The 241,000-nt window shown below is 40.9% G+C and overlaps 1 protein-coding gene across 1 annotated transcript; it reads right to left on the bottom strand.

Annotated features, from left to right (window-relative positions):
* Window positions 1-14,770: 14,770 nt before the first annotated feature.
* Window positions 14,771-234,706, bottom strand: CHRM3 (cholinergic receptor muscarinic 3). Its single transcript, XM_033144342.1, has 5 exons — window positions 234,479-234,706; window positions 180,399-180,609; window positions 119,343-119,426; window positions 87,421-87,674; window positions 14,771-18,907 (listed from the first exon to the last, which is right to left on the bottom strand). Exon 5 carries the CDS (start codon window positions 18,886-18,888, stop codon window positions 17,092-17,094), a length of 1,797 nt encoding a protein of 598 aa, XP_033000233.1. The 5' UTR covers window positions 18,889-18,907; window positions 87,421-87,674; window positions 119,343-119,426; window positions 180,399-180,609; window positions 234,479-234,706; the 3' UTR covers window positions 14,771-17,091.
* Between the last annotated feature and the right edge of the window lie 6,294 nt (window positions 234,707-241,000).

Genomic DNA, 241,000 nt, shown 5'->3' with positions numbered 1-241,000 from the left:
GCCACCTCACACTCTCTTGCATGCATGCACCCACCTCCCACAGACACAGACCACAAATACATGCATACCACAAATAAACCTTTTTTTTAGTATAGTGAGTGCTTTTAAAGACTTCAGTGTGGATGGAAGTCCAGGGGCAGAGTCTTAACTCTAGCTCAGCCTTTCTCAACCTTGTGTCCCTAGATGTTTTTGACTTACAACTCCCATCATCCCTAGGTAGCAGGACCAGTGGTCAGGGTTGATGGGAGTTGTAGGCCAAAAACACCTGGGGACCCAAGGTTGAGAAAGGCTGCTCTAGCTCATAATACAAAGTTCTAATGTTTAACTTTTCAAGGCAGGAGTGCCAACTTGAAGAAAAGCCCCGATCCACAGAATTAATCACAAGACAATGTGCACTCACACCATTTAAATGGCAATGGCCATAAACTTGGGGGGCGGGGCTCAAATGCTTTATGGAAGCTTCTGTGCTTCTATGAGTTGGCTTCTATGCCTCAGGGATCATGGTTTTTTATTATTATTAAATAAATCTTTATTGAGATTTGTAACATTCATACATTAAAAACAATGCACAACAAAACAAACATCACACACACACATAACCATAATACATCAAAAAGAAATTTGAACAAAACAAATCATACATATTCATTCATTGAATCATGCTATCTATTAATAAAATATCAAAATTCACTACTTAAATAAATAAATCATAACTGATCCAAGTTAATCATAAATCATAATACCTAGTTGTAAACTTGATTTAGTCGATAAATTCACATGAATTTTGGTTAAATGATTGGAAAACGCAGTAATGAGTAAATTAAGCAACCCGGGAGGAGGGCAGGCGGAAGCATGGTTTTTTTTTTTCAGGTTCACTTAAACAATTATAGGGGATTGTGCCCATGAAAAATCTACCCCCAGTAAAGGAAAATCCTGAGCGGGCAGACTTTTAGAGACTCTTCCAGATGAGGATTGTTTTGTGCACTTACTCAATCTTAGTCACTGAATTTTTCAGAGGATCTTATTTTTAAATTGCTCCTGTTCTCAAAACAAGCCATCGTTCTTAAAATGGAGGCTCCCTTTGTCTGTCGTGTCACAAATTAGAAAGTCAATTAAAAAACAGCAGCCACCCAAGTGGGCAGTTGCAAAGTGCAGTTTATGGGGGTGGCTGGTGCTGCACATATGTGGCCTCCCCTAGGGCTGCCAACACTGGATCCTAGAAAGCCACTGGCTTTCTAATATCCCTAGTGGGAATATAAAGCAACTACATCGCCACCCTCTTTTTTTCTTCTTCTTCCCTGTGTTTATATTTGTTCCTTTCATTACTCTTATTCATAATTATAATTTGTCATGGCCAGTGGGAGACGTAAGACTTGAAAAGCTCTGTGCATAATTTGCATGGTGTTTACATCATGTCACAAGGTTATAACTATCTCTTAGAGCACTTTTGGTTTTTGACATGCCACAGCCTAGTGTACATTAGGAAATTAAATGTGGAACATTTCCATTTTGGCGAAGTATTGATTTATGCGCCATTTCGAAAGTAGGCTTTTAGCACTGTTGTCTTCTGTTGCAGCCAAATCCATCAGATTATGACTGGGTGGCAGTATTAAATGGTCATTAATTGGAGGGCTGGTAAAAGTTGTCTGAAGTGATTCAGAAACTAGTTGGATTGACTCTGAACTGTGCTTGTGTCATACGGAGCTACCACAGTGCCAAGTGCCCAATGTGTGACAGATCACTACCTGATAGCGAGGAAGATCCTTCTCCAGCCAAAAAGGACCCATAGCACAAAGCAGAAAGTGGGGCCTTGAATCAACACTGCCAGAACAGCCATACCTGAACTTTGTGAATGATTCTCTGATTCCATTGAACAAGCACTACTAAACTGCCTCAGAGACAGTGTCAAAGCAAGGTGGAACTACGTCAGAGGCACCCTACAACACAGATGTCCACTTTGGGCAAAAGAGAAGAGCAGATCCCTGATTGCTTTGAGGCTGGCATTAAGGACACGGAGCTTGTTATTGCTGCGAAACACAAGGCTCTTGTGAACTACAAGTATGTGCCCTGCGAGAAGACACTTGCTGCACTGCGAAAAGCAAAGAGTGATGCCCAGTGGATTGCCAGGCACTGTGCCAAAGCTGTGCTGAAGCTGTGTCAGAGCATTCAACTTGCTGCTGACAGAGGCAACATTTGCAAAATGCACGAAGGCATTAAGACAGTCTCTGCACCAACAGTCGAGAAAACGGAAAACCTTGCCTGGAGAGAGAGATCATCACAGACCACAGCAAGCAGATGAAGCAAAGGGCGGAGCACTATCAAGAACTATACTCACAGGAAAACATGGTCTCTGGCACAGCAATTGACAGCATTCAAACTCTCCCTTCTTCCGAGTCCCTCCCTTCCTTGAAGAACACCATTAGCTCTCACACACATGGTAAACTCCCAGGACAGGATAGAATCCTAACAAAAGTGCTGAAAGCTCATCTCAATTCCTCCCTAATGACACACCTCCACGGCCTTCTCTTGCAGTGTTGGGAATAAGGATCCGTGTCACATGACATGCACGACCCAAGCATTGTGACCTTAAGAACAAAGGTGACTACCATGATTGTAACAACTACTGTGGGAGCCCTGTGGGGAAAGCCTTTGTCCATGTAGTTCTCAAAAGATTACAGTTACTCGTGGACAGGGTCTTTCCTGAATCAAAATGCAGCTTCAGAGCTCAGAGGCCGATAGTCAATGTGATTTTTTTCCAACTGCAGGAGAAATGCCAAGAGCGGAGATGCCTCTTGTGCATCACTTTCATAGACCTTTGACCTTGTCAGCCAAAAAGGACTCTTCACACCGCTTAACAAGATAGGATGCCCATCTAAGCTCCACAAGATGACTGTGTCATTCCATGAGAACAGGAACGACACCATCCAGTATGATGGTTCATCCTTGGACAACTTCCATATAAAGAGCAGTGTGAAACAGAGCTGTGTTCTTGCTCCAACTCTTTTTGGCATATTCTTCTCCCTGTTGAAAAGAGGTTCAAAGACTCTATCAAGGCAAATCTAAAAAAAAGTAGTGTAAACACCGACAACTGGGAAACACTGGCCTGCGAGCACTCCAGTTGGAGAACAGCCTTTACCAAAGGTGTCATGGGTTTTGAAGACGCTCAAACTCAGGACGAAAGGGAGAAATGTGCTAAGAGGAAGGCACGCTTGGCAAAACCTCACTGTGATCAACTCCTGCCTGGAAACCTATGTCCCCACTGCGGAAGGCCATGTCGATCCAGAATTGGCCTCCACAGTCACTTACAAACTCACTGTTAAGACCATGTTTATGGAAGACAATCTTACTTGGCTACGAGTGATCGCCAAAGAAGACTATGGTAAGCCCAGGGGAAATGCTCTATCCAAGATGTGTTTCACAGTAGCACCAGATATGAATGTTACTAGGAAGTAACTGTTACTGGGGCCAGAGGGAACCAGATGGCTGGGTCTGAAAGGGTTAGAAGATTGGGGTGTTACATCTGTACTGGTCTCTAGAGAGAATTATACCATCTGTGCAGAAGAGTACAGTATGCAAACAGCCACGGTACACTAACCACTGTGCCTTTTGAGAATTCGTGCCTCATCCAGGCAATATTCTGGTATCTAAAAGGATGGCAATCATCCTCTCTACATGGATAATTTTTTTCCTCCCCAATATGTTGACTCTTCATTTTATGGCAAACAAGATTCTACCTTTGATAGCTGGGTGCTTTTTTCCCAATCTGAGAATTTCTGGTTGTTAAAATGGTTGCTATAGATAATGTCTTCTTTCTGTAGTTTGTTTTCTAAATCATGGCTTACTTAAATTGCAGCATGTTAGGTATATTATGAACCATGTCCATATTATCTATATTTCATGTAGAACACCATATTAACTCCACTTAGAAAAACAAACTTGTACATTAGCTTGGTTTGTTCTTAGGAATCGTTAACAATATAAATCAACTTTCTTCATATGATGAAGAAACAAATTAGCAAGAGAAATGCGTAACTGTCTTTTTAAGTATTTTAGCAGTTTCTCTTAACGCTCCATGCAGCTGTGGTTGCTACAGCAGGTGAAGGGGCTATAGCAGTGAAAATGGTTGTTGATGTACCAGGGCTGTGGCTGGGATTTGCCATGACTATCTGGCATTTAGTATGCAATTGCTTGGCTGCTTCACTCACGTTTTCGAGGGTATCCACACAATCCTGTGGTCCAACCATTGTCAACTTGTATTTTATTCCATCTTTTTCTCAGACTTCAGAAAGTCCAACATTTTTGGAAGAATGGACAAGTACCACAATCTCCAAAGACAGTGGAGGCATAACAATTGGAGCAAACTGGGGTATTCCCTTAAAGGTAAAGGTAACGGGACCACTGAACATTAGGTCCAGTTGTGTCCGACTCTGGAGTTGCGGCGCTCATCTCGCATTACTGGCCAAGGGAGCCGGCGTACAGCTTCCGGGCCATGTGGTATTCCCTTACCAAGGGAAATTGCAAGCAAAAAATAGAAAACTATTCTCTAAATTCACAAAACTATCAATGGCACAATTTTTCCAGTCTTCCATGCATTCGTTATCCTTTCATCTGAATTTAGAGACAATCCTGTCAATCTTCTTGTCCTATAGCCAGCCACCTCTCGACATTGCTCAGCCAATCCCAAACTGTTTCCTATGGCCAGGAGGTCATATTAGCATTTCACTAGTGTTAGTCCTTGCAGTTTAACAGCTTCTCATCCCTTCCTGTTGTCATGAGGGCAATCCAGCCAATCAAGACACAGGAATGATAGTACAAGGTTTGTAGCTCTGCCTCAAGGTAGGTTCATCTATTTTGGATTGTTGTTTGGAGCGAGGGAAGTTCTGTTGATAACAATGGCAAGGAAATGTGAACAGGTGACTGAGCCTATTCTCTTGTCTCTTAACTGTGTATTTGACACGGTTTCTCTTCTTTTAGAAATAAACTTCTATGGGGATGCAACTAAATGTAATCACTATCCTCAGCTACCTCCACCTAGTGGCTGAATTAAAGCATATGTCGTGACAGCATCTTACATTGATTTTCCATCATTGCAAATGACGGTGTGCTTTTATTCCAAGGAAATGTGCACTGGAATATGTCTGGTGTTCCCGTGCTGCCATCTAGTGTCCATAGTCTGCTAATGTAAAAGCATGAGTACCAAATACACTCTCCAAATAAGAATATATTATGTGCGGACCAGCTTGTAGCAGCTAGTTTTGTCAGTGAAGTTCAATATACATGGCTTTTCTTCCCCACTTGCCATCTAGTTCCCCAGTCAGAAAACATTGTTGCATTGCTCGTATATGTTCACATACTTTATTACTTCAAATGCTGACATTGCCTTGGCTCTCCCCCCTCAGATTTGGAACTCAGACTGCTAACACGATGGATATTATTGATAAAGTCAGTGCGGTGTCCCAACTGGGGTCTACAGGGTAAAGCTTTCTCTCAAATCCATGTTGACCTGCAATGCCAAGAAGAAGAAGAAGAAGAAGAAGAAGTCAGAAGGGTCAGCTGAAGAAAAACTTAGCTCAAGGCGGTAAGCTCATTTTGTGCTTAATTATTGTATTACATTTATTAATAATAATGAAAAATATAGATTTTTGCCTACGTTGTTTCTAGTATAGTGTCCTTTTTATTTCGCTGGGTACACTCACCACCATGACAGGTATGTTTGAGAGGTGGGGTTATCATTTTTTTTTCTGACAGAAAATCATTTCTTCCTATCGCTGTATTCTGTGTTGGAAAAGCTTTGACTTGCTGCTGCTTTCATGGCTAGCAGTTCAGGTTGTTATTTGGGAAAGCTTTTTGACTGGTTCCAAATATTTCTTCTTACTCCTTTGTTTGGTGGGAAGGGAGTGAAGGGAGGGCACTGAGGGAATTTTCCCTTCTTATAATTGTGAGAAACTGGGATATTAAGTCCCATTGACCTGGGGATAAGCCCCATTGAAAATTATGGGGCTTCTTTATAGGACTGTGTTGTTAATTGGGTTTACACTTCTTAAATAGTTTCTCTTAAAACGTCCCACAGAACTTTCCTCTCTCTCTGGGAATGGTGTTTGTATGATATGGCATTGAGTACCACATGTGATATACTCTGAGAAAATTTTAACTGGAAGTTATGTTCAAACTTAAAATCAGCAAATGGTAGTGTGTTGTGTGTGCTTGCTTCTCTTCTGTAGTGACTGTGCAATAAAGGCAGTTTTTTATTTGCGTAAAGTCAAATTCAGAATTGCAGGCAGCCACAATGCTCATACCCCTCAACATACTGAGTCCCCAAATCGGGATGGGTATCTTCTTGCCCATGCTTCCACATGAGTCATGTGATCCATGCAAGATCATAGAACCCCAAAGATGCACCTGGGGTACCGCACAAAATCATGGTCCCAGAAAAAGCACATTTTTCAGTAAGGACGGGGAATCACTTTTCCGGAACAAGATCACAGAACCCAAAATAGCTGCCATTCGCTTTCATGAGAAAATGGGGTGTCCCTTTCTTCCAGGACGCTTGTGGAGTGTGCAGTACTTAAAATGAGATTTTAAGTAACTTCTTTCTGTGAGTGTTAGCTTTATAAGGAAATGCAGACTCCAGTGAAACTGTGCAGTCCATCTTCTCAAGATTTTTGAATATATGCAAATAAAGTTTTTTTAAAAAAAAATCAAACAAACATGGGCAGGAAGGTTTCCCACGCATCCTTTGAAAAAGAGCGCTGAAAAAGTTAGAAATTTGCATGTAAATGAACATCCTGCCATACTTTAAATGATTGCAGAGAGGGAAGAAAGTTGCTTTACACTTCCGTGTATTCTGTGTGGTGCTTCTCTTGTGAGGGGGCCAACTTGTAGGGTGGCAAAGGGCAGAGACCTTCTTCCTTGGATTCTCTTGGGGCCTCACATATGGAAGCATGCTTCTTCAGAATATTCTTTTATTACATAGTAACTCTGCTAATCAGTGCAGGAAATGACACTGAAGTAGTGACTGCTTAGTTGCATGTTGTGAAAATTAGCTGGTGTGAACACTAGGATAATTACGTCTGGCAACATGGTCTCTCTTAAGTCCACCCAGAGTTTAATTCATGGCTGAATAAGTTGGGGAAATTGTTGCACTGCCCTCCCCCAAACCACTTCTGGATTTGTCTTTTCCCCCCAGGAACCATTCGCGCATGAAATTGTGGGGCAGTTCCTTCTTGTCTAGAAAAGCTTCCACAAGAAATTAATGAATTTGAGCAAGTCCTTACATGGTGCAGTCAGCAGCAAAAGTTAAGTTATCTTCAGTGAGAACTAGTTTAGCTTCCCCCTAAATTAGATGAGATGGACAGTTAGGGAATATTTTTGTTAGGAAATATATTGGTAGAATATCCCTTTCCCCCATATATGGATGTTAACAGGAACATGAGAACAATTTGATGTTTTTATTGCTGCCTCAGAAGCAATTAATAAACAATACACTCCATATAGAAATGAGCATGTGTCAGTATATGGCAACAAAAATAAGTTACAAGTGACAAAATATTTAAGTTTACAAGGTGTACAAAATTTCAAAATATGAAGAGACTGCAACTTAAAAACTCAAATAAGTTAAAACGTCAACTATCCTGAAGACTTGAAAAATATACATACAACTTTACTCAATCACACAATTTACATTTTTTTTGCCATTTTTAATCTGATACATCCAGATACTTTAAACAGTATGAAGTTTAGTAGGTTAAACTGCATTTTAGTACCAAATGGGGATCCCTGAGGGCACATAACAGGATACAAGGGTTAACTTCTTATGAAACTTGTTGAGTTTTTAGTGATATTTATTCACATTATGTAAGCACTTCTTAATTGAACATACCTTACCAACATTTCCCCGTTAGCTGGAGTTTTGAAAGTGGAATGGTAGAAAGGCTTTGCATAAATTAGCCTGGTTTGCGTTGTTTAGTAACATTTCTGCAAAACCTTGTTTTGTCATGAATACATGCATGTAAAATGCATAATTGGAGACTTTTTTTTATACTAAGAATGATTGTATAGTTGCAGTTGTGCTCCTGTCAGTTGAAGGATTCTCAGCACTTCAAATATTAGTAAGACGATAATATATTAAGAAAAGCCTGAAATGTTGCTATAGAAATTCTTGTGAACCCATTTGCAAGAGGGGAGGCTGACCCAGGTTCCCTTCCAGTTTCCCCTCCATTCTTTCACAGCTACCTTTTCTACTGATTTCCCCCAGGCAAACTACATGGCTCTTCACAGAGCATGTTTTAGGTGTACTCCCCAAACCATGTAACATGTGAAAAACAAGTGTGTATGAAGGCAGGCACGTGCATTAAGAGGACTGGAGTTGGACTTTAGTTACCTGGGGAATGTATACCCGGAAGCAAACTGGGTTTGTTGCTGTGTGGTATCTGAAGTTGCCCGAGAGGGCCCTAGAGTGAAACCAAAATGGCTGTAAGATTGAGGGAACCAACTAAAACACTCAGTGTAGCCAATTGCTCCATAACTATGTAGTCTTATCTGCAAAGGGACAATGTTGATAATGCTGTTGGAAGGAACTTAAAACCAGTCTGCAGGGAAGTAAATTTTAAAAGAGAAAAACCAAACAAATCCTTTCATAATTCTAGCCCCCTTCATCTGGGAATAAGCACCACTGAATTCAATAAGACATAGCTTACTTCTGAGTAGACGTGTTAGAACTGCACTGTAAAACTCTCCATTAAAAATCATTGGAAAGAACTGGATTGAGTATATTAATTTGCTGTATGGATGTCTTGGCTGCAGTCTATGGGCATCTGTTTTAACCCGTTTGTGTGTGTGTGTGTGTGTGTGTGTGTGTGTGTGTGTGTGTGTGGCGGAACAAGTTATTAAATATACTGAGAAATGTATGGTAGGGCATGCAACATGAATTGCCTGGGCGGTAGACACAACCAGCATGGCAGCTGTTAATGAAGAAAGGGAGACTTAGAATGGACTTCAGAAGCTGCTTTGCTCTCTGCACTTATCACGCAGCATTGTGGTTTTTGGCATTTGAAACAGAGATAAAGGTGTAGGCACTCAGATTTTATGCGAAGGGTGGTGGTGGATCCTAAATATTTGCCCTTTGCTTCACTCAACCAACTAGCTCTATCCGTTTTTATGGAACATCCAACATTTTATAAGAAGCTGAGAACATGAATACATTAAAAGCAAGCATTATCGGACAGGGGGAGTTGCGGGGGGGGGGGGGTTACATTCCTGTTTCTTTAAGCCAGTAGGTGAGTGATATAAGTTTGCACTTTGTGTTACTTCTGTTGAAATGAATTAGCTCAAAATCATAATCAACAGACATTTTGGCTAGTGTGCATTTTTGTGTGTGGATATTGCCAAATTAGCCTAGTAGATAGCATCAAGGAAATTTAAGACAGTGACTCAGTTCAGAACTGGCAACCCTGATTTCCCACTATGAGAATAAGACACAGCACACTTTGGGTTTTCATGCTGCACTCTCACTTTTACCCGGTTTTGAACTAATGAATAAAATATTTGAGTTAAACTAAGCTAGCAACAGTTTCTTGTGAAGTCCAAATTCAGAACTGTGGTTTGTTTAAACTATGATTTGAAACTAAGTCAGGATCTGAAACCAAGGTTTGATTCAGCTTGTTCTCAGTAACCAGTTTTAGACAAGACACAGTTTCCCCAGGTTCACACCGCACAAGGAAAATTTGATTAGTTTAGAATGTAAAATGTGTGCAACAGAGGAGAGGAAATGGGGAGTGTGGAGGCTCAAGACTTGCTGCAGTTTGTTCTTACAGTAGAAAACACAATTGCCCACATAATAATGGACAGTGACAGATTAATCATGCAGCCCAGCCCAGTAGGGAGATTTTGCTACTAATACTCTCCAATCAACTTGGAGCCATTACTGTAGGTCTAAAATGGGGAAGGGGAGTTATGAGCAGCTGGACAGTACTTATGCTTTAGTAACCCTTGAACACCCACCAGTTTGTTACCAGGACAAGGCTAGTGGTGGTGAAATAAGAGGAATCAGTGCAACGATCCTCTGAACGACTGCTTTTCTAAGGCAAGAGCATATGTATCCCTTGTGTCAGCATTTCCAGCTACTGTGGACCAGCGTATATGACCTTCCCTATATGAGCTTCCCCAGTATTGCACTCTCTCTTAAAAGCTACCCTGCTTGTTCTATTGCAGAGCTAGTTTTCTTCCACTGACCTCAGATTTACAGAAATAGGGAGAGAAACCGGAAACACATTTGAAACGTTCAGGCAACACGTTGCGATTATGTAAACGTTACATCATCAGCTTTTGGTACACATTGTCTAGTACAATCAGATATGATTTTTTATATTAGATTAGTATTATTTTTATCTTATCAAGCAAGCAGGACTACGAGCAGCAACTAAGGGGGAAAATGGAATTCTCAGTTTCCATTAATGTAGCTGTTATCAAGGTTATTCAGAGGAAAGGCAGCTTGTAGATTACAATAGAACTTGTGCTGGTAAGTTCCAACAGAAGTGAAGGTGCCACCTAATCAGATTTCAGGGTGGCTTTTTGTTTTTGTTTTTTTTAAAGAAATCTACCTGTTAAGCAAAAGTGCGATCTGGCAAGATAAATATTGTTAGCAGAGCCCTGTTCTTAAATGATAAGAAGGGTGTATTTTGCATTTAGAATTCATAATGTTAATGTTATTATTTTTGTGTTGGGTTTTAAAAAACATTCTTAATTTTTCCTCTGGCTAGTAATAGTAGAGTGCTAGATTTGCAAACAGTTTGCCTTTTTCCTGACTTGATGAACTACTCACTGTGGAGAAGCTCTCATTGTATGTCAACTTCACGAGGCCTTTGCAGGCTGCAGTTGTGCATGATTTGCTTAAAAATCACTAAAGCAAGAGGGTGCTGAGGTGGAGAAGAGCCTTGTGGAACTAACTTGGATCAAGGTTTAAATCAATTATCATTAAAATTGGAAATTAAGCATTAACATGTATGCTGGGGAAAATACAGGGATTGTATATCCTGGAATGGTTTTATTGGTTGAACATTCATTGGACATGCATCCTACCTATAGAACCAGAATCCAAAATTGCACAGCAGAGCTAATGTGTGAGGGAATAATAATAGAAACCTTCTGTTTCCCTAATACCCCTATGATTTAAGGGCCCTTCACAGGGAGGTAGCACTGAGCCCATGCTGTTTATTCCACAGCCAAAGGAATGCAGTTCAATAAAGTTAAAACATGCCATCTATAATCCAAGTATACTGGGTGAAGCTGAGCTGAAAAATACCCCTTTCTCTTTTGTTTTTATTGGTGCTGAGAAATGCTTCCAGTTTTTCTTGTGTTTTCAACAGCTCTTTGGAACATTTGTCATTTTTGTCCAAGCCCTGGATATGAAGCGTCGCTTACAGAGAGCTGTTCACAAAGCCTCAAAGGTCTATTTTGTTGTACGGTGGACAACTGCTACACCACTTTCTCATTCCAGGCTAGCAACAGAAATAAAGCTGCAGTGTTTTGAAGTATTCTCCTCTCCCCACAATTTTTTTTTAAAAAATGTTTCAATAAGTATTCACTACAGGTCAACTGTTATTCCTGCAGTGATTTCTTCTTAAAACAGCCAAGCAATGCAGAAAATGTCAATAACCTCATAAAACCGACTGGCGCTATTTTGAACTGGCCATAACTTGCTGGCTATAGATTTCCCTCTCTGCTCCTTGTTGTTTAGAACAGATAAAACAAATGATACAACAGTACTATTCCATGTTGCTTCTTTTTAAGCAAAGGGGTAGATGGTGGCAGCCTTTTCTTCACCATCACCTGAACGCCCTTCAGCCTGAGCATATATTAGATTAGTTTGGCTTTTATTGTAGCTTATGTTGAAAATTATCTATCTGTCCGTCTGTCGGTCGATCTATTGCCTCTTCAGTTAACACCAGGGGTAGCTAACCTTTGGTGTATGGACTGCATCTGCACGCAACAGGTTTGAGTGGTTTGTTTGACAGTGCCAAGGCTCCCCCCCTTTTTAATCTTAAAAATATTTTGTTTTATTTGTCTGTTTGTTTTTTACTTGCTGTTCCCATAGGTATCCTGCTATGGCAGGGGTGCCCAAACTTTTTTTTCAAAGAGGGCCAGATTTGATGAAGTGGACATGCATGAGGGCTGACCAAAGTTGTTGAGCTTTTTTACAATTTTAGGATTGAAGTTGTTGAGCTTTTTGGGGGATTTTACCCCAGGAAATAAACTGCCACAGGGGCTGGATTAAACCGACCGGTGGGCTGGATTAGGCCCCCGAAACGGACTTTGGACATGCCTGCCATAATGCTTTCTGTCACCTGCTCAAGCTTCCCCCAAATTTCTCATTTTTTAAAAAAAATAACTTACCACTCCTACTGTAAGTATATGAAGCTGAATTCCCTCCGCACCCACATTTCTCCTTTTTTAAAAAGAAAATTTAAAATTGGCCATACCCATATTGACATGTAGCCTCCAAAGGGTTTACCATTCCTGCTCTACACAGTTGTGTCTATGGGGCAGAATGTTTGTGCCCCAACTGCCATCTATTACCTAGGGGCTGCTACTCTTTGAAGAGCAAGCCAATTTCATACATGCATGCAGTCAGGAGTGTTTTTATACATGTAGATGGAACCGAAGGTGCTGCATATTCCTATATGCATGCACTTCTTTGCACCCTGATCCACGATAACAGCATCAGCCACCTTAAGGCTCCTTGGGATACTCTTGCCTGGTGGGAGACGACATCAAGGTATCAGTGTAGATTTTGTACAAGCAATTCTTATTGATTGTTAAGGTCATTTTACACCAGCACTATCACTAGTTAACAGAGTGCAAGGAAGGTCTAGAGGGAAGGAACTAAAATTTAGCTATCATGGGATGCTCTTTTTATACTGTTAATTGCTCAAAAGAACACATCCAATCTGTATTAGCATTAGGATGCAGCTCTTAAGTTGCTCAGAGGTATAGCTAGCTATATGTTTGTTTGTTTGAGCCTGACCCTGTTGCTAAGGCACTCATGGAACTCTATTTCTGGTAGGGGGTGGTGCAAGCCGAGTCCCTCCTGGTATGAAAGTAGCAGTGAAACTGAGCATACCTGCACGATAATGGACTAGGCTGTTAAATTATTACTGACCAAAGCACACTCGGGCTCGCACAATAAAATCAACCACAACCCTACCCTTAAAATTGCACTGTTCCATCAAGAAACTGTTGAACATTTTATAGTTGCACTACAATTACAAAGGATAGTTAAAGACATCTTCACACATCAAACATCAGATTTATTTAATTTTATTTCTCTGAAAACAATCCCCGCATGTTTGCTTCTTTCGTGTAAACAGTGGCGACAAGTTGCTTTTGCAAAAAATGCTAACTTTTGATTTAAAAAAATACTCTCTCATAAATAAATCAGCAATATGCAAGATAGCCTCCTTGTTGTAGTCTGGCTTCCTCACATCTCATAGAGGAAACTGTATTTACCCTAAATAGCAAAAGATAATGATATGACAATATATATGTATGAATATACTGTATATATAAATGTTCAAACAATAGTTGTAAGGTCAACTTAAGCAATGAAATGTCTTTCCGTTCTTAGTAAGTAACTCAAGAGGCAATGTCAGATCTTCCCAACGAGCTGCAAGAACTTACAGAAGGAGGAAGCACTATTTGCTGTCAGGTTCCTGTTCCCACTGAAGTTTTGCACTCAAAGGGCCAGGAGGCAAAATGTCCCCTCTGTCAATGGCCGTATGCCCACTCACTTGCTAAAAACAGATCATTCTAATGGTCAGTGGTGCCATCTTCCAAGGTATTTGCTTTTTCTGTTTTCCATCTTTAACACTAGCCTATATGCGGATTGACTGAGATGGCTCCGTTGGTGGAGCATGAGCTTCTTAAGATTCAGGGTTGGCGGGTTTGAGCCCCACATTGGGCCAAAAGATTTCCACATTGCAGGGGGTTGGACTAGATGATCCTCGGGATCCCTTTCAACTGTCCAGTTCTAGGATTCTGTGAAATCCACGTCTCTCCTTTTGTCCACGGTACCAAGGGAAAAGAAATCATTTACCTGTTATATTTGTTTGGGTATAATATGTAGTTGGCTTTTTAGATGAGCCTGGTATGAGAGCTTTATATGTGATGGTTTTCTAAAGTGCCTTGGGTTGCATGTGAGTTTTAAAAAATAAAAGCAGATCTGGCATTTGGTATGGGGTGCAATTCTGACATTCACTCAAGTTCACTGGGGTGCCCCATTTATATTTTATTTATTTGTTGTTTAAATTTACAACCCCACCTTTCTACACAATGGTATCCAATGTATCCCAATTCAGCACCTTGGGGTCCTGGCCTCTAAAGCAACATGCCACTACACTCCTATGCATGCTAGCTGTCCTAATCACTTGGTTCATTAGGAAAAGCAAACACACTCATCCTATAGAGTTCCTACCTGGAAGTTCTCCACTGCTTAGAGTCTGATAGTAGTTGCTGCTTTCCAACCTGTTTTGTGTCTGTCTGTCCGTCCCCCGCCCAATTCTGGGAAAAGCTTTTCCTGTTCAGTGTATACTTGTCATGCATCTCATAGGAGCTTTCCCCTATACACCTTTGGGTGTACGTGGCAGCTGCAGCTATCCTCACCTCCAGCCCAGCCCAGACCTGTCTATGTTGGTGGAGTGCAATAAATGGGGGAAACTCTTCCGTGCTCACAAATGGAACCTACTACAATCAGTGATGCACAGACCTGAAAGCTGTGTTCATTTCTCAAGAACACCTTTATGATTTTGCGTTTAAAGGACATTACAGTTGAAGACTGAAGAGCAATATTTATCAACATTTAAATAAAACATTTTGGTGGCTTTTATGTATAAACATTTCTTCATATAAACATAACACAAAATTAAATAGCTCAGATACACAGACACTATTTAATATACTTCCACTGTTGTCAAAATCATCTGTAAACACCATCTCACACTGAATACAAAAGCAGCTTTTATACCAGTTCTGTGTTCACAACACTGATTCCCCTTTTCATAAAGGAAGTTGCATTTTTATTTTTGTTAAATCTGAGTGTCAGGTCTAATGGAAAAAAAGGAAGAGAATAAGAAAAAAATCCACAAAGAAGCTTGGTCAATTGAAAGCATAATATACAAAATTACCTTTCAAAATGTAAGTAAATCTGAACAGAAACTGAGTTTTAAATTACAATCCTTTCCTTGGGGAAGTCCTGACTTTTATGAAGTACAGTATAGGCACAATCCACTTGGAACATCTCCTCTCCAATCATCACTGAGTGAATGGGAGTTGCGTAAGAGGATGGTGGGTTGTGTCCAAGATCTCAGGAACTGACCACATTATAAATACCAGGAGCCATCACTGCTCACATCTCAACTATAAATATTAAAGCCCTTTTTTGTCTTTCTCAGAAGGTGCTTAGCTATTTAAAATAGCAGACTACTTACATTAATTTGGGACATTGTACTGCACAAACTTGAATTTTCCACTACTGGTTGTAACAACAACAACAACAACGATAACAACAACAGAAGCTTTCAAGATTGACAAGCATTTTGAAAAGTGCCAAGTCAGTTTCTTTAAATACATAATTATTTTTTCCCATTTCTAAAAACACTTTCTAAATGTGCAGAAAATAGAGACAGACACTCATTCTGAGAATCCCCTGGTGCAGTCTGATTTAGGAGTCTGCCTGAGAGAAGTGATGTGCTTATTACATAGACTTTTGACTTCTTCAAACCCTTGAATAAATGCACTGAAATAATCACATGCTTTCTTCCTGGTGCTGCCCTCAGACCTCCTCCTTGTCCCCTCTTGCCCACCCCCAAACCAGCAGAGTGGGCGGGACTTCCCTAATCTGCACAGAAGTCACGGTCAACTTCTAAGCAACCTGGAGACTCCCAGAGCCACACTGGGCACTATCCTATTTGTACTGGCATAATTAAAGTCTGAGAACCAGGCCAAAAGTCCATCTGACATTCATGTTTGATGCAGAAGTACATCCTGAAAAGACTGCAGCTCCCAGAATTTTGTGTTCTCTGTTAAAGTAAATATTAGTAAGGATTCTCTCATCTGCATGTGGCCTCACATCTCCAGTTGAGAGACTGTGAGGTCTTCAAGGTACATCTCTGTATGAAAAATATACATGATACTCATTTCCATTGTAAAAATGTGTGGATATAGTAAGTGCCCTTATTTGTTTGTTTAAAAATATTTCTAACTCGCCCTTCATTGCAGAGCAATTCCAGGACGAGGCACAAACATAATTAAAACTGCATCTATAACAATCATAAAACAGGGGCCTTCTGGTGTTCTTCACTGTGGTGCTCATTTATTGTGAGGGGTTTGCCACTTTAAGGAGAAGCCAAAATTTCAGAATAAATTAGAAAACATAAATATAAGCTGAAAAATGATTTTCAAGGCCCCTTTGTGCTACTCGCATCTGACAATCAAGATAAGCAGTGCCTCAAAAGACAGGCATCTTGTTTCCTGGTAAACATATGGCAGGCTTTGAGTGCCTTGGTTCCTTCTCTGCAGGTTCTTTAATAACTTGGCCCACAAGAATTGTCATTACATCCAAAAGAGGTGTGGAAGGGAAGCTCTAAGAGGTTTGGTGCAACCTAAGCTTAGAATGCACACATATATTTTGTTTTGATAGATCCGTCCAACTAGTTACGTCAGCTAAAACCTACTTTACTCCTTAGGAATGGGCTAGCTGCATGTGCTCACCTGAGATCCCAGAATGGATTTACATTTGAATAATTGGGCAGATCACTAATAGCTTTCATAATTGCACTGCAACTCCTTGGGATTTTGTAGCAAAACCTTCAGGTGTTTGATTGTTCCTTAGTAAAAAAAACCTCTGCAATTGGTTTGTTTTTGCTTAATGTGGTATAAACCATTACATTAAACAGGAAGTATTAAAAGGATAGATGCATACACCAGACCGATCCTTTCTCATCTTGAAGATGAAATATTTGTAGTTGGCTCCTGCAACCACCCTCCCTCCCATTTTTGCAATCCCTTTAATATGTTTTTCCATTGTTAAAACATACTATTTTATGAAGCTTCCCTCGGAATCCGCTTATGAAAAATGACGGACTGTCTCTGCTGGTACTGTTGCTTACGTCGTTTACGTTTGTCACATTGACATAGCAGTAACATCTTAAAAGTGGTTCTGAATGTTTTGTTACACAGTGCATAGCACATAGGGTTCACTGTGCTATTGATGTAGCAAAGCCAATACCCCAGGTTCCAAAAGGTTTGGGGAATACATTTATTACAAAAGGTGTTCACCAAGACCATGATGTTGTATGGGGTCCATGTGATAATGAAGGCAAACAAAATGGCACTGAGTGTCTGTGCAGCTTTCTTTTCTTTGATGAGTGACATTCGTTTCCGCTTGGAGATCTGACTTCTTGTCTTCAAGGCAAACTTCTTGGCCAGGGTAGCTTCCTTGAATGACAAAGGCAGGGCAGCAGGTGCCTTATGTCCTGTTGAAATACCATCAGTAGCCTTTCCTGTGTGTGTTGCTGATCCTGGTTGAACAGGAAGTTTAGGAAAGCTCTTCTGCAAATTTCCATCTTCTAAACACTTTTGTGGATGAAGGTTTTTAGGCTTCTTGTCTTTTGACTCTGTGTCCATCTTCGACAATTCATCCTCTGACCCCTGTAGGTCTTCTGATGAGGGTTGCTTTGTAGAGTTTAGGATAGTGTTGTGTCCTGGAAGCTTCAGTACAATGGAATAGATAGCCCTGGTCTCAGAGGCAATGTCGTCTTCGTCCGACGAAGCAGAGTTCTCAAGAGATGCATTGCCATCGTTGTTGTTCCAGCTGTCACTGCTGCTGTGCTCCTGATCAACCTGATCTGGGCTTGGCTTCCAGCTCTTGGATGTCACCCAGAAGTGGCAGCCGCCATATTTCCTTCTCTTTGAGCGCTTTGTATTATGCTGCTGCAGCTCATAGCTGCTGCAGCTTCTAGAGCTGCCTGTCTGGTTGACAAAGCGTGCTGCCTCAGCTTCGCTGCCAGAGGCCTGGAGTCCTGCTAACTCTTTGGTACGCTTCTCTGTCTCCTTGTATATCCTCCAGTACAAAATACTCATAATGGTGACGGGCAAATAAAAGGCAGCTATTGCGGTGCCAAAAGTGATGATAGGCTCAGTCAGGAACTGGATGTAACATTCACCTTCACCAACAGTTCGCTCCCCAACAAAATATTGCCAGAACAGAATAGCAGGGGCCCAAAGGACAAAGGAGATGACCCAAGCCAAGCCAATCATCACCCCAGCTCTTCTGGTTGTTCGTTTTGCTCTGTAGGTAAGTGGCCTAGTGATGGAAAAGTATCTGTCAAAGCTTATGACCAGCAGATTCATAACTGAGGCGTTGCTAGCTACATAGTCGATGGAGAGCCACAGGTCACAGGCCAGGTTTCCCAAAGCCCAGCGGCCCATGATGATATATGTAGTGAACAGGTTCATAGAAATAATGCCAATGATCAAATCTGCACAAGCAAGGCTCAGCAAGAAGTAATTGTTAACAGTTTTCAGCTGTTTGTTGACTTTAAACGCCACAATCACGAGGATGTTTCCTATGATGGTCACAAGGGCCAAGAAGCCAGTGAGTAAAGCAATCAAGACAACTTGCCAAACAGTGTGGCCACCCAGAGGATCATCAGGAACTTGTGATCCATTGGTCATTTCCATAGTGGTGAAAGAGAAGCTCTCGTTTGTTTGGGAGAGGTCATGGCTGCTAGTGAATGAGGATGCATCACTTGGGAGGCCTGTTGTTTGGGAGTCTTGAATCCAGACAGCGCTCACAGAAACCAAGGAAGAGATTGTACTGTTGCTAGATGGGACCATTGTGACGTTCTGACATATTCTGCAAGGGGAGGTGGAGGAGAAAGAGAAGAGAGAGAGAGAGAGAAACAAATTAGGATTTGTTACTTTGCTGGCACCACTGTATCAATTATTATTAGTTGAATATCTAGGACATCTGAGATATCAAAGTATGTGAAGTGGTTATTGGAAGAACATTTTCAGCTGAGTTAACACAATTTGAGGGAAAAGCAAACGACAAAAACCACTTGCTTTATTAAAACTGCTGGTAGGATATTATTGTGAAACTGAACAGGTGACACATTTTATGGTTTGTTGGACACAAGATCTGAGACATTATATAAGCTTCAAGACTTGAACATAGTGAAAATTGTTCACTAGTTGCTAATTCAAAGGTAAATTGTTATATACTTGGTGGCATCTAACACCAAAACATTGTTTAACATTTTGACACATATGCTCAGTCATGCTGAAGTTGTAAGAATGAGGCCCTAATCAATAAGGAAGACCAGTCTAATATTAGAACGGCAATTCAGGGGCATTTAAATTTGGAATTTACATGACGAGTTTGCCTACGACGTATTGAGGACTGCTATTGCCTGCGATAAATCTCTTTCACAAATTTCATACTATTTTACCAAAAATAAGACGTAAACATAGTTACTGATCCTCAGCTGGACTAAAAGACAATTCTTCAAAGACTCTTTCAGACTGAGCACCAATCCCAACCTCACCTGCTTTCAAATTCCATCATTCAAATTCAGCCTGGTATATTCAATATAGTTATAATGTATTTGGCTTGTTATTTGATTGATAGATGTATTTTATTATATATTCTGTAAGCCACCCTGTATAGGCAAAATATAAACATATAAACACACACACATATAGAAATTATGTATATAATGCTTGCAGGCTTGCCATGGGTATCTGGTTCACCCCTGTGAGAACAGAATGCTGGACCAAATGGGTCAGTGGTCTAATCCAGCATGTAGAGAATCACTGATCCTCCAGATACTGCTAAACTACAGTTCCCATTATCCCTGGCTATCAGTCAAGCTTGCTGGGGCTGTTGGGATTTGTAGCTCAGCAACATATGGAAGAAAATAATACCTTACTACTGTGAGGATGATTGTCTGAATGAAGAAAGAACGGTCAACTGTGATTACAGAAGTCAAAGGAAGGGCAGGGGTGGCCCCTTTGCATGGATAAATACCCCATTGCTCACTTTTGCCAACACTGAAAGTGTCCCTTGGAGGTAGGAGGGCCCTTTAAATTAACTTCAAATATAAGGGTAATAATTTATTCTATTTGCATACTGTGTGAGGTTTTGCAAACCCAGCCTTTCCTTCTCATTTAAATCAACACACCCTATTTTTCTGCCGCCCTCAAAATGTTCTGTGTTACTTCCCCCACAAAGCTAGAGTCTATTGTGCTGATGGTCTTGGACAGAAGCCCAAACAAAGCAAAAAAAGAGAGAAGGGAACGGCAGACTTAGTATTCAAAATCCGATCTCCCTGTACCGCCAATATAATTGGCAAGCTTATATTTCTGCTTTGTCTGCACCGTTATCTAGATGAAGTAGTTTAAACATTGGAGGATTTAGAACTGTGAGATAGGGAAAGTATTATAAATTGCAATGATAACCTGAATGTTGTGTTAAATCTCCAACAATATAATGTTCTCTGATTTTCCCTTTATATCAAGACACGGCTCCAGAAAAACAGTCAGACTTGAATTCATTATTCCAGTTACATATTTGTGCCATTTAGAAATACTTCATTATCACACAGGAGCAATGAGTTGGGCACAGCATTTGGGGGGGGGGAGTGGCTGTCACATGTGCATAGCATCACATGCATGATGCCCTCCCCCCAGTCTGACCAGACCTGCTGGGACATGCTGGAGTCCCTTTGAGGATTGCCAGAGCGCCTTCCCAGTAACAAATCGCCCTCCAAGCCTCCTGCCTCGATCCAGCGGGCCAGCGCTCGCTCAAGAATGCTGCCTCAGCAGCATCCTTGCATGGCAATGCCCAGCCAAGCATAGGGGTAGCAACGCTGCTGCAACCTGACCCAGGATTGGAGCTGCGGCTGAGCGTGAAGGAGCTTGCAACTCCCTCTCACGTGCAGCCCTTTACAGGAGAGGGGCAGCAACACTGCTGTCACTGTCTCTTCTCCACTTCACCCCCGGGTCAGACCTGACTCAAGAGCAGAGCTGAGGCTGGACTTTCGTGCTTGCCAGGGGGCTGCAGGGGATGGCGGCCCCCTCAATATTGTGAGGACTCAGCCCCCTGCCTAGAAATACTGAGGGGGCTGAAGCCCTTTCCACCCCCTATACCTTGCACCCCTGTTATCACATTGCATATTAGCGCCAATTGGAAATGCTTCGTTATCATGATCGGAATTTATTTGCCTCTTTGAACCCTTCCTGTCCTTCACTCACCAACTGGGGTGTCTACTCACCCAATATCAATGTACAGATAATTTGTTTCTTTACAATGTATGTTGCTGGTGCAGTAGGTGATCCTGGAACTTTGCATTAAGCCTGTCATTATAAATATTGCACAGTATGAAGTTAAATGAATGGAAAGAAAAGAAGTGAACCTGAGAGTAGTGAAAAATGTTGAAAGGGGAATGGGCAGATGTCTACTACTACAGCTTTATTATTTTTTCATTAAATTTGTATATTGTCCTTCATGTGAATATCACAGGGATGATGTTCACAACATAGGAATACAAAATGAGAACACGAAAAACATAATAAAAACAAAACAAAACCAACGCACACATCTCAACACATTTAAAAGGACATACAATGTTAATAAGCCAAAGGCCTGGTTAAAGAGAATCCTTTTCACCTGGCACCATGGAATGAAAGTGACAGACGAGCCTCCCTGGGTAGAGCATTCCGCAAATGGAGAGTCACCACAGAAAAGGCCCATTCTCATATTGCCACCCTCTCGTTGAAGGGTACACAAAAAGGAGCCTCAGATAATGATTGCAGGGTCCGGGTCTATTCATATATATACTACCCCACATGCAACATTTCCAGCCTGTATGAGCCACCCAAGCTTCCTGCACTGAGTGGGGTCTGGGGGCTTCAAAGTGTTTATGAGGTGATGTATTTAGAAGCCTCTGCACAGCTACAGTAGGAACCCTGATAATGCACTGGTTTCTAGTTGCACAAAGGTTTCTAACACTGTTCAGCTGAATGTAGTTAAAAGCCTTCTTCAGACCCCCTGAAGTGTTGGAGTGTTAGGGAAAGGGCTTTCATGGACCACCTAGCGACCCTCTTCATGGACACATTTAATTCCTGGGGAGAGTTATGAAAACTGCTAAGGGAAGCTCAGGTGATGCCAGTCATTTTCAATTGCTTATAAAATGGGAAGACCCTTTGTCCAATCTGTCTGAGCCTTTGTTAGGTTTAATGTTTTTGGAGAGTAGTATAATACTTTGAGACTTTTATGTTATTTAGATGGAAAACACCAACGTTATAGATAAGACATGACAGGGTGGGTCTAAGCTATAATCATTGCAGAAACAAAGAACAAATGAAAAATGAACGAAACATTAACAATGAGAAGGGAAAGGAATAAAATGAATGGGGCTGTCAGAAGTGAAATGAAAGGTTTTGAAGTGTGCACCTCTAGTTTACATCTGTGCTCACAGATATATATATATAGTCAAAAAATTATATGAATGTTTAATAACAAAAACTAATAGACCAAAGTGGATCTCAGCCTTCCTTGCTTGGATGCCAAAGTTTGTGCTCCATGAACAGAGCTACCATTCATGGAAGGAGAGTTCTGCATAAGGTAGGAGGCTCCTTCCATTCAAGGAGTAAAAACTCAGGATCCAGTTCTCTGATTGCTGTTGCTCCAGCACCACTACCCAAACGTTATTACTGTAAGAAGAAAATAAAAATGGACTCAAACCAATTACTGTATTAGTTTAGATTTCATATATTTCTGTACGAATGACCTGACCAATCAATGCTAAATTAAGGTACACCACACATCTGGCAGTGTACTGATTTTTGAAATTAACATCTTGCGTTAATTTTATACACAAATGCAGTCTCAAACGTTATTGCTTAAAATTTAGGCAATCAGAGTTGATTGTTCATTCATACTTTGGCATTGCTTTATCTGTATTAATCAAAAGAAAGTGCATGATGCTGCCACATATATCTTTGAAGCATGATTTTAAAAAAATAAATCTAAGCCATAAACCATCATCAGGTTAAGCACATGAATTTTAAAAATATTGGCACTTCTTGTACCAAGAAGGAGTAGCACATCATATTTTATATTCCAGAAGCTCAGTGACTCATTCGTCTCATAATTTTTTGAGCTGATTTTCAGCCACTCCTAAATGATTGAAACACGTTTCAGTGAAGCCTTCCAGAAATGAATTTAGCTGTGTCACTTTGGTTTCTACCTCACTTGTCCTAAAATGAACTTGGGTGCTATAGAAGGAGTCATTTGTTGCATCTTCTAAAGAATATGGCAGGTTTCCCTTTGACTCTTGCAGATCACGGCTACAATATGAATTGGGGCACAATCCAGTCATCCTCACATTCTTCTGTTTTCATTCCCACACATTCTGCTCTTCATTTGGTGATAATACAGACCCCAGCCTTCTTGGTGATATAGCCCAGCCTCTAGAATGCCTTCTAGAGACAGTAAGTACTGTAAAGGTAAAGGGACCCCTGACCATCAGGTCCAGTCGTGTCCGACTCTGGGGTTGCGGCACTCATCTTGCTCTATAAGCCGAGGGAGCCGGCGTTTATCCGCAGACAGATTCCGGGTCATGTGGCCAGCATGACAAAGCCGCTTCTGGCGAACTAGAGTAGTGCACGGAAACGTCGTTTACCTTCCCGCTGGAGTGGTCCCTATTTATCTACTTGCACTTTGACGTGCTTTCAAACTGCTAGGTGGGCAGGAGCTGGGACCAAGCAACGGGAGCTCACCCCGTGGCAGGGATTCAAACCGCTGACCTTCTGATCAGCAAGCCCTAGACTCTGTGGTTTAACCCACAGCGCCACCTGGGACAGTAGTGCCCTTTAAATGCCTCTTAAAAACTCATAGTTCTCCCCAAAGTTTACTGTAATCTGACTCTCCAATTTTTCAGGTTTTGTACATGGCTCAGTTTTATTTGTGATAAACAGTTGCATTTTGTTTTCATGTTATTAGAAAATTTTGTTGAATGTTGTGAGCTATTATAAATGTGAACTATTAGGATGAGCCCCAGTGAATGCAGCTGATGTTCATATCTACGTCTAGTCATGAAAGCAGAGGAGTTTTCATACACAAACACCTGCTGCTCCCTTTCTGCCTAACTAGTAATCAGCAACACCACTCTGACAGGTTCTAGTCGCCATTGAAGTTGTAGTCACCTATTTAACTTGTGGTTTTTTTGTTGTAAATTTAGCAAATTACCAAATTTTCTAGAGACCGCTGTGGACATTCATATAAATTATGATTATGTCATTACTTTTAACCAAATAATGGGCAACAAGGTCTGTCTTACAGCTCAAATAGAGTAAATTAGCTATAGCATGACATAAATTGTTAATATGACCTTATTATACTATGAGGACCACAAGCTATATCTGCTTTCTCTATTATACTATTTCGGCACAACCCAATGTTATGTTAGCAGCAGGAATTTCCTGTTTCAGAGCCAAACTTCTAAGCTTTACTTAACAGTTGCCCAATTAAGCTGATGCACCATGCCAAAGGGTGAGGCTGCATGTATTAATTTGCCCTATATTGGCTGTATTGATCCCAAAGTATGAGCAGCAGCATAGATACAGTATATAGATGTAAGCTTACATTAACGCTATATAGTAGTATCCACTAGATGGTGCAGTAAACATGCAATAGCTCACAAATAGAAGTTGTCATCCCCGTTCCCCATCCCCAGTCAGATGAAATTGCTGCAATTAATGTATGTAAGATCAAAATAACACTTTCCAAAAAGGTAATAAATATTTGCAATACACTGCTTATTTGTGGATTTGGAAGCTAGAAATGTACAAGGGAACATTTTGTACTGCTTTTGCTCCTAATTGATTTTTGTTAAGCCCTATATAGTAGTTCCTGTTGCAGTAATAAATGAATCATAATCTTGCATGTAAGTTTACAATTTAGTACAAGCACATGATATAACATGAGAAGTAGCCAGAACAGCAAGCCAAGTTGAGTTACTATTTCAAAAGATCAACCATATGACAATTATGGAGAAAGCACATAAATCTTGGCATTCCATCCAGGCATTCGGAGATAAGTTGGAAGATGATGTTAAAATGGATTGGGTTTAACAAGCATGATGAACTTGTGATAGCAGCAGAAAAAGCAGCAAGTGAATAGGTTTATTAACACATCGGTAGTATTTACCACTGTACTGTAAATTTACCACTGTGTTATTGTCTTTGGCTTGTCAGTGCATGTAGAGATGGAGAAACACCCCAAAGTTAGAAGCTACTTTCTCTTCCCCTCGCCCTACCCACCCTGTAGTAACTTCTTGTTTGCCCCAGCCCTGCAAAGTTCTACTCAGTAGAGACCTTTGGCAGAACACAGGCGGCTTCTGCAACCTTAATGGTTGGGTAGAAGAGGGAACAAGCTACACCTGATAAGTTATCCCATCTGCACAACTAATAATATTATTATTATTCTGGTACCTCTCAGGTGGGCACCACTATCATTATAAGAGAACAAGTGAGGTATTCACAGTGAATTCTGGCATCTCTTTTTCTAGAAAAATAGTACTGTATATGGAGAAATACCATCATGTAGCAAAGTGCTATCAGAGTGACCTTGATCAAGGTTATTTATGAAAATGCACTTTTGATTTATAGCTTGTGGTGGGAAAGTGTGGTGAAACGTCCTTTTCTGTCAAGAGTTCATTAAGGCTTGTTTCACAAATCACAGGTAACTGAAGGCTTTAAATTTATTATACTGTAATTGTTCTGAATTTTTAATTTCGTTACACAGGTAGCATTTATATCTTAAGGATTTGTTACACTACATGTTGCTGTTTGCTGTCTCTTGTTATTTTTAGGTGATTTTGTGCTTATGGCAATTCAGTGCTTGTGGGGAAGTCTAATTTCTCCCCCATTCTGAAACCACATTTTTTGGGTGATATGTGAAAGTGAAATTAGACAATACTGTACAAAAACACCTTATGACAGAGGTTTTCAACCTTTTTGAGTCTACAGATTGCTTGACCAACTGCATTCTTTCTGTGGCACCCCTGTGGAGACCAGGAGCCCAGTTATGCCACTCCTTGCCTGCACAGCTGGCAGCCTCTCACCCTTTTTCAAACACCCTCCCTTGTGGAGTGTTCCCTCAGCCTCCTCTCTTCTCACCTCTCCTTGGGAATCTTCTGGGCAGCTGCTGCTGCCACCCCTGGTCTCAGTCTCTGAGCTGTCCCCTCCCTGCTCACTTTGCCCCACAGTCCATTCCCAACAGCAAGGGCTTGCTTGCCTACTCTGAGGCTGCCTCAGCTCCTGGCAACCAGCACCCCCTGACCAGTCCCAAAAGCACTATTCGCTTGCAGAGCTACTAACCAGGGCTGCTGCAACCAATAGCCATGCAATTATTTGGGAGGGAGAGATGTGATAGGGCACCAGAGGAGAGAGGGAAGGAAAGAGTTGCCCACGACACCCCTGACCATCATTCAAGGCACCCCAGGGTGCTGTCAGGGATAAAGGGATTGCTCGAGAGGAGCGGGGGGAGAGCAGAGATGAAACGGCAGAGGAGAGAAAAGGTTGGGATTCAGCCAGTAAGGGGAAGGGGCTGAGATATCGAGAGCAATTACCTATAATTAATACAGATACCTCTAGCTCTCCCAGCCCTCATCAGCAAACGTCTCAGAAAGAGGGAGAGCACATACTGTCAGTAGCCGACAAGGGGGGGAGCAGAGGGGGGGACGTAAGCGTCGACATCATATTAGAGGGACAAGGGGTTTCCTCTGCTGGCGCGCGCGCGAAGATTCCAGTCTGGAAAACTGATTAGCAAGGGAGTAGACATGATTTCAACACTCTGTAACTCTTAATGCTTAATAAACAGTTTTTAAGCTCACCGCTGGAGCTGGCCGTTACTCATGAGCAACATCAAAGGCTTGTGAAGCCTGTTACAGAAACATTGGTTGAAAACCACTGCCTTATGACATTGGGTAGGGCGAGGTGGAAGATCTTCTATCATTAGCAGTCAGTGCAACAGTGGTGCTGCTCGCCTGACTTATTTCAAGTGCTGCTGCTGCTGCTGCTTCATACTGGAAGGCAGAAGTGGAGGGGCAAGGTTGGCATGGTGCAAATGCATTGGCATAGCCAATGCAGAGGTCCACCAGTGTGTTTGCACTACACCATCCTTCACCTCCCATTGGTCACCACAAAACAGATGATTGGAGGTTATGTTAGCATCCCACCTCACTGACTTCTACTGCCCTTTATTTTAATCAACTTGAGCACTGATACCCAACACTTTTGCTATGCATCAAATTAAAGAATGAAACAAATCTTTGCTAGCATAGAGTCAGGCTAGCGATTATCATCCTAGGCTAGGATAACCAAATTGTTCCATTATTGTTCCCCAAACTGACTTAATTCTGCATAAATTAAGAGAATGACTCTAATGTTGGAGTTGCTGTGTACTGGGACTCAATATAACTACCGTTATCAATACTGCTGCAGCACATAGGGTGGGTGAGTGTGGTTTCTTGTCAATATGAAAGAGAGTAATCAGCATAGAAATAAGAAATATCAGTATGTCAAGAGGGACATTTTAAAACCTCTTATAAACCTAACCATAGTTTGAAAAAAAAGTATCCATACAAAATTGGACAGGAAAAGAAAAGAAGTAGATAAAAGGGGAAAGGATGATGAATACACTGGAAGAAATGACCTATGTAAAGTTAAAGGGTCCAAATAGATACAGCTTGGTTTAAAAAAAAAGATACACAGAGGGAAGAAAAAAATGAGAAGGCCACCTGATACTTCTTTCCAGCTATCTGAACATTCAGCACTGAAGGGAGAGAGAATATGTAAGGAATCTCTCTCTGCTGGGACCCAACAAGGCCTCTTGGATGTAAAAGCAGCAGCAATACCACTCAGCTAACAGATAATTTCCATTAGCTTAAAGTAGTCATAACTCTTTAGTTTCTTTCCTCTTGGCCTACAGCCACTGCAGAACAAGGACATTGCTAACTATTTGGGAATAGCTAGAAGTGATAGGATAAGGACTTCATAACAGTAATATTGATGGCTATAAGTGCACAGAAATATTTCTTTCAAAAATGATATAGTGCCTGAAATTGAGCCAAAGGTAAGAGTCAGAATTTCCCAAAACTTTGAGGCTTTTATCTATGAGGAGACATAAACTACCCAACTTCCCTGTTTATTTTTAATGGAAATTGTGTTGTTATAAAGATTTGCATGATAATTACAGGTCAGATAACAAGCCATTAAAAGCCAGAATATCATTATTATGTACAGAGTTCCAATAACTGAAAAATAAGCTTATTTCCCTTAGAACTGTTTTTTTTAAAGTCTATCTTCTTAAATCTCTCCATTGTTTAGGCATGAAGCTTTCCTATTTCATGTAGTAATGGAATTTATGTTGCCGGGGGGGGGGAGGGATGGGGGACGGACTATACTGGTCTAGTCAGCTCATGATGAGAGTGGTGCTGAGTAATGGCATTCAAACTTTAAATATATAGAACTGGATTTTCCCCACAGAACATAATTTTTAAGCTCTTTCCGTTCTTGTGCAAAATACAAAGTAAAACATTTAAGGGCATGCCTAGCTACCATAATGAGATGGTGTTAGAAAGCTTTCATTTAATACATTGGGAGGAATTCAATGTTCTAAAAAATGGTGCCCAGTTATAAATATTATCCTGAAATACAAAATACCACTCACTCTTATAAGAACTTGCTCTCTATCTTTACTTACATCAAAAATTCATTGGACGTTTCCCACATTTGCCTCATAACATCACTTCAGAAGTTACCCTCGTGGGCAAGTTAAGCCATATATCTCAGTAGAAGATTGACATGTGGTCTCATGTTGAATCACTTCACATGCCACGCGGGGTCTCACATGACTAAATGCAGCTCAATCTTCAAAACAAACAAAACATAAAACATAAAAACCCTGCACACAGAAAACTAGATGCCAGTAAGAAAGTTAAAAGAATCAATTCCCACTTAACTTGCCAGTTGTCAGTGTTCAAGGATTTACATTTGCTTGTTTGTTTAAGGTATGGAGGAGCAATCTGGACTCCAGCTGCAGTCCACAGTGATACAACCAGACACAGTTTTACCACCTTACGGTATCTGCTGTTCATGTGAAGGATAGGCCTCAGAGAAGCATGAAACTGGCATACACACCACCAACACCACCCTTGATAATTTGTCCTAGATCTGCTTCAATTTTCCAAGTATTTCTCTTAGACTAAATTCCCCTTAACAATTTGCTTTAGACAGAGCTAGAGTGGGGGTGGGGGAACATAAGTTTCTCTAAGCTTTTTTGGGAAAAAAATATATATATATATTTGGCCTCATCCCAGTGTGATTTGCTTCCCTCAACATTCCATTGATGCTTCCCCTAAACAGGAACTTCTAGGCTTGACCTGAAATTCCACTTCAGGTAAAATTCATACTCTGGTGCAATCTCATAAATTTGGTAGCGGTCTGAATGTAAATGATGTGAGGCTTTCAGGTTACAACACAGTTACTAAAGAGAAGGAGCATTCAAACAGGGACAACTCGAGGCTGGCAATAGGAGAATGATAGCCAATCTGAGGGAAGGATTGCTGTTTTTGTAATACATACCAAAGCTGCCTGAAAAGAACCTGTGAGTTTCCAGGAACTACATAGTTTAGACAGGGCAGGGGGAGCTGTAGAAACCAGAAATCAGGTAGAATGTGTAGAACTATGGTTGAGAGCAGATGATGCCTAGAATGCTTGGGTGTCAGTTGGGACAGAAGGAGGAAGATGGAGGACAGGGGAAGAGAAAGGATTCTCCCTCTCAAGTCTCTGACCACTTACAATAAGTTGGGGGGGGGGGGTCAGCCTGGGAGGATGCATATTGGGAGCTTAAAGCACTTTCCCCTGCACTATATAATTACATTGCAGAAGTAAGGAGAAGACACTTTTCTTCCCTCCCTACTCTCCAGAACAGTGTGTGCCCCCTTCTATAAAATGCTGGTTTGGGACTGGCAGTCTTCTAGTGCCAAAACAATTGGACAATGAAGGTGGGAAGGGAGATGTATCCATCCATCCCTTCCCTTTGCTGAACCTCCCTTCCCCAGGTAACCGGTCTGAATTGCAGTTGTTGTTGTTGTTCAGTCGTTCAGTTGTGTCCGACTCTTCGTGACCCCATGGACCAGAGCACGCCAGGCATGCCTATCCTTCACTGCCTCTCGCAGTTTGGCCAAACTCATGTTAGTAGCTTCGAGAACACTGTCCAACCATCTCGTACAAAGCTCTTATTCCAGGCTGCCTAGATCCCAAAATACTCCTGTTAAGGGTGGGGGTACACTGCAACATTATGCAGCAGATTTTACTTGTACCTACAAATAATAAAACACAACTATTAAAAATTTACATAGACGTCAACACTATGCTGCTGTGTATCCATGGAAGAAACATCCTGCAGCTGTGAAATATCAAAGCTCAAACAGTTCAAGGAAGAGCCTTTTGATGACTCTTCTATCTCCCCGCCTTTCACCTGTCCTTTATCATGCATTTACGCACAGGAGGTAGCATCTTTCACTGCCAAGGTGGAGGCAAATTGCATCAGACAGAAGGAACAAAAAGAGCTTCATTAACGAAACAGAGGAAACAACTTTGCCAATGTAAAGTGTCAGCAGAAACCATCCGGTTCAGTTTCAGACTTCAGTGACCTTATGAGAACAGAGCAGGTAGAAAGGGAATATTAAAAGTTATGACTACCCTTGATTGAGAATCACCACTCCATAGAGAGAAATGGGTGAATGCATTTCACCTTGAGACTCACTTCTTGCTAACAACCCTCTTTTCATTTCATAGTGTAATCACTCTTTCAGATAATATGGTAGGAAATGTTACAAACTGAACACACACCGTAATTTCTAAGCAGGGGGGATTTCTGTAACAGCTTTATACATAAAAGCCTCATTTTGCTACCATAGAGCTCACTTGGAGCATCAGCCAAAACTCCAATGTGCACATAGATTTTTGCCCCTATAGTGGCTGCCTCATTCTCTTCAATGTCTGACCTTACACAGTGCAGAGCTCTGCAAGGGAGGAAGCCCTTGTGAGCACACCATGACAATGGGACACTCTTCAACAGCAACAACAGGATTGGAGTACCTCATCCAAGTGAAATGGAGTTTGCTGCTTCCTGAGAAGTTACGCATGCTTCTCGTGTGGCCATGATTCAGGCTTGGCTGAAGACCAATGTGCTGCAAGGTTTGAGTATCCATTGACTATTGGCTTGCTGGCTTTATGGATGGCTGTGGATACCTCCTCTGATTGATCTGAGTTGCGGTGGAACTATGAAAAGTCAGCTTGGATCAGACATATGTAAACACAGAGCAGTGGAGCTGATTTTTTTCTAAATGGGACCAATGATGTGCAATTTACACAGAAGGATCCCGGGAACTACAAGACAGCCATGTGGGTGCAATATTTTGCATTACAGCATTTGGGGTCCCAAAGGCCTAATGAATGTTTGGGTTTCAATAGTGACTGCTGAATTAATAATAATAATAATAATAATAATAATAATAATAATAAACAACGACAATAATAATTTATTATTTATACCCCGCCCATCTGGCTGGGTTTCCCCAGCCACTTTATGCCTATGGCATTGGAGTGTGCTAGGGATGTGAACCCTGACAGGGCAGTAGTGCTCCCGGACTCCCTATCAGAGTGCAGGCATGGAATGTAAATGTAATCTGGTATATGAAATAAGGCTTTTGAATACTGAATTGCAGCTAATTGGTCTTTTGGTTCAGTTAAGTTAGGTTCCAGCTCATGTGGGCTTTTTTTTGGGGGGGGGAACAAGATGGCTGACCAGACAGCTAGGCAGGCTTTGGAACAGAGACAATGATCATGTGTTGCCAATGTCCTTTTCAGATGTTAAAAGTTGGGTTGAACAGACCATGCTGGCTAAATTGCAAGGGCAGTAGGAGGTGTGTTCCATGGATTAGAATGGTGTTCTCCTTTTGTCCACCGTTGGAATTGTTTTGAATGTTTAAACTGAAAGGATGTAAGAGTCAAGTTAGTCGGTTCTAAGTGGTTTGTGCAAGCTTAGGAGGATTGCCTCTGGGTATCATGGGGTAGACAAAATGATTGCTAATGTTATATTGGATAGCTTGTGGTATATGGAACCCAGAGAGCTTCTTCTTTATAGGTTTACTGATTTGGGTGTTACAAATTTGTCTGTGGGGGCTGCCCTTCAGGACAAGAATTTCTCGGGCTTGGCGCTGGAGATTTAATGGCAGCTTGTGAAATATCTGAGGCTCTATGAAAGGCTTTGAGTGAAGTGTGATCATATGGTTGCTAGTAGGTGGCAGCATTTTGATCTTGGCATGCCATTAAATCCGGAGGAGGAGGAGGAGGGGGTCAAAATTTTGCATTGCTCCCATGAATGTTAACATTGTTTAGAAAATAAGCCCTCTATGGGGATCACACTTACTATAGTGTGTAATAATTATTATATTCTAAATCTGGTCCCAAATTGCTGTAACTGTAAGATAACTGAAACATTCTACTTTTGATAGCATATTTTTGTGAAGGGTTATTCATTTGGCTGCCAGCTACCATTTTGGCACTTCTGTTGCCTGCTAAAATAACAGCATATAGACACCCAGATAAAGCTTCACTTATTAGTGTTCCAAAAATAGAAGAAAAGATTTTGCTTAGATATTGCATCGTTCTTTTCCACAATATAAGTGTTTTGTCCCCACCATCTGTTTCTCCTTAGCAGTCTACTCTAATTGCTGTGGAATATTTGCAGAGACAACACATATTTATAAAGACTTTGGGTTGGATGCAAAGGTTCCCTTCTGTGAATGGAAGGTGTCATTCTGTTCATTGAAGGGGTATGGATTCAGCAGGGGGGAAGGCAATTTGACTATTCCACCTTCCACTCCCCTCGCCACTTCCTATGCTGTCCTGGAGGATCTCCCAACCCTCTCTAAAGCAAACTTTGAGGGTACAAGGAGAAGTGGGAGCTGAGGCAAATGCACCATTGTATGAGAGTAACTCGGCTCACAGAACTCTTGGCTCCAACTCAAGGTTAATAGCAATTCTTTAAATAGATATTTGACAATGATAGCACATGCCTAATGGCAAATAATGGGGGGGGGCGGGAGACATTGACACAATAATAATGCATCAGTGGTAGATTTATTCTGCTTTAGTTTGCTCTACAATGCTTCCCTGATGCTAACACAATCTTGTTGTCTGGAAGGGCTTTAGTGCAACAAAAGTGGAACAAAAAGAAACCAGAACATTTATGGTATACCTAACTATAGGAGTTGAGTAGAAGGTTATGGGATATGCACTGATTAGAAATGAAGTATGACTGCCCCAATAGCAACGCGAATAAAAAGGATGTCTAGGATGGTTCCAGTATATTTTGTTTTGCAACTTTATGAATTTGAGGCTTTGAATCACAAAGGTTTTGAATGATGCAGTCATCTACTTAGAAGTTCTCCTGCTAACCTTTCTACTGCAAGAGTACTTTTTCTGTTTTTGAAAAGAAAAGAAAAACTACTGTGGAGAGCTCACGTAAGATGAAAATGTCTCACAATCACTAAAAATTGAAATCAACTCATGAAAAAAGGGCTGTGCATGTGAATTTGAATAAAACCCAAGGATGGAACTGAACATCTTATTGTTGAAACTGGTTTAAAATGTTTCATCCCCTTTCATTTGTGGGCCCCTTTCATTTGTGTTTTCTGAGATCAGAATCTTCTAGCAGAGCCCACTGCAGATTCTTATTTGTAAAAACAGCTTCTCGAGTACTACAGTTCTGCACCTGTCAGAGAAAATCAATGGCATTCACTGACCTTTATCTCCTTTCGCTGAAATAGCAGTGCAAAGATCAAGAGCTGCTACTCAGCCAACAAGAAATTGAGAAATTGCAGTTGATGGTATAAGGCTAGCTGGTCAAATTTAACTTGCAGAGTCCCCTCTAGTTATGGCCAAGAAGAGTAGGGAGCAAAAACATTCAATATCATAAAAGAGTGGGTCACTTAATGTTTGATCATGAGATGGAATAATGATTTCTACATTCAATTCTAGAACAGGTATCTGAATTGAACATTGGCTCAAAGGGGATTCCATGCAAATGCCTACAGTATTTTACATTCCTTATATAAGCTGTGACATTAGTCTCTTGGCCATTTTCCAGGTCAGCTAAGATTAATCTATTGTCACCAGAGTGGCGTATCATTCAGGCCAAGGAGTTTGTCAACACCCACCATTCTTCAAGAGGCAAAGCAGGTGTCATTAAAATCCCACCAACCAGTTTGATTTAAAAACAACAGAACACCACTGCAACCATTATAGGGGTGGGTTATTAATTAGTCTACTAGATGAAGGGAAATGGATATGATACAGCAAGACCTGGGTGGGTAATTAATTGACAGTCCTTCTGTGAAATGGTTATTTTGTTGAAGGATCTAAGGAGCACTTTAGTGTTCTGATGCTCAGATCTCACCTCTGCCCTACACTCAGTTTCTCAGGCAGGTTACTTGTGGGCCTGCGGTTGTGTTGCACAACATCTCTCGGATCAAATGAGCATTTGGGGGCTCAGATCCTATTTCTGCCTTGTGTTCGGTTTGTGGTCTTGGACAAGACTCATCTAGTCAAGCAGTGTTCCATTTGTTTATGGAACAAGCTAAAAGCTTTAGGAAGCTCACAAACAGGGCATGAGGGCAACAACACTTCACTTCTGCATTCGGTATAAAAATAGACCAGGGGGTTTATGTGATGTTTTTTATATGAGTTCGGTCTTTCCATGTTGTCATCTTTCAGGCTCTGCTCTGTGTTTTCTAGAAAATACTCTCTGCAAATAATTTATTGACCATATTGTGTATGATCATATCAAGTGGTCTGTGGCTGAACTTAACTTTCTTAAGATATCTTGCCCTATGCAGTGTTTTGGAAATGGTAGCACAGTTGTGTTGAACCTGAGGGTTGATGACATGTCTGGACAGTGTAGTGTAGTTTGATGGGATAGGACTTGCAAATCCATTCAAAAACTATGCACCTAAGCGGAACAGCACATTTTCTGTGGGCTCTTCATTGGAACCCACCAGCTTCCACCAAGTTCTGTGTTGCTGACCCATGACACTGCATGCTCCATTGGTGAGGGTGGCTTGGCACAGTGGATGGGATATGTAGAGCCAATACTTCTGAAGAGCACCAGCCTCCATTGATAGTCACAATTATAACTATTCTAATACATCACAGTACAACATACACAGTAGAACCTCTACTTGGGCCTGATCCAAGTCGCGAACGCAGCAAACCCAGAAGTAAATACTGGGTTTGCCGCGATTTGTGTACGTGCAGAAGCGGCTTCTGCCATTTGTGCACATGCAGAAGGGCTGCCACCGTCTGCACATTGCAGAAGTGGCTGCTGCCATCAGCACATGCGCAGAAGTGGCTGCCGCCGTCTGCACATGCGCACAATGGCGCTTCTACCAGTGACCCGTTTTGCCTAAAGGATGGGCCACCAGAACTGATTAAGGTGGTAAGTAGAGGTTCCACTGTATTAGTTTTCAGCTAGTATCATCAAAGCTTAAAAGCTAAGTTTTGGAAAGAAACAGAAGGTGCCAGAAAAGGACAGGATTTTTTTTTTTTTTAATATTTACCCTTTCCATCATCCACAGTTCTGACTAATAGGCAGAACAATGATTTTGTGCTACTACAGTTATGCTAACAAATATGCTAAGTATGCTACAGACTATGACCATAGGTAAGCTGGGATCTTTGCGAAGGCCTCATTACTTGATGTTTCTCCGAAAACGTATTTACCAATATTTTCGGGGGGGGGGGAGCTCCTTAAAAATTCCCTGTAGCTCTGAACATGGTGGTTGCTCCCCCAGGCTAAGACAGAAAAAAGAGGTGCTTCCAAATATTGAAAAATGAAGAATATTGGTAACCTAGACAGTATCAACTATGCTGAATATGGTCTGCACAGCTAAATATTTCAGAGGCGGGAGAGGACAAAGGTGAAGATGCTGTGTGAGTCTATGTGCATGAGTGATCGCTTGCAGAGGAGCAAATGTCATTTATATAGCCAAATGTTGTGTATATAACTAGACATATGTGAGTTCCAGAATATGCTGGTGTGCATGAGAAGTCACACTGATTTCTGCAACACCTCTAAGAGCATCTCTGTGGGGAGTGGGGAGCTAAACCAAGAAAATAAACTCTAGCTATTGAATGTTTTGAAAGATACTTGGTCAGGAAGCAAGGAATTCAGCTCTATAACCAGAGCAATAAATCATTTTTAAACTGTTCCTGTAATTTTATAATTCAGATGATGGATTCAATCATTTGAATCCAACGGAACTAATTCTGAATCCAATTTTGAGAGATTAAACATTTGTATTTACACATCTCTCCATAGCATGCATACCAAGAGAAGAGCTCTAAAAAGGCTGGTTTCTCCTCAGATTGTATAAATCTTTCACCTTTTACTAAAAAGGCAATAAATTCACTTAAAAAGCAGATGTCTTACTGAAATAATATGCAGAAACATTTTTGCACACACTATAGGAAAAGAAATGAAAGCTGGCAGTAAGGCAAACAAAAATAAGCAAATTATAAAATTAAGGAGCAGATTGCTGAACTACATTAAGACAAATGCTACTTCTACTGTGGAGGCTGAATCCCCATACCTGTACAGACTGCAATGAAGTCAATATGGTATAACATGCCAAAGCTCTGCAAGGATCTCATCCACATTTGCAGCTGATGTGTGTCCATAGAAAACTGAATAGGGGCTCTTGTGCTCACCAGGTCTGATTCTGAAATAACTAGTATCCAAGTATATTGCCTTTATAGTGTCCAAGTCAAAGTATATTGACGTTATCTTTTAAAAAAAGTGTAGATAGGTCATAGCACATCTCTGAGGAGTCTAAACCATCCTGTCCCTGGACTATGCAGACACAATGGGAGTGTGTGGGGGGGGGGATACAGCTATAAAGTACAGAAAAGAGGGTAAACAACAGGAGTAAAACATGAAACTGTGGGGACCTTCTGACATTGCACTTTGATTCCGGGAGAATAACTCTGAATCACACCAATTTGCCTTGTTATCCAGTCCCATACAGAGCTGACATAACCCCTAGAATATACCTACTAGGAGTATATTCAGTTGTCATTGAAATATTTTATGCCTGGCATCTGCTCAGTAGATGTGATCAATTGATACACTCCTGTTATAAACTCTGCATTATCAACAAGCTATCTGAACATTCTGGAGGTTTATGAAAAATTCACATTGAATTCTGATACTGCCTGGCAGCAATTAAGGTGGTCTATCAGATATGCACATAAAATATTGTTAGACATATCTGTATAGTGTATCTATCCTTTTTATCAGGACTTCTCAAATCCTATAGTAGGTTATAATACTAAATTTACGGCTCAAGGTAACACTTTGCCTTTTGGGAAGCATCTTTTCAGATTGATGCAAATTTACAACTGCATTGACAGCAGAATACTCCAGCTCAGCCAAGCACATTGTTCTGCTCCTAGCAGAGAGTTGGGGCAAAGCTTACGGTAACTGTTGGGGGGGGGGCTGTGATTGAGCAATTTACAATAAAGGGAGGGGGCAATGATATTTATACAGTGTAAGTGATATTCATTCTTTTTGAAAGACAAGCACAGGTTCCAACTGCTTATCACTTAAATCCCACTTAAGGGCTATATGAAATCCACATAGTGGCTGAGCAACTGTAGCGTTTTAGGTCACCCCCCCACCCTTTAAAGCATCAGCTCAACTGTTAGGGGAGTGTAGGGAAAGTACCATTGAAATGGCTTGGCTGGGCAATGTGGACAGTTGTAGAAAATACCTATGTAAGAGTTGTGAGGGATGCTTAACCAACAGGGTCTATTTCAGCTCAATCAAAGATTAAAATCTGTGGCAGGGAGGAAATTGAGGAACTGGGTTCCATTCCTATTTCACAGCCATTCTTTGAAATCACACTTCCACAAATTTTACAGTGCCGTTCTCCAGCCTAAAATGCACATTCTATGGTAAGGTGTGCAATTTTTTTATTTAAATAATATAAGGGGAAATTGTTGGGGGGGGGGAGAGAGAGAATGTATTCTAGGCAACATCAGGCAACGTTGTTTTCTCTTTCTCTCACAATAGCTGAACTCAGAATCATGCAATCAAGCAGGATATTGGGAGTTTCAGCTTATATATGAAACTGCCGGTGTTGTGTTATTCCTGTATTGCAAGGGATTGGACTAAGGGTCCCATTCAACTCTACAATTCTGTGTCAGCAGAATCTGAACCCAAGGTTTGTATGACCAATTCAACCCTGATTTAAGTGAGTTCCAGTTGTGCCTTAATAAGATTAAACTGAATTCTCAACTACTATACTACAAGACTGGTTTAAACATTTGTTCCGTACAGTGGTACCTCGGGTTACATATGCTTGAGGTTACATACACTTCAGGTTACAAACTCTGCTAACCCAGAAATAATGCTTCAGGTTAAGAACTGCTTCAGGATAAGAACAGAAATCATGCTCTGGCGGCCAGGGGTGGAGGAAGCTGCTTCGCCACCTGGGGCAGCAAACCCGGGGGCTGATTCACTCCGTAGCATGCGTGCTACCGAGCGGAGGCAAGTCAGGGAGGAGTGTCAGTGGCCCAAGAGAAGCCTGCCCCTCCCCTCTGCCTGCAGCCCGAGCGGGAAAGAACGAAGCAAAGCACAGAGTGGTGCCTGCTCGGTGCTTTGCTTCATTCCTTCCAGCTCGGGCTGCGGGGAGGGGTGGGGCTTGGCCCACCACTCACCTCCGCCTGCAGACCAAGCAGCAAAGTGCGCACCGATGGCTAATTTGCTTGGTGCGCGTTTGCTATTTCCGCCTCAAGTATGAGAAAGGCCATCTAGAAATCCTCTGAAAAAGCTTAATTGGCTGGCAACTTTATTCTGCTGACAATACAAAATACTCTGGCAGAGGGAACTGAGCAGACTATCCTGTCTATGACAGATGTGCGTTTAGATGAGTGCATGAATTGGGTCTTTCAGTCTGTGTTACAGCCACAGCAAAGATGGCATTTTTCCATCTCCGCCGTATTAGGCAGTTGGCCCCCTACCTCTCTCGCCCTGATCTGGCCACAGTGATCCATGCGACAGTCACCTCCAGACTTGATTATTGTAACTCGCTCTACATGGGGCTGCCCCTGAAGCTGACCCAGAAACTCCAGCAGGTGCAGAATGCCGCGGTGAGGCTCCTCACGGGGTCATTGCTGCGGGACCACATTCATCCAGTGCTCTACCAGCTGCACTGGCTCCTGGTGGAGTACAGGGTCAGGTTTAAGGTGCTGGTTTTGACCTTTAAAGCCCTATGTGGCTTAGGACCCTTGTACCTAAGGGACCGCCTTGCCTGGTATGACCTGGGTAGGACCTTAAGGTCCTCAAATAATAACTTTTTGGAGGTCCCGAGCCACAAGGATACTAGGTTGTATTTTAATCTGTATTTTAATGAATTGTTTTATGTTTTTGTTGTGATTTTATTGGTGTTAGCCGCCCTGAGCCCGGTTTGGCGGGGAAGGGTGGGGCATAAATAAAATTTTATTATTATTATTATCATCATCATCATCATCATCATCATCATCATCATCATCTTAGCTATGGAACATGCTCAAGCCTGGGCAATTTTACTTGGACTCCATTGATATTACTCAGCTGTCAGTGCTGACTTAACTGCTTGCAAAATCTGCTTTAAAAAATATCTACACACACACACACACGCCTCACAAAATGTTCTGAAGTCATTTTAAACTTATTCTTTGATTTACAAGTCTGTGTTGAATAAAAAGAGATAGCCCAACATTTAGTTCAGCTACTTTTGTTAGATGATCACTCCACATGCTACAGCAATCGAGTCTGCATTCTCCATGTGCAGCCTCCAGAGGTTCAGAACAGGTCAAGTGGAAGCCCCTTTCAACCACAATAACTAATGTTATTACTCTTCACCAAAGAGAGAGCTTTAGCTTTCAACCTTCAGAAAATATTAGCAAGTGAAGTCTCTTTTGCCCACTTTCCATAAATGGAAATGAGCTGAGGCCAGCATCCAAGCAACTCAGTTGGCTGGACCCCTGTTCAATGGGCCCATGTGGGAAATGTCTCCTACAATGCATAAGCTATACGGTAGGGATGACTAATCTGTGGTCCTCCAGATGTCACTGAATCCTTAGTACTATCCATTAGCCACTACAAGATCTGGAGAGCAGCATGTTCCCTACCCTGCACTAAGTTGACCTAGTATCTATTTGTAGAAGGGGGAGGATTCCTCAGCCTCTTTCCTTTCATTCCCAAGGTCAGTCTTGGGCCTTAGTCACTACTACACAATAAATAGAGAATCTGTATTTGAATGGCCCATGTCTCTTTTAGTTTGACCAGGTGTCTTACATATTGGATCATCTGGTATCTCCAGCAGTGCCTGGGATGGTGTCCTATTTAATGGACACATCCATTAAAATTCTAGGAAACTGGGTGCTCAAAGAAGAGGGCTCTGAAGTGACTAGCAGGTGGTGGAGTTTCTTCATTGTTATTTTACTTAATAAAAATGGGCAACATGGAAGCTCTGCTGCTGCACTGCACAAATTGAAGCCTTGTGTGAGGTTTGGAGCTTTCAGGGTTAAAGGAGCTCAACAGTTAGCCCCTCCCACAGGATGTGTCACAACATCCGGGTATCTGCTGTATGCAATGTCTATATGATTTATGTGACGCACTGTTTATTTCCTGTTCAGTCTTATTTTCACTTTTGAGCAAACTGGAGAGGCCGGAGATGCGGTCCCAGTCTCCGGGCAAAGCTTTGTAATTTATATGCTTGTAATTAAAGCGTTGCTTGCTTTAAAACAACCCAGGCGTTGTGGGAGTTTTATTGCTGGCACAAGGCACACATATCGCTGCGCAAGAAGAAGAAGTAAGAAGTTTGAAAAAACTCTGCAAAAGCACTGGAGAAGCAGGAGAATGCGTAAGGAAGCGTAGCTGGACACCACTCCAAGTGCTAAACTGGTTTTGAGGCTTTTCCAGTTAAAACCAAAAGTCCAACACCTTGAATATGCCAATGGGAAATGGCAGACCATGGTGAACCATCATTTCCACTTTCAGGGACACTGTATGGGTAGAATAATAGCTGTCTCTCTTCATATTGGCTGTGGGAGCCAGTGAAGTTAATGCAGTGTTGAACATAGGCTTGGGAAACCTGATGCAAATGCCTGTTCACCATGAATCTTACTCTGTGACCTTGGGCCCATCACAATTTCTTGGACTGGCCTATCTCACAGGGGTGTTGTGAGGACAAAATAGATGCTCTGAGCCCTTGGAGGTAGCATACCAACAAGATAAAGAAATAGAGGTTCTGAATCCTCATTTCATTGCTCTTTCCTTAACACACAATATGTGTTGATAAGATCAGTGGTATTTTTCTCACCACAATCACCTCCCTTGTTGTCTTAAGAATGGCAATGGCGCCCACCTGAGAGGTGCTGGAACTGAGTTCCAGCGAGTTCTGGCTGAAAAAGAAGAAGCTCTGGATGAGATGATCTGACAATCACACAGTGCTTTGAAAAGTTATAGTTGTTAAGAATTTAGAAGTCAACTGGAGGTAAAAAGAAAAAACAACAAGACTTCTGTGTCTTTGTGAACCATTATGACAATGTACGTGAGACGAGTACAGTGTGCTTACCACCTTTTTATGGCTCCTGTTATTACCTATCATTTGTTCTTGTCACATTTATTTTTACGCAGACTCAAATATAATTAATAGCATGTCATAGTGAAATGGAACAGGCAAGATAATCATAGTAAGCAATTGACTTAACAAAATGGGTAAAGATTTGCCTAAATTCACCCTAAGTGTTTGTAGGGATTTATCCTGCCTGTCCAACTGTTTTTTTTGTTTTCTTCCTTTCACTTAATCAAGGGGTATAGTTGGAGTGTTCAAGTGTGCACTTAAGCTTGCACGCATGAGACCTATCCTCTAGGTTTCTTGTTGGCCGAATATATATTCCTATAAATTTCATCTCAAAACCTCTAGTAGCAATAGGGACTTGAGATATTACCTTTCTTCTGAACCTTCCTCTGCCACCTGCACTTCTGCATTTGATGTTGTCTTTTCTTGGCCTTTAATTGAAGTACTGGAAGCCTGGAAGGCTGGCTAATCCGTGCCTGAGATTGATGTGGCAATTGAACTTGAGTAACATCCAATGTTAGCCATACTAATTTAGGTCCATTAATTTCAGCAGGTCCAATCTTAATAAAACTTGGTTGGATACAACCCCTTGCTTTTAAAGAAAAAACATCCTTTACCCCCCCCCCCCATTTCTTTAAAACAAACAGCTGTCAGGTGCACAAGAGGCAGCTCCCATCTCTCCTATGCAATGAGGAAATCCCAGCTGAGGATGTCATGGGGCTTTCAGAAAACGTGGACACCAAGGAAGGCTGCAGAGTGCAGGCTACTGGAGAGAGAATTTGCAGAATGAAAGAAAGGACACTCACATTGTACCTAATCCATTACATTTTCTCTGTGCTTTCATAATTTGCAAATATCATTTCTTTTCCCATAGGCAGACACAGCATGGTTGAAAAAAATGCAGTATAATTCTTTGGCAAAGCACTAGTTGAGATCCATCAGTACTCAGGACCTTTGGGTGGGATTCAGATTACAAGTCCCATCAGCTCAAGCTTTCACACTCTCGCACCCTTCACAGTAAAGATCTATATAATTAGTCTCATCCAGGAATACCTGCAATTGCTCTGCAGCCACACTCTCCACTACCTTTGTCAATATTCCCCCACCCCCAATATTCAGGCAGAAATATCAAGATGTCTGAACAGAAGATCTATGCAAGTATAACACAGTCACTTTTTTATGCGCATTTAACTTGCACATTTTCAACTATACATGGTTAAAGGTTGGCTGGTTGAAATCCTGCAAGTTACATGCAGAGCCAGGACATGGAGAAGGCTCCAAGCAAGGTTCTCTTTACATGCCAGCACAAAATAGCTTTTATGCTCACTGCCTTGTTTTGCAAGCAAAGTTCTCTAATCATGCCCAGACTGAGATGCTCCCATGAGATCTTATGGGGCATGGGTAGGCAAACTAAGGCCCGGGGGCTGGATCCGGCTCAATCGCCTTCTAAATCCGGCCCGCGGACGGTCCAGGAATCAGCGTGTTTTTACATGAGTAGAATGTGTGCTTTTATTTAAAATGCATCTCTGGGTTATTTGTGGGGCATAGGAATTCGTTCATTATATAAAAAAAATTCAAAATATAGTTCGGCCCACCACAAGGTCTGAGGGACAGTGGACCAGCACCCTGCTGAAAAAGTTTGCTGACCCCTGTAATTGTTGGAACTTTCCATTCCACCTTTAGTTACCGACGTGGGATTGTTACATGTCACATGTCTGTTTACATTCCAGCACTGTTTGCTGGCGCAAGCAGAACTTCCATTGTGTTGTTGTTGCTTTTGCCTTTACACACTCTCTCGGAAGAGACGACAAGGAGAGAGACGACATGTTTCTTTGTTTCTGATTTATAATAATAAATCCGTAGTTTGCTAGTATGTCTTCACAAGTCTCATGCCTCTTTTGTTGAGCAGTTTACTCTGCTGGAAGGAGACGATCCAGCAGGGGGCTAGCCAGCTGGCCGATCTACACAGAATCCTTGAAACCAAACCCCGGCATTAAGACACAATGGTATTGTATTTATTTTGAAATAAGCATTATCAGAGAAGGAAAACCTCAAATAATACTTTTGTACAAAACTGACAACTAGTCCTTATTTTATTTTAATAAACTCTTACATTAAGATCACAAGGCACTGCCTTAACAGAACATGTTTCCACTATTTGCAAGATGTCTGAACAGGTTAAATAACATCTTCATTTTATAGTTGTTAAATTTTCTTTTCTAATAAAATGAATCACAAAGTCCTCCACACTTGGGCTATGGTATTTAAATAAAGAGAGGGGAAGAGACAACGTGGGTTATTAAAGTAAAACATCAGGGATGGAATCTATTAATATAAAATGAATTTCCCTTTTTATCCAAAACTCCTGGGCTACAGTTTTTGGCCCATACTGTATAGAAAGGGAACAAAATGTTATGAATGTGTGCAAACACAGATTCAGACAACTCTGTTTCTTGAATATATTAATAAGATGGAAGACAAGGTGGTTGAAAATACTGACTAGTAAGAAAAAAAACTGTGCAAAATTAATTTATAGCTTGAAAACTGTAGGATACATCAGTGAAAGAGCTTCTTTGATTCAATCATGCACAGAATATGTAAAATCAAGGGGACTGAGAATGTTCTGTCAAGTCCTTACTTCTTCCTCAAAGGTAGAGTTCTCCAGGTCACCCATACTCACAAATGTCCTTGGTTATCTATCTTTTTGCTGTGGGGTCTGAAATTTGCTGTGCAGTTCTGCAGAGACCTCAGATTACCAGAACTAGCTGTCCCTACTCTCTCTGTTCAAGCATATATGCTGTGTCGAGAGGCAGCAGGCCTCTCGAGGTCCACAAGTGGGATGACTGCTTCTGCCAGCATGTATAGTGTTGAGGGTGGGGAGAAAGGAGAAAATACATTCTGCTGGAATGCTAACTGATAAGGCTGGCTTATCAGGCAAAAAAGGTAGGAGGGTGGACTTTTCACACTGGTTGCCAGAGGGAGAAGTTGGCCAAAAGACCTATTTGCCCAATGTGGAAGCAGGCTACTGGCCCGTGCAGAACACCTTGTAATTGGCCCAGGGGTGCCTGGGTATGGAGGGTCCCTTCCCTCCTTCCTAGTGTAAAGTTATACTGTGGGTTTTAACCTGGGACCCTCTCTGTGTATAAAATGTGAGATATTCTACAAGACCAGAACTGCTTCTGCAGGCTGCGTTTTCCTGTGGTTAGGTGTTGAGACTGAGGGTGAAGAAGCGGGATAGGCAAATGCCTCGTGGTGTCTCTGTCATACTTGCAGTGTGGGTTTGAGTTCATTTTCTTTTGCCCCTGGCATAACTGTTTCCTTAATAGGCCGCATGCAAAGGAAGAGTGGTACCATTTTGCTGCATTGCCCATGAGGGGGCTTGAACTCATATCTCCTGATACCCAATTCCAAATCTATCTATCCGGTGTGCCTACTGTGACTGCTCTGTGAAGCCTGCAGGGGGGCAATATTAGTGCAATCCCTTCTCCCCTTGGGGTTCAAGCCCCAGTCTCCTACATCCCATTAGTACTTTGCCAAAACCTGTCCTCAGGTTTCTCAAAAGTTTTCTTTCCCTGCAAAAGAAGTGACTTCTGTTTTTCCTTCTCATTTGCAGGGCCCCACCCCCTGGTTGCTTGCAAATCTATAGCCTCTGAAATGCACCACTAAAATTAGGAGGTGAAAGGAAGCATGATTGTTCTCAAGGTAAGATCTCTATTGTGTTCAGTGTATGAGAAATTAGCATTCTGGAAACAGACAAATCAAGACAGTTGCTCCTCCAAGGTTCCCCCCCCCCCCCGTTCTTTTCTTTTCTGTGAAGTGGCACTTCCTGCATACAAGTATTCACAAGGAAAAAGAAACATCCTTGGCCTTAAATAGCTTGTGAAGGCTTAACAAAAATTGGCAGCATTTTTATTGACTGGTTTATTTCAGTAAAGCTTTGTGAAAGTCTGAACTCTGCGAATTTGCCTTTGTACTTTTACCTTTATGCAATTTGTTTTTTGGAAGCCTGGAATTACTTTTGTCATGAAAGGCGTTGTTCGGTCATCATAAAAATACTTGAACCAAGTTTGATCAAAAGCTGTGTTTTCACACACCATTATTATGTCTGCAGCATACAGTGAAAATTGATCTGCACTGCACGGGCTCTTACTTTTTATCTAATTGAAAGGAGAAACAAACATCAACAAAATAAAATGGAAGTGGGGTTGCCCACCTCCATATTTAATGTTTTCAACAAACTGTGACCATTTACTACTGAGATAAGCAAAGGACAAATATTAAAATAAAGCAATATAATAATACTTTTAAACCACAGGCTTGCACAGAACCCTTTATCCATTTCAGAAGGCCCCACTCTGGACGTCATTTATTATGCTTATCTTGTCAACTAGCAATCATATGCACACTTCCTTGGGAATAAGTGAACTGAGTGAGACTTACTTCTGTGCATAGGGTGGTGCTGTAGGTCTGTCTTAGGGCGGAAGATAGAATGACAACTTTTACCTCATGGGGAGTTAGGAACAATTAAAAGTGAATTCTGATTTCCCCCGTGTTGGAGTAGCAAGTGGTAGATGAGCACAGGAAAAAGAGTGTTAAACTGACTGAATCACAGCACTAGATAGCTTAGTCATAGAACATAATAATCTTTATCTCAGGGTTGTGGGTTCAAGCCCCATGTTGGCCAAAAGTTCCTGCACTGGAGGGGGTTGGACTAGATGATCCTTGTGGACCCTCACAACTCTACAATTCTATGATTCTATGAGTTTTTCATACTCTTTGGCTGTGATTCTTTTTCAAAGCCTATAAAATAATTATGATATTTTCTCAAGACTGAAAAGCTATCTATAAAGAATCAAAACATTTACTCTCATTATTTTTAAACCTTATGAACTATATATTTTATTTCCTCCTTCATTTAGAAAATTTGGGATTCTTAAACTAATTTACTAAGTGTACACACAAAAATTAGTCACAAATACTTCAACTCAGCAGTTAATTCCACTGCAGCAAATGTAATGCTTTTCAATTATTATTTTCCTGTTCTTTGATCTGTCCTTTAAAGCCTGAAAGAACCAGGGGAGAATAAATAAAATGTCAGAGTTATAGCTGTATAGCTGTATTATAATATTCTGAAGTTATAGTATTTGAACTGCAGTGTGGCCTCTGCTCATTCTGAACTCTGCCCATAAGGCACCAAAACCCTCAGCATTTATAATGCTTGCCAAACATATTCTAATGCTAAAATGATTAGATTTTTAGTACCTGAAGGCGAATATGAATGAGGAGGTAGTTTTCTTTCATGCCTTCTTTCACTTGTGTAACTTAAGAGTAGGCTAAAGCATTTTCAAATGTGAGGCTTAGAAGACTGCTTAGACTTAAATCAGCCTGAAAAACAAATGCAAAACCAATATTGGCTATAATGTACATTTGATTTCCTTTCTACATTCTATCCTACATTATCAAATAGCACAAATAATGATCTCTCCAAGGGAAAGTGCTGGTGCAGGGGATAAATGCGTCAAAACAGATCTGCTGCAAGTGTCCCCCATGTATCTCTCTCAAAACATTGCAATGAATACTGTAACTTGCTTTAATTGTCTTGCTGGAAAAAAGTAACTAAATAGCTGAGAGTCTTTAGGGGCCAAAGGAAAATTGACAACTTCATATCTGTTTGCTCTGACTTTATTTCATTTGTAAATGAGGAACATGACCAAGGACCCACCTTGGCAAATGAACAGGTATTGCTGATACAGTGAGTAAGGGGGTTTGAATACTTAAATTACGCTCCCTTGGTATAACAGCAGCTATGTTTTGTAATCCTGTCTTGTTGGCCATTATGTCTGTGTTATAAATAGTTCCAGTTGCTAACACCCACACATTCACACAGTGGAGGAGGAAGGGGTGGTGGTCCGCCCTGGGTGCCATCTCTGAGGGGGCTGACAAGAAGGCACCCCGCTGCTGCCACGAGCAGAGGAGTGCGCCACAGCCGCGAGCGGAGGTTCCCTCTGCTGTCGCTGCAGCCATGAGCGGAGGATCATAGGCCGTGCATGCGGCGTATGTAGCAGCGCAGCGCATGCGCTGCTGGGCAGTTTGCCCCACCGCTCGGCAGCCTGCCCCAGGTGCCGGAGAGCCTTCCTTCGCCCCTGCATTCACATACCTGTAGTTTATTTATTTTGTTTTCTTTTGTGTCTGTATTTGTTCAACAGTGATTGATTCCTATATATGGATTATGTATATTATCATCACACCCATTATTATTATTATTATTATTATTATTATTATTATTATTATTACTAGAGTCCTGTCTTGCTATTACCACTGTGTAAGAGAGTAGTGTCTCTCACACTGGGTAAGCACTCATTCTCACATGCATGCAAGTTCTTTTTTTGGCAAAGGCCATTGCCACTGCTGGCCAAGCACTGAAGAACACTTTTTCCTTGCAGGATCACAGAGCACATGCATGGAGAACAAACAGCCGCTGTGCACCCAGAGTTCCACTACAGCCCTTACAGGGAAAGAGGTGAGTATGGTCTCAGACACTACAGTCCTCCACCTACCTTCACACATGGAGACCCTGGAACAAACTGATAGGTGAAATTGTCAGGTGGCAGTTTGTTCTAGGCATGCATGAAGGTAGGTGGATTTCCTCACAAACACCCACGGTGTATCCAGGTCTAGGGACTGTGTGTCCCAGCTGCTGATCATGGCTCATTACACTCTGTCTCCCTTTGCTCTTCACAGCCAACTATTCAACAGCCATGAGACCTACACCATGCCCAATTCCTTGAAGATCATGAGGAAGGCCCACAACCATGAGCCCTGGAGGTTTGCCAATCTATTTGCTCCACATAGGTTTCTCCTTGCTCCTGACCGGCAAAAGACTCTTTCTTTGGCACAGTACATCTTCAACACTTGTCCCAAGGAGGCCTGTGCGTCCTCTCTGTAGGCCTCTGGCCAAGGGAGGTATATGGGTGCTATGTTCTGTTACCTTTCCTTCTTCGCTCTTGGGTGTTGTGATTAAATGTAGGGGAATGAGCTTATAAAGGGATTTGAACCCCGTTTGTAGGGATGCTTGAGGAAGTGCGCCATCTGTGTCACTGCTGTCTGTGTCACAGGAGCTCATGAAGCAGTATCATTGTGTATGTATTGTGCTGTACATAGGGCAGGAGGTTGTCCTGCAGATATATCCTCTATGTCACTGCATTGGCTACCTCCATGTCTACATGACTTGGAGGTGCCACTGCTGCCATGGGCCATAATGTTACCATATATGCTGAGGGAGTGGCATTTGCCATTGCCCTGTTGTTCGCTTTTAGAGCAGTTTATTTATTCTCTCTGCTTTGGGGCTGAAGGTTTAAAAAGGCTGGTTTACATTATAGTTAGCTAATAAATGAAGTGTATGTAGGTTGGTTTAAGATCAAGTGTTAAATATAACTAGCACATCTCCATTGTTTCTATTCACATCAATATCACTTCACAAAGTCTTTATTTTCCAGCCATTTAGCTTAAAACAAGAGTGCCAACCAATTCTGGAAACTGGTATGGGAAGCAATGTCCTTCTATTACTGTCCACTATTCAAAGAGGCATGACAGCTTCCTTCAAGTTTGGCAAACTAATGAGGATGAGGATGACAAATAGTAATTATACTGGAAGCATGCATGGCAGGCTGATGCTAAAATAAAAGAAAGTCCCATTCCCTTTGCAATATGTCTTTCATGCATTCTGTTCATGATCATAGTAAAAAATATTGATTCCCTCCCCCATTTACATAAAGGTTGTGTGCAAAATTGAATATGACAGCCCAGACATCTTCGTAATGGTCTTCCAGTAAGTATAAAAGCAACACAGAATAATCCGTCTCACAGAGAATACTAATGTCAGCTTTGATGCCTCTAGCAATGTGTGTTCTGGGAGGGCCAAATCAGACAGGCTTGTGTATATTTAATGACTGTTAAAAGAGAAAAACAAAAACAAAATGTTGGTGGCTTCATCACATACATCCCCACTCTCCCATGCCATTGGCAATAAACTGATCTGTCATAACGCTGTATTTGCAAATCCAGCCCTTCATCTCTTAATAGAGAGACACAAAAACAGATTGTTTTCTTTGTTTCAAACAAAACAGGAGCAGTGGGTGGTATTCACTTGTTATTCTACACAAACTAGAAGTACTTTGGACATTTAACCCCCACCCCCACCCCACCACATTTCTTCCATAGTCATGTTTCTCTGCCATGTCATAGTGATTGCCTGGGGCAGGGAATTGAATGCACAGCACCAACTGATGGCTTTTAATTTGTGGTTTTTTGGTTTTTTTACCATAAAAATGACTTCACTAAAAGTGGCAGCTGTCATATGATGGATAAAATCCCCGTTCATGCTTTATCAGCACTTGGCATAAAAGGCTAACTGCCTTACATGCTAAGCATCAACGAACCATGCAGACTCATTACATGGCCCACCAATTTTTTGTTATGGTGCTTGCTTGATGCTTATCACTGTTGATTGTAATGATTTTTAATTATTGCAGTTGCTTTATTTCACCTGCCATTAGATGCTCTGAAGACCATTCAGTCAAAAAGCAACACATAAGAAAGCTAAATCAATGACAGAAGTTTCAGATGTTCCAGTTATCAAGTAATAATTATAACCATCACATGAACACTGTAAGATGTGAAGTTACTCTCATGAAATTTTGAACTGCAGAATAGGTCCAGAGAACAAATAGTAAAGTTAATGATTCTCCATCATTCTATTATTCATTACTACTATTAATGGTCAAATATAATATAAATGAATGTGTATCTGTAGTATCTGAGGTTTTTTAATTTTGAGGCAGTGCTGTTAGTCATGCTGGGAAGATTTTGATAGAATTATTAGTTGATGAAGCAAACCATATGAGGAGGCAGACCACAGGTCAGTTGCATAGAAACAGATCTATAGAAACCTATTAACAATGTAAGAGAAACTTCTTAAAAAAAAATAAGATGGAATTATTGGTGTGAGCATAACTCTTGTTCTGTGCTGCCACATTAACAGCTTGCTTATTAACTCTCATTGTCTGTTATTGTGTGGATGGAATTCCAAGAAAGAAGATTATTACTAAACATGAGGAATAACTTTCTGGCAGTAAGAGCTGCTCAACAGTGGAACAGACTTCCATAAGAGATGGGGGACTCTCCTTCCTTGGAGGTATTTAAGCACAGGTTGGTTGCCCATCAGTCATGTATGATTTAGTTGAGATTCATGCCTTGCAGGGGCTAGATTAGATAGCACTCGGGGTCCCTTCAATTATTTTGATTCTATGATTTTCAACAGTAATACACACATCTTTCTCAAAAATTAGTGGAATGAAATACACACAAAAAAACTCAACTAAGGCATTGACCCCATTGACTTCAACAGGCGTTTTCAACAGTATCTTGGTTGTGTCCAATGAGTTTTCTTCAGTCAATATTTTATTTAATTTTTGTTTTGTTTTGTTTATTACATTTTTATAACATCCTTAATCTGAAGATCACCTGGGGAAAGAGGTCTCTATCATGACTGATAAATGAAGCTTGTTACATGAAGGAACAATTTTATGCAGACACCCCAGTGCAGTGTCTTGGAAGATGAAAGTGAATTCATTTCCATTCTTTGCCCCCCACCCACCCAATCAAGGGGCCTAGCAAGGGGTTTACAATATAATTTCATTTTGTTGATAGATGTGGACCCTCATGGCTTGGTGAGGGTTTATGATGAGTGCCTTCTGAAATTGGTCTCTGTGTGTGTGTGTGTGTGTGCGCGCACACGCATGCACCTAGTTAGAACTTCACATAATATTTTAAAGATGGCTACAAAAATATATCATCCTTACTAATATGAGTGTACTTGACTCCTTGAGCAGAACTGTATTTCAGCAAAATTAATACAACAAATATTCATCCTTATGGGAACAGCATGCAAAATCTATAAATAAATAAATGTTTAAGGTACATGGGTAGAGCCACAGACCACTGAATTAATTCACGTCACCTACATTTTAAATATGCAACTGAATGATTTTTGGCATCCAATCCTTACTGTTGCAGCACAGGACAATGAATAATTGCTTTCCTGAATCTTGCAGAATGGAAGTGTCTGAATGTTTCTATGAGACTTGGAACTCTATAATGTAGTGTTGAGTATCTGGGGTCAACTAGAGCTGAGCATAAGCTAAAAATCACAGAATTGTAGATTTGGAAGGGACCATATGGATAATCTGTAGGAATCTGTTGCCCAATGTGTTACTGAAACCCACAACCCTGAAATTAAGAGCCTCATCATCTCTACCAACTGAGCTAGAAAAAATTCACCTATAGTACAGGCACAGTGAATAAAATCAAGTGTGAGGGTGGTGGCACCATTTATTCACCCAGATCCCCAATGAAATGAAGACCAATAATGTTGTTGGTAGAAAACAAGGTTTGAAGAAGGTGAGGTTTGGAAGGGAGTAGGGTGAAGCTGCTGGAAAATGGTTTTGGCCACTGTCCTCCCGAGTGGAATGTCCTTGCCAGAGAAGCCTGCTTGCCCCTGGCTGGTGAGCAGCAAGTTGGGCAACCCGTCAGAAGCATCTCCCAGGCTGGAGTACATTTGGTGTCTTTCACCATCACCAACTCTCAGGACAAAGGGCTGCTGCTGTTAGCTGCCCAGGCCTCCAATCAGGTAGAGGTTTGTGTTTGCTATTTTCAGACAAATTTCCTATAAATAACACCCAATAGCCTGTTTCCTTTGAAAAATATATAAAAAAGAAAGTTACCTCACACATAAAATGCCTGCATTTATTTGCCTGTAATGTGGCAGGCTTAATCCATTCTCAAGGGCTACAATGCCTACAAGTTTTATCCACCTGTCAGAAAGAAAATTGCTGTAGCCTTAAAATAAAATAAAATTTAAAAAATCTCCAAAGTGAATGGTGGGAGAGAAAGCTTTGTTCCCCCCCAAATTGAAGTTTGTCTCAAATCACAAGCCAAATCATGCAGGCTCTGAAGTCTGAATCCCAAGCCCAGGTGTTCAAATCCAAATCACTGAATTGGGGTCTGAACTGAATCTGGTGGTTTTTGAACACCTCTAATAGAACTGCCTGATGTGTCATATTAGATATCCATATGCGAGGGAGGGAAGATGAATCATAGAGCTAAGGGAGAAGTGAATGACAACAGATGTGGGAGCAAGAAGCTGTGGGGGGATAGAAGGGGAGGAGCAGTTCTTTTATTCCATATGAGGCATGCTTCTTCTTGCTGCTGTTGTTTGCTCTCACAGCATCCCATTTTATAGGTGTGTGATAACTTGCCCGAGGCCACACACCCATATAGACTTGGGTGGCATGGCACAGCTGAGCTCTGCTTTGTCAAAACCAGGTCAAACTATCTACCAGGCAGCAGTGGCTCTGATGTAATTCTGTGTGTTTTATATCATTAGAAACCACAATTATATTAACATTACTACATCCAATTGATTAAAATGGGCAGTTGTAATTGGCCTAAGAAACTATTAAAATAAATGACGTGAAGTGAGAATCATGAGGCACCATCTTTATAATATAAGCGTCACAAGAAACGGGAGAGCCTCTCAGATAGTTATCCAACTACTTAATTTGCTCTGTTGCTTTTCGTGGAATTTCCTGTCAGGCTACATTATCAATACATGTTTCATGGAGCAATTTCTTTTTCAAGGGCCTCACTCACTCTTTTAAAAAGGCTGTTTTTCTGTGTCAGTCAGAACAATTATATTATATTCGTCTGTGTGCACAGAAGACTGATGGTGATTGAAAATGATTTGTATTTTCCACTAGAAGAATACAGCCCACAGCACGTTTCCTCAGAAGGGTAAAACTTCAATTGAAGAATCATCTTCCATTTCAGATTATCTATCTGAATTCCACTGATGCACTTCTGTAAAAAACAATGTAGCCAAATGTCAAACTCAAGGATGTTTTAATGCCATTACTGCTGCACAAAAATCAATAGTGTTAGCATGTAAAAAGCTTACTATCTGAGAAAAGTGTTTCCTCTTTCCTATCTTTATTCTCCCTTTCTGTATCACAAATTTCCTGTAAACCTGATTTTTAGATATTATATCATAATAAATTGGGTTATGATCAGCCCTTTACAAATCCCTCTCCACTCTAACTGCTTTTGCCTCACAGAGAAGACTGCAAAAGTGAAAGAAGGTCAGGGTGGAGCTATATAAAACCTGTTATTCCTTGATATAATCAAGTTATTGATATGAGCAACAACAGCTCTCTACAACCTGGTGCCCTACAACACTCACTATCTCTAACCATGAAAACAAGAGAGAGAGAGAGAGAGAGAGAGAGAGAGAGAGAGATGCCCCTACATCAAAAGCATGCCAAATTACAGGCAAATCAGTCCTGTGGTTTTTGTGCTAGGCCCCTTGATTGGGTGGGTGGGGCAAAGAATGGAAATGAATTCACTTTCATCTTCCAAGACACTGCACTGGGGTGTCTGCATAAAATTGTTCCTTCGTGTAATAAGCTTGATCTCAGTGATCAGGCTAGGATAGGATCATCCTTCAGGTTTCCTTCATAATACCATAACTCACTGCAATAGTTTCCCTTTGGGTTACAATTACCTCATACCTGGCACCATACCTGCCTGTCTCACACAAAAGGACACATTGAGAGCTGAAGTCATTATTCACAACAGCCATTGCCTAGTGAAAAGTTAATGTCCTCATGCTTGGCCCAGGCTACAGAACAGTATAAGAAGCAATATATTACAATGTGGAAGAGATCTCTCCACAAAGAATATCAGGGAAAATCTTAGAACAGTGTTTTTCAACCACTGTTCCGCGGCACACTAGTGTGCCGCGAGATGTTGCCTGGTGTGCCGTGGGAAAAATTGAAAAATTCAAGAGAATTACTTTATATATAGTCAATATAGGCACAGAGTTAATTTTTTTAACATTTTCTAATGGTGGTGTGCCTCATGATTTTTTTCATGAAACAAGTGTGCCTTTGCCCAAAAAAGGTTGAAAAACACTGTCTTAGAAGCTAGAACCTCAATTGATGAACTATTTGCATTTTAAAATAAAACAAATAACTGCTTAGTCTAATCCTTCACATGGACATTAGACATGCAAGCACAAACTTGGAGCCAACCTACATGTTATGCGGGAGATAAATGACTGGAGCACCCACCTTAGCAACAACCCTTAAATGTAGTCATCTAGGGCTGTAAATTGGCTTTCAGGATGTTCATAGCCCAGGGCATGGGGAACCACAGAGTCAGGGGCCAAATTGAGCCTTCAAGACCTCTCTAGTTGGCCCTTGGGGCCCTCCATAGGCCTTACCTCCTCTCCTAAGATCACACTCTAGAATCATAGAGTTGGAAGAGACCCTGGGGGTCATCTAGTCAGCCCCCTGCAATGCAGACACACGTGGTTCCCCAGCCTCACTGGCCATGCTCCACAAATTCCATGAGTGCTTTTGCCTGCCTGGAATGTGCCCTTAAACTGTGATAAAGTTCTACCTCTTTCTCCATGTGGCAAGCAAGAGGCAATGAGGAGAGAGGTAGGCAGGCAGGTATGTGTGTGTAGAAACCTCTGAGATGTGGCTGGAAATTTAGCATACCTCTATAAACATAGGAATCACATCCAAGGGAAGGAGAAATCACCCACAATTGCTTCCCTCCATGTTCCACTGACAGAAGCCTTGACATCAGCTGAGCAATACCAATGGATACATTTCAAAATTTTTAATGTTTGCGTACAGAATCTATATTATACCACAGATACTTGAATGGACACTTGTTAGTAAAGCAAATGTAAATTACAATGATGTATTCCATTAGAATTCCATGCCATTCTGCTTTGACATAAGTCACCTCTCCCACCCACCATCCTTGGAGACAGTCATTCTGAAATTTTGCAGACAGTTATGTTTTTAGATTTTCAATGGATTATTCTATATCCCCAAAATAGAGCCGCACAGAACTCATGGTCAATAATATTGAAATTGTTTATATAAGGAAGCGGAATTTCAAATTTGAGCTTAACAAATTTATCTTTTCCTTTGAGTCTTCCTTTGCAAATAACTTTATTTCCAATACAGAGAAGAATAACGTCACTCTGTGTGCTCCCCCCCCCCCAATTATGGGTTGTACCAGGAGATCTACCTTGATTTTTCTCTCTCCTTTGCCTCCAATGCTCTTTTTGATATTATTTATTCAGAACTAATAGGATTTGTCCAGTCTGGCTTTCAGGATGAGTCAGCAACCTGTCTCCATTTATCTATATGTTCCAAGCCTCTCTGTTTTCACAGAAGCTAATTACAAGATTGTAAGGAGGCTGCGAGAACCTTGAGTAAGGAGCAAAGGAGGGCAGCCAAAGAAGCCAAACAAATGTCTTAGCTTCCATAGTGTATGACGAGGGAGAGTGTATGACAAGGCAGGCACTAAATACATGCTGTGAGATTAAACTTTTACAACAAGAACAATTGTCTTTTGGGAAATATTCACTGAGAGAGACACAGCTAAGCAGCATTAATGCTGCATGCTTGATTACCGGTAATTCTGTACCTATAGAGCATCCATATCCAAGAGGAGACTGCCTCCACATGGTTCATGACACATGAGCAGCAGCTCAGACATCTCACCACATATAAGGATGGGAATGAGAGTGAGGGGGACAATACTAAGGAAACCATCTCCTTTCTTCAACACCAACAGATGTGAAATTGTGTATCTGTGGAGGACTCTAACCAGGAGCGGCTCATCCTGTTTCACCACCTGAAGTGTCACTGCTCTAGCCTCCCTTACCTTGGTTGCATGGCAGAGCCAGCAATGGCAGAGAGTTCTGGGGAGATTTTGCTGGAAGCTGCTGCTGGCATCACCTCATGAGTAGCCAGCCCTGACTCAATGCATCTTTCTTGAGAGCATGATACCTAATGCTTGGTCCTAGGCTTGGCTGAACAGAATTGTAAGAACATAGAAGTGGGCTGTCGGTATCCTCCTTTTCCTTGAGTCAAGAGGTGGATTCATGGAAAACTTTCCCATGGAGCGCCTCTGCAATACTAGAGATATCAGACCAGTCTTTAAAGGGAGCCTCACTGTGTGTACTGGAATCCCACTCATTGTGGTTGCTGCTAGGGATGTAAAAGAATTCTGGCAAAAACAGAAATGGGAGCAGAAAGTATCTGTGTTTGCTTATTGGTTCCACACCTGGAACAGAAATCAACCCAGCAAATATGATTTGTATTCACTGTTGCTTTCAGTCTGCAAACATTGTATAATTGATTACACCCCATCCCCACCATTTGAACTATTTCCTTTGCATTTAAATGAATGGGGTGGAATGACAGACAGACGACATAACTTACACCATTTACATAAATTGATTAAGCTATGTAATTTCGCCACAGTGAGACTAACAGCATAGTTTTGGGTGGAAGACAAATTATCTCAGAATGGAAACAGTGCTGTATATATATATACAAGGTGGGATAAATACAAGGTGGATTGGAAAACAGTGCCTTCTCACATCCCCAGTTGTTGCTTCACTTTAGTTGTCATTTCTTGATCTACCAAAAGCACCAAAGTGTTGGGCTTCTCCTAATACAGCCAGCCTTCAAGGCACACAGTATTCTGCACTTGGAAATGCAATTATTTGTAAAGAAATGTCAAGGAATTTGAGCCATCAATCCTTTTGTAACTCAATAATAAAGTTGCAGACATTTCTGAGAGTAATGATGATTAATCTTGCCGCCTAAAGGTTAAAAAGATGCTTGAAATACAACGGTACAACATAAAAATTCAAATAGCAAAGTTGATTCCTAGGTTCCATACACGCCAAGGCCCAGTGATAATGTCCGTATATCATCCTGAACTTAGGTACTAAAAACATACTTTGCTGGCTAAAGATTGGAGAGCTATATGTTGGGGGTTCTTTGGCTGTGTTTCCAGCATTGCGGGAGATTGGACTAGATGACCCCTAGAGTCCCTTCCAACTCTGCAATTCTATGAAACAGAGCTCTCATTTACGGTGAAGAGGAGTTGCAGGACGTCTGCTCCATGCCCCCCCCTTCCTTTTGCGCCTTGGGAAAAGAGTGGGTTTGGATAGCAGACATTGAGAAACACTTCTGTTTCAGAAATTTGACTGGAACACTCAAAGCCTAATTTATTTGCAGAGTGAACCAAAGGGAATTTGCACATCCCTGCTAACAAGTGCTCAGAGTCTGCTTAGGAAAGCTGGCTCCATGCTTGACTTTGGTAATAATCATTAAAGTTTCCTGACATTACAGCAGTCAGTCATTCAGCTTTATTGTGCATAGCCAAAGCCCTTTCCAATACAGATAATTTAAAATTTCCAACTTCAGCAGCAAAAATATAGAATGGAGGCTTAGTTTCACAAATAAATGGAAATAGCAAAGATTATTATAAAGACTATCCTCTACATTATACTCAAGTATCTATCCGTACTACAGTGCAATCTTAGCCCTAATTATTCTCATTTTAAAAATCACAATCAAAGAGAATTAGATGTTTTCACTTACGGTAACTTCAGCTTCAAACAAATCCACAGAGGAAGTTTCAAAGGGAACACCCCCTCCCCCAATTTAGATCTATTTCCTTTCAAAGATGGTCAGTCTTCCATCATACAAAGGTTAAATAGAATTGGAATAGATTCAGAAAGTAACTCAGCTGTTACCATTTGATTTGAACACCATCATCTTGCCTTTCACCCTGCAACTTAAATAATCCTCAATTTCAACCCTTTTATGACTATGACATAATGCCACTATATATGGTTTGAATCATCTTCTGGGAGATTTGATCTGATTTGAAGGAAAAGGCATTCTGCAGTTTCTTAGAATGCTATAAATGGTCTATGCAGTGAGATTCTAAAGTCCCTGTCTCAAATAATACTTCTCTTACTGCAAACACTGCCTGCCCCTTTTGTTAATTGTGTAGTAGGGGAATCACCTGTCCCCATGTCAGTGAGTGTAAGAGGTGAACTGAATCACAGCAGATTTGTCCATATTGTTATAGGACTGTGGGTGCTAAATGGCTGGGTTCAAAAAATGTTATAATTTAACTAGAGCTTATGTGTGAAAACAGTATATCAGACCCACACCAGAGAGCCAGTGTGGTGTAGTGGTTAAGAGCGGTAGACTCGTTATCTGGGGAACCGGGTTCGCGTCTCCACTCCTCCACATGCAGCTGCTGGGTGACCTTGGGCTAGTCACACTTCTCTGAAGTCTCTCAGCCCCACTCACCTCACAGAGTGTTTGTTGTGGGGGAGGAAGGGAAAGGAGAATGTTAGCCGCTTTGAGACTCCTTCGGGTAGTGAAAAGCGGGATATCAAATCCAAACTCTTCTTCTTCATGTGTGTAATACTCAAAGCATGTGTGAAGGCTGTTTGTCAGACCCTGTGTGCTGAGCAGCCATCCCTAAGTCCATGGAATCAACAAGTGTAAGACAAGTGTAAAAGTTAATTAACTCAGCGCGGGTGGCACTGTGGGTTAAACCACTGAGCCTGGGGCTTGCCGATCAGAAGGTCGGCGGTTTGAATCCCTGCGATGGGGTGAGCGCCCATTGCTTGGTCCCTGCTCCTGCCAACCTAGCAGTTCGAAAGCATGTCAAAGTGCAAGTAGATAAATAGGTACCACTCTGGCCGGAAGGTAAACGGCGTTTCCGTGCGCTGCTCTGGTTTGCCAGAAGCCGCTTAGTCATGCTGGCCACATGACCTGGAAGCTGTACACCAGCTCCCTCGGCCAGTAAAGCGGGTTGAGCGCCGCAACCCCAGAGTTGTCCATGACTGGACCTAATGGTCAGGGGTCCCTTTACCTTTACCTAATTTCCTTTGAGGTGATGGCCTGGGGATAATGAGTCATTAGCACATCAAAGGAGTGTGGCCTTTGCCTGCATTAGAAAAGCAGTGACAATGAAAGCTTAAAGGGGGAGGGACCAGTGTGATGCCAGCTGACAGGAGGAAGTTAGGAATTAGAGATGGCTGATTTCCTGCTGAGCTACAAGGCTGCAATGAGGGGAGAAACACAAACCTCTTGCAATGTGATGCTCCGAATCCCTCTCTATCTAGGCGTCAGGTTGCATAAATGTGTAAATAATCCATATATCATAAAGACACCACAGTCTCCACTGTGCCTCATTCTTCCAAAAGGAAGCACAGCCCCTAGACCTCTGCAATCTCACACTGCTGTAGAGATTGGGGTGGCATGTAACAATATTATGGAAGCCTTGTAGTGGAAAACATGCTCCATTTCTGTAACAAGCTTAAAAAGCCAATTGTTAATTGATATGCTGTTTACATATGTAATGAAAGATGCACACAAATTAGATTACAATATAAGATGACTAAGGGGAGTCTTTATTGCTGTCTCTGCTCCCCCACTCGACCTTCTATCTCTCCATCCATCCCCGACCCCCATCCCTCCAGCACCACTCCATTAAGACAATCAGAACTGACTGTTTGCAGAGGGCTTCTCTCCTTTAACTTCCATCACATCGTCCACTTTGGTTCCCTCCATTTCCTTTTTCCTGTCTAGCCCTCCTTTCTCCCTCCAAGCCCTATCCTGAGACTCACTTGAAAGAATTACTTTTCTTGGTCTCACAGTGCAGCAGCCACATCCCCCCCCCAACCTGGTCCTCTCTTCTCTCCCCCCATTCCTAGGGGGTGGTCCAGAGAGCAAGAGTGGTTCTGCAGCATCCACACAGCAATATAAAATTGAGACAGGGGTTGCAAGTTCCTCACCACAGATTTAAATTGCCATTCTTGGTGTGCACAAACATTTTGCTTGCAATAACGGAAAGTTTGGTGCAAGAAAAGGCTAAAATTAGGTAATACAGATGGTCTGGCTCATGCATGCCTTTTGCTGTTACCAGCAGCTTGATACAAAGAAGTGGAGGTTTAATGAGAATACAGATGCGAGAGTTCATAATACTTGTTCATATCTTATAAGCAGATTCATGAAAAGCACAGTGAATATTTTGAATAGCCGCCACTATTTTCTGATCAGGATTTGTAAGTGATGGAACTGCAAGTAACCCAGGAAAATGATTCTTTCAGATGCTGGCAGCATGTCTATCCATCTGCATGTCAGCTGCCTTATGCCAACCACAAAAATATGGATTGTATGAATTGCCCTATGAAGCACTTTAATCATATTTAAATTCATTTTTATAGCTATATATGCCCTTCTTTTCGAATTTTGTCCCACACTGTGTCCAGTGGGTCATGCTCATTAGAGAAAGAAGAACTTCTCATACATTTCACCTAGGAATATTGGAAATAAGTTACAGCTACCTTTCAAGTGAAATGTGAATTCCTCCCAGCTGTGTGAGAGTCTGGTGCTAATACAAATGGGGGATTAAAAGCTTTAGCTGGAGTCAAGCATAGTGTAAAAGGCACCATACAGATTTCCCAAAATAACTCTAGTCTTGCATCTGGATCCTCACAATTCAACTCTCTTGCTCTGCTAATCCTTGGCTTTACTGAACACATTGCAGCTGATTTGGGGATGTGTATAAACAGCATTAGGAACTAGGTCAGTAGAATGAAGCTACATGCATCTTGCATATGTGTATGATATAACAACTTCAGCTGTTATTAATGAGTATGCATCAAAAAGCATGGGGAGACTATTAAATTACACATTTTTTCACTCTAACATTTAACCAGACTGATCTTTGTAGACAAATAAATAAATAAAGTTCCTTTAACTCCAGTATTGAAACCTGCAAACTTGCAAGGAGCAGGGCCAGCCCACCCATGACACGCCATGAGGCGACTGCCTCAGCTGGCAGAATTCAGAAGCAGCAGATTGTGCTACTGTGACCACTGCCACAGCTGCTGAGGCTTACTGCTGATAGACTGCTTCTCCTCCTCTAGCGGCCTCGGTGGGGGTGGCTTCCTGCTTCTGGTGACGAGGATCTGCAAATGCTTCTCCTTGAAAAGAAGCACTTTCAGAGTCCCATCACTCTCCAGAGAGGTGAGAGAAAAATCTATGCTTGGATGTCCCATTCATAAACATGCACAGGAATCTTAAACTGCAGTACTATATATTCCCAGTAGAATTATCTGGTGAGTCCTGAAGCCTGGCTCTTGTCTTCTGTAACTACACTAACTTTATCCACTGTTTCAAGCCACTATATAGTGTCTCTCTCTCTCTCTCTCTCTCTCTCTCTCTCTCTCTCTCTCTCTCTCTCTCACACACACACACACACACACACACACACACACCGAGCTAGTCCAGCTATATCAAGCCCCCTTTAAAAAGCAGGGGTTAGAGGAGAAGGCTTCCATTTGTCAACATCATTCATTTCAGATCCTCAGACAAAAGAGATTGTTTAAAAGAAAATATAAATGCCATCCTTCTTTTCTCTCCTACCTAAACTGTTCAACCAGGAGGGAATGTTCAGCTAAGTGTTAGGAACAGTTCTGACTGGCTCTCTGGCTCTCTGTGTGTAACTTGGATTTGTTCTCGGCAGATACCTAGCCAGACAGAAGAGAATGTAATCCCAGTTTACAGCATCATGTGCCCTCATTTGAAAAGAAAAGAAAAGAAAAGCTGTCTCTTGCCCATATGTCTCCCGTTTCCTGGCGAAGCTGATTTCATTCTCCCTTATTCTAATAACCCCTAAATCTGCTCTTCTTCATTGTTTCTCCTCTCCTTCATTTTTTTTTATTCTCCTCCCCTTCTCTCAAGGCATCTGTGTTCCCTCACAATGCTCTCCCTCAAAAGGAGGTTGTTTAGTTAACATTGCATAACACAACATAAAGCAAGTATGTCCCAGTCTTTCCCCCACTCCTGGTAAAAGAAGCACCCAACGATGATTTTTATTCAGTCAAGAAAAAAGCAGGAATAGGACACTGCCTGAATTAGTAGCTCCACCTGCCTGGACATGTGTATGGGGTGGATGGATGTGCAGTGTATGTGCTGGAGATTTGTGTTGGAAGTGTGTGTGACAATTCTGCAAATCAGAATGGAGTCTGACAGAAAGAAGCATCTTGCCTATAGCCAGATCATCGGGACAAGTGGACTGGGAATCTGAGGGTGATTGGAAAACTCCTGAGGTGGACAACTCAGCTCTAGAATTTCCTTCCCACAACTTTGAGTTTTGAATATGGACAAATAATAATAATAAATATGTTACTGAGCAAAGCCAGGCACCAGTTAAAAATCCAGCAATCATTGCAATGCAGGTTTATAGGGAAATAACAATATTCATCATCTATACTTGGTCACTGTTGTTTCTAAAATAATATGTATCCTAAAAGCACAGGGAAGTGGAAGGCAAATAACTTCTAGTCCAGCAGCAAGAATGACACTCCAGCCAATGATTTTTGCCCAGGAGGAGTGTTCGTATGCCGGCCTCATCCACTGCTGCTTTGACACAAGCAATGGTGGAAGCAGGAGAAGGAGGCATTTTGGAAGAGGCAGAAACTGCACACGGTGGCCGGCAACTGCCTTCTTCCTTCCCACCTCCTTTCTGAAATTGTGATATATCGCCATATCGCAATGTTTAGCTGGCGGTATATTACAATGTTGGAAAGCCGTTATTGTCCAGTTCTATGGCCGGTCCTGGCAAGGATGGAATGGAAATCATGTAGAAAGAAAGGTGTGGTGGGGGGGGACTGGAAGAAACTGGGTAGTGATTAGATTAAGCTGAAGGAGTTGGGGAATGAATAGCCTGGGTGGTGAAGCAGATAGATCAAAAGGGAAATTTTGACATTTCTCAAATATATAAAAGATCAGAAATAATGAATTACTGCCTACCCAATTTACTGAGGATACAGGGAGCAGAAATTGGTTTGAACAAGAGGCAGATCAATTTCTATGAAACTTCCTAGGTTTGTACCTAATTCAATACACATTTGCCTTTTCAGGCTGAAATGAATGAAACTAAAGTTCTTTTTAAGGGACTTCAAACAAACATCCTTATTCTTATTTGCCTTATAAGAACACTCACACTGACCTGCTTTAGGCAAACATATATTGGTATAATAAGCCAATTTATTTATTTTAACCTTTTTCTACAGCCTTTGGCCCTAATGTGCACCTTCAAGGCATTTTACAAAAAAAGGGAAAATACAAAAAAGTCACTCTAAACAGGAATAAAATTGAAACGGAACATTATAATGAAAACAAAGTAAAAATGTACAATGTCAAATTGAAAACCACTGAAAGCAGGTAGAATAAAAATGTTTTCCTGTTTGCAACAGTGCAATCTTATGCATGTCTACCCAAAAGTAAGTTCCATTGAGTTAAATCTGTTTTACTCCCAGTCTAAATGTGTATAGACTTCAATCCCATACACACTTACCTAGAAGTTAAGTCCTGTTGAACACATGACATACTTCTGAGAAAATCTGTATAGAATAACATTGCAATTATACCTGGTCAAGAACAGAACATTTGGTAACTGGAATATTCATCCAACCCTGCTTTTGTAAAACAACAGAGCAGTGTCACTGGCTATATATAATTATCTGGCTTACATTCACTCAGGAATTAAGTATCCTTACAAAGCAGTTATGAAGACATTTAAGAAATGTAAAAACAAAACAGAACTCTGAATTCTGGGAATTGCTAGAGAAGATGAAGATACAATATAGTTGACTGACTTTGCCATCCAGTTGGAACATCAGGCAACATGGAAAGGTGACTCATCTCATCATGAGAATGCTGACACTAGATGTTTATACAACAAAGAAAATGCTTGCACATATTATTTTAAAATAAGTAGTTGGTCATGCTTATGGGTAGAAGAGAGGTTATTTGATCTGGCAAACACAACTTGAATTCCAGCATTTCCATTACTTCATAATGGAACCTTGTTAGAGAGTACTAAAATCTGCATCACAACAAAAGACACCTATTATCAAATGTATGCTACAGTATCATCCAAGAATGATTTTGCAACACATTTAGAAGCTTCTTTGGTGATTTACCATATGTGAAGGGAACTTCATACAACTACTATGCAATTCCAATATTCATTTTTTTCGGTTTTGTGCTTATCTGGGTCAAATTATGATTTTGACATTAGGCTGCAAATGTATAAACATTTATCTCAAGAGTAATTCCTTACTAGACATTCATAGGTGTGCACCATTAGAAACAAAATAAGAACAGACTGAAGGCTATTTTCAGTCATGATGAAGGCCAGTGCCAGTCCAAGACAAAGGGCAAGACAGCATCTCCCATACTATCAACTGAGTCTTACTTCAACATTGGCACTGGGCTTCACAGCACCTGAATGCACAAGGTGTGGATGCAGGGCATGGCATATGGTACACACAGCTCCAGCACCTGGCTAATGCTTCCCATTCCTCAGCATCCCCTGTCAGTGGTATCCTCCTCACATTGCACAATAGTAAGGCTGGTCCTATGAATTATCCACACCTGCTCTATGGTATAAATTTTAGAACTAACCACCTCACAATATTTCACTTTGGACCAGGAAAGCAGTATATTAGTGTATTACCAGGAAAACGGTGCTTCTGATGCCCCCAGAGTTGGATAAGGGAAAGGAAGATATTACAGTACAAAGAAGGGAAAAGGGACACATGTTGAGCACTCTTTACACATTGGTTACCTTCTTGAAGTATATGGGTATGATCGCTGCAGCATACCCAGAGAGGGGCTGTCACCTTTTGAATTACCCATGTGTCCTCTTGAAATTGCAAGCCATGACAAGCAATATGGTTGTCATGGAGTGTGACGTCAGGTTCCACAAGAGGGCTTCTAATAACTCTTGCCCCAGATGTGACTTGAAAGACACTGACGTGGCTAGAAGTAGTAGAGAAGAAGCCCAAACCAGCTAAATTGGCCAAACCTGCCCACAGCTGCAGTCCCTTCCGCAGGGTGTGTTGCAAATATAATCAAGGAGCTTGCAACAGGACACAATACAGGTTCATGCATGTCCGTGCATGTTGCCTCAGGCCTCACTCACACACTTCCTGCAATAAGACCTACTTCCCCTTTCTTAGTTCCCAGAGCTTTGGCCCCAGGGCCCCATGAAAGAATTTTAGTTTGTACACGCCTATTGCCAGAAACAGAACCTGAAAATGAAACATTGTGCTCCTTAGGCCCATCCTTGATCAAACTGGGGGCCCTATATTCATTCCTTCATATTTACCCAGATCAGCAAATCACTTAACCCGAAATCAGCCAGGGAGCATCCAAAAATCGCCACAAGAAAAAATGACAAAGAGAAGGCTGCAGGCAGGATAGCTGGTCTGTTTGCTGTCCCACTCTTAAAGGAACTCCAAGTGCTTCATTTGGACACTCTGTCCATGAAGGCCCAGGCAAGTTCTGGTTAATTCACAGTCTGTTCTGTCTGAAAGGGGTATTGGTAAGCAATGCTATCCCACACACACTATGCTCAGTGTGATATGCCTCCTCTGACCATGCAGGAAAGTTAAGGGCAGAAGCCCTGGTGCCCTCATGGCAGAGTTCAACATCAACCTGCCTTTCACCTCCTTCTTGTATAACCAGAATATTTCAGCTTTCTGGGCTTCAAATTCAATGGCTACTGGTATATCAATAAGGCCATGCACATGGATTGCTCCATTGTATAGGCAGCCTTCAAAACCTTTAGTTCTTCTGGAATGGCACTGAAGCACAGGTAAGGAGTGCACCAGGTAACTCATTATTTGGACGATTCTCCGATGATGGGGCCCATAGCTTCATTCCCTCCTAGCATCTTTTGAATCATTAGTGGCAGAATTTGGCATCCCATTGGCAGTGGGTAAGACTGAGGGCCCTTCCTCTAAATTGCCTTACCTCAACATCAAACTGGACACTGAAGCTCAGAACTCCTGCTTCCCTGAGTCTAAGCTCAGGGGCCTCAGAAATCACAGTTGCTACTACAAAGTAAGGCCACCCTACACGAGGTGCAGTCCCTCATGGAAGACCTCAACTTTGTCTGTTGGGTAGTGGCCCCAGACAGGGCCTTTATGCTTGTTTGGCTCCCATTACTGCCGGAGCACTTGCTCCTCATCACCACCTTAGGATCACTCAGGGGATTAAAGAGGACCTGAAAGTGTTGTTGGCCTCCTCCAAGTGTACAATGTGGTCACTGGCAGGACCTATGCCAATATTTCCAATGGGACTTTAGGTCTACTTCAAGAGTTCTAGGCCTCGGCCCACAAATATATACACCTTCAGCTTGTGAACACAAATTACAAATAAAAGAAAAAAGACCTATGCAGTCTCATATACTGCTGAAAAAATGTGGATACAGAGAAAGATCTGCATCAAGTGCATATGAGAAATACACCTTACATGGCAGTCTTGCTATTGTGGTATTTCCTACCTGACAAAAGAGAGATTGTGCATGCCTGCTATGCAAATCCTTCCTACAGCTTCCTACAGCTTCTGCAGGGCACAGCAAGATTAAAAATGTAATTCTCCTTAAAAGGGTCCTAAATAGCTTCCTCCATTTATGTAACTGAAGTGGGATGACCTTGGTTCACAATTGTAAATTGGCATATGAAACAGAAAAATTAAATCCACTTAATTAAAATTCAAATACCAAGGCTCTCCCGCCCATGACAATCTGTTAATGACAAGGTAAAAAAAGAAAATATAAGCACTAAAATATTTCATCCCAAGATGGTTGTATATTCAGATACTATGACAATATGCTGCTAAATATAGCATAGATGCCTAGCATAACTGTCATCTTCCAGTTAAGTAATAAATTTTATGATGAGAGATGAAGAAATTATTTATATAGCAGAGTCATGTATAAGTTAGAACACAGCAAGTGATCATTTAAAAATGGAGGCTATTTTGAACAAATTAAATAACATCAAATTGAAATATTAGGAAATATCTGAGCTTCAACAATTATACTTTAAAATACTAAAACAATGGTCAAGCTTCCAAACAAAATAACATTTTCAAGGAATCCGGACCCTGGCAACAACATCCTAGGTTGCCTGACAAATATGTAGAGTTGGTCCACACATAATGCTAAAACAAATGATGCACAACTTTGTGGATCATGGGTGCTTTGCTCGTCCTGCACTGCTGTGAGCTAAGCCATGGTTTGGGTCAGTGTGTCATTCAAACCTGGACTCCTGGTCTGTCTCACCCAGACAAACCATTTTTAAAAAAATAACATTTATTAAAAAGTTAAAATACAGCTTTGTCCACTGCCATAATACCACAGAACAATCAGACAAACCACGAGGTGTTACCAAAGTTTGTTCTGGAGGAGTAAAACAATAAGTCCAGGTTCAGATGATGTAATAAGCCAAACCATGGCTTAGCTCACAGCAGCACAACAGCAGAAGAAATGGGAAAGGAGAGCAGTGGCAACTATTTCCTCTCTGCAAACCTGTGTATTTGCACCAAGTTACATGAAACCAGCTCATAGTGTGCAGTGCAAACCTACGTATCTTTATTCAGAAACAAATCCCATTGTGTTTGGTGTAGCTTACTGCAAAATGTTGCATCCTACAAGTATTTTATAATTTTATCTAGTTCAAATATTGTTCCCTGTCCAAAATGTTAGTGTGAAGGAGAAAAACCTATAATTTATATGTGATTTTAAATGTATGGCCATTGCCTTTTAAAGAGCAGTTCATTGGTATGAAAATTCAATGCACAAGTTCACACTGCTATTACTGAGTCACGTTCCTGTTCACAGTTATGCACGGATCTGTCACAATGATTTTAAGCATAAGGTATACACCTTCCATTAGATTGTTAGTGCAGAGCAAGTGAGCAGTTGGTTTTGCCAATCCCAGGAAAATCAACAAGGCAGAGCAAAGCAAGCTGTAGTTACACAATCCCTTTCCTTAGGCTCCAGCATATTATTGTGTCTTGTCTGTGGCATAGAGGAAGCAAAGAAATACGATCATTAAAGCAGGACAAGACAATAAAAGAGAACAGTAAGGTAGATCTCAGCCACTCCAAACATGGAAGGAAGCCCTCTGCTCTTGCTGTTTGTTTCTGAGGCTTAACCCTCAATACATCTTATTAAATGTATTTATTAAATTTCTATACCGCCCTTCATCTGTGGATCGCAGGGCATTTACTATATCAAAACACAATAACACAAACCATATTAACAAACAAAAACAACACACAAACACGGTTTAAAAGGCCATAGATTGTTTCATTAGCCACAGGCCTAGAAGAATAGGAATGTTTTTGACTAAAGATAAGCAATGAATATGCCAGGTAAGCCTCCCTGGAGAGAGCAACCTACAAGCAGGAAGCCACCACAGAAAAGGCCAATTCTCATGTTGCCACCCCCCAGACCACTCTGTGTCACTAAGACTACCTGAGCCTCAAATGACATCAATGAATCTAAAAGCACCCTCAAGCTGTGAACTGGCACCTTCAGAGGGAGTGTAACCCCATCAAAAGTGTAACCCCATCAAGGCAACCTCCCATCCATCCTGTCTAAAGAACCGCCTACTAACAGTGCCTCAATCTGATCTAGATTGAGCTTCAGTTTGTTGGCTCTCATCCAGTACATTATCAAGGCAAGACAATAGTTCAGTAAAACTGCAGCCACACCTGCAGATGTAAAGAAGTAGAGCTGTGTGTCATCAGCATATTGCTGACAATGTTAAACAGCATAGGGGATAAAATGGAACCCTGAGGAACCCTACATTGAAGGCTCCACAGGGCCGAAGAGCACTCCCAAAGCTCCCTCTGGAAACTACCACCCAATTAGGACCAGAAACACTGCAAAGCGGTGCCACCCACCCCTGCTTAAAAACGTCCAATGAATGAGGTTCCACCACCTTATGAGGGAATCCGTTCTACTGTCAAACACCTCTTACCATCAGAAAGCTCTTCTTGATTAGGGGAAAGTCTTTAGCAAAAAATGTGTTGGTTAGGTAAGATCACCAATATTTGTATATTAGGAGAAATCCGCATTAAAATACTGGTGCCCTTTCATAAGGCCCTTTAAAAAAATAGAAATAAAATAAACTCACAAACTGATATGAAAATGCAGAGAACTTAATTTAAGATTGGGGGGAAATGGGAAACAGTGAAAAAATCAAATGAAATTGACAGAACCATCCATTCCTATACTGGCTAAGTTCTGTCTCTACTGTCGGAGGAAACATGCCTCAGAATACCAGTTGCTGGAAATTGGAAGTGGGGCAACTGCTGTTGCATTTATGTCCCATGTGAGGGCATCTGCCTGGTTATGAAGAACACGATGCTGGATGGGCCTGTGGGCTTACCCAGTAGGCTCTTCTCATGTCATTATGTTATGAACAGGTTTTCAATTGTTAATTTCATTTGCCACATTGAGGGTTACAACAGGTTGATGTCTTGTTTCTCTGAGAATTGAAATCCCTTAGTCTGAAGTCCTTTCAAGCACCTTCAGATTGCTTCAAGTATCCCATTTATACTACTTTTTTATTAATTCTCCTAAAATTGCTTTTCAGCTCTTCACATAAACTCTCCAAAATTTATTCCCTTGTGAAGCGAAAGATTCAGAGTTGATACTGCAGGTCTTATGTGTAAGCTGTTAATGGTTTGAGAATACTTTTTATGGGAAAGATATATAGCAGAATGACATGGAAAGTAAACTTGCTTGAGATAGAATGTTGTGTATATCTACTATCTTTGACAGTCTGAAGGCTTTACTCAACCTTCATTTGACATCTTGACATCAAATTGTAATTTCAAACTCAAATCAGTTGGCATTCTACTTACAGTGATATTAAAACACTTGCTAAATCTTACATTAATGTTATTTATTAGGCTGTCAGTTCCAAGTTTTAGATTTTCTTGTTTAAAAAAACATTTAATTACTTGATGAAATGATTAAATAAAATGTTACAGTCTTAATGCAAATGATATTTTGATTCCCTGAAGCTAACATCTTGCATTAAATACGCATGAGTTATTTTTTTTGGGGGGGGGGGATGTTGAAATTAATGCAGAAACAGCAACTGAATTATACGCAGAATGTTACATTTATACATCGCCACGTACAATGCCATGAGCTTCATTCAGGGAAACTCACACATCCAAATTTGTTTGAAACTTAAACCTACCTGTAGATAAATAATTTGGAGGTTTTGTTTCACTCAACCAACTAAGTTTGTAGGAAATGAAACAATCAAGGGAATTCTGCATTTTCAAGTTGTACACTTCTTTTAGACAGGAAATCTGAGGGAGACTTCTGTGGAACTCAAGAGCTTAACAAGCCAAGGGCTTGTACAAAACATTTGCACAAGTTATTAGGTAAGAAACATGAGGATCGTGTTATATGCAGACAAGATTTGAACCCCTTCATGAATTAGAATTGTATTTTTAAGATTCAATTTCTGCTCACTGTTTAGGAGAATGTTTCTTACTTCCTAAATTAACATTAGCAATCAGATTCCCAATATGTGCCATTGCAATTCTTTTCATGATAGAGGAAAAAGCATATGGTGAGACCCTAAATAGCATGACGATCTTTATAACATGTGAAAATAAACATCTGAAGTGGCATTAGACCCTATTATTTTGTCATTAAACTCACATTAAGAAGTTCACTTATGTTTGGTGCAGTTTCTAAATTTAGACTTGGATTTATTTGTATTTTAACTGAACTGGAAATCTTGGGTAAGGAGACACTGAGTTTTAACTGCATGATTTTATCAGGTGGGGGCGGAGAAAGAGTGTTTATTTTAAAGCACTTCAGATCATGTCCCCCTTGCTCTCTTTTGTTCTCAAAGCATCGCCAAGAATAACTGAGGATACAATTCAGTACAGTTTCCAGAGTTTTTGTGGGGATGACAAATACATAACAGAATTATTGCAGAGTTAGCAAACAAACCAATAGCTTCTCTGACACTGATATAACAGAAATGCTAAGACACACCTTCACATATTGGTAGGTGTATTAAGATAAATCACCAAGCTTAATTGAGACTTTGCAGAATTCATATTATTGAACAAAAAATAACAATGAAGAACAACTTAATACAATACTTAGTAACCACATTGTGGTCCAAGTTACCCGAGCTATTACAGGAACAAGTCCAATATCTGATAGCAGTTTCATTTTATATTGTGGTGTACATATAACCCTAAGATATTTGTGCCACGAACCAGTTCATGAATGTTTTTATATGTTTCATACCTTATATGGCACTCGCCGGTGTTTACAATGTGGTGAAAGAGTGACTGAACAAAAAAGACTAAGCTAATAGCCACTGGCATCACCTTTAATTGCAGATCTAAAGATGGAATTAAAAGATTGTGTGTCCATTAAAGTACATTATGTCCAAGTGGTTTTGGACTCCTATCCAGTGCTCAAAAACACTGGCCGTATCAAACATGTTGCTTCCAGAAAGGGATAATATTTTCATTATAATTTTAATCTATTCTCAATACAGTCCTGCAATCAAAGCATTCTTAACGCAAAAGACACATTTAAGAGACCTTTCATGTAATTTGTGAGTGGTGCTCTTTAACAGGCACATATTGCACCAGCTGCCTATGAGCCACTGAACAAGTTTTAAGATACGATGTCCTAAGCAACTCTGGACCAGGTTACCTGAAATATCATTTCCCCCTGCCCTACAATTGAATTAGCTTTCCTATGGCCTGCTGAATATTGGTTTGTGGTAACACAGAGTTCGTTTTTTTCACTGGTGGTACCAAGGATATAGAATGGTCTCCCTGGTGGTACCAAGGATATAGAATGGTGAGGCCCCATTCCATTGTCTCTAATATCCTGACTTGAAACTCCTGCTTTAATTGTTTTAATTGCTATTTTAACTGTTTTAATTGTTATGCTGCTCTAATCAACTTGTCTATTGTACATTTTAATTGCAGATTTTCACATTTTCAAGGAATTGTTTAATTTTGTTTTTAATTATATGTGGCTATATTTTTTATAATTGTTTGTATACTTGGAAACAGCTTAGAATTCATTTGGGCAAGCGAGAGGTATATAAATAAATAACGACAATTGCAATAATTTGATTGGGGGAAATAAAACAACTCAAATGGAAAAGCAAACATGTTAAATGAAAAATGCCCAAATGAACTAGATACTTTTAAGGAACGCACCATGCTAGAATTTATTATGAACTAGAAAGAGAGAATAAATAAGCAGAATAATAAACTAATCAGAAATACTTTTCATCCGTGAAAACTAAGTAGAGGGTCCATTGAAGAATAGCTGATATAAAAAGTCTACAAGTTTTGATTTCCAAGTCAGAGTACCGTAACTCTGCCATCTTTATCCTTCATTAGTTCCGTTTAGTATGCATGCATTGTCCAAATGAGAAGACAAATTAAGCATTGCAGCTATTATAGCATGTGATCTTCACATGCAATTTTCAAGAGCTTTTGATAAATAGGGTTGCCTGAACATGATAAAAAGGATATGTGAGTAGAATATATAATCTCTTTGGAAACTGATGGCCATTTTTTCAATGGTTAATTTCTGAGTATGAGTGGGCCTAAAGCCATCAGGCAGCAACAAACCTTTTACAAAAGCACACACCTAGTTTTCTTTTAAATCCTACTTTATTTCTTTATTGCATTATAGATATCACTACTTATTTAATTTCTTTATAGCATTATATAAATTACTACTACATTTTCATCCCACCTTTCCTCCAAAGAGCTTAGGGTGGCATACATGGCCTTCTCTATCTGCTCTGCCCAAAACCCTCTTGTCTTCATAACAGCTCACCCAATAATTTGCCATAATCATTTGTCATCTTGGCTAGCTCACAGCAGGAGTGGGGTTGGCCATTCTCCAAGCCTAAACCATGTCCATCCTCCTGTTTGCATGGACCACTTGAAAACCAATAAAGGCCTTAGATTTTTCTGCCTCCTTCACCTGTAGCAATTGTAATGTGCCATGATCACGGCAGATGGTGACAGCAGTCATGAAATTAGAAGATGCCTGCTTCTTGGGAGAAAAGCAATGACAAACCTAGACAGCATCTTAAAAAGCAAAGACATCACCTTGCCGACAAAGGTCCGTATAGTTAAAGCTATGGTTTTCCAAGTAGTGATGTATGGAAGTGAGAGCTGGACCATAAAGAAGGCTGACCGCCAAAGAATTGATGCTTTTGAATTATGGTGCTGGAGGAGACTCTTGAGAGTTCCATGGACTGCAAGAAGATCAAACCTATCCATTCTCAAAGAAATCAGCCCTGAGTGCTCACTAGAAGGACAGATCCTGAAGTTGAGGCTCCAGTACTTTGGCCACCTCATGAGAAGAGAAGACTCCCTAGAAAAGACCCTGATGTTGGGAAAGATGGAGGGCACAAGGAGAAGGGGACGACAGAGGATGAGATGGTTGGACAGTATTCTCGAAGCTACTAACATGAGTTTGGCCAAACTGCGGGAGGCAGTGAAGGATAGGCGTGCCTGGCGTGCTCTGGTCCATGGGGTCATGAAGAGTCGGACACGACTGAACGACTGAACAACAACAACATGCTAGATGATGTGTGATTTGTCTATTGTACTTTTACAGACATGCCACAGACCACCTGTATGAATTTTATAGACCACTGGTGGTTCATAGACTACGGTTTGGGAACCCCTGACCTAGGCAGCAGTGATGTTTGCTTGTTACTAACTTTAGCTGGTTGGCTAGTTGCGTGTCGAGGTCCCCAAACCACCCCTCAAATGAAACCTACTTCACACAGAAATTTAAGTTTAAGGTTTGGGGCATGATTTTGGCCACACCTTTATTAAAATACAAAATATGTGAGTGGTTGCTTAGGCATTGGTTCAGACTATCTGTCCCCCAGTGGGACAGAACTGACACCCGCCTGCCTGTGGAAGTCAGTAAAGGGAAAACACTTTGGGGAGAGAATGGGAGCCGGGGGTCTGACCCTCGCCTCTCCCCTAATGCTCCCAGAGGCTCTTGCATGCCCCTGGCCCCCTACCGGGGGATACGGACAAAAGCATGGCGAACCCCTGGGTTCCTTTAACGGAATTCCCCACGCAGCAGCAGCATTGGAGGGGCAGCCACAGCCAAACCTGACCCCTCCACCAACCAAATTAATAACCAATGCCTAACCACCAATCTTACAAGTTGTGACTAATTGCTACACAGTAGGCGAAAACCAGATGGTACCAGCCAATCAGCCAAATGGAAAAATTCCTACCAGGCCCCTGCCCCAAAAGCAGACAACCCCATGACAGGCATAGCAAGGTCATACACAGAAGCCTAATAATAGGGTGGGAGGGCGGATGATCCGATGCACGCAGCAAAGAGGAATCCCACGTTGCGTGCAAAGAAATATATAAGCTCTGGGCTGTCCATCAACAGTTGCAACATAGAAATCTCCCCAAAGACGCCCAGAGCCCAATCACAGTAATGGCCATCTATACGATCCCGCCCAGCAACAGAGGGGTGACTTTCTGGCCCCCACCGCAACACATGCTCTCCTTGAAGGAGAACCCGCTCTGCCTCACCTAGTCACAAAAAAAAAAAAATTTGGATTAAACATTAGAAAGAACTTCCACTATTAGATAGTGGAACAGATTACAGTGGTACTATGGTTTACAGACGCTTCAGGTTACAGACGCTTCAGGTTACAGACTCCGCTAACCCAGAAATAGTACCTCGGGTTAAGAACTTTGCTTCAGGATGAGAACAGAAATCGTGGGGTGGCGGAGCAGCGACAGTGGGAGGCCCCATTAGTTAAAGTGATACCTCAGATTAAGAACAGTTTCAGGTTAAGAACAGACCTCCAGAACGAATTAAGTTCTTAATCCGAGGTACCACTGGTACATTGGGAAATGGTGGGCTCTCATTTACCAGAGGTTTTTAAACAGATGCTGGATGTATATTCATCAGGGATAGGTAATATTGGATTCCCTGCATTAGCAGGGCGTTGGATTAAATGACATTTGAGCCCTGTCCAACTCTATGAATCAATCTGATAATGAAACAGATGTTCAACTGACACATTCACATTAAACATATTTACTAGGGTGGAAGTCCCATTCACCATGATACTTACTTCCAAGTAAGCATTCATAGGATTAAACTGTTAATTTCTTACTTGTAATACTGCAAATAATAATAATAATAATAATAATAATAATAATAATAATAATAATAATAAATACAGTTAAAATGTCTGTTACATGCCTAAATATTGTGAGCTCACAGGAAAAGCAGCTGTCTCTTAATTCTGTTTCTTTGTCCACTCATTGTTCTGGATAATCTGAGACTGTATTGTTTCCATTTCTTAGAAAAGTATAGTGCCTGTTTTTCTAGAAAAAACATTTGACATTCAATACTTTTTTTTTTACTGCTGAAAGCAAATAATCCACTTGAATGCTTTATTGACTAGCTATATTGCGAGAAAAGTTAAGACCTCTTAGAATCATATGAAAACTATATTATATTGTCTGGAATCTATGGGATATTTTTAAAGAGACAGAATGGGAGATTTGGGTTTAGCATTATATATAATATTTCAACTCAAAGTCCTTCTCAGCAGTGCAGTAGGTTGCCAAAGGAAGGTGGAAAATGTTCTTACTTGGAGGGTTTCTAGGGGAGTTTGGGTAGACATCCGTCAATGAATCTTTTGATATGGACTATAATGTTCCATCTTAAACATAGCTAGGACATCTCAGCCCATCTAGCCCCCTCCTCTCTGTGTGTGTTTCCCTGAAATATCATGCCCTGCCTTTCTTCTTCACATTTCTCTAGTGCTGGAAATGTGGGGGTGGAGAATTGAGACACACAATGCAGTGGAAACCACACACACTGTTTAGTTATAAACTACTGCCAGAGCACTTTTCATAGAGGCCATAGTAGCACAATCATGCCAAAAAACATTAAAATGACACACTGTAGAATTACTATATTGTTCAAAATCATTCAGTGTGGTAGAAATGTTCACACATGCAATAAAACACAGGCATGAAAGCTTGAAACAGCATGTGTTCCATCCTTGCTCCCCTCGCTACAACAAAATGCATTCTACTATCACTTATTGTGCTTTTTAAGTTGCCCTTATTAATGCTATTTTGAGAACCATCGTCATATTTGCAATCCAAATCTTATCACATTGAAAGTTACGGTTATTATTAATAGGAAAAGCATTTTCACTTCTCCCAAACTAAATGTTTCCTTTCATACATGATTTGGTAGTGCCCTGTTCTCTGTGCACATCAGATGCAGGAAATGATTGCTTAGGGAACACACAATGCAAGAAGAGGAAGAGGAAAAGGCTTATTGTGGAAAAGTAAGCACAGAAAACACAAGATTAATGGGGGACATAGTGCTCCTCTGCCAGCCTACTAAACTGGCTGTCTTCCCTGCAAAATGCAGGAGAGGATATTCAGAAAGCCAAAGTATTCCAAGCAACTGGATCTGACATTTCTGCCAATATAACCACCACTGCTTCCTTCAATACACATCAGCTACTATGCCAATCCTGCCAGCTACTTTTTCTACTGGCTACCAAGCTAAATAGAAAGCTTTCCTTTTTCGTTTAAGAACAAGAACTTGGGTTTGATTATATACTGTTGAGCTACTAAAGGTTCTTGTTCATAAAACTCCCTTCTAATGCATCCTCCAAGAAAAGCCAACTTTGTTCACTTCTACACTGATGTATCATTGAGTATTACTAACAGAAAATACTGAGTATATATGATACTGAATAAATATGATAAAATTTTACATTTTTTAAAAAACCCAATATGAGTTTTCAGCGCAACTAATAAATACATTTCATAACTGAAAATGTATTAAATAGCCACATTTCATGGAAATCCATTTAGACTATGAGAAAACATACACCTTTATTCATTATTCATGTAAAAAGTCATTTTGCATGGTTCACATGCATGAATGTATAAAAAAGATATCCCCTCCATTGGAAACAATAACCAAACAATAACCCCTAATGTAAGCAGATGTGCACTACTCTTTTGTGTTTACACTTAATATTTAATTCTTTAAGTTTTTGCTTTTAAAATCAAATCAGTTCCAAAAATCATAATATTAAGGCAAAACACACATAAGCATATTAATTGGACATCTATAGTAGTCTAAATAGATAATCACTTTTTTATTGCGAGCCCACACGCTAAACCCTGTCCCCGGAGCCTCCACCCCCCCAAAAATGAGACATGACAACAATGTATGGGTTTAAATTAGGCCACAGCATTATTAATTTCAGGTGTAGGAACCTTGGCTTAGGGCTTAGAAGGGATCTTCTCAACCCAACAGGGGCTGAGGATGTTTAGGGCAGTCAGGTGCAGTGGGAAGGGAATGTAAAGCGTGAACTTACACAGTGTGCCCTCCCACTACACCAAAGCCAGGAGTTTGACCCATATGCCGCCACTCTAGGACTAGGGACTCCTGCAATCAACCCTTTAACAGGCCCTGCAAATGCTACCACATGGGGGATGCATGAAGATGTCACCACCACCCCATCACGAAGATAGACCAAGGCCTAAAAACCACTAAAGTTGTGACAAATTGCTGCGGAGAAGGCAAAACCTGCCAATGCAGGGAAATTCCTTCCTGGTTCTGAATACAGCAACCATCTTATGACCATAGCAGTGCCCACTGACCTAGAAAGCACGAGGTTAGCCTGCAAAAGAAGACCATGTTCTATTTTAGGGAGGGTTGGGTAGGTGAATCTGGAAGATTCAGTCAGCAGCCCATTGTCCAGCCAAGATGGGGGCAGGGCGACGGCCACCCTGCAGCAAGGTGGGTAGCACCTGGCCAGGTAAGCTCACACAGTGTCACAAACCCTGCCCACCTCTTGGGAGGGGGTGAGCGGAGGAAACTTCACCTTCCATTGTTTATACATGCTTTCTTTTGGGTAGTATTTCTACCATGTTGCTTCAGTGCTGGCCCTATCATTAGGCAATGTGAGACAACTGCCTCAGGTGGCAGCTGGCACAATGCCCTCACCATTTTCTCTGAGTCTTCTGCACTAGCCTGTTCTATAATTCTTGGGCTAGCTAGGCAGCTGCTCCCAGGTATGGCGAAGGATGTTGTCCCAATGTCAGTACAGTAGTAAAGAAAAATCAATTTGCCATTCCATCATTCTGCATGCAGTTGTGAGGCAGGGCACCATTGTATCCTGCACCTCAGGCAACAAAATATCTTGGGCTGGCCCAGCTTTCTCACTGAAAACAATCTGTGATCACAGTCATATTTTCAATATTCCTATATGACCTGTAAGAGGCTTATAGCTTAACAGACTCTCTGGACTTTTTTAGTATGACCTGGAGTGCCCTTATTGTGTTCTGTGCAAAGGTATATTAGAACTAAATATGCAATCCCTATACATTTCTATTCAAAAGTAAATCATATTGAGTTCAATGGGACAAGCTCCCAGTTAGTTCAGGATTGCAGCCAAAGTTTTTATGGAACTCACTCTATCTACCGTGTTTCTGAAGTGCTGATGATGTGTTAGCCAAGCCTGAAAGCAATAATGTTAGTTCCTGGGCTCCTAGAACACAGGAAGATGCATGTAACTAATAACATGTTTGTCATAATATACATGCTACAAATATTTAAGAAGTGATATGCACAATTTTGTACTTTCGCCATTTAATGTCTAATTGAGGGGATAGTTTGGGATTCAAGTGGAGTTTTCCCCAGTAAGAAATTAGGGATATTCTAAGTAATAACATTCTACTGGGACAGCTTTATATGATCAATTTGGACAATTGGATGCAAATAGGCAAAATGGGGAAAGCTGATATAAGTAAAGATTCATTATAAAATGTTCAATACATGTTGTTGCATTTGCAACAAACAAAACTCCAAAACAACTCTCACATTTCTAAGTAATATTGGCCATAGATATACCCTGAACAATTTGTCTTTTGCTGAACAAGTCACAAAAAATCTAGTGTTCTGCTGCAGATCTTGTAAACACATTCTCTTAGACAGGATTTGGCTATTTGGACTTCCCCCTGCATTTATAAATGACAAAATGGTTGCGAAACTAACAAAAGGATAAAAATGACAATATAGATACAGGGGCAAATACAGGGAGAGTTGATAGATATTGTAAAGAACCTATTTCCTACATACTATGCACACTTTTCATTAATTAAGGTTTCTTTAAAAATAACACCACAAGAGAATGCCTGACAAAACTTTACAAGGAAGTTTGTGATTACTATACAGTACTGAAAAATAAATAAGAACAAAGACTCACAAACATAGGAAACCATGACTAGGCTTGCTGTCAAAACAGCAAGTGGAAAATTAAGCAATTAGAATAGCAGTGTCTCTGACTGCTCTATGCTATGTGTCAGGATAAATATAACTGCAATTATGACAGCATTCTTTCCCCGACTATATGATGGCATTTTAGCCAGGGTACGTACATCCTCAATGAGAGTAACATCACACAACATTTAACATGTTGTATTTTATTCTGCTAAACAGTGCAATTAGCAGTGCGAATGGACTTGAAATCATACGAAAGGAATGTGTCACAAGAATCATCAAGAATCCTTGGAATATTAGGTACTCTAGACAGTGACTCTGTAAGTGAGGAAAAGACAAATGGAATCTTACCAATAATTTTAGACCAGTGAACAGGGTGTAGGTAAAGACTGAAATCTTTGGAACATGTAGATGAGCAAGCCCATTAACTTGGCTAAATTTTGGAGTAAGTGGCTGGAACATAGATATAGTGTGTCCCCCCCCCCCAAGTTAGTTGTGCAGTATAAACATTATTGCTTCATTTTAAAGACAAAATATTTTAGGAGAGTAGAAAGGAGGCTTATTTTATATTTTTAAAAATATGACAACTAAAGTCCAAAGTTAAGAGCAAACAGAACTGTGGCAGCAGATACAGATATGCATGCATTATAAACCAAATCAAATTGTTTTATTCTGTGACAGTCAAAACTTCTAGTTTAGATTTCTTACATCACAAATAAGTCCTCATACTATAATAGGTTAATATCAAACAGTTCAGCCTGATATACTTTGTGTACCACTACAGGGGAAAAAAAAAACATTTCTCAATCTAGGCTATATCTTTATAGGATCATCAAAAGCACCTCTAACCCAAAGTGCCAAGAGAGTTCATTAACTGGCTTCAGATGATGTCAAAGAAGATCCTTTGGAGGTCAGCTGGTGGGTGTGGGCTTGGCAATAGAACCTTGTTGAAGGGCGGTGCAGATTTGTATTTTGACAATGTGAAATTTGTGAGAAAGGAGGCTGGGATGCTGGCAGTAAGGACACAGAGTAAGGCAGGGAGGAAGACACTACTCTGAGACAGTGATTTACTCGGCGTCAAAATATAAATAGATGCAAATGATAGTAAAATATAACAGTTGTGGTTCTGAGTATCAGCAATCTTTTAAAAGCTGATGATACTTTATTATTATTTACGGTAAGCTACTTATGAAAGGTTTACATTTCATTATAATTAATCAAGCACAAAATCTTTTCTATACTTAAGTACAGAAGCTATATTATTCAGTGACATTACTGGCATCCATCCTTCAGTGTACAATATAAAACATGGAAGGAGGAAATATTTATTTGGACCAGACAAGGAAAATCACATCAGATTTTACCCCCCACCCACACAGGCTTCTTTTTCTATAATTGGTATCACTCAGTAGTGGCTATTCCATTTATGAAAATGTTAACTTCCAATCAAAGGGAATATTTATGTTAAACAAGTAGATGGAGTTTTGCCAACTTACAGCAGTAGCTGAGACTTAAATTGCAAAGCAATAATTAATCTAGAAACTGCTTAGTATAATATTTTACTGCAGGTGTTTCATGGAATTAATAAACAAATCATTGTAAATCAGTTGGCCCCATCTATGGGTTTGACAAATCTATATCCAGTGGAGGTTGTTCCACTAGGACTACTGGAGCACAGTCCACACAATGAGAATGTCAAGCAATTTTTTAAAAAGTTCCCTCTCAAAATCTCAAAGCTATATAATCTTACATCTCCCATACACATCTGCTTGAACTGAGAGAAGTCCTGCAAACATTTCCGTCAATCTATTTATTTCCCTCTGGCTAATCAGCTCTGCACCAGACAGCCAATCCTAATCCAAAAGTATAGCTATGGCGAAAAGGTCCCTGCCATGTACCTGATCAAACTTCCTGAAATTCAGCCCTACTAGGAAGGTTCCATCGTCATCTGTTGCCATCAGGGCTTTCCATCACAGCTAATGTAGCGAATTAGGCTGGAGTCAGGACTGCTTCAAGATCAGCCACATGTGGTATCCTAAGCCTGTATCAGAATCATGCATCTGTTCTGAGCATGCTCTGAGCCGTTTCCTTCAAAGCTCCACCTACCTAACAAGGCCTTAGGAGTGTGCTTGTTCCTTGAACACTGCCTTTTCATGTAAGAAGTGCAAATTCATTTATACATTTAGAATCAATGCAAAAGATTGTTTAATTACCTTTTCAGATTATAAAATCATGCATTCTGTAGTACAGAATGAGCAAAATCATGACATTGCATGTATCCAAGGAATGCGCTCTGAAAGCAGCAGCTTACGTAAGGAAAACACGTAGCCTGCATACACACCACTTCTTTTCTTAAATTGCAAAGTATCTCAGTGTGCTCATTCATGCTTCCCTAACCCTTTCACTGACAACACAATATGACCTAAAGCTACTAAATGATACCAGCAAGAGATCTCTGAGCAATCCAATTAGCATGCCTCATAAATATCCCGAAGAGTTTAAGACTGCCAAACACTACAAAAATTATACATTTGTCATGAGGTGTAATCGGTTAAAACTAACATGCACTGTACAACAATGTCTGTGACCCTCCACAATCTTGTTCTCCCACAGCTGCCAGTCTGCTGCGACTGAAGACATTTTTGCCAGTCTGTTTGGCTCACTTGAGATCTTAATGACATCCGCAGGCAGGAATGAACAGATATAGGTCCCTAACTTTTCAGCACACAACATTTTTCATTCCAAAGCTATTCCATAACAATCAATTTAATATGTTCGCCATTAGGGTAATGGAAAATTATTCTGAAAGTATTTTCCCCCATCGCCGTCCCACTAGAGCTCCAAGGAACTTTAGGCCAAACACATTAATATAAACTACACCCCTCCCCCTCAGACAAAGCAATCCAGTGTTGTTCAGACCAGATAGCAAAGCATACTACTTTATTCCTATTTTTTTCTTCTCCCTTCCCTCCTACCTTCTAAGGGAGCAACTTTCATAGGACGGACATAGTGGAATAGTTTGCCAAAACAGTCATGAGTTGCAAGCAAAAGGCAAATATTTTTGACGCTGATTCAAAGAACGGCACAAAGTTATTGGTCGTTATTACCAGAATTTCTTTAAGACTCTATTCCAATTTGGAAACAAGGCTGAATAGTATTATCTTTTGGTTATGTATAAATTGTAAGTTGGGATCTTTGTTATCTGGAGACAAAAAAGAAAAACCAAAGAGCATTTTCCTGCACATTTCTTACATCATTTGTTGGATGGAAGAGTATTAAAAAGTGGGTAAAAACTGGTACATTTCAGTCATATTCAGAGTAACATCCTCTAAAAGTAATAAACATTGCTATATGTGTCCGATTATTTTAAATATATACAGGTTTTAAAGTTGTTTTCTATCTAGCATTACAGCTAAAGAAAAAGTTTGTTGGATTCACTACGCACCAATCAGGTTGTAATTGTACATGTTCAGAACTAAATACTGCCATTTTCAAATCAAACTATATGTTCATGGTTGTGTCTGACTGCTGTATAATCAAAAAAGGATCATAACAGCACCAGAAGATCAGTTCTCAAAGATGGCCAGAAATAAGGTCTCTCAATTAAGTCATGTTGTCATCCTGCACTAGACTTGGCTAAAATGACATTGGTATTTAATTTGGACAGAATCAACATAGGAAGCTGTCACCATCTAGCTCAGTATTATCTGAATTGGTTGACAGCAATTTTCCAGCAATTTTCCAGAGTTTTCCCTAGCCTTATCTGGAGATGTCAGGGACTGAAATTCGAACCTTTTGTCTGTAAAACATGCTCTCATCACCAAACTATGGCCTTTCTACTATTCTTAACACTAATGCCTAGGTGCCTATTAATGAACTCACATACTCAAGGAGACAAGGCCAGCCCACCCATGAAGCAAGGTGAGGAGAGCACATCAGGCAGCAGGATCCACAGGGGCAGCAGATCCCTTTGTAGATCTTTACTACCATCCTTGTTCCTGATGTAGTTATTCACTCACTGTTTCCCTGGCACAGGGAAAAGCCATTTTGTGATTTGCCTCAGGTGCCAAAATGTTTTGGGTCGGCCCTGCAAGGAGAACTGCTTTTATCTAGCAAAATCTCAGTTCTATAGTTGCCATGTGACACAATCTCCTTAGGCAAAGGGGGGGGGGGGAGAATCTTACATTTTATGTAAACAATTACAACTGAAGGGGGCAATCCTGCCAAAGTTAAACCAATTTTTTAAGCCAATTTCAGTCAATGGGAAAAGCAACTAATCTATCAGTGTACAAATTGGATAAACAGCAGGGAATTGCCTGTCAAAACATTTCATCTTGAAGTCCAAAAGGAATGCCAACTGGACTACAGAGAAAATATTGCCTGCTGGAATTGAATAGGTAAAAATAAAATCATAACTGATTGGATAATTCACACATTCAGAGAGGAATAAAGAAACTGCCACAGATTATTGATGATCGACCTAAAGTCAGAAATAGTGGAATGACCCACACCAAAAAATAATGATTATGCAGTCAGACAAACAAGTAGTGCTAAAATCTTCTGCACAGTTAAGTATTGGCTATGGCCATGTGAAGTATTGGCCATGACACTTAAGGTTTATTTTTCAGAATGTATTGACCCTGCCAGAGAACTGTTAAATTTATAATCACACAAGGAGAAACAATGATCCAATGATTAAGGGCATAAACCTGGAAGCCTAGGTCACTTCCTAACCCAGTAAGTCTCAGTTCATAACCACTGTTTAATTAGTCAGTTAGCATCTGTTTCCAAATCCATAAATAACAACCTCCATTAATGACCAAGAACTTCATGATCATTCATTTAACAGCTAGTTTGCTTTAAACTCATTAATGCCTACATTGCAGTAATACACATCATATTGTGTGTCTCTGTTGCAATAAGCTTTTTAAAAGGAAAAAAAGAAAGAAAGGCAAGGCAATCTGAAGACTTCAAGGCCCTGTCAAATGATATACTGAATGAAGCTGTCAAGGGAGTGGCTAGAACGACCCTTCAGGTTCATCCCATGTAGGGAATTCATCTAGTATGTTTCCGAGCACAATTCAAAGTGTTGGTGTTGACCTTTAAAGCCCTAAACGGCCTCGGTCCTGTATACCTGAAGGAGCATCTCCACCCCCATCGTTCAGCCCGGACACTGAGATCCAGCGCCAAGGGCCTTCCGGCAGTTCCCTCATTGCAAGAGGTGAGGTTACAGGGAACCAGACAGAGGGCCTTTTCGGTAGTGGTGCCCACCCTATGGAACACCCTTCCATCAGATGTCAAGGAAATAAGCAGCTATCCTATTTTTAAGAGACAACTGAAGGCAGCCCTGTTTAGGGACGTTTTAAATATTTAATGCTGCATTGTTTTAACATCCGTTTGGGAGCCGCCCAGAGTGGCTGGGGAAGCTCAGCCAGATGGGCGGGGTACAAATAAATAAATAAATAAATAAATAAAGATATCTAGACCCTCATAGTGAAGCATGATACTACATAACCAGCCATCTAAATGATATCATGGAGGGGCAAAGCTCACTGACACAGCAAATATTTTGCATGCAATTGACCCAGGTTCAACACCTGGCATTTTCAAATTAAAAGCATCGTGGGTAGTGAGACTATGAAAGTCTCTGTGAAACCTCAGTGGGCTGCTTCCAGTTGAAACAGAGAGTATTGGGCTGAAGAAGGACCAATGGTCTGATTCAAAACAAATCTTCTTCTTCTTCACTCTCACCTTGTTATCTATAAAACATTAGAACACTAAATATATCATATAAACTGAGTTTGAGACTGATGTTCAAGGACATCTGACATAAAAAGTCAACTCCTTAAAATTTCCAACTGAAGAGGAAAAACCAGCCAGTGAATTAAAGCTACCTTGTTTCATTTGTGCTGTGGGGAGAGACTAGTAGGTGTCCTGAAGAACGACATGTGAACAACTTCATTACTTAGAAGTTTCCTCAGCAATATATAGTAACAACCACATACCAGTATGAAAAGAGTAGTAGGTTATGGCACACATCAGTCTACCATAGAAGGCAAATGACTCAAAAATATGACAATGAACAGTATTCTTTTTGACACAATGAAATCAGTGAAGTAGTCAGTGCCGAGTCAAATCAAGGACTCACGACTGCACAAACATTACTTAACTGAAAACACATAATAACTTAAAGCATTATGGTTTTTGTCCATCATAGTCTAGATCAGGAGTAGACAACCTAAGGCCCGTCGCCTTCTCAATCTGGCCCTGCGGACAGTCCGGGAATCAGCGTATTTTTACTTGAATAGAATCTGTCCTTTAAAAAAAAAATGCATCTCTGGGTTATTTGTGGGGCATAGGAATTCATTCATCCCCCCCCCAAAAAAAATATAGTGTGGCCCACCACATGGTCTGAGGGACGGTGGACCGGCCCACAGCTGAAAAAGGTTGCTGAACCCTGGTCTAGATGTATGTACTCAATTTTTCATGTATGGGAATGTGTCCAAGAAAATGTTTACCACCCTGCAACACAAATATTGACTAAACTATTAAAACATGTCTACCTGGTTTACTGCCTGGGCCTGAATTCCTTGCATTTGATCAAGAACTACAGAATGTCGCAGAATATCCTGATAGTTATTTGGCTAATCTAAATTAATTTAAATGTGGTATGAACATCTAAGGGAAACAATTTTAAATACAATTCAGCAGCAGGGAATAAAATGCTTGACATTTATTGAAAAACTTTATATTTCTAGCCCTTGAAATTATGGTTGGGTGCAGCATCCCACAGCTGGATAGCTCAGTTGGTTAGTGTGTGGTGCTGATAATGCCAAGGTTGCAAGTTCAATCCCTGTGTGGGACAACTGTATATGCCTGCATTGCAGGGTGTTGGACTAGATGATCCTCAGGGTCCCTTCCAACTATACAATTCTAAGATTCTAAGAATACTTCCAATGCTACCCATCACCCTCTTGATAATACATCCATTTCAATATGCAGGAACACATTTAACACAATACTAAATAAATGTTTCTAATTCTGTTAAAAGTGCTAAGTGGATTACTTCAAAACAGAAGATTAAACAGTGTTATTTGCTTTAAAAAATTAAATTCCCATTGCTTCTTTTTGCCTTATTTGCCCCTAAATGATAGCATAAATGCAGTTACGGTGACAATCTTAACTATATGAAAATGCATATATTTATACATTTCCCTGCCACCATTCTCAATTATTTTCTTAGGCAAAGTCTCCAAAAATGCTTATATCTCACAATAATCCATCTCTGTATTTCATATGTTAACTCTTTATGCAAATGGGTGCAATATGCCTTAGAATGTTGGAGACATTGTCTCACTATCTCATACTGATTCAAGTGATAACATTTTACAGACATATTTCCATTGTTTAAAGTTGCCTAAAGTGATCCTACCTTTGAGAATAAGTCCAGGGTGCTGTATTCAGTCAGTCAATCCTGCTGTATCCACCTTAGGCCTCTGCACTTCTCTTTGACAGAGGCAGAAGTGTGGCAACTAATCCAAGTGATGAGCACCTCATGACACATTCCATACCATAACGATGTACCACAGAACATGGCGCCAATTTAGAGTTCAGCAGAGTGCAAGATTGGAGCGACTGGCGATGGTCCCAGACATTTTCTTTCAAGCCATGGATCACGGGGAGGATCTAGAGAAAATAATACAAATAAAAGGGCATTTCAGGGATGAGAATAATACAGAAAAGAGAAAAGGCCATTTATATTGTACTTTTAAAAAGTTCAATGATGCTTTGACTGTAAAAATCACTTGAATTTTCAGTGAAGCAAAAGTTCAGAGTGGTCTTCTGATACCTTCTGAACTGAATCATTCAAGTGGAATAATACATACTTACTAATCTTTCAAAATAAGCTGGAAACCCTGCCAAAGGAATATGATGCTGTTTTTAGGAAGCTTTTAATAAAAACTTTTCATTCCAACAACTGTTTTGCAGTTCCCCTTTACCCATACCCGATTCTAAGACTTTGAATGGCTTTTCCCCAACAGAGGCGTATATCTGGAAAACTAACTGCTGTTTTCCAAACTTGGAAATACTGGAATTGTATCATTTTATTGCATCTAATTACTATTATCATAAAGGAAGATGAATCAACTGATTCCCCCCCCCCCAGCTGCAGTTCTTCTAAAAGCACAATTATTTATAGCTAGGTTTCTGAACTTAGTGAGAGATTTCACTTTCTTGGGTTCCATGATCACTGCAGATGGTGACAGCAGTCACGAAATTAGAAGACGCCTGCTTCTTGGGAGAAAAGCAATGACAAACCTAGACAGCATCTTAAAAAGCAAAGCCATCACCTTGCCGACAAAGGTCCGTATAGTTAAAGCTATGGTTTTCCCAGTAGTAATGTACGGAAGTGAGAGCTGGACCATCAAGAAGGCTGATCGCCGAAGAATTGATGCTTTTGAATTATGGTGCTGGAGGAGACTCTTGAGAGTCCCATGGACTGCAAGAAGATCAAACCTATCCATTCTCAAAGAAATCAGCCCTGAGTGCTCACTTGGAGGACAGATCCTGAAGTTGAGGCTCCAGTACTTTGGCCACCTCATGAGAAGAGAAGACTCCCTGGAAAAGACCCTGATGTTGGGAAAGATGGAGGGCACAAGGAGAAGGGGACAGAGGATGAGAAGGGGACAGAGGACAGTGTTCTCGAAGCTACTAGCATGAGTTTGGCCAAACTGCAGGAGGCAGTGAAGGATAGGCGTGCCTGGCGTGCTCTGGTCCATGGGGTCACGAAGAGTCGGACACGACTGAACGACTGAACAACAAAGTTTCTCAATGACTTTTTATAAAAGGATCTTAACACCGCACAAGTCATTTTTAACACTCTTAATTCAATGCATCAGGAAGCCAACTGTTGCCCTCCAGATGTTGAAGTACAGCTCTCATCAGTCCCATCAAGGACAGGACAGCCAAAGGTCAGGGATTGTGGGACTTGTAATCCAACAATATCTGGAGGGCAGCATGTTGAGGAGCCCTGCAATACGTATTAAAAGTAGCCTGGTACAAGTAAATGCTTACTTTTCACCTCCCCCTCCCCCCATGATTTCTTTGCATTTTAATTGTTGTGGGAGAACAAAAGTATCAGCAATGTTCCAATACTGACTCTTATTTATTTGAATGGAATGTAAACAAGGGATGGTAAATTAGATGTGTCCAGCATGAAGTTATTCTGAACATTTAAGTGAGAGTCTTTGCATGCTGCTGAAATCCAACTCCATGTTTTACATTAAAAAGGGCAAAACAGGACTATCAACAAGTATCTTAAAACCATTATTTTTTAATGAAGCATCCAAACATTTGAAGAAACACATTTTTTTTCAAGTAGCATATTACATACTAAACAACTTTATTACTTGGAAATTCTTGTAAGCTAGCACAGATTCCATTAAAAAAAATGTATTCATGGATAGAGCATAAGATTTAGACAATGTGGGTTCAAATCCCTATTCATTCATGAACTCAGTAGATTGCTTTGGAACTCTGTTTTTCAATTTTTAGAGGTCTCTTAATATTCAATATAAATGGCAATACCACATCGAGTTGTGAAGAACCAAGAAACCGTGCATTTGTTTAGTGAGAATACATCTTTCTTTCTTTTTTTAAAAAAAGCTAGTGAACACAATGCAAATAATGTAAGAAAGGCACAATCCTGGTTATTTTCAGACTCTTGCCAGTTATTATGACCCTTTGAATGTCTGTATCATTGACAAAGAGTCAACATGCTGATCACAATTTGTTTTACAATGAGGTCAAAGGTGCCCCTTGCCTCTCACACTATTGCCTCAGACTCTCCTCCACACCTGTCATGTTGGCTTAGAATCCTACACGTTCCTCAGTAAACTGGTGGTCTTTTTAATCATAGCATACCATGTTTGCCTCTTCATTTCAGTTGGCAGTGTATGCTGTTTTGACACTCACTGATCCACAGAGATGGAGCTACAGATTAACTTAGATTCAATTTAAAAGCACATACCTTTCAATACTCTTTATACTTAGTTCAAAGCCTATTATAAGTAGAGGGGAAAGTAGCACAAAAGCCCTTTAAAATGAACTGGTTTTTTAAAAAAGAAATATGGATGATACCAAAAAAGGTCAAGAGAAGTACATAGTTCTCAACAGCTTAGTTGGTATTTAAAAAATAATAATCAAGATGCTATATATTTCTTTGCTCATTATTTAAGATAATAAATGAGTCAAATGCTATTAACATCTCAAATCTACTGGTGTCAATGGGAATTTCAACATGCCCCAGGTTAAGGAGAAATAGGTTTATTTTCACTTAAAATAAATTAGTTTCAGCTCATGTAGGATTGCAATTTAATGACAGTTGTCTAATTTCTCTTGCACTGTTGAAATATTTTTGATTTAGAAATGGCTGTTCTACTGCAAGAAGGGGCAAATGCCAGTTTTTATTATGTCAATCTAGAGGGGGGGGTGGACATGTCACCATTCTAGTAATAAACCAGTGAAGTCTAGGGAGCATAAAATATCTGAATATCAGGCTTGTCCATACTGGACTTTACTGTGAGTTTGAAACTGTCCAAAATTTCTGAGCATTGTTCATATGATCCATAGGAATAGTTTAACAATCAAAATGAGTGAATCTCCTACCTCCTGGAAATAGTGGGGAGAAAAAGTGTTATGTGGACAGGCAGGCTGAGGGGAGCTGTGAGGCTGGATCTGACCAGTGTCACAAAGGCTAAGACCTGCCTTGTATAAATGAAAATAAAAACCCAAATATGATCTTCAAAACAGAAAGGATTCTATGACTAATTTGCTTTCTTTTTCCTTGCAGCCACATCAGCTATCCTCTTTTGAAACATTGTTAATGGTTGTGTTGGGTTTATACATCCTAAATTGATTATGTGTCTTTATTTGTAAGTAGTTAGCAGAGAACAGATAAACATCCTTTTCATCCTGTAGCTTTGAACCGACTAGTTAATCACAGATATGCATGATATCTCTTCTTTCATCTTAAACAACAGTGTGATCGCAGCCAATGAAAACAAACAACAACAACAACTGATTGAGTGTTTTCATATCTTACATACTTTCGCAAAGAAGTTAATTAAATGTTTTCAGAATGTGAAATACTATCTGTGCACTCATGGGGGGAACTTGGATTATTTCACTGAGGACATGACAGAACTCCTTTCAGATCAAAGGTGTATATTTGTGTAATCCAATAAAACCATTTCAAGATTTAATTATCCAAACAAGTTCAGTCAAATTGTTAGAGCTCTTCTTCTGACAAAAGACTGGGGCTTATACAAGTATTGCCCAATGCTTTTGGCAAGTGTGCTACAGAGAAATCAAAGTACTTCTCAAATGTATACTATTATACATATTTATCCCCACTGCCCCCACACTCCTGGTCATTTGATCCATTTGTTTCTTCTGGCGAAGGGAGAATCAGTGCACCATGGGAAATACAAGAGCAATAACTTGTGTGATAACCAGATGAAATAAGCTTCCTGCTGCTAACTGTTTGGACAACAAATCACTGCTGCCAGTGCCTCTTGTGTTAACCTGAACCTATACAGCTTAGGACCAGGTCGAGAGACTGCCTTATCCCTTATAAGCCATTCATACAGCCATTCTTAAAACAAAGAATAGCATGCTACATGCTACACTGAGTGTGTGGAAGGGGAATAGAATTACATGTGGCTTCTGACTTCCATGTGTTCAACTTACTGCATGTGTAACTATATAAAGAAGAGGGTGGGGTGGCCAACATTATCCAACTTTACATGTTCAATGTGAAAAATTCAGTTGCTGAAACCTAATGAAGATTTGAACATTTAGTTCTTGGTAATACTACAGTCCTTTGATGTGATTATAAAAGACTGGAATTGGCTAAAAAATGTTATCGTCCATTTGAAATCAGAGGTGGTATATTGATGTAAATGCATTTAAAAACACTAAACAACCCTGGTTTCTATCTTACAAGAATGGACTAATGGACTATCATACACTAGGGCAGTCTTACCAAAATCCTCTACTGCCAGCAATATGCAAACAGCCCAATGATAGATGCCTGTGCAGAGCAAATTAGATGACTGTGATATGGATATTTAGCAATGATTCCAAAGGAAAATATTTCATTGCACAATAAAAAGAACAAGGTTTTCCAGTGTTAGTTACTAAACAAAACATTCACACATTGCCAAATTTAAAAAGAAAATATGTGAACAAATAATCATAATCTGAGTTTATAGCACCACCAGAATTACTAACTTGAGAGTTCCCTGCAACTGTTATTTCAGAGTCAACCTGACTTCCTTTTCCATCTCTTTTACCCATTTCACTAAATCATTTAAGCACAAATGACATTATGTAATGCACTGAATAATGCTGATAATCCAGAAGCCGTCCTTAGGCAGCTTCCGCTGGAGACTATTGCCTACACTTTAACAAAAAGTAACCAGAGGAATAGAAGTATGATTCCTGGAATCCTACTCCATGCTTCCAAAAACACACACCTGGTCATGCAATTCCTCCCCCCCCCCCCAAAAAAAAGGACAACAAAGGCTAACATTCACCTAAAAGCATATTTTTAAAGGTTAACTTGATACTTAGGCAAAACAAAATCGAAAATTCTTTCTAGTAGCACCTTAGAGACCAACTGAGTTTGTTCCTGGTATGAGCTTTCGTGTGCATGCACACTTCTTCAGATACCGAAAGCTCATACCAGGAACAAACTCAGTTGGTCTCTAAGGTGCTACTAGAAAGAATTTTCGATTTTGTTTTGACTATGGCAGACCAACACGGCTACCCACCTGTAATTGATACTTAGGAACAACAAAGATGTGAGAACAACAAGGCAACTCAGAGGATAGAAAAGTAATGTGATACTAAAGAAGGTGTACTGAACTACAGAAAAATTAAGAGTTGAGATGCATGGCTTGTATAGTAGCTAGAATGTCCAATTTCTTGCATATGACTATCCTGTTCAAGTAGGTGCATCAGCATAGTTTCTCTGCACCACAATCTATATAGGTCAAGTTCAAGCAAACCTAGTTTGAAATCCCTGCTGTGGATGGTGTGGCATTGGACATTCCTTCTGAATAGGATTGTGCAGGTAGAGATAAAAGCGTTAATAAGCTGACCAATAGGAGCGCCCAGGGGCGGAGCCTAACTGTGTTTAAGGCTCAGCACAGGGGTTTGGGCAGTTAGTTCAGTTAGTTTAGTTTAGAGTTGCAGTTGGTGTTGGTGGTTGTGAGGGTTGGTGTGTGGAACTTTGTGGTGGGGAGGTAGATGAGGCAGAAAATGAGACTGAGAGGATAAAGTGTAACAGTGTATTCACTATCGAAAACTTGTTGGTGTGTGAAAATAAACTCTTGATATTCTTTAACTTAAATCCTGACTGAGACTCAGTGTTTACCAGGGAGATCCTGGTTGGTGGCAGCGGAATAGTGGTGGCACAGCGTCAATAGTCCGCGGAACGACTGGGGGCCCTGTATGAACGCCACAGATGGCTTTGACAAAATCGCTGTCACCCTAACTCTGTAAAACTTCGATTAAAATTATGTACCATTCTGGCCTGGGGGTGGGGTAAGAGGGATTTGTAATGTATTAAAAAGTGATTGGGTTATAAACAAATCATCTTTTAAAAACCACAGTCCTGCACAACGCTTACGTTATCCAAAGTCTCTGCCAGGAATGGCAGAATTCTGCAACCTAATTATTCGAGTTAAGCAAATATACAGATAAACTTATTCAAAACTCTGCTAATCACTGAAAGGTAAGAAACATTGTCACGTGACCAATGACCACTGCGGCTTCTTATAATTTGCAAGTTCCCCCCCAAAACATGTCCAAACTTTCCCTTAGAACCACAAAATGGACCAGAAATATTCAAGATGTTGAACTCTATGATCAATAAATTCCCTGCTTGTGGAACTGCTAGATGCACAACCTTGGATAATAGGGCTAAGGTAACATAACATAACATAACATAACATAACATAACATAACATAACATAACATAACATAACATAATTATATTATTATATCATAATATAATATAATATACACGCACACACACACACATACTGCAGAACCTTCAACACGTGATCATACCATTATCAGATAGTATATAGGCCTACTTCACATATTCACATCAAATCTCACAAATGAGTGGTACCATAGCAAGCACGCATTTGTTTGGGGAGCATCTTTGCTGGGAACAGCACAGCAAATAACTCAGAGCTGATGAGTGAGACCCCTGGAGAGCAAAAACAGGACAATGCCTGCACTAAAAAAGACAGCTAGTTAGACACAGCATTAGCCTGCTGTAACTATAACAGATTCCCTGGAACAGCTTTTGAATTCTACCAACTAAGAACCATATGGTGTGTTGTGATGAGTAATATTCAGCCTGGCTTTGCTTATAGGAGGATGTTTCAAAAAAAAAAAAGACAATAACTTCACAGGATGAAAATGATACTTTAATCACACCCAATCACACAAGCATGTTGTCTAAATTAAACCGCATTTGCTTTAATGAACTGCATTGCTTCTGTGACATCTCTCTCTAGGATTACAAATACTGCATTTTAAACAATGTACAAAGTAAGAAGAATATGACTTATTTGCTCCCATCTTGGAAACAGGAGTTGTATACAAAACATAAACATTTAGAAACTAGAATAAAGATTTGGGAGGGTGTGCATATTTTGATTTTTAAATAATGAAGTTAGCTCGCACTACAAGCAGTAAGGTATTTTCCCTTGTACAGTACTGTGAATTAAATCTGCACTTGGAAAGCAAAAGGTATTTGCTGTCCTTGTAACCCATAGTACTCAAATATGCTACATAAAACACATGTGCCTCTCCATGCATGCTTTCAACCTATGTGTACCTGACTCTTAAAAATATATTTCCATTTCAATAACAGTGTATGAATTGAACCTGTTAATTACTAATGGCAAACAACCCATAAACATTTGAGCCAGCTCTTAAACAATAATGCAATGGAACTGTAAAAGCAAACAAACACACACAGAGAAAAAAAATACAAACTAAATGTTAATGCATGCTGATGGAATAATGGGTTTGAACCTCTTGCTACTCATCTCTGAGTTTCAGACCTTTTAAGCTCATAACAACAAACAAAAGGGAATATCTGACAAAAGCTGTTTCAGGTGTTATTTCCACCACCCACAGTAGAGAAATACTTGCTAAAAGCAAGTTGTATCCTGTATTATTAACTGTGGCACAAAATGTTAATAGGAAACCAAACATATGCAGAAGTTAGCGGTATATCTTCTGTGTTCTCTGATAAATTGCATAAATTAACCACAGGGACTAACTAGGCACAACCTGCGGCATCACATTACAGTTCCATTGCATTATTGTTTAATGAAAATTAAATTTCATCCAAGAGAAGTGTTTTAAAGAAAAAAAATCAAGTACAAAAACAGCTCTCTATGAATGCATAAAAATATTCTGACACCATCTCTTTTGCTTCTCAAAATGTGGTGCCAGGGGATGATGGATAGAGCTACCTCTATCTCCTCTATGTTACTACGCCAGGCAAACAGAATCAGCTGTCCAACAAGAACACCATTTCAATCAAAGCAGAGTCGCTCTTTATTGGAACGTGAAACCATTTCTGACTAGGAAAAGTGAATAAGGGAAACCAAAGGGGGGGGGGGAACCCAGGCAAAGACAAGATTTTGGGTTAATAACAGTCTGCTGAAATCCCTCTCAGGCTTATTGACTTGTACGGAGGATTATCTACTCCTAATCAAACACTAACTGTCCAAAGGAAAATACAGTGCTCTCTTTCAGCAACGGTATTAAAAGAAAAATGTCACTGTAAAGCTAAATGGAAAGCATGTAGCATACGTATTGCGTTTTGTTTTAACGCACATTTTATGTTTGAATAGCAGTAATCTAGCAGTTTATCCAAAGAAACCTATGACAGATACTCATGCTTTTCTTAATCATTAATGGGAAGGGCATCACAGTAATAACTTTGCTATGCAACACCCCCATTATTTTAAAGCCTCCTTGTTTAAGTATAACAAAAGTGAAAATGCCAACAGACCTCGGTAAATCTTTTGTTTGAAACACAAATGGCAATAGATTTTTATCTTACCTTTAATGAGCACATGTTGAAAGAATGCTTCCAAAAACATTTCTCAGTATACTGATGCTACTCTAATCCTTCACTTACACAGGTCAGCTGCCATGGTACAGTACTAAAACTGCCAGATGAAATGGTCAGAATTACCCAGTGGCTTGATAAAAAATCAGCTTACTTCAAGTCTAATCTGGCAACAGTTTGCAGATAGCTCTGCATGAAACAAACTGCCAATATTGGAAGTCAAGAAGTAGAAAGAAATGCTCTGAGCCACAATCCACAAACAGGAAATAGTTATTAATGCTATTACTGTTATTAAAAGGGGAGGACAATTGCAGTGCAGTGCTAGTTTAAAGAAGTCATAGGGAGTGGCAAGACCTCTAACAATCTAATTTAGCTTGAACAATTTAAACAACTTCATGAGCATTACAGAATTTGCAATGCTTCCTTCCTTTTAAATTAATATACAATTCTCTGTCAACTCAAAATACCTTGGGCAAGGATCTGCTGGCATTTCCCAGAAAATGCACTGCTCATCGAGAACTGGAAAAATGTGCTTCTCCTACCATGGAAATCTCTGCATTAGATGTCCTTTTCAATCAACAATTATCTACAGAGAAATATGCATTCAGATAGTATTTAAAGAAAATGTTTACTTTCAAAATACACATTTCTAAATAGTTTTCCCCACCCCCAAATATTTTCTCTGATTTTGAACTGAGATCTGCATTGGAACAGCCAGGAAGTAAACAACTACTGTAGGTATGTTTCAACCCACACATTAGCTGAGAAGGACTAGATCAGGTCAATTTATCTTGGAATTCACAAAGATCAAAGTGCCCAATACATTCAAGTCAGATTATCAGCGGAGAAGAAATATGATATAGCCATAGTCTTTAATATAATATTCAGCAGTATAAGTGTATACTGAAAGCTGAGGCTGCTGAAAGGCCCGAGGCCATCTTGGCTGTGACTCCTGGAAGATCTGCTTCCTGCCTTTCCAGCCTTTTCCCACCTGGCCTGGGAGGGAAGGGCTAAGACTGACTCCAGCTACAAAAGCTGAGGGTGCTGGACAGACTCTTGGGCTGGGGTGTGGTGGAAGGAGGTTGTGGGGGGTTGTTGCTGTTGTTTTTTTGTATCTTTATTTTAGGTCTTGTGATTTATGCGGAACCTATATAGTTCGGCTGTAAACAGTTGACCAATTGGAGGAATCAATGTGTTGGGTATTGTCACCCAAAGGTCTTAGTATTTTGGCTGGCCTTGTTAGTAAACCCAAAATGTGTAATTACCCGAATCCTTCAGGAGAAATTCACTGTTCTGGTCCCTAGCTCCAGGGGTGCAGAAGGTGGTAGAGGAACACCTCATTTCCTAGATGCTCAGAAGTTACCAGAAGTACACTGCATCTCTACTACACCCCTAGCTACAATAACAGGAGGAACTCTGGAGCTCGTTACACTTACTGGGGTTGACTAGGTATAGTGAAAATTAGATGACCGTTTATGAACTCTTGCAAGCCATCATGCAAAGTCAAGGTAGTACAATTGATAACATCCACATCTGGATGTGCAGGTGTCGTCCATCTACACAACTTTACTTTTAAATTGAAGCATATTCTATTCTGTCCCAGCTCATCACGTGGAACTATGTATGGTTAGAATCGGATTGGGGTAAAATATTGTGGTGCGGTGCATACAGGCAAAAGCAAAAAGCAAATACCCTGACAGCAAGACCAAACAGTTTATGCAGTGGTGGTAGTGGGGTTGTGACCAAACTCACTGATACAGTACCATCACATTTTTATTTTTGCTGCTGCCCATGGCAGCCATTTTGTGCTGGCATCCCTAGCACTTTCATCAAGATATGGGTTTTATCACCCATTAAAAACAAGAACTAATAAAAAGAATTGGGTATACACTTTCCCTCCAGCTAGTCAAAGCAGGGGTGCCAAGTATGGGGTGCTGGCCCCCACAAAATTCTAATTCAGAGGGCTGCCCCCAACCTCTGCAGTGGCCACACATGCACACTGCCAGGTGTGCACATGCAATGCCAACACACTGTGGTGCGCGCTGACATCATGCGCACACAATGCGGGGCACGCACGCACAGGGCACTGATTTCACTCGGCCCTGGGCCCCCTCTATCGTGTGACTCAAAGTGAGGGCAAAGAGACAGTGTAATTTGCCTTTAGCGATATTATCACATAACCAAATCTGATTAGTATGACATCACCACATTCATTACATGCTCTCTTGTTTGACTAGGATTACACAATAAATAAACCCTTTTTTAAAAAAATGGTACCAAAGCTGAGCAATCTTGTGTGGCAAAAGGATGTAAAAATGTTTTCTGTGCGGAAGCTTTCACATGTCAGAATGATAACTTTCTCAACAAGCAAAGACATAGGGCAACAAATTGGACAATAAATCAGTTACTTCTACTAATTCACTGTCCAGGAGAAAAGAAAAAAGTAAGAAAAGAAAAGAAGTTGAAACAACTAGTGAGAAACCTAAATTATCATCTATGGTTGTCATCTCTTTCCTGCCATACTCACATCTCCACCTCAATAAATATAGAAATTATTATTATTATTCAAATCAAGTTATTCTTTTTGTAAACAATTGGCATGTTACTTCCTAGGAAAAAGAACGAAAGACATAAAAGAAAAATGTGCCCATGGTTCATGCCAAGAAATCCAGAGAAAATATACTCTTGAATGTATGTCGGCATGTTAAAACATTAATCCTAATTTTAAATAAAGGTGGTAATGAAATGTTGATTTCTCATTGAGAGGTTTATTGAATGAAAAATTAAGATAATTCTTTTTCCCACAGACTTCATACATGCAAGTCAAGCTTTCAGGGTGAACCAAGTGACTGGAGGATTGAAAACATTCCAAAAAACATAAGAATGATTTGGGTAAAAACTAAAAAGCAATGTGCTGGCACTCTTGTTTTGCTTTGGATCATTAAACCTTAGATATGAAAAGCCAATTTAGGAAGCAAAGAGGTGCCTAATTAACTCGTAAATCTCAGAGCCTTAAAAAGAGAGAGAACATTTTGCAAGACAACCAGTGAGGTTATTTCTACTCTTAAACCAACAGAACAACAAATTCCCAGTTTTGAACAACTCCTTAAGAGAGCTTGAGTTCCAAAGAAAGTGGTTGACAGATTCAACCATCTGGAAGTTCTCCACAAAGCCATGGCTGAAAGGGCATAATGGAGTCAGTTACTGGCCATCCTAATTGATGCTGATTCAGTGCTGTGTTACCCCCATCTGATTTTAAGTGCTGAAAGGATAGGAACAGAAGACTGCTGGAGAGGAAGTGGGGAAATGGGCACCTAAACTCTGCGCCCTAAGCACCTATACTGTACTACCTTTAACATCAGGCTGCTCCAAGGGGATAATGTACTGCAAGACAACATGAAATAGGCAGGTTGTTCAAACAGAACATTCAAGGATTTTGGCAAAAAGTGAAGAATTTTAACCCTTACTTTTCCTTTTGTGATGTTCACCATGACATGCGCGCAGTTTGCAACTGTGTGTTGTGCAGCTAACAACCAGGCCACTATTTTCACAAGCAAAGTGCACCTGTCATCTGGGCCTATCCTCTGACCAGTAACGAATGAATACATTGTTTTGGCTACAGGGAGGTCCTTCCATGAGCAAAATGTTCATCTAAGGCAGTGATGGCCAAACTTGGCCCTCCAGCTATTTTGGGACTACAATTCCCATCATCCCTGACCACTGGTCCTGTTAGCTAGGGATGATGGGAGTTGTAGTCCCAAAACAGCTGAAGGGCCAAGTTTGGCCTTCACTGATCTAAGGCAAGAAGATATCTCCAACTAGGTGATGGGCATGTGAGTTGTAGAATTCTGTCACTCAACACTCAAATTCCTCCTTGTGAAGTTTTGACGGATTGCAGGAGTTGCACTGTTTTGGGTTCTTGAAAGATTTCTACTCTGCCTTTTATGGCATTGCTGTTTGTACTTTGTATATATATATTATGGGAAAAGGCATAAAATCACCAATTTTCTTCAACCAAGTCCTATTTTCTGAAATAAATATGAGGAAAAAAGGGAGGGCATATCAGAGGAACAAAAGTAATATCAGGTTCCTAAAAAGCAAATAGGACAGTCTCCCCCCCTCCCCCCCCCCCGGCTGTATACCTGGGAATCAGTAATCTTATAAATCCATTAATAACTTGGAACTGGGTTGCAGTTATTAAATCCAAGCTTGGGGGAAAAACCTTTTCTTCATAATAGTGGGTTATAAAAGAGACAATAGAAAATTCCATAAGCTATTTTGTTTGACAGCGTGCTTTTCAGTTGAAATAGGTTCCCCAAAGCAATTCCTGAGAGTGAACTGCATAGTGATGGTAGTTTATCAATACTTCAGCAAAGTGCTTCAAACTATGATGTCTCCCTTAGAGCCTGGGCATTTCAATGATTGTAAAATAGGCACAGCTCATGGTACAGTTATTTACATCACATGGAAATAAAACAACCCTTCGTCAAGCACCTGTTGCAAGGCTTTTTGGGTCTGGGAAGAGTGGGTGCATTCCAATAGGAAGGCTACACTTAGGGAAAGGATTGGTTAGTTTGAAAAAGGCAGGCGACGGATATTTAATCCAGCCCGGCCTTGATTATACAGGGTTGGGAACGCTCTTGCTTCAAGGGGTCTCACACTCCTCCATCCACCCTGATGCCATAGCATGTGGTTGCCTAGTGGAGCCAGGAGGAAAAAATTGGTGCACCCTTTGATTGACCTGATAGTGTAGTTTAATGGGGGTGTTACATAGCAAAGTTATTACTTTTGGACCAGTTACAGGTAGGTAGCCGTGTTGGTCTGCCATAGTCAAAATAAAATAAAAATAAAAATAAAAAATCCTTCCTGTAGCACCTTAGAGACCAACTAAATTTGTTCTTAGATAGAGAATAGGGGTGCCTGGCATGCTCTGGTCCATGGGGTCACGAATAATCATAGAATCATAGAATCATAGAGTTGGAAGAGACCACAAGGGCCATCCAGTCCAACCCCCTGCCAAGCAGGAAACATCATCAAAGCATTCCTGACAGATGGCTGTCAAGCCTCTGCTTAAAGACCTCCAAAGAAGGAGACTCCACCACACTCCTTGGTAGCAAGAGTAGGACACAACTGAACGACTGAACAACAACAAAAAGTTTCTTCTTGGTATGAGTTTAAGTGTGCATGCACATGAAAGCTCATACCAAGAACAAACTTGTTGTTGTTGTTGTTGTTCAGTCGTTCAGTCGTGTCCGACTCTTCGTGACCCCATGGACCAGAGCACGCCAGGCACGCCTATCCTTCACCACCTCCCGCAGTTTGGCCAAACTCATGTTAGTAGCTTCGAGAATACTGTCCAACCATCTCATCCTTTGTCGTCCCCTTCTCCTTGTGCCCTCCATCTTTCCCAACATCAGGGTCTTTTCCAGGGAGTCTTCTCTTCTCATGAGGTGGCCAAAGTACTGGAGCCTCAACTTCAGGATCTGTCCTTCTAGTGAGCACTCAGGGCCGATTTCCTTGAGAATGGATAGGTTTGATCTTCTTGCAGTCCATGGGACTCTCAAGAGTCTCCTCCAGCACCATAATTCAAAAGCATCAATTCTTCGGCGATCAGCCTTCTTGATGGTCCAGCTCTCACTTCCGTACATTACTACTGGGAAAACCATAGCTTTAACTATACGGACCTTTGTTGGCAAGGTGATGTCTTTGCTTTTTAAGATGCTGTCTAGGTTTGTCATTGCTTTTCTCCCAAGAAGCAGGCGTCTTCTAATTTCGTGACTGCTGTCACCATCTGCAGTGATCATGGAACCCAAGAAAGTGAAATCTCTCACTGCCTCCATTTCTTCCCCTTCTATTTGCCAGGAGGTGATGGGACCAGTGGCCATGATCTTAGTTTTTTTGATGTTGAGCTTCAGACCATATTTTGCACTTTCCTCTTTCACCCTCATTAAAAGGTTCTTCAATTCCTCCTCACTTTCTGCCATCAAGGTTGTATCATCAGCATATCTGAGGTTGTTGATATTTTTTCCGGCAATCTTAATTCCGGTTTGGGATTCATCCAGCCCAGCCTTTCGCATGATGAATTCTGCATATAAGTTAAATAAGCAGGGAGACAATATACAGCCTTGTCGTACTCCTTTCCCAATTTTGAACCAATCAGTTATTCCATATCCAGTTCTAACTGTAGCTTCTTGTCCCACATACAGATTTCTCAGGAGACGGATGAGGTGATCAGGCACTCCCATTTCTTTAAGAACTTTCCATAGTTTGCTGTGGTCGACACAGTCAAATGCTTTTGCGTAGTCAATGAAGCAGAAGTAGATGTTTTTCTGGAACTCTCTAGCTTTCTCCATAATCCAGCGCATGTTTGCAATTTGGTCTCTGGTTCCTCTGCCCCTTCGAAATCCAGCTTGCACTTCTGGGAGTTCTCGGTCCACGTACTGCTTAAGCCTGCCTTGTAGAATTTTAAGCATAACCTTGCTAGCGTGTGAAATGAGTGCAATTGTGCGGTAGTTAGAGCATTCTTTGGCACTGCCCTTCTTTGGGATTGGGATGTAAACTGATCTTCTCCAATCCTCTGGCCACTGCTGAGTTTTCCAAACTTGTTGGCATATTGAGTGTAGCACCTTAACAGCATCATCTTTTAGGATTTTAAATAGTTCAGCTGGAATATCATCACTTCCACTGGCCTTGTTGTTAGCAAGGCTTTCTAAGGCCCATTTGACTTCACTCTCCAGGATGTCTGGCTCAAGGTCAGCAACCACACTACCTGGGGTGTATGAGACCTCTATATCTTTCTGGTATAGTTCCTCTGTGTATTCTTGCCACCTCTTCTTGATGTCTTCTGCTTCTGTTAGGTCCTTTCCACTTTTGTCCTTAATTGTGGTAATCTTTGTACGAAATGTTCCTTTCATATCTCCAATTTTCTTGAACAGATCTCTGGTTTTTCCCATTCTGTTATTTTCCTCTATTTCTTTGCATTGCTCGTTTAGAAAGGCCCTCTTGTCTCTCCTTGCTATTCTTTGGAAATCTGCATTCAATTTCCTGTATCTTTCACTATCTCCCTCGCATTTTGCTTGCCTTCTCTCCCCCGCTATTTTTAAGGCCTCATTGGACAGCCACTTTGCTTTCTTGCATTTCTTTTTCATTGGGATGGTTTTCGTTGCTGCCTCCTGTATAATGTTACGAGCCTCCATCCACAGTTCTTCAGGCACTCTATCCACCAAATCTAAGTCCTTAAACCTGTTTTTCACTTCAACTGTGTATTCATAAGGAATTTGATTTAGATTGTATCTTACTGGCCCAGTGGTTTTTCCTACTTTCTTCAGTTTAAGCTGGAATTTTGCTATAAGAAGCTGATGATCAGAGCCACAGTCAGCTCCAGGTCTTGTTTTTGCTGAGTGTATAGAGCTTCTCCATCTTTGGCTGCAGAGAATATAATCAATCTGATTTCGATGTCGCCCATCTGGTGATGTCCATGTGTAGAGTCGTCTCTTGTGTTGTTGGAAAAGAGTGTTTGTGATGACCAGCTTGTTCTCCTGACAGAACTCTATTAGCCTTTGCCCTGCTTCATTTTGAACTCCAAGGCCAAACTTGCCAGTTGTTCCTTTTATCTCTTGACTCCCTACTTTAGCATTCCAATCCCCTATAATGAGAAGAACATCCTTCTTTGGTGTCATTTCTATAAGGTGTTGTAAGTCTTCATAGAATTGGTCAATTTCAGTTTCTTCAGCACTGGAAGTTGGTGCATAAACTTGGATTACTGTGATGTTAAAAGGACTGCCTTGGATTCGTATCGAGATCAATCTATCATTTTTGAAATTGCATCCCAGTACAGCTTTCGCCACTCTTTTGTTGACTATGAGGGCCACTCCATTTCTTTTACGGGATTCCTGCCCGCAGTAGTAGATATGATAGTCATCTGAACTGAATTCGCCCATTCCCGTCCATTTTAGTTCACTGATGCCTAGGATGTCAATGTTTATTCTTGCCATCTCATTTTTGACCACATCCAGCTAAGAACAAACTTAGTTGGTCTCTAAGGTGCTACTGGGAGGATTTTTTATTTTTTATTTTTTATTTACTTTTGGACCAGGGCAGGATAGGCAAAATTCTCTCTCTCTCTCTCTCTCTCTCTCTCTCTCTCTCTCTCTCTCTCTCTGTGAGTCCTCTCTCTCTCCTCCTACACCTCACTATTTACTTTTTTTAATTTTTTTTTTAAAAAATTATATATAACATATGCTGCCTGCTCCACCAACACAATTTGCAGGTGGAACTGGCTGGTTGCACCCCCACTTCTCCCCCTGCATTTCAACATGTATAAAGACAGCCAGGGCTCACAGACTCAAAGAGAAACCAGCAGAGTGCCAGCAGTATATGGTGGAGCAGAGGCAGGCTCTTCACTGGGGTTCTTTCTCATATCTCCAGCTGGATGGCAGTGGGTGGAAGCATAGCCAGAAGGATGACTTGCTCAGGCTGAGGCCAGGCTCTGAAGGACGCAGGGTTTCGTTGTTTCTGCTCTGCACTATATTTCCACAGACAAGCATAGTGGCAGCTAAGATTCTTTTTAAAAGTCTCATACAAACAGCTACAGAGGGGTTTCTTGGGGGCGGGGGGGGGGCCTGCCAGGAAGAGACACATCAGCTTTCATGTGTTTTCTGTTGTTGTTACAAACATTTCAAACATCTGTTTGAGGCAAGACGGACAGCATTATAAATTCCCCATTGCATTATTCTCTTATCTAAATGAAGTTAGAATTACTACTGATGGTTTGTCTGATATGTAAAACTGAAAATATTAAAGAAGTTAAGATTTTAAAGTCTGTGTTTAAAATATTCATGCTTCTGTAGATAAATTCTATTCCTCCGTTGCAAGAAACTTTTTTTCTCACCTCCCCCTTTTCAGATAGAGGAAGAATAAATTGTTAAGAAAAAAAATCTTTAGTGATATAGTATCTCACTGCAAAATTTGAAGTCAATCTTTTCTCCATTAAGTTTATGGTTTATCCTACTTACTGGATTCCTCCCCCCACCCACCCACCCCCCACCCAGGAAGGGAAATGGTGAAGCCTGAAAAGATTCAATTTATTTTATACAAATAAAAATTAAAAATAATTAAACTACCCTCCTTTTCTAAACTTTTACAAACTTTGCTAATCCACCCCCAAAAATGCATTATTAGGTATCACACAAGTGCACACCCAGATTTAAAGATTTATCAGAATGGTTAATGGAGAAGGCAGTTTAGATAATGTCTCTTGAAAATGGAGGAGGCATCTATTGGTATTTTGAACTTTGAAGATGTGGGGGAGTTTTGGCTGAAAGGCTTACTCTCAGGGATGTGTTCACATTTTTATATAAGATACCCAAGAAGAAAAACAAGATTCTAGCATTCAGAGTTAGAAAACAAAGTCTGTGGCACAAATAAGAAAAGTTGGGCCTCTATGAAAACTTTCAAAAGGACAGATAATTCAATCAATATCTGAGGATTTAACAGCTTTGCTGATAGTTGTCACACAATAACCCTATCAAAGACAGATATGAAGTACCGGTAACCTCAGAGAGTTCTCTCTCCAAAACATGATTTGAATTCTGAAGATATTGCTTCACTTTCTTCATTTACTAGTGAAATATTTTCATAATTTAAATACTGTAATAAGTGAATCAAATTAACTTTCATGGGAAAGTATGAGAACTTTGCATTTTATGCCAAGCTTGTCCGCTCTCTACTTTCTGGAGTTTAAAAAGATATCTTGTGTTATAATAATTGATCAAATTGTGACACACACATAGAATAACTCCTTTAAGACTTATGTGAATCTCTGAAGCACGTAACAAAAATAATGATGAGGCAAGATGCCAGTCCCATCAAGATCAAGCTTCATATATCAATATATGGATTTTGTTTTTACCTTTCTCCAGCTTCTGAACTTTCTTCCAAAAGGAACATCCCGAAAATCCTGGCAGATATAATAAGATTGCTTAGTCTCTGATCTCAGAGAGTCAGACTCTGATTTGCCATGAATTTAGTGGGAGACAGTCACCATTTCACCTTAAGGCTTCACAAATGGGCTGTGAAATTGACTTACAGGGGATGAAAAGCAGGTGCAATAACAATATTGAGCCCTTCTGGAGTTATGGGAGTAAAAGATCAGCTCTGAAGTTCGACACATAGTACCAAGCTATGCTCTTTATAAAAAGAAAAACTACCACTGCAACAAAATTTGAATCACTATAGCTCATTCAAATGTAATTTAACTATTGGCACCTAGTGAGAAACGGATACATATAAAGTGATTCCCAAAAAGTATGCCCATAAGCAGGGCTATTTTTCTAGAAAAAGAGGTGATGGAACTCACCATGAACACTTTCCCTTTTATCTTATAATGGCAATGGCGACCATCTGAGAGGTGCCGGAACTGAGTTCCGGTGAGTTCCGGATGAGAAGAAAGCCAATAAGAATGTTTCCTTAGCCAGTCAGTCAGTCAGTCAGTCAGTCAAGTAGGCCTTGTTCTGTGACAGTTCTAGAAATTAAATGTTCAGTGTTGAACTCAGAAAAAAAACACACTTCTGGGATATACTTATAAATGCAATCAAAACGCAGCTGCCAAATATCAATCCCTGATTTTCTTATCAACTACATTAGGCAAGTATTACTAATTTTCCTCTAACAGAAATCCATCTGCCACCAAGCGGAAACAGAAATAGAAATCATCAGAGAAGCTTCCTTGCCCCTAAGTGGAAAAATAGACAGAGATCTTTGTACTTTCTTACTTTAACGATTATGAAAGAGATAAAGGATATATGACACCTTGGCACTGAGACTAATAAGGAGAACACCCACAAGACACTCCCCATGGAAGAGTTACTGTATTATGAAACAGAAAGGAGTAGAGTGTAAAAGGGCAAAATGCTAGATGAACCTTCTTTTATGGACAGGTTATTTATCTATCTATCTAAAAGCGGGTCTGCAACAAAACGTTGCAGTGTAGAGTCCTTTTGCTCAGGATTCTGGCCAGACATGTCGTCTTCCAGGATATAAAATTATATTTCTTCTCTCCACCTTGCAGAATCACACTTCCATGCAATTCTTCAAGGTAAACCTATTGCCTTTGGCTCCTGATCTCACAACCCCAGATTTCCTCGTTTCCCTTATCTAACCAAATCCTGCTTGCCTGCAATGCAGAGGCTGCACTCTGGTTCCAGTTGCCGTCAGGGGTGTGTGATGATGCCTTCAGCTTAGTGTGGGATAGACCATAGAAATGAACACAAGAGATTGGCATTGGGTATACCAGTAATTTATTGATTGCAGGTGCAAGAGGGTTTGGCCAAGGCATTGGGCATGTATCAAGCTGCCTGAATGCTGGCTGATCCTGTCCTGGGGAGTCACCCCTGACATGGACCGGATGCCACAGCCACCATTTCTGCAAGGGGGGTTGGCCCATCGTTCTCCTGTGTGAGCTCCTGGACAGAGTCACCACTCCTGGACCCCTTTAATGGGGAACCTGCTCAACTAAGGATCCAGCCCAATGCCTTATCTGCCACGTGAGCTGGCCCCTGCAGGGGTCTTCCGGCTCTTCCCCATGACTTGCTCCTTATTCAATTCCATATGTCCAGCCGCTTCTACCCAATACCACCCATAGTATACAAGACATTGTGGTTACATTTATTTGCTCAACGCTATTACAGTGGTACCTCTGGTTACGTACTTAATTCGTTCCGGGGGTCCGTTCTTAACCTGAAACTATTTTTAACCTGAAGCACCACTTTAGCTAATGGGACCTCCCGTTGCCGCTGCGCTGCCAGAGCACGATTTCTGTTCTTATCCTGAAGCAAAGTTCTTAACCTGAAGCGTTATTTCTGGGTTAGCGGAGTTCGTAACCTGAAGCGTATGTAACCCGAGGTACCACTGTAGTCACTTTCCCATTGTTCCCAATGTTGTGGTTTTTACTAACATTGTAGCACTGTGAACAGACTACCCTAGAAAGGGAGGGAGCAGGATGAGAGTGAGGTTGGATTATGCATACTGATTTGTACCAATTAGTCCAACTTTTGGCTGCATGCTCCTAGTAGCTGTCACATTTTAAATAGCTGGACTTGCCCCATCACATTTGGCAATAAATCCGATATCACATTCAGAGCAGAGCTGAGACTTCACGTAACTGAAATCAAAGTGCAACTGCATTTTCACATCTCCGCTATTTTCTGGCTTCTGCTTCCACCTACACCACCCTTCCTCCTAGCAGCATCTTTTTTGCTTATGTTTAGCAGTAAAGCATCATGTGTGCTGACAATACATCATCATCATGGGGAAATATATATTTAAATATAAATACACCACTTCTCACAAATATTTTCCCAGGTCAGCTGGCAAAAAAGCAATAAACTACAATCCCGAAAAAATACGTAATTAAAACTGCATAATAACTAAAAGTACAACAAATAACATAATGCCAATTTCAGAAGAAGCTGTCCTTCCTGGATTTTGCTCTGCATGTCAGCTTAAACCAACTGAAGCTCCCCTGCAATAGAAAGTTTCGCTGAGCTTTAATTTCAGGATGTCAACCAGACCTTTATTTGAAGAAGCTTGTAGATTGTTGCAGTTTATTGCTTTTCATTCCATCAAGAAAATGGACAGATGGAATGCAGACTTGTGAAAATGTGATTTATGGGAATCAATCCATTTGAAGAGGGAGAAAATTAATTATTATTTCTGTGCTTCTGAGACTCCCCATAAAATAAATTCTCCAGGCATCAAGACAGAAAAATAAAACGTAACAGCAAGATGATGGCACAAATGAAAATCCACAATAATCTTTTTTTAAAAAATTCAAGAAGCGTACAAAATCATACAAAAGACCAGAACAATAAAATATGATAAAGAGCACAAGAAGTGAAATGATCATCTAAGACAGGCACTTAAAGTCACCAGCCATATCCTAGTTACTAAAATCAAGATTTCAAAAGGCCTGAGAAAACAGAAAAAAAACTTAGTCTGGTGCCAAAAGGGTGGTGTGCCAGGCAAGCTTCCCTGGAGAGAACATTCCACAGTTGGGATCCTTTACCAAAAAAAACCCCACTTTCTCTTGTGGCTACCCTCTGGATTTGAGCCTGAGGGGGCACACAAAGAAGGATGCCTGTAGATAACCCTGAAGTATGGAGATAGATACATACAGAAAGGAGCATTAGGTATTGAGTTCTCAAGACATGAAGGGCTTTATATGCTGAAACTAGAAGGGATCTTATTTATCCCCCCCAAAATGTTCTCTGTTTAGCCTTTTATGCAACCAGGCAGAATTTCCTGAAGAATGCAAACTGGCACTCACTTCCTGGGATCAGGGTAAGTAAATGTAGTGTTGCCTTCAAATCACTACCACTTGCCACAGACTCAGATCCATCAACAGGTGGGTGTGCTCAATCCAGAGGGCACATCGTTCATTCTGCAGTGACACACATGTGCACATCTGTGCCTACCCTGTTCACCTTTTCAAGGGAAAACAGGCAAGTTGATGTTGCATCACTGCAGTCAAGAAAGATTAGATGAGAACACACAGTCAATGAACGGGTGCCAAAAGCAGCCACCCACCACCGCCAGATTTTCTTACTTCCTTATCAGTAAGTAATTCTCAAGATTCAGCATTAGATAAGTTCCACCCTAGATAAACTCTATCACCCAAGCTGGCATGATAGAAGGCAAACAGCCAGGGCTTTTTCTCAGCTGGAACTCGCTGGAACTCAGTTCCAGCACCTCTCAGATGGGCGCCATTGCCATTATAACAGAACAATGGAGGCATTCATGGTGATTTCCAGCACCTCTTTTTCTAGAAAAATAACACAGCAAATAGCCATCTTCCCATAAAGGGAATCCATGATGTGCTACTTGGCACGTCCCAGCTGCCCCACTTTCGAGCATTCAGAAGGTGGCACCTACCAGGCCTTGGTTGCACAAAACCATGCAGCAACCTCCCAGGTTGACCAATAATAACAGGTGGTTAGTGAAGTTCTCACTACCCAACATGCTTCCAGGTGCTGGCTATACACTCCTCTACTTACCTGCCCACACTAAATGCAACTAGAGGAGTGCAAACGAAAGACATACATAATGGAAATTGTGGGACCTCAGATTAAGGAGTTCTAAGAGGCAGTGAGGAGCTTGAGTAGGATGTATTCCAAATATTGTGAAGAAGTAGCCAGCCAGATCTTTGGCTGCAGGAGGCTAGTTATTCTAAATGAGTTGCTTGTTAACCAACGAAGGATTATGATGTGAAAATTGTAAACATTTGATAAACAATCCAAAGATTTAACATTCAAAAACATTCTAGTTTAATTCAACACACTCCAGTTTAATTCAACAAAAAGTTGGAAGTTGTATACACATGTTTGATGATGTTGAAACTGAAAGCTGTACAATCATTTTTGTCTCAAGTGTTTTAAGGACTGATTAGAAATAAAACTAGTAACACATCAGGAATAGTTTGCATTCTTCAGGAAATACCTTGCTAGCAATCCTTCAGCTCCTGGAAAGTGCATTTGTAAGAGTATGGTCAGCAGATGAAAAATTCTTTAAAGCAATAACTAGAGGTTTAAAAATAAGAATTCATAGCTTTAAGAAGTAAATAGGCAGGTCTTTGGTACCAGACTTTGTGGAAGCACAGACTTAATAGCTGAGAATACCAATGCATGTTTTCATCATGATGAGGTAAACTAAACTCACTGTGGCTTAGTATTGCAGTTTCTCATATATAGTCAGAAATGAAATTTTTAACAACTTGAGGTCATGTCCAATACATATGTATTTTATTAGATTTATTTGGGGGCTATATTAGGGCTTTTGATTACATTCAAAGTTTGATAAGCCTTGTTGACTCCTCACGACACACTGATGTCTCTTGACTTTAACAACAACAACAAAAACAACAACAACAACAACAACAACAACAACAACAACTTCACATGAATCATTTCCCATGAGGCACCCCAAAGAAATCTGCAATATAAGAAAAGACTAACATAACATAACATAACATAACATAACATAACATAACATAAACACACAACAACAATGTAAGATAAGGGTTGGGCTGAATACTTCAAATGCTAAATAGAACTTCCAAATGTATAGCATTGGCAACCCTACTGTAAATTTCATTTGATCTTGCTGACATTGACTAGATTATGGCATAGTCAAGAATAGTTTGTTCTACATTGTTCTTTTATGATGAAAAACAGATGGACTGAAAGGGTTTCTACCGCCCCACCCCCCACTTTCGCTTATGACAAATTGTTTCAGCCACAAGTCTCACCTGTAAACTTTACAATTTTCAGCTTTACATTATTTTACATTTTTTAAAAGATCTGTTCCCTTCTCTTATTAGCTAACTTTCACTTTCCTTCTTTACTTCCTTCCATTGGCCTATGGTTCTTTGGTCACTTTTTGGAATTCCTCAGTGAAAATATTAAAGATGAACAAACTTTTGTGAAATGCAGATTGTCCATAACAGATCTTCCACTGGAATATAGGGTGTGTTCAAATTGTTGAATTTACTGCAGTTTATTGTTATGTAAAGTGTAAATATAGTTAATATGTTGCCCCAGGTACCTCAGTTTGCTTAAGGGGGAAAGATGCCTTCAGATTAGTAACATTTTGCACACTTCCATAGTATGCTAACATATTTATGAATGATTCCAAGTAATACTTCCTCATCATTATCCCCAAGTTCCTTTTTTATGTACAATGTACGACACCGTTGTAATATGGATCCACAAGAAGAGTCCTAAAGAAATTCAACCAGGACCAATTACTTCAACATTACCATTAATCTGGCCCACTGTCCAAGTCATTTAATAGTTCTTTTTCATTATGACAGCTATATGACAGCTGACTGCTATTCTTATCTACCACAAGAACACACAATATGACCTGCTGCTTCCTGAGAACCCCCAAAATACAACATATGTTCCCATTCTTCAAATCAAGGCACAACTGAAAGATTTAAACAACTATTCGGAACCCAATAAGAGCACTGCTGGATCAGAAGAAAGAAGCACCTGGTGCAACATCCTGTTCCAACAGTGGCAAACCAGTTGCCTGCAAGCAGAATCCAAGCACAGCAGCACCCTCTCCTATACCCTCCAAAATTTCTCTGATGAAAATAGCGACGTCCCATTCCATAATGATAATTTTACTACTTAATATCCCACACATCTTATTGGGGTTGCCCCAGCACCCAGGCAGCTTCCAACATATATAAAAATATAATAAAACATTAAACATTAAACATTAAAAAACTTCCCTAAACAAGATTGCCTTCAGATGGCTCAGGGTTTGGTTAACTCCATACCCTCCAACATTTCTCCAATGAAAATAGGGACATCCTAAGGATAATCAGAGATTCCGAGGATCAAATCAGAAACCAGGATGGCTTATTTAAATCAGGGATGTCCCTAGAAAACAGCGACGCACAGAGGGTCTGCTCTCCAGCTGTGATCCCCATCAACTGTTATTCAGAAGCATACTTGCTCTGAGACTTGAGGGAGTGTATAGCCATTGCGACCAGCAGCAACTGATTGCCTTATCCTTCTCAAACCTGGTATAGCCATGCAAAACAGAGTGGCCAGGCCTGGCCTATGGAACATCTGTTACTATCTCTTGTGATTTTGTATTGTCATAGACAGGCACCATTTAACTGAATGCAAGATTAGTCTTTAACAATGTGCTGGTAAGTGACTTTTACAAGTTAGGAGGTTGCCAAGACAGGCCATCTTTCTAAAGCCTGCTAGAAAGGATCATAGTCTGAGGATTGGCTGCAGTCCTTTCATCCATGTAGGAGGTTTTTTTTAGCAGGGATCTGCTATTTTATTGCCATTCTGCAAAATAAACCCACAGTAATCCACATCCTGGATAAGCTAGGAACCTCTCTCCCCCCCCCCCCCATTTCATAGAAGAAATGGCTATGACTTAGATACCCATCGCTGTGCTTTCCATCATCTAAAGACACGGAAACACTTCAATATGTTCCTTTAAAAATACCCACGAATTCAAATCACCAGTTAACAGCCATAATTCTACTATCAACATCTGACAACATGCCCCCCCCCCAAAAAAAAGGTCGATCTGCTGGAGTAGTTTTTTTTCCAAACTATGTTAACTTTTGCTTTCTACCTTATATGTGCATCCAATGAAGCAATAGCAATGCTATAGCTTGTATTACTCCTTTCCTTATTTCCCCTACCTTTTAGGAAAAAATAGCCCCAAGTATATTGGTGGTTTTGCTAATAATGTGATGGAGAAACAAGATAAATGAAACAAACAGGGGGAAATGTGACTTTTACATGTCACGGCTTGAATCATTTATTTTCTTCCTTTGGTGTCAGTTCTAAAAAAATAATAAATAAAAAATCCTTTGCTGTCTGTATTAAAATGCTGCATCTGATGAGGTTCAAAACACAGGTCATAAGCATTGAGTGTGTTCCATGAAAATAATTTCCTCACTATTAACAAGAAGAGCTTCAAAAACCATAGTTTTGTTCTCTCAGAGGACCTCTAGGGTAAAACTAATTATGGTTTCAAAATACAGAAATAAGATTGACTGAACACTTTCCCTACTTATGGGATAGCAAAATGTGTTTATTGCTGGAATATAAGCTACTGGAAATATTAGATCCAACAAGTGATTTGGAAACAAATACTATACAGAAAAATATATCACAAGTTGAAACAAGCAAGGAATTGCAGAAAGCTGTGTGTGGTGTGTGTGTGTGAGAGAGAGAGAGAGAGAGAGAGAGAGAGAGAGAGAGAGAGAGAGAGAGATTGGAAGAGGAAGCACTACTGGCAGACCAACACGGCCACTATTAAAGTTGAAAGGTTGCCCATGCCAGGGGCAGAGGAAGGGGGTGCGGTGGGGGCAAATCACCCTGAGTGTCTTTGATGAGGGGGGTGAGATTTGGCATGCTGCCCACCCACGACACCCAAGCATACCCCAAGCCGTCCTCCATCGGTGGCTTGCTCTGCCCCCGGCTGCAGGGCGCATGCCGCTCCATGCACCTGAGTGGCTATCCCATGCCTGGGAGGGCACCCTCTGCTTCCTGCCCCCCTCGGGAGCGCGCCCACCCTGTGCAGCGCGGGCATATCCTCCACCGCTGGCCCTTGCCACTTCCTTTTAAAGCAGGAATTCCCAGAAAATCCATTTCCTTCTTTATTTTAATATTAGTGATCAGGTCAACTTCTGAAGTAACACACCATGGCCACTGACAGGGTAATGCTCGACTTCCCTCTTCCACTGTGGTACCTGAACACTGATGGAACCACTCTACCTGTCATCCTTCCCCTCTGCTAAATAATGTGAAACAGTGAGGCAAAAGGGAAGGTTCCATTGATGCAACCCTGTCGTGCCATCCTCCAAATCCCCGCTCCTCATTTTCTTCTTTTGTCCGAACACCCTCCCTCCACTCCTTATCTGAATTGTTCTGGTGTTAGCAACATTAGTAGGCAGGAAGGCAGGGAGGTCCCTTGTCCCCCTCCCCCCCTCACTCTGATGCCTGTCAAGCTTTTGGGCTGAAGTAACCCCATTTCCTGGGAACCATCCTAGAGGGAATGGGAGACCACCCTCTCTTCTTTCTTTCTACCACAATCGGAACAACAGAGAAAGGAATAACATGGGGGTGTGAGCAACTTCAGAGGTTGTTCACTTTTCAAATAAATTTTAAGGTGTGTGTTACAGGCTAACAAAACTCATACTTCAAGTTAACTGTCAGGGAACTGTCCCCGGCTCAGCGCAGGGTGGTGGAAGGGCTCTCGGGATGTTACAGAGAGCCCTGGCCCCACCTGACCAGCAGAACCTCCTCTACCAGCAGAGGAAACAGCGAGGTCTCCAGTGGGGAGGGGCAGGCAGCTCCAGGTCTTGAGAGCAGAGGCTCTGGGGAGGTTGGAGAGACCTAGCACTCCCCTCGCTCAGCAGGTGAGGAGGGAGACATGCCATTTCCGGCGCCCCAAGTGCGTAGAGGGGTGAAATGCAAGGAGGGGAGGCGGAGATTTGGGATACCGAAGCTCTTATGTTGGGGTCACAACCGGAAGGGGCCACTCCTGGATTCTGTGAGTGACTGATACAGACATGAACTTGTAGCTCTGCACTGTAAATAGCATGCACAATAAACCTCTTAAAAGACGGTTTGGAGTCTTGCCTGGTTACTCGCGAGCAACCACCCCACGGACCTTACACTAACAAATATGAATTTCAGAGACATTACTTTTTTGTATTGCACATGAAATGAATCTACAAACTAAAGTTACTTCTTAACAGCAGTATCATAAACATTCTACATTGGATGATTTTGTATAGACACTGAACTTATTTTATGTATAACTATAACCTATTAAAAATTCTAAATCCAGAAGGGTGTGCGTGTGTGTGTGTGTAATGTTAACTTATGCCTTAATATTAAGATTAGCAATAAAAGTTAAAATATAATTAAATATATTATTACAGATTTCCATTCTGTCTGGACAGCCTTTGGAGGAGAAGGAGAAATTGAACACTACAATATTTTAATCATGTAGAATTTTAAAGAATCCTGTAATACAAATGTACTAGGTTAAGTTAATGAGCTGGAGATAAACACACTTCATTTTAGAATAATATTTTTAATGAACAAATCCTTCAATCTTCACTGTTCTGCATTTTGACTAAATTTAAATTATAGCTGCTGTCCCTTTAGGCAAAACTTTTTCAAATAAAAATCTTGAATAAGTTGATATAAACTGTTCACATACTTCCAAGAAAAAAATTACTTCTAGCTGTGTTACGTGCAAAAGCCAGATATTTCTATTTATATAAACTTCACTTGTATCAATCTATGTTTTGAAAGATTTACAAAATAGCACATGGGTACTTGAGGATGACTCTTAAAATTTCAGGCACTTCAGAGAGTGTGTAAGAAGGAGCCTGGAATGTCAAAACAATTCTACTTATCTGTTATCCAATGCAATGAGAGCTGATGCGCTGGCAAACTGGTGCACCATACATGATGAACCATGAGCGAGAAATGAAACATACTGTATTTTGTTAAAAGCTGTGCTTTAACTTCGGGGCTGTTATGGTTTTATGTTTTATTTTGTATTTAAAACTTTTTTTTACATATTTATTGCCAGCTACCCAAAGAAATGTATGTTAATGTTGTAAAGTAATAACAGTAAGTTTTTTTTAATAGTTGTACATAATATTAGAAGGACGCAGGTGGCGCTGTGGTCTAAACCACAGAGCCTAGGGCTTGCCGATTAGAAGGTTGGCAGTTCGAATCACCATGACAGGGTGAGCTCCCGTTGTTCGGTCCCTGCTCCTGCCAACCTAGCAGTTCAAAAGAAGAGTGCAAGTAGATAAATAGTCGGGAAGGTAAACGGCATTTCTGTGAGCAGCTCTGGTTCGCCAGAAGCGGCTTAGTCATGCCACATGACCCGGAAGCTGTCTGTGGACAAACGCTGGCTCCCTCGGCCAGTAAAGCGAGATGAGCGCCACAACCCCAGAGTCATCCGTGACTGGACTTAATGGTCAGGGGTCCCTTTACCTTTACATATTATTAAGTCAACAATATGCATACAGTAAATATTAATTTTCATACTAGTAGTTTGATTTCTTAAACATATTTACTTCAAGATTACTACCAGATGTTTTCTTTACCTAATCTTTACTAATACAAAGTTTTAAATATAAGCAGAAGTAGTTTCAACATTTTAAGAATATTATTTGAGGTTCCAAGGCTGAGCTCAATAAGGGCTACACATTTCTAGCAGTTTCTAGCACTAGTATGGACACTCTTCAACCAGTTTGCTTATGTGATAAGCAATGTGCAAATATTATGGGCTTCCAAAATAAGTCACTCTCCAAACTACTAAATAACGAGTGGTCAATATGATACCTTTCAGTCATTTGGCAACTTATCAGGGTCGATAGGAGTTGGAGGCCAACAATATGCAAAGCGCACAGCGTTGGTTACTCCTGTCGCAGATGGATGCCATAACAGAACCATCAGTCATTACTTGGAAGATATGCCATTAAAATCAGTAGAATTGGTTTCCAAATAAATAGGTTTAGAATCCCATTTCCTACAGCCCTTACAATTTTTGTTAATGCACAAAGGTGTTATTGTATAACAGCTACAGTACACTGTACTTTTTATGTTCTACTTTTTACCCTATAAAAATTAAAGATGACATTCAGCAGCATTTCTATAAATTAAACATAAAGCTCTTTAATAAATCAGGAAGAGCACAGTCTTTTAGATGACTTCCATTTACTTCTCATAACTCTGTCCCCACTAGGTGAAAATTCATTGATAACATGACATATACAAACAGCTAAAAACAGGGTGCAAGAGATTTCACCAGTTTTAGATCTTGGGCATGCTGAACTTTCCTCAGGAAGTGGGGAGCACGGGTTGGGATCAACAGGGAATGTGATAATGGGCAAGTACATTTCACCTGCTCCCCATGCAGTGTTAATCATGAGGTTCCTAGAATGCATGGACAGGGAATCTCCCACTGAAAGAGTTCTTCCCAAGAAAAAAACTGCAGGAACTACAACTGCAGTTGCTCTTCATACAGATGCCTTTAGTTTCTTTTCTTGTCTATCCTGCCCCCACCCATAAAGCAACAGACACCCAGAGCCTGAAGCCACAGAAAGCGGTTCGAAATTGGGGCAGTTGGACTCAGGGCCTGGAGAACAAAGCTGGCAAGAAGAACGAAGGAACTGTCTTGTGAGTGGAGCCTATGTACCAGCTGACTAGGCTAAGGCAATCATCCTGTTGTTGCACTGCAAAACATTTGCCATTTGAATGTGGATGGGGGGAGGAGAGGGGAGGTGGCTTAAGAAAATACACATGCAAGTAACATGTATGGGCTCAAAACATTGACAATGGCTCTGCTTCTAAAACTAGAATTGAAAAATAATCCCAATGGTGTAGTAGAAAGACATTACACTGCAGCTAGCATGCAAAAACTGTGATTTAGGGATGCCAGCTGTGCTTCACTGTGCAAGCTTCTGTGTCCTAGTTCCAGTATGTGGAAACAGAGGGGTAAAGCCTCATTCCAGGATTCATTTGAGCAGCTTAGCACTGGTCTTGATAGAACAAGGTTTAGCTTACACACTGACAAAATGTGCTGTATACCAGGTTTTGCTCTAACACTTTTGTTACATTATTTCCCATTAATAAAATCTCAAAACACACTTGGTAGCATTGCTCTGGCAAGATACTCTCTTTAAGAGCAATTTAAGGTGACATTAAAAATAAATAGTTGCATGGCTGCTCTTAGATCCTTAATTGTTCTCTCTGTTATTATTCTTGTCCCATATGGCCAAGGCATGAGTGGTAGGACAGAAGTCCCTGCAATCAACCAACGTGGGAGAATATGAGTGCATCTTAGTCGTAACATTTTCACTCTTTTGTCATCTGTATCTTCAGATTGCCCTTAATTCTGTCAGAGGCAGTAGCTAGACAACTGACCACTTTAGGCTACTTTCATAACTACCACCACTTTTTTATATATATAAATGAAGTACACAACCTGTGCATTCATTAGAAGGGTGGGACTGGTATGCTCAATTTTTTACATAATAAAATGTGTGCAACTACGGATGTAAGACACTACTGTAGATGTTTTCAGTTCATGAAAGCAAAAGTTTCACCACATGGGGGCACATGCATATAAATATTAGCCACAAAAAATTATGGAATTTCATAGTATTTTGGCTGGAAAGCTCTGTTACTTAGCGTTGTGCAGTCTCAAGCCTTATCAATTTTGCCAAATATTTCAGTGGCTTTTGGTACCACTGACCATAGTAGTAGACTCATTGTTCTCTGGACAGAAAGTACAAGACAAATGCACATGACATTAAATACAATTTTGAACACATTTTGCAGCATCCTGTCTCAAGATCTGCATTTTCAAAACCTTTGAGCAGCTGAAACGTTCAACAGGTGAAACGTTCATTAAGATTCTGTCACCTCAGCTGCTAAGCTGCTGGTTGTGCTTGGGGCAGGGGGATAATTTCAAGAAAATGAAGTTATTACTTTACCATAGATACCCCTGCTCCCGTGATATCTCACTTGCCTCTATGAGTTCATGATAAGGGTGTCTAGAGCCACCTTTGATTTTCAGAAAGGGGTATTATGTACATGTAAAATATTACTTACGTAGCCTAGATGGTAACACCAAAATGAACTGCATCAAGTACTAGCCCTCCCTTTTGGAAAGCTGGTCTTGTATTTGCATGAAGGCTGAAACAAAAACAAAAAGGAAACTATTAATGCACATAATCCACACTTGGGCTGAGAAGATCAGAACATAATTGGCCATTTCCCGAGTCCCTTTAGATCTCACGACAGTCACAAAATAATGTCAATATCATTGTCAACATTTATATAAATTGCTGCTGAAATATAATACTGAATCTGAACAGCAAGTTAAAAAGCACAGGTGTGGGGGACTCCCTACATCTCTCCATTTGGAGAACTGCCCATTTATTCTTACTGTCTGCTTTCTGCTACTTAACCAATTCCTGATTCTCAAGATGAGCTCTCCTCTCATTCCATGACTGGTACTCAGGAGTCTTTGATTAGGTTCCTTGCTGAAAGCTATTTGAAAGTCCAAGTACACTAACTATGTGAACTTTATCCATATGTATGTTGATATTCTCAAAGAACTTGTATTTCTATATGCTTACTTAATTTACCTTTAACAATACTCTCCACTAGTTTTCCTGGGACATATGTGAAGCTAGCAAGCATGGAATTTCCAGCATCCCTACTGGACCCCTTTGTGAAAACTGGAATTACATTGGCTACTGTCAGGGAACTGCCCTCAGCCCGGGGAATGGAAGGGTACTGGGAGCCTCTGCACATTCTGAGTAGCGAAACCCCTTCCAGCAGGCAGAGCAGCACCTCCTCCAGTGGGGAGGGGCCAGCTGGAGGCAGCCAGGTGAAATAGGGACTTGGGGATGCTGCAGAGAGCCCCAGCACGCCTCGTGAGATTCGCTCTGAGGGGAGCACGCCACTTCCACCACCCCAGTTGTGCAGAGGGGTCAAAAGGAGACAGGGGAGGCGGCACTTTGGGGTGCCGAAATTATTACGTTGGGGTCAGAGCCGGAAACCGGCCCTTCCGGATTCTGCTAACGACTGATACGGTCATGTTTTTCAGCACTCTGCACTGTAAATAGTTTGCACAATAAAACTGTTAAAAGACAGTTCGGACTCATGCCTGCTTACTCGTGAGTAACCAAATGCAGACCTGACAGCTACTTTCCAGTTTTCAACATCTTATTAGCTTGATTAGATTCTGTGATAAAACAAGAATGCTTTAAAACAGTAAGTGTGTTTTAAACTTTAGACTTTAAAGTCTAAAGAATGCTTTAAAACAGTAAGTCTGTAGGAAGCAGAGAGAGGCGGAACAATATTGATCACCTCTAAAAAGTGCAAATGACCACACTAGATTTTTTATATTATTGCTCTTTTAATGATGGGGAAGTAAGCAATCACAGTTGCACCCCTAACCTTATTTACAAGTAAAGTATTTGATTTCAATGAGCTATATTTAGCATCAGGCAGCGGTTTAACAGAGATGATCCCCAAATTACTAGGCAATGTCTTCATCAGAAAGGAGAACCAAACTCACAATGTTTTGATATGGACCCAATAAAATGTTTCAACACATTAGAAGACAATGGGGTAATAAAGTTATAAAGAAATAACTTCTTTGGTCAGGTCATCGTGTTTCTTCTAAATCAGCTCTCTCAACCTTATTGCTCCCCAATATGTTTTGGACTACAACTCCCATCACCCTTGACCATTGGCCATGCTGGCTGAGGCTGATGACAGCAGTAGGCCAAAACACCTGGAGGGCACCAGGTTGGGAAAGGCTGTTCTAAATAATGCTTAACCTTGAATAGTTAAGAAATTGGGGCAAGAATGTACACAGCTGGTGCATAACTTTTGTAATAGACTGGAATGCCGTTTAGTTCTGTTGTACTTCTAAGGTTAAAAGCAGAGAAAACATTCTGCTATCTAAACCATGCAACGAAATTGACAGAAGCAAAGCACTTAGTTAATGAGAAGCAACAGAAGGAATACCAACTGGCTGTCACCTTCCATTTCCTGTTGTATGTTTAAAAGAAAACGACAAGAAGTGTAATCATTTCCCTCTATACTAGACAATGTTGCTGGTACAGATTTTCAGTAGCCCCAACCTTTTCACTGAAGTACAATTTTAATCAAGATGTGCCCTGCATATTAGCTGGCTGCCTCATTCTCATGTCTCTGGCAAAGCAATATACTGCTGTTAGAATTGCTGCAATGTGGGGGCAGACACAAAGTTATCTCTGAATTTATGGGACAATAAGCTTCCACAGGAGACTTACTGATGGATTTTGACAAAATGAAATCAGCACCAGCTCCTCTCTTGTGTTGAAAATGTCCACATTTCTTTATATTACTCCTCTAATTTTCCTCATATTAGACTTGAGAGATGAAACGAGGCTATCGTTAAGGAAAAGGTCACCTCTCTACATGATTAAATGCACCTACTTTCTAATTGCATACAACATATCAAGCATGTTATGATAAGCAGCTTTGTTCTGCAACAGGAGATATGTGAATATAAAAAAATAAAATGGGTGGGGTGGGGTGAAATCCAGAAAAATCCTCCACCCCTGCTTTAGGAGAGACAATAGGAGAGAAAAGACAAAATATATGGAAGAGAAATAAATAAATAAATAAATAAATAATAGAAATTAATAAATAGAAATTAATAAATTAATTAAGATCCCATCATGAGTTTGGGCTGTATGAGGTGTTGGGGGAACACACTCCTAAAGTGGTTAGGAGATTGTGCCCCTCTGAATGTCAAGCTCTCAGCTATGGAACTACATTTAAGCAAATGTGCCAGCCCTCAAGCAGAACCAAGTGGTGGTGTCGCATTTGTTGTTCAGTCGTTCAGTCGTGTCCAACTCTTCGTGACCCCATGGACCAGAGCATGCCAGGCAGGCCTATCCTCCACTGACTCCCGCAGTTTGGCCAAACTCATGCCAGTCGCTTCGAGAACACTGTCCAACCATCTCATCCTCTGTCATCCCCTTCTCCTTGTGCCCTCCATCTTTCCCAACATCAGGGTCTTTTCCAGGGAGTCTTCTCTTCTCATGAGGTGGCTAAAGTACTGGAGCCTCAACTTCAGGATCTGCCATTCCAGTGAGCACTCAGGGCTGATTTCTTTAAGGGTGGATAAGTTTGATCTTTTTGCAGTCCATGGGACTCTCAAGCATCTCCTCCAGCACCATAATTCAAAAGCATCAATTCTTCGGCGATCAGCCTTCTTTATGGTCCAGCTCTCACTTCCATACATTACTACTGCAGTGATCATGGAGCCCAAGAAAGTGAAATCTCTCACTGCCTCCATTTCTTCCCCTTCTATTTGCCAGGAGGTGATGGGACCAGTGGCCATGATCTTAGTTTTTTTGATGTTGAGCTTCAGACCATATTTTTCACTCTCCTCTTTCACCCTCATTAAAAGGTTCTTTAATTCCTCCTCACTTTCTGCCATCAAGGTTGTGTCATCAGCATATCTGAGGTTGTTGATATTTCTTCCGGCAATCTTAATTCCGGTTTGGGATTCATCCAGTCCAGCCTTTCGCATGATGAATTCTGCATATAAGTTAAATAGGCAGGGAGACAATATACAGCCTTGTCATACTCCTTTCCCAATTTTGAACCAATCAGTTGTTCTATATCCAGTTCTAACTGTAGCTTCTTGTCCCACATAGAGATTTCTCAGGAGACAAATGAGGTAGACTGATCTTCTCCAATCCTCTGGCCACTTCTGAGTTTTCCAAACTTGCTGGCATATTGAGTGTAGCACCTTAACAGCATCATCCTTTAAAATTTTAAATAATTCAGCTGGAATATCATCACTTCCACTGACCTTGTTATTAGCAGTGCTTTCTAAGGCCCATTTGACTTCACTCTCCAGGATGTCTGGATTTACAAACATGACTTCACTCTCCATGGTGTCGCATTTACAAACATGAGTTTAGATAACCAAGAAGAGTTTGACCAACAATTCATATACTGCCCTGTTGTTTTCAGTGGCCTTGTTTTGATTCAAGTTCTTGTCAGCATTTATACCACCAGAGTGCACTTTTGGGGGGGATTGATCCCAGTTTCTCCAACAGTGAAATTTACTGCAATGGTTAGCATGCTGGACAAAGGTTGGGGGCATTGAGATTCAGCTTCCCATTCAACACTTCAACCTATGAGCTGACAGTGGGCCAGAATTATTGTTGCATGTTCCAACCATCAAATCCTAGTCAACAATCTAGCCGCCAACCAAATTCTGCACCATCTGCAGTTTCCGAACCATCTTCAAAGTCAGCTCAAATGTGGATAAAATAGTGCTTGTTTAAAAATATGTCATACAGTTAATAACGCAGATGAAGCCAGGCCCAATGACTGCAGAGTGCATGGCCCATTACATAACACATGTAGCTCTTGTACATTTATATCTTTCTACAGTATTCTCTTTTTCAAAATAGATTTGGTTTTCATTTATTCTAATGACAGCTAGTAAGAGGAAGAAAAACTAACAACACAATTTCCCTGCGATAACTCATTTCCCAATAAAGACACAATAGAGTCAACCAACACTTTCTATGTCAGAAACCTGGAAGAGGCAGAAGAGCAAATTCAGAGCCAATAATGAATAGAATATGTCCATGTCAAGCTACTTTGACAATATTTACTATATTTTAGGACTCTGAAGATTTTTTCAGTGTTTAGTTGTCTTAACATGGGACTGCTTGATACCTTCAGATTCTGAAAATGTTTTATCCAAAATATTTTTAAAAGTGACATGAGATAGATGCAAGAAGCCATCATATTACAAATCATATACTTGTGAGTAAAAAGAAAGCTTTTGCTGAAACAATGTATACGTAAAGCTTAAACAGCCCCCTGGATGAACCCAGACAACAAACATAGCAATGTTCTTATATCCAAACGTTAAAATCATGTATCTGTGCTAGCTGGGAATGCCTGAGAAGTGTTTAGCATCTACTTTTTAAATGTTTTCTCTGGTGCACTAAAGAAGAAGAGGAAGAGGAAGAGGAAGATTGCTGCTGGCTTTCCCACCCACCCTGTTTCTATGTGGTCCTGACAGAAGGTGAGAGGGCAGGCCGCTGGACCTTGCTATGGAATACTTGGAGTGTATCATTAGACATCAGGTACCCTGATACACTGCGGGAGGCAGTGAAAGATAGGCGTGCCTTGCGTGCTCTGGTCCATGGGGTCATGAAGAGTCGGACACGACTGAATGACTGAACAACAACACCCTGATACACGAGTCCAAGAAAGTTTTACTTTGCCTGGAATTTCACTCAGGAACCATGAGTGAAACCTTCTGACTGGCGGCCCTGTTGGGTCTACTCAGGATCGATCCACTTTACTGATCAACCAGCAGACAGGCTGCTTGATACCAGATGCATACCCAATGCCTTCACCAAAAGTATATTCCCCGTTATACTTATTAAACATGGGTCACCAACCATTTGGGTTCAGTGGGCAAATGGTATTTGGGATTTTGAAAAAGTGGTATGGCTACCAGTCACTAAATGGCTACCATGACAATGTGGCACAACACAAAATGGTTATTTACAACTTCAAAGGAACCAGAAAATGATGCAGCTACTTCCCTCTACCCCCAAATCAATACAAAAAAGGCACCAACATGAGCCACCGCTGTGCAGTAAGCAGTTGTTTCTTGAGCTCCTTCAAAGGCATTATAATTACTGCCTTACCCATGCTGACAGAATATATAATTTAATTGCATTTAATGATCTCTCTCTTTCTAATTGTGGTGTCAGGTCTGCATCCTATTGATGTCTGCTGATATGATGAAACTGTACCTTACAGCGATGTTACTAGGAACTCCACAAGCGGCAAGAACAAATGGATTTGCTCCCCATTCCACCCAAGCAATAGACTGAAGAAGGACATTGAATAAACTGAAGTGGATGCTGCTGCTTCCTGCTGTAAATCTAAATAACTTTCAAAGGTAACTTAAGTATGGTTAGTGATATTAATTACTACCTTGTAACTATGATTCAAGCCTCTGCCTAAAAATATTTTCCGTGACTGTGAGATGATCTCCACTGGAAAAAAACAGATTGCTCTTCAAAGGAAAATTTAGAAGGAAAACTGCCAAAACTGAGCTTAATTATTTTCCTTCGATCTTCAATGGTGAGCAGGTTTTGTTGTTGTTGTTTTAAAGAAACTATGCCTCAGGAATAAACGGATATAGGTGAAAAACAGGTTGTGACCTTGGATGTTTTGGAGAAAAATGGTAACATGAAGTGTTGGGAAGAAGGGGTTCCAAATGTCTGAAGCAGTTCTGAGGTGGCATGAGGAAAGCCTTGGGCACATTTGGGGTGCCATTTATTTTTTTCAAAAAATGTATATACCACATTTCTGTAGCAGAGCTAACAACAAAACCACAATTTAAAAAACAGCAGCAACATGGGCAATAAAAGCAGCTCCTAAAACCACATTCACTGACCATTTCCAGCAAGTTAAAAGCCCAAAATAAAAACCTAAAAACAGCCTCTAAGATTAGGCCATATACCCTCCAACATTTCTCCGATGGGCATCCCATTTCAGAATAATTTTACTATTCATATCCCACACATCTTACTGGGTTCCAACATATATAAAAACATAAAAAATTAAACTTTTTTTTTAACTTCCCTATAAAGGATTGCCTTGAAACAGCTTAGGGGTTGGATAACTCCATAACCTCCAACATTTCTCAAATGAAAATAGGGAAATCCTAAGGAAAAGTGGGGTATTCCGAGATCAAATCAGAAACACGGATGACTTCTCTTAAACAGGGATGTCCCTAGAAAATAGGAACACTTGGAGGATCTGGGCCAATAGCCCATCTAGTCCAGCTCTTGTTCTCATAGTGGCCAAGCAGATGCTTATAGGAATCCTGCAAGCAGGACCAGAACACATGGGCATTCTCCCTTCCTGCCGTTTCCAGCAACGGTATTTGAAAACCTACTACCTTGAATGGTGGAGGGAGAACATAGCTATCATGTCTAGTAGCCACTGGTAGTCTAATCCTCCATGAATTTGTCTAATCTTCTTCGAAAGCCACCCAAGTTGGTAGTCATTAGTGCCTCTTGTGGGAGCAAGTTCCGTAGTTTAACTAGATGACACATGAAAAAGTACATTCCTTTATCAATCCTGATCCTTTCAACATTCAACTTCATTGAATGTCCATGCTCTAGTGTTGCAGGGGGGGCTTTCTCTTTTCTCCATTCCATGCATAATTTAATAAACTTTTATCGTGTCACCTCTTAATCACATTTTCTCTAAACTAAAAACTCCCAAATGCTGCAGCCTTTCCTCATATGGGAGCTCTTCCAGCCCCTTTCTGAATTTCAGATTTGGCTGTCCTTTGCAAGTTGTCAAACCATGGATGGTTCTGGGAATAAGGTTTGTGTCTCTATAAACAGGCAAGATGGATCAAAAATTGATCAGTTGGTAGGGGTATTAGATATAGGGCAGTGAAAGAAGATTTCCACCCAAATTGAAATTATTGGCTAAGTGGGGTAGGGGTGGTGGGTTGATTGGCAATGAGAGCAAGCCTGCTGTGATTGGCACAGCTGGGTTTGGAGTCTCAAACAGAACTGAGTAGTAGCACAGCTTAGCACAGCCAATCAGCTGATAGGCAGAAACTAATCCAAGCCTGGGCTTGGATCTTCCCTTATAGCATGGCTTGATTATTCTGTTACAAAGGGAAAAATGGGGTCACTTGATATCACAGTGACATCAGGTATTTGGTAGGTAGCTGAAGCCCTGGGGGGACACAATTCCCCACTGGTGTTCGAAAGTGTCAGTAACGGTATGGTGAGCATTCATACGTAAAGCAACATGAAGGCAATAACCTGTCTTATTAAGTAACCATACATACAAATATTGCCATCTGTTTCTATTAATAACTACTGTAAATAAAATAGGATGAACTTTCTTTTCACTTTAATGTATTGCTCTCTGTGTTGTTTTGTCCTTCACTTATTCATACCTACTGCAGTGTGGGAAAACTGAGGGAGAAAGCAGAAGGTGTTGGGATAACTAATTACAACAGTAATAAAGGGCCAGGGAAAAGAAGTCATAGCTAAGGAAGAAGCTAACACGTGATGCATACCTCCAAAACAAATAAATTAGCAATGGGGTTCACCTTCCTCCCTTTGACAGCTTAACTCTCTCTCTGTACTATCAAATTTTATTTTATTTATTTCACAAGGTTTATATACCACTTAATGGTAGTAAAACTTTCAAGCGGTTTACAAAAAAAAAGTTTGTGCATACCATTGGCATAGCATTCTTAACAGTTAACAAACAACTTGAACGTAAAGTGTAGTTGTGACATTAACCAAAGGACTGCATGGGTGTCACAATGTTGTTCAGATATGGATTCTTGGCTGCCACTACAATTCTTCCACTTCAAATCTACACAATCTGTTGTGGAAGTTGTTGGCATTTGTCTGTCTCAAGAGACAATGGAGTGCACCTCTAGGGATGAAGTTAAAGCACACGAGAATCACATCGCCCGCTGAAGCTGCAAAGACCAGTAATTCGTAACTGCTGCCCCCATGTTGTTTTTGCTGTGCTAGCAGCACCAAAGTGATGCGTCTTTTAGAATGTAAGTCAGGGGGTAGGAACCGTCCTATTTTTAAACTTTGTAATCTGCTCTGGGAATTTTTTGTTCAGCTGAGCAGTGGGGTAAAAATACTAGGCAAGCCCAAACATCCATGTTAACATCCATCTGAGTTTTTAAAAATACTTTTCTCATTCTTACAGAAGAATGGTAAAGCACAAGCCATTAGTGATTTTATTCCAGATTAATATATTACTAAAATCTCATAAATATTGTGCACACACCTTTAAATATAGATAGACCAATGAAACTAGTCAGATGAAATGAGTCACCTACTTAATAGAATGTCATAATTTGGAGAAATAAAAATTACTACTAAAAACAAAATTAAGAATTTAATCGCACACAGCTTCTGTCTTTCCTATTTTAATTTTCTTTAAACATTTTTATATGGTCTATTAATTCTGGTTGGACAAGAGTCAAAACTAACTCCCCGCTGTTAGAAAGAAGTGTGCAATGAAAATGCATGACTAATCAGTGTGATGAAACACAAACCAAGGCTTTATTTTTGCCATTTCACTCTGCAGGAAAAGTCAGTTTATGTGGCTTAAGGAATTATTACTCTCTAGATGCCAGCAATTGTAATACGTTTGTTGGTACAGAGACATGAAGCATAAAGAGAGACTACAATCTTTATACGCTACAGCTTTCTTTTGAGTTACACTCTATTGCCAAATATGGTGAATACTTCTCCTTAGTTGTCACTCACAGATGAATATCCAGTTCAGGCAAAGCTTCTGAATTTCAGCTCTAGCCATTTGTTGCTGAAAAGGTTGCTGATATTATACTTGCTGGTACGAGTGCTAGTGAAATCAATGATTTTTGACCTAACAGAGTGTAGGAACCGGTAACTTAAAAGGAACACATGTTAGGTCCATTCCGCACTCCACAACAACACAGAACTAAAAACTGAGTATTGTATCTGCATAGCCTGTTTTTAAATACTTGCTTTCATTAGATTTCACTTTCTAGGTTGCAATCAAGAATCCTCTCTAGGTACAAATACCTTTGACATATGCATTTTGATTTCTCACTTAATCCTTCCCCAAGTAGCTTTTTTTGCTTCATTGGAAACATTTGAAACTGTTCCCCTACTCCAAGCTGCGTCTGCATGCTATTCTCAATGCAGGGAAATGGCTTGGAAGGCTACTCCCCACCTCCCCTTCTTTTCTGGCACCCACCTGGCCAACCCTGGGTTGCAGTGCAGGCCTTGATACATATCACTGCAGGACTCAGTAGGGATTATTTGCTTCTCCACAAATTGGTTTCTGTGGGCAGGGTTTTCTTTCTTTCTTTTTTGCCTGCTCTGTAGCGCACCTTATGAGTGCAGGGCAGCGAGTGTGACTAATTTGGTCACATTTGGCAGGTGGTTGTGAGTGATGGAACGGTTTTCAGATGAGCAGGTGGGCACTATTAGATCATTGGAGCTGAGGGAGGCCAGCCCCTCTTGGCTGTGCAACCTGTGGGGCTGGATATGGAACATATTTGGGGTTCCCAATCTTGTCCGCCATGAGTTGTGTAGCCCTGATGGTGGGGAGAAGAAGACTCAAGTAAAGGGTAATGAAAAATTGACGCCTTTGCCCTGAGCGGGTGGCTTGCCCTCATTGAGTTCAGGTATTGCTGCTCACATACAGTGTTTACGCTCTACTTAAACCTATATTGAATAAAATGTGGCCCTAGTTCAACACCCCATACTTGTGTTAGGTCTTTTGGTTCCTGGCAGTTGTCACTTGCTCCTCCCCACAAAAAAATCCCTAGATCAGAAGTGAGGAACCTATTTCATCTTGAGGGCAACATGGCAGTGGAAGAGGGGGCCAAAGGCCAAAGCAATTGGAGTAGAGATTTTATACTTGATCTTTGTAGATAGGCTAGTTTCACATCCCTCCATGCCCTTCACCCAGGCAAGCAAGATTATCAGGGACACATTCTAGCCAGGCAAAAGCACTCAAGGAGAGTGCAAAGCAGAGGCCAATGAGGGGTGTGGCTTGGGGAGAGGAGTGCAGAGCTGAGGAGCTGTAGCCTGGGGAAATCCTGAAAGGCAGAGAAAGATGTATAAAGGGTTGTGTTTGGCCCCTGGCCTCAGGTTCCTCACCCTTGCTCCAGAGCGAGAGCAGGAAGAACTGCCCTCACCCCGACTAGCTTCATGAAAATAACAATGCTATGTGTTCATGTAGCACCATCATGAAGCTCATTGGTGAGGACCATTCATCCTGCTCCCAGGTTAGGGGATGTTGGAGTAATGGAATAGTGACTGGAAGTTGCTAGATTCAGTGTTATGTTGTGCCACCAGTAGGGATGGGGAAGAAATTCAATTTAGGTCTTATCTGAAGCTGAATTTATCAAATCTGCACTTTCCAAAATGATATGCAAAGCAGAAGCTATATATCCTTCAAAATTTGCAATTATTCAAACTTTGTAATATAGTTCTCAAACCAGTGTTTACAAAAACATATATATATATTAGTGAAAACAATATACAATAATGCATTGTATTTGGGGGAATTACTTGCAAAAATGTTTATATTAGTCAAAAGTGCATATGAAATGCATCTATTATGAGAAAGTTACACTAAAATGCTGATGAATTTTATGAGGATTTTTAAAAATCACAAATCACTGCAAAATGTGGAAAATTGAATTTACATGGGAAAATAAAAAAATCGGGGGAACTGAAATTGGCAGAACCTACTATCGCTAGCCACCAAGGATAAGTTCCCTACTGGCATCAACCCTCCCGCAACTGAGCAAAGTGCAGTCCCAACTTCACATTATGGAAAGAGGGTGGCAAAGCTGGAGGGTGTGTGTGCACATTTTGGCTCAGCCTGAGAAGTGACTGTGAATGGAGAAAAATAGATTCTGAGCTAAACAAGAAAGGCTACTGTGGGAGCCCTACTGACTGCTGCTCTGGAGACAGCAGCTGCTCCCACTTTGGAATGTTGCCCTGCTGACCTATTTAAGAGTTACAAGGCAGCAGTTGGCAGCTTCCCTAATGGGAACTGGCAAAGGGGTGGAGCTAATGAAATTTCAATCCAAGTTAAGGGGTTTAAGAGGCTTCCTTTTTGCAGGCGGAGAGATGAGGCAATGCCAGTACTTCTCACTAGTAGAGCCTGCAGGGCTAGGCAGGAGATAGGCATCCATCCCTACTGCTATTATGGGTGCCTCCTTCACAGCCAGAACCAGAGCCTGAAACTGCAGCTGGAGTTTACTAAAGGCCAGTACAGTGGTACCTCGGGTTACGTACTTAATTCGTTCTGGAGGTCCGTTCTCAACCTGAAACTGTTCTTAACCTGAAGCACCACTTTAGCTAATGGGACCTCCCGCTGCCGCTGCGCCGCCAGAGCACGATTTCTGTTCTTATCCTGAAGCAAAGTTCTTATACCTGAAGCGTTATTTCTGGGTTAGCGGAGTCTGTAACCTGAAGCATATGTAACCTGAAGCATCTGTAACCTGAGGTACCACTGTAATATAATCTCCCTGCTTCATTTTCTTTGCGACTGCTTACTGGTATTGGTTACTTGCTTGTGTTGCTTATAAGAAATCTTGAGTTCTTTGTTCCTTTTTAAAATCAAATTAAAAACAGGGATTCCTCTGCAGAGCATCTCTCCAGTCCCATGTGGCAGGCATCCCTATGTGGGATTAGCTCTTAATTAGTAGATAGAGTGGACTTCAAAGAATCTATGCTTTGGTCCTTCAGGTTGGCTATGGTGACAGAATATTTTGTAGCCTTCAAATAAAAAGATAAGCAGATTGTTATGGACAAAAGTCAAGAGAAGTCCTACCATTACCACCAACACGAACCAGTACCATGTGATAGTTAAATTATTATCAGCACAGAAACAAATAATATGTCAGTCTTGACAAAGCCATGATAAGAAAAGCACTGGCATATATTTAAAAAGTGAGTCAGAATAATACATTTGAGCAGCAGTACTCCTACAACTTCCCATTTGTGTTTTATTTTAGTTATCTTCTGAAAAAAGCCATACGGAGGAACTGTCACTTGGACTAAACTTTGCCGTAAGAATTGTGCTGTAGCATTGTATTCTGTGCCTGACTTTGTAAGTACACTGCTTTCAACTCAGTTCCAATATGAAATATACGGATAACATGCTGTCCCCCACTTCACCTTTCTATTTCAGGTAAGCGCTGGTTTCTGGCATGTTCAAAATGAACATCTAGTACAAAGACATTCCAGTTTCATTTGGAACCTGTAAGCATGGATACATTGTGAATAAATATTTACTTATAAAGTGTTCTGATACCGGTGACTCATACTTCATCTCCTTCAGTTAAGCTTCTATATGCTCTCTTTTAACTAAATTATTATTATTATATATATATATATATATATATATATATATATATATATATATATATCTCATTTAATTTGTCATATCACCAATGATTTAGCATAGACAGTGAATAAAAACTGGCCTAATCCCATTACTAGTATTTATATTTTACTTTCCTAATCTCTTCTCCTAAGAAACTGAGAAGATGAACTCTTGCCTGCCATACAGCATGCACATCATGATGGCGTTTTGCAAAGACTCGTTTCAGATTTAAATCTGACAGGGGTTGGATAAATTTCCTGTGGCTTCTTTCTGATGGCAATACAGGATCACATCTCACAGGGTCCACCTTTCTCAGCTGGGACCATAGTTCTATTTTGCTTTGCTTTGTTTGTTTTTAGTAGCTCTCTAGAATATAAATATGACACGTCATGAAACTGGTAGTTTTTAAAGAGTGGGGAAAGCATTTGCAAAGGTTTCGAAATTGTTTCAGGGAAACCTGCAACAAAGGAACCTATGAAAACGTCTACAAAGAACAAAGATACATACTGTAATCAAAAGGTGGCCAGGAGTATAACTAATTCAGTTACGCAAATGAGCCAATCTTTGGCAGGTCTGCTGGCTGTTTATTTTAGTGAAGGAATGTTTACAGGATTTAACATCCTGGTAAATAAGAATGCATGGTAGTTCTCAGGGTGTGCCACAGTTAAGAGGCAATAGTTTCAAGGACACCAAGTAATGTAAATTATGTCCATTATCCTGAAATTTCTATTGCCTCTCATAAAAGCCTTAAACAATCCTTGTGGAGTCAGTCAAGGAAGAAGGAAACCAAAGAGTTCCCAAGCTGTCAGCTCACCACTTGCAGGAAGACTTGTATTGTCTCTAACTCAATTTCTGTTCTACCCTTTTCAAGAGTTCAGGGCATTATATTGGCTACTTTCCAGTCCTTGGGTATGGTGGCTGATCCGAGGGACAAGTTACATATTTTTGTTAGAAGATCAGCAATTTCATATCTGAGTTCCTTGAGATGTCTCCTGTGAATGCCATCTTTACCCAGCAATTTGTTGGTTTTTATTTTGTCCGTTGTTGTTGTTGTTGTTGTTGTTGTTGTTGTTGTTGTTGTTGTTAATATACTGCCCTTTACCTGGAGGTATCAGGGCGGTTCACAGAATAAAATCAAAGTATAAAACCACAAAATACATAATCAAAATAAAAACAACGCAGTAACCCCCCCCCCAATAAACACATTTTAAAATGGCATAGGATGTCAATCAACCAAAGGTCTGGTTAAAAAGGAACGTTTTTGTCTGGCACCTAAAGGTGTACAATGGAGGCACCAGGCAAACTTCCCTGAGGAGAGCATTCTACAGATGGGGAGCCACTGCAGAGAAGGCTCATTCTCATGTTGCCACCCTCCAGACCTCTCGAGGAGGAAGCACATGAAGAAGGGCCTCAGAAGATGATCTCAGGGTCCAGGTAGGTTCATATGGAAAGAGGCAGAGGTATTGAGGTCCTGAGCCATTTAAGGCTTTATAGGTCAAAACCAGCACTTTGAATTGGGCACAGAAACTAATTGGTAGCCAGTGCAGTCAGACCAGAATCAGTGTAATATGCTCAAACCGCCTTGCTCCAGTGAGCAACCTGGCCACTGAATTTTGCACTAGCTGGTTTCCGAACCATCTTCAGAGGCAGCCCTATGTATAACACATTGCAGTAATCACATTGAAGGTTCCACAGGGCTGAAAAGCAACATCCTCTGGGAACAACCATCCAAGTAGGACTGGAACTACCGCAAAGCAGTGCCATCCACCCCTAGTTTGGACAGTCACTCCAGAAGGATACCATAGTCGATGGTATCGAAAGCTGCTGAGAAGTCAAGAAGAATTAACAGGGACAGGTTTCTCTTCTCTCTCAACAGAGGTCATCATACAGGGGGATAGGAGCAGTTTCTGTGCCAAAACCAGGCCTAAGCCCCGATTGAAATGGATCCATAAAATCAGTTTCTTCCAAAAGCACCTGGATCTGGTCTGCGAACTCTTGCTACAGAACCTTGCTTTGGGAAGGGAGATTAGCAACTGGCCAGTTGTTAGTTAGGTTTTCCGAATCCAGGGAAGGTTTCTTAAGTAATGGTTTTACCACTGTCTCCTTCAAACAGGCAGGGAACACCCCCTCTCATAAAGAGGCATTGATCACCTCCCTGGCCCAGCTAGCTGTTCCCTCTCTGCTGGTTTTTATCAGCCAGGAAGCAAGGGTCTGGAGCGCAAGTGATCACCCTGACCAATCCAAGCACTGTGTCCACATCCTCAAGCCTGGTACATCAACTCTCACCACTATTATCTGTCTTAGTTCTTCAGACTCACCTCCTGCAAAGGTTGGCAGTGATGAGGCTGGTCCCTTGTTGTGTGAATTTAGCATATGGGTAGTACAATCAGATAGTATGTATTTAAATACATATATACCCCCCCCCCCCCACACACACACTCTTAAGAAAATTGAGCTGACAAAGATGTGGAGAGGGTAATTTTGATATGTGACTTACAATAATTTCTCATTATTTTTCTTTTACTACGGTGGTACCTCAGGTTAAGAACTTAATTGTTTCTGGAGGTCCGTTCTTAACCTGAAACTGTTCTTAACCTGAAGCACCACTTTAGCTAATGGGGCCTCCCGCTGCCGCTGCACCGCCAGAGCACGATTTCTGTTCTTATCCTGAAGCAAAGTTCTTAACCTGAAGCGTTATTTCTGGGTTAGCGGAGTATGTAACCTGAAGTGTATGTAACCTGAAGCGTATGTAACCTAAGGTACCACTGTATAAGAATTTCAGCTGAGCAAGAGAATTTAAACATCGAATATGCAGGCACACTTCAGAGATATTTACACTACACTGTGTAGTCCAGTGGTGGCCAAACTTGGCCCTCCAGCTCTTTTTGGACTACAACTCCCATCATCCCTAGCTAACAGGATCAGTGGTCAGGGGTGATGGGAACTGTAGTCCCAAAACAGCTGGAGGGCCAAGTTTGGCCACCACTGGTGTAGTCTAATAAGCCCGGAACCCTTTACTGCAGGGCGGAAGAGGAAAAACCCGGCTCCAACCCTAGCCAACTCCACACCTGTGGCTAGAAGAGGGGTGCTGGTGTCAGGTAGCTTCCTTCTCCTGGAAGCAGGCAGGCTACTTGCAGCTGCACCCGCGTCCTCGTAAGGAGCAATATCTGTGAAATGCAATAATAAAGCAAAGCACAATAAAGTGAGGTATGCCTGTACTGGGTAGCATAGTCACAGGCCCCTAGCTCATAGCATACTAATCCAGTTAATAAAAGTTGGGTCCTTTTCTGAACCTTGCAGGATGCAATACGATCTGATGAAAAGCCTTGACAACACACAGCAAGGGAGATGGTTAGTTGAAGACCTATCTTAATGACAAGATTGCACATTCCTTTAGTACTCGCCCACATTTTAGAGAGCCTTATGGGAGATGTTTGTTACCACCACCTGTTACCAGAGTGCTTGCCTTACACATGAGTGGTATGTAGATGGAATTATTTGTAGGAATGTGCTATGCACAAAGTCCGCCCATGCCACAGAGAATTTTTGCACCCAGGATCTCTTTCTTTTGTTGTATTGCTATAGTATAACATTTTCTGTCAGTGAAAGAAAGAAAGAAAAGCAAGCATTTCTCATTACTGCATCATGGTTATTCAACAGGTCATCCAGAAGAGATTACCGGTACCTATGACCAAAATGTCTATTCTTCTTCATTTAGAATTGTACTTACTGCAGAATTCTGCTGCAGGTACATTAACTATTTTAAAAAGTTAAACCTCCTTTGCATTTTGCAAGATAATTAACAATTAAACATCATGCAAAATGTATGGGAAGTACAACATTTAAAAGTCTCTTGGCAGGTATTTGTTCCACTAGCTGGGCTAGCCTGTAATTTCTCTACATCATTAATTTCCCATAGATGAATGTCTGATGCCCTATCAAATTTCCTTGCATTTTTGGGGGAGGGGGATCACTATTAGTAAAGATACCTGTGCAGATGAAAGAAACTTGAAGAATAAATCTTTTATAAACAACTAGGAAGTCCACTTGGAGAGGGAAAATGTGCCTGACTCTCAGATTATTTTAAAAAATCAATTTAATCCTACAGATAGAAAACTTAAAAATAGGGTCTATCAGCCTTCTAAACATATCAAATAGGATGCACTCAATAAAATATTGCAGAGTACAGAAGTATAATAATAGGGCATAAGGCTGAATCATGAAATAATATCCATTTGTTTTAAAACTCGTGTTATTGTCTGTTAATCATTAGCATGTGTTAATATGCTAACTAATATGCCCAGTGTGGTGTAGTGGTTAAGAGCCAATGTGGTGTAGTGGTTAAGAGCGGTAGACTCATAATCTGGTGAACCGGGTTCGCGTCTCCGCTCCTCCACATGCAGCTGCTGGGTGACCTTGGGCTAGTCACACTTCTTTGAAGTCTCTCAGCCCCACTCACCTCACAGAGTGTTTGTTGTGGGGGAGGGAGGGAAAGGAGAATGTTAGCCACTTTGAGACTCCTTCGGGTAGTGAAAAGCGGGATATCAAATCCAAACACAATCTGTGCCTATGTTTCTTTCTTCAAAGCAGAATAGCCTCTACAGCTTTTTCATATGTATTCTTTGAGATTTTTTTGTTTCTCTTCCCTATTTGTTTCTCTTCCCTATTTTGTTTCTCTTCCCTATTTTGGAAGGAAGAACAGACCTTGATCATATGATCAAGTGTACATTATAGATTTAAAGAAGGACATTTCTGGACATGTGTAGGTGAGGCTAGGGATTTGGTGGATACTGATAAGGTGACCACAATCTAGCCTGAACTATGGGAGAATGCAATGAGATAGAACCAGGTGACAGAAACTGTGGGGTGAGGCACAGATTAAAAGACAAGGGAAGTTAATGTAAATACACATGCATGCACATTACATTGTATAAGACAACACTGGTCACACTTTAAAACTGAGTAATAATGAGACACAGAAATATGTGGCTAGAAAAGAATAATTATTCTGAACAATTTTTCAACAGAAGTAATGACTGGATAACAAATAAGTGCACTGGAACATATGCAGAGTGAGTTTCATTGTTACCGGTACTAGTAACTGCAGGGTCTTCCTTCCCCAAACACTAAAAGAAACAGCGAGCAGAAACAGCATTGTCACAGCAGACTTTTCAGTAAAGGGTTACGATTGCCCGGGTCTGGCAGCCTGCTTTACATGCGAAGCTTATGCAACATCACAGACCGAGAAGAGGAACTAAATTAAACAGCAAATTTACAGATATTTGGACGCCTTTCATAATGCATACTGGCAAATATGCCCCAGCATTAATCTTACCTTCCAAGCATGCGCCCACAGATCTGTGAACACAGATGCTCTGAAAAATAAGCATGAAGTGTGTGTGCGTTTTTCCTCCTCAAATCTATACCCACTTGATGAAATGGATTGGCGGTAGGCCAGCAGGATTCAGGACAAACAAAACAAAGTACTTCTTCACATAACACATAATTAATTTATGGAAGTTACAGCCACAAACTTGTAATAGTGGCCACTGCCTTAGATGGCTTTAAAAGGGTATTAAACAAATTTGTGGAAGATTCATGGAGCAACAGTGAAGGAAGCGCTACTACTTCATACCCTGCTTATGGGATTCCAAGAAACATCTGTCTGGGCACTGTAAGAAAGGGAATGCTGGACTAGATGGAACCTTAGTCTGATCTACTACTGTTGGTCTCATTTGTGAAAGGTTGCAAATCCTTAATGCCTGCTATTAAAAAAAACCTAAACTAATTATAGCTGAAAATATATTCATACGAAGCACTGCTTTTAGCAATGTGATCAAATGAACATACATATCATGGTAACTGATTGAATCACCTTGCACAAGTCTGATATACGCTAGGGAAAAAGGAAGATAGAGGAAGAACATTTGGAAAAAGCAATGCATCTTCTGTAATACTTTCTGCAAATACATAAAATTGCATGATAGTGGACCAGCAGTCTTTTTCAAATGTTGACTTCATTAACAATTTTTTTCAAACAAAAATTCCAGAAGTTGAAACTGGTTCAGAATTTCTCTCTTTCAACTACTTGCTTAGTTCTTAGTTTTTAAGTAGCATATACCCCTCTGCAGAAACAGCAGAATTAATTTATATTTAGAACAAGTTCCTCAGTGCAGACGAGTCAATTAAACTACAGGTGCTAGCCTTTGGAAATTTTGGTTTCAGTTAAAACATACTGATTTAACTGTTGTTCATATGCATGCCTTCTTTTCATAGCATCAGGCTGCAAAAGTTGCAGCATTTTAAGAATGCAGGAGTTAAACTTCACAGAGGCTCTGCTGAACTGGACTAATAATCTGCTGCTGCTTGAGCATGACAGCCAAGCACTGGTTTTGAAAATGGGAAGTCTGGCTCCTAGCCCAGCACTGTCTTTATTCTATTATAAATTAAGTGTGCATGTACTACAGTTCATTGGAACGGATTATTTTAGTCTTTGGGTGCATATTTCTGGCTCCTTTAACATCTGAACACCTGGTTCAAAGCATTTGTGAACAGAAATACATTGGTTGATACTATTCTTATGCTAATTGAGAAGTTTTGATTGGCTATAGACATAAGTTCTCAGTAAGCCAGGTTGTCAACAGCAGCAGCAGCAACAACAACAGTGTGGAAGGTTCACTGCAGTTTTGCAACCAAAAATGCTGGAACACACCTATAAGAGGTCTGTTTGGAAAGGTTCAGAGACCAGCAGACTGAAAGAATCCCATTAATTTCCATAGTTATATTTCTGAGTACTTACTTACTTAATTTACCACACCCTGCACTTCAATCAAGATACTGTCTTTATGGCTTGAATACAGTTGGGAACTTAACTGAAGTTGAATCCAAACAAGAAGATGGAATGAGATTGCTGGCCATTCTTTTGGCAAATAGAGTGTAGGGGGGAATAAGTTAGCTATAAGAGACTAGTTCAGAATTTCTGGTTATCCAGCTTTGAACTTCTCCTACACCCAGTATGTTCAAATTAATATTTATTTATTTAGTTTAAAATAATGATGGCATTTGACTATGCCACACCCAAACAAACGTGTAAACTACACACAGATTAAAAAAAAACGTTCTGAAAATGCTTTTTTAAAAGCGTTTTTAAAAATTCATTGAATTTTTCATAAGGCTCACCATCGCCACCTAGTGTCACATTGTATATTGCACTCAAAACACACTTAAAATGTTTTATTTGCAGCTGTGCAGCTGAGTCCAAAGTGATCCAGGTGACATGATAAATAAGTGTCAAAACAATTTAGATACAAAGGAAGACATAAAACCATAACTTTTGGAAGTACAAAAAACAAGCTCACCACCTTCAATATCAAAATATAGATTTTAAAGTCTGACCTTCTCAGTTTTTAAAGGTTATTTAAAAGGCCTGGGTGAGCAGCAAGGCCCTCAACACCTGCCACTGGAAAATTCACTAGGATGGTGCCAGGTAAACCTCACTAGGAAGGCTGATCTAGGTGGGAGAGAATCTTACATGCACATTGTGTTCAAAGGCTGCAATAGATCCTTCTGCTGGTTAAATATAAATATGTAAAAGTTTTACATTGCATACATTATGTAAAACATGGTAAGTAGTACTATCGTGATCATATTACAGGCTTTCACATCCCCCTCTACAGTTTTCCTTAGTGAACTATTCCGCTCACATGTTTTGTTGTGTTCTTGTTCAGGCTGTCTTTTATTTGTTGACTTCTCCCCCCATTGTTTACACCACCGGCACTATTTCAACCAGTTTCCCATATCACAGGTCATATTCTTTAATTTCTCCATTTGCCTTACTAAACATTTTCTCATAATTTTTCTTCGCCAAGCATGCCTTCCCACTCGGCCTTGCATTCCTTCCTTCCTTCCTTCTCTTATTTTCTCAGGTTGCCTCTCAACAATCATACCACTAGATTCTCTCTCCTGCATTTACTATATCTAGAGAACTCCTCTTGCATTATGTATGTGTAGACAAACCACTCACCTACTGCACTGAAATGTAAACAAATTTCTAGCTTGTGGACCATCTGAAGTATGATTGTTTCCACTCACATTTTATGCTCTTGAAGTGGGCAAAGATCCTTAAAGCATTCTCTGTCTATTTTTAGTTGACACCTATTATTCCATTCATCTGTGTTTATAATCCCAAGCCATTTCCATCTCTCACAGTTAAACAGCAACATTAAGGTAGTGTCAAAGAAAGCAATGCAAATGCATTTCAATTAATTTGCTGAAAGAGAAAAGGCTCCATACCTTGGCTGTAAGTTCTTTTGCCCGATAGATGCCAAATACTGATCAGGACACTTCCTTAGTGAGTAAAACACCTTTATATATGAAGATATGTTCTCTAAAATATGATGGTCCAGATCATTTAGGGCATTAGGGCTGCACTGAAAATTCGTAGAGCAGCTAATACAAAGCAAGCCCTGTATGTTCTCAACAGTTCTTATCAGTAAGTAGGTGGAGCATTCTGCAGAAGCAATATCTTCTGAACACTCTTCAACAGCAGCCCCCACTCAGAGTTCATTACAGGATTCTGCTGTTGGGAATACAAAAACATGAATGATGGTGGCCAGAGCTCATTGTTTACATAAATGATAAGAACTATTGGGCAGAGCTGCCACCTGTTATTCCAGGAGCAAAGCCAGCACTAGCGGTACCTTTAATCTCTAGTATACTGCTCATTTTTTGTTAATAAAATGGAAGTCCACCAGTAGTCCACCACATAGCCTCTCACACTATCCCAATGGCAATGGCGCACTAGTTAGCAGAGACGTTCTGCATTCCTTTCAATATGCTTTCTTTCAGCACAACGTTAACTGAATATTTTCACTCACTTCGGTTTCACAAAGCACTCACTCTTTCCTTAGCTCTCCCGAGACAACTTGCTTTAAAATGTCACATTTTGCCTAACAAACACTCGTTCAAATCTAACATGTGTACTGGAATAGATTTGAATGTTTCTCTGAGTCCTAGGGCTGGTTCATGCAAGTATTAAGAAATGAGGTGCAACTGGCTCATACGTCTTTCCTGGCTGCTTCTGATATTAAGGTAGGACTTGCACATCTCAGCAATGGTGCAGTCTATGAATCTCAGAAGGTGCCTATACCTCTAGGTTCCTATGCAAAAACAAAATAAAAAACCACCCTCTCTGAAGCCCATGTGAACAAGTTTTAATTCCCCCCCCAAGTTGTTTGACTTATTCGCATTTTCCACAGAGAGAGCACATTCAAAGAATTTCCATACAATAGGACAGTCAATTAACATAGTCCCTTATTCTCAGATCACAAAACGTTTAAGAATTGCTTGCATATGCTATTCAGAGTTATCTTTTGACAAAAGAATACATATATTCTTCCTCAATTGTACTCTACTGCAATGCCATTGTGGGACAGCAGGGGTGCCTTGGTTTTAATGTGTAGCTAAAATCAGTAAGAAAGCACCTTATCATTTCTGAAACTTTACTTTAGGCTTTTTTTTGATGCACTTTCGCACACATCCATTTTTATTTGAAATAGCCTTCCCACAGGCAAGACCCTCTCCATCTCCCTAGTCGCAGCAATAACCTCCACTTTATACTTTGATAAATCAACACAAAAGGAAAACGGAAATAAACAACAGAACATGAAAACCTACTTTTTCTCCCCAGAGTGAGGCAATGCCTGAATATAAAGAGACCAGTGGTTTTTTTTAATACCACACAGGTACAAATCAGTAGAAAGCACCATCATAATCAGATTAGTTCATTTTGACATTGCATTAAACAAAATATGAATCAAGATTGTGTTTTTCTGTCAGTTGTGGCTCAAGGAATTCTGAAATGTGTTTATGCAACTCTATTTAAGAATGCAGTCCTATTACAGGCTTACATCATTCCCCAATGGACTCCCACCAGCCCAGCCAACATATCCAAGGGTGAGAGAAGGTGAGAGAAGTTGAGAGTTGTAATGCCACAAAATCTGAAGTCACAAGTTCCTCACCCCTGCTTTTTTAAGCTTCCTGTTGTATTTATCTAAATGTGAGTTTAAACCCCTGGTCAATAATAAATGTTCTTGACTGGCTATGTTAGTTCACACCATCTCTTTTCCATATAAGGTTGCACTCCATTCCTTACATACAACCAGACACCTCAACACTTTTGGGCTTTGGTCTTCCGTCCTGGAACATTATATTAATGAGAATACATGTACTGTACTAATTTTCTTTAACTTCCAGAATTTGTTCTGTTTTCCCTGAATAATATTTTTAGAAAAGGGCATTGCTGAAGTTTGCAAGGGAGATTCAAGGGCTCCCTTAAGCTCAATGCCCCTTTAGCACAGTATTTTCAAGATCTCATGGAATCTTTGGAAATTAAATGCTATTGTATATGATAGTATGTTACCTGGGGTTGTGCAAATGAACATGCCTCTCAAGATCACAAATGAAAAAAGGTGGTGTACTTTCCTTCCTTGAAGGCTTTTAAGCAGAGGTTAGATGGCCACCTGCCATGTATGACCTAGTTGAGATTCCCACACTGCAGGGGGTTAGACTAGATGACCCTTGGGTCCCTTTCAACTCTACAATGCTGTGATTCAAATGTCTATTTTGGCCCCAAGCAAGAATTTGGTTTCTGAGAACTGGTTTTCTCCCCTAATTTTGTCTTTAAACTGAAGCAATTCATGAATTATAAGAGCCATGACCTTTTTCTAAAAATATGGCTTGAAAGTACATTTATGTGCAATATTTAGAGCCTAACTTTTGGATAGACAGGTTCTCAAATAAAATGAATTGTAGCTCTTCAAAGAAAAGATAGGCATTGTATATAAATATATAAATGTTACTAATGAGTACAATAAAAAACTGATTTCAATCTGCATATTTCAGAAACAATGGAAATTAATATCAAAGCAATTTTAGCTAACTAAACTGAACCAAAATATACAGGGGGGAAAGTATTTTGGTACCATTGACATTTATGTTCACCAATATTTTTAAATATGAATACCGTACATGGAAAACAAAGTACAACTGAACAATAAGATTTAAATTGCATTCACTCTTTTTGCTTTGCTTACTTTTTTCCAATGTTCCATAAGATTTCTAAGGCAGGGGAAATTAATAAAAATACAAGACAACATGAAGCACTGCTTAAAGATACGGTAATCTTCAAGCACATTTTCTCACATTACTCCACCAGGGACAATGTAAATGCTACAGTTTGGATCCCAAGAGCCATGATCAGAAGTAAGCTTGTGGAACTGGGCTTCCTTTGCCCCCACTCTTAACCCTGCAACCCTCCTTGTAGGGATGTCAGAGAATTCTGTCAGAAATGGGAAAGGGAGTGAAAATTGCCACAATTCACACACTTATCAGATGTTAGGAATGGAAATCACACAAATGAATAAGAGCAGTATTTCGCTATTGTTCTTCTGGTCTGCAAACATCACACAGTTACATTGTTCTTAATGTTTCCTTTCTGTTGAAATTACATGCTAATAACTACATTCTTTTCAGCCACAGCAGATAGCAAGATTAACAATGTAGGCTTTAGTAAAAGATGAACTGTAGCAGAATAGAAACAGCAATAATTGTGACAAACATACAGTGGCAGACCTACATTTTTGGGGTCTTGAATCTTGAACCCTTGGGGGCCATTTGCAACCAGCAATAGGCTCTGTCTAAACACTGTTTTCTTCTTTGATGGGGTTGTTCCACAATAGATCACTACATTATATTGAAATAGACATGTTACTCTGGAATATTTAATATTATCAACTATATATTCACTGCTTTTCAAATGAACCGCAGCCTTAACTCTCTCTTTCTCTTTTGGCTCTCTTATCACTTCTCTCATTTTTGACACTTGTTTTAGATAAGCAAAGGGCCTCTCTTTAACTGTAATATGGTGCTCTCAGATTGCACCTGTCATCAGTGGTGGAACTTCATGCTCCAGCACCGGGGGCAGGAAGCAGGCAGGGGCGGGGCTGGCATGCATTCTGGGGGCAGGGCACGCTGCCCATAGGGGTGTGGTGCACAGCGCGGGTGGGGGGCAGCCAAGATGGAACCCTACCGGGATTGTGCTGCCCGGGGTGCCCCGCCCCCTACGCTCCGCCCTTCCTACGCCGGTGCCTCTCATAGGCAAATGGATTAAATGAAGGCATTGTGTTTTAGATTGATTTCTTTTTGAAATGCATACCCCTCCAAACATGGATTTAAAAAGCCACCAGGGCAGCTTACAAAGAATAAAAATCAATAAGTCAAATCAATAAAGTGCAATACATTAAAAACAGAAGCAGTATTGTTGATAAAATTCCCTATTGACCATTTACTCCCCCGTACCCTAAAAACAGGAAAGGCCTGAAGCACCATAGCTTTTCATTGGTCTGCTGGTACGAAGTGGGTTTCACTGATTTCCTAAAGACCACAGTCTTACTGAGTTGGAGGGGGCTTGTACATTATTTGGTCCACATCCCTGCTCAAATGCAGGAAAATTCAGAGCTAGAACATACTCAACAGGTGTCTGTCCTGCCTCTGCTTGAAGCCCTCCACCAAGGAAGAGATAAGGTTCAGGGAATTTCTTCAATTGCCAAACTGCTCACGTTGTTATGAGTTTAGGGGATCAGCCTGAAGAGCATATTTAGATCCCTTCCTGGCCTCTGGAGTAGCAAAGAGCAAGTTTTTCTCCTATGCAGCAGCCCTTTAGGTATTTGAAGGGTGCTCTCCTGCCTGGTTCCATCTGCTCTTCTGCAGGGTAAACTTATCTTGCTCTTTCTGTCTTTCCTCATAGGGCCTGTTTTCCACACGTGAGGTAGTCTTTGTTGCCCTCCTCAGAAACTGCTGCAGATTGTCCACTTTTTTCTTAAGACGTAGTGCCCCAAAGCAGATATAGTAATCCATGTGACTGCACAGCCACACTTTTACAAATTTCTTCCATTTTCCCTCTCATTTGAATAGTTTGCAATTGTGCCATTGCTAACTCTTTCTTCAGGAACTGCTACTTATCTTGGGCTCCATTCTATCTAGCATTTTCCCGAGTTGATTAATTCAAGCTTTGCTGAAATGCAAGGCACATTTTTGACACGATCATCTCCAGCTTTCCATAAGGTTAAGAATTCTACCATGATATGGTAATTTCTCCTTCAAATGTGTTTTTACCTCGCTGACCTGCTCTTCCCTGCCGCTTAGTGTGAAATATGAAAATCATTACAAAAGATATTGGATAAAATGGAAAATATTAACTTGACAATATTTTTGAAAGATATTATTTAAAATCTGGAAAAATGAGTTCTAATTATTCAGTATATCAGACAAAAACTTGGCTTTAAGGAAACAGATATGTTGTTATGAAACACGAATTTTTGTGTGCATGCACACGAAAGCTCATACCAAGAACAAACTCAGTTGGTCTCTAAGGTGCTACTGGAAATAATTTTCTATTCTGTTTCGAATAAAATGGAGAATACCTGAAGAATATTTAACTAGTACTTAAACCTATATTGATAAATTAAAGTTTGTAGTAAATTTGTTTATGAAGTAATTTTTTGAATGAAACACACATGTGGTCAAGAACCATAAAAGGTGTATGCAGATCAAACAAGCAAATTATTGAATTGATTGTCTCTGACCTTCCTGAAAACTCTGAGGTCTGCTGCTGAGTAAATCAAATTTATACTACACTCCCTGAAAGACTGATCCAATCAAATCTGAAACTCAGTTATTCCATTATTGTCCAAGTAGAATATCAAAGTTATTAATTGCAACAGGCTACTTGCTATAATATCATTGGCTCAAATGCTCAATAAAAGTAAGTTTTATTGTGCTATAAAGAAAAAGTAAACAAGATGACAGGCTGCTGGTGTACAAAGTGCAGTTGGGTTTCATTTATGCCATGATTATGGCAAATATACCACATTTAGAAAAGTTTTCAGTAAAAACTTGAATAGCCAAAAATGTGAAGCAGTTTTTAAAGTCTCGTCTGGAGACGATCTCAAATATCAGATGTGCAGAGCTGCCTTCTCCCACTAACACACTAACAAGCAAATGAAAATCCATGGAGTAATAGAAACAGGCATATTTGACAACATCATCAGCTAAATGACTTGGCTTTCAAGCACTGATACTGTCCTATACAAGATACTAAATTAATTAGCAAATTAGGATTTTAACGGGGTATTGCTAAAATACTCCAAATAAGCAGAGTTATATATTCACAAAGGCTCCTTCTGGCCAACAAAAATAATTTGAGAATCTCGCTCCTGTGTACTTTGAAATTATAATAAGTAAATCTATGTCTTCCCTGTTCAATGAATTCTGGATTGCCCTAGATAGCATATGAGATATCATTCAGAAGACTTAGATAAAAAACAGTTTACTTGTTTCATCTTAGATTTATTTACATAACCTCAAAAGCTATCAGTAGCAGTTTCCCACATACTGGTTTAGAGGAAGAGAAACAGGTAACATATTCAGATGATAATAATGATATATTAAATTTATAAATCACCCATACAGCCAAGTTCTCTGGGCAGATTGCATAAACAATAAAAAGACATATTTATAATGCAGAGTTGGTCTGCCAACAAGTCTGGTACCTTAAGCCAGCTCCCTGTAGAGCAGACATGGCCAAACTTGGCCCTCCAGATATTTTTGGGACTACAATTCCCATCATCCCTGACAACTGGTCATGTTAGCTAGGGATAATGGGAGTTGTAGTCCCAAAGCAGCTGGAGGATGCCTGGGCTCCTATCTTTGCATACTTAACTACAGGAACATCAGACCATCACAATACTAAAGCTAAGCAGGCCTGTGTCTGGTCAATGCCTGGATGGGTAACCACCTGGGAACCATATGTAGACTGCCTTGGATTCCATGATGGAAGAAAGGTGGGATATAACTATAAAGAAAATAAACACATAAATAAAATACTAATGGTGCACCATCAGCTCTTCAATTCAAGGCCAGGTATCTCTACTAAATGCTTCCATATTGTTCAGTAAAACAAAAATCAAGTATAATTCCATAAACTTGGCTTTGAACCCATTTATCCTCTAAGAATCCATATACAGACATTCTGATAACTTTCCTCTCTGTATTTAACCACTTATAATGTTCATCAGTTAAGGATTAACATAGTTTAGTTAATCTGTGCAACATGTTTCTAATTAAACCTTTCCCATAGCCCATTTGTGAGCACTGTAGCATATTTGTGAGAATTAAATTTAGAAAAAGATAAAGTGCTTTATGCACAGATCCAAAGGCATGTTAAATTATAAAGGCACCTGATTCATTGTTCCCTCAGGGCTCATAATACTTCAGCGGGGCAGTAAAAATTGCAATGGAATAGGAATGCCAGAATGGATTGAGGCATGTCCATATTTCCCTAAGGAAGAAGCCCTGTGAACATCATCAATACAGGTCCAACCTTGCAATTCCAACAATAAACTTTCGAGTTGTGATCAACTACAGTATCAAAGTAAGGTTGAATTTTAATGTTAAAAGCAATGCAAATTGTACTGCTGCAAATACCCCAAAGGGTATTTGTAAACAACTTTTAGATTAGATGGCAGCTGCATGGAACTCCTACACAAGCAAAATCAATTTTAGGCCAATTTAGATTTTATGTAGCCTTACATGAAGTGATCTGTGGAAGCTTTGCAACAACTTCAATTGAATCCTTGAGGCTGATACATGGGTTAAAAAAATCAACTGTTTCCAAGCTGCAGCAAATATTGCTCTTTCTTCTGTCTACTATATGTCTATATGTCTTCAATCTATTCAAGTAGAGAAACTGGTTCTAATTCTTCAAGGCTGGCTTGGGGCAAAATAGGAGGTACTCCCCACATGCATTCCATGTAGAGAAGTGAGATGGACAGACAGCTGAATTTCTTCAACACTGGGAACAGGACAGTGTACTAGACCGCTACACGTAAAGGCAGGAGCCTAGTTTAGTGGATGCAAGACATTGCACATTGCTCCCAAACCTCACTTCCTTCCTGCTAACATTTACTACCTTAGGATGCTGCCTCATTTTCCCAATGGTAGGGATGGTTCTGTTGTGTTTACTGTGTAACACTCCTCACCTCATGTTTTACTCAGAATAGCCTCATTGAAATTAATGGAACTAACCTAGTAATATTGATTAACTTAAGTGTGTCCAAATCTGAATAAAACTTAGTTGAGTGTCACTCTTGGTGTCAAACAGAAAATTCACTACCTATGTAAACCATTTAGAAGTAATTTACAATTAAGCAGTATACAAATTCTGTTAAATAAATAAACAACTTCCTGACCTCTGATAGTATTGTTTGACATCTTATTGACATACTTAACATCTTATTGACATACTGAGTGTATCATTTTAAAAATGTTTACCAGAATTACTCAAACAAACCTTAATATTATGAAATATAGCAGGCTTCCAGTTCCTGCAGATTCTTGGTGTTTGTATCATAAATGTTTCATTGTCAAGCATTTATACTCTCCTGGTTTACCCAAATGATAGCTTTTGCCAAGTTTGATATGTTTCAGTTGTTACAGCTGGCACTGTGACATATACAGTTTGCCTGATAAGTGTGTGTATTTGCTTACAAAACGTCCCCTATAATTTAGTCACCTGCAAATCCAGCTTTAAAATATATCCCTTGACACAAAATACATTATTACTGAAAACAAGGGTAAAATTTGCCAATCTTTGGATATCTTTCTTGGCTTCACTGAATAAACATCACAGTTTGACCTAAAAAAATTAGTAGGGTTAATATACCCTAGTCCACTATGATACTGTCAGCTACGTACTGAAGTTTACAGTAATTTCAAAACAGTGTACAAAATAACACCTTAATATTTGGGTTTATTCAAATGCGTGTTCTGTTTGGTCACGGGGTCATTTGGCTCCATCCACCCAGAGCTCAATTTACTTTGCATACTCCAGCTCTGTAAAGGGTGGCCTATAACCAAAAAAGAATAAATGCAACACAGGCTAAAAGAGGACATAACATTTGCATGTGCTGATTTATATATATATAGATGCAAACATAGAAACAATTGCTATATAATACATAGAAATACAATATACCTCACCACTAGGAATAATGATCCATCGACTTATATACCTGCACAGTCTGCTGCCCAGATGGCAACAGTTGATGGGCAATTTCAAAGCTCCTACTCTCCCTTCTTACGGTTCTTTTTACTTAAACTAGAGTTGTACTGGATAGGCATTCAGATAGAAAACTATTCTGTGTGAACTAGAACACAAAGCCCCTAGCTGGCTGGGCAGCCCCTTATCTATGAAAGGGGAAGAAAGTAGAACATTATCATCCTAGTCCCAGTTACAGGTGGGTAGCCGTGTTGGTCTGCCATAGTCGAAACAAAATAGAAAATTATTTCCAGTAGCACCTTAGAGACCAACTGAGTTTGTTCTTGGTATGAGCTTTCGTGTGCATGCACACTTCTTCAGATACCATCATTATCATCCTAGTCTTCTTGTAAGCTTCCCAGATGTCACAGCAGGCCGACAGAACTCTGGACTAGATGTAGACCAGTAATTTGGCCAAGATAGTTTGGGCTCTAGAATCTGGAAGGCCTTGGGCATGGCACTCTAAGTGGGGTGGGGGTCCTAGCCAGGAAGAGGTGGGGCATGCAAAATGAGAATTATTTGGCTATATCTGACAATTTTGTGTACTCTGAAATAGTGGAAATGGTAGCAGTGTAATGGTGGTGAGCCCTGTGCAGGTCTTGAGGTCCTGAAAAATGTCCAGCAGCTTTCCCATCTACTGCAGTCCCTCCTGAGCCAAGACAGCACACTGGGTACAAGGCAGAAGTAGAGTCTGTTCCACAAATATCAACCATTAATTTCCCCTGTTAAAAATTACCAACTTGACCCGACATCCAATGCATATGCATACTGATAGGTAGATGATAGATAGATAGATAGATAGATAGATAGATAGATAGATAGATAGATAGTTGATAGATAGAGGCATTTTGCCATTCATACTGGCTTTAGGTATGCTGGCAAAGTTCTCCTGGCAGTAGCAGCATATGTGGGGAGAGGAAAAGAGAGAGATTTTTCTTAAGCCACCACCCGGTACTTTGGCACACAGTCAGCCTGATGATCTGTGGGAGTTCTCCTGAGGAGCTGCCTCATGGATCAGCAGACCTGCCAATGCAATGAGTATCAGCATGTGAGGATGCGAGGGAGGGATATCTCTTCTCTCTCTCTCCCCTTGCATGGCATTGATATTCAGCTATGGAAGGCCTGAAGGAGAATGGGGGGGGGTGTCAGGGAGGAGAGCTTTTAGAGAGTTTTCAAGTTACTCCCAAAGTTTTCAGAAATTACTGGCTTTATTTCTGAGTCAATCCAAAATGCGTTGCAGCAAGTGCAGTCACCTCTGGCTAGCTTGTACAAAAGCTTGTGTTTCTAACTCCTGATTGTTCCCCATCAGTGGAAAGCAAACCAGGTAAAATTGGATAGAATTTGACATCAGGAAAATTGTTTGTATCAGTGGAGCTGCAATATTGGTGTCAAAAATCAGGCTTGCTGAATTACTTGGTTCTCTGCAGCTACATCTCTTATGAATCAGTATTTAACAGTATTGTACAATACTTGCATTTTTTATATTTTAAAAAATTGCTAGTGCCAGGAACCTTTGCACGTACCAACTGTATGATGCTGATATGCTTAAGGATAGCAACCTGCTGATAAACACTCTCGCTAACATATATATTTCTATTGAAGCAAGGGAATGACTAGTACAACTTAACTCTAACTTTGCTGCTGCCTTAATGGTGGGCCACTTCTGCATTGCTTTGCTCATGAAGGAAGGTACACTTCGTTGAGATTAAACAGGAAAACCCAGAAGGGCAAGAGCTATATGCACTCTGAGGACAGACTGTTCTTGTGCTGCTATTAGAACACTGTTTAATAAATGCACGTATCACTGGTTCACTCAGAAATAAAAGAGTTCCAAATTCCTCAGCAGGCAGGTTACAGCCATGATATTATTCGGGAGGGTGGAGGACAGGTAGAGAAGTATTTGAAAAAGTCTATGCCTTAACCAGTGCTTTTTTTCTTTAAAAAAAAGTTTAGGGAGACTCTCATTTTGACTCAACTATTTTAGAGTTGAAATCAGGAAAAATAAATACAGTAAATGCACCAAAGCACAAAGATTCACACAATGTTTAGGGGTATGCGCACCCCCAGGGGGAAAAAACCACTGGCCTTAACCAACCATTTACATTTGTAGAAATCATCACACATTATGTTTTACTTAATAAGATGCATCAGATAGATTTTATATTTCAGCATTCTAAATACTAAAAAATTAAAACTCAAAGCTGCTATAATAAATAGGGCAGAGTGAATAACCAGCTGTGAACAAATCAAGATGGGAGACTCAGAAGAATGGTGAAAAGGAATCTTAAAGAGCCATAATACCTGAAAGCATCTTGTGATCTCCAAATTAGGAAGCATAACATATATCCCAAAACCACTTTGATTCTTTTGTTCTTTTAAAAAATACAGCAAGATTACTGTGCCTCCTGCAGGGGCCACATTGTTAGAGGGTTCTACCCAGTTTTCCCTCTCAAGTTGAAAAGTGTACAAAATGTAAGAGCCTAGAACTCATTAAATGGAATACTGCTGAACAGAGGACAGTGAATCCAGGCTCCTTTTGAAGAGCCATTTAGCTAGGATCTGAAACCAGCCTGTTTGTAAGTTTGTGATCTTTTTACACACATTGATTAGTGGAGGATCTTATCGCTTTCTGAAACCACCATTGAATCCCTACCTGCTGTACTGACAAAGAAGTAGGGGATAAAATATACTTAACCCCACATTTCTTCCTTATTATGTGTGCCTCCAGAAAGCCTTCAGCACAATGAACATGTACAAAGAATTTCTGCCCCAAAACTAAACTATGGATTACTGTACTTGAAAGGGGGCTAGTTGTGGGGAGGGCTTCCTTTTTGTGTGGCACTGGATATTCTTAAGGCTTCCTTCACCTTCCTTTCTTTCCCCAGCTTACTGTAACCTAGGTCAGTGTTTTTCAACCTTTTTTGGGCAAAGGCACACTTGTTTCATGAAAAAAATCACGAGGCACACCACCATTACAAAATGTTAAAAAATTTAACTCTGTGCCTATATTGACTATATATAAAGTAATTCTCTTGAATTTTTCAATTTTTCTCACGGCACACCAGGCAACATCTCGCGGCACACTAGTGTGCCGCGGAACAGTGGTTGAAAAACACTGACCTAGGTGACTTCCAGCAGACCTTTTTATTGAGCAGTCATCCTGATTTGTTTCTGGAGAGATTAGATAATCAGGCATTCATTTTCATCTGCTTTATAGGGAGGTTAGAATATAATTGCATCAAGCAAATGTTACCCCACACTTTACTTTTCCCCATAACTTTACTTATCTCAAAAAATCTGATTTTGGAGGGGGGAGGCAGGTTTGTTGAACAAGAACACTAACGAACTTTAATCATACAATATGAATTTGCTGGTATGTGATTTAATCCCATCTGAAAATACTGACAGTCTGGAAGCACCTGCAGTCAGAGTTGGATCCCCTATCTTCCTTAACCCCAACCCCCACAAAAAATCCTGTTTTACCTCAAGTTCCATGCATAAATATAAACACATTTCTATAAACCTTTTCCTCACTGTTTAACCCACATCTCTAGCCAAAAGTTTTATCCATTATATTCCTCTTTTTCTCAAAGACCCCAGCTCCCACCTTTTCCAAACTAGTCCTCATCCATGGTCCTTTCCACCTAACTTACACATAACTTAGAACTCCATGTCTAAAATGAGAGTTGTGGGGGCTCTGCTCAGAGCAGAAATGACACATACCCAACTGGAAACTGCATTTTCTCCATAGTCTCAGGTAAACGGGTTTATTGATTGTGTTTATTTAGTGATGGAGTTACCCAAGGCCATTTTCAGAGCAGAGTTAAACTCTTCCCACCAAAAGCCAACATTGCATACAAACACATAGGAAGCAGCAGGCCTCTTAGGCATCTAGTAATTACTTGGTTTGTTTCCACTAATTTTCTCTCAGCTTCTCATTTGTATCAGGAAATATCAAACTCATTTGAGCATTGTGTTTAAGAATTTTCTACACAGATTTAGACTATGAACACACTACTGGCTTAAAATGCAGCTACGTCATGATTTCTCTCAGTTCAGACCAAAGCTGGATGGGGGAGTAATGACAGGATAGATATGGATTGTGTCTAATGTCATGTTACTAGCAATTCCTCTAAAGAAACACTCCTGCTTAACAAAATGGATTTTTGTGCCTTCTTTCCCATTTTACACTGGGAAACATACTGAAAATTCTCACTACAGTATTTCCAAATAAAGTTGGTGATTACAAATCACTTTGAGACACTTACTCCAACAGTGACTTGAATTCTGAAAGAGGTACTTGGAAATCTTAACATGTCAATATGAAAAGTAAAATGCAACTTAGTAGGAAAAAGATGTCATTACTGGTTGCTCTGTTTACTTGGAAGAAAATTCCACTGTGCTGAAGTGACTTACTCATAGATAAATAGGTACAACATAGAATTGGACAAGCCACATTCTCCTTCTCTGTGTTAAGGTGGGAGGGATGCAGTTGGGACAAGTGGGGAGGGTTGCAATGGAAGAACTGCTTCCCGTGCTGTATTGTTGTATGCTAAGCGTTGTTGTGCTACAGAGGATGGGTCACAGTGTTATAGACTGGTTGTGGTAAGCCATCTTTGAACCTAAGAAGTACAGCAAAATGGCTATGTGTGCGACCCCTCCTCTCTGTGCTGCCTGAAAGTGGTTCTTTCAATACATGTTCATTGAGCATTTTTTCTCTTAACTACAGAAACTACAGTATAGTGACTGCAAGACCACTGAGCCTCTTGGGCTTGTCAATCTGAAGGTTGGCGATTCCGAATCTGTGTAACGGGGTGAGTTCCCGTTGTTCTGTCCCAGCTCCTGCCAACCTAGTTCAAAAGCATACCAACGTGAGTAGATAAATAGGAACCACTGCAGTAGGAAGATAAACAGTGTTTCCATGTGCTCTGGCACTTGTCACGGTCTTCCGTTGCACCAGAAGCATTTTAGTCATGCTAGCCACATGACCTAGAAAGCTGTCTGTAGACAAATGCCTGCTCCTTCGGCCTGAAGTTAGATGAGCATCGCACCCATAATCAAATTTGATTGGACTAAACCATCCAGGGGTCTTTTACCTTTACCTTTATATGCCTAGCGATTGGGATACAGTCTAGCATTTATCATGCTGAGGAACTTCCCTTTCTTGGCCACAACCTCTTATATGCGTTTTTGGATGTACCGACAGAAGGATAAGGGATTAAGGAAACTCAAACATTCAGCATTTCTTTTTCTTAAATTCCTTAGTGCCACCTTCACTCCTCAATGCAGAACATTTACAAGGTCATAGCAACTCTCCCAGGATGTGGCTGCACTTGTGACTAGGGCTGCATGAGCATCCTATTGCTCAATACAACATTAGCTGAACCTTTCTGAGCATTCAAACTAAAGCTCAAAACTTTTTGAAAAACACCTTTTACTGCCACCTCCCTCTTTTTCCACCTGAAGGGACCTTGAGGCAGTGCAGGGGAAGGCGGTGGCAGCTGCTCCTCAAGGCCTAGTGGAGCATGTTTTCCTGCTGGAATTGGGACTGAGACTACTAGCTTTAAATATTTGCTGACTGGTGAAGCTGAATAATGAAGCCACTGGACAAGATTTGGGATGCAGTGCCACTCACATGTGCATCTAACTTTGACCAAACTCTGTTATGCTCTCTTGGGGCTTCACACAGAATGGAGATGTTTTAGCCAAATGTTCCTTGGGATATGACAGCAGAAAGAACAAAAAGATCACAATAGGAACATTCAACAATACTTTCTAAGAATTACAGCATGAAAACAAAAGCAACAGAAATAAGCCAAGTATAAACATAACTCTCTTCTGAAATCACTAATTCACAGCTTGCTCAACACCAGGTTCTTTGGGAAACAGGAGAAAATCTATTGTTTTATTTCATTAAAGCAAATAGTGACCTGAGATCTCCATGATTATTGTTTTAACAGGAAGATTATTTGTGTCAGTGTGGTGTACACAATGACCATTACTTTTGTCTTATTTAATGGACCATATGTTTATGAGTCTTAATTATCAGGACAAACATTTAAGAAAGAAGATAGCAAACAAGACTTTCAATATGCTTGACATTTATTTTACACTTGCCTGAATAGATGTTTACAAGCATCTTCCCGCAAAGTGTTCAAGCATGGGAAAAACCACCAACCAGTGTGCCACAAAGTCATGCTTTTGAATTCTCCAGAACTGGATGTTGAACAAAATGTGAGCTGACCATGATGCCGTTTATAGTAATCTTATGATGGATTGTAAGAGGAGTTCATGCAGATATACTGGTGCCTAAAAAATGTCAGCATGCACACAGGGCTAGTAGGGAAATGAAACAATAATGCTGGTTATATATTAAAAAAATAAAATCTAATAATTGCTTAGTTCTGTCTTCAGCACTAGTCAGGTCACACAGATTGCTTGTGCAGTAAAGAGCAAAATCATGGGGAAATGGCTGGGGAAGCTTTTGAGGAAGTCTCCAGCAGCAACTGTGGGAGAGACCTCATGGGCCTCATTCAGAGTCTGGAGAGGACAGAACAGAGCCAGAAAGCCACCAACCTGATAAAGAACAAATACTTCTGGATATTATCGAATAGCAGAATCGTTTACAGCTGACACAGAGTTTAACTGTGTATTAACTACACAGAATGTAAGAGCCTGCTGGATTAGGCCAACAGCCCATCTAGTCCAGCAGCTTGTTCTCACAGTGGCCAACCACTTGAGCACAATAGTACTCTCCCCTCCTCTGGTGTCCAACAATAGAAGCATACCGACTTCAAAAGTGGAGGCAGAGCATAGACATCATGGCTAGTAGCCATTGACAGCTGCAGCACACCGAGTCAGCATCTTCACTGAGCCCACTATAACCCCAAGGTCTTGTTCTTGCAATGTTTCTGGCAACTTTTGCTAATTAATGCACACCCACTATAACCCCAAGGTCTTGTTCTTGCAATGTTTCTGGCAACTTTTGCTAGTTAATGCACACCCATTCATAGCTATTGAACAATCCAACTCCGATGCAATTTGTCTTCAGTTCAGAATGGCATAGTGGTGATTTTTTTCAATTCAAAATCTATCACAGGACTAGACTGATACCTAATTACATAGGGTTGGATAAACACCTTGGCATGCTTGCAATAAGCCCATGACTAACTTAAGATCAATTGATTTCATAGGGTCTACCATAAGCATCACTAAGTCTGGATCCAGCCCATAGCCTTCAAAAAGGAAAGTTCGATCACAGTTCCAACTGCCCTTCCCTTTTGGCCTGCACATCATAAGCTATTAAAACTGAGCCATGCCACCCATCATTCACTGATACCATTTTTCATCTTTTAAAGTTCTCCAAATAGACACTGCTTTACCAAGGCTCACTTTGCACTCAGTCAAAAGTACAAGGGAGATTGTTTCACCAGGGACACATGTAGAAGATATCAGACACTAGATTACTTGTCCGTCACTGCTCATTGGATTTTCTATTTGTCTTTATCAGCTGTAAGGGTCACTGATAAAGGCACTGCTTGTGCAGCAAGGATTGCATTACTCTGAAATGGAAGGAAGGAAAGACTAAGAAAGGGAACAAAAATGTTTCTATGTAATAATTTACTTAAGCGAGATGAGCCGCTACAAGCAATAATACACCCAACCATAATATCCCCTCCCCCCCAAAAAAAACCCTATCTGCGGTTTATCAATTGACGTGAAAACATGTTGTCACCCCAGGGTACAATAATCATCAGAGGGTGCAGCTCACTTGCTCCCTCTGAGGGCCTAGAGTAGTTTTTTATATCAGACAACTCCTAATAATTATTTCTGAAACCCAAGTACATTTTGCAGCTAGGCCTGTGAGAGCTGCGTTCCTCGTCCCCTGCGAGAGGCACTATGCCTCTGAATACCAGTTGCTGGGAATTGCTAATAGAACAGATGCTATTGCGCTCATGTCCTGCTTGTGGTTTTCCCAGAGGCATCTGGTAGGCCACTATGACAACGGGATGCTGGACTGGTTGGTCCTATAGTTTGATCCAACAGGGCTTTTCTTATGTTCTTCTATAGAGATACTTGAGCTGCTTAACTTCAAATGCTATTGGATTATTCAAGTCACCTAATGAGCACTTCTATTAACGCTACCACTACTATACTGCAAGTTTGGCTGCAACATATTTTGTTTACCCAACTTCCTCTCTGTTTCCTTTGAGCCCTTCTTGCTATACCCACCTCTACACTTTGATTCTTGCTTACAGTAGCCAAACAAATTCCTAATTATGCATGAGAAGTGCATATTTTTTCTACTCTTTTTTTAAAAATCTAATTTTAATTTGCAAATTCATTTCTTTTTACTCCCTACAAAGTGGTAATCCAAAATCCTGCTGATTTCTGAGCACAAAGAGTAGCTACATTAATCCAGAATAAGCAGCTTTCTTTCTTTTGTATATCGTAACAGTGTACAGTACTGCATTTTTATAGAGAAAGGTTGTAGTGTAAAGGTTGTTTAGACTACCACAAACACTGTTATTTTCTTTGGGGGATTTTTACATATGCACACTATTCTCTCTCTGTCAGTCTCAGACCTTGGCCCAGATCCAATTAACTTTACAATGAAATGCATTCCACATATTTTAAAACGTGTGTTAAAACTTCTAAAATAACAGATTCAGAATTCAATTTAAACTAGTAGGTGTGTGTGGTGGTTGAAAACTGCGCAAAATCATGCTTTGAGGATGGGCGAGTCAGCAGGTCTTGAGCTATTGTCCTAATACTTCAAAGAATATATTAGGGCAATGCTTTCATGTTTCTGGTAGAGATTCTGAATAGTTCAGAAAGGCTTTTGCTTAAGCCAACTTGACTCAATCAGTGTCAAATCTTTTGATATGTTTACCACTGTGCAACTATGGAGGAAACCTCAACGCTTTATCTCAAAAATGTTTTAATGAATAGTTGAACAGCTCACTCCTAACCAAGTTTCCTCATTGTTATTATCTCATAATGTTGCCCTAGTTCTCTTTTTTCACACTGCTTCCAATACTATCCATTTTCCAAGGTTGCAATCCCAAGGTGGTTCAACCAACATATCATACTTTCTGCTGGACCATAAGAATGCTCTTGTGTTCCTCTATTTGCTGGTATAAATTATTTTAAAACTTCTTAAAATAAAATAAAAAGGTTTCTCCTCCCATTGAAAACAAATCACTACTACAACTGGTTGTACATTTGTAATTTTCACATTAGTCATTCATTTCTTTATTAAATTTGTATAGCCCCACCCCAATCCTGCAGGTCTCATTATCGCTTGACTATGAGAAATCCAGTGAAGACAAGGAGGCATATTGTATACTGATCTTAAATAAAAGGAGGTGAACATGAACATTATTTGCAAAAGAGGAGGCTGTGAAATATTAAAGCATTCTCTGTTCCACCAGTGAACAAACATGAGAAAAACATATAGATCTGAAATCATCTCTCATCTACATAACTCCATGCAATGAATATCCCTTCCAAAGTACTGCTACATTTAATAAAGAATATTCTCTCAATTTAGGGACCTAAACTATAATTTCTCATATGAAAAAGCATTTGGGGAGGGATATGTACACGTTTTCATTGTAGGTTGCAGTCTCCTGAGCTGCATTTTGTAGTCATAACGTGTTAAGTTTGACCCTAAATTAACAATATCTGGGCATCATTAATAAAAACAATAAAAGTACAAACCATATCTACATTATTTGAATAATTTCACTCATTTTTCCATTTCGCCTAATATATAATAGAAAATATGTACTTAACTTCACATGGATATTACAGCAGCACAAAGCATAATTATATATCCCATTTCTCTCCTTCCAAAATGCTCAATTAAACCTTTCAACACTATAGATTTTGTCTTGCTTAGCTGAGTTGCAAAATTGCCTTTGAAAGCTATTCAACTGGCACTGCTCCTTCTGCCCTCCAATTGCTACATATGTTAGGGACATAATTAAAACTTGAGGGGTCTGTTCACTTGTTCATAAAGTGGATTTCTTCCACATTTCACCTACATTCAGGTCACCTTTTACCTGGACACAGATGTTATATTGCTGCCTGGCATATAAACAAACCGCTGAACAGCCCAGCCTTCCTCAGCTCTCCCAAAGGAGCTTTTTCTACAACACACAAATTGGGTTAGAGCAGTCTGAAGCTTCAATGCAAATATTTGTGTTATAAATTGCAAATGAAATAATTAATAGGAACAGGTATACTACAAAGGTGGATAAAACCCAGATATTTTTCTCCAATCTCTTATTCTTTGAAATATGACCACTAGGATCCAGTAGGAAATGCTTTGACGAATAAACATTACTTTTTTCCTGATTCAAAACGTTTGCAGGAGCGTAAGTAATGCAAGCGATTCCCCAGAACAAACTAGTACAGTGCTGCTGCCATGGGAGGGGCTGCCAAAGCGTGCCTTGAAATCTTAAGCAAAATTTGGTGCAAAATGAATTCCACCCTCTGTCAGCATATGGGAGGAGGTAGCAGGGAATAAGGTTGCGCTGCAATTCCTAGGTGCAGATTCAGCCCATAAACACTACTGATAGGAACAGATCATCCTATAAACATCACCTGTGCCAAGAAAACACGGTCCTATCCACAAAACCTGACTAATGGGAGCTGTAAAGTTGTAAAGAGAAAACCTGCCCATGGTTGAACATAAGAAGATCATTCTGCTCTCACAGTTGCCAACCAGATGCCTGTGGGAAATCTTTGTTCTCAGAATTGATCAAATACGGACCGGGGGGGGGGGGACCTTAACTGAGTCACAGGTTTCAAATGTTTGTGGTAAACTGTACTAAAGCATAATGGGCCAGCAAGCTTTGTTCATATATGTTAGGACGTTCAGTGGTTGCTTATGAGTAACGCGCCAGAACGCAGAACTTCTAAAAACTAAGTTCTTTATTGTGAAAGCTATGTACAGTGCAGCAAAACTTCAAACGTCCATCTCAATCCTCAGCAGAGTCCAGGAATGAAGTCTTCCGGTTCTTTGTCCAGCAAAAAAGCCGCGGGATTCTGAACCCCCGCCTCCCTCTCCCACGTCCTTCCTGCATCCGACTTTGGAGCATGGGAACTTGACCCCGCTCCCCACTTTCCCTGCGGTGCTGAGGCTCTCTGACCCCTTCCAAGCCCCTGCACTGCCTTCCTGGCTCCACCGCCCCTTCCCCACTTCAGGAATGGTCGCTTCCGGCCGAGGAGGGGGAGGAGGAGCTTGTGAACAGCGGACGTGGATCCCTGTATTCTAAACGCTCCCACGACGCCGGCAGCCGCGGGGAGGGGGTTTTCCTGACAATATATATATATACAGTATTTAGAGAGGGTGCAAAGTCCTGAAGGATGAACATTTCAGGTAGCATTACAGGCTAAGTAAAGAGCAGTCCTACAATGGTGGGAGCAGTAGAATCCATAGAAATACCAGCATCTCCCATGCAGCCAGGGATGAAAGTGGGGGCAGCTTTCTCTTTATTGTTTCCACAAATGAACTCTTCCCCTCTCCCACTAACACCAATAGAAATTAACTATGCCTGCATTTTTTTAAAAAAAAAAAAAATGGTTCTTGAAGAGAAGGCTAGAATATATTTGGTGCTTTTATAATCTGAACAAGAGAAAATATACATATTGCTCTATAAGTAAGTCACTTAACATACTAGACCATGAACTACCTTTTTGCTTCATCCATATTGCAAAAAGTAATTAAGATAGCAATTATAACTAGAAGAGTTTCAGACTGTGCTAAATTTGCAGCGCATGAACTGGGAAATGGAATAATGAAAACTTATCATGGGAGTTAAACCCATTATTACTTCAGGAGATATTTTCAGAACTGATTAGAAATTAGCTTATTACTAATACTTGAAAAGATAAGGAGTGGTCATGTTAGAAAAATCAGGGAATGGTATGAATGCCTGTATGCAATAGGACAAGAAATAAATTTACCAATCTGTTGGACTTTTAAGTATCAGTGCTCAGTGCCTCCTACTTCTAAGGTTCTCTTGAAAAGATATTTTGAATCAAGCAGCAGAAAAATCTGTTTGACTACAATTTGGAGCAGAAAATGGAAGGCAGAAAAAGTTCCTCTTCCCTCTCTATTTCTTCTCTCCAAATTCTGTTTTCCTGAAGAGCCTTTAAAACAAAACAAAACATCAAGCTATTGTCACATGCATCAGAGCAGGGGTGGCCAACTCCCAAGAGACTGTGATCTACTCACAGAGTTAAAAACTGACAGTGATCTACCCCCCTTTTGGGGGTTCAGGTAAAAGTTGGTGAGCTTCTTTTAGGAAGGAGGAAGGCCCATTTTTAGGGGTTCAGGTCAAAGAAGTTGAGCTTGTTTGACGGAGGAGGAAAGCCCCGCTTTTGGGGTGCAAGGCAAAAATGTTGAGCTTTTTTTAGGGGAGCCAAAGTTGTTTAGCTTCTTTGGGGGGAGCCGGTGATCTACCAGTGATCTACCACAAGACGTCCCGTGATCTACTGGTAGATCACGATCTACCTGTTGGACGTGCCTGCATTAAAGTAAAAGCTCTAATTCCCTCCTAAGTGGAGGAATGCAAGAATTCACCTCTACACCACCTTGCTCATTACCCAGGTGAGGAACAACCACCTTTTGAATAAACCACAGAACCAAGGAAACTATTTCCAAGTCCAGCATCCAGATTTAGGGACCCAGCACTTACTATAGCTATAGCAATAGGACAGAACTCACTCAACTCAACCTGTCAGTTGAGAAGGTCTGCCAGAATAAAAGCTCAACACAGCAAACGAAGAGTCATAAAAACATCTTCACATACGTCAGGAAAGGTTACAGGTCATGAGAAGTAAAGCACTCATGGCTCCATACTGGTATCTTCACCCCGCATGACCATGGAGTGGCCGCGATGTGCCCAGGCCATTTGGCCATTTTAGGTCTCAGATGTCTGGCATCACCCTGGCAACTTAACCTTCAGGGAGGGAAGAGCATCATAAAATCCTCTTCCTGGATCCCAGATAGCTTCAAGGATAGTTGTTTTACACTCTGGTGCTAAAGCTTCCTGCCATTTGTACCACTCTCAGGAGTAGATAAGGAGAGATGGAATGTAATGTTGGAGGGGGGAGACTCACAAATACAGGACACACAAAAATCAAGCCTAATACATTCTAAAAGGTTAAATGAAACATTATTAAAATAATAAAATAAAATATACACATGGGTTCTCCAATTCTTATATCAACAGCAAAGCCCATCTTTGCTAACTACCCAACTATGTTAACAAATCGGTGGCCATGCCTGCCTCTTGTGGGAGCAAATGCCATAGTTTAACTTGGTCCCACAAGAGGCAGTGATGGCTACCCACTTGAATGGCTTTATAATAGGATTAGCCTATCAGCAGCTACTAGCCACAGTGGCTATATTCTGCCTCCACTAATGGTAGCATTATGCTTCTGAATATCATTTGCTGGAAAATGTAGGAGGCGAGTATGCTGTTATGCACAGGCCCTGCTTATGAGCATCCCATGGGCATCTTATTGGCCACTATGAGAACAGAATGCTGTGGGAACTAGATGGGTCATTGGCTTGATACAGCAAGGCTATCCTTAAGATTGCATAGAATCATGGCAGGGCACATCCCAGTTGTATGCCCCTGCAGGAACTGAAATGGTCCCTAACAAAGTGTAGGAGTGTTCCATTAACTTTCTTCTGTCCAACTCCCAATCTCATAACATTACTTCTGATTTCACTGAGTGTTCAATTTAACTACAATTCTAAATGATCGCAAATGCAATTTTCAGAATGCCTTTGCAACTCCACATCAATCAATGAGTTTTTGAGCTGGCTGGCACACTGGGAAGTTCTACAGCAGAACGCTAGCAAAGCATGAGACATTTGAAGAGCTTCATTAGGCTTACTACTGCTTTCCATATGTTTGCCAGTTCTGCAGCTGTAGTGAAACAAAATAGGTATCACTCCCCCTCCCATACCAACACAACACACAAGATTATTTGCCAACTCAGCACCAGATCATAAAAGAAGGTCATTATCTAGCTGTTTGGAGATAAATTCAGAACAAAACAAAAACCAACCCCAACACAGACCCCCACAAGGTCCAATTATATGAATACAGCTCACATAGAAAAAAAAATAGTGTAGGATTTGCTTTTTGAAAGATTAGTAATTCCTTGTGTTTTGACCCACCTTTCAAAATAAAATCTTTCCAGGCAGGTTACAATATAAGCAATTAAAATAATAGCATTTAATTTAAATATATTTTAATGATAAGTATTATGTCACTGGAACAGTAATATCAGCCTGCCCTGGTTTCTTTATTTGCTGGCAGGGTGGACATTGCCTTGAATTAGAACAAAAAGTAAAGCTTAGCCTATTGACTTTTTTTTTTAAGCATTAATGATTTTCATTCTTATCAGGTTTTGTATATTTTTTAAGTAGAACAGAATTAAAAACATGCACACACAAATCTAATATCATCATCTTCTTGTGTAAACCTGCTAAACTAGAGGGAGAAAAGGGCAGAGATAAAGATCTGGCTTTGTCTACAGATGAGTGCTGTGCAATGAGGCAATGTTATTTGCTATCTCATTGCCCCTAAGCAGGAACAGTTAGTGTTTTACAGAGGATATGTTCACCTAATTGTATCAGGTCTCTTTGTTGCCAATGTGTTTTTTGAACTAATCCATGGAGATCCTTTGTTTACCCCTTGCCTCTTCCCATTTTAACATATGTTCTCAACAATTTATCTTGTTTGCAGACTGCCTGACCTTTTAACTGTGTTGTATATTCTCTTTTTAATTAACACAAATATCTCCCGAAAAGCGTGTGTCACCTGCTCCTTATGGCTTTAAATGCAGTGAAGTTCACAGCTTTAATATAAGTTCTAAATTGAAATATGTCCTAAAGCAATTAAATATACTGCATGTAATCAACATATATGGTTCTGCCAATGCTCATGAACTTGAGGTGGATGAATGAAGGGACAAAAAGCAGATACTATTGTTGCACAAATTCCAGGATTTCCTGGCACTTACTCAGGGTTCTGAGGGACAGCAGAGACTGTGGCGTCTTTATGATATATGGTTTATTTACACATATATACAACCTGAGCCTATGATGGAGGGGGTCACAGTTTTGACATCCCAAAAAGGTCTTGCTTCTCCCATAGCCATAGCCTTGGACAGAGATAGATTTAGGAGAGTATGACCAATTCCCCTGTACTGAGCATCGATATGAGAAGGCACCATAACGATGTAGAATGGAAGGCAAGAGGTGGAGGGGGGCATGAATCTTGGCATTGCACACAGCGCCACTGAAATTTGAAAGCCCAAAGCCTGCCACTGCCTTGGATCCCAGCACAAATCAGCCATGGCTCTGTCTCTCAGCTGCTCAGCTTGCTTCCCGCTTCTAGATCACACACCTCAAGTTTAGCTTTTGTTCTTCTAAGTACCAGACAGCTGAGGGATGGGGGGCACCCATTTGTCCTCTAGGAGAGAGTCACTTCCTTTGCAACCCATAGGTAGGCCATTATCAAGGAGCTGCCCTGGCTGTTCCAGAAATTTAATCCTTGTCGGATGAAGAAATTGGAAGGGACTCAGGCCTATAGCCAAACCCCGCTGCCCCAACTCACAACACTATGAACTGTAGGCAAAGTAAGATAGGAACAATCCAGCATGTTAACATAAGTCATTCTGAAAAGGAGAAAGGAGGTGCATCCCACCTGGAATCAATAAGCACTCAAAGGTGTTTATCTTTCCAAAGAATTCTGCTTCATGCAGATTTCCTCACCTCTCCTTTCCGTATGAAGGCTTTCTCTGAGAGACTCAAGAGTCAACATTTTTTAGCTGTGTTAAGGGCTTTTGATAGTGCTAGAATTGTGAAACTGGGGTAAATCTGAGCTTTCTTAAAATACAATACTGAATTAGGGATCCCTTTTTAGAGAATTAAGATAATTTATTTACCTTATACAAATCTTTACTAAGCAATTGCCTGTTGTTGTTGATTTCGCTAAAGTGGGTAAAATGCCCTCTAATGAGCTATAAAAGCCTTGAATATGAACCTCTCCATGACTTTATTTTCTTTTTTGCATTTAAGCACATTTTACCAATCATCCAATGTCTTGAGGCGTATGGCTTTCCCCTTTTTGATAAGCCACAGTACATTCAGCATGCAGAAACAGATTCCAAAATGCACAGCACATTTGCTGATAAGAGAAATGGGAACAGGAAAGGGAGGAGGTAAAGGCTCTGGAGGAATCTGCAAATGCAGTAACTAAAAAGCCAAATCAAAGAACTACAAGAAATCAGCACACACAGAAAGGATTGCACATGAGGATCAAGCAGTGCAGATACTTCTGCATACCAACTGCAAAGCTGATTATTTCACTTGGAAAGCTACTTCTAATGCCACAATTTAAAACATAAAAATAGCCCAGCTGGATCAGACCAAAGACTAGTCTAGCTCAGCATCTTGTTCCTCACACTGGCCAACCAGGACATAAGGGCAATAGCCCTCTCCTGTTGTTGTTCCTTCTCAACAGCCAGTATTCTGCTGCACGCTGCCTCTGGACCTAGATGTAGGAGAAAGCCATCAAGAGTACTTGCTACTGTCAGTTTTATTCTCCAGAAAAGAACTTGGCCAGTTCTGTCACTTGACAGCAATTTATTCAAATAATAAAGTCTGAGATCCAGTGGGGTTCGCTGGCTAAAGCACTAGGTTTTATTCTGCAATTAAACCCAGCACTTCCGCCAAGGCCAAATTGTATCAGTGAATTTGCAGCCTCTCCGATTTATGAGCGCTGTGAGATTCCAGGGGTTCCAGGCGCTTACCCAGGGTCCCTGTTAACTTTTGGAAATGAGGCATAGTGGCTTATTTATACATATATACAACCTGAGCCTATAATGGAGGGGTTCGTAGCATTAATACCCCAAAGGGGTTTTATTTATCCCATAGCCATTAGTAAGCCATATCCCAGGGCAGTTTACAACATAAAAATAGAAAATGAGAACATAAAATATATAATAAAAACAAGAACAGAAAGAAACCAATAACCCCCCCCCCCCACTAACACATTTAGAATAGAATAGAATAGAATAGAATAGAATAGAATAGAATAGAATAGAATAGAATAGAGCTTTATTGCCATTGTCCCCTTGTGGGAACAACGAAATTTAAAAGGACATAGAATGTTAATCATCCAAAAGCCTGGTTAAAGAGAAACGTTTTTGCCTGGTGTCTAAAGATACATATTTAAGATGTGGCATGAAGCAAAGCACCATCTCTTTGAGGCTGCGTACTGTGTGTCATGTCCTCATCAAAGGGTAGTATGACAAACAAGCTGACATAGTGCCACTTGGCTTTAAAAAGAGAGACTTAGAATCATAGAAATTGGAAGGGACCACAAGGATCATCTAGTCCAACCCCCTGCAATGCACAAATCTTTCACCCAACATGGGGATTGCACCCACAACCCTGAAATGAAAGGTCTCATTCTCTACTGACTGAGCTCATTGACTTCATTGCCCCCATTGTGTGCTGGCAGGGCATTCCAATCCTTTGAGAGCATGTAAGCATTCTTTGTTATGTGTGCATGCAGTTAATAAGGCCAATATTTATAAATTAATTGTGTGAATGCAATTAACACACACACACACACACACACACACACACACACACACACATCCATGTGGGAAGTTAGAAAATAGCATCAGGAAATCAAGGGGTTGGGAAGGGAAAATCTAACTCTATCGTTCCACCCCTATCTTATGGTCCCAATGGCAGGTTTCTTCTATTTGCACCATGGGGAAACCTTTAATTTATATGTGCTTGTCGGAATACGTTTCACGGATCCGCCATGGATTCATATTTACTTGGTTATTTAATGAGGTTTTCGAGATCTACTTTTGGTATAACTACGCGCAAAAGCGAAAGTGAAAGCATGAATGAATAGTGTGGTTCACTTATGAGATTAATCCGCCTTTATTTTATAGTTCCGGTCATGTTCAAAGTTGTTAATGAGCGTTAAACTTGCTTCCCGCCTTTTTGGAGGGCAGCAACAGTGATTTTATTGGTTGAGGCATTGATGATGATGTCACGTTTGTTCCCTAATAAAAGGCAGAGGCACCCCCGCTTAGGCACGTTTTTCCTTGGTTTCTTTGGTTTAGTCAGTCGACGTTCTTTTACCTTAGTTTAAGTTCAGGGTTTAGTTTAAGGGTATTGGGAGCGGGCTGGACGGGTTGGATGGGTTTTTCTTTAGTTAGAGTTAGATCGCGGAAGATCATTCGGTTTAGCCTTAGACAGGTTTCTTTTAGGTTTAGCCTAGGGCTAGATTCGCGGAAGATATTTCGGTTTTAGTGTTATTTAGCTAGCCTCGCGGAAGATTGGGCGCGCAGGGACTTTAAGCTTAGGTGAACTTAGCTTAGGGGACGAGCCTATGCGGGTTCTGCCGAAGCCACTAAAGATACAACCGGTGTCTGTCTTCCTTTGGGGTAAAAGGGGGGAGTAAAAGGTTTAAAGTAAAATTTTATTTTTCCTAAGTTGGTCCGTCTATTCAGAGTCAGGGTATATTCTATTTCACGAGGCAACTTTTCACTAAGAAGGCAACTAGGAACTCATACACCTTCGGAGTCATCAATTGGCTTACTCAGCTTCCTTCAGATTGTGAGACTTGGCCGGCGACCGTGCTCAAAAGCACGCGGAACGCTGGCCGCTTTCCCCGCAACTGGTACCTCGTGCATGACTAGTTCAAGTTGTGCACGAGGAGCTCCAGCACCCAAACCCCGACATGTGCTGAACATTTAAAATATTAATGACTTAAATGGCTTTAAAATATTCACTACTACCTATGACAGCTACATGGTACTTCCATGTTCAGACAATGGCTGCATTTGAACAAATCAATAAGCTTTTATTTATTATTATTATGGAAACAATCCTTGGATTCATGTACTGTTCACTTCTATCATTGCTGCCAGCAGGAAATGGTAATTTCTTCTAAATAAAGAAAAAATCCTTTGCGTGGTCAGACAGAGTCCCCCAAACCCCAGGCAGCCCCTGAGCGGAATAACGACACAAGACAACATGCTATGGGATAAAAATAAGGCCACAACTTTATTAAGATTCAGATGAAGGGAGACCTTGGCTCAGGCATTGGGCGTTTATCCTTCCCAGCTCCCCAGCCGGGGACTTGGGTAACTTCAGGGTTATACAGCATGTGAGGGGATTGGGCTAGCTCTGGAGAACATATGTTCAAGCAGATAGCCCCCCCCCCCGTTCGCTGCCTCTCAGGGGCAGAGCAAGGGGGTGGGCCGCCCCAGGTAGTGCCCAGGGGGTGACACTTCAGGCGGGGCCCCGCCCCCCACAATCGGCGCCTCCAGCCAGCGGCGAAAAAAGCCTTTCAGTGGCTTTTTTCGTTGCTGGGCTCCCTGAGCAGAGCCGGGGTATGGAGAGGGGCGGGTAAGCAAGGAGGGGTGTCACCCCCCCTCGCTGGCCCACCCCTCTCCACCCCCTGGCTCCACAAGCCATCCAGCGGCAAAAATAGCCGCTGAAAGGGGGCTTTCCCCGTTTCAGCAGCTTTTTTTCGCCGCTGGGCTCCCTGGTCCAGGCAGAGGCGTCGCTCCATGCGCATGCGTCATGGCGTCATGCACATGGAGCGACGCCCCGCCCCCGGGGGTGCCGCTTGGCTTGCCACCCCTGGCAGCCAAGCGGCTTGCTACGCCCCTGTCGCCGCTGGAGGGGGAGGGCAATGACAACCTCTGGGCGTATGGCCAATGCCTCCCCCCAAGACCCCTTTAACGGGAACCCTGGTATTGACGCCACAATGGGAAAGGCGAAACCTGCCAATGCAGGGAAATTCCTTTCCGGCCCTTCAACAGCAGCCTTGACATAGCAGCGCCTGTGTACCTGTGGAGAAGAGGTAAACCTGCAAAGTGAAAAGGTTAATTGAGGGAGTGGAGGGTGGGAGAAGCTCTGGAGCCCGACTGGTGCTTCCCAGGTATGTAACACCTCCTATTATGTGGGTCTGTGTTCCCTCCCCTTACCTGGCCAATCCCCCTGGCAACACCTCCCCCAGGCTGGATTGGGCGGCTGACTGGGTAGGCGGAGACCACAGGTATCCAGCCCAGAAGGTGAAGACAGGCCGAACTACCAGGAGCTGCTCTGGGATCCAGGCGGCTGCACGTGATCACGCAAAATGTGCACCCCGTTTGATGTCAGGAACGGTCATTTCAGCATTTGCAGAGGATGGAATCTACAAAAGGTTAATGAGCTAATAAAAATCAACAATGCATTGCCTCTTTCTTTAAAAAGAACCTGGGAACCCTACGGAGGCAAGAAATTGGCAGAAATTTATATTACAGCAGAAATTTCCTGCTTCCCTTACATGCTAAAACAGTTCTACATTGGCTACTGAACTAATGCTTTTTTTAAAAAAAATGAATTACTGTGTGATTTACTATGCAAGCCAGTTCTTAAAATCCGATATGTAGTCATGCAAATGTTCAGAAGCAATTTCAAACACACACCCAAAAACAAAGGGACCAAAGAAAATTTAAGCCAAGTAATTGCATAACAGAAACATTTTGTCCCTGGCACAGTGTGCCATAATAAATGCCAGAATAACTTCATTCATAACTATACAATTATGGCACATCAACCACCATACACTTCCTATAAATTACTGATAAGCACAGTAAACCTGGAGGAATCTCTCTGCTTACCTGCAATTATCTATATATTGCAATGTTTTCGTAACCTATTTTATGGGATGAATAAAAAGATGATGGTAACCCTCAAAGTGACTTAATTCAACAAGCTGTCATTGGTAACTTGGGTATATAAATGTATCCAGTCCCCTTCCACCCTTGGCTCCACTGCGCCTGGGCCCGCAACACCCTGCATACATCAGGAAAAGAAGGAAGAAGTAATGGTACTCCATGCTCCTTGCCAAGTACCGTAACGAAAAAGCTGTGTTACCAAGTATCATCTATGAACTGAAAACAACTACTACAGTGAATGCAGATTGCTTTTTTCTGGATTACTCTCTAGAGATCAATTGATTCCCATGGGACCTATAAGTCATAGAATTGTAGACTCATAGTAGAGTTGTAAATGACCACAAGGGTCATCTAGTCCCACCCTTTGCAATGCAGGAATCTTTAACATTGATGGTTTCCATTTCCATCACAATTCTCTGACATGCCTACTTAAAGCTCCTCTTACTGGAACTGTTGAATATTGAAAGCAGTATAACAGAAAGTTTTTAATTTCTTAAAAGGAAATAACAAAACACATCCCAGCCACAAATCTTTACGACTGTCGTGGAGACTGCTAGAAACATAATAGTTCAATCCTTAAGCTTGTAGGGTTAATCGTCTCAGTGTGAAATAGGCTTCTATGGCATCACAACTGGCATTAATTTTCGAACATTCATTCTTGTTCTTCCTCCTTCCTTTGCTTTCATCCCCGGGTTGTTTTTTTTAAACAATATTCCAGAAACTTCCCTTTGTGTAAGTTGAATGCTTTTTAAAATCAGGGCACTGCTCTTTCATGATGGAATCAGAATCTCTGGGTGCTTAGCTTCTTCCCCTACCAAATGTCCCACTTATGGGGATCCCAGAGGTAAAGGGAAAGGGAAAGGGAACCCTGACCATTAGGTCCAGTCGTGGACGACTCTGGGGTTGTGGCGCTCATCTCGCTTTACTAGCTGAGGAATCCGTCTGACAGCTTCCAGGTAATGTGGCCAGCATGACTAAGCTGCTTCTGGCAAACCAGAGCAGCACATGGAAACGCCGTTTACCTTCCCGCCAGAGCAGTACCTTTTTATCTACTTGCACTTTGACATGCTTTCAAACAGCTAGGTTGGCAGGAGCAGGGACGGAGCAATGGGAGCTCACCCAGTAGCGGGGATTCGAACTGCTGACCTTCTGATCGGGAAGCCCTTGGCTCTGTGGTTTAGACCACACCGCCACCTACGTCTGGTACCAATTGTGAGAAAATAATGGTGGACTAGATGGACCTTTGGTCTGACCTAGCAGGGATCTTCTGATATTATATTAGCTTTCTGGAAGCAGTTTCCCCTTACCTGTGGCCTATGGATTTCTCCTATATTATTGTTTTCAAATAAAACTGGATATGTCACGAAGAGCCATACAAAATCAATTCCACAAAGCATGAAGACTACTTAAAAGAGTGCTGGGATACTAAATTAATAACAGGGGTAATAAATATTCAGCATACTTTTCTGGTGGAATTCTGACTATAATGGGAATCTGTGAATATCCTAGCATTATCTATTGGATATCAGAAGAAAGAAGCTAAGAAGTCTGATCTGGTCATAAGCATTGGGCAACAAGCCTCAGTCCCTAAGCTCAAAATGAGCTTTAAAAGCCCATTGTCAGCTAAAGAATCACCAAGGATAGCTGACAATCACAAAAAATGGTGAAAAAAGCCACATGTGCCCTACCTTTTTTCCAGGGTTACAGGAATATGAAGATTACTAAAATATCTCAGAAATATGCTTTAAACTAAAAATTAAATGTTCCTTGTACAGTACTTCGTGCTATTATGACCCCCTAAATATTCTTTAACCCCCCCTTTTTGGTAAGTCTTGCAAAGCATGAGCTAATTTATATAGTTTAATCCAGTGTTTTTCAACCACTGTTCCGTGGCACACTAGTGTGCCGCGAGATGTTGCCTGGTGTGCCGTGGGAAAAATTGAAAAATTACTTTATATATAGTCAATATAGGCACAGAGTTAATTTTTTTAACATTTTCTAATGGTGGTGTGCCTCGTGATTTTTTTCATGAAACAAGTGTGCCTTTGCCCAAAAAAGGTTGAAAAAGACTGGTTTAATCAAGTGTTTCAATACTGAACATTGCATCTGCCTTCAGTATATTTCATGGACTGCATTCAAAATCATTTTGTTTGCAAGGGTTTTTGTAGAGAAAATAAGTAACTGATGAAGTGCTAGAATTTTTTGTACCTGGATGCTGTGTTATTCCTATATTCCAGGAACCGCATCCAGGTTCCTGTTTATGTATCTGAAGCCTAGTTCAAATCATGTTACAGTCTATAACTGTTATATTGATTAAGAAAGGGTAAACTAGGACCATGAAGCTATAAAGCATTCATGTTTATCTTACCGCTGATAAGAAAGGATAGCTGTAAAACCCATGTATAAATAATACCCTTGAGGTCCTAAAATCTTGCCTGTTGAATTATATACTTTTAATCAAGCAGAACTCTAAACAAATTTAATTCTTCTCATATGACTTGGTATCCCAGCATAAATTGTGCCTTTTATCTCTACAACTTTAGAAACAAGAACAAGAACTGACTCTGAAGGTGCTATATTTTAGATTGGGGAGCAGAATCTGAATGCTTGGGATTAGCAACATGGAATTGGGAGATTTGCTTTCATTTCCCTTCTTTTTGTAATCAGTGGCTGGCTGTCGTATTGCAAGGGTTATTGCAGTTTATCTTTCAATGGCACACCTTCACAGATGTCAGAGTGCAAAGTGTTTAATTCTTAGAAATGGCAGAATTGTGGGTGGCTCATTGCTGTTCCTGCTAAAGAGGTTTGTCAATTACATTTTATCAATTACAATTAAAATCTAGTTGACTGCTAATGCAAGCAGTCCTAGTTTCCTGTTCTTCGTGCCAATGCTAGCACACAGCACGAGGAGGGCATTGCATGGTATGAGAAGCCCTTGCAAACTTCCCATATCCTCATCCATCCCTCTATCTCTTTCTACCATGTATGTTACTCATGCTCTGGAGCACAAGAAGATGACACGGAGGACTGGATTGGTATATAAAGGTAAAGGGACCCCTGACCATTAGGTCCAGTCATGTCCGACTCTGGGGTTGCGGCGCTCATCTCGCATTACTAGCCGAGGGAGCCAGCATACAGCTTCTGGGTCATGTGGCCAGCATGACTAAGCCGCTTCTGGCGAACCAGAGCAGCGCACGGAAACACCGTTTACCTTCCCGCTAGAGCGGGAAGGCTATCCCATGAGCCCTTGCAAAAGGGAGGGGAAGCCTATATAAGGCTGCTTCCTTGGGAAGGATCAATATAGTATAGATGGTCCCCCATAAGGGGAAAATTGACCATGGCACTCCCAAGCTTGGGTTCGGTATCTGCCTGGTTGAAATCTGTGCCCTGGTTGCCCAGTGAGACCTTGCTTGCTTGGCTTGCACCACAGAAAGGTTCAACACTGGTTGACTTCCATGGAATGTGTTTGGGGCAGTCCGAAACTGGCATACCCGTTCCATCAACATGGGGTGTGTAGAAGGGTGAACTGATCATGGCCTCAATGCCATTAAAATATCATAGATAATATTTGCAGTGGAAGAAGATGGAAGTGAAATGCCATAGAACTGAGTGACATAGGGGCATGTTCAAAGTAAGCACCACTTTCATATATTTCATGCTCTGTTTCATTAACAATGGCAAATACTAATATGGAAAATCACCATACTGAGAAATAATTAACTTCATTCTGAATATAAAAAGGGCAGCTGAATTGCTCCCTTTTTAGAAAATTCATTGTTCCTCCCTCCCTCGCCTCTTTGGAGGAGGCAGCCAGAGATTGTGTGAAAGGAGGGTTTTATGTGCACACCTCTTTTTGACAGCTGCTTCACAGTTTATGAGGCAGCCTGGGTACACAGGTGTTCAGCTGCAGTTTCTCACAACACACAAAGTGTCAAAGAAAGACACATTTCCCTAAACACCCAGGGGCCCAAGCTAGGGAGTATGCCTATTGTATTCTCCTTCACACTTGATGCACTTCTGTTACCTGAAACACATTTAGCAACCCTGAGTGAGGCTGAAGACAGATAATGCTGTACTTTAATGATATACCAGCTTTAAGGTTCTTGCGGTAATGGAGGGGATAGTCTATCAACAGCAGGAATGTGAACGTCAGTCCTGGGGGCCAAATTTAGCTCTCCTGGTCTCCCTATCTGGACCTTTTGACTCTCCCCAGGCCACCTAGCCTCCCAAGCCACACAGTCTTGCCAGCCCTGCTTTGCAATTTCCTTGAGTGCTTTTGCCCAGCTGGAATGTATACTGGAATTGTAGAGTTGGGAGGGATCCCAAGGGTCATCTAGTCCAACCCCCTGTAATGCAGGAAAGTCCCCCTAAAGCTTTCATGACAGATGGCCATCCAACCTCTACTTAGAAACATCCGAGGAAGGAGAGTCCTGTCTCTTGCTTGCTTAGATTGAGGTTAGAGAGAGGGGTATGTGGGAGTGAAGAAACTAGCCTACCATACAAGAGTCAAATTAACATCCATGTGACCCCCAGAAGAAAACATGGTTCTTCAGCTGAAAAAGATTTCCCAGCCCTGACCTACAGCCTCAGTCAAGGTCTAATATATGATGTTATTCTGAAACTACAGAAGTGATAAACAACAATTCAAAACTAAAATAATACTATTGTAGTAGCAACACAGACAAGCAATGTCTTTCCTTCTCAGGTGATCATATCAGAGTCAAAGAGGATTTTATAATGCCACAAGTTTTACTGCATTAAATTATTTTATTTGCCACCTTTGTATCTTGCCTTTTATCCAAGGAGCCCAAGGCAGTATACATCCCACTGCCTCCGAGCAAGCTTGCAGGAGACGTTTAGGCTGAGAAGCAGTGACTAACCAAAGTAACTGAGTCAGCTTCAAGGCTGAATGGGGATCTTTCCACTCCTAGTCTAACACTAGTAAACTTCTACATGCAGGGTAAGAGCTTCTCTCAATGTTTGCTACTGTGCAGCTGAGTGGGTACTAATTTTCAAAGTACATTAACCTCAGCTCTTAATGCTCCAGCACTGAATTATATTGTAACAGAATCCGTCCTGAAGAAATAATTCACAAACAACCAAGTTCCTCGTGGCAAACTTCCTCTTAATGCATGTCAGATTCATCTATGTGCATTTGGATTGAAAAGTGCAAGAATGACTCAGATTCTGTTTTTAAAACTCTTGCTTTGGTCACTCTTCCTTCTCGCTGCTATGTAGGACACCCAATTTTGTGAAGCAAATGCCCACTGTACACTTTGATTGGGATTAGGAACCTGGAAAGAAACTGGGATTCTTAAAAGAGGGAAGACGAAGGAAAAGTAGCTGCTTATAACACATTTGGGTCACTGGCTGAATTATCACCATAAAAGGTAAACTAAGGTCTATGCTTTCCACCTCAATGAAAGGAAATGATTCGTCTTCTGAATGGCTCAATCTCCTCATCCATCTTTAAACTCATTCTGTCTAAAATCTCAAATGTAAATGTTACTTTCAATTCTGATACTTTTGGCAACTTTAATAAGATAAACTTTCTTTTTAGTACACATTAACATTGCCTTTATACAAATAGATTATAACAGCTACATTTAAAGATGCATTACAGGAGATGGCATTTGAAATAATTTCTTATTAATGGACAGATGAGCATTTTTGAGCTACCAACAAGTTACACTGGTTGTGCAGGGCAAGGTTGATTGGAACATTCATAACATTGTTTTCAAAATATTGTATAACCCACTCATCAAAAGAAAGCTAGTTTTAAGGTATCAGGTATACAAATCTAATAATGCAATTAAGAACAGCACAAAACAGATTCTGGCAAAGCAAGTTTCCGTGCTATTCATTCTCTTCCTACCCAACAGGGGAATGAAATGTGTTTCCTGGACTTTATACCCTGCTCTGTTCGCCAGCAAAGGAAGGTGGTACAGAATGATCTCTTCCTGTGGGCACTGGGGTGCTTCATTGGTCAACCAGCTGATTAATTAACAGCACTGATGGACTTCCAGAGACGAGTTAATTTTCAGCCAGAAAAGTATTGGCCATATTCAATGAGCCTGTTTCTATTTCGAATTCACTGAATTTTTACTCCCTACATGCAAGCATAACCATGCAGTGAATTCAATCCCACTTACAGGATAATGTAGCAATTGCACGAATGAGAAATTTTGTATGTGTTTATTGTTGTCTTGCTTGCTTTTCTAATGTCTGTAAAGCACACTAAAACCATTAATGAAAAGAGTACATAAATGTGTTAAGTGAAAAAAACCAATGCCACATATAAAAACCAAGCTAGTGATTAGATTTGTAGTTTACAAGGGCTGCCAGCTTTGAAAAAAAGTTTGGGAAAAGAAATTAGGGATTCATGGCAGGGCACACAGGAAAGAGAGAAAGTTCTTGGGAAAAGGAGCCAGCTGGCCCATTTTAAGTTATCTGCATTGTTGTTTGAGACATCAAAAGAGAATGCTTATGGTGGAACTCAAACTCATTCCTGTTTGCCTGCCTGAAGAAAAGTATTAGAGGCAGCGCTCTGAACTAGGATGAAAATCTAGAGTAAACAAAACAGTTTATTTAAATTTCTTAAACATGAGCAATTTTTATAGGGAAGTAGGGTACAATTGTATTTTCACACACCTTTATTTTTTGCATAAGAAATGCAACTACATATTTGTTATTTTATGTATTAAATTTGTATCCCATTCTTGCTCCAAGGATTTCAGACTGGCATGCATGGTCTTCCCCATCCAATTTATCCTTATAGCAATCCTGAATGGCAGTTTAAGGTGAGAAATAAGATAGCAGCTTCAAATGAGCTTCATGTCTAAGCACATGTCACTCAGCCACTGCAAACATTCCCCCCCAGTTAACGTGTTAATTATTTCGGGACCCAAATATTTATCGCCCCACACCACACCTTAAGAAATCTCATTTGTTCAGCTCTCAGACCACACTGTGGAAAAATACAGCCCTCATTCCCTCACTAGTACTTCCACTGCAATTCCAAACGCTGGACTGACTGCTGTTTGACAACTTCTCTACCAGTACCTTGTGCCCATACCCAGCAATATATTGTTCTCTTCCATGTTCCTATCATTTTGACACATACAGTGGTACCTCGGTTTAAGAACAGTCCTGTTTACGAACGATTTGGTTTATGAACTCCGCAAAACTCAAAGTAGTGTCCTGGTTTGAGAACTTTACCTTGGTCTAAGAACGGAATCCAAATGGTGGAAGGGCACCGGTGGCGGCTCATTAGGGAAAGCACACTTTGGTTTAAGAATGGACTTCCGGAACGGCTTAAGTTTGTAAACTTGGGTACCACTGTATTCTGAACACTTAATTAGTTTTTGAAATGTGCAAGAAAACCACCAAACCCCATACCCAAACCTGCCAAATAATAGTGAGACTAACTCATTCATTGTTTCAAGTTCTAGGCATGCCCTGGTTCAGGGAGATATGGCAAGGAATTTTCTCCACTATGAAAAGATAGATAAAAATTTCATTCTGTGTGATGTACTGCCAAAAAGCAAATATAAAATAAGGAATTACTGTGAGAATAACCACATTATAAAAAGAAGCAAAGTATTTAAAACCTATAAAATCTATGACCTCAATCCTGGACAGTTAAATGGCAGAAGCTTCCAAACAGTGGGGAAAAAATATACTATATATGGCATGGAACTCACAATATAAACATTATTAATTAAGTGTAAGACTGCCTTAGCAGAATGTGGCTATTTGATTTGATGGATGCTTATCTTAAACAAAGTTATGATTACTAGCCCATGAGGGAAAGGATACTTGAAAACAAGTCTTACAAAACAAGGATACTTGAAAAGAAGCCTTTTGTGCCTTCAGCTGGCTCATAAGAACAGCTGGTCAAAAAAATAAAAATATCCCATACATATAACTTTGCTGGAATATTTTGAGGCACTTTTTGTATTCTAAGCTCATGCATTCAAAAAACATGCTTGTTAAAATCTGTCACATTTTACAATGCCAATGATCTCTGTACAGTATTTCCTTTTCAGCTCTCCGTAAGTTACAAAGCCATCTTAGAACAAAGATATGAAGAAATTTGAAAAGAAATGAATTTGCCTGTTATAACAGCATTTATAAATTTGTGTTTTTCAAGGTTGTAGCAAAACAGCAGTGTCAGAAATATCACAGTGAGGGAACTGGCCAATCAGAAAAGCACCAAGCATTGACAACTTTCCATTCTCAAGTATATGCAGAAAAAGGGTCATAGGTTGATTGCTATGGATATTGTATGCAGGTTCCCATTTACAGCAAGTAATTGCAATAAAACACAACAGCAGTGTCATCAGCTGAACTTCCCTGGGCATCACCCTTCCCATACCTAGTATGCTCCAGATGTTTTCAACTGCAACTCCCAACAGTCCCAGCTAGAATGGCTAATGGTCAGAAATGATGGGAATTATGATCCAAAACATACAGAGGTCATCAGCTTGTGGAAGGCTGGACTACACACACACACACACACACACACACACACACACGTGCCCCAGCCTAAGACTGTAACATTTGACTCATCATACTCCATTTCTTGAAAACCCAGTTTTAAATCCCTTCATAAAACAACTGTAATTTACTAAATCCTTCACCAACAAAGAAAGATGATTCAGCTGAAACTTTATGCTTTGTGTAGTCAGAACTTCATCCTCCATGTGTTTATTGTTCGAGATATTTATCGGGCAGTACAGATGCTATCTTATAGTAAAATGCAAGTTCATACTATTTTTAAACATAGCAATAAACTATAAACATGCTCCTAAAACAATTTCCAAAAGGCAGGAATTGCCCCACATTGTTTTATATGAAGCATAAGGAAAGAGAAGAAGCCCACTTCTTCTATAAAACTCACTTTACACAACAACAACAACAACAACAACAACAACAACAACAACAACAACAACAACCCTACATTGTGCAAGGGTGAAACAATTATGAAACCTGTTCCTACATCCCACTGTTTCATCACTCAAGCTTGCACACACTTAAGGTAACTCTAGGTAGAAATAAAAAGCTGAGGGAAAGATGCACAAAACTTTGTGTTAGATTGAATTTGGACCTCCCATGTCCTATCATCATCAGTGCACAGTGTACACCAGAGCATTATCCAAACAGAAACATCTTTGATACAACACAGAAAGGGTAACTATATGCTAAACCACTAGTGATATATTTTGTCCTAATCATTTGACAGTAGCTACTTCAAATACAGCAGTGTCACTGATGTAAAACAGCCTTCTTCTACTCAATGACCTCCCAAGCTGCACCGGCTAGCATGACCAATTGTCTGGGATGAAGGGAGCTGGAGCCCCACAAAGGCACCATGCTGGGAAAAGCTTGTGTAAAAAGTGAAACATGAAACACGAATAATGAACCAATAGTGAAACATGTAGCCCCTTACTGTAAGTCTACCAAGTAAATATAATTCAATAATCTTGCCAGATCTGGCAGCTATTGTTCCAGTTCATGCACTTTGAGATCAACATAGCGAATGTGTGTCTTTTCTTCTTGTGCAAGACTAGCAATAGCAGATGTAAGCTGACTACTGTACTTACTTCCAGGAAAGTACAGCTGAAATGTGTTCATAAGCGAAAAGTAAATATGTGAATGCATTCTAGCAGGCACGGAATTTATCACCATAGAGATAATACATGACTTCCCTATTGAAAGAGTTATTGGTCATCTCCATGTCCAAAGATGAAAGTTCTCATTTCTGATTATATTCTTCTCTTGGGCAACATGCTAAAGGCAGCAACTCACTAAATCAATAGTGACCTAAACAGCTGGTATCAATGAACATTTTGATATCTGATGTATCTTCTATCTGATGACATGAACTGGTTTAACATGGAACTGCAGTGATTTAAATAAAACAATGATGTTTAAGTTAATGATCTTATGTAATATGTTCTGGTTCTATTTTCTCTGGAAGGAGCAACTCAGTGAAATCTGTCTTAATAAATCCTATTGTAATTTAGTGTAAATGGAGCAAATTTGCTTAAAAGATAACTCTATTTTGTCAACAAAAGTGTGTGTGTTTGATATTTCAGAGCAGAAAAGAGAGCATCCTCTGGTTTTCTCTGGCAAAATTCCCAGAATCTGTACACTAAAATGGAAAACCCCAATACTACTAATAGTTAAGTAAAGCAACTTACCATCATAGAAGAAAAGGCCATATAAGTGTGGAATTAACATTTTTTTGCTGAGGAATCCATCCAAATTGCAGAATTTTGCCCAAAAGTCAGGGAAGCATAGCTGTTGCAAGAGACCATCCAAAGTTCAAAACAATGTTCAGAAAGGAACAGATTTGTCAAGGTCATAGAATAGGTTGCTTCCTTTGAATCATTGTCTCCACTGCTTCTAGACCTACAAAAAAATCCAGAAATTTGGACTATTATTTTCAGTTTCACAGCAATGCAATAAATGTCAATGTTGGACCATTGCTACTGTCCTTAGTAGTAACTGAGATTATTAGGGGAAATAGGTAAAGCAACTCCTTATCTAGCTTTGATTCTACTCAAAGTTCTCCTGGCCCACTGGATCCCATATTTGGAAGCAATTTTCTGGTACAGCTTTTAAATATTCAACTAAGACAACATTCTCCAGAGGTTACTGTAGTAACATCCAGCAAACACACCCCACACCTCATATTCCCTTCTCTCCAGATGTGTTCATTAAACATTTATAAAACCAAACATATTCTCCTCAACATCAGTGTTCTAGCAAACCAAATATAATTTTCTAAATGAATTAAATTATTTCAGACTTTGAAAATATGAGTGATGCCATCAGATTTCAATGGGCAGCACTAAGTGAAAGTCAATTCTTCTGCATACCTTCCAGCCACTTAAACTTTCATAACAAAAGGTATTTTATAATATTGACTAGGAGGACACACAATTATCCATTCCTTAGCTTAACTTGTCAGAAATGATTTAGTAAAACAACTGAAGAACAGTATGAGAAGTATTTAATATCTCTTTTGGACACCACTGTTATTTTCTTTCAGTTTCATTGTTCCAAGCTCAGTACATTTAAACAGATCATGCTTAATCAATATGTCCTAATATGGTTCAAACCACTAAGCAAAAGACATATGTTCTCAGTTTGTTTTCATATTTCCTTACATTCTATTATTAGTAGCCTCTCACTAGCATCCTCCAATATAGCGAAAAAGTATTCATACAATGAGTAACAATGATATTACTCATTATGATACCGCTAACTTTTCTCAATTAAATACATACTTCAGTACAATTAAGCATAACAAAATTAGATCTCTAAACCTTCACTTTTGCATGATTAAAAAACACACAAGATTTTTTTAAAAAAAAAATCCATAGAAAATAAACACTGAAACACATGTTCTGTGTTTTCAAGCACTGCTACAGGTTTCTTCAAAATGCTTTATGGGAAAAGAAGTTGTGGCACCCCTCAAAGCGAAGTTCTGCCCTCAGGAGATGTAACCCCAGAGGAGGAGTCCAGTGATGAAAAGGTTGTCTAAGCTCTTATAGAAACAGCCCCACCCAGTATGATCCGAAGTAAGAGTATATTAGGGCTCTGAGGAACCTCAAGGGGATGGGGGTGGGAGAGGGAAGGGCTGATAAACATCGAGTGAAAATAACATTCCACTTTAGTCCTACTTTATCTTTTTTTATTAAAACATTTTTTAAACAGACTTTTATGTCACGTTTCAAGGCAGTGCTCAAAATATATAACATCAAAAATAAAAAATGCAATACAACTAACATGCAGCTAATAAAGATAGGCGGGATTAAAAACCACAGCCAACTCAACAAAAGCCTGAGAGTACAATTATATTTTTAATAAGCACCAAAATACCAATAATGCTGGTGTCTGTCTAAGCTCAGAGGGAGGTAGTTCCACAACATTGTTTTGTTATGAGGCTGGCTCTCTGTTTTTAATGTATTTATATTGTATATCAATCCATTTATTCATGCTTATTGTACACTACTGTAGAAGGTTTGGATGAAGAACCATTTAGAAATATGTAAACAAATAATGTGGATCAAGAAATAAACATTCAAGTTCCGTAAAACTTTCCACTTAGGTCAATGGAAGCCATTGAGTCAACAGTGTAATGCAGCAGCAAAAAAAGGTAATGAAGAAGAGTAGAAGAGTTTGGATTTGATATCCCGCTTTTCACTACCCAAAGGAGTCTCAAAGTGGCTAACATTCTTTGTGAGGTGAGTGGGGCTGAGAGACTTCAAAGAAGCATGACTAGCCCAAGGTCACCCAGCAGCTGCATGTGGAGGAGCGGAGACACGAACCCGGTTCCCCAGATTACGAGTCTACCGCTCTTAACCACTACACCACGCTGGCTCTCTAGCTCTCTTTGTTGATGCTATTCTAGGATGCATCAACAAAAGTATAGTGTCCAGATCAAAGGAAGTAATAGTACCACTCTATTCTACCATTGGTCAGACCACACCTGGAGTGCTGTGTCCAATTCTGGGAACCACAATTTAAGAAGGATATTGACAAGCTGGAACGTGTGCAGAGGACGGCAACCAAGATCATCAAGCCTTATGAGAAATGGTTGAAGGAGCTGGATATGTTTAGCCTGTAAAAGAAGAGACTGAGAGGAGATATGAGATATGAGAGCCATCTTAAATATCTCAAGGGCTGTCACATGGAAGAGGGAACAATCTTGTTTTCTCCCGCTCTGGAGGGTAGGACTCGAACCAGTGGCTTCAAGTTACAAAAAAGGAGATTCCAACTAAACATACGGAAAAACTTTATGATAGTTGGAGCTGTTTGACAGTGCAACCGTCTTCCTCAGGAGGTTGTAGAATCTCCTTCCCTGCAGGTTTTTAAGCAGAGGTTGGTTGGCCACCTGTCATGGATGCTTTAGCTGAGATTCCTGCATTGCAGGGGGTTGGACTAGATGACACATGGGTCCCTTCCAACTCTACAATTTGATTATTCTATGATACTTCAGAAGAAGGAGAGGGTGAATGACAACTGAGAGGAACACAGTGACATATTAGGCTACCGATTCTGTATGAATTGAGAAAAAACACACTACAAGGTTTTATGGTTAAGCAAAGGAATTTACTCCCAAAAGAAGTAAAGGTGGCCACAAATTTGGATGCCTTTAAATGAGGATTAGACTATCAATGGCTACCAGCCACAATGGCTGCGTTTTGCCTCACTGCTACAGCAAGTACATTCTTATTTCATTCATCTAAGTAAAATGTGTGCTTCGTTAGGTTATTTCAGTTAGTTTTCTTTAATAGCCACAAATTTTCTGTTCAATTTTATTCTAAAACATCCTAATCAACTATTTTTGACAATGGAATAAAGATTTTATAGAAAAATAACCATTTTCAGGATACAGAGATAATTTCTATGTAGTGCAGCTAATTACACTTCCTTTCTTATTCTCTTGTCAGATTATTTTTAAAGTAATTTCAATATGTTGTTTGATCCAAAGTAATTTGATTAGAAAACGGAGCAATTGTAAGTTTCTCATATTTTCAAGAGTTGCAGCAATTCAAGCAGCAGTAATACTCAGTCGCAAATACTTCCACTTATAAAGGCAAAAATATTCAGTACGTTAACGCAGCTATTCCCAACCTGTGGAACCTTCTGGAACCTTTGTGCCAATATATGGAACATTTCTTGCACCCATTCGCCATTGATACCCCGTCGTACATATTGGACACGAAAACATTTATTGGAAATATAGAGAATATTCATGTACCTCAAGGAGCCTCGCTTGTAACTTTGGATGTTGAGTCTCTCTACACCAACGTCCCCCTTCCGGAGGTAAGAACAACTATAGAATTCCTCCTAAACTCTAGGCCCAACAAAGAACCACCAACTCATTTTTTGCTTGACATTCTGGATATCATCTTGGACCACAACTTTTTTCGTCATTTGGAACAGTTTTACCTGCAAATCAAAGGTGTAGCCATGGGATCCTCTTGTGCCCCCTCTATTGCCAATATTTATATGATAAACTTTGAAAAAACATTCATTTTGAATAATCACAATCCTTTCAGAACCCAAATCATAAAATACTATCGTTTTATAGACGATCTATTTTTTGTTATACAGAACCAAGACGCGGCCACACAGTTTCTGCAATGGATAAACATTCAAGATCCTAATATACGATTATCCGGGACGATCCACGACACATCGGTCAATTTTTTGGACGTTACAGTTTTCATAGATCACTTCCAATTACTGAAGGTCCGTCCATATAGTAAACTGACTGATCGTAATTCCTTACTGCACGCCTCATCTTTCCATGCTCCACATTTATTGAATAATCTACCATATGGACAATATTTGAGACTCAAAAGAAATGCGACCCTTCAACAAGACTACGAAACAGCAGCCAATAAACTTACACAGTCTTTACTAAGGCGAGGATATACACTACGAACTCTTCAAGCCGCCAAAAGAAGAGCGGAATTAAAAGACAGGAAAGATCTTCTTTCTGTTAAGACTTCTGGAAAATCCAAAGAAGATCGGATTTACACAGCGTTACAATTTACACCTTACACATCCAATATTAAGAAACTGGTATATAAACATTGGCACCTGTTATCGAACATACCGGGATGTCAGAATCCACCCATGTTTGGGTTAAATAAAACCAAATCACTTAGAAATTATCTGGTTAAATCAGACTTGCTTACATACCCGGAGGAAACCACGAAGGGCCATTACAAATGTGGCAGCTGTGGCGTATGCAAATATGCACTACAAGTGAAAGAGTTTGTTGATGTACAGTCTGGCTTTAAATTTCAAATAGAACACTTCAGCAATTGCAACACAAAAAACAGTGTGTATGCATGGATGTGCCCCTGCAAAAAGATATACATAGGCAAGAGCACTAGACCGATAAAATTACGCATAAATGAACATCGATCACGGATCCGAAACAAGGTACTAGAAGCCCCTTTAGTGGAACATTATATACGACAAAAACACACGGAGGATGATTTTGTCTTCTTTATTATCTGGAAACCCAAAATAGACTTATATAACCGAAGAAACATTGAAAAACTTCTATTACAACAGGAAGCCATATACATTCATCTGTTTGAAACCATGTCTCCCAAGGGTCTGAATGAACATCAGGAATACATTTCCTTTCTTTAAAATATCACCACAGTGCCTTTTGTTTTTGAGGAGTTTAGATTGTATTACACCTTTAAGAAGAACAGGGGGTTATCTCCTCCCCTTTCAGATATAAGGCCACAAACTCACCTATGAGTAGGAAACGCCCGAAAAAAACAGAGAAAAATACAGCAAAACTTCTAAGGTGAGACCACACATAATCTTGTACTTCACATATACACAATTTAATGGAAGAATTGTAACAGTCGTTTTTTCTATGGTTTACAGACGCTATATCCTCTTAGGAATCAAAGAAATACACCATTTTTATTTTTCACATACTTCTACCATAAAAAACAAGGTAAGGAACCAAATACTTTGAAAAGCCACTTGGGCACATATATAAGCACGAGACTTTAAAACTTCCTGTAATAATAATTTATCTGATGTTGTTGAATTATGACCTTTAGTGAATGATACTTTATAATTCTGTTTAAAACCTTACATAACTCGTTTGATGTTGTTTAAAATGTTCAATTTTGAAACTTGATGTACTCTGTGCTATTTAATACTATTTGATATTGCCAGCTGAAGAAGGCATCCATGCCGAAACGGGGCCCTGTCCTGGTCTCCCTGGTTTACACCTGACACGCATTGGAGAAGCCCTGACAGCCATCTCTAAAAGACTTTAAAGAAAACTTTCATATGAAACTATTGTTGTTTAAGACTGTAATTCTTTACAGAATTGATAATACGTTTGGAATTACTTATGAGTAAACGCATGTTTTTTTGTTAAAACTTTGGCCAGAGTTCTTATTTGGATTCATTACAATTTATTTGGCAATAAGACCTCCTCAGTCCAAGCCTTCCCAAATAGCAGGAAGGGCGAGTGGGAGCTGAGTTGGCCCTGTATAATATATGGACCTTCGCCATACAAATACCAAACAATATCCAGTCTTTCTCCCAACACTGGACCTGAGAAGGTGGCCGGGATTGCTAGTAGATGATACAGACCACCTCTGAGGCTTCAAAGTTTGGAGGAAATCTCAGCATGCTCACCAGTGGGCAGGGTCACATGGCAAATTAATTTGTTGAAGTGTACTGAAAATGCTTGACTAGAAGCATTCAGCAAAACATCGAATCATACGAGTTGTAGAGTTGGAAGGGTCCTCTAGTCCAACCCCCTGCAATGCAGGAATCTCAACTAAAACATCCATGACAGGTGGCCATCCAACCTCTGCTTTAAAACCTCCAATGAAAGAGTCTACCACCTTCTGAGGAAGTCCATTCCACTGTTGAACAGCTCTTACGATCAGAAAGTTCTTCCTGGTGTTTGGTCAGAATCTCCTTTTTTGTCTTGCTACCAGAAGCTTACTTCAAATGGAACCATGCATATGTGGTATAGTCACATCAGGCAAAGGTCACAGGAAGCAGGGTCACATCATGTAAAGTCAGGGTTAGAAGCATTTATTTTGATTTCATCCAGATTCAGGCAGGTCTTATTGGGATCACAGAAGGCTCTCATGACAGCTCCACTGGCGGTTGTTCTCTCCTTACTGTCAGTAATATAGGGGTGTTGCCTCAGTAAAGAGACTTATGAAGGGAGGAAACACCTGTTCTGCAATTGACCCCACTTCCTCCAAAGAGCTGACTGTGCTCTTTAAAGGACGCTTGTCTAGTTCTGTAACAGTGGTTTTCAAAAGGCTGAAGAAATAGAGATGCTACTAGGGATTCCTTCCTGGAGTCTGGGGTGACGCACAGCGTAAATTAATAACGCAGAGTCTTCTTCAGTAAAAGAATAAAGGCTTTACTGAGTTAAAATGAACTTGTTTGTAAATAACAGCACAATGAACAGAAGATTTAACTACCTTCAGATCATACACAGAGTTTCCACTGAGCACAGGCTTCACAGAGCACAGGCTCCAGACTGAGACACTGACTGAGATCACACTGCAGTGAGTCTGCCTGCAAGCAGATACAATACTTATACAGAGAATGAGTCATCCTCAAGATGAGTCACAGTGATTCAGCATGCTAAAATGATTCTGCAGCTTTTCAGCATTTCACAACATTTCTAGACTCCTTTACTGCTTCCTTTACAGCTTCTGCTCTCAAATACCTTTGTCACATGTAATGGGGATGGTGGAGCATCTATGATCTAAGACTGGGAGAAGGTGCTAAATGGGGAAGATTGTGTCTCTTCATTTGAGTCTTCCTGGGAGCAGCATATGGGTCTAGGGTTGGTGGTCAGGACATATCCAAACATGCTTATGTGCACAAAATCCAGTGTGCACAGCCCAAAATAGGGCGCAGTGGATACCCTAGTGGAAGAAAAATGAATCTGATAACTGCCTACAAGCATTGGATTCTACACACGTAGAACATCCAGGACTAACTGAGCAAATGAATGGAATATTTTTGCCTTTACGCAATAAGTGTTTGCAACTGAGTCTTATTTCTCCTTGAACTACCATAACTTTTGAAACTATGAGAAACTTATAATTACCATGGGTTTTCTTTTTTTGATAAAAATTACTTTGGATCTTAAAACATCTTAAAGCTACTTTTAAAAACCTGACAGCAAGAGAATAAGAAGGGAAATGTAATTAGCTGTGCCACATAGAAATTATCTCCATATCCTGGAAATAGTTATTTTTCTATAAAGCTCCTGGAAAATTGTCAAAAATATTTTATAAAATGTAACATAAAATACATGGATTATATTAAAGGGTGGTAAATGTAAGCATCCAACTACATGCACATTTAACTTTGGTAAAATAAAGTGTTTTTTTTTTCTCAGAAACAACAGCAGCCTAGTGGTGCATGCTTGTTTGTACTGCTCATTAGCAAACTACCACACTTGACCTCTTATGTTTTGAAGCAGGGGTGTGGAGCCTCAGGCGAGTGGCCACACTGAGCTTTCTAGGCCTCTCTATAGCTGTTGGGACTCTCTGTAGGGAGCACCACAAGAGTGGCTAGAGGAGCCACACCCTTTCTTCCCAGACCCCACCTCTCACTGGTCCTGCTCCATCCCCTTCCTGAGTGTTTTTGCCTAAGGGGAGGTGTCCCTGACATGGGAAAAGGCCTGAATGTAAAGACGTGGGTGCAGGAACCTTTATATGGCTGGAATGCAGCCTACTGTCATGAATATGCCAGCTCCAAGTGTAATTTTACAGCTGGCTGCAGAATGCAGTCAGGAACAGAGAGACTCTGCCAGTGTCAACTCCCCCTGATTTTGGATGGCCAGCTGCTAAGGGAGTAACTGAGAGCAGGCTGGAACAGAGCCAAAGTTCTCCGGAAGCCCAAACAGGCGTGAAAAGCCACAGGGACAGCCTTTCAGAACAGGAAGGGAATGTAGCTGACCCAATAAGCCTGAAGCGTAGGCAAATAGGACGGCTGCTAGACAGGAAGCAAAATAAGAGGCATAAGGGTTGAATGTTCAGTATCTTCTGTCATCACAGGAAGAACTCTTCAGAAGGGTCAACTTGAGAGATAATGCCGGCAGAGCCATCCGGAGCTAATTGTTTGTTTTTGCAATAAATCCCCCTTTTTAATTACGTATGATTACTGTGTTATCAAGCTGGGAACCTGGACTCCTGACACCTATACTACAAAGGTAATAGTGTCACCTGTAGCATGAGTTTGGCCAAACTGCGGGAGGCAGTGGAAGACAGGAGGGCCTGGTGTGCTCTGGTCCATGGGGTCACGAAGAGTCAGACACGACTGAACGACTGAACAATAACAATTGTGTCACCTGTTGCTCCCCACCCTCCATTTTTGCCTCTGGCCCCACCATCATTGACATGACACCCCTAGAAGTTGCTCACAAGACAATGTTGCAACAGAGATGGAAAGGTTCCCCCACCTATGTTTTAAAGGCTCTCTTCCACAGCATTCTCAGGCTCATCCACACTTCCATTTGCCCCACTGCCTTCCCCTGCAAAAACCTGCTCTTTACCACTGAATTGGAGCAAACATCATTGTGGTTTCCCATGGACTGAAGTTTGATCCAATTCAACGGTAAAGAGCAGGTTTTCCCAGAAAAAGTGGAGGGGGAAACACAAAACCAGTCAAACCCAGGCTTTCTAGTATGGATGAGCCCTTCCTTATGAAAGTCCAGGCTAAATCTCTACAGGTTTTTAGAAAGTTGGTAAAGACTTTCCTGTGTTTCAAAGCTTTGGGAGCTGTAAGGAGTCAATAAATTAATCTGTGACCATTTCTCAGTTTCAGGTTTTATAATTTTGAATGTCTTTTGTACTGTCTGGTGGTAACTTTTAAGCTTATTGTAAGATACCGAGGTCTAAACAGCTAAAAAACACAAGAAAAGGAACTACAGTGGTAAACAGATTTTTAAATTCTAAAATTAAGTATAATTTTTAAAAATCAAGTAGGTATCTTAATAGCAAAATGGGAACTCCTTGAAGTAAAGAAAGCCAAAAAGTAAACAATCACCATTTAACAGAAAGACAGAGAAGTCTGTTGCTTAGAAATGTATATGAATGGCTAGGGTCATGAAGGTGAAAGTCAAGTTCCCACTGAATTTATTTTCAAACTTCAACTAATATCTCTACATAAATTGCTAACATGTGTCTAACTATTCATCCCTCATCAAGTGTTTATAAACATCTGATAATATGCTTTTAGCTTTAAAAGTGCTAGAGGCATTTTAGTCACTAAGATTAATCAGATTTATATTTATATAAATATTTATATTTATGCAACCTAATCATTATATAACTACTCTAACAAATATAGTAGTTATATAACTATATTAACTTCTGGCCAATGTATTCGGTCTGTCTTGAAAGCTTTTCTCTAGTTACTTGACAGATGCACTCACAATCGTAAGTCCCAAGACAGAGGGGAACACATCACATATCTCCATAGCCATATCTCCTACCCAGAGGAATCATCTTTATGCCTCTGATCACTAACTGCCAGAATTATTTTGAGAGGCAAGCAACCAGCGCTAGGCTACTTAGAGCAGAGAGAAGGAACATCATGCAACAAGCACATACCAATTGCTCTAATGCAGTGGTTCCCAATTAGCTAATTACTGAGGACCCCCTATTTTTCAAAAGCCAAGCCACGGACCCCCTACTTTTGAAAAAGTATTACCATGAGCATGTACTATGATTATTTTTCAGGGTTGGGCTTCGAAAACCATCTTGGCTTTTGTTTTTAATCAAACACAGCTCTGTTTCTGTGGGAAAGGCAACACAAACAAGGACTGAGTACAAAGTGTATACATAGTAAAATGGCCCCAATTGTTATACGGAGTCTTCCAAAGCTACAAAAGCAAGAGCAAAGAAATAAATAAAAAGGTGTGATTGCTTTATAACTGATGAAGCTGGCTCTAGACCACACCAGGTGCCAATGCGAGGCCTGATACTCTGAGCACATCTCCTTTCTTAATGCATACTGTATATCCCAAGTCACTTTAGAAAATTCTTATATTTAGAAGAGAACCACACAGGCGTTACCTGTAACAATATTTCCAATGCATTTCCTTTGTAAGAAAAACATACCAGCTACCGGTATGTATAATGTTTTAAAATTTGTGAAACCTTTAAGGAGCCAGAAAAATATAAACACCTAAAATAATTTCTCTCTATATTAGGAGATGACAGACAAGTACCATTGACTTTGAATAGGGTCTAAGTGTAGGCAATTTGCAGGTACTAGCATGAATCTTCAATTATCCTAGCTTCAGCTTGCTAAAAATGATTTCTCTTTTGAAGTGTCTGCTATTTCATCACAAAACAGGCCCGCAACATCAGGGTTAAAGGGCACTCCCCCCCACCCACCGCATGGCAACAGAACAGAGGGATACTGTATCACTTACCATCCTCAATAGGTGAATAGACAGGTCTAAAATTAAGAACTCCTGTTCTACAACCTCATCTCATTTGCCGGACCTCAGAAATTCTGAGGCAAAAGTTATTAGGTCTACTGAGTTTGTATGTGCCTGCAGATATGTACTGACATACAGTAGCAGCTAAGAATTCAGAGCTGAAAACTCCTCAGCTCACCTATCACATTTCAGTCGTAAAATCCCAGAGATGAGGCAGGAATCCACCAAACTCAGATTCCATCCAGGTCCACTTCAGAATCGGGATGAGGTGGGGTTGCTATATTGCATTCAAAGTGCTGTGACAAGGAGACCCATGTGCTAGCTGCTCAAGGAAGTGGATTGGTGGATTATCTGTTTTTAAAAGTTTAACAGGAAGAAGTATCCTTTACAGGAAAATAGGCAGCATGGCAAACTCATAAGAGCTTTTATTTGTTTATCTTTGTGTTTTTGCCTGGATTTTTATGGGCATAACAGACAGAGTCTTGTCCCCATGCAGAACTAGGAAGGAGTGGATTTTAATAGATTTGCCCATCCCTAATCTTTCACTGTTATGTGAGGATAACAATTCTTAACACATATGTGCAAGAAATTGGTTCTTATCCTGGTGCACAGACCTATAGTGCTTTATTGGTAATTATCATCATGTTGAATTGGGCAGTTGGGCTCAGAAAAGGACCAGGAGCCATTGACAGTTACATAATACTGCTGTTATATATGTGTCTGCAATATTTGGTACCAGCTGAAATTTCTGACCACAGATCTGCCTTTTCCAGGAAACAGTTTGGGCAAGGGCCTAAGCTCAGCAAAAGTGTTCATGGCCACAGCCACTATCTAGTAAAACAGGAACAGAGCTAGGTCCAGAAACACGCAAGCTGCGAACTAACCCTTCAAAAGGAGTACAATCTACCCAGAATATGCTGTGCACTTGCCCCTAGACCAGCTTTTCAATCAGTCCAAAGCACTTCTCTCTCATCTAGGTTAAGCCTCGGTTAATTGAACAGCAATAGACTGAAAATAACACAGATTAGGTTACAACTAATTTTACTCTTTACTTCCACCCCAAGGTATGTATCAAGCAATTAAAGCTAATGTATACCAAGTCTCATAAATATGTGATCAGCAACTTAAACATATGCCAGCATCCGCCACTTGTCAATGCTGAAAGTCAAGCTAACACAGACAGAATCCTAAATCGAGAACACCTAAAGATTCCTACTGCAAGCATTATTTGCATCTCAATGAAAGCTCTCCTAACGTTTCTCTCATTTCCAAGGCTCTGAGACATCTTTACATAGAGTACTCAGCAGTTCAGTGATTCCAACCCAGCAGTCACTTGGTATAGACAAGTTTAGGCAGTGTTAAACCCTGTGACCCTTCCAGCTAAGGGGCCCCCGCTGTTGAGTTGTCACCTCCCTTGTTTAAGTTGTAAAATTCACACTTTTTGAAACTTGTCTGCCACATGACAGATTAAACGAGCTTCCAGAGGAGCAACCATAGATGGCTCATGCCTTCTTTTCTCCAAGATTGCTGAAAAATATGCAGGCCTCAATAAAAGTAAAAAGAGAGGTGTGAACAGGCATGGGAAGGAGGTTAAGATGGTTCACCTGGTGAGATCACTGTATTACACTGTAATAGGGAGAGATTATATGTTGGCAGAGCCCACAAAGGTACAAATATTTTTCTAAATACAGAAAGAGCCGGGTTAGGTATAAATGAAAAATAAACCCCAAAATTCAAATGCCAGAAACTAAACACAAGCAATTAAATTCTAATAGGATGAAATCAGTAACTGCATTTAAAATGTTAATTTATGTATTAGAGTCAAGAAAAGCGTAGGGTAAAGTAAAAGCATATTGATTATATAATCAAACTAATAAGTCAACAACTTGGTTCTCAGCCGATTTTACAAATTAATATAAGCACCTGAATAATTGTAAATGTGTGATCACACAAATACTTGTTCCATATATTAAGTCAGATTTGTCTTACTTCCACGACAACTCATAGTGGTGGAATTTTAAAGTAACATGATACCATCGTTTGCAACAGCCGTACTTTCCAATCTCCACGCTGCCATGCCAGAGGGAGAGGGAGGAGGAGGTTTGTGCAAGTAAAATTTAACTATGTTTTAATGTTTTATACCAAACAAGCAATTATCTTGCTTTTTGTTTTGCTGAACAAATATTTGTTTCATGTTACTTCTCAACCCAGCCAATAGTGAGCGGATACAAAGCAAGTCAGTCTAGGTGTGCTCTATTTCAGGGGTAGACAGGGCCAGACCATGCATGAGGCAAGATGGGGCAACTGTTTCAGGTGTCAGGATCCACAAGGGCAGCAGATCTGGGCTCCAAGGAATTTTGTGGTTTGCCTCAGGAGCCAAAATGCCTTGGGCTGGCCCTGCTTCCAAATGTTACTGGGCTACAACTCCAATCATTCCTAAGCCATGCACCAGAAATTGAAGTTGTTAAGTGGGAGTAAAGTGTGCCTATGGTAGTTGTAGCTGTGATCTTGAAAATAGCTTTGCCCCGGTCCTCCTGACACACTGGTCAGTGCAACTCTAGCAGTACACTGGTACCTCAGGTTGCGGACACGATCTGTTCCGGGGTGCCGTTTGCACCCCGAAAAGTCCGCATCCCAAGTGGCGATATCGCGCATGTGCAAATGAGCGATATCACGCTTCTGCGCATGCGCGAACTGTGCAGAACGCTTCTGTGCGTTCACACAAGGTGAAATCCGGAGATAAACACTACCGGGTTTGACACGTTCGTAATCTGTGCCGTTCACAACCCGCAGCGAACGTAACACGAGGTACGACTGTACTCTGCTCTGTTGTACTTGGGTGATAGGGAAAAGCATTACCAGGACTCCTGAGTTTTTCTCTTAGCTATTATGTATTATTTCTGCTAATATTACTACTACTTTGCTCCTTTCCTGAAGCAAACAAAGTTGAGTAACAATATTTCTCTGCACAGGGGCTTCTCTCTGGCATTGGTGTCCTACAGGAAGTGACTGGTATTTGCCTAGCGCAGAACCAACTACCAACACTAGAGCAAAGGAGACAAGATACAAAATTGCACAAGATGAGGCACATTGGCTGTGATTCCTAGAAGACCTGCTCCTTGCCTTGCAAGCCTTTTTTCATCTGTCTTGGGAAAGTGGGGCCCTGACTGACTCCAGCTGATGAAGTTGAGGCTGATGAACAGGCTCTTGGGCTGGGGAACTGGTTAGGGCTTTTCGTTGGAGCATTGTTGCTGTTATTGACACTATTTTTTGTATCTTTATCTTTAGACCTTATTATGATTTATGTAGAAATTGTTGAGTTTGGTTGCATGCTTTTTGATGTGTTTTATTTATTGTTTTTGACTACTTTTGTTATATTTATGATTACATATTTTTTCATGTTGTAAGCTGCCTTGGTTTTTACTATGGAAAGGTAGTGTACAAATAAATTGTGTGTGTGTGTGTGTGTGTGTGTGTGTATGTACAGGTGAAACTCGAAAAATTAGAATATCATGGAAAAGTCTGTTTATGTAAGCAATTGTTTTCATTAGCTACTGGAGTTTAATATATGAGATAGACTCATGACATGAAAAGCGAGATATGTCAAGCCTTTGTTTGTTATAATTGTGATGATTATGGTGTACAGCTGATGAAAACCCCAAAGTTGAAATTGTTCATTTGGGGTTCTCATCAGCTGTACGCCATAATCATCACAATTATAACAAATAAAGGCTTGACATATCTCGCTTTGCATGTCATAAGTCTATCTCATATATTAGTTTCACCTTTTAAGTTGAATTACTGAAAGAAATAAACCTTTCCATGATATTCTAATTTTTCAAGTTTCACCTGTATATAGTCTTTATCATTTGAGCTGTGTATTTTGCCACCAGATTTAGAAAGGTGTTGTTTTCTCAATAGTTTAAAAATCCATACAGAAGTTAAAAACTCCATGGCCTAATCAGCTGAGACAAAATTAGTTTGGGTAATGATGTTCTTAAAAGCAATGAGCCAAAAACGCTACAAGAGATATGGCACAGTTGCATCAGATGATCAGCATTTAAATATTTATGGAAAGTCTGACTGAAATGAAGCAAGAGAGTATTCACTATAGTGAATATATGTATTCATTATAGAAGTTAGATATCTGAGCAAAACCTGACCTTTATTTTTGCATGCATTTGGAAATCTCTGAATTCAGAGTGCCAGGAAGCAAGAAATGTATTATCATTATTACGACGATGATGATGATGATGATATTTTATTATTATTATTATTATTATTATTATTATTATTATTATTATTAATATATCTCTTTACACCCACAGGTCTCAGGGCGGTTCACAGGATAAAAGTGTATCATGGTTTTAGCAGAAGTCCTACAAGAAATCTGCTTGTGCAATGTTCCTACCAGTGGGGGAAGGTGTGGGATTTGCTGACTCCCCTTTTCATCAGCAGTTCATTCCCCATGAAGATCAGGTCAGAGGAACCATATGAATGATTCTCCACCTCATGTGTTCCCTGCTCCAGCACAACTGTGAAACCAAATGCATCCTCTTCGATTTTTAGCGAACTATGTTTTATTGCTACATCACAATGGAAATAACAAGCCTATATGGTTTCTGATCCCAATTTGTTCAGACAAACTATAATTAAAAATAACTGCAGTTCCTGGTCTAAATGGGGGGGGGGCAGAAGCGGTGGAGGGAGGGAAGGTTCATACTTATAAAGCTAAACTATGGTTTAGCATTATTTTTTCTGTATTTTCATAATTGAATGAAATGTAGATGCATATAAATTTAACTCAGGAATGCTTCACATGTTCATATACATGATTCATGCTGCATCTTCCATAACATCTATGAGACAGGAACAGGGTAAAGCTTGTAACAATAAGCTTCGTCCAACTGGAACTTCTAGATTTTGTGTGCTTATTATGGCTATGCTTTGGGCAAATAGTGCTGCACTACTGTTAAGTAACTAAAGGAAGCACAAGCCAAGAGCATCATTTAATTATGGTGTGCAAGCTCAACTTCAATTACTCTCACCAAAGATCCTCCCTGGAATGGCTGCTGTAAAGGGGAATTTCCCTGCAGTAACTAATATGTTTAATGAATCATGTGTGTGCATGCCTAATTAATCCTCCAAATCGAGTGCCACATCTAATACAGGAAATGCCTCTAATTCAGTCATTAATTATCCCTTACAAGTGATAGTTTCCCTTCAGTAGGTATATTCAGCCCTAATTGCAAGTAAGTGCCTTCTTTTACATGTCATGAGAAACCAAGCTCAGCTTTGCATGGGCATGAGGACATATCATGAACATGATCCATTTGGTTAAGATGTCGGTGTAACTCTATCTGCCATAACTTTGTGATGGAAAACTTAACTGCTGTGACTCGAAGCTGTTCAGCCTTTGGGACATGCCCAAAAGACTGCTTCATGCATCTTTTCTCAAGATGCTCCAACCCCCTGCCAAGTCATTGTGGGAGCTTTCTTTTCTTCTTCTCCTCTAACTTTAGCTATTGTCTCTTTCTCCCACCTCATCCCCATCCCCATACCTCCAATCCGTATTTGTTATTTTCTTCAGAAAAGGTCTGGACACCCAATAGGAAGACATAAGCTGGTATCTTTCCATAGATTAAGTGTTGTGTTGTGTTGTGTTTTGTTTTGTTTTCACAGTATGAGTTGGGTTCTCAAGAACCCAAAAGATTTGACTCCTGGGTCAGTTTGCTTGTTGCCCCTTTATGATCACCATTTCGACAGGTGGAAAGAAACAGTGGGCACCTATGAAAGCCTCTTAACCCAGCTGTAGTGTATCCAAACATTACAGTGAAAACCCACTCTTCTCCTTCTCTAGATTCTAGAGAAATAAGCACAATATGCCAGCCCTCTCACTTACCTCCAAATGCCTATGGGGCCTGTGAACTTTAAAACAATAAACTACTCAATTTTGTCTTAAGCTGATTAAATAACAGTTTTAAAAATGATTGGATTTGCAGTCTAATGTGCTTCTTAATGAGTGCTTCACAGTTCAGTAAATATTATGCCCGTTTCTGGCTTGGCTATTTTGACAAAAGGTGACCAAAATAAATTTAACCCCAACCCCAATATAAAAACAAATTCTTACAAGTGAAGCAGTTTTTACTCCTATTTTAACTTGTTCAGATATAGTGGTGCTGAAAAACATCTTGCTTATAATAAGTGGGCCAGAAGCATTAGTCAAAGTGTCATATGTTGTCTGCAGTACAGTGGTACCTCTGGTTATGTACTCAATTCGTTCCAGAGGTCTGGTCTTAACCTGAAACTGTTCTTAACCTGAAGCACCACTTTAGCTAATGGGGCCTGCCGCTGCTGCTGCGCCGACAGAGAACGATTTCAGTTCTTATCCTGAAGCAAAGTTCTTAACCTGAAGCGTTATTTCTGGGTTAGCGGAGTATGTAACCTGAAGCGTATGTAACCCCAGGTACCAGGGGCGTTCTTAGCCCCTTGGCTGCTGGGGGCGGGAAGCCAAGAGGCACCCCTGGGGGCGGGGCATCGCGGTGCTTGCGTGCGTCATGACGTCATGACGCACGCGACGCCCCGCCCCTGGGGGTGCCGGGCGGCGGATTCAGGAGTCTTTGCAGCCCGCAAAGACTCCTGAAGAAGCCTCCGCCCGGCAGCAGCACCCCTTCTTGCCGCGGCTGCTCGTGCCTGCGTGAGCAGCCGCTGCAAGAAGGGGTGCCGGGCGGCGGATTCAGGAGTCTTTGCGGGCTGCAAAGACTCCCGATTCGGCGACGAAGCAAGCGGCGGTGCATGGGGGTGACATGCGGCGGCCCCTCCCACCACTCCCCACGCACCACCAGTCACCCGGGGAGGAGAAGCGCTGCATGGACGGGGTGCTCGCTTGGCCGAGCGAGCACCCCGTCCGTGCAGCGCTGCTGCTCCCGGGGTGACGGAGGGAGCGACGGCGCGTGGGAGTGGCGGGGGCGCCGCTTGTCACCCCCACCCGCCGCTGCTCACCCTGTCACTGGGGGCGTACCACCCCTACCGCCCCTCCCCAGCGACGCCCACGCCAGGTACCACTGTATTATGAAATGGTTAAGAATCTCTTCTTTAAATTGGCATTCAAAAGCCTGTGTTAAGCACACATGGAGTAAATCTGTATATTTTTCAAGGCAATCCTACGCATGTCAACTCAAAAGGAACTTGTTCAAAGTTCAATGAGATTTACTCCCTGATCAGTGCATTTAGGACTGCACATGAAATTGTTTACTTCCCTTAGCATATTACCCTGTCTGGGACTTTAGGAAATGGTAAGATTAAAAATTTCCCTAAAACAGTAAGTCCCAACATCTAATGCATGCATCTTTAATTGCTGGGGACTAGATTGTATTATATATTTTGGCTTTGTACCTTGCCACAGACAGGGTTTTTCTAAGAATTCTGAGACACTACTTAAATTCAATAGGATCCAGACCCCCTGGAACTCTTTTAGAACATGTAACAGCTATCCTTCCTCAGAGCACACTGCAGAAATACATTCTTAAACTTCTATTCACAAGGAGAGACTGGGCTAAATGTTTCAGCTCAGGGACCAATTACTCAGCAGCAACATTTGTGGCAGAGGGTGAATCTCATACTGCTAAGTGTAGTTCCACTGCTTTCTCAACGAAAAACATAATTTCTACATGGCATTCTCTCTCTTTCTCTGTGTTCTCTGTCATTAGAACGGCAAACGAGACTTTTCATGGAGATGTGGGAAGCAATAAGAATCTACAAAAGACCTCAAAATTAAAAAAAGGAAGTTGAAAATATATTGCAAGACTGAGCTTATATACAACACTGCATCATTGATTTTTTTCTTTGAACAACAAAAATCAATGTTGCGAAATATGTGCTTCTGTGTTATCTTGGTAATAAACAGATTTTTGTGTGAAAGTGAGAAGAATATGACTTCATAATTCCTCAGCCTGTTATGAAATGTGTTGGGCAAACCTATAGAAAAATGGATTTTTTCCACTTTAGGATTGATGTAATAGTTTTGAGAAATCTATGCAGCACCTAGAAGACCAGACGTTGTGTTGAAAAGTGCTTCAGTATCTGACTGTGTTCTCAGTTACTGCATCATCCCAAGCCATTACTTGAGGTAAACCACTGGCTACACAGCTGGTGTCATCAGGAAAGGTTTGGCTTCTTGGATCATGATCTCTGCTTCCTTGAGTTAGGACTTCTGGCGAGAGATGGGCTGCACCTCACAGCAGTTGGCAAGAATGTGTTTGCCAAGAGTCTTGAGAATCTTTAAACTAGATCTTGAGTGGGAGGGATAAAATAATATGAATGACAAAAGAGCAGCTGGCACTGGGGATAATAGCTTCACTGAAGCACTGGAAACTGAGGTGGTGGCTCCTGAAACCTGCTAAAGGGTAAAAACTACAGGAAGGAAGCAGCTGCAGGGAACAACTCATGGTTTTAGTTGTGTCTACAGAGTATGGGAAGCAAACAAGATGAACTGGAGCTTTTAACATAGATTGTGTCGGGGTCCCCAAGCCACCCTCAAATAAATCACAATTCACACAGAATTTTTGTTTAAGGTTTTTGGCATAATTTTGGCCACAACTTTATTAAAATACAGTGGTAGTAGAAGAGGAGTTTGAATTTGATATCCCGCTTTTCACTACCCGAAGGAGTCTCAAAGCGGCTAACATTCTCCTTTCCCTTCCTCCCCCACAACAAACACTCTGTGAGGTGAGTGGGGCTGAGAGACTTCAAAGAAGTGTGACTAGCCCAAGGTCACCCAGCAGCTGCATGTGGAGGAGTGGAGACACAAACCCGGTTCCCCAGACTACGAGTCTACCGCTCTTAACCACTACACCACACTGGTTGCTACACACCTCAGGTTACAGGCACTTCAGGTTACATACTCCGCTAACCCAGAAATAGTAAGTACCTCGGGTTAAGAACTTTGCTTCAGGATGAGAACAGAAATCGTGTGGTGGCGGCACGGCGGCAGCAGGAGGCCCTATTAGCTAAAGTGGTACCTCAGGTTAAGAACAGTTTCAGATTAAGAACGGACCTCCAGAACGAATTAATTTCTTAACCAGAGGTACCACTGTACAAAAATGATTGCTTAGGCATTGGTTGCGACTATCTGTCCCCGCCCAGGGACAGAGCTGGCATCCACAAGCCTGTGAAAGTCAGAAAGGGAAAACATTTTTGGGGAGAGAATAGAGCTGGGTGCCAGGCCCTCACCTCTCCCCAAATGCTCCCAGGGGCTCTTGCGTGGCCCTAGCCCCTTGACGGGGGTTCGGACAAGAGCATGGCAAGCCCCTGGATTCCTTTAACGGAATAACCTTGCAGCAACAGCATTGGAGGGGCAGGCACAGCCAATCTATACCCCTCCACCAACCAATTATTTTAAACCAATGCCTAACCACAACCTTACAAGTTGTGACGATTTGCTACGCAGTAGGCAAAAACCAAATGGCAACAGCCAATCAGCCAAATGGACAAAATTCCTACCAGGCCCCTGCCCCAAAAGCAGATGACCCCATGGCAGGCATAGCAAGGTCAAACGCACAAAGCCCTAAAATTAGGGAGGGTGGGCAGGTGGCCCGATATGCGCAGCGAAAAGAGGAAGCTCAATGCTGCGCACAGGGATTGTATAGGCTCTAGGCTGTCAATCAAAATTGGCAACATCAAAATCTCCCCAACAACACAGAGGAGCCCAACCGCATTCGTGGCCATCCAAACATACCCGCCCAGCAACAGAGGGGTGTCTTGCTAGACCCCACCGCAACACGTGTTCTCCATGAAGGAGGACATACTATGACAAATGCAACCTGGCAGGCATTACTGAAATCTGGTGGGGTGAGACTCATGACTGGAATGAAGGAATTGAGGGGTAGCATTGTATATAAAGGATGTGTAGGCCTACACTTGTGAAGAAACCTGGAGCATGAAAAACAGATTGAGAGTACACAGGTAAAAAATGTAGGAGAGAGAAAGAACAGTGACCTTACTGTGGGTGTCTGCTATAGACAGCCAAGCCAGACTGAAGACTTGGATGATGCCTTACTAGAGCAGATTAGCAAACATTCAAAAAGGAGAGAAATAGTAATCATGTGGGACTTCAACTTCCCCAATATCTGTTGGGACTCAAACTCTGCCAAGATTGTAAGGTCTGACAAATTCCTCCATTGCATCGCTGACAATTTAAACAGAGGTTGGATGGCCATCTGTCATCGACGCTTTAGCTGAGATTCCTGCATTGCAGGGGTTGGACTAGATGACCCTTGGGGTCCCTTCCAACTGAATTCTATGATCATGTAATTGAATTAGCTAGACCCTTGCATTCTAACCTTAGTTTATATCTTGCAGATCCCTGGTAAATGAAGCAGATAATGTGGGGACAGTGCAGCACAAGGGTCTTTGCCAGATGATTCCCACTGCAGCAGGAGGATTCTCAGCTGAAAGGCACTCAGAATGCCTTCAAAGTATGATGGATGATTATCTTTCCATTAACCCAGTAGGAATTGAGGCCTTTCAAATGTTCCAAGGGTGGAGACTTTCCAAACATTCCATTCAAACATCATGTTCGTTTTTTATGAGGCCATGCTACTCTAAGAGCCCAGTTTATACATAAAACTAAACCAAACTATGGGTTTGCAGAAACACATCGGTGTGAAGGTTCTGAGAAGAGTTTGCAGCTGCCAGGCTCCTTCCTTGGTCCTTCTGCTTGGCTTCGCATTTTATCCAAACCCAGGAGTGTGGTTTTGTCTCCTCCAGCAAATCATGAGCTGCAAACCTAACAAAATAAAAACACGCAACAAATCTCTAGATATAATAAATGGTTTATCCCTTCAGAAACCCGGAGGAACAATGAGGACCCAGGGAAGCTTCCCACTGCGTGTTTTTATTTTGTTGTTTGGTTTATAGCAATTATTTGTCAGTTTATTAAAGACTAATCCTAAACACACTTATTTAGATGTAAATCCCCTTGAAATGAACAGGACACACTTAGAGGCTCAGACACATCCTTTCTGTAATTAGACCCTTTGACAGAGATCACGATGAAAATTTTGTTACCTATCACCTAGACTTAGAATGTACAGGAGCGGTAAATTTTATTTAATTCAATAATGTTGTTTGAACTACAATAAATTAGCCTTTATTATACATTTATTATTAACTGTATTTTATTTCTGTGGTTTTATTATACATTATCTTTTTATAGCATTTATGTTCTCATAAATTTAAATAAATCAAATACCAATTAAATCAAGGCAAAAACTGCACCAGAACAGAAATTAGCATAAAACTAGCATGAAACCACATGAGGCAGCGTAAGATCAATAAAACAGCAGTTTTTAAATTGCTTTAAGCTGCTTTGGAGGGATTGTTGAATGGCATAGTAGACAATTTAAAAACAAAAACTAGAACTAGGCCAAGTAATGTATACAAAAATGCATAAACTGGGGCTAAAGTCTGCATACAAATGCATGTATTAGTGAAAATAATAAGCAAAAGTAAATTATATTAAGAAACTTACCATTCCAAAAATGTTTACAATAGACAAAGCTACATATAAAAGGTGTATATTAGGAGAAATATGCTATTGTTTTACAGCTTATGTCTGAAGGAGACAAACTACAAGCCTGGGTCTAGAAGACACACAAAGCCAAATCACTGCTTAATTCACAGGAGTGCAGCAGCAGCAGCAGCAGCAGCTGGACCAGAGGAGGAATGAAGGGGCCATCATCTATCTCCTCAAGGGAACCCACACATTTGCACTAACCATGGTTTGGCTTCATGCTACATGTGAATTAAGTAAATTAAATTAAATAAATAAATAAAAGGAAGTTTCACATACATGTTCATGATATCATCAAATGTCAAAAGGTGCAGCTATAAGTCTGAGATGGCCTCAAATTCATCTAAATCCAAAGCCCTTCAGGTGAGGCAAATTGTTTTATATCAGTATACCCCAATAATGGAATAGCAAAAGGAAACATGAGCTAAAAAGAAAACCCTAAACCTAAAACCAAGTAGCATTCTGTACTGTGGAAACACATCTATTAATTCATTCTCTTTAAAAAAGAAAAAAGAAAGAAAGGTAATCCAGAACTGTTTGCTATACCTTTAGATTCTAAAAATAATATTTGATATTTGCTCTTCCTTTCAATGCAGTGACAAGCAGATAACTCAGCCTTTCATTTGCTTTCTTTTTCAGATGATAGGATTGATGCTGCCCACACCACAATTTTTTTTTAAAAAAGGAAGCCCACCCATCTATGAGAAAAAAGCCTTTCAGTTTTTGCAGAGAACGTAAATCAAGCTGTCACAAGCTGCCTTAATTTATTTGTACAGCAGAATTATAATACAGCAGAAAACAGCTTACTGTAATGTAAATAAAGACTTGCATGCACTGCTAACAGGACAAGTTTATTTAATATAATATATTGCACTAACTCATCATTGCTACCTTTCAGTTTGTACTTCTATGGTAACGAACAGTTATAACAAACAGAACCCTTGTGTAAAAATCCAATATGCATTCAGCAAGCACCCAGTTGTGGTGTTTTATTTCTACTAAAATGATTAAATATTAGTTCCTATGTTACTTTATAAGCTATTTTAAATCAAACTTTTCCTTTTTAAATCCCACACTTTAACAGTGCATCACTATCAATGTTTACTCAGAAGTTAAGTCCCACAGTAACCGATGGGGTGTACTCCCTGGTAAAACTAGGCTCAGTATGGAATCTTAAATATCTAAGTTCATGGAAAATTAGTTTGCATATGCCCATTTTCACAATATATAGTCTACAAATTAATGTATTAGGGAGTGGAGGGTACAAAATCAAGCAACAATCCTCTTCTGTACCTCAAAGGCTACAAGACTGGACACCTGTTTACTATACATCAGTTTTAGCAATGGGCTAGCAGCCTAAATCCAATTTACTTCAGCAGAGCTACAATAGGGCAGTGCCACCTATATTAAATTATAAAATTATATAGAGCCTAAACCCAAGGATATTCAGGATATCCAGATAGGATATTCAGATCCATATACAGATGGCTTTGAAACAGTTTAAGCTTACATTAGAAAGATGCAAACTCTTGTTTCAGTGTTAAAGCAACACCCATGCAATAAAGTTAAACAGATGCATGGGGGAAAGTGTTGGATCATTCTGTTCAGCAAGGAACTCTCAGTGCCTTTCTAGATGACTAGTCTGCTACTGCAACAAGCTTCTCTTGCCTTGAATTTGTTAAGGGCCATCCCTACCCTTAATTAGAGTCAGGGGCAGAGCAAGGGGGTGCGTGGGGGTGACACTCGGCGGCGCCCCCCATGGCGGCCAAGCCGAGCCCCACTGCCCAGTAAAAAGCACATGCCGATGGCTTGCTCGCAAACCTGCTCGGTGCGCGCTTTCCTTTTTCCGGCTGGGGCGGAGGCGAGGAAGCAGCAAAGCGCGCACTGAGCAGGTTTGCGAGCACGTGCGCAGCGCCACTACGGAGCGATGCATGTGTCATACGTAGCAACGCATGGGCCGTACGTAGCGGTGCTGCGCATGTGCGCTATGGAGTGACACTCCACCCCAGGTGCTTGCCGCTCCGGGTGGCCAAGCAGCCTCCTTCGCCACTGAGCAGAGTGAGACTGTGTGTCATGAAGAGTCAGCAAATTGCTAGTTGTGACTGCTGGGATGAGTGCAGAGAGAAGAAATCCCATGGTGCATCTGCAACAGCACAACCGGACACCCTCATCTGCCCCAGCTGCAGCAAAACATTTATCTCTCATATCAGTCTCTACAGCCACAGCACTGTAACTTCCCACGGGTTTGACTTCCAGTGCACTCCTCCACTGCTTCCTGAGACAGACGGGTGCCAACCAACCAAATAATCAGCTAGTTATTGCTGCTGTTTGTAATTTTACTCCCAGTGAGAGGTGACTATGGAATTTTGATACTAAGCACATTGAGATGGAAAGGGAGAGTCATTTGTTATTTTGTCTCAGGCAGCCAAATGTTTCGAGCCAGTCTTGCTGTTTAACCATTTATAGCCTGCTTTTTAACAATTATTCTCAAAGCAGATTACAAATTAAAATGAAAATAAAATAGCAGTAACACACAGTGACCACAACAGCAACAAAACATTATAATAGAGGCTTCCTCAGACTTGGCCCTCCAGATGTTTTTGACCTACAACTCCCATGATCCCTAGCTAGCAGGACCAGTGGTCAGGGATGATGGGAATTGTTGTCTCAAAACATCTGGAGGGCTGAGTTTGAGGAAGCCTGGTCTAGACTATAGCAGTGTTTTCCAGAAAGCTAACATATTTACAGTACATGAGTATTTTGTTTGGCATGTTTTATTAGTGCTATTTGTTAGTATTTTATTGTTAATTTTATGGTGATTATTATGCTGGAAGCCACCCTGACAAGGAAAGCTGATCTATACATATTTTAAATAAATAAATATGGTGCCTTCAACCTTCAGCTTTTGTAAACATATGTATAATAAAAAATATAATTTTTTAAAGTCTGCCTGGTTAAAAAGTCTGCCTGGCATGTTTTCAGCTGGCTAAAAGACTTGTAGCTTTAGCACTGACATCCCAAGTCAAAACAGTTAAGAGTCTGGGGCTCTGCAACTAACCCCATTTACTTGGAAGTAAGCTCCACTGAATTAAATAGAATTTACCTTTGAGTAGACATTGTTAGGATTGTAGCCTAAATGGTCGAGCTCACAAATTATCTGGGTTTTTCTTAAGTATCTGTAAGATTAATAACTTAGTGTTCAGTACGGCTTGTGATGTGTCAAATATTTGCAAGGTTCAAACTGTGCTGCAAAAGGTACCAGGAAGAGAGGAGAAAACATCAAGCACCCGACAAAAAGGTTTAATTCAAAGCCCAATGTATTTCAGAATAATAATAGTATTTATTATTTTATTATATGTACCCCACTCATCTGACTGCCCCAGCCACTCTTCAGGGACATTTATAAATAAATAAAATGTACAGATAACAAGTAATGTGGTTCAGTTTTTCAGTTACAATCTCTTATTGTCTTACTATGTATCTTATTCTATTATCACATTTCCTCTGCCCATCTATATCTATATCTAATCTATATATCTATCTCCCAAAGAAGGATTATTCTGAACATTTTCTTGCCTGTATAAAATCTTCTTCCCTGCTTTATTTTTGTGCTGCAAAAGTTGCAATTACTTTTTGTGTTTGAAGTTGTTGGCAGAAAATCTGTCAACCTTCCATCATGCCCTTTGGAGCTCTCATCTGCTGCCTACGGTGAGAGAGGTGGAGGGAGCGATCTCAATTTCTGAGACAACTGGGATGGACATGTAAATATGCATCTTTGTTGAAGCCAGAACAACATTTGCATGCGGATGTTGCTCCTGTGCATCTCATTACTTTTAATGGGCTGTGCTTTAGGATGCCTCTCCGAACCTGAGGGAGCATTGGCCTTTTCATTTCAGCAGTAGGGATGCATTTGCTGAATTCATGAGCTTTTGCTGTGTTACAAACAATTTGTCACCCTCTTACCACAGAGTGCAAAAACTTGCCGGAAGGGGGCAGGATCGTTTTACACAAGGTAAAAATGTTTATGCACGCGCAACACTCAATGCCACACTCGTGTCCTATCACAATCTGGAGAACCAATAGCAAATTTTGTATCGTTTCCCTGTATGCAACATATTGCTTGGCATCCAACATGTTCTTGCAAACCAAAGTTCATGGGCCAGTGATCATGTATTGTGATTCCTCTAAATATAGAAAATGTTGAAATTGACTTGAAAGTAATTGTGTTTGAAAAGCATTGGCACTGACTGAAAGACTCATAAGCAGAGTTCTGCTTACACAGGGCTTTCCTGTCTCCTTCACACTATAGCCTATTGTACCTATTGTAAAGCCTTTCTGGTTTGTGCTAAAGGCAGTTAATTAATTTTCTAAAGTTTATTAGGGAACTTAAGTGGCTTTTAAAAACATGAGTTTTTAAAAGTAGGTCAAAAACATCTGGAGGGCCAAGTCTGAGGAAGCCTGGTCTAGGCCCTTAAACCCCATTTACTAATATCTTCCACTGACAATAAAGGAGTGCAACACAAGGTGGTAATTAATGAGCTCTTTTTAATAATAAAAAGTACATGCACACAGCTATGTAATTTGTTTAAAATGAGATGTAGCTTAGATAATCAATATTCTATCAGCCAGTAGTCTAAGGAGACTGGGGAAAGACCATAGCTCAGTAGTAGAGCATCTGCTTTACATGCAGATGATCCCAGGTTCAATCCCCACCATCTTCAGGTAGGGTTGGGAGAAACTCCTGACTGAAATCTTGGAGAGCTTCTGCCAGTCAATGTAGACTCCTACTGAGCTAGATGGACCAATGGTCTGACTAGGAACAAGGCAGCTTCCTATGCTCCTATGATACATCTCAGACCTCCATAATGAACTTCTGGGAAGCCAGAGCTAAGCAGAATGATAGAATCAGAAGTGGGGAAGCAAGAAACAATCCACTCGCAATCCTGCAAGTCTACACATGGCAGAATTTTCTCTGAAGAGTTATATCTTGCAACGGTTGTCTACAAATACTGTTTTGCAGTTTGAGAACCCAGCAACTAATGTTTCACATGATTTATTAACCTAATGACTCACCTTCCCTCAATTAGTATCATCAGCCTTTCCAGAGATAATTCATAGTTTTCTATTTTAATGAAGGACTATATAATAGGACAGTGGGCAAGTTATAGGATAAATTATTTGCTCTAAAATTCCACAGCTGTACTGCATGTACTATACCAAATCTTCATTGCATGATCTTTAAGACAAAGTAACTTCTGATTTTATTCTATTTTTATTTATTCATTTTGAAAAATACATCAATGACTCTATTTACTCAGCAATAGAGTCCCATTAGACCTAGATTGACAGCAGGAACTCAGCATCAGCCAAACCACTAAAAAAACAGGGAAAGAAGCCTCCATGGCCTTTCCACACTCTGCATCAGTGGGGAACTCAAGGCAATGGGGCTGAATGTGATATTCTATATCTGGCCTTCAGAACCCACTCCAGGCCACACATATGTCTGGTACCACTTCACTGTTTGGGGATTTTTTTTTTTTTTTTTTTTTTTTTGGCGTGGTCAGGCGGAGTCCCCCAAACCCCAAGCAGCCCCTGAGCGGAATAATTACACAAGACAACGTGCTATGGTATTAAAATTGGCCACAACTTTATTAAGATTCAGATGTAGGGAGACCTAGGCTCAGGCATTGGGCGTTTATCCTTCCCAGCCCCCAGCCGGGGATCTGGGTAACTTCAGGGTTATCCAGCATGTGAGGGGATTGGGCTAGCTCTGGAGAACATATGTTCAAGCAGAGAGCCCACCCCCCGTTCGCCGTCGCTGGAGGGGGAGGGCAATGACAACCTCTGGGCGTATGGCCAATGCCTCCCCCCAAGACCCCTTTAACAGGAACCCTGGTATCGACGCCGCAATAGGGGCATGGGGTCACTGCCCCACGCCCCCCCCTTCCCATGTAGGAAGATGACTAAAGGATTCTGCCCAAGGCCTGCAACCGCCAAAGTTGTGACAAATTGCTGTGGGAAAGGCGAAACCTGCCAATGCAGGGTGATTCCTTTCCGGCCCTTCAACAGCGGCCTTGACATAGCAGCGCCTGCGTGCCTGTGGAAAAGAGGTTAACCTGCAAAGTAAGCATTAATTGAGGGAGTGGAGGGTGGGAGAAGCTCTGGAGCTGACTGCTGTTTCCCAGGTAAGCTACACCCACAATCCCCCCCGGCAACACCTTCCCAGGTGGGATTGGGCGGCTGGCTGGGGCAGGCGGAGACCTCAGGTATCCAGCCAGGGAAGCTGGCACCAGTCCGAACTGCCAGGTGCTGCTCTGGGATCAAAGGGGGCTGCGTGCAACCACGCAAAATGTGCACCCCATTTGATGTGGGGAACTGTCATTCTGGCTGGAATGTGTCCTTTAATTCTTGTTCATCTGGATGGAGAATAGCGATGGATGCATGAGTGTGTCTAGCCTACTGTATAAATGTAAAATCTACCTTCATTGCTCTGCTCACTTTCATATCAGGCCCCACCCACCAGTCATGTGGCTTCCCAAAAGTTGCCTAGAAAGGAAGGCAGCTTTCATGCTGAAAAAGTTTCCCCACCCCTGCTCTATTGGAATTCAAGCAAAGCAAGATAAATATAGCTGATAGACAAATACCATCACAGCTAAAGACCAACAAAACAACTCTACCCCTTCCCGAACTAGTCACATACAGTTTCCAAGGAGTGGAACACAACAAGACATTGCCAGAGCAGCATAAATAAAGACAAACAAAATAAAGACATTCAACACACTTGCCAGTCTACACCAGATTTTTAAGACAACAGAAATATATGTAAGATCTCAAGCTAACACAAACTTTTGAGGGTATAGCAGCTTCTTTTTACCAATCCAATTGGTTTGCTTTAGTCGCCCTGTATGATGACCTCTGTCAGGAGAGAGAAGGGGGAAATGTCTCCCTGTTAATTCTCCTCAACCTCTCAGTGGCTTTTGATAACATCAACCATAGTATCCTTCTGGAGAGGCTGTCTGAGTTAGGGCTTGGTGGAACAGCTTTGTGGTCATTCCAGTCTTACTTGGATGGTTGCTTCCAGAGGGTGATGTCTGGAGAGTGCTCTTCAGCCCCATGGAACCTTTATTGTGGGGCTCCTCAGGGGGTCCCCTATGTTGTTTAACATGTACATAAAGCCACTGAGTGGGGTAATCTAGAGTTTTGGAGTACATTGTCAACAATATGCCAATGACACACAGCTCTACTTCTCCTTTACATCTATGGGGATGGCAGGGGATGTGCCGGACCATTGCCTTGCCTCAGCAATGCACTGGATAAGTGTCAACAAACTGAAGTTAAATTCAGATAAGACAGAGGCATTGTTAGTGGGTGGTTCCCTAGACTAGATGGATGGAAGGTTGCCTGCTAATGACAGCATTACACTCAATCTGAAGGAGGGGTCACATAGTTTGGGGGTACTGCTTAATTCTTTGCTGCTGCTTGAGGCAGGGGCAAAGGAAGGCGTTGTGACATAGGGTGGGTGTCGCTACGTAGGGCCCATGTGCGGCGTTGCTACATATGATGCATGCTGTGTACGTAGCCACGCCACACATGTGCTGTATAGCGGTTTGCCACCGCCGCCACTCCAGCGCTGTACGGATGGTGCCGGGACCCCTCCATCGCCGCTACAGCCACAGACCGATGATCTTCCCTTTGCAGCTGCAGCCGTGTGCAAAGGATCCTGGCACCATCTGTATGGTGCTGGAGCGGCGCTGGCAGCAAACCGCTAAGTACAGCGCATGTGCAGCATCGCACACATGCGCTGTATGTAGCGACACTGCACATGCGCTGTACTTAGTGGTTTACCGCCAGCGCCGGGATCCTCTGCTCACAGCTGCAGCCACAAATGGAAGATCCTCCACATGTAGCTGTGGCAGTGCGATGGCTGCTCGCGCTGCTGCGAGCCACCACAGGGTGACTTTGTCACCCCCGCAGACATGGAACCTGGTGCGCACCGCACCGCGCCTGCCCCCCATTGCAACGCCACTGCCCAGGTGGCCTCAGTGGTCCAGAATGCTTTCCATCAGCTTTGGCTGGCGATCTACCTGCACCCCTATCTGGAAAGGGATAGCCTATTGTCTATGCTCTGCCAACCTCTGGGTTAGATTACTGCAACACATACATAGGGCTGCCTCTGAAGACTGTTTGGGAACTTCAGTTGCTGCAGAATTTGGCAGCCAGGTTGCTCACCAAGGAAAGATGGTTTGAACCTATTTCACTGATCCTGGCCCGACCGCATAGGCCAATTAGTTTCTGGGCCCAATTTAAGTGCTGGCTTTAACCTCTACAGCTCAGAAACACAATACCTCAAGGACCACTCCATATGAACTGACTCGGACCCTGTGATCATCATCTAAGGCTCTTCTTCGTGTGCCTCCTCCATGAAAGGTCCAAAGGGTGGAAACACAACAGGCCTTTCTGCAGTTGCGCTCCCCATTTGTGGAATGCGCTCCCCAAAGAGCAGGGGTCCCCAAACTAAGGCCTGGGGGCCAGATGCGGCCCAATCTCCTTCTAAATGCAGCCCGCGGGCGGTCTGGGAATCAGCGTGTTTTTACATGAGTAGAATGTGTCCTTTTATTTAAAATGCATCTCTGGGTTATTTGTGGGGCATAGGAATTCGTTCATATATATTTTTTTCAAAATATAGTCCGGCCCCCAAGGTCTGAGGGACAGTGGACCAGCCCCCTGCTGAAAAAGTCTGCTGACCCCTGCCAAAGAGTCTAGCCAGGTGCCTTCATTACATATCTTTAGGCACCAGGCATAAATGTTTCTCTTTAACCGGCCATTTGGCTGATGAAAATTTTATGGATTTTAAAATGTGTTCATAGGAGGGGATTTTTTGGTTTGTGTTGCTGTTGTTCTTTTTCTCATTCTGTATTTTTCTGTTGAGAAGTGCCCTGGGATATTCGAATGAAGGGCAGTATGCAAATTTAATAAATAATAATAAGTAACATCTGCTGGAATCATTGGGCAATGATTTAAGAAGCAATAAATCCATGTAACATGCAAATCCACAATCTTCCCTGTAACATACAAGAACCACCCTCGTCTTTACCACTTCCCATAACAGCAAATGAAAAGTGAGCATGGATTTTCATTACAGAGAACACCACTTATTCGCTAGCTCATACCTCTCATACTACGGTACTATATGAAATAGCTCTTTGTCTTACATGTAAATCAGGCATATTTATGTTTGGTGCTAATACAGAAATTGCTGATATAAGATATAATGGCAAAAGTGCCAAGCAAAGTGCAAGAAAAATGGGGAGGTATGAACCCTGGAATAAATCTAGCTTTCTGTGTACTTCAAATAGATAAAACTTTTGATGAGTTCTATATCTAGGCATATTCACATTAAGTAAGGCAATAGGTACTAGTATCAAAACTGCTGGCCCTTCCAGTAATCGTATTAACCATTTCTCTGCTCTAAAGAATAAAGTTTCTGCCATAGTGGATAAGCAGGGACAGTAACCTTTTTAACCCAATTACTCTCCCTTGAAAGAATGAAGAGGAAATGGGTGGGAAAGTAGGCAGATTGCAGTACATAAAACAAAATGTTCTGAACACTCAATGCTATAAATTTAGAATTTCAAACCTTGGCCTGTTTATACCCAATTTTTAAAACTTTCATTTGTCCAAAGGGCATAAAACTGGGAAGAGCAGGATAAGTAATTATTTAAATATAAATCAAAAAGGGTCTATTTTGTTTCGTCATATTGTGGGAGGCTCAAAGCAGAAGCACTAACATTACTATAATTTCATCTTTCAGACTCGGAAACCCCTATGTTCCAAAATAACATTGGTTGAGTACATTAATGTTTTCCTGAGAGCTAAAGCTGTATATTCCCAAACTTTCAGTTAGTAAGGGGGAGAGTGAGAATCCTCTCAGTTACATGTTTACAACTAAGCAGTCAACAATCTGAACAGGACATAGTCTATATACTACAGTTTAACTTTTGATCTCTCAAGGCGAATAACAACATGATAAAAAAGCAGGAAACAGCATCCAATGTTCCTTCCCACAGTGCTGTTGGTGTCAGGTGACCCCGTTGGAGGTTGGGAAGCCAGACTGAAGCAGGCCCCCAATGCTGTTTTCGCCTCCCTCCCTCTTTTCATTCTTGCCGAAACATAGTTGATTAAAAAAAAAAAATCCATCCTTTGCTACTACATGGTGCGCCATTTTGATAATATAGCACTCTGTAGTATAAAGCAATTTGGTGGAGCCAAAGGACCCTACTAAGAAATCATTAACAATATCTAAAGAGTATATGATAGTTATTTGAAAACAATTTAGGAAGCAAAATATTTGCTGTGAAGATTATATATTTGTCAGCTGCAGGGATAAACAATCTCCGGTAGGGGTGACTTATAGGCTGAGAAATCATTCCCAAATTAGATCAATTATACAGCAGGAATTTAATAAAGGATATGTACAGGTGACCTCTAGAATATAATTCCAAGTTTCACTTTATTCTCCATAACACTAGCATATAATCAAACAAAACACTTCCACTCTTCCCTCCCCCACCCCTTTATACATAGCTTTCGATATTAAGGCCCTTTAGTTCTGCTAAGGCATTACTATTCTGCAATCAGCTGAAAGCATCATTATAACTGATTCAAATACAGCACTAAATTCCCCAACCACTACAAATACCAAGTTGATGGGCATTAACAACCCTGCATTCAGCCTTAAACCTAGAGCCTAGTTTACTCAGAAGCAGAGCCGTCTCATCCATTGGGGCTGGTGGCGCGGTGCGCCAGGGCGCAATGGCCTGGAGGGCGCCTCCGTCCTCCAGCCCCGCTGGCAGCGCCTGCCGGCAGCGCCCTCTGACTCCCGGCAAGGGAGCTGGCCGGCCACGCCACGCCCTCTGGCTGCCCAGCAGAGCACAGGAGCACAGCTCTGCGCGCCCTTCCAGCGCTTCCGGGACGGGAGGCGAGGGCGGCCGGCTCACGCTCCCGCGCGCAGCCGGGTGGCGCGGCGCAGCCGGCCGCCCACCCGATGGAGCACAAGCTGCCCAGCCCCGCCGCCCGGCTACGCCGCGCCATCCGGATGCGCGCGGGAGCGCGAACCGGCCGCCCTCGCCTCCCGTCCCGGAAGCGCTGGAAGGGCGCGCAGAGCCCCGCGCCGCTCCAGCGCCACGCCCCTCATCCCCCACTCGCCCACCCCCCTCCCAAGGGGCGGCAAGCGCGGGAGGGAGGCGGCGGAGAGGCGGCATGGCGGGGGCGCCGGAGGGATAGCCGCGCCAGGGCGGCAGATCCCCTTAAGACGGCTCTGCTCAGAAGGAAGGCCAGATAAACAACAGTGTAACTGGAGCAATTGCACCAGGGCTAATGCCTGCAAGGGGCCCTAGTCTCTCGCCATTGATTTAAAAAAGTCAATGCAAGCAGATGTGGTAGCCTGACAACCCGTGCCTTTCAGCATGTGTAGCCAACAAGTGACCTGACAGCGCTGATTGATGAGTGGATAACCAGGAGTTGCTCTGGTCACCTGACACACCTTCTTAAATTCATGTGCTGGCTACTAGTCAGTTTCCAGATCCACAAACATCTTCTACTCCTTACCTTCAAAGCCTTCCATGGTCTTGCATATCCTTCCATTTCTCTGCTTTTGTATCCCAATACAACCTTACTTGTGATCTCCCCCCGTTTCTAAACCCTCAAAAGTGCCTACTCCACGGAACGGGCAGACATCCTGCGGCTTACTTGTGTGATGTGAGCACGTCTGGCAGTGTGTGTGCCTGATCACTGTGGAACTTTAAGGGGGCCCAGCCCCTTCAGTGAAAATTGGGGGGGGGGGTGGGCTGGCCAGCTTGTTGCTCCTGTCACAAAATGATCCTCCATAAAAAAATGTTTTACCTCAATATGTTGACTGGGGGGAGGGGGTATGTATGATGGTCTCCCAACCTGCAGTCTGATGTGGTACAACCCAAATGCTGGTTTACCACTTCAATGAAAACAAGTGAGAATTACATACTAACTATTCACACATTGCTGATACATACTTTTCCTGCAAAACAGTTAAAGGCTGCTACTAAAGTGCCCTCTATTTTTGATGCCCAAGTGACTATTGTTGATTCACCGTCTCTTGTGCATGGCTGCTTGAAGTGTTTGCCACCATGGTTCACTTGCTTTTGATACTGTTCAAATATTTTATCAGTGTTGCTTACTCTGCTGAACATTTTTTTGTCTAAGCTACTATTAAGTTTTACTCAACTTTTCTTCTCTTTTCTTCTAGGTTGTTTACCTGGTTTAGGTTGGGAGCAGTAATAGGCAGAAAGGCTGGTTACTTTTTGTTTTAAATGACATAAATAGTATAGAAAGCATCTGTCAGTTCTGTGTAATCACTATATATGACAGCACTAATTAAGTTAGTGCCAAAGATAATAATTTTGAAGAACAATAAAAACGTTATTTCCCCCCCTAACAAATATATGGGGATTAGAGTTTTTAAAAAAATACTAATAAACAAGTTAAACAAATTTCCCCAGAAGAAGGAGAGAAAGCACAGCTCTGCTTATCGGAGAATGGGAAAATTGTGAGAAAAGACAATGGGTGATAGTCACAAAGTAGATCCATTGAAAGCAATATACTTAAGTACACTGATTTCAGTGGATTTACTGTAAGATGGATGGATCATCTTAGAGCCCAACTTTACTTAGAAGATGTGTCTTATTGCGTTCATTCAATGGTGCTAAAGAAAGAAATATACAATTTGTGAATTTCCTAGACAAGTTGGACAGGAATCAAATGGCTATGAAAGAACTGAATATTGCTTTCGGTTGATCTTTTTCCATTACTATGAGCTCTGATAAAGTATGCAAAATTCTACATACCTCATAAAAATGGGGCCCTTGAGGCATATTTTGATCATTTTTCTTCTGACGTTACAACTACCTGTGCTAAGTAAGTAGATTTGAGCAGCACGACTTATTCTAATAATTTTAAGGGATGCAGAATCCCCATCTAACATTTCCATGCATAGCATTAAGAGTTGCAGATGTGACTATTCCAAGTGAGAAGTGGGGGGGGGAGGGAATCGAACATCTGCTAATGTGGGGGTTCCAATGCAAGCACGCTGCCAGAATTCTTAATACTATATTTGTTGCAGGAGGAAGAGAAAGGGATTTTGTTAGAATGACAAATTAACAGATGGCACTCTAATCCTTAAACGATTACCAAATAAAATAGTACAGGGCATATGAACTAGATAAGGTGATAGGAAAACATCACTACAAGCACCATTCAGTGCTGTGTGGCTGTTAAAATATGCTTAAGAAGATCGGGGTTAGAAAGAGTCCTCCCATTCACAATCACCATACAGTACCATTTTTTTCCAAGTGGACATGTGCGCAGTAGATATTTCTTTACTAATGCACACACACACACCTTTAAATATATACATCCCTAGAAAGTGTGCAACAAACATTACAATGTATTTCACAGTGGGGGAAAAGGAGGGGTTAATATTTTGGTGGAGGGATAGACTCACAAAAAATATACAAGTTGCCCCTTTCTGTGAAGAAAGCAGATTCCTGCAGAAGACTCTCCTTGGATTGGTCACTAGAAAGCCAGCCAGGGAAGTCTGTCTGACTGGTTTCCTCTCTCCCTTTCCCAGTATGGTCCCCACTATCAACAGTGGAAGGTTTTCTAAATAACCCATGATGTCACAAAAGCATTTGCAAATATTTAAAAAAGATTCTCTTTGCTCAGATTCAAATACTTACTGGACAATATTCTAGTCAATTACAGGTAACTCAGACAGTGCTTCCAGGAAGCTTTGCACAAGAATGCTGTTGTGCAAACCTCAATATTAAAAAGAAAGAAAGCTTGATTTATAATATGCAAATGCACTTCCACTATGTCACTTCAGTTTTAGCTGCTGGTTTGAAGAGCAAAAAAGAGGACATTTGCCAACTTCTACTTTTAACTATGGATCGCTATGATGAATCTCATTTTACATACCCATGAAAAAGAGGACATGTCCTGGAAAAGGGGGGCATATGGCAACCCTAGAATACTGAGGTTTTGTGCAAGTGCTGTATTGTGCAAAACCTCCATATTAGAACAAAACAAAAGCTTGATTTATGTTTTTCAAACATACATCCAGCATTTAGCAACTGGAAATAGGTGCACTTGTAAAAAAGCATTGTCACAGCTGGGTACTTCGTGGACCTGCTGATTTGTTAGTTTTCAATTTGTCAGTAAAGCCCATAACTTTTTCTCTATTTGCCACTATTTGAGTCAGTTCCTCAGACTGACTGGGTAAGTTAGCTTAAACACGGGGATCTGTACGATATTTTCTGCAGTGAAGACAGCTGCAAGGGATTCATCTTCTCTACAATTTCCTTTTCTTCCTTTAGCATATCTTTGACTCCCTTGACCACTTCCCTAGCTGGTTTGTTGTTGTTTTTTGCTTCTAATGTATTTAAGCAGTTTTTATTACTATTGCTCTTAACATTAATTTTAACATACTGACATTAAAAAGCTTCATGGGATATTAACCTTGGCTTCCTGCATAGCTAAATCTAACGCTAGCCATAGCAACTCAGTGAATATCTAAAAAACAAACTCTGAAAACAGAGCATAGCATTCTCAAGTATCAAGAAAGTGCTTGTTTTCCCCAACGCCATTTTCATTCTTCACCCTCAGTCCTCTTTTGACTCATTTTTCCAGGCTGCTTTTTACTTCTGTTTGCTACGGAAGTCTGCATGATTGAGTCTATAAACCCATGGTTGGGCATCAAGACATCATGCTTGAGCACAGCAGCTTGTAACATTCGGAATGCTAGTTTTTAGTTTTTAGTTTTTTTTGCTAAGGATGAACTTTTCATGAACTAAAAGTTTAATCAGGATGGAATTGAACTGAACCACTTCCTCTTTTAAAAATGAGCTTTTTAAACATCACAAGCATCTAGAATTTGGCTCAATGGCAGCCAGTGCAGCTCTTTCAAGATCAGTGATCTGCATTAAGCACCGAGTCAGAGCATTCTGCAGTAGCTGCAGCTTCTCAACGGTCTTCAAGGCAGCCACACACAGAGCACATTACAGCAAGCCGGCTGTGAGGTCAGCAGTGCATGGATCACTATGGCCAGGCTACTGCTCTCCAGGAACAGTTGGAGATGCTGCTCCTTGCCACTAAAACCACTTGCACTTCCAACATCAGCACTAGATTAAGGAGCACCCACAGGGGAATGCAAACCCATCAAAAAACAGGCCCACTTACAAGCAGTCAATGTTATCGGAATTTCCAGTATCAGAAAGGTGAATCCTTCTACCACAGTATTCTAATAAAACTGATGTTCACTACGTACTTTCTATATACTCTCTGATGTCTAACTTCTAATATTCTCAGCACTGTTTCCTCTATAAATAAGATATGAAGAAATCAGTAGAATAAGCACCTTTTGTTTCCAACACATCTGGTGTTTGTTGTACTAACAAACAAAAGATTTTCAGTGCCAGCCAGCCAGCCATGTTCAAACTTTACTTAACTTACCCTAAAATATTTCTGTTCCAAACTGTAGAAGACAGGGTTGATTATATCCACACAAATCACCAAGTTTACTAGCTTTTATTTTCCTCTTGGTTTCCTTCCTAGCATTGTGCCAAGGTTATTTACCTTTTTTCTGAATTCCATCCAAGACAGTAAAGCCCCTAGGATACAAAAGTGGAAGGGAGCCATCGTGGAAGGGAGCCATCGACTTTAACCTGCTTAACCACAAAGTCATAAGGACTCAAAGCATTTACACCTTTTCTCACTGAGCAAACACCCTGGTACACTATGTGACTGGTCATCATAACCTTCAATCACCATAAGCAAAGAGAAACCTTGGTAATAGGCTTTGACCCAGAATTAATGGACCATACACCTGCTGGACCTTTTCGTTCTTCTGTTTGTTGCCAATTATGCATTTGACACTGGTGCCACACAAACTGAGTAGACAAGGAGCAGTCCTATCCAGTATGCAATTCTGGATTGGTCCAGATCAGTGTCACCTTTCTATCTTCTGTTGTTCCATTTGTTACACACTGTAGTAAGTCAAATATAATTTTGCAAAATTAGTCTGGAGGTTCCAGGACTATACTTGAGTATACTGTGTTACTCTTACTAGTATTAGTGCTTTTCATGTAATCGCTTATGTGTATGAATGAGAGAAGGATGAGTGAATCTTTGGAAAGATGACTCTACAAGGTTGCCAGAGCTGAGAGGGAAAAAACAAGTTCCAGTGGCTTGTGGCTATACACAGGACTTCATCTTAAGCAAAACATCAGATTTAAGGAAAACAATATTCTTTGGAAGAAGAAACTACATGTTCCAGGATAGCCCATTTGTCTTAGCCCTAAAGGCACTGTGATAAGGAAAAAGATTATGACAGTTGAGTCACATAGCCAGAAAAGGGCTTGCAATTCTGAGACATAGAAGCATTCAGACCGGGGGGGGGGGGGGGGTCCTGGAAGATTATGCAAGGATCTTGCAATCCCCATAACTTTCCAAGTCAGTCTTGAAATACAGATAATTCTGTGACATGTAATCAAATACTTAGCTGAGAGTATCAGAAGTATGGAGTCTAGCCAACTTTGGGTTAAAAACCTATGCCCAAGGAGATTCCACCTCATCCTGTTCCACCCACACCACTGTGTTATTTAGCTGGTCACTTACTTAGACACAGAAACCGTAACTAGTAACTGTACTCCATCACAGTGTGCAGGAATGTATTGTTTGATTGAGAAGTCTTGAATAAAGGAAATGTTGTGTTCAACTAACATTTAATCGGAAAAAGACCCACTGAAATCAATGACTAATTTAGCTCCAGTAATTTAATGGGTCTACTCTGAGTAAAGTTAGTTGAATGCAACCCAAAATTAATAAATGCCTTGGTCCCTGTGCATTCCTTCTCTAGTCCCAGGTTGCATTCATGACATATTCCATACTGGACCCAGCTGTTATCTTGCCATTGCCATCCTATAAATGCCTTATCTTCACTGTTGTCAACCCCTGAATCCTATTGGGCAGCATTTCCAGGACCAGCACCTGGGGCAACTGACTCCTATCTCCAAAAAGAAACCTAGGTAAACGTATCCAGAAGTACAAATCACCTGTATTGCACCAGAGTAGCTATGAACAGGCACACTCAAACAAAACAGTATTCACAGAATATGACTGTTCAGGACTTTTCCTTCCTTCTGCAAACTCAAAATTGGCATAATGGTCTGTTGTTAATGCCAAGTGCCTATGGGAAAGGAGGGAAAATGAGAAAAGACAACCACTCTGCCCTTTGCAACTCATAAGCTGCTCAGCAACTCACAGTATATGCTACTTTTTATTTAGCCTTAACACAAAGTCATCGACTCTTTTAATATATTTTAAATTCTTTATTCCATTAGTAAGCATTATATTCTTTATGCCATAGCCCATAACATACACCTTGCTTTAGGTTCTTAAAAAAATTATAAATTTCCAAACAGTGACTAACTGAAAGCTTTGAAGTGGATGTGTATGTCATCACATAATTAATCCTATTATATTATGAGGATGTTTTAACAAAAGCCTTTCACTCATAATACTTGACTCACTGGATTTTTTTAAAGATAGAAGCATCATTCATAGTTTAAACCAAACCTACCTTATTGAAAACTTTAAATATAAAAGGGATTGAACATGGGAGATGAAATGTAGTTTGGCATGTGTAAGAACTAGGGAATAGGTCTTCATCTTGCTGCCACAGATAATAACTGAGAGCATCAGAACTGTCAGTAAGTGGTAGCAAAAGGTTAGTTGTCATGAATAGACAGGATTACTTTAATACTCAGGTCACACAATGCTTCGCTACTAGTTAAATGTATTTATAGATAAGCATTCAATATGTGTAATATGCATGGTTCAATTGTTGCAATAGCCAGGTCAGCTTTGGATTGGGTAGAATAAATATGTTCCAGGAGGTATTATTATTCTCAACAAAAGTGATGCAAACACTATATAAAATGATTAATTATACTGATGAGGCATGACTTGTGATTACTAGGGCAATCCTATGCATTTTATTTATTTTAAAAGCTCCACTGTCTTCAGTGGGTCTTACCTTCATCTGACTGTACAGCCCAATGGGCACCTGCAGCCACAGGATAAGGCTGACTGAAGATATATTGAAATATCTGCTGGCATAGGAAATGAGCCTGTAGCTCATACTTTGCTTCCTTTTAACAAATGTTCTCAGTATTAAAGAAGTCAGTCCAGAAGAGGGAATACCTTAAGGGAACTTGCAAGCAAGATTTATACCGCTGCCATGTACTACAAAACTGCTGGGGACTCTACATTATACCATACAGCATGTGCAATACTGTTCTCTTAATATCACAGTTGAAGAGGTGTATCCCCACAAATTCATGTACAGCAAAATGCTACTACACAATCCATTGCTGTCACTAGAGTCCCAGGTGACCTCAGTGTGCCAATTATCAACTTCATGTTGTACACCAACTAAGATTGCACCTGGACAGGTATAGCCTTGCTACAGTGGTCAATGAATGGGTAGCCTTATTATTAGACTATTGCGATGTTCTGTAAGGTTGCCATACATCTGGGAAATCCTGTACATGTCCTCTTTTGGGGGGCCAACATGTCCATCCAGGGTTTTTGTTTTTTTACATTTTAAAGGAAATGTCCAGTTTTGCGGGGGGGGGCTGTTTTGGTGTGGGCTGCACACTGCAGCCACTGCCAGCCTGAGATGGTAAAAGAGGCGCATGGGCGCAGTGGCACCTCTTTCCCAGCTTGGGCTGGCAGAGGCTCCGGCTGTCCTCTTTTTTGCTCTTCAAGATTTGGCAACCCTATGCTCTGGTGAGTTTGGAAGCTGCAGTTAGTGCAAAATGCAGCTGTTAGGGTGATTAGTAGAACACCCTTGTTATATCTATTGAACTGGTGTTGAACATTCTGAGGCAAGGTTTATTCACTGACATTTCAAGCCCTAAACAACTTGCTGGTTGCTGGTTGCTCCATGACCAATGGACTGTCACTTTATGACAACGTGGAAGGGAGCCTTCTTGGCGATAGTACCCACCTTCTGAAATGCCCTCCCTCGGGTAATTCATGAGGTAAAATCAATACAGTGGTGCCTCGCAAGACGGAAATAATTCGTTCTGCAAGTGCTGTCGTATAGTGAATTTTTCGTCTTGCGAAGCACCAACGGGAGAATAGCAGTTTGACGGGGGGGGGGATTTTTTTCGTCTTGCGAGGCAAGCCCATAGGAAAATTCATCTTGCGAGACAGCCTTTCGCTAGCGAATGCCTTTCGTCTAGCGAGTTTTTCGTCTAGCAAGGCATTCGTCTAATGGGGCACCACTGTAATAGCTTTCCTGGACACTGATTCTTATTTTTTATTTTTTATTTTGTTTCATATACTGCTCAGTGTATGGTCTGCAATATATAGTTTTGTTCTGTTGTTTTTAATGAATTTTTAATTATATGTTGTTATTTCCACGCCTATTGATTTTATGTTCTGCACTTAGAGATTTTTTTATTATTCTGTATTACATTATATTAAGCAGTATAAGATTTTAAGAACAAATGAACAAACAGAGGAGGCTAATTTCTCTGACAACTACATGCACATGCAAATCTAGCACAAAAGCAAATATGAAGTTGTCACAAGCACTGGCTCTACATGCAAGTCTGCTGCCCTGGGCTTTATGCTAACTTAAAGTGTCTGGTACAGAACAAAACAAGGAAGGACACCTATAGTTTTATTTAGGTTTTGAGAAGTCTGGGTCCCAAATGTATTATGATAACAAGCAGCGATGCATCTGTGGACATGCTACATATATTCTTAGGTCCAGTATTTGTCAAAGGATTGCTTTGACTCTTGTGCTTGTGAAATATGTCCAGCCATCCTAATTTATATTGTTTATGTCAAATTGTGATTTCATTTGCGTATGACATTTTCAAACACAGTACAGAATTGCAAATACAGTGGTGCCTCGCAAGACGAAATTAATTCGTTCTGTGAGTGCTGTCATATAGCGAAAATTTCGTCTTGCGAAGCACCAATGGGGGAAGAGCAGTTTGACGGGGGTGGGGGGGAATCGGCAATTTTTTCGTCTTGCGAGGCAAGCCCATTGACAAATTCGTCTTGCGAGACAGCCTTCCGCTAGCGAATGCCTTTCGTCTAGCGAGTTTTTTGTCTAGCGAGGCATTCGTCTAGCGGGGCACCACTGTACAGTGGTACCTAGGTTTACGAACTTAATCCGTTCCAGAAATCCGTTCTTAAACCAAAGCGTTCTTAAACCAAGGCATGCTTTCCCATAGCAGTGGGGGACTCAATTTACAAATGAAACACACTCAACAGGAAGCAAAACATGTTCTTCTTCCAAGGCAAAGTTCACAAATCAAAACACCTACTTACGGGTTTGCAGAGTTCTTAATCCAAATTGTTCATAAACTAAGCTGTTCTTAAACAAAGGTACCACTGTATTGGTCAAAATGCACACATGCATTCTAATAAACATTTTCATCTAACATCATGGTTATATATTTGAGGAGGGGGGGGGAGTGGCAAGAAATTGAAGTTGAGGAAGAATAGGCTTCCTTACCCATTTGCAGCTCTCTCAAGTATTTATTTACTAAAGCTTCCCTTTACAATTACAAGAAGCCAGAACTGCATTGATCAAAACAAAGTAATTTCAAGGACAAACATGTGGAACTGGAATGAGTACCTTTGCTATTTATCATTGCGCAAGGTAGACTGAACAGCCTGGCATTTTGAGCCAAGTTCCAACCTATATTTTCTCTAGTCATTGAAATCTAGTCAGACTTATTTGTTTAAATGTCCACAAAAAGCTGAGTGTGTAAGAAGTCGTCGCAGAGTCAATGAAATGAAAGCTCTTTAATTACTGTAGCTAATTCTAAGCTTGATTTTCAGAAAAGGCATCTTATCAGTGGCAACACACCAGTTTAGGTTAGCAGAACTTACTCTCTGTGGACTCAGCTATACAGCTGCAAATAAAATGTTTTAAATGTGTTGTAAAATGCAATATACAAACGTGACACCAGATGGCGAAAGTGAGCTATGCCAAATTCCGTGATTATTTTTTTTCAAATTGTTTTTTAAATAATAATAAAAAAAATACTGTGTTTTTCATGTGTGTGTAGATTCCGGATCCAGAATTGGCCTCCACAGTCACTTACGGACTCACTGTTAAAACCATGTTTATGGAAGACAATCTTACTTGGCTACGAGTGATCACCAAAGAAGAAGATATTCCAAAATGTGGCCTCTGGTAATATCTGGTATAACAAAATTTAAAGTTGTCATATAAAATTGGCCTGTTATGCATGTAATGCTAAATCAATTAATCAATATAAGCTTATTGTTCTAGCCGAAGCCAAAGGCCATGACAAACCATCCTAAATCCAAGATTAGCTGAAAATGAACATGTGAGCATGTGGATACTCAAATGAAAAATTGCTGCCACTTTGCTCCTCCCTAAGTTCTCCTGCTGTCATAGTACCCAAAGCTAAGGCATGGTTTCACTTGGCATTCACTTACATCCAAACCTACGTTCCTTGCTTGTTTCTCTCCAGCCAAACCATGAGCTGTAGCCAATATTTATTATTGGCTCACTATTCGTGGTTTGTCTGGGGGACAAACTATCTACCGACTGTCATCTACCTATTTTTTTCTAATTTTAATAAAAGGACATTATTTGAGAATCACCCTTCGGGGGGGGGGGACTAGTTATAAATCATAACTGAAATTGGAATGAAAAATACAAACACAGGAAAGAGACAGAAATCTAAACGACCAAATATTTAAATACAAGGATGTATTAAGTGAAATACTTGGGATTAGTTTGCATTAACAAAGTGCCATATCAGATCTGAGGACATGCGTGTAAGCTTTATCTAGCAGGGATGTAAATATTTAATGTGAGAGGCCAAAGTGAGATAGATAGCAGTGGGTTAGAGGACCGGACTGCCCCACTCCAGTACTAGTAAGCAAAAATGCTTGCAGTGACAGAACAGTCATACGAGCACTACATAAAATTCCACCCTGTCTCCCAAAATCTAGCCTTTCCTTACAGGAAAGACAATCCAACATCTTAGCCATTCTTTTTCATCTTTCCCAGCTGTACTATATATATATATATATATAGAGAGAGAGAGAGAGAGAGAGAGAGATTGAGAGAGATTCTATTTACCCCACCAAATGGATAAGATATAGATATAGATTTATAGATATAGAAACCGACAGATATTTAGTGGGGCAAATAGAACTCTACATAAAAACAAAATGCAACCATATCACAGAATTATGTAAAGACATTTCAGTTCTGGCCATCTTATTTTCAACCCCTTCCCCAAATAACACCTAGCATAGAATTTGCCTCCCCCTTCCCCCATGGCTGCACTCAGAGTTTAATCCAAAATATTGACAAAACACTTCTATACCTAGCAGGAAGAGAATACCCCCACAAACTACTACCCCAGTAATAGAATGCTACTTTTTCTCCCTTAACTTCCAATAAAAAATATTCAAGCAGCCCAAATTATATTTATATATTCTATTTATATCGGCACACACCACCTGCTCTATCTCCTATGCAATTCCTCAGATGCTTCTTTCAATAGAATGATTGGCCTCAGCTTTCAGAGCAGAGTGGGAAAGAGAGCAATAATGGTTAAACAAGGGCTATTGCTCTGCCATTAACCCAGTTGCAAAGACAGTATGACAAGCTTACACAAACAGGATTTCTTAGTTTGTGGTGCAACAAAAGTGGCTAAGCAAAATTTTGAAATCTTAACTGAACACCACCCATTAGCAATAGGAATGGGTTTTTAACGCATCCAAGTGGTTTTGAGATAATTACATGTCTCCTAGAGGGGTGGAGTGGACTGAGAGGAGATGTTAAAAACATCATTATTCAGGGGAAAGCATCATTATTCAGGGGAAAGCGGTGGAAAAATTGTTCAGATCTTATTTTAATATGCTGAGCAAACAGTTATTGAAACAAAGTTCTGTTGTACTATATACTTATCATTACAGGGTGTTTTCCCGGTACAGAAGCCTTTCCATATTCACAGTAGTGGTAATTATGTGTTAAGGCTGCTGCTGTGGGAAGGTCCTGCATCAGGCTCCATGCATTCCATACCACCCACCCATGGTATACTGTCAGTGTAAATGGTTCTGGGATTGGTGTTGACCAGTTCTGTCCACCCAGACAGAAATAGTATGTTACACCCACGCTTTCATCATGAGAAACAAAATGCACAACCCTCTTTTTCATTTATAGAAGGAAGAAAGAAATCCTACAGAAAGGAATGTGAAGGCAAGTGGCCATACATTCACACTTAATTTATGCTGAATGTGATGTCACCACAAGTCCTGATCCAGCACCAATATGAAATATCGTATTCTACATCCAAAGGCAGCCAAGGGCGGGGAGTGCTTTTTATATCACCAATATAGATGTAAAATGCTTTTAAACAAAGCAGTATCATCTTTAAGACTCTACATGTGCAGTTGCCTCACGTAGGCATTTACACAGCCACTGGTGGCAAATGGATTTTGGTAACAAACAACATCACAGAAGGAGACACCACTAAGAAGTAGGAAATCGTTGAAAAGACAAGTTGAAAGAAGTCTTTTTGTGTGCAGTTGCAGCGGCAAGAACAGTAATAGCCAAAAGATGGAAAGAGCAAGAAGCACCAAAGGTTACTGAGTGGCAAATCAAACTACAAGAATATGCAGAGATGGCTCTATTAACAAACAATCTGAGAGGAAATACAAAGCAGAACTTTACGGGTAAATGGAAGGTTTATAAAAAATACGTGTTAAAATATAATAAAAGTATTGTTACCATGCCTGCATTCGAGGGGTGAAGGGAATGAAAACAGTTTGAAGGAAAAGAGATGGGAGCAAGGAAATGCCTAAGAATGCATGGTAGAAGGGAGTCAAGGAAGTGTGCAGGGTTGTAAGCATTCATATTTATAGCAGTTTAAGCAAAGGGATTTCTCAGGAAGACGGTGAACTTTCTTTCTTTTTTCTTTTTTTTCTTTTTTCCAATTTTTTTTTTTTTCTCTCACGGTGTGTATTTAAATTTTTTGTTTGTTTGTTAATTGGTTGTATTGTATGTGTATATGTACAATATGTACATCATATTTTGTTCAGAATCAGGAAAATAAGACGCATACAAGCAAAATGATTACTGTATATAATTTTATTTAAGTTTGTATTTGTGGTGGAGTTTTCTTCTTTTGGTTGTATTTGTAAAATCTATAATAAAAATTAATCAAAAAAAAGAAGAAGTAGTAGGAAATCGTTTTGTCACTCATCGCTAATGATATCAAAGGCAATAACCAACAGGTGCTTATGTCACATATGGAGATGCTGGGAATAAATATATAAGGAGACATAAGCAGATGTTCAACATGAATGTTAAATGTGACACTGGCTACACAGTGGGACATAATTGAAAAACACAAAAAGACGGTGTTGTAAGACTGGAAATAGATAAAAGAAGAAGAAAAAAAAGAGTGCACAGGAGATTTTTGCACATGTGGCAGATCTTGCCATTTTCCTGCTAACAAAACCATGGTGTGCTACTACAATGCCTGTGCTTCTAATCACAATACACTACATACACCCCCAGCAGCAGCAGCAGCAGCAGAGCAGCAGTAGTCAGACCACCTGCAAAGTAGGTAAAACTTTTGCTACCATCTTCCTGCTTTGCCTTGCTATTGCTCCTCCCTGAAGGGAGAAGACAGGTGCTGGAACATCCCTAGAGGACATCAGCCAGACCCACCCACCACCAATTTATAACAGCTGGTCTGATACCAGACATTTGGGTGGGGTGGTTAAAAGGGGGAAATAGTTGTTTATCTGCTAATTAGTGGGTGAGAGTATTCTTTGTTTATTATTTGAGTATTGTTAATGTTGTTTGTTATTATTGATATGGTGAGTGTGTACAATAAATATTACATTACACTGTTCTCCTTCTCTTATGATTGTGTGTGTGTGTGTGTGTGTGTGTGTGTGTACATTGCTGTATGTAACTTGAAGACCTTTGGGGGATAAGCAATCATCATTTAATAAAATGATGATGATGATGATGATGATGATGACAATAAAAGTGCCAAGTAATATGGCAAATAATATAGCACACAACAACAGCAGAAAGATTCCCACAACTATGTGCCTTTTTGCAGAGCCAAAGAACACTACACATCCCATAGCATGACTAAACCTTTCAAATTGTCCCCAACGGCATATTTTCAAATGCGCAGAGTTCTTAAAAACATCCTGCAAATATGCTATATACTTCCTCAAAAATGGACATTAAAACATTTAAAGGGTAAAGTTCTAAGGTATTTTAATCTAGCATTCTGCAAAACAAACTCTTCAGTTAAATGAAATCCTACACAGCCTCCTTCTCCTTCCCTATGTTATGCCTTAATGACCGAAATATAGCGCGCACACAGACACACATATCTAGTAGCAGTTCCGAAACTTTGGACTTAGGAAGCAGGCAATGGATGATTTATTCCACAACTGTGAAGCAGCCACAGATAATGCTCCTTCACACACTCCTGCTACTGGGCATGGGGCAAGAAGTTAAGCAGGGATGCTATGCTTTGAGAGGCACCATAGTTCAATCGAGCACATATTTTCAATGCAGAAGGTAGGACGTTAACAATTCCTGGCACCTGCTGTTTAAAAAGAGCAGTTATCAAGCAGATGGGGAAGACTTCTGAAATTCTTGCAAGCAGAATCAAGGCAGGCAGGAAAAAACCACAAGCAGCATCTTAATTCTGCTTGCACCTCAAAGCCTTCTCCCAACTTCTACACCTCACTGGGAAGAAAAACACCACCCATTCTCTCTTGCAGGTAGTGGTGGGCTTGGTAGACACTGGGAGTATCATTTTCCACCAGGGATCGGGGAGTTTGTAGTTCAACCTCATTATGCCCAAGGGAAAATGGTGGGGTCAGTATCACTTGCCCGAAAGAGAGCTACCATCTTCTTTGGAGTCCTTCACTGTGACTATGAAGTCACAGTAATAGTTTTATTTATACACACTGACCTCAAATACATTTTGCTCAAACAACAGAAAATTTAGATACAATGACTGAACAGTCATGATAGAGAAAAATGAATCTATACTACAATAGAGGTGCCTAACCTGTGACCATACTCAGGGGTGTACGAAGGAGAAGGGCTGCCCCGGGTGTCAACCTGACGGGGACTGACAAAACGGCGGGCGGCACTCGTCACTGCAGGGCCTGCAGCGTGCACGGGCCACACATCTTGGCGCCTGCAAGCCCTACGCTGTCCACCCACTGCCTCCCCCCAGCTGTAGGGTGGCTGAGGCCCCGCTGCACGCCCCTCCTTATGGGCACTGCTCTCCCCGTGGCACACAGTACCCATAGGGACGGGTTGTGCGGCACCTATAGGGACGGGACACACCGCTGCACCCACAGGGATGGCATGGCACGGGGCGCGCTGTGCCCATAGGGACGACATGGGATGGTGTGCGCCCCGCCCCTATGGGCGGTTCATACCGCCCCAGGCGCCTGAGAGCCTTCCTCCACTGCTTAAATGTGAACTGTATCGATTTTTCCTCCCATCCCTACTCCTGAGTAAGCTTAGCAGTCATGGCGGGAAAGGACAGGAACTCTCAATTACTACAGAACTGGAAGCAGGGTATAGGAATAAATGGGCAGTTCTCAAAAATCACGGTGGCATGCAAGAAGTGGTGTCATCCAAGGATCATTTTGAGAACTGTGCTTTTTAACTTGTTCATAGATGAGCAGAAGTTAAGGAGATGTTGACCCAGTGTGCAAGGGCTGTGAAAAAAAGGTGAATTCAGTGCTAGAGATAATTAGCAAAGGGATTAAAAATAAAACTGGCAATATCATAATGCCATTGTACAGATCTACGGCCTGCCTACACTTGAAATGCTGTGCTCAGTTCTGATCACCACAGATATACAGCTGGAAAAGGTGCAGAAGGCAACCATTTTAACAAGGGGCTGGAGCAAAGGTTACAATGTTTAGGGATTTTTAGTTTGTGCGGGGGTGAAATCTGATGAAGGGCAAGTACTGAACTGAATAAAATTATGCATTGTTACGAAGAAAGTGGATGGAGAGAAGTTTTTTTTTTTCCCTCTCACTCACTAATAATGCTAGAAACTGGGATCATCCAGTGAAGCTGAATGCATGAAGATTCAGCACAGAAAAAAACAAAGTACTTCTTCACACAGTGCATAGTTAAACTCTGGAATTCACTGTCACAAGATGTAGTAATGTCCACCAACTTGGACAGCTTTAACAAGAAATGAAACAAATTCATGTATGATAAGACTCTTAATTGGCTATTATTTGTGATGGGTATATTATATCCCATGTAAGAGGCAAGTTTGCCTCAGAATTATCAGTTGCTGCAGTTGACAAGCAGCAGAGTACTGCTGTGTTCACGTCCTGCTTGTGTGCTTCCCACAGGCACCTGGTTGGCCACTGTAAAAACAGGATACTGGACTATATCGTCCTTTGGTCTGATTCAGCATGGCTCTTCTGCTCTTATGACCCTGTGAAAGGTTGCATGGGAGGATTGAGAAGGGATACATACTATGCAGCTGGTGCGAAGATTTCTCCCAGTACAGCCAATGAGCTAGTTTGAATTATACATAGGGGAGGAGAATGCTATGATATAAGCCATCAAGATGCAAACCATCAATGCTGTAAGATCCAAAGAAACTCCATTTAAAAAAATGTAATTTAATATGTTATTGAAATTATAATTTGCATGTTGATGATTGTTTAAAAAAAAAAAAAAGTTGTCTCCCAATCTTTATAAAACGTATTTCAGAAGTAGTGACAAAGTTTGATACTGGTCATATGAACAGCAACCAGAAACAAGACTTCAACATTGATTTACTTAGAAGAAAAGGAAGGAGGAACACTTAACTTGTTTTGCACCATTAACATCAGGGGGGGAAATGAAATGTTCATTGGCCTGGCTGGGGAAACCCAGCCAAATAAGTGGAGGTATAAATAATAAAATTATTATTATTAATAATAAAACAAATGCAAATACAGGCATTCAGTATGTACACACACAACCCACCTTGTTTCCTTTTACCTTCCTACATTTGGGTCTCTTGTTACACAATCACATAAGAAGTTCTTCCTAACCTCATCAATTCAAAGATATTGGAATTAGCATGGGACGCGGGTGGCGCTGTGGGTTAAACCACAGAGCCTAGGGCTTGCCGATCAGAAGGTCGGCGGTTCAAATCCCTGCGATGGGGTGAGCTCCCGTTGCTCGGTCCCTGCTCCTGCCAACCTAGCAGTTTGAAAGCACGTCAAAGTGCAAGTAGATAAATAGGTACCGCTCCGGCAGGGAGGTAAATGGCATTTCCATGTGCTGCTCTGGTTCGCCAGAAGTGGCTTTGTCATGCTGACCACATGACCCGGAAGCTGTACGCCAGCTCCCTCGGCCATTAACACAAGATGAGCGCTGCAACCCCAGAGTCAGACACGACTGGACCTAATGGTCAGGGGTCCCTTTACCTAGCAAACCAACATCCATTGAAAGGATACTGAACTATTCTCAATTCAATAGTCTGTCATACATTCTGCTTCTTCAGTACACTTCCTGTACTATGGGATGTCCATCCAAGTCATAAATAAGAAAAATGTAGAAAGCCCACATAGAATCAAATTGTCCTAAAGTTAAATCACAGATATCTTGTGATTTTAAAGAGGAAGAAGCAAAACTGAGCTCTTTAAGACAGTGCCACAGCTAAACATTTTTTTTAATCTCTCAGAATTCAAGTGCTAACATGGATATAAAACTATCCTGGCTGGACAAAACATGGGAGCATGAGTCCTTTTTCTCCCGTTTCTAAATTGGTTTATTACTATAACCTTCAGGTAGAAAGGAACATTTCCCATGATCATATTGACATGCAAAGGAGAAAGAGAAAACAAGCCAGTTTTCAAAGAGAGAACAACATAAGATCAGAGATTCTAAAGCAATGAGCCCCATCTCTCCATTTGGTAATTCATCTTAACCTAATTAGCTGTGAGTGGGAGAAAACACAGTAGAGGTAGAAAAGCTGCTTAGGGCATATGAAAATTCAGAAGCATCACTGACACTAGGATTTACCACCAAGAGTGGCTAGTATATTAAAGCACTTAAGACCTCCCCCACCCCAAAGGCACACAGCTGCCCATAAGTGCAGATAGCACCTCGAACTCAGTTCTATTCCAAGCCATTTTAAACAAATCAAACACTGTGTCTGATTAAATATCCAGATGCAAACAAAATCACTATTCAGTCACTTTGATGTTTCAAGCCAATGGTCATTGTGAAGTGCCACTTTGGATCTCAAGCTATGCTATGTAAAAACACATTAAAATTCAACATTAGCTTCTATATTGAAAAGACACATACACACACACACACAATTTTTGCTAAGTTCTGTTGTGTCTGAGACTTCAATATCCTTCAGTAGTTCTGAGTTCTTTTTATAAAAAGCATTTAAGATGAGATCAAAGTAATTTCTGCCTACATTAATATTTGGATGAATAAACAACCTACCACGGCAACATGCATGTCCCTGTAAGCATCAACTTACTTGGGTCCTTGTGCTGTAGATTTATGTGCTTAGATCTAAATCCAGCAAATACATGTGTTTCAAAATACATTACCCAGTGGCTTGAAAAAGATGTTTGCAGCAGACACCACAATTTGCATAACCTACTCTGCTCATAAAATTCTGTTTAAATCTGTGAGGAATATACTGAAGACACTTAGGATGGAGAGAGTCTGCTAACAGGAAACAGAGTTGATTTAAATCATATTTGTCCAGTAACTATTAGAAGGTGAAGACAAACACTATAAGTTTGGGAGGGTTCAGGTGGCAGACAAAAAGACAAATCAACCAATATCAGACATGCTTTGCACATCATATTTAACAACACTGTCTACCTTACTGGGTTGTTGTAAGGATTCCAACCAAGTCATGTATGTGAAGCATATAAATATGAGCTACTTAATATTTAAAGTATGCTTACATTTCATAAATTAAAAAGTCTTCAGATGCGCAATTCTTACAGCGACCCTGAAAGGCAGCATTACCAACGTCTTCATATGAGGTTGAGAAAGAATGGCTCGCCGAACAACACCTAGTGACTTCATGGCAGAGGAAAGCTGTAACTGAGGACTTCCCTATTCATATTACACATCAGGCTATCCAGCTTGCCATTTAAATTTACACTGCTTATAGTACCGATCTGAAGAGGCATATAATTGAATTAAGTCCACAAACAAATCAATTTTGCCTCAGATTGATCACTTACGCAGTAAACAGAGAACCACCTCTGTTCCCCAGATGCTTCCGTAATCAGTAGAGATCGCACATAAAGAGAGATGAAGGAAACTGCTCAGGTAAGACACCTTTGTTTGCACAAATGTGCCACGCAGGTTAACTAATCTCTGAAACGCATCCACGCCAAGTGGACTTGAATGGGAGTTCAACCTAAGATTTAGAGAATCACAGACTCCTACTGCAGATTAAGTTGCCCCTTGCCACCATTCCAGCTGCTTGTCAGTCATAACTGGAAGGACTGGGTAGGGGGATCATAGCATCAGAGGTATGGCTGAATCCAACCACCATCCACACAAGGTTTTTCCAATGCTTATGAAAGAAGTGGAGGATTCTAATCAGTATGAGCAATTGCAAGTCTACAACTAAGAAGTGATGGTTTCTCTACACTATTTTACACAAGGGTGCATTAGTCTTGCACAGAGTGCTGGAAACATGCATGGACACGGAGAGCAAACACATAAGGAAATGAAACGTTGCTTCTGCCAAAATATGAACAGCACCTATTGGATCTGCTTTGCTTTCGAAGCCAATGAGCCCTTGGTAGGAAAGGCAATCTAGACGGATACGCTTGAACTCCAGCAGAGTCTCTGGAACAAAGCCCTGAGATTGCTCCAACTAGAAGAAGTGGCTCTTCAAGATCTCAGCCAGAAGCCTGACGCCGGCCTAAAGAGGACAACTTTCAGCAACACACCCTCCCCGCTCCGCAAAAAAAAGAGCACACCGAAGAAGCCGACGCATTTTCCACACAAGCCGACGCTTTCGCCGAGCTCCCTTCCCTGGGGAAATTGCAATCCCTCCAAATTTAAAATATATTGGACTACGTCGAACACACACAGAGGAGATGCCTCTCGACGGACTTCTGACTCTGTCCGAGGGCTCCCTCGGTAATTCAGATGTCAAGAGAAAAGGCGAAGAATCAATGTGGACGGGGTGGGGTGGGGTGGGGTGTTGTGGGGTGGGGGGAGAAGCGGGGAACGTGGTTATTATGGGGCGGGGGGGGGGAGAGAAACGTCCAAGGAAGGCAGTTCTCGCCGCGTCCGCCTCACGCGAGGACCCTCTTTTCCAACAGGGCATGGAAAGGGCGACTCCCTCTCGCGCCTCCGTCTCGACTCCGTGGCCGCCGCCGCCGCCTCTGGCACGGTCGCTCTCGCTCGCCCCGAGTGACTCTTGCCAGAAACTTTGGCAGCCGAAGACGAGCGCGAGAAGGCGGGCGCGGCGAGCGCCCCGCGACTCCCCCCCCCCCCCAGCGGCTCCCCGAGGAAGACTCTGAGCCAGGGAAACTCTTACCTGGCTGACGCGGGACGCGCCGCGCGCTGGCTGGCTGGCTCACTCGCTCGCAGGTGAAGCGACGCTCCCCACAGAAGCGGCGGAGTCCAGGCAGGCAGGCAGGCACTATATCCCCTTTCGGCCAGGCGGCGCCAGCGACGAGTCGCTCCTTCTCCGGCGGCCGCTTGCACCTGTGCACCAGGCGAGGCAAATGCTCCCTGGCGCCTTCTCCGTCCGCCTCCCTCTTTCTCCCGAGCGGCGGCGAGCTGGAAACCCCGCCGCTCCTCCTTCCTTCCTCCTCTCGCCTTCCCCCAGACTCTCTCCCAGTCACGTCTCCACACAGCACCGGCAGCCGTAGGGCGACTCCCGCCTTCGCGCTCTGCCTAGTGCCGGAATGTCCGAGCCGCCGCCGGAGCAGCATCCACCTCGCGCTCCCCCGCCCCCTCCAATCGCACGCCAAGAGCGGGCAGCTCCCGAGCGCGCCACTCATTGGTCCTCCCGCCTCTGACCTCACCGCAGCCGCTCACGCCCACCTAGTGGATTTCCTAGGCAGCCTTTATTATAGGGGCGCCCGCCTACCAGCCCGCCCGCGCTGCCCAGCGAAGCCCTGGCAGCGGGGCTCTCGGCACCAAGCTAGGCGCGCTCTTGCGCCGCTCGGGTCCATCCATTGATTGCACCACAAGTACAGTAGCCTCTTGGCCTCCTGGCCAATGTCCTGTTTTGGGGCGGGGCACGGATGAGATGCACGGCGGTGGAAATCTATTAAAAGAGATTAAAGGGAGACAGCTGGAAGCTAATCACCATCGCAAACAATTGGGAGCAAAGAGGGAGGGGAAACTATTACAGCAGACACTGCAGGCTGGAAGGAGGTGACTGAAGAGGCTTGCGATATGAGCTAGACAAAGTCATGTTTCCCATAGACCTGCCAGCTTTGTCGCCAGTCACTTCTTAGAACTGGTGGCGAATTCTGTAACTCGAAGGTAATGGAATCACTGCTGCCCAAGGCCCATTGGGTGGCCAAACACATAGCCCATTGTGGGAAGTCTGCCAGCAGAACCTGAGCCCAACAAAACTCTTCCCACTGGAGATTCCCAGCGACTGCTTCCAGGAGTGGAGGTAGAGCATGTAGCTAGTAGCCAATGAGATCCTTCTCCTCCCCGAATTTCTCTAACCTTCTTTTGAAGCCATTCAAGTTGGTGGCTAGAACTACCTCTTGTGGGAGTGAATTCCATAGCTGAACTGTGCAGAGTATGAAGAAGTGCTTTCTTCTGTCTGCCTCTAGACTTCCAGCATTCGGCTGTATTGGATGGTCCTAGGTTCTAATATTATGAGACAGGAAGAAAAGCTGTTCTCTTGCCACTTTCTCCATGCCACTTTCCAAGCCTCCTTCTGGCAACTCCAACAGCCAAGCTGGTGCCAAACATATTGCTCTGCTTTCCTTTGGACCACATCAATGAGGTGGGGGGTCTTGTCATCTGGGCAGCCCAGAACCTCCTACACACCACCCAGGTCACTAATGCAGGGGTTTGACTTCACCCAAGGAAACACACTCCGTTGTTCTCAAGACAGACAGATTGTTGTTGTTGTTGTTGTTCAGTCGTTCAGTCGTGTCCGACTCTTCGTGACCCCATGGACCAGAGCACGCCAGGCACGCCTATCCTTCACTGCCTCCCGCAGTTTGGCCAAACTCATGTTAGTAGCTTCGAGAACACTGTCCAACCATCTCATCCTCTGTTGTCCCCTTCTCCTTGTGCCCTCCATCTTTCCCAACATCAGGGTCTTTTCTAGGGAGTCTTCTCTTCTCATGAGGTGGCCAAAGTACTGGAGCCTCAACTTCAGGATCTGACCTTCTAGTGAGCACTCAGGGCTGATTTCTTTGAGAATGGATAGGTTTGATCTTCTTGCAGTCCATGGGACTCTCAAGAGTCTCCTCCAGCACCATAATTCAAAAGCATCAATTCTTCGGTGATCAGCCTTCTTTATCGTCCAGCTCTCACTTCCGTACATTACTACTGGGAAAACCATAGCTTTAACTATACGGACCTTTGTCGGCAAGGTGATGTCTTTGCTTTTTAAGATGCTGTCTAGGTTTGTCATTGATGAATTCTGCATATAAGTTAAATAAGCAGGGGGACAATATACAGCCTTGTCGCACTCCTTTCCCAATTTTGAACCAATCAGTTGTTCCATATCCAGTTCTAACTGTAGCTTCTTGTCCCACATAGAGATTTCTCAGGAGACAAATGAGGTGATCCGGTACTCCCATTTCTTTAAGAACTTGCCATAGTTTGCTGTGGTCGACACAGTCAAATGCTTTTGCGTAGTCAATGAAGCAGAAGTACATGTTTTTCTGGAACTCTCTAGCTTTCTCCATAATCCAGCGCATGTTTGCGATTTGGTCTCTGGTTCCTCTGCCCCTTCGAAATCCAGCTTGCACTTCTGGGAGTTCTCGGTCCACATACTGCTTAAGCCTGCCTTGTAGAATTTTAAGCATAACCTTGCTAGCGTGTGAAATGAGTGCAATTGTGCGGTAGTTGGAGCATTCTTTGGCACTACCCTTCTTTGGGATTGGGATGTAGACTGATCTTCTCCAATCCTCTGGCCACTGCTGAGTTTTCCAAACTTGCTGGCACATTGAGTGTAGCACCTTAACAGCATCATCTTTTAAAATTTTAATTAGTTCAGCTGGAATATCATCACTTCAGACAGACAGATGCCAACAACCAACCAATAACACAGATTTTTTTAAAAATAATAATAATAAAACAATGGAGATTCATTATTATGTGTTAAGGAATAATATCTTTGTGCAGAAGTTGGAGCATGTACCATACACCCACACATAAAAGCCAAGAAAAATGCAAGTCAGGAGCTGTAAATTCCAAAAGCAATTGTGTGCAACTCCCCCCCTTCTCTTATTCTACCCTGTATTTCATTTACTCTATAGAAGGTATTGCATCAAGATGTAAGAGCATGAGATTTATTTGTCCACCTTGGGTGCATCAGACCACAAGCCAAACATACCAATGTAGTAAAGGAGTATGCTAATAGGGAAAAAAATGTGCCCTTGAGTGTCTTAACACGCCAATAGAAATTGGCATTCATAAAGTGCCATTATCCAAAGAGCTTACATGCTGATGAAGTTAACAAATTTAAGATCTCCTGCAACTGTTATTCATAGATGTACTTTTAATAATGTCCATTGGACAACCCATGATTCTATACCTGAAAGCAAAAAAGGCTAATGTTAGTAGGAGTAGTTTCCTCCCCCCCCCCCCGATTATTTAAAGGGTGCTATGATAAAGTAGTGTAGTTACAGGGTACTTATGGATGTGTTCTGCAAAGAGTTCTCTGCAAGGTTGCAGTATGCTAATAAACTGTCAAGTAAAGCTACTTTGAACATTGCACTGCAGGTGTTGTTGTTGTTGTTGTTGTTGTTGTTGTTGTTGTTATTGTAATATATACCATCCTTATGGGTAAGGATGAGCTTAGATAATTCATGTTTGCTATGTAGTCCTTTCTAAAATTAAGGTCCTTTCCAAATTACCATACTCAATTATTGTGTGTGCATGTGTTTATTCATTCATTTCTTTTGAATTTGCCACATGGCAAATTCATGGGCGGGGGGGGGGGGGGCATAGAGCTTACAAAATTAAACCAAAGGTGAAAATAGTTAAATCAATGCGTGAAATAATTAGCAGTGCAATCTCAAAATGAAGGATGAGCTGCCACAATTTCACTTCCTGGAGAGCTACCCACTAGAAAGTGATTTTCTTTGTGAGGATGCCCTGGTTGATTAAACATTTATGCAGAATGTGAAGGTGTAGATCTACTTGAATGCATTTTTTTGGACTTGGAGGAAAGAATTTTGTAGTTCTTTGTGAGAATTTCCTGGAAAAGAAAATAGATGGAATTGGGTGGGAGTTTAGTCCTGTTTAAATTCTCTGGAGTGAATCATTCTATCAACAGTGTGAAACAGGGAAATAGCACTGAAATTCTCACACTTACATCAATAAAATCATATAAATTACATGAGATAAGGGTCACTAAGGCTTTGGTCTTTCTAGCACATGGCCAGAGCCATATTAAAGCCATGCTGATCATATGCTGATGCTCAACACATTTCTGTACTCAAGCAGCTTCTGACACAATTCCAGGAAGCAGTTGGAGAGAAGGAAAATACTGCTGTTGAAGGGGGTGGGGAGTAATGTGTGGATAGGACAGGTGAGAGTGAAGATTAAGAACTGAAGATAATTTTGACACAAATATGGGAATTGATTGTTCCACTCAAGCCCCACTTAAGTGGCTGAAAGATCCTCCTGCTCAATGCAGGAGGCAACTGCAGCATTTCTGACAGAGCTCCATTCAGCTGCCAGCAAAAGAGAACATTCCACATCCCAAGACAGTCTCTTCCACTGTCAAACAACCTTTACCATTAGAAAATGTCTCCTAATGTTTAGCAGTGCAAAAAGGCTAGGGTCCTTGGCAGTGTACTTGGCCTTGGTTTCATGGCTGCATCTACCTGGAGCAGCAGAGAAACCAGTGCACACAGTGATTATATTCAGATATAATGCTAAACCATAGTTTAGTGCTATAGGATCTAGCCATGAGTTGGACATTTTCCCCACCCTTTCTGCTCCTCCTCCAACATGGTAACAAGGAGGAGATTTGTTCTGTTCAAATCAGTAATTGAAGTTTGTTTTCATTGCAGTTTAGAAGCCAGAGTCACAAACCATGGCTCAAAGTTGATTTTAGACCCTGGATTCTTCTGATCAAACGGGAAGTTTTTAGAGACTTTTTACTGAGGTGCCTCATGAAGAGAGGTGTGAAGTGGCTGTATGTGCCAGTTGTTCAACTACACATTTAATAAGCAAAGATACAATTGTCCAAATGTAGCCATTGGCTCTTCTGCAAAACCATAGCCAAGACGAACCACAACTTGCTCGGGTTTCAATGTAATGGTGATCAGGAGCATGAAGTGAAAGGTCACCTGTATTGTCATCTAGAACCTAACACTACCTCAGCAGATGGAAGCAGATTCATCCATTCTGGAGGAGCATATGTTTGCAACCCCTGGCAGTTAGGATGTTGCTTCCATGCAGTTCTGAACATCCTGCCTGATTCCTGAATGCCTGAATAATGACTTTTGAACTCTGTGTCTGCTGCCAAGCCTGTTGTGTTGTGTGTGTGCCAAGTGAAAGGTTGGACAGAGTTATATGCAAACAGGTTATGATTGAATCTGAACACAGTAAAACCAAAAGCTTCCGATCTGTCCCTCAGAGTTATCCTTGGTGGGGGTGGGGGTGTGCATGTGGTGGTGGAGGCAATACAAGCCCTAAGGCTCATGCACATAACACTAAAGCATAGTTTAGCATTATGTGCAAACCAGGCAAGTACGTATATTGAATACTGATGCACAGCATCATAATGGAATATCAGCTGCTCCAACAAATTCACACCATGGGAGGCTTGGCCAGCTTTCTTTGCACCACAATAATTCCATGGCTGTCTTTATTCACAATAGTGTCAGTTAACTGCCTTGTGATTATTATTACCCAACTGCATTTTAATCCATGATACTAAAAAACCCTAAAATGAATATGCATTCCATCCAAAGCATGTCTTACATTTAATTACAGAGGCAGGAGATTCAAGTCGTCCTTTAGAGGTCATAGTATTCTAAAGTAAGATATGCTGACATTGTTAGCATTAGACAGGTATAGCCCTGGGTTGTTTGTGTTGTTTGTGGAAAATATCTCTGAAATGTTTGGGAGGGATCAAGTCCAAAATTTTAGTAAAAACTGTGTAGCTGAAAAATGGCAATTCAGGGCACAGTTCTTCATATGTGACAATACTTGGTTCTTGTTGTTTTAAAACAAGTCTATACAACTTAATTAATTTCATATTTCGGTGTGGCTATTGGTTGTTAAGCATCTATCTGCAGAGCTCAACCATTCTAATTTGCAGGCAGCTTGTAAGAGAATATGAAATGTATGGACAGGTGAAACCCAAATGCAGAGCAAGATATTCAGTGGAGCATGCAAAATTAAGCACACAGTACCAATGAGCTATGAAGATTGTGGTGCCAACACACACATAAAAATAAATAAAAATGGGATGAGCGTTCTTAGTCATTCTCTCTCACAATATGTATCTCTCTTCATATGCACACAATCTGCAGGCAATAGAAGTTATACTCACCTGGTGACTGCAAGGCAGCAATAACCTGCACAGCACTTCCTTGTCAGCATGTAATATGAGCATGACTGCATGTACAGTCCCATCAGGATGCTTTGCAGTAGTCACTCTGTGAAAGACACAGACTTAATGCATCATTATGCAAGTCCAATGTGCCGTGAAATTTCTGGGATCTGCAGCATGGATGCCTAATGTAGTTTATCCTGTAGCACAGCAAAAACCTTCTAGCAAGATCTGAACATATAAAAGAACACAGCAACAGAAGAAGAGGGAAAAAACCACTGACTGTTTTCATGTTTGAAGCAGGTACAATAAAGCATTTTAAATCATTTGGCACACGCAGAA

The sequence above is a fragment of the Lacerta agilis genome, chromosome 3 (assembly GCF_009819535.1).
Source record: "Lacerta agilis isolate rLacAgi1 chromosome 3, rLacAgi1.pri, whole genome shotgun sequence".
In the NCBI taxonomy this organism is placed as follows: Eukaryota; Metazoa; Chordata; class Lepidosauria; order Squamata; family Lacertidae; genus Lacerta; species Lacerta agilis.
This window is presented reverse-complemented; position numbering and strand designations above follow the sequence as displayed.

Bases quoted from the DNA above. Each gene is read 5' to 3' on its own strand.
- CHRM3 (XM_033144342.1), bottom strand. From the start codon at position 18,888: ATGGTCCCATCTAGCAACAGTACAATCTCTTCCTTGGTTTCTGTGAGC.